A 288,358-nucleotide genomic window follows, 5' to 3' on the forward strand; every position below is an offset into this window, starting at 1 on the left:
CTCTGACAGGAGTAGAATTTACCTAGAACTTATTAACAAAACATGACGGGCTGAATACTATACGTATTTGGAAACTTTGGAATGGCATATACTTCTATGAAAAAGAGTGAGCATTTGGAGATGCATTTCACTGAACAATGATGTATTTCCTTTTTGATGTGTTTCTCTATTTGTTGACAAAGAGTAGCTGTACATATTGATGTGGTATAATGTAATATTGCCCTACATGCATACATTTAAATGATCATATTAGGTCATCCGCATCCACCGCTTCCCTATTCAAGGTTTCTTTGTAGTATGTACATTCAGAAGTCTTTCTTCTAGCTTTTGAGAAAAGACTGTATGTTTGGTGAAGTATTATTACCCTACTATGCACTAGAACACCGGCAGGCTTGTTTTTACAACAAACAAGAGATGAAAGTGCTTTTGAATTCAATGAAAGTAAGGCTTTCTGCGATTTGACTTACGTATGTCTATAGTATCTGTTGCGGTGGAGTGAGTTAACTTTGGAGAAGAACCCAAGGGCGGTGTGACTTTTGCGAGCATGAGACATTCTTCTAGCTTATAATCCATAGATGGTGTCATTCACGTGAAAGTGTGGTAGATCTTTGTGACCAAGTGGTACTGTTAACTCACATACCTCAACTCTTTGAGCAGAGAGGTCCTGCATGGGAAGTCAGTGCACAGTGACCCCTGTTGAGAATTTCAGAATTAGCACATCAGCGAACACCTGAGGATCTTGACCTGAGCTGCCTCAGCTGTGGAAGCCTGTGGAATCCACTGACTCCTTCCATATTTAGACAGGGCCACGGGGAAGAGGAAGTTCTTTTGTGCCTTCTGAATAAAGTGTATCCTTTGTGGATGACCACTTCTTTCTCTTGGGGTCTACCCACAGAAGTGCTTCATGGGGAACCCTGTGTGCCACAGTGTTTTGTCTTCCCATGCCTGACATGCTCTCATAGGTGTTTTAGCCACATCAGAATGTCTTCAGGGTTGATTCTGAGCCAGGGTGTTATTTGAGGTCATTGTCATTCTGGGAGGCTGCTATATGCAATACTTCCCATGTTGGAGCATTCAGTCTGTTTTGATTCTTTCTATTATTATTATTGTTATTATTATTGTTATTATATCTGTGCTCTATTTATTAATATCTATTATCTATTTTTATAGAAAGCTTTTATTTACTAGATAAATTACATAAGTACAGCTTTCAGATTGTAGCTGTTCTTCCCACCTACCTGCCCTCCCACCCCCAAACCACCCCACCCCCTACTCCCTCTCGCATCCCATTCTTCATGAAGATTCATTTTTAATTATCTTTATATAGAGACCAACTCTATACTCAGTAAAGATTTTCACAGCTTGCACCCACACTGACATGCAAAGTGGAAAGTAATGTTTGAAGGCTAGTGTTACCGTGAATTCTCATAGTACACCACGTTAAGGACAGAGGTCCTACAGGAGGAGCAAGTGCACAGTGACTTCTGTTGTTGATTTAACAATTGACACTCTTATTTATGATGTCAGTGATCAGCCTAGGCTCTTGTGACGAGCTGCTAAGGGTATGGATGCCTCTGGAGTTCACAAACTCTGCCCTTGTTTAGATAAGGCCATCCTTCAAGCGGAATTTCTCTCCACCATTCAGAGAAAGAAGGTACCTCCTTCTTGGATGGCTCCTTCTTTCCCTGGGATCTCACTCACGGAGATCTTTCATTTCTACTATCAATTGATAATCTATCTCAGCCAGTTCTCCTTTTTTTTCTTGTTGTACCTTGGCCTTAACTCAAAGAATCTTAGGTTGTTCTTCAAACTTGAGGCAAGAGGATTGGACATAAGACGTTGCTTTCAGTATTGTCAGAGTTTTGTATCTTTGTGATTGTGGCAAGTAGCATGCTTACAATTTCCTTTAGATAAATGACCACAGTGGCTGACATACTGATGTGTTTTCTTTTTTCATTGTCAGAAACTCTCACTTCGAAGAGTAACAGTGTGTTGACTGACGTAACTTGGAGTTCCAATGGAAGCGATGTGTCAAATGAAGTGAAGACACACTCTGAATCACATAGGGATAATGGACACGGTTCTAGAATGTAGAGGCTTTGGAACGGGGATATTTTGGGTCTAGAAGATGGGGCCAGTGATGGTAAGTTTCTAATGTTGTCAGAAAGTCAGGTTTTGTTCCATATTGGATTCATTATTGGGTGAAGAATTCATTCTCAAAGTTATTATAGGTTTTGATGTTTTTGTGAGGCTTAGCCTGTGTGCCAAGCCTTTCGAAATGCTTTCTGATGTAATGTTTCTTACAGTAACGACTAAGAGCTAGGACTGGTATTATTGGTAACAACTTGAGTTTGGATGTGTAAACTCTGTTGGGGTTCATTGTTAGATCCCCTTGAGTTCAAAGCCAGTTCTCTGAACTCCTACCGAATGCTACACCCACACTACTGCCTGGCTAACTTGTGGTTATTGGGACAAGACTAGAACAGTGCATGTGTGATGGGAGTGTAACTTTCACCAGTTTTGTTTGCTGTGAGTAGTTTGTGTTGCCTCATGGTTTAGACAGTTGAAAATAGGGTTTCTCAGTCTTGGCACTGTTATCGCTTGGGTCCAGATACCTCTGTCGTGAGGAGGAGGACGTTCCTGTGTGTTGCAGAAAGTTTTAGAGTTTCTCCAACGTCTCCCCAGTACATTACAGTGACAGCATCAGTCCCCGTGGACACTCCCAAAGAGGTCTTCTGAGGTGAGGCATCCCCTGAAGGACACACCCCAGTTGATAGACACAGACAAGAATTGTAGAAATCATGTACTTTTCCAAATCTTAAAAGAGATAGCTTAACTAGACTATTTAGACATCTTAATGCACTCAAAGTAAGCTGGTAACTTTTCATCCTCACCGTTCCTATTAGCGACTTACGCTTAATATGAACAAGTTAGGTTTGTAGAGACAGCCTCTCTAGAAGATGGCCAATATTCTTTTTGCTTTTGCACTTGGCTGAGTTATTTCCTTTGATATCTGCTGGGTCTTCTGAGCTGAAAATATCCTCCTTTTACAAGGACATTTGGGACTGAGGGCATTCCCTGTTTAGTGGTAAGGAAAATCACCTTAATGATGTGAAGTGAAAAAGATCATGGTTTGTACGAAAGGAGGTAAATACAACATGCACAGTTAGCTAGTTACTTGCACAGGCAATGGAGACTCGGCAAGGGTATCCAAGAGCTAACAAATGTGGTTAACTTTGATTGGGTGGGGTTAAGAGATGCGAGAAACCAAGTGACTAGAAAAGAGGCCAGGGATAACTTTTTCACTGTCTGAATGTAGTTTTAACCTTTATTCAGGAACAGGGCTATACTAACTACTGAGAATACAAATAGTTGTAAACCATTTAATGATTTGAAATGAAGTAAGTTGCAACTTGTGCCTTTTTAGGTGAATTGCATTTCCCTGACTGGGAGCTCGACAGGGACAGGGAAGGTGCTGGTGAATGTAACGAACTTGAAGATGGCAAGGGTGCCGTGGGCCCCTCAGACTGTGCTTCTTGTGCAAGTCGGCAGTCTTTGACGAGTGATGACAGACTCTCTGAGTTTGCTAAGGTAAGAATGGATCGTTTCAGAAACTCCTATTCTTTTATAACATATGTTCATCAAGGCCTTTTGGTGTTTCTCCCACCGTTCCTTCTCAGGGATCATCCTTTTCACTCACAGAGCTTTCTTTTGAGCTCCACACCTTGCTCCTTAACTCACATGCTGGTGCTGTGCTTCTCAACATGGGGAAATATGGAGCTCTCTCCCCCCTGACTCTCCACTGCCAACTAGGCAATGAACTTTGGTTGTCCCTCCAGGGCCCTAGTACAGATATGTCAGGGTTTGCTTAGTTGAGTATGCAGCATTTACATCATTGTAATTCCATAAGGAATCTTGATCATCAAGACCAGTGCTAATTATCATGATGCTCTTGAACAATGAGTTGTGTTACTTGGATTTTTTAAAAACACGTATTGGTGTGAAAGGCAGTGGGGCCCAGAGATTGTCCATCTGCTGGGTTCATTCCCTGAATGCTCGCAGCAGCCAAGGGCTGGGTCAGGCTGAATCCAGGAGCCTGAAACTGCATTTGGGTCTAGCACTTGTGTGCCAGGGCTCCAGGTACTTGAGGCTTCTCTGACTACCTCTCTGGGTGCACATGAGCAAGAAGGTGGAATCTGAATTGGAGCCAGGACTCAAACCCATGCCCTCTGCCCTGGGGTGTAGGCATCCCCAAGTGGCATCTTGACCAATGCGTGAAACACCTGCTCCCCATATTGACCCTTTCTTAGGTCATTTTGCTGAACATTCATAGAATCCTCATATTTCTTCATTGTCTTACAGTCTCATAAACATTTCTATACTTAACAGACTTTCTCTCAGTTTCATTTTCTTGGTGAATGTTTCCCTACCACCTCCTAGTTGCTCCAATGTGGATTCAAGATGCTTTTCTCTTTGTGGATGTTGTCACCCTGGGGTTTCTGTTCCCCATCATTCTAGGAATGTGTTCACTTCTTTGCTGATGGTGCTCCTTGATCTTGCATTTCATGTTTTCCTCAGAGTTTTTTTTTCCACGCTTGATTTTGTAAAAAGTTTTATGTATTTATTTATATTTATTTAGTTGACAGGTAGAGTTATCGACAGTGAGAGAGACAGAGACAGAGAGAAAGGTCTTCCTTCTGTTGGTTCACTCCCCAAATGGCCCCCATGGCCTGCGCTGTGCTGATCTGAAGCCAGGAGCCAGGTGCTTCTTCCAGGTCTCCCATGCGGGTGCAGGGCCCAAGCACTTGGGCCATTCTTCACTGCCCTCCCGGGCCACAGCAGAGAGCTGGACTGGAAGAGGGCAACCGGGACTAGAACCCAGCATACATATGGGAAGCCGGCACCGCAGGCAGAGGAATAACCAAGGGAGCTAGGGTGCAGGCCCCTCCACCCTTGATTTTCTGGAGCACATCTTCTGGCAGGTTCTGAGCAATGGCATACAGAAGCGTTTTTGATGCTTGGCATCTCTAACTATGCTTTGATCTTACTGTTCTGTAATGTAGGATTGAAAACATGTATGTACTTTTAGGTTGGAAATGGTTTTTCCCAAGTTCTGAAGGCACTGATGCATTGTCTTTCAGCTCAAGGATTTTGTGAGTCAGGCTGAAGCTTCTCATTTTTGATCTTTGAAGGTTTTGGTGTTGCTAGTGGTTTTCAGCAGTTAATTGGGACGTGCTTTGGTATGTTTTTCTGCTTAGCGTTTGTCAAGTGTTTTGGATCTGTGGGGTTCTAGGTGTCGCCAGGACCACCCCCAGGTTTGCTCATCTGTAGGACACTGGAGATGTGGTGTAGAGGCATCTCAGGGCTATAGGGAAAGGAGAGGAAGCTGTGTCATCAATTCCCCATGCTCGTCTCCCAGTAGATTCACCTAACATGGACAAGCTATGGAAGTTGTGCTCTTCTTGGAGAGCTCTAGCTATTCAATGGGCAGGTTTTGACTGGGGCTCCTACTCGGTGTTCTCTCTTCCTACCCTGTCCTAGAATCCCAGGCTTCCAGAAGGCAAATCCATATCAGTATAAACTGTACATTTTCGCAGTTTCGGCATACATTGTCCAATGTCTGTTCATTTGTCTAAATAGGAACATGAGATATCTTTCCCATGATCATGGCATATATTTAGAGCACCTGTGGTTTCTGTGGTAGTGTTTTACCATGACCACTAGACCGATCTTTGGTTTTCTTGGCTCAAGTTACTCCTTTAGTACATTATTTGTATTTTAATTGTTTTCAAGATATATTTATTAAAGGCAGAGTTACAGGGAGGCTGGGAGAGTGAGAGAGCGACCTCCAATCTGCAGGTTCCCTCTGCAAATGGCTGCAATGGCTGGGAGTGAGCCGATCGAAAGCCTACAAGTGTGCAGGGGCCAAACCATTTGTGCCAAACCCTACTGCTTTCCCAGGCCATAGCAGAGTACTGGATCAGAAGAGGAGCAGCCGGGCCTCGAACAGGCAGCCCCATGGGATGTCGGCACTGTAGGCATCACCTTTCCCTGCTATGCCACAGTGGCAGCCCCTGTGCTTTCATGTTTGAAAGAATTCTGACTCATTGGTTGGAAGGCAGAGACACAGAGATGTTCCAGCTGCTGGTTCGGTCCCCAAATACTTGAGTCAAGTACAGTGTCTCCAACGCAGCATGTGTCTCCAACCTGCGGGGCAGGGACCCAGGTGTTTGAAATATCACTTCCTGTCTCCCAGGCTGTATGTCTCTCCCTGGCCATTAGCAGGGAGCTGGGTAGGAAGCAGAGCAGCTGGGACTCAAACGGGCACCCATGTGGGATGCCTTTGCTGCAGGTGGATACTTCACCTGAATACATACAAATCTCTGTGTATATATATGTATACATCGATGAAATTTTTGTCAGTGTTGGCTTCCCAAGATTGTGCACTTTTATTATGTGCATTTCCCACTGAATCTCACAGGGAATTCTCTCTAGTGACTAGGGCTGAGTTGTGTTCTTGGGACATTTTGCTGGTCACTGGTGACACACATCATTTGGAAAACACTGTATAGAGGGGACCACCATCTGAGCCTAAAAGGCCCTAAGCAGCAAACTCCCAAAGCTCGTGGGAGCAAGTGTAGAAGCAGTGAGAGCGTTGTTCTCGCCAGATACCGATGGATGTATGAATTGCGCTTCAGAACAGACCCTGAGGGACTCTCTCCACGAGACAGCATGGGGCTCCATGTAGGAGCCTCAGAACTGAAAGAGCACTCATGGTGTGGCATCCTTGCATGGGGAGACACACCCCTCTCGAATCTGCATGAATGTCTTTGTCTGTGGATCTAGAGAATGGTCTCTAATTAGCAGGGCAGGGAAGGGATAAAGAGGAAGAAGGACACTCATGGTCTACCATGTATACTACTTTAATGAAAGGCCTAACCAACTGGTACTAATCATGGTGAACTATATACATAGGAAAATCTAGGAGGAATCCGTGAAATTGGTGATGATGTGACCACCCATCTGAGAGAGGGAGGCCAGTCTCCCAGGCACTGGGTTGTTGCTTGGTCGGCGGGGAACGGAGCGAGTGTCACGGTGCAGTCCCAGAGCCCACAGATGAACTCTGCAGCCCCCACTCTCTGCCTGCATGGGGGACTCAGTCATGCTGATGTTCTCCAAGGCCTGATGTTCTTGGCCTTGAGGATGAGGTGGACATTCTAGCAGAGGGGCTGGAGTAGGCAGGACAGGTTGTAGCTGCAGGACACAGAAGCAGCCATGAGTGCACTCTTGCTCATCTCAGGCTCCCTCCAGGGCCCGCCCTGCAGCCGCAGTCCTGGAGCCCCGCACTGCCCATGGGTAAGGCCCTCTGCTGACCAAGGAGCCATGGGTAGCCCTCTCCTCAGTGCACAACAGGAGAACCTTCCCCATCTGCCACCCTGGACATCCCGCAATCCCTGCCCAGCACTCACCTCTTAGTGTCACTGAGCCTCTCCATGGATTGGAACCACAGTGCAAACTCTGCGTCGTGCAGCAAAGTATATTGACTGGCTGCCACCTGGAGCCGCTGCATTTCTTGGAGAACTTTTATCTCCTGGGGCAAGAGGGGCAGAGAGGATGCTGACAGGCCTGCACTGGGACTGGTGGAGGGGCACACTGTGGCAGGGGCAGGGGGCTGGCCTCTGGGTCTTTTAGCTAGAGAAGCCTTCCCTGGCCATCCCTTCCAGGCTCCAAGCTGTCTTCTGAGTAGCATACACACAGCCCCTCGCCCAGGAAGGAAGTTCTCCTGGATTCCAGTCCCTTAGCCACAGCCTCCCTAGGGATGCTCTCCTCCTTCTGTGTGTATCCATCCCAGTGGAGAGAGCAGACAGACACACATGGGCTGGAGCCTGGGCTTTCTGCCCAGGGCATCTCTGACCCCTCCATCCCCTCTGTGCCTGGAAGATAGGGCAGAGCTGCTCACCTTTGTCATTTTCAGCATGTTGTTTTTTCCCTGGAAGGCAGAGTCCATCAGAACAGCCCCTGGCCTGTGACTAGCCCCTGGCCCTCCCCTCTGGGTAAGAGGAAGGAAAAGAAGGTGTCCCTGGGACAGGCTGTTAGCTCTGCAGAAGGGGACATGGTGGCTGAGGCTCAGGGAACTGCTGTCCCCACCATGTCTGATGGCAGGCAGGGAAAGTGAGGCCTGGGAATGGATGGGTGCACTGAGGCATGTGGGTGCTGCCTGACCTCACAGGGGCCCAATTTCTCTCCTTCCCTTGGGTGCCACCCAACTCAGAGGCTGAGCAGGCTCAGCCAAGACCTTGTGCAGCTTTGCAGTCAGGGACTCTGGCTATCCAGCTTCAACCCTTGGGGGACAGGGGTGGGCACCTGGTTGCAGGCTCCCGCACTCAGAGGGGATATGCAGGTGAGCCCTCCTCCCTGGGACAGCTTGTGAGGCCTCCGGAGACATGGGCAGCAAGGAGCTGGGGGCTGAGAGCTCAGCCCAGGACCCTCCCCCCAAGCCTCAGGGTCCTGGAGCCTGCCCCACCCATGGCAAGTTCACTCACATCTACGAAGTCCTTCATGGCGATGTCCAGCCTATCCAGATACATGATGAAAGTGCCAAGGAAGGGGACGGCTCCCTGTGCCATGAGGTGGTGGTGGTGGTGAGCAGCTGTTCTCAGGTGCCACCAAGGCCCGGCCCCTGAGATGCACTCCACCCCAGCTGCTGGAGCCCTGGCCACATTCCCCATTGGGAAGCTCCCCGCCCCTAAAGTGCCTTTCCCAATTCTCCCTGCATCCAGCCAACTGCCTCTAGAATCGGACAACCCTGGGAGCCCTGATGGCATGATAACAAGTCAGCTTGTGGGGTGCCAGCCCCAGCTCAGGCCCAAGTCTGCTGGGAGCCCTTCAGCTCAGGCCCTCAGCTCTGGTCTCTCAACTGGGGTCTCTCAGCTACTGTGGTGATGGGCGTGGGCAAACAAGGGAGGCAGAAGGCCCTGCTCCCTTGACATGGGCCCCCAGTGGGAGACAGGAGCCCCTGTCCCCCCCTCCCCAGGCACACTTGCCTTCTTCTGCAGCCGCTGCCGCATCTGTGTTCTCTGGGGGTTCTGCTCCCGGGCAGGCAACCTGCAGATCGCCATCTGCCAGGGTCAGGGTCACGTTCAGGGAGATAGTCCTTTCCTGACCGGCCCACATTTGTGCAAACCACCTTGAGCCCTGCATGTCTGGCTCACTTCCATTGGTATAATGCCCACCCTGCACTCCCCTCCTCCCACAACGTGCTCTGTATGGATTCATGCAGCTCCCACTGGGAAGGTGGCTTTGGGGGATTGACCACGCCTCCCTGTGCCTGCTCCTCAGCTGGAGAGGGTGCTGGCCTCCCCTCCCACCTCAGGTCCCCCTTGCCCTAAGTATCCTTTGACTGACCTGTGCCTCAGCGTGTCCCTGAGAGGAAGCCAGGCCCAGCACCCCATACCCTGCCTCCCTGGATGCACATGAGGCTCCCTGTGCAGACTGAGAGACAGGCTCATGCTGCTTGCTTCTCTCCTCGAGAAGACAGAAGTTCTGCTCCCAGGGCAGCCAGTAAGACCCAATGCTTGGCATCCCACTCGACTGCTCAGCCCCTGGCATTCCCAAGCTGTGCAATGTGTGGGGCAGGCTTGGCAGCCCTCCCCATGGAAGGCTGCAACAGAGAACCCTGTAGCAGGCCTGGTTTCCAAAGGACCTCTAGGGCCCCAGCACAGATGGAAGGAAGCCCTTGCTGCCGCATCCACCTCACAGCCTGGGGGAAGCAGGAACAGCATGGGAGCCAGAGACCTGTGGGTGCTCACAGCCCCCTCTGAGAGCCAAGCTGCTCTTGCTGCAGCCCATTCCCATTGCCCTCTGAGCCCGACTGCATCCCACGACCTGTGAACACAGCCCTCTCTTGGCCTGTTGTCCTAGCAGGCACACCCCAGGTTTTCTTTTCAAGCACACTTTCAGTGACACCAAAAGCTCCCCTCTGCCCTGATGCCCTTACAGCCACACCCCTTCCCCTCCTGCCAAGCCCTCACCCCTGTCCCTGAGCCCCCACTTTACCTTCATGGGCACATCTCTGTTGACTTTTTTGTCCTGTGTGCAAAGACGCTGAAATTTCCTGGCACTTTTTCTGTTGTGAGGGGAAAACCAGGAGATATTTGGATGGAATGGTGAGGTGGTGGATCAAACCCCTTTGGTTTAAGAACAAAGATCAGAGGATCCACCCTGCCTGGTAGTATCTTCTGTTTGGATTGTGTGTGTGTATGTGTGTGTGTGTGTGTGTGTGTGTGAGTGTTTACAGAGTTGGAGTGCCCAGGCAGGTCCAGTGCTGCGTGGTGCACAGGCGCAAGTATGTAGTTTGGAAGCCACATGTGCCTGACTAATGGAAATGTCATCCTGAGGCAGAAACCCAGTCCTCATGTCCCAGGGCCGCTGAAAGATGGTGCTCCCCACCCCTGCCCCCGGCAGTCCACGCCTCTCCCTGTGTCCCAGGATACCAGCCTCTGTGAGTCTTGGAGGATTAGTGCTTAGGCCTGAGGGTAGTCCCGGGTCCACCAGGTGCTTTGAGGGATGCACACCCACCTGGAGACTTCTCCCCACGTTGTTTTCAGCTGGCGTACCGGGTGGCTCTGCAGAGCACAGAGGATGGTGTGGACCGAGCAGTAGTTCCGGAGAGCCAGGCACTCCTAGGGCAGGGAGCGGATGAATGGCAGGTAGGTGGCTTGGAGCCCCACCTGAGCCAGGCTCAGCCAGCTGTGCTGACATCCCCCTCATGCATCAGAGAGTTGGCCAGGGAGCCAGAGCAGGTCAGTGATGGGACCCCCTTGAGCCACGCTCACATGGGCTAGATTGGTTTCAACCCATGTCAGGGGCCTAGGCGGGAAGTGAGCATGTAGTTCTGGGACAAGTGAGTGAGATCAGGCCACCTCGTGGATCCCAAGAGCCCAGGGATTGGGCAGGATCTGTGACCACAGACTGTACACCTGAGAGCTGAGGAAGCAAAGTGGCACGTCCCTGCCGTGCAGAGAGGGAGCCCCTGGGACAGCCTCAGCTTACCTTGGCCACCTTGATCCAGTGTTCCACCACGCGGGCCCTGTCCTCTGCCTTCATGCTGGGGTCCCCCAAGCACGTGGTAGTAACACAATGGGCCACGTGGTGGTAGTGGATGATGACAGCAAGAACAGTAGGGGGCAGCTGCGCATTGACCTCCTTGTTCTGCTGGATCTGGATGGAGCTGTGGCACTGATAGGGGACCACATTCTGGAAGAGCTCCTGGGGGCAAGAGGGTATCCCATGGGCACAGCCAGCCTAGCTCGAATGCAGTGAAGCCCAGCCACCCCGGCAAGTGACAGTGCTCGAAGCTGCAGCTCAGGTAGTTTGGCATGCAGCTCCCCAACGTGGGAGCAGCTGGGCTATGTGTTCTGCCACTGAGGTCGCCTAGCTCCTGCCAGCCCAGATCCCAACCCTCCCAAGCCTTGAGGAAAGAGACAGAGGTGTGTGCTCCCAGGCATCCCGCCCAGTATGTCATCCTTCTGCTCTCACGGCATCTGCCCTGGAGTCCTTGTCCCTGTGCCAGTGCTGCTCCCTGTGACAACTGCAACAAGGTGCTTGCTGTTTGATATGGATATGTGTGCTAGGACCCAGGACAGCTGTGGCATCACAGGCAGATGGGAAGGCAGTGGGTGGACCTGGATGCCCTCCACCTAGGCCCGTCCAGTACCCTGTGGGTCAGATCCAGCCCTACTTTCTGCCAGGCCCATGTCAGTTGATCTGGAGAGTCACTGTGCAGCTGGTGTGGTTTGGGTGCCCTCTCTGCCAGCCATGGGAGAAAGGCAGCCTTGGGAGTGAAGACATTGGTCCAGTCACATAGGTGGTGGGACCTGAAGCCTGAACTGCAGCCAGGCCACTGGATTCTGGTCGGGGCAGCTGTGGGGAGGCTGGTGCCAAAGGGGTGTTCGGGCCTGGCCCTGCCGAGACAAGCCCGCTGCTCACCGCGTCCATCAGTGTGAACTGTTCCGCCAGCAGCTTGGCGGGGAATGTGGTGATGCTAGCCATCTTGCGAGGCTGGTTGTTTGCAGGTCCCGGACATGCGCAGGAGACTTTGGTAGTTGTCTTTGGTGCTGATTCTGCGCATGGTGGCAGCCTCAGTTTTGAAATGGATCCTGGCTCCAGAAGAGGTTCTAGCTCTGTGAGCAGTGGGGGATCTGGCTCTAAAGCCAGTGTTTGGCATGACTGCAGCCTGGCAAATAGAGCAGGAGCTGGGAGAAGAGAAAGGGTCAGCAACATCAAGCACTTTCCAATGGCCTCTCCAAAGCCAGGCGCGATCCCATTGCCTCTAAAGGGGCTCCAGCCCCAAAGCCCACCGAGAGAATCTCGCGGAGTGCAGTGCATCTTACCGACTGCTTCTGCCTGTGTGGGATTTGGGTAGGCCATCCTGACACGCAGAAAGCACGCATGGGTCTGCAGGTCTCCTCTGGGCAAGCGGACCTGCTTGGATCCGACCTTCATCTTTAGAAGCGGGAGATCCGTGCGATCGCAGAGTTCGGCCTTGTACTTCGCTTTGCAGCTTTGCAAACAGGAAGCCATGTTCCTGGGGAAGGAGAGTGGGCAGCAGAGTCAGACTTGACCTTACCCTGCTTGCTGCCCTTCCAGGACTCCCTGTGTGGGGTGGGGCACGGAGCCTGCCGGTGAACTCTAGCTTCTTAAAGACAATGCCATGCTTTGCTGTTTCCAAGGTGATTTCTTGACTGTGAATCCCAAGAGTTAGAGAGAGAGAGGGAGAGACACACACCGGGGCAGAGGTCTTGCATCCACTGCTTGACTCCCCGGATGGGCAGTGGACAGCACTGGGCCAGGCTCATGCGGGGAGTGAGGAGCTCCATCCAGGTCTCCCACATGGGTGGCAGAGGTCCAAATGCTTGGACCATGTTCCCCTGGTTTTCCCAGACCCCGAGCAGGGTGCTGAATCTGGACTGCAACAACAGGGACACCAACCAACACCCACAAGGGATTCTGGCATTGCCGGCAGTAGCTTTCCTTTGGATGGCTTCCTTCGCATGTTCCTTTCAGTGCCTTCCCATTCATTCCCATGGTTTTCTCAGCTGGAGGCCCCTAGGCTCTGGCTCTGAGCAGACTTGGGAGTAGGTTGCTCCTGGGATGGTGGGTTGGGTTGGGTGGTCAGGGAGGGTAGGCAAAGCTGGAAGCAACTGCCCTGGGCATGGCTATGTGGGTGTTGTCTGTGAGCCCCAACATGCCCGCTCCTCTGCAGAATGTGTCTGCTCCTATCCATAGCACTTCTCTTCAGCACTTCCTTTGCATGTGGTGGGGCCAGAAGTTGGAGTTGCACCTACTGTCTGCCTCTGCCTTGCCTCAGCCCTCATTTTCCTGCCACTCTTTTGAGTGACAGAAGGCCGCATCTGCACCCCAATCTCCCCGCATCTTAGTGGGACATGGGGTTCTCCTTGTGATCAGAGTAGGGGACGTTGCAGCTACTCCCAGAGGAGGTCGGCAAGCCTCAGCTCTGCCGCTGCAGGACAGGACTTGTATAGGATCTCGGCTGTGAGGGTCTGATTCCCCACAACTGTGAGGCCCTTGAATGCTTTGTTCACTGGATTTGTGGCAAGTGTCTGGAAAAGTGCACAAGGGAAGGGCTTCCCATATATGTGTAGAGTGAATGATTCCTTGCAGACCTGCCAGGTCGATGAGGGGTCTGGGCAACTGCTACCAACCCTGAGGGCAGCTGTTCTGTGCATATATCGAGGACAGGAGCAGCTGGAACAAGTAGGAAATGTGGCCGGTACGAAGGCATAGCAGCTTCCAATGCCCCTGCCCACGTGTGATGCTGGCAAGCCATATCAGGGTTGGCCAGTTCAAGTCTTGGCTGTTGTCCTTGGTGTCCAGCTCCCTGCTAATGAGCCTGGGGAAGTGCCGGATGATGGCCTAAGTAGTTGGACCCCTGGCACCCCTGAGGGGGCCAGATATAGCTTCAGGCTCCTCAGCCCGGCTTCCCAGAGCCCTGCTTTTTGCAGCCATTTGGGGAGTGACCCAGCAGATAGAAGGACGCATTCTCTCTTTCTCTCAGTCTAACTCTGCCTGTGAAAGAAAACATTTCTGATTCTTGAAAAAGGGGAAAGCAGGATCGCCATCTGGGAGGTTTTCCAACCATAGAGGCACATGGCCGGTTCCCACCTGAGTAGAGACATTGGTTCGTGAGGGTGCAGAGAAAGGAAATCAAGAGGTGTGACGCAGTGTGCCAGTAGCCCTGTCCACAGAGAAAGGCACCCGTTCCATGCCCGCCATGTCTTAAGTCGCTTCGGTCATCTAAAACATGTAAGATTCATCTCTGCATCACCGCAGTGCTGAAAGGCAGCTACCCACCTGCCGAATATCTGGTCTAAGTAATACGGAATGGTGGAGAAGTCGCTGTATGTACACAGGAAGGTGTTGAAGTAGCAGATCCTTTTTCCCAGGGGGCCCGGGACCAGGGCATCCAGCAGCATCTCTTTAGTGTCTGGCTGTAGGGTCCGCATGGCACAGACCTCTGCCAAGTAGAGCATGGACCCATTTCCATACTAGGGAGGACCAGAAAGGACGTGAGTCAGTGGCAGTTCCAGGGAGCACAGGGGAGCAGACACCCGGGTTGGGAGAAAACCCCAGTTGGGGCCAAGAGGCTGAACAGGGACTGAGGGATGAGAAAGTCCTGCGAGGGGGCCAGCAGTGAAAGATGATTCCGTGCCCCTTGGGGGAGCTAGAAATGAGGGCAACTGTGTGATTTGCTTTGCCACCAGACTGCAGAATGGAAACAAGTGGGCGGAGTAGGATATGAAGCCCCAGGGGAGGCTAGATCCTGAAAAGAGCCATAGTCAGAGGTGTCTGCCTGTGGCGTAATGACCACAGGCGTTCTGCCAAGTGACCTGACTTGAGGCATTACAACGACACATGTGTAGAGCCAGTCCCCAGCCAGCCTGGTCCTTGGAGTTTGTCCTCAGCAGGGCATCACTGCCTTTTAAGAGCCGAATTGTGGCCCCCATCCCCAACACACACGTGGGGTTGTTCTGACACCAGAGCACTTGAGTGTGACTGCTGCAGTTGGGCCAGTAGTCCGCAAGGAGGTGATTGACCTTACCCCCAGAAATGGCGTGGGCCCCATCCCATTACCTTGCTGTGCTCATTGGCAGATGCGACAGGGGCACAGAGAAGCCCAGGGGAGCATAGGAAATGAAACTGGGGATGGAGATGGCAATGAGCCCTCCTGAGAAATCACCTTGGCCATGCCCTGACATGCAGCCACCAGAAATGGGAACAAGCGACTCCTGTTGGGAGAGCTGCCCAACCTGGGCTCCTGTGCTTTGAGCAGCCGAGCTGACTGTGCTCCGTGAGAGACAGTGAGTCTGTGTCCTACAGCACTGCTGCCGTGGCAATGCAGCTGAATCCCAGTGCTTCCCAGCAGCCATGCAAGTGTGGCCACAGGGGCAGTGTCGTCCCATGGAATAGAACAGGTGGGGGCCAGGCTCCAGTCCTGTGTGGTATCTTCACCATTTTGGTTGAACCCTCTGCCCTTTTGTGTGGGAAAACCTTCCTGGTAGGATCACTGAGTCCTAAAGCTTGGAGAAGACCTGGAAGGCAGTGGAGCTGACTAAGGACTGCACAGGATTCTTGGACTAGGTGGGCAAACATTCAGCACCATGGCCACACACGATGCTTGTGTGAACAGGGAGTTTCCCAACACCCAGTTGCCAAGGGGCTGAGATTTCTTTGAGAGTGGGATGGGGGTCAGTCACTGAGTGGGAGATCACGAGGCCAAAAGCCAGGGGCGTTCCTCCCTTCAGGATGTGGTTCTGGGCACACCGTGGTCATCTCGTGCCCCAACACGTGGGTACTCCTGGGCCCCTCGCTCACTCCACACCAGCATTAGCCACATTGTTGGCCTGACTCACGTGTCCATTGACGATGCCTGTGGCTTCCTCATGTGTTCTATCTGCGGACTCCAGTGTGGAGCTCTGCAAAGAGAGTGTGTGGCAGCCCAGACCGGAGGCATCAGTGTCGTGCTTGGCTGTCCCCACAGAGAATAATTCCCCCCATGAGGCATTCTGTTACTCAGGTTGGGAAAGTAAGGGCCTCTGTACCCTTGTGCAGCCAGAGAGGTCTCCAGAAGACAAGAGGAGGTCCCCCAACACCCACTTGCCCAACCAGCTGTCCACAAAATAGGGTATGAACACGCAAGACACAGGAGGCTCCAACACGTGAATCGTTTTGCTGGGCAGCAAGAGCCCCTCTTCTTCTGCCACTGTCATGGTGAAGGGAGGGGCAAAGAAGACCCAGATGGGGTCACAGGTGATCCCCTGCCAGGACGGGACTGTTCCGCTACCTGTGGCTGCCTCCTGGGCTGTTCTGTTCCCTGGGGTGGCCTTGCAGTAAGAGGCCACAGACACCCCGTGTGAGAGCGGAGCCAATGTCTCAAGCGCCAGAAAAGGCCAGAGCCTGGCAACGATTGGCAGCAACGAGAGAACATGGTCTTCTCCTGAACGTCTCCCATCAAGTGAGCCGCTAAGGACTGTTGCTATCAGAGTGTAAGTTCTATCACCAAGGAAGTGAGGTCACATCTTCAAAGTTCCATTCTGTGGAGCCTTTCCCTTAAGAAGATATGCCAAGGCCCCTCTGGGCTGCTGCCACAATATCATCCCCTTAACTGTACACAAGGAGACAAACACAGTGCCATTCCTCATCCTACTTGAATGTAGACAGGGCCCTAAGCCTGCGGACAGACAGACAGCTGGGTCCCAAACCTCCTTTTCGTATCATTTCCAAACACTCTAGCATGTTCCTTCGGGAAAACCCCTAAGAAACAAGCAAGGTATGGAGACCCATGAAAAGCCAAGGTTAGGGACCCAACAGACTCTAAACTGCATCTTGAGTCGTGGATCCTGCCCCTTTGGGAGATGTTGAGGTCACAGCTTAAAGCGCATCTTCCCCGAATACGGGTTCAGTGTCTCTGGCTATGATAGCAGCCATGTCCAAGAACTCCAGGAGAAGGTGAGAGAGCTCACCTGAAAGCCATGCCCCCAAATTGGCATCAGATCTCCCATCTGCAGCATGCAGGGCCCCAGAAACAGGCCACCTTATCGATAGAGCAAAAGACCTCACAGAAAATCACTAGGGCTGGGGGATCAAATACTGGCTAGGAAGCTTCATTGTGACCACAGAGAGTGGCATCCATTTGAAAATAGGTCTGAGCTCATTCAAATTGTCCAGCCTCTTTAGAAGAGTGCAATACTAAGGATGCCTGAGGAAATAGACTCCTTCCAGGTCTGGTTTGCTTGGTGTTTTATGAAAGAATCTCAGAGGACATGGGCGAAATCATTTTCCTCGCTAGGGAGTCAAGTGAGGGACTTGGCATTAGACTTAGCTTGTAATCCCTAGAGTTTTGGGTGAGCTGCTTTCTTTTCCATGTCCTCCAAGCAATAGGAAGAGCCCTAGTCCTCCCTGCTTCAAGTGATAAGACTGGGGAATTAAGAAAGTCATGAACGAGGCCAGGAGTCATTTGGGTTCATTTGTAAGATTTATTTATTTAATTTCAAGTCAGTGTTACAGGGAGGCAGAAGAAGACAGACAGAGATAGATAGGTAGGTAGGTACGTAGGTAGATAGATAGATAGATAGATAGATAGATAGATAGATAGATAGATAGATAATAGAGTTCTTCCATCCCTTGATTCAGTCCCTAGATGGCCGCAATGATTGGAGCTGTGCCGATGCAATTCCAGCAGCCAGGAGCCTGCTCTGGGTCTCCCAACCAGGTGCCAGAGCCCAAGCATTTGGGCCATCATCCACTGCTTTCCCTGGGCCCAGTAGAGAGCTGGATCAGGAGAGGAGCAGCCGGGACTCAGACCTGCACCCATACGGGATGCCAGCACTGCAGGAGGTGTCTTTACCTATGATGTCACCATGCCATCCATTGTGCTTTCTGTTTTCAAAGAATTCCTATGTATTTGTTTGAAAGGCAGGGACACAGAGATTTTCCATCTGCTGGTTCAGTCCCCTAAAACTTAAGTCAAATAAAGTGCCTCAGACTCCATTTGGATCAAGAACCTGTGTGGCAGGAATCCAAGGATTTGAATCATCACTTACTGTCTTTCCAGGCTGTACGTCTTTCCCAGGCCATTAGCAGGGAGCTGGATAGGCAGTGGAGCAGCCGGGCCTCAAACTGGTGCCCATATGCGATGCCATTGATGCAGGCGGGCGCTTAACCTACTACACTACAGTGCCAGCCCCTCCTAATGACTTCTTATCTCTCATTTTCTTTTGTGTATCATCTATAGGTATCTACTGACACATTGCAATGGGAATCTATAAACTATTCACACCTATAAACATTTAGTTTAGACTTCCACTTCATCCACATAGAAGCAATGTAGTTCCAAATGACTTGCTACAAAATACACATGAGATCCGTATAGTCATTGCAAGTTCTGTGATTTTACTTTATATTTCATTCCAAGTTGTAAAAGTGATTTCTATTCCATGGCGGTAGTGAAGATCCTGTATGTGTCTTTTCCTTTTCTCTTACCCTGGGGCGCTTTGCCACTTTTTGGTTGTTCTGTGTTGCTGCCATGTAGTGTCGATTTGCTTCCAGGAGAGGGCAATAGAGCATCCCTGTCAGGCAGGTCTAATGCTGATGCTGTCCCTTAACTTGTCCATAATAAGATGTCATTTTGGTTGGAAGTTTATTCCTTCAGTTATGTGAAGATAAGCTTTCACACGCTTCAGGCCTGTAAAGTTTCTTGGGAGAAACCTGATCGTCTTACCGAATTTGTAGATTCTCATGCATCGCTTTTGATAATTCTCTGGGGGAGGATTCAAAACCTAGAATTCTTGAGAAAGAAATCCTGGTCAACTCTGGTAGATGTTCTTCCACTGAAGTCACCAAAGTATCCCTTTCTACCAGTCATGCCTAGAGAGTGATTTTCTACACATCCTGTGCACCCCCACCTTGCGGTGTGCTCTAAAGGTACTGATGGCCTGCTGTGTGTTCAATACCACCTGCTGTACTTTGTTCCTACTTGCTGTGGGGACAGGACATGTCTGGTTCACAGTGGATACTGTGGGGTTTCAGCTGAAGGGGTTTTCGTGTGTTTCACTGGATCAACCTCCCTGTCTCCCTCCTCCCTGCCTGTCTCTCTGGCACTCTGCCTTTCAAACAGTAAAATAATTTGACCAGCCAATCTATAGCAGCAGAGAGGCCCTAGTTCACTGGTGGGTGCAGTCAGAAAAATTTTCCCAAAAGGCTGTATGCAAGTTTATTGAGAGCTTTAGTCCTGCCCACAACCGCCTCGGCCACCATCTAATAGTGAATCACATCACCTGCAAAGCAAGCTCGAAACCCAGTAGTAGCCAGTTTCCAGTCTCCCTTCCCCCAGCAATTGCAACTGCCAATTAGTTCTCGGTCTGTGAGTATGCTCTAGATGTTTCATAGAGCTAGCATTATAAACTATTCTCTGCTGTATCTGGAGTCCCTCAACTTGCACCATGGTTTCAAGTTTTGTCTATGCGGTAGCCCGTATCAGTACTTGTATGCTACCTCATGCTGAATTCCATCATATGACTAGACCATATTGTGTTTATTCATTCATCTACTGATGGACACTGGAGCTGTGGTTGTGTTTTGGCTAGTGTGAATCCTGTGAAGTCTTCTGGGTAAATATTTTTCAAACTTGTTTCCGGTTCTTTTAGATAGCTCGTTGAGAATGCAACTGCAGGTTCATGGTAATTTGAATAGCCTCGAGGTGGTTTGGAAGGGGTATCTATCTCATTGCAGACTTGATTTGTGATGGCCAATGACCAATAATAGTGTGTCCTTTCAATATAGCTCTTGTGCTGTTCGTCTTTGGAGAAATGTCTGTCCTTGCCCTTGGCCATTGTTGAAGTGAAGTTGTGGGTGAACATTGTGATGCTGTGTGTTAAGCCAGTTTTGGGGATGTGACTTCTCTCCTTTTGCTTGCTTTTCCTAATTTGCTCTCATACAAAGGACTTAGCAGACATCGACTGGAATAAATCATCACTCTTGTGGTGGGCATCTGGTCCAGTGATTAAAGTACCACAAGGGGCATTCATATCCCCTTTTGGAGTCCTTGTTCCTCTGTGCTTCTGATAGAAGAGCCTGCAGATGCACCTGTGAAACAGACTATGCCCCAACGGATGACAAAATGCCACACAATTCCAAGACCCAGATTGAAGTGCTGGCTCCTGGCTTTGGCTTGGTCCAGCCAGCCCTGGCTGTTGCAGGATTTGGGAAGTGAACCAGGGAATGGAAACTCTGTCTTTCCCTTGCTGTCACTCTACCTTTCTATACTAAATCAAGAAATATGAAATATGAACCCAGAAATCTTCCAAGTAAATCAGGAAAGATATTAAAAAATAAAAATACAATGAGGGTCATTCAGCTTTGGGTGAGTTTGTTTCCTTCTGTGTTCTAGAAAGAGGACCATCAGCATTTAGTCCACCTCTTAAGAACTGAGCAGACTGTCAATTTTTATCTATTTTAGAGTGTTCACTGTAGAATAATGGTTGGCTTTGATGGATTCTTCTTTCAGTTTTCTTGAGATGTGGAAACACACACAACACACACACACACAGACACACACAAGCAAAGTAACAGAGAGAGAGAGAGAGAATCTCTATCCACTAATTCACTCTCCAAATACCCACACGGTCGTGCCTGGGCCTTACTGAAACCGGGAATTGAGGCCCCTGTCAAACAGGCTTCATTTGATGTTCAGCTAATTTGCTCTCTTGCCCTTCTGCCTTCAGCCTTGCACCATGTGACAATGCAATAGTAAGACCTTCATCAGACAAAGCATGCTGATGCCCTGATGTTGGACTTCCCAGGCGCTCTAGGTGTGAGAACTATAAATTTCTGATCTTCACAGATTATCCAGTCTCAGGCATTGAGTGTTAGCAACACAAACACAGAAACCACATATGCCCCTATACTTGTGGAGTTAACTCCCAGAAGTGACAGTGCCAGTGCAAATGGCAGATCTACTGTAGAACTCTATTGCTAGATTCCCCTTTGATAGAGGTTGCATGGTTTCGCATGTTCATTACCACTCCTCGAGGAGTGTCTTCTTATTCCAATATATGCTGCCAAGTACTTGAATTGTAGCCAAATGAGAGATGTGCAGTTTTTATTTGCATTGCCCTGCACAGGAGAAAGGTGGCGCTCTTTCCATTGGAAGAAAAGCCACTTGTGTCCCTTTTCCTGTCAACTGTCCTTGTCCTTTGCCCATCTTTCTGTTGGAATGTTGGCCATTTCTCCCTCGTTTCCAAGAACAATGTGTACGTTAATTTTCTTTCATTTTGATGTAATAGGCAGACCAACTACACTTTCTTAGTCGGTATTTGTTTTTCCTTTATCTTGGTTTGCCATGCATGAATTAAGGTTTGTGTGTGGCTGAATATAACAGCCTTTTCATTTATAACTAACGCATTTTGTTTCCGAGTTGGGAAGGCCTTCACCACTCTTCCCATCTTTACATAATAAATGAACTGAGACAGAGGAAAAGGAGCTCCCATCTGCTAGTTCACTTCCCAATGCTAGAGGTGCCTTGAGATGTGCCAGACTGCAACTGGGAACTGGCAATTCCACCCAGGTCACCCAAGTGAATAGCATGGAACTTGTTATGGGAGCCGTGGTCACCATTGCTTCCCCAGAGGTATTTTAGTAAGAAACTGGAGTCAGGCTCCAGAGATGAGTATCAAAACCAGGTATTTTGATGTCTATTCTAGTGATGTTCCTGTATATAGAGTATTGTGAAGATTATGTTATTTTTCTCCATTGACTGTTAGAAACCTGGAGCACAATAAAAATGTTACTCATGCCTGGATTTATGAACTTTAGCCTTTTCACCTACTTCCAGTGTGAACTACAAATTTATGTTTTCTTTGAATGCTATTATAGTCTGGTTTGTGCCAGTAGAATCTTATTATTGTTTCATCCTAATCTGGACTAGTATATTTCCAGAAAATATGGGGATTTTCTTGTTTTCAAAAAAATTAATATTTTTCTATCACCTGTTCATTCTTTTTGTGGTATAAAGGGCTTTATTAGTTGGCATTCTTATTATATCAAAATAAAAGAAACCTAACATACACATTGTTCTTGGAAACAAGGGAGAAACAGCCAAATTACTGTTACTGGACTTCCAAAGGTTAATGAATGCACTTTTCTTTGAGGCTTACCCAAAGGTTGGTTGTTGCAGATGATAGTGTATCTTGTAGTCCTATAATTTGTGGCATACTCAGAGCTCACATGTCAGGTCCTGATATGGTAGTATATGAAGCAGCAGGGGAGTGTTACTGATGACCAAATAAGAATTACGTGGCTTACAATTGTTATGAGCAAAATTGAAGCCATAGATGGCTTAGAGTTTTAACAGCCCTTATCTTATCCTTCGTATTGTGGTATGTACTGCTGTTATGCAGAATATAAAGTTTCCTAGTATTTCTTTGTCTTTTAAAAAAGATTTATTTATTTATTTATTATTTATTTATTTATTTATTTTTCAGTCAGAGAGAGGTAGACAGAGGTATCTTCCATCTGCTGATTCATTCCCCTGGTGGCCACAACAGGCAGCACTGGGCCAGGCCAAGCTGGGAGCTAGAAGCTTCATCCAGGTCTCCCACATGGGTGGCAGGGTCCCAAATACTTAGGTCATCTGCTGTTACTTTTACCAGGCCAATTAGCAGGGAGCTGGATTGGAAGTGGCACAGCCAGGACACAGGGATGCTGGAGTTGCAGGAAGTAACTTTACCCACTATGTCACAATGCCAGTCCCTATTCCTTTGTCTTGAATATCTTATAAGACTACTGTGCTGAGCAGACAGCACAGTAGTGTACCGTACTAATGTTAGAATTGGTATGTTACAAATATGTTACAAAATCCTCACTTTATTACTGTAGTTTGATATAATTTTTTTTTTGAGTTTGTCTAAGGGTGATTTCTAAGGTTTTATGTTAGTGGAGTTTTCCCTTTGCTTCCTGTGGTCCATTATGTGTTTCTGTCTCCATTGACACTAACATCTTGAAAGGAGATGGATTAATAATTTTTAACTTTTGCATTTATATGAACTTGCATTCTTGTCTATATCTCTTTTATTGTTGACCATATATTCTATAGAGTTTTTTTTTTTTTTTTATAAATAAACATGAGTGGTAGATACTATGGTGTAATGGGTTAAATCACTCCTTGGGATACCTGTAGCCCAAATTGGAGTGTGTCTGGTATTGAGTCCTGACTCCACTTCTGATTCAGCTTCCTGCTAATGTGCACCCTGGGAGACAGAAGATAATGGCTCAAATGCTTGGGTTTCTGCCACCCATGTGGGAGACCTTCAGATCTGGGCTTCTGGCTTTGGCCTGGGCCAGCCCCAACTGTTGCAGGCCATTTGGGGGAGTGAACAGATGTAAGATCTATATCTATTGATCTATCAATATCTAATCTAGCAGCTACTTGCTCTTTTTTTCAAATAAATAAAAGCTTTCTAAAAAATCAATGAGTGTGAGATATCATGTTATTCTTTTTCTCTTAAGGTTACAACATGCTATAGGCAGTGGCAGTTGGAAATCCTTTTGTTGTACTATAGCTCTTAATTGCCTTTTGAATAGACCATTTCCTATATCCTGCTGCTGTAGTATTTCATGCCAAATGGAAATTACATTGTATGACCCATTTATCTGCCAGTCTTTGTACAGCCCTGGCTATGAAATATGTTCCCTGCTCATCTCATTCTCTTTTATTTAGGATTCCCAAGGTGGGTTTTCCAGAGCTAATGTTAATATTGTGAATGTTTGTAGATAGGCTTTTTTTTTTCTTTTTTTTTTTTTTTTTTTTTTTTGACAGGCAGAGTGGACAGTGAGAGAGAGAGACAGAGAGAAAGGTCTTCCTTTGCCGTTGGTTCACCCTCCAATGGCTGCTGTGGTCGGCGCGCTACAGCCGGCGCACCGCACTGATCCGATGGCAGGAGCCAGGTACTTATCCTGGTCTCCCATGGGGTGCAGGGCCCAAGGACTTGGGCCATCTTCCACTGCACTCCCTGGCCACAGCAGAGGGCTGGCCTGGAAGAGGGGCAACTGGGACAGAATCCGGCACCCCGACCGGGACTAGAACCCGGTGTGCCGGCGCTGCTAGGCAGAGGATTAGCCTAGTGATAGGCTTGTTTTTGTCAATGCTATTCCTATTCTTGAATTATCTATATTATATATATTATAAACACACACACACACATTTCTGTAACATATGGTTAAATGTCTATCATGTATATGTCTATTGAATTTGTGAATCTGTATTTCTCTAGGTTTGTTTTACATTGTCCAAAGTTTGTTAGTGCCCTCTTAATTTGCTGCTGTGTTATTTTCTGGTTTCTATCTTGGAACTATTTATGTAGTGAACGTGTCCCTCCCTAGATGTTCCTCTTCCTCACAAATAGTCAAAATTACCTGAGGTGGGTATTCTGCTACTGGGATTTTAAAAATGTTGTAGACAACCTCTTAAATAGTCAATGAAGCTTTTTCTTTTTAATGGTAATGAAGGGTACTGGTAGTAGTTCCAATTCTTATTTTTTCCTTTCTGGTGTAAATGGAGGTTAAGGTGTGCCTCCATGAGTCATTTGGATTTCTATCTTTAATTTAGGTATTTGCTTATCATTTATTGTTATGTTTCTTATTAATGCATCCACCTGATTTTTGCATTGCTTTTCCTCTGAGTTATCTTTCTGGTATAGTGACAAGTGTGAGAGTTACATTTTGATTTTTTCAACTACTTTATATTATCCTTCCCAATATGTTCTAGATTCCACCTCCTTTCCATTATTTTTTAAATAATTTGCCTTTCACATATGTGACCTAAAGGCTATGCTATTTTTCTGCTGTCCATGCATCTGTATACAATTTCTTTTTGTCCTTCCTTCATTGAGCATCTGTCATCACTACTGCTATTAATTTGACATTTCGGACTGATAATGCTTTATCTGTTTCTTTGAGGTGAGCTGATCAAGACAGCTGCCATCTGTTTTGTTTGTCCAGAGGTCACATCACAGAGGTTGGTCCATCTGGAAACCAGGAATTTGGCAAGACATTTGACCAGGCTGAACCCCAGGCTGATGCTTTGAGTTCCATCATGAGTTTTTCTATCCTTAGAATAAAATCTGGTAGGTCAACTTCTGTCTTGTGCATCTCTGTAAGGAGTCCTGGCTTTATGCAGGTCAAAAGTGTCATATTTTTAAGGCTTTATGCATTAGCCATATGTACAGCTCAAAAGGTGAGTATTCTCAGTGTACAGGAGCTTACTGGTCCATAAAACCACTGGTAAAAAGAATTTGCTCCCTAGCTCCTTTTTGCATAATGCCCATGTACCAATTTTTATCTATGTCAGTTGTGGCGAGCAAGTCCCATTTGTAAGAAAAGGGTTGTCTACATGAGTTACGTTCTTCCACAATGTCAAGCTTTATTAATGGGTCACATATTAACTCAGTTACAAGCTACATGGGCTTCACTGAGCACACAATGACCTCAGGTACTCCCCACTTCACTTGCTTGCCATTAGGTCAAATTGGTAAGGCACGTGCAGTCATAGCAAATGGGAAAATGTTCTCATCAATATACTACTATAACTTATCATTAATACAGCGATTAAAATTACAATCATACCATAAATTGAAGAGAAATAGGGAAAGACAGAGCAAGAGACTTGGGGTTAATGAACAAGTCCCAGGTGTAGTCCAGACACAGGTCCTCACCTTGCAAGGGAATCTTCTGGTCAGTGTCTTGCAAGGAAGTTGTAGTAGACTCATCTGTGACGTTGTCTGACAGTGAAGGTTTAGCAGTGGATTCTGTAGCAACCACTAAAGATGACACTGATTGACAAGACCACTCACAGACCATGCATGGGAGGCAGAAACTCCTCCCTTTCTGGTATTTTGGTTTGGATGGTTCTAATCACACCTTAGGTTTGATTGGTTACATCCTTGGTTCTTTGTTCTTGGATTGGTTATTCCTTATAAATTAGTTTGCCTTCTGATTGACTGTAGCTGACGTAATCCTGGCTACTTTTTGGTATACATGTTGCTTTGAAGACCCAGTTGCCTCACTTACTTTAGAGTTCTATGTTTCTCAAAATGGACTCAGTCTTACTCTCTACACTATTGTATGAGTTAATATGACTGCCCAACTTCAAGGTCACCTGCCTTATACTCCTCCTTAGGTCCCTCTCTTTTAAAATGATTCATAAGTAATATATTCACAACAGTTTTGGATTTCAGTAAACATTAAAAGAAAATGTGCCAAAATGAAGCACTTTATTATAACAATTCACCTACTACATAACATGGCTGGGTGATTCAGTAGAAACTGACTTTGTTTAAGAGCCTCCAGAATTACAGAGCTGGTGTTTTGGTCTTTGCATACCGATGAGAACAAAGGACCCTGGGAGCACCCAGTGACAGTCTCCAGAGCAAAAGTGACTGAAAAGGAACCACAAGGGGCCAGTGTTAGTGGATAAAGCTGCTGCCTGCGACACTGGCATCCCATATGGATACCGGTTCAAGTCTCGGCTGCTCCACTTCTGATCCAGCTCCCTGCTAACACACCTGGAAAAGCAATAGAAGATGGTACAAGTGTTCAGGCCCCTGCACCCATATTGGAGACCCGGAAGAAGCTCCTGGATCCTGACTTCAGCCTGGCCCAGCCCTGGCTATTGTGGTCATTTGGGGAATGAACCAGCAGATGGAAGTGTTTCTCTCTCTCTCTCTCTCTCTTTTTCCCCTCCTCCTCTGTATCTCCCTCTCTCTAAAATGGTGTCTTTCAAATAAATAAATCTTAAAAAAAAAACCAACTCAATCCTTCCTAAAACTAACTTGACCTGCTTATCATTAAAAGTAATTAAAAAATGCAAAAAGTATTGCAAACATATATATGTATATATTCATACACACAGTCCTTCCTAGTAAATGAAAAAAACAATTTCTTACATCAACTATTCAAAACCATAAAAAGTCAGGCTAGAAAGCGTTTCATCACAAAATGCAATATGCATTCTACATTAAATGTTGATAATGATGATGTACATGATACATGATATCGAATATGATGATGTTATTGCCATACATTTCAAATCTTTAATATGAAGTTTAAAGTACCATATTTGTGTAAGCAGATAAATCACACACAAAACCCCATTTAAATAAAATATTCTGTAGGTTTAAGAGCAAACAACAGGGCTGGGGATTTGACTCAGCAGTTACCTATGTTGCTCATATCCCATATTGGAGTACCTGGTTGGAAGTGCTGGCTCTGCTCCTGATTCCAGCTTCCTGATGATGATGCCACTTATACGGGAGACCTGTATCAAGTCTCTGACTCACAGTATCAGCCTGATCATTGTTATTATGGGCCTTTGGGCAGTGAAACACAGATGGAAGCTCTCTTACTTTCTCTCAGTCTCTCCCAGTCTCTCTGCCTCTCAAATAAAACACTCAGTTTAAGAAAAGAAGCAATATTGGCAGATCATTACCTCTCCTTTGTTAAGTGACACTCAGACCACTCTGAAAGGCTCTCTCTGGTCCTGGGTTTTACAATGCTACTGACCCCTGTTTACAGAGATCTTATTACTAAAGGATTTTGGAATTCTCTCCATTCTGATTCTTTGTCTCTCTGAATAGAAACCATACATGATGTTTGTGATCTGAGATTAGGCCCTAGGTTCTCACTAAGCAAATGAAAAAGAAGATAAAGAGAATAATAAAGAGAAAATAAAGTGGCAAGTCACTTCCAATTCTGAAGTTTCACACAGAGTCAAGAAAAGTTTACTAAACATCAAGTCTTTGACTCTTCTCTTTTCAGCTACAGATACTATCTGGATCAATGTTTTTGGTCCTCTACTTTCCATCTTTTCGAACACACTCAGAGCATCTTTGCTTGAATTAATTAATACCTTTGCTCCTAAGACTCATATCATTGTACAGAAACAGGTTGGGTGTAAAAATTAAACAGATTAGAGCTTAAATCATGTCTTGGCCGCTTACTATCTGTGGCCCTTGGTTATAACTTTATACTCTGAGCCTTAGTTTTTATTACCTAAAATGATAATATAGGCCTATGTGCATGGAAGTCCCTGAGGTTGATACATAGGAAGGGATGCAAAATGAATAGCTGAATGAGTTCCTCCTTCCTCCAGGATGTTTTCTTCTCAACAGGGCTTACAGAATTAATCTCTTAACAGTGGACTTTAAGTGACAAATGCTAGCATGTGTACACGATCCTTATCACAGGGGTAATGTCTTCAATTCTTTCTCATCACTCACTACTCACTGTCTACATGTAGCTCTTTCATACTCTCTGGGATGGTTTACTGCTTTGCTGGTTTCCCCATGTCCACAAAACCCTTTCAGTAAGCAAACGTGTTCTTGAGTATGTACCTCCTGAAAAGCAGTATGGTATGGGGAAATTAAAATTAGTTGAAAATTATGGCCATAACTGCAAAACAGCATTTTAAGGAAAACAAGTTACATGTTAAGTACATAACTTTTCCTCAGCAGTCTTGACTATTGGGGGAAAAGGCCCAGAAGAGTTAATGGGGGGAGGGGGGTCTCAAATAGAACATGTGTATATCTCTAAAACTAGAATTCACAGCTTACCTTCCTGTGGGACACTGGTAATCCCTCCAGGAATCAATTACCAATTCATGACAATTATTCTCAGAAGACTAAGCTTTGCAGTTATGGTGTTCACATTACTCTCCCTTTTGAAAAAAATGCACAAGACTGTGGTTTAAATGAAGGGCAGTAAGCTACTTCAAAGGAATCATTGTATTAAGTTTAATATACCTTTCATTTTTGAAACATAGGCCTGAAATGGTTCTCCTCCAGGAAGTACAGTATAGAAACAGAGTCTTGTATTAAATTTTCTCCAGCTTTAAAAATCTTCCATACAGTGGTCCTTTAAATTATATTTATAATTATACAGATAAAACAAAAGTTGAAGAATGTAAGAATTTCTTTTGTAGGTAATATTTCCATTTGTCTTTTCCACATTTACAAAGGATAGCCTGCTGCCTTTATGATTCTTTTTAGATCATATATTACTAAAAGAACATAATATTTGGTGAATATATAGAATTGGTTTTATTGTGTTTTGCCAATTAAATTAGAGTTCCAAGAACAGAGAACTTGCTCACAACCTAATGCTTCTGAGTACCTAAATACTTAATTAGACTTGGGTAATAACAGTTGTCCAGAGCAGCCTTCTTCCTGATACTTTTACTAATGTAGACTGCCTTTAGAGATTCAGGTGTTTTTGTTTTTGTTTTTTCTCAGAGCTACTTCTGTGTCTGCAGTTTTTCAGAATAATCAAGTCAAAGTATACTAAAGAAGTATACTTTTGGGTAGCATATTCTAGTCTCTTGCAATCATATTTTTGGTGTGCTGTGTACATAGTCCCTACAGTGGCAATAACAGAAAATCTAAAGTGTACTTTTCTGTTCATCCTGAAACTCTGTGGTATTTGAGACAAAATAGCAGAAGACAAGCTGGGTCATCTGCGAAAGGAGTCACAGAGTGACAGTTCCAGTTGCCAAGTCGTGGGAGGGAACACCATGGATGTCTTCAGTGAGTAACTTTTCAGATTGCCATTTCCAATGTTCTTACTTGTTACGTGAGGATTTCTCCTCTTTCTATGCATTAAGCTTTGTAAACAAGACAGTGGCCTCGATGGAAGTCACATGATAGCATCACAGTAAATGCTCTCACCAATAAGGGTTTTAACAGGTCTACATTGAGGATACTATGGCCAGCCTATTCCTGGAGCTAAGCAACACCAAAGGGACTTTTACTCCAACCAACACCTTGCATCCCAATGAAACTGCCCTGGATTTTAGGGTGGTGACTAAGGGAGAGAGGACAGCAATGGGAAAGTCAGGTGCCAGGAATTCAGTGTGGGTACAGGAATACTATGTGGGTGCAGGAATCCAATAACCTGCAGCCTCCAATGGTATGCACTGCAGGAAGCTGGAATCAGGAGTAGACCTGGGATTAAAACTCAGGCACTCTCACTTGAGATGCAAGCAGGCACAAGCTGCTTCAAAACCACTGCACCAAACTCTCATCCTCCAAACTCACTTTTACCAAGGGGAAAGAGGCTGAATGAAGGAGTAGCCAGAAGAGCAAAGCCAAGACCCAGGGAAGGCAGTCACAGCTGCTAAGAATCATGCATGTGTGTGTTTGTATATATGTGTGCAGTGGAGAGGACAAGTAAGTCTCCAGGCTCACTTGGCTTGGGGGATGCTGCTACCCACAGTCCTGACTCCCACCCTCATTGGCCATGGATTTAGAACAACAGAAGCCCTGGGCCACTAGGTCCCATGCCCCAGTTCTATTCTAAGGCACACTTCCCATCGTTGACCAGGAGTTGTATCCTTGCCAGACCTCTCAAATTTCTCAAACCTGCTCTTACTACCTCTTGCCTACTGCTCTGCCTGCTGTTTCCCTTCTGTGCCCCCTATTCCCAAGGCCTGCCTGACCTCAGAAATTCCTCCCTAGGAAGAGCCTGCCCTGAATAAAGGAAAACCCAATGGGGAATCTAACTTCATTTACCACCTCCCCAACTCAGAGGATGTAGCTGGCATGAGGACACTAGTTAAGGACACCACAGCCCAGCAGAGTATCAGACAAGAAGGGAATCCCAACACCTTGAATTGGGCTAACTGTGGCAAGGCAGGAGGTGCAGCTTTGCCCCTGCATGTTGCCATGGGAGTTCATGAGTTGGTGGCCGAGGAGGGAGTACAGAGGGGGAACTGGAGTGGCCCTAATGCTTGGAGCAAAAAGCATTACTGCTGCCTGAACTTTTTTCAGAAATGTAAATGTGTTCTCTGTGGTGAGGGAGAAAAGGGGAGGGGAGAAGTCTGAGTAGATGAGGAGGGGTGGTAACAAGAAGGAGAACTGCATATTTTACAGCTCACTGACCATTTGGCAATCCATTAAGAGGAGGGTTTGGAAATGTGACTCTTTTGTAAAGCACTTTCTAGAACTGGGGTTTCTAATTTACCTCTCATTAGCTATTTGGGTGGCCAGTGAGGTATAAGGTCAGCAGGAAAAGCAGACAGCCAAGATCCTTGGCACACATGGACAGATGCCCTGTTACAGGCAGATTGCCTGGAGAGGACAGGCAACTACATGCAGAGCCTTCTGCCTTCTAATCCTGTGCATGTTTACTTGGATGGCACTGGATGGATTCATCAAAAAGATATATATTTTTTTCTGTGGTATAAGAAATGAGTCCAAAGTTGACTGCTTCATAGTGACCACTGCCCCTCAGTGACATCAGCTGAGTGATCCACCAGGAACTGCCTTGCACCCAGCTCTCCATGTCCCCTCCCCAGTCATGTACTAACCTAGCAGCTATTAGTCAGGCTTGTCTTCCCTGTGTCCACCCTACACTGCCTTGTCCCCCCAGTCATCTGCACACCAGCAGATTGCACTACTAGAGGAGGCATGGACATGTGAGGGTGCTTGTTGTGAGGACTAAGAAAGACTGATTTCCCATCGTACTCAGGAGTTGCTCATGATGGGGTGGTCCCATGGCATGTGCACTGCAGGGCAAAGAGTATACTTTACTGTCATAGCAAGAAGCTCCAGTGCTCAAAGTCTGAGAGGTGATCTTTGTCCAGGATGGGATGGAAGGGAGGCTTAGTCAAGGAGCTGAGGGCTGAACTCTGCTATGTGAGCAAGACTTCCTGAGGTGGAGGGAGACAGGTGGGCATTCCAGGCAAAGGTAAGTGTACACAGGCCTAGCAGCGAAGGATGGCTTATCATGCACGGGGGACTCCATCCCAGGAGCTAGGAAGGTGTGCTGCTGCATTTTATTAACAAGGAGATAGTTACCCAAGTTCCCTGCTGGGAATGGGGTTATGAGCCTGACTCCCACAAGAGGAAACAGGTTTGGGAGATTGGGTGCTTGCCAGACCTTTGAATGGGGGAGTAGGAGGTGACTACTGTAGGACTCTGGGGGAGGAATCACATGGGCTAGTTGAACGTTCTGGGACATAAGTTGTGGAAAGATCTGAGGTGGGGACGCTCAGAGATGGTGAGCTCAGTTACTAGGAGGACCCAACATGACACCCCCTCAGGCCAGCAATAGGCTGGAGGCTTCTACCCTGTAGAAGCTCTGGGGAATCTGAGGCCCCTTCATCCATATGACTGGTGACTTCTGTGCCCATACTCACAAAGCTTATTGCTTTGGAGACACGACTTGCTCATCAGGAAAATGGACAATGAAAGACCCTCAGTGACTCATACACTGCTTATTCCACCCTTCCTGGCCCACTATATGTTCCCATCCCGCAGTTTCAAGGCACCTTTGCTTCCAGTGGCTGTGGCATCTATGGGCTGACTTCATCCCTCATGACCACCTGCCTGTGCTCAGCAATGTCAATGTTGGAGGCTCCAGGTATGGTGAAATCAAGCTGCAGTCTGAAGACTCTCACACTCAAGGTGCAAATGCACAAAAAACATTTTACCCACCTGGAAAATCCCATGTGCTGGGTCTTCCTCAATCACTTGGATTGCCATATTTTACCATGTCTCATAGGACTCCAGGCTATGCCCTTTCTGCTCCCAGTATCACTGTTTATCAGTAGTCAGTCAGTAGGAGGAGACAGACATGCTGTACTCTTCAGTTTCTGGATCCATGGTGCCTTGTCCTGGCAAGAAACTTGTTCAGTATATGGTTGTATTGGCAGGTCCTGTTAGCCAATATGGTTAACAGGACACTGGCAGTCATATGGGATACTGACTCAGCAGTTTGCTCTCATGGCTTCTTTGCTGGTAATGGCTGTCATCATGGGGGAGAGATTTGTCATTCTCTGTATTCTGAAAATCAGGGCAAGAGCTGGAAGGCCATTCTTCTATGACAAAGTGATCTCTATACAAACCCCCCAAGGGCATACTTGATGGCATCAGACTTGGATCTGGTGATCAAGCAGTGGGACCTGGGGGCTAGTAAGTATAAAAGGCAGTACAAAGGTCACATGGATGAGTGCTCCTGTCTGTCCATGCATGTGAATGAGGAATAATGAATCCTGGTGGCACTGCACAGGACTGCTACATGAGAATCTGGAGCTTCCAAAATACCCACCTGCTCAGTATTGCTTCTCCTCCAAGGTCAACATCTTCAGTGTGGCCTTCTCTTCTTGGCTTCAGGGGCTGAGGGTGCTAGGATTGTTTATGGCCAGCCAATGCAAGCTTAATACTGTTTCTACTATAGCTTAGTCCTCCAGGGTGCAATGTATAGGAAGACAGATTTGACTTTTGAGGGAGTAAAGAATGACTTCTTTCTGCTTCTAATGAGAGCATTTTAAGCGACATGTGTAAACACGTCCCATTCTTCTGGCTGCTGGGGGCAAGTACTAAGTGTTTTCTGTGAAAATAATACTTCAGCAAACTTGCATCACATAAATTCAGTGCTCTGAGAGCTTAGAAATCCTTTTCATGAAAGCATTTATTAAAAAAAAAAAGAGGTATTTCTTTTTCTTCTTAAATCCCATAGAAGAGTCCCTTCCTCCTTTTTTTTTTTTTTAATTTTTATTTTTTTTGACAGGCAGAGTGGACAGTGAGAGAGACAGACAGAGAGAAAGGTCTTCCTTTGCCGTTGGTTCACCCTCCAATGGCCGCTGCGGCCAGCGTGCTGCGGCTGGCGCACCGCGCTAATCCGAAGCCAGGAGCCAGGTGCTTCTCCTGGTCTCCCATGCGGGTGCAGGGCCCAAGCACTTGGGCCATCCTCTACTGCACTCCTGGGCCATACCAGAGAGATGGCCTGGAAGAGGGGCAACCGGGATGGAATCTGGCACCCCGACCGGGACTAGAACCCGGTGTGCTGGCACCACATGTGGAGGATTAGCCTATTGAGCCGTGGCGCTGGCCTTGTTTATTTTTTTTAACAAAACTTTTTTCAGGCCCTACAGGCTGAAGATTAGCAAAAACTAAAATAATTACACTTCTTTCATAAAATGTCCTCTGGACAAACCCAATGATGAGGCTAGCAACACTGTTTTAGTAGTCTGGGAATAGCTGGGTCCTAGGAATATGTTCATTCATACTTGAGATAGCCACCTGAAGCAGGAAGAGGAAGTCATTTCTCTAAGTTTGTACAGAAAGAGTTAAGGATAGAGTTTGGAATTATAAACCTAACTGTCTCTAACTCAGCATCAACAGCAATAATCTGAGATTTTACTATTTTATGCATACACTTTGGAAGGGAAGATATTTTGATTTTAAAAGTTTAAATTATTTTCATTTTATTTCAAAGGCAGAGAGACAGAAAGCAAGGAGAGACATAAATAAAAAGATCTTTCGATATTCTGAGCCAGGCCAAAGCCAAAAGCCTGCAGTTCAATCCAAGTCTCCCATGTGCACCGCAGAGACCCAAGTACTCAAGTCACCACTGTTGCCCTCCGGGGTGTGTATTAGCCAGAAGCTGGGACTTGAACCCAGGCACTACAATATGAGATGCAAGAATCCCAAGTGGTATCTTAGTGACTATTCCAAACACTTGCCCCAGGAAGATCTTTTTAAATGCTAGAATTTTAAAATAGTTTTTACTTGCCTTTGTTGAGGAAACATCTAGAATCTGAATGTCAAATTTAAGGGTCCAGGGTCAAAGAAAATTGGCAAGACTTATGTTTTGTAGTAGCAGTGGTATATGAGATATTTGTATCAAGTGTTAAAGAATCTGTTCATCCACCAACCAATAAACTATGAAGAAGCAAAAATTAATAATTTTCAGAGATAATACCTAGATAAAAATAAAATTAAAATGCATTTAGAAGTTATAAGAAGGGGGATTATTTCTTTAAAATTTACAGAAACCAAATTTGTCAAAAATTAGAATACATTAAAATGAAAATTCTATTAATTAAATAACACTATTAAAGAGTGGGAGAAAACAATTTCTCACATATGACCAAATGCTATTTTAATAAGGCAGAGATCTGAATAGAAAGGTAGACAAGACCTTGAAAAAATTACTGCACACAGAAGATTTCTAAGTGTTTGACAATCACATGAAACATGCTCTATATCTTTATAAATGAGGGAAAATGCAAAACACCTCAGATAAACAAAATTAATAAATTTTTCCAATGAATTAGTGGAACAGTTGAATACTCATGAACTGATGCTGGGGTTTAGGTTGTTTTATACATTTGAGAAAACCTCCTGTGGAAGGTACATGAGACATCACCATAGGCATAAGATTTAGAGAAACGTCCACATGTATGTTTCATAGAAGGATACTCACAGTAGCATTAGTCCAAACACTTGAATCCCAGGCAGAGTAGGGCAAGAGGAGGTACATTCAGGAAGAGATAAATGGGAAGGTGTGTGGAAAGTGGTAGGGGTCAGCCATGTTCAAGGTTTTAAATGTTCCATTTAACAAATAATATAAACATTACATAAGTTTTATGTTATATGCATGTCCTATTTCATATATGTGCATTTTTAAAAAGAAATATGTACACTCTATAATATAATAAAGGCTTGCAGTACATGAGAAGACTTGAATATACATACTTTGTGTGTAAATGAGAAAACCCATCATTACAAAGATGACCATATTTCCCCCAAAATAATCTATAAATATACTATCACATTGAAATATTAATGGAAAAAGGCACCCCAAAATTATAAAATTTATCTGAAAGGTTATATACAAATACACAAGGGTACTTCAAAAAATTCATGGAGAAAATGAATTAAATTATTTTGGTGCCAGTTTTGAATCTATGCATAGATTTTTATTGTATGTATTTCTATGAACTTTTGGAAGAACCCTCCTATATTTGAAATTAGCCAAGAAAGTTACCAATTATCACAGCAATGGGAGTAACTACCATTATGTGACATTAACATACATGATATAATATTCCAATACTAGATGAAGATAGAGAAATCAGAATATGAACAAAATCCAGAAATGTATCCATATAATATAGAAATTGCTTGTATGTTATAAGTTGCATTGAAGAGCAATAGAGAATAAATCCAACTACACAGGAATAACACTAAATGTGGAAAGATTAAATTACCAATCAAAGGCAGATTTTAAGGGGGGAGTGACATCAGCAACATAGTCAAACAGGATGCTCCTGACTCACCACCCATGAATGCACCAAATATGCATCTCTTCATGTTTCAATTGTCTCTGTTATTCATATGTTGAGTACAAACAAGGCAATTCATGAAATAACCCCATGAAATGGGTAGGAAAAGCTGTCATACATGGGTATGGATACTTCTCCAGGCACTGTGCCATGTAATTAGCAAGGAAAACCCAACACTGAGCATCACCCTGAACACAGGAGGGTTTGAGTCATGCATATAGTATCCCAATTCTAAAGTTCCTCATGTCATGACTCTTAATTCATGTAGTTCTGGTGACCGATAAGATTAGGCATGCATCAGTCTCCCTTGACCAAAGAACAAAGTGGCAGCTGTATATTATCCTGAGAGTATTTACAGGATCTTCATTTCCCAGGGCCAGTGAACGGAAGGGGTAAAACTCAAAGGTGCCACTTCCTCCCCAGTAGGTATCTGCTAGCTTACTGTGACAACCGGCAACTCTGTCAGTTGAACTGATCAACAGCCTGCATCAGGAAGTGAATGGGTCAAACATTTGTCTCTGGTATCCCAAGTAGGAGCTCAGCCCCTTCCAAGACCTCTTTCGTGGATTTCCCAGTGATAACTCTAGGTCAACAATTCTCCCTGGAAGTAGTTTGTCTATGTATCAAATGCCTTAAGATGTATACCTTCCATTCAAGGGATGCCATCCTATATCGCCTAAGCTCTGGGATCAGAGATTAGTCTTCCCAGATCACAGAAAAAGGTAATTTAAAATGGATGTGCAAGCACTTCCAGGAGCTTCAATCCCAAGGAGCAGTGCAGAGAAAAGGCTAAAAAGCACAATTTCCTGTTTCTCCACAGAAGGGATTCACAGCATACTTTCAGTGCCTACTAGCTGATTCTTGAGTAGCTCTAACAGGCACCTGGAACTTCCTTCCTGGAAGGAGCTTAACTATGCATCAAATGCTGTGACTTTCATAGCTCCTTCCAAGGACGTGCCTCTGTAACCACCATCTTTGGAAGAGAAGGGACTCTGAATTCCTGTCTCCCTGCACCACAAAAAACAGAGATAAACACACAATGCGCTCACTTTCAGTTCCTATACCCCCAGGAACAATGGGTGCAATGTGACAGCAACTGCATGCATAGACAGTGCAGATCCTTCACCAGATTAGTGCAGAGTGGGAGATAAATGCCCACTTTCAGCTTCACTGAGAAGACAGAAGGAACTAGAATATATATCTAACACTCCAAGCTCACTAGTCACATCTACAGTCTCTTCTAACTTATGGTTGTGGAGTATTGACAGATTGTAGTACTCTCTAATCACTTTTGAGGCACAAAATTAGAAACAGCAGACTGGACAAATACAAATTTGAGTGATACTTTTAGAATCTCTGGATGAATAAATAGGTGAGATTCCTCTCTTTAAAAAGGACAGTCTGGAACAACATGCTCCTGAATGAACGCTGGGTCATAGAAGAAATCAAAAGAGAAATCAAAAATTTTCTGGAAGTAAATGAGGATAACAACATAACATATCAAAACTTATAGGATACAGCAAAAGCAGTAATAATAGGAAAGTTTATAGCAATAGGTGCCTACATCAAGAAATTGGAAAGGCGGGCCAGTGCCGTGGCTCAATAGGCTAATCCTCTGCCTTGTGGCGCCAGCACACTGGGTTCTAGTCCCGGTTGGGGCGCCGGATTCTGTCCCAGTTGCCCCTCTTCCAGGCCAGCTCTCTGCTGTGGCCCAGGAGAGCAGTGGAAGATGGCCCAAGTCCTTGGGCCCTGCACCCGCATGGGAGACCAGGAGAAGCCCCTGGCTCCTGCCATCAGATCAGCGTGGTGCACCAGCCGCAGCGCGCTGGCCGTGGCGGCCATTGGAGGGTGAACCAATGGCAAAGGAAGATCTTTCTCTCTGTCTCTCTCTCACTGTCCACTCTGCCTGTCAAAAAAAAAAAAAAAAGAGAAAGAAATTGGAAAGACACCAAATAAATGAGCTTTGAATGCACCTCAAGGATCTGAAAAACTTCAGCAAAAGAGTCCTGAAACTAGTAGAAGAGAAATAATTAAAATCAAGGAAGAAATCAACAGAATTGAATAAAAAAAAAACCATTACAAAAGATCAGCCAAATGAAGAGCTGCTTTTTTGAAAAAACAAAATTGACACACCATTGGTCCAACTAACTAAAAAAAAGAAGAGAAAAGACCCAAATCAATAAAAATCAGAGGTGAAAAAGGGAATGTAACAACAGATACCATAGAAATAAAAAGAGTCATCAGAAATTACTACAAAGAGTTGTATGCCAGCAATCAGGAAAATCTATCAGAAATGGATAGATTCCTGGACACAAGCTACCTACCTAAATTGAACCATGAAGACATAGAAAACCTAATCAGACCCATAACTGAGACAGAAATTGAATCAGTAATAAAGTCCCTCCCAACAAAATAAAACTCAGGACCAGATGGATTCACTGCTGAATTCTACCAGACATTTAAAGAAGAACTAACTCCAATTCTTCTCAAATGATTCAGAACAATCGAAAAAGAGGGAATCTTCCCAAATTCCTTCTGTGAAGCCAGCATCTCCTTAATCTGTAGGCCAGAAAAAGATGCATCATTGAAAGAAAATTACAGACCAATATCCCTGATGAACATAGATGCAAAAATCCTCAATAAAATTCTGGCCAATAAATGCAAAAACACATCAGAAAGATCATCCACCCAGACCAAATTGGATCTACACCTGGTATGCAGGGATGGTTCAATGTTCGCAAATCAATCAATGTGATACACCACATTAACAAACTGCAGGAGAAAAACCATATGATTATCTCAATAGATGCAGAGAAAGCATTTGATAAGATACAACACCCTTTCATGATGAAAACTCTAAACAAATTGGGTATAGAAGGAACATTCCTCAATATAATCAAAGCAATTTATGAAAAAAACATGGCCAGCATCGTACTGAATGGGGAAAAGCTGGAAGCATTTCCACTGAGATCTGGTACCAGACAGGTATGCCCACTCTTACCATTGTTATTCAATATAGTTCTGGAAGTTTTAGCCAGAGCCATTAGGCAAGAAAAAGAAATTGAAGGGATACAAATTGGGAAGGAAGAAGTCAAACAATCCCTCTTTGCAGATGATATGATTATTTATTTAGGGGATCAACAGAACTCTACTAAGAGACTATTGAAACTCATAGAAGAGTTTGGAAAAGTAGCAGGATATAAAATCAATGAACAAAATCAACAGCCTTTGTATACACAGGCAATGCCACTGCTGAGAAATAACTTCTAAGATCAATCCCATTCACAATAGCTACAAACACAATCAAATACCTTAGAATAAACTTAACCAAGAACATCAAAGATCTCTAAAATGACATTACAAAATCTTTTTTAAAAAATTTATTTTGTTTATTTGAAAGACAGAGTTACAGAGAGAGGTAGAGACAGAGAGAGAGGTCTTCCATCTGCTGGTTCACTCCCCAGATGGCTGCAATTGCTGGAGCTGTGCCAATCCAAAGCCAGGAGCCAGGAGCTTCTTCCAGGTCTCCCACACAGGTGCAGGGACCCAAGGACTTGGGCCATCTTCTACTGCTTTCCCAGGCCATAGCAGAGAGTTGGATAGGAAGAGGAACAGCCGGGGCTAGAACCGGCGCCCATATGAGATGCTGGTACTTCAGGCCTGGGCTTTAACCCACTGCGCCACAGTGCCAGCCCCTGCAATTAAAAAATCTTTAAGAAAGAAATAGAAGAGGATACCAAAAAATGAAAAATCTTCCATGCTCATGGATTGGAAGAATCAATATCATCAAAATGTCCATTCTCCCAAAAGCAATTTATAGATTCAATGCAATACCAATTAAAATACCAAAGACATTCTTCTCAGATCTGGAAAAAATGATGCTGAAATTCATATGGAGGCACAGTAGACCTCGAATAGCTAAAGCAATCTTGTACAATGAAAACAAAGCTGGAGTTTCAGGACACACTATAGGGCAGTTGTTATCAAAACAGCATGGTACTGGTACAGAAACAGATGGATAGACCAAGGGAACAGAATAGCAACACCAGAAATCAATCCAAACATCTAGAGCCAACTATATTTGATCAAGGATCTAAAACCAATTCCTGGAGCAAGGACAGTCTATTCAGTAAATGGTGCTGGGAAAACTGGATTTCCATGTGCAGAAGCATGAAGCAAGACCCCTACCTTACACCTTACACAAAAATCCACCAACATGGATTAAAAATCTAAATCTATGATCCGACACCATCAAATTATTAGAGAACATTGGAGAAACCCTGCAAGATATAGGTACCGGCAAAGATTTCTTGGAAAAGACCCCAGCGGCACAAGCAGTCAAAACCAAAATTAACAATTGGGATTATATCAAATTGAGAAGTTTCTGTACTACAAAAGAAACCGGAAAGTAAAGAGGCAACCAACAGAATGGGAAAAAATATTTGCAAACTATGCAACAGATAAAGGATTAATAACCAGAATCTACAAAGAAATCAAGAAACTCCACAACAACAAAACAAACAACCCAATAAAAAATGGGCCAAGGACCTTAACAGACATTTTTCAAAAGAGGAAATCCAAATGGCCAACAGACACATGAAAAAATGTTCAAGATCACTAGCAATCAGAGAAATGCAAATCAAAACTACAATGAGGTTTCACCTCACCCCGGTTAGAATGGCTCACATACAGAAATCTATCAACAACAGATGCTGGTGAGGATGTGGGGAAAAAGAGACACTAACCCACTGTTGGTGAGAATGCAAACTGGTAAAGCCACTATTGTCGGGGACCACGCAGCATGTGACCTCTTAGTTGAGAGACAGGGCTGGACAGGCCAGACCTGATAATACTGATAACGCAACCTTGTGTGACCTTGTGCCTTAAGGCCTTGTAACCTTTCCCCTACTTGCACTAGCATTGCAGCTACAAGATAAGCCCCCTCTCCTTCCCCCTCCCGATACCCTGCCTCGATGATATATAAGTGTGTGGTTGAAAAATAAAGTCGCAGCTTGATCGGCACCTGTCTTGCTGCCATCTTTGTGTCTCCTGTCCCTTTCATTTCTCCTTCTAGGTGCTCGGCCCCAGTTGCTGTCCCGCGGGACGGGACAACTGGCGCCCAACGTGGGGCTCAAGTGCGGCCCTTGGGGTTCGAGTGCCTGTAAGATTGGAGGAACGCCGCCTTCCAGGAGGAAAACTTGGATCCAAGTGATTGTGCGACCGGCTCGGAACTGCCCACCCGAGATCATCAGCATCGGTCGACGCTGTGGAGTGAAGACGGCGCAAGGTAAGTGACAGCCATGGGACAGGCATTATCGTCACGGGAAATGTTCATTTCGGGTCTCAGGGAGGCCCTCAAGACACGAGGAGTTCGAGTTAAAAATAAGGATCTAAAGGCATTTTTTGAGTATGTAGAAAGATTGTGTCCCTGGTTCCCCAAGGAAGGAACAATTGACGAGATCAAGTGGGAAAGAGTTGGAAGTTGTTTAAAGGATTTTCATGAGACCTTTGGCCCTGCAAAAGTGCCTATTACGATTTTTTCATATTGGAACCTGATTAATGACATTCTAAAAACCCGTCACCTAGATAAGACTATTGATGCCCTAGTAAGGGATGGTGAGGAGACGTTACAGCAATCCTCCCGACCTGCATCTAAATGCCCATCTGTCATTCTAGATATACCCTCCACTGATGATGACCCCAACAATAAAATTAAAGAGCCCACTTTAGCCCCTACCAATGAAGCGAGCCGACTATATCCTGCCATCCGAGACAAATTAGATTCAGATGAGGAAGCTGCCCCAGAGGAAGAGGTCGTGCACTATCATAATTCCAATTGGCCCCAAAATGTTAAAAATCCCCCGCCATACAATACTCACCCGCACCTTCCCATTTGTGCCCCCGCTCTCTATGACTTTAACCCTCCTGTGCCTGACTTGTCGGCCTTGCGACAGTCACTTCAACAGAGACGAGAGCACATCCAGCTCCTTAAGGAAATAAAATCCCTTGACGAGGAGCTCCACCACCTTGCCTTAGAGCAGCCCCTTCCAAAACCTAAACAAGGTAAAGTCAGGTCCAAAACCCAACCCCTTCTAGCTTTCCCTGTAACCAGGAGGCAAGCCGGAGGTCATTCTGAGCCTGCCGCTGATGGGGTAAATGAGGCTGAGGAGAATTCGCCCCACCACTCTGAGGAAGATAGTGAGGAACCTGGGTCGGAGGAGGAAGATCAGGTCCCCAATCAAGGACCTGGTAATGGACAGCCGCCACCCTATAAAAAACTTAGTCTCAGATTTATTGAAAAACTTAAAACTGCTTGCACCCAGTATGGTCCCACTGCCCCGTATACTCAGGCCTTATTGGAAAGCCAGAGTGCCCGGTGGCTTACACCTAATGATTGGGACTTCCTCGCCAGAGCTGCTCTCAGCGGAGGTGACTATGTCCTGTGGAGGGCTGATTATGTTCAAATTTGTAAAGAAATAGCCCAACAAAATTTTGCTAAAGCTTCATCTAAAAATTGGACCCTCAAAAAACTTTTGGGAGATGCCCCGTATAATTCCAACAATTCACAAGCCCAGTTCCCTGATGGACTTCTGGCGCAAATTAAAACTGCCGGACTAGGGGCTTGGAGAAAGCTCCCTCAAAGGGGAGCAGTCACTACCTCTTTGGCTAAGATTCAGCAGGGGCCCGACGAGCCTTATAGTGATTTTGTCTCGCGCCTTAATGTTGCAGCTGAGAGACTAGTTGGCCCAGGAGAAAATGGAAGTGCATTTGTTACGCACCTCGCCTTTGAAAATGCCAACCCAGCTTGTAAAGATATTCTTCGGCCTCATAAACATAAGGGTGATCTTTCAGACTATGTGAGGCTCTGCGCTGGTGTGGGATCGGCCCATGCCATGGGCTTGGCAATTGGGGCCGCACTCAAACTGACCCAAAATCCCTCCAAGGGGACCTCCACTTGCTACGCCTGTAAACAGCCTGGACATTTTGCCCGCGAATGTCCAACTGCCTTATCAAACAGGCCCATGGCCCAAGGCGCGACTCCATCTCCTCCAGGTAGGCCGTTCCCCTCCACCCCATGCCCCCGATGTCATAGGGGTTATCACTGGGCAAATGAATGCAGGTCAAAGACTAATTCTTCAGGCCAACCCCTCCCTCCTAGTGTGCCGGGAAACTGCCAGAGGGGCCAGCCCCTGGCCCCAGTTTCTCAAAGGACAAACCCTGGGGCAGTACGGTTTGTCCCTTCCCAGCCTCAGGCTCAGCAAATACCTCAACAATTGCTTCTCTCCAACGAGCAACCCCAGGTAGCGCAGGACTGGACCTCTGTGCCGCCTCCGATACAATATTAGATTCCACCCAGGGCCCACAAATTATCCCTACAGGGGTGTGGGGCCCCTTGCCTTCGGGTACCTGTGCTTTTATTCTTGGCCGAGCATCAGCCACCCTTAAAGGCATTCAAGTTTTTCCCGGTATTATTGACGGTGACTTTACCGGGGAAATAAAAATCCTAGCAGCCGCTATCAATGGAGTAGCTGCCGTTCCACAGGGCACCCGTCTAGCACAACTGGTTCTTCTGCCTTTAATTACTGGAAGTACATCCTCAATTTCTTCCAGGCCCCGAGGCATTACCCCTTTGGGCTCCTCGGATGCTTATTGGGTCCAGCCAATTACAAAAAATAGGCCTGTGTTAACCCTTACTATTGAAGGAAAGGATTTCAAGGGCATTTTGGACACAGGGGCAGATGCCACGGTCATATCTCAAGATCATTGGCCCGCCCATTGGCCGCTGACCGCATCTCTCACCGATTTGCGAGGTATAGGTCAGTCCAATAACCCCCAAGTCAGCTCAAGGGTATTACGCTGGAAAGATAAGGAAGGCAATCAGGGCACTGTGACTCCTTTTGTATTACCAGGCCTTCCTGTTAACCTGTGGGGACGTGACATTCTCTCCCAAATGGAAGTTATCCTGTGCAGCCCTAATGCTGTGGTCACACAACAAATGCTGCGCATGGATTATGTGCCTGGCACAGGACTTGGAAAAATGAGACAGGGCATAACTCAACCTATTACAGCCCCCTCTAAAACAGATAGACATGGGCTCGGATATTTGGATTTTTAGTAACGGCCACTGGCCTTCCTGTACCCCATGCAGATAAAATCACATCGAATACTCAAACTCCTGTTTGGGTGGATCAGTGGCCGCTTACTCAAGAAAAGCTAAATGCCGCTACAGCGCTTGTACAGGAGCAGCTCGTGGCTGGACACCTAGAGCCTTCCAATTCTCCCTGGAATATGCCCATTTTTGTCATAAAGAAAAAATCTGGTAAATGGCGCCTTTTACAGGATTTGCGCGCCATTAATAAGGTCATGGCACCCATGGGTGCCCTCCAACCTGGCATCCCAACCCCCGTGGCCATCCCAAATGGTTATTACAAAATAATTATAGATCTCAAAGACTGCTTTTTCACTATTCCTCTACACCCTGATGATCGTCCTTATTTTGCCTTTAGCCTCCCCCGTGTCAATTTCCAGGGACCGATGCAAAGATTTCACTGGAAAGTATTGCCCCAGGGAATTGCCAATAGCCCCACCCTTTGTCAAAAGTTTGTAGCACAGGCAGTGGACCCGGTTCGTTTACACTGGCCACACATTTATATTCTACATTATATGGATGACATTTTACTGGCGGCTCAAAACAAGTCAGACCTACAAGATTGCTTTACAGCACTTTCTAAAGCCTTTCTTACCCTTGGTTTACAAATTGCTCCTGATAAGTTCCAGTTACAAGACCCCTTTACCTATTTAGGTTTAAAATTACAACAGGATTTGGTTTTTGTGCCCCGCATCCAGTTCCGCTTGGATTGCCTCCATACCCTTAATGATTTTCAAAAACTTCTAGGAGATATTCAATGGCTCAGGCCCTATTTAAAAATATCTAATAATGTCCTTTTACCCCTCAATGACATTCTGCGAGGAGACCCAGATCCCTCTTCCCCCCGTGAGCTCACCCCTGCTGCAGGAGACGCATTAAACCAAGTAGCGCAAGCCATCAGCCAACAGTTTGTTTCACAGATTTCTTATACTCTCCCCCTGCTTTTTGTAGTTTTAGCCACACCACATACGCCCACTGGAGTTTTTTGGCAAAAATCCCTCATGCCCAATAAAAAGGGTCAACCTCTTTTCTGGGTTCATCTCCCCATTTCCTCATCTAAGGTAATTGCAGTATATTTGTCTCAGGTTGCTTCAATAATCATCAAGGCTCGTTTCCTTTCCCGCCAATATTTTGGAAAAGACCCCGATGTTGTAGTAGTGCCATATACCCGAGAACAGACCCAGTTCCTTCTTCAAACTTCTGATGACTGGGGAATAGCCATGTCAGGATTTATGGGAGTCATTGACAATCACCTCCCTGATGACCCCGTGTTACAGTTTGCCCAATCCTATTCCTTTATTTTCCCAAAAAATACAAAAAGTAACCCCATTCCAAAGGCTGTTACGGTGTTTACAGATGGGTCCTCCAATGGAATAGCTGCCTTCGTGGCAGATAACCGTTCCCACGTATTTAAAACATCTTATCAGTCGGCTCAGTTGGTTGAGCTGTATGCCATACTTCAAGTCTTTACACAGTTTTCCAGTCAGGCTGTAAATATTTATACCGATAGTGCATATGTAGCTCACTCCATTCCGTTGCTTGAGACTTCTCCTTTTCTTAAAACAACTTCCAACGCTATGCCCTTGTTTATACAAATTCAAAAGCTAATACGAGAAAGACAACAGCCCTTCTATTTGGGACATATTAGGGCACACACAAGCCTACCAGGGTCACTCTCAGAAGGTAATGCCCAGGCAGATGCTGCTACAAGGCTTACCTTCCCCACAACTGTGGGATCAGTGCAGGAAGCTCAGAACTCAGAAGGTAATGCCCAGACAGATGCTGCTACAAGGCTTACCTTCCCCACAACTGTGGGATCAGTGCAGAAAGCTCAGAACTCAGAAGGTAATGCCCAGACAGATGCTGCTACAAGGCTTACCTTCCCCATAATTGTGGGATCAGTACAGGAAGCTCAAAACTTGCATAGGTTGCATCACTTAAATGCTCAATCTCTCCATTTGTTTTGTAAAATTTCACGAGAACAGGCTCATGAAATAGTCAAAAAATGCCCCTCATGTGTTACAAGCCAACCTGTACCGCATTTGGGAGTCAATCCGCGTGGTCTTCTCCCTAATCAACTGTGGCAAATGGATGTCACACACTTCCCAAAATTTGGCAAACTAAAGTATCTCCATGTCTCTATAGACACCTATAGTGGCTTTGTCTTTGCCTCCCCCCACACAGGAGAAGCTGCTAAGGATGTTATCTCGCACCTTATCACAGCTCTTTCTGTACTGGGAAAACCTGTTAAGATTAAGACAGACAATGGTCCTGCTTATGTCAGCACTAAGTTTAAACAATTTTGTGAGGCGCTCCATATTAACCACATTACAGGAATTCCCTACAATCCACAGGGACAGGGAATCGTTGAAAGAGCCCATCAAACACTAAAAACTTGGCTCACTCGGCTTGAAGCCACTTCCTTGTCTTTTGCCTCTCCCCGCGACCGATTGAATCATGCGCTCTTTGTGCTAAACTTCCTGACCTTGGATAATAATAATCATTCAGCTGCGGACCGTCATTGGCACCCTTCCCCTGATACGGCTCCGCCTATGGTAATGTGGCGAGACCCCCTCACCAGTAGCTGGCACGGCCCAGATCCAGTACTCATTTGGGGACGTGGCTCAGCCTGCATCCTGGACCAAAAACAATCGGCACCAAGATGGCTACCTGAAAGATTAATTAAACAAGTTAATCCGCCCATTCCTACAAATAATGATGTTGTTCCAGAGCCTGTACTTGGCCCTGAGAACGCCTTTTCTTTATACCCACAGGAATGAAAAGACCCGGCTGGACGCTACTGGGACTCATTACAGGACTCCTTATTATTGTTGGAATTGTTGCCATTGTTGCTATTTGAGTATCTTATCTTCTCTCTATTCTCTCCTCCCCTGCTACATTTCCTGAGGGCTCACTGATTAACCCCTCCAAAGGGCCCTAATACAATGGCCCTCAGCCTTGCTCTCCTGATGATGGCAATCTACACCATCCATTGGGCTCCACCAGTCTTTGCAGGGCTTGACAACCCTCAGGGCATTCAAAAATACCTTCAACAGCATCACCCTTGTACCTGCTCAGGGGGCATAATAGTATCCTTCCCACGAACCCGTGGCCGTGGCCGTGCTCAAAAGCCGCATTTTACACAAGACTGCGGAGATAAAACTGCTTATCTGACCGTCCCGGGTTCCCGATGGTTCTGTGTTCCCAAACCTAAGCTAGACTCTTACCGCACTGGGGATCAGTGCCCATCAGAGTGCAATAAAACTATCCATTACTCCATGCACTCCTCCTGTTATACACAGTATCAAACCTGTAATAAGGGAAATCAGCGTTTATTGTTTGCCGTTATATCAGGAGATTATGAGGGAACGTTCGGAGGAGAGTTGTCCTCTTCACGCTTCAGCTCCCCCTCCTGCCCCACTAAGGGACAAGTAGCCTGCTGGTACCCTATAGCCCCTGTGGGAGTGTCTGACGGTGGAGGCCCTCAGGATACCCTTACTAAATTAAAAACACAAAAGGTACTCGAAACCGTATTTGAAAGCCTTTACCCTTCCCTCCAATACCACCCCCTGGCTAAAGTTCATTCCAGAGGAAATAAAGACTTGGATGTCAATACCATCGATATCCTTACCAACACCCATAAACTGCTTAATCTCTCTGCCCCAAACCTTGCAAGAGACTGCTGGCTCTGTTTACGCCAGGGACCCCCCCCTTCCTCTTGCCATTTTTCTACCGCTTAATAATACCCTTGAGTTCAATAGCTTCTTGGGCCACCCCCCTATGCAGCCCTTTCCTGTTCTTCCTGTCCCAACGGAAAATATCACTTGCCTTTATAAACCTCCCAACAATAATCCCTTCGATATCGATGTAGGCCTTGCTCCTTTCTGTACAAATAATGTAACAGTAAACTACCCTCTTTATGCCCCTAATTCCACCGTTTTTGTATGTAGGGATAATTTAGCTTATGCCATTTTACCAACAAATTGGACCGGTAATTGCATGCATGCTATACTTTTTCCTGATATAGAGATTATCAATGGAGATACCCCTGTTCCTATCCCCTCCCTTGATTATATTGCAGGGAGACAAAAACGAGCTATTCAATTTATTCCTTTATTAGCCACATTGGGAATTTCCTCAGCTATGGTTACAGGATCCACAGGACTAGGAATCGCGGTCCACAAATAAAGAGAATTGTCCCAACAACTTATTAATGATGTGCAGACCCTATCCACCACCATTCAGGACCTTCAAGATCAAATTGATTCCCTAGCGGAAGTGGTTCTACAAAATCGTAGAGGCTTAGACTTGCTTACTGCTGAACGGGGAGGTATTTGCTTGGCTTTACAGGAAAAATGCTGTTTTTATGCTAACAAGTCCGGCATTGTTCGTGATAAAATCAAGACACTTCAAGAAGATCTGGAGCGTCGTCGACGTGCCATGGCTGAAAATCCCTTTTGGAATGGATGGAATGGACTGCTTCCCTATTTGCTACCGCTTTTAGGCCCCATTGTTGGGTTGCTTGTTGTGCTATCTATAGGTCCTTGTCTCCTCAATAGGCTGATGACCTTTATCAGACAACAAGTAGATAATTTAGCAGTCAGACCAATTCAAATACATTACCAAAGTCTGGCCATGGAAGATCCCATGGAAAACGTTATCTCTCTGGCCGGTGAAGTCTGGCCAGTGAGGTCACGGTCCCTCCAACAACTGACTCTCCCCTTCGGTCTGCCGCTGCCCCAGTCGGGAGCCCAGGAAGGGCCCCAGGCCTATCAATAAAATGAGCAGTAAGCCAATGACGGGCACCTTCCCGGAACCTCACCCACCTAAGACAGGAGTCCTTGGGGACTGGCAAGGATATCCAATGACGGGTAAGAGGTGATGGAGCCCCGGGTCGATTCCTAAGACAGGCACTGCTCGCTCATCACGCTTGGCCTAACCGGTAGCCATTTCTGTTTAATTGATAAGAAAGGGGGATATGTCGGGGACCACGCAGCATGTGACCTCTTAGTTGAGAGACAGGGCTGGACAGGCCAGACCTGATAATACTGATAACGCAACCTTGTGTGACCTTGTGCCTTAAGGCCTTGTAACCTTTCCCCTACTTGCACTAGCATTGCAGCTACAAGATAAGCCCCCTCTCCTTCCCCCTCCCGATACCCTGCCTCGATGATATATAAGTGTGTGGTTGAAAAATAAAGTCGCAGCTTGATCGGCACCTGTCTTGCTGCCATCTTTGTGTCTCCTGTCCCTTTCATTTCTCCTTCTAGGTGCTCGGCCCCAGTTGCTGTCCCGCGGGACGGGACAACTATGGAAGTCAGTCTGGAGATTCCTCAGAAACCTGAATATAACCCTACCATACAACCCAGCCATCCCACTCCTTGGAATTTACCCAAAGGAAATTAAATTGGCAAATAAAAGAGCTGTCTGCACCTCAATGTTTATTGCAGCTCAATTCACAATAGCCAAGACCTGGAACCAACCTAAATGCCCATCAACGGTAGACTGGATAAAGAAATTATGGGATATGTACTCTTTAGAATACTATACTGCAGTAAGAAACAATGAAATCCAGTCATTTGCAATAAAATGGAGGAATCTGGAACACATCATGCTGAGTGAAATAAGCCAGTCCCAAAGGGACAAATACCATATGTTTTCCCTGATCGGTGACAACTAACTGAGCACCAAAAAGGAAACCTGTTGAAAGTGAAATCGACATTATGTAACAATGAATTCATCAGCCCTTGTTCTGACTATCAAGGAACTACTTAATACTTTATCCCTTTTAGTATTTTTTTTGTTCTACTTATTACTATTGGTTGAACTCTTTAATTAACACACAATTATTCTTAGGTGTTTAAATTTAATTGAAAAGTGATCCCTGTTAAATATAAGAATGGGAATAAGAGAAGGAGGAGATGTACAGTTCAGCACATGCTCAATCAGACTTGCCCCAAACGGTAGAGTTAGAAATGTGCCAGGGGATTCCAATTCATTCCCATCAAGGTGGCATGTACCAATGCCATCTCACTAGTCCCAGTGATCAATTTCTGTTCACAACTGATCATAATGATAGGACTAAGAACCAAAGGGATCACATAAACAAGACTAGTGTCTGCTAAAACTAACTGATAGAATTAAAAAAGAGAGAACGATCCAACATGGGAAACGGAATACACACCAGACTCATAGAATGGCAGATGTCCTAAACAGCACTTTGGCCTCAGAATCAACCCTTAAGGCATTCAGATCTGGCTAAAAAGCCCATGAAAGTATTTCAAGCATGGAAAGCCAAGACACTGTGGCAAAAAAAGAGAAAAAAATGACCTAAATGAAAGATCTCTGTGAGTGAGATCCCAGTGGAAAGACTGGGCCATCAAAAAGGGGGTACCTTTTTCTGAAGGGAGGAGAGAACTTCCACTTTGACTATGACCTTGTCTAAATAAGATCAGAGTCAGTGAACTCAAAAGGCTTCCATAGCCTTGGCATCTCATGACAAGAGCCTAGGGTAATTACTGATGCCATAAACAAGAGTGTCAATTGTTAAATTAACAACAGGAGTTACTGTGCACCTACTCCCCATGTAGGATCTCTGTCCTTAATGTGTTGTATTATGTGAATGAACTGTATAACTAGTCCTCAAACAGTACTTTATACTTTATGTTTCTATGTGGGTGCAAACTGTTGAAATCTTTACTTAGTATATACTAAATTGATATTGTGTATATAAAGACAATTGAAAATGAATCTTGATGTGAATGGGATGGGAGAAGGAGTGGGAGATGGGATGGTTATTGGAGGGAAAAATCCACTATAATCCAAAAGTTGTACTTTGGAAATTTATATTTATTAAATAAAAATTTTAAAAAAAGTTTATATGTGAAAAAATTTACAATAGTTTCTGAGACACAGTACAGGTTATTACATAAGTATTTCCCATTCTGACTCAGCAAACTTTCATTGGTTCACAGCACTCCTTATTTGCTGAATTGCTCTGTAATTTTTCTCTTTGTTAAAGGTTTATTTATTTGAAAGAGTTGCAGAGAGGGAGGGAGGGACAGAGAATTTTCCATCCACTGCGTCACACCCCAAATATCTGCAATGGCCAAGGTTGAGTCAGGCAAAAGCCAGGAACAGGAGTTTCATTCAGGTCTCTCACGTGGGTGGCAGGGGCCCAAACTTGGCACATCTTCCCCTACTTTTCCTAGACCATTAGCAGAGAGCCAGATCAGAAGTGAAGAAGCTGTGAAATGAACCAAATCTGATATGGGCTACTAGCATTGGAGGCAGCAGCTTTACTCACTATACCACAATCTGGTTCCTGAAATTTTTACTAAATTTGTTTTTCTGCCTTTATATATTGATGAAAAGTAGGAGGCCAGCTGATAGACCAACTTGAAAAAAATTCTATTAAATGGCATTATTTACTCTTTTCCTTTACATTTACTAACTGCCTTTTGAAGTTAGTATTCTTGCTCTTACAACAAAGGAAACTTTGGAACATCCATTGATTGTCCTGGAGCCTCCTTCTCCTACATTTACCTTCTGAATTTCCCATGCCAGCTACCTAGAGACCCAGTTGCACCCCTTACCCTAACATGCAATCACTGACTTCCCATAGTCATAGCATGCAAGGTTCCCACGCTTCCAGGGTGCAGAGGATCTGATCCATTCTACGACGCTGCTCGTCAATGGAGAGAGCAGAAATGTAGACTCAGCTGCCTTTTGGTGCTCCAGCCTGGCAATTTGAACCCTGGAGCCTGTGATATGCTGACAGGATGGGGACACCTCACAATCCTACATGGCATCCCAGCCCCCTGTTCACTCTCCTAGCCATACTCAAAGTCAGTGGGGAATGCACTTTTTCCCTCTGGCAAAATCTTTTGGTCACACACAATCACAAGGGCTGCCATAGTTTCTACTGGTGTCAAAATGGTGCCTTCTCCCCACCACTTGCTAGGTGTTCTTGTGTGGGGGGATGGGGAGAAAGAAGTGTGCTTTTCTTTCACTGGATTAGGCAAGTTCCCTGGCCCTTGCTCTCCCTCAGGCAATAGCCCCACTGACAAGGGCTGCTGCAGTCTGCTCTCACCTCACTCTCCAAAGCTGGCATCTCCTCCAGTTCCCGCCTGTGGGATTTCTGTGTTGTGTCGATGCTTGTTGCTGCACGTCTGCACCTTCCATGCTGCTCCATAACATCCCTCTTCCTTCTGCAGAATTTCCACTGCAAACTTCTCTCCAACTCTCCCCTGGAAATCTACTCCCTTCACTTCTAAATAGGTAGAAGGGATTCATTTTTTTTAATGTTTTTAAGGTGAACATATTTCATTTACTTCATATATACAGATTTAAGATCATAGTAATGCTTCCCACCATATGCTCCCTCCAGCCCACACTCTCACCCTCCCTGCCCGTTCCTGTCCCACTCCTTCCTTTAATTTTTACAATGATCTACTTTTCATCTATCTTATACTCTTAAGATTAACTTTACACTAAGTAAAGAATTCAACAAATAGAAGAAGCAACACTGATCCTCAACAGTAAAGACAAAGGCTATAAACAATCATCAGATCTCAAGATATCACTTAAACTCACATACAATTACATTTTTTGGTAATCTATTAGTCACCTCAGATCAAGGGAAGAATATGATATTTGTCTTATGGATATTGGCTTATTTTACCAAGTATAATGGTTTCTAGTTGCATATATTTTGTTGCAAATGACAAGATTTCATTGATTTCTTTTTTTTTTTTTTTTTTTGACAGGCAGAGTGGACAGTGAGAGAGAGAGACAGAGAGAAAGGTCTTCCTTTGCCGTTGGTTCACCCTCCAATAGCCGCCGCGGCCAGCGCGCTGCGGCCGGCGCACCGCACTGATCCGATGGCAGGAGCCAGGAGCCAGGTGCTTTTCCTGGTCTCCCATGGGGTGCAGGGCCCAAGCACCTGGGCCATCCTCCACTGCACTCCCTGGCCACAGCAGAGAGCTGGCCTAGAAGAGGGGCAACCGGGACAGAATCCGGCGCCCCAACCGGGACTAGAACCCGGTGTGCCGGCGCCGCTAGGCGGAGGATTAGCCTAGTGAGCCGCGGCGCCGGCCTGATTTCTGAATTTCAATTCGGTTCCATTGGTCTACATGTCTGTTTTTGTGTCAGTACCAGACTGCTTTGATCATAACTGCCATGCAGTATATCTTGAAATCTGGTATTTTAATGCTTCCTGCTTTGCTTTTGTTGTTTAAGATTTCTTTAGCTAATTGCAGTCTCTTGTGTTTCCATATGAATTTCAGCATCATTGTTTCTAGCTCTGAGAAGAATGTTGTTGCTATTTTGATTGGGAATGCATTGAATTTGTAAATTCCTTTGGGTAGTATGGACATTTTGATTATATTAATTCTTTCAATCCACAAACATGGAAGATTTTTCCATATTTGTGTCTTCTTATAGTTCTTTCAGTAATGTTTAGTAATTTTCATTGTAGAGAACTTTCACCTCCTTGGTTAAATTTATTGAAAGTTATTTAAATTTTTGTAGCTATTGTGAAAGCGACTGATATTATAAGTTCTTTTTTTATCCTTAGCGTTGTCTGTCTATAAAAAGGTTCAAGATTTTAGTGTGTTGATTTTATATTCTACAACTTTACCAAACTCTCTTATGGTTTCCAATAGTTTCTTGGTGGAATTTTTGGTTCCCCCATCTATAGGAGTATGTCATCTGACATCGGGGTAATTTCAGTTCCTCCTATTCAATTTATATTCCTTTGATTTCTTTTCCTTGCATAATGGCTGTGGCTCAAACTTCTAGGACTATATTGTATAACAATATATCCTTTCATGTTCAGTGCATGTGTATTTTTTGTTGGTGAAATGTGCTTCTTGTAGGCAGCAAAGAAATGGGTTTAAATTGAAAGTGGGCATCCTTGCCTGGTTCCAGATCATATTGGAAATGTTTCCCAGTTTACCCATACAATATGATGCTGGCTGTTGATATGTCATAAATTGCCTTGATTTGTTTAAGAATCTTCCTTCTATACTCAATTTCCTTATAGTTTTTTTTTTTTTATCATGAAAGGATATTGTATTTCATCAAAACACCACATCTATTGAGATAATAACATGGTAACATTCTTCAGTTGGTTAGTGTGATGTATCACATTTATTGATTTGTGTATGTAGAACTATCTCTGCATACAGGAATTGGATTAGTTCTTCTTTAAACATCTGGTAGAATTCAGCAGTGAAATCATCCAGTCCCAGGCTTTTCTGTTTGGGTGGGTCTTTATTACAAACTCAATCTCCATTTTGCTTATTAATCTGTTTGTGTTTTCTATGTCTTAATGAATCAGTTTTAGTAGATTGTGTGTGTCCAGGAATCTAGCCATTTCTTCTAGATTTTACAATTTGTTGGTATGCAGCTGTTTGTAGCAATTCGTGATGACCCATTTTATTTCTGTGATACCTATTGTTACATCTCCTTTTTCAATCTGGTTTTATTAATTGGGATCTTCTCTCTCTTTATTTTGTTAGTTTCTCCAATAGTTTATTAATTTGTTTGTTACATGAAAAACAACTTCTTTATTTCACTGATCCTTTGTATTTTTTTGGTTTCAATTTTTTTTCTTTCTTTTTTTTTTTTTTTAGTTATTTCTTTCCTCCTACTGTTTTGGGTTGGGTTTGTTCTAGTTTTTCTAGGCCCTTAAGATGCATTGATAGCTCCTTTACTTAATGCTTTTCCAATTTATCGATGTAGGCATTAATTGCTAAACTCTTCCCTTTTGTTATATCCCAGGAGTTTTTATGTGTGTATTATCATCCTCATTTCCAGTAAATTTTGGTTTCACTTTTGATTTGTTTTGACCCACTCTTCCTTCAGGAGCATGTTGTTCAGTCTCCATGTGTTTGCATATTTCTAGATTCTTAAGTTGTTAATATCAGAAATGTCATGATATCATTTCAATTTTTTGAATTTGCTGAGACTTGCTTTATGTCCTAGCATATGGTCTAGCCTAACGAAAGTTCCATGCACTGATGCAAACACTGTGTATTCCTCAACTGTGGGATGAAATCTTGTGTAGATATCAGTTATGTCCATTTTGTCCATAGTGTAAATAAGCTCTACTGTTTCTTTGTTGATTTTCTCTCAGGTTGATATGTCTAATGATGGAAGTGGGATATTGAAGTCCCTCATTACTATTGTTTTGGAGCCTATCTCTCCCTTTATATCAATTAACATTTATTTTGGATAGCCAGGCACCCTGGTATTGGATGCATGTATATTTATAATAGTCTCAGCTTCCTGTTGCATTGATCCCTTAAAGAATACATAATGCTATTCTTTGTCTCTTTTAATATTTTTTGCATCAAAGTCTATTTTGTCTGATTTTAGGATGGCCACACCTGCTTGTTTTTGCTTTCCATTAGCATGGAATATCTTTTTATATCCTTTCACTTTCAGTGCAGGTGTATTTTTTGTTGGTGAAATGTGTTTCTTATAGGCAACAAAGATATGGGTTTTGTATTTTAATCCATTTATTCAGTCTATAACTTTTAATTGGAGAATTTAGGCCATTTACATTCAAGGTTACTGTTGATAAGTAATGACTTGGCCTTGCCATTTTCCCATAAACATTCCTATTGTTTGCTTTGGATTTCCTTCATAGTTTTACTGGTAAATTTTCTGCCTTCATGGTCTTTCATAATGATAACCATCTTTCTGTGTCTCTCTTAGAGATTCCATTGTGGGAGCAGTGAAAACAGGGAGAAGTTGTGCTGTATTGAACAGGGTAAAGTAGCAGCTATCATGCACCATATCTATCTATTATCTAAATATATTTTTAAAAAGAAATAATAAAAAAAACTCAATGCTCCTCAATTGATCTAAAAATTCTATGCAAACTCTTCAAGTTAGGAACTACATTTTTTTTATAGAGACTGATACTATTACCCTGAAATTCATGTGGAAATTCAAAGGAAACAATACTAAAAGTGTTGTTGAAAAATGAATAATGAAATTTGATTATTTGCACTTTCCAACAGCAAATCTAATTATGAAGTTCCATTATTCAATAGAGTGTGTTAACATAAGTTGAGATTCATGTAAACTAACAGATAGATTTGAAGGACTATTCATAAGCATTTTACTTTTGATGAAGGCATTTAGAACTTCTTTGAGGGAAAAACAGTTTTTCTAACAAATGGTACCAGGAGCACAAATGTCTATTAGCACCTGAAGGAATTTGGGCCCCTGACTACAATTAGTAATCCAGTGGATCACTGATCTAAAGGTAGGAAAAACAGCTTTAAGGTTCTTAAACAAATATTGTAGTAAATTTTGTGACCATGTGTTATGTAATAATTTTTGTAGACATTACATTAAAAATATAATCAAGACAAGAAAAAATGATTACTTGTAGTCTCTCCACATTAATAAGGGTTTTTTTCCTTCAAACAACACCATAAATAAAATGAAAATTCAAGTCACTGGGAGAAGATAACTCAAGTTATATGACTGAGGAGGACTAGTAGTCATTGAATATAGAAAACTCTTACCAGTCAGTAATAAGAAGACAATTGACTTGAGTAAATGTGATAGAAGTCTATGATGTCATGGGTCTCTAGGCAGCTGCAGAAGGAGCAAGAGAACAATGAAAACTTTAAAACATTATAAAAATGAAAAGAATTTCTGCAAAGAAGGTACAAAACTGTAATTAAACATGAAAATACACACAGTATTGTTAGTTATTTGGGAAATGCAGATAAAATCCTTAATGATATAAAGCTAAAACTCACTGAAATGAGTGTAATTGAGAGACAGTAACAATGGTTGACAAAAATGTAAAGAGCAGGGATTATTCATATATTGCATGTGGGAGTTTAAGACAGAAGAGTCACTTTGAAAAACAATTTGACTCCTCACAATTCCAAACACCAAGTCACTGCAACACCTGGAAATTCCACTCCCAGGTATGTGCCCAAAAAAAATGAAAACCTATAGCTACACAAAGATTTACCTGCGAATATCCATAACAACAATACTATCCAATGCATACTATCCAATATTTATTGAATAATTTTAATTGGTTGTATGCACACAACATGCAATACAATAAACTCACAAGTGGTGTGAAGCCATGATAAAGGCACAACAGGAAGTGTAAGAAATCAAACCTGAAGATCACAGAATTTATGATTCCATCTAGAAATGTCAGTACAAGGCTCATGCATAGAGACAGAAGATGACCAGGGATTGTATAGACTGGAGAAGTTAGTGCAAACAGGGAGAATTTCTCTCCAGAGCAATGAGAATGCCCCAATAAGGTATGGTGTTGGCTGCATGGCTCTGTGACATACTAATAAGCTTATGTATGTTATATCTCAGTAAAGCACTTTGAAAACTAACACCCCCACACACATGGTACTATTCATGACTTTGAGGATTTAAGTCACATAATCTGAGAATGGAAATTATTTTTTGTCTGTTTCAATGGATTTTGAAGGAAAAAGAGGACGCAAGGACATATGTGCATTATGAAAATGTTTATAGTGGTTATGTATACATCACCTTAATTCCAAAATGAAAAAAAGATAAAACAACTAAAGAGAGCTTCAGACCAATATTCCTGAGGAACATAGATGCAAAACTCCTCAACAAGATACCAGCTAATCAAAACCAACAATACCTCAGAAAGATCATTCACCCAATGATCACCAAGTAGATTTTATCCCTAGTATTAAGGGATGGTTCAACATATGCAGATCAATACATGTGATACAGCACATTAACAAACTAAAGAATAAAAACCATAGGATTATCTTTCTGTAGATGAAGAGCAAAATGTAATTGATAAAAGAAAACAATCTTTCGTGGCCAGCGCCGCAGCTCACTAGGCTAATCCTCCACCTGTGGTGCCGGCACCCCGGATTCTAGTCCTGGTCGGGGCGCCAGATTCTGTCCCTGTTGCCCCTCTTCCAGGCCAGCTCTCTGCTATGGCCCAGGAGTGCAGTGGAGGATGGCCCAAGTGCTTGGGCCCTGCACCCGCATGGGAGACCAGAAAAGAACCTGGCTCCTGGCTTCAGATCAGTGTGATGCGTTGGCCGTGGCAGTCATTGGAGGGTGAACCAATGGTAAAGGAAGACCTTTCTCTCTGTCTCTCTCTCTCTGTCCACTCTGCCTGTCAAAAAAAAAAAAAAAAATCTTTCATGATAGAAACCTGAATCAAACTAGGTATATAAGGAACCGTTTTTAACATCATACTGAATAGCAAAAGTTGGAAGCATTTCCACTAAGATTCAGAACCAGGCAAGGATGTATATTTTCAACATTGCTATTTAACATAGTTTTGGGAGTTTTAGCCAGAGCCATTAGGCAAGAAAAAGAAATTGAAGGAATACAAATTAGAAAGGAGGAAGTCAAATTATACCTGATCACAGATGACATGATCATATATATAAGGGAAACAAAAGACTCCACTAAGAGACTATTGAAATTCATAAGAGGATTTGGTAGAGTTGCAAGATATGAATCAACACATAAAAATCAATAGCCTTTGTATACACAGACAATGCCATGACTAAGAAAGAACTTCTAAGATCAGTACTATTCATAATAGCTAGAAAAAATCTAAATACCTGGGAATAAATTTAAACAAGGAGGTGAAATATCTCTATAATTAAAATTACTAAACATTAAAGAAAGAAATGTAAGACACAAAAAATGGAAAAATCATACATGTTTGTGGATTTAAGAATTAATATAATAAAAATGTCCATACTACCTAAAGCAATTTACAGATTCAATGCAATCTAAATCAAAATAGCAACAGCATTCTCCTCATATCTAGAAAAAATGATGCTAAAATTCATATGGAAATACAAGAGACCCCAAAGAGCTAAAGCAATTTTTAAAAATAAAAACAAAGCTAGAGGTGTCAGAATATCAGATTTCAAGACTGGACAGAATAATCAAAACAACCCATTACTGGCATAAAAACAGACATGTAGACCAATGGAATAGAACAGTAACACCAGAAATCAATCTACACGTCAACAACCAACTAATCTTTGACAACGGAGTTAAAATCAATCCCTGTATAAAGGATAGTCTCTTTAACAAATGGTGCTGGGGAAATTAGATGTCTGCCTGCAGACATATGAAGCAAGAACCCTGCCTTACACCTTATACAAAAAACTCAAAATGGATCAAGGGTCTAAATCTATGACCTGAAACCATCAAATTACTAGTGCAAAACATCAGGAAAACTCTGAAAGACAATAGCATAGGCAAAGACTTCTTGGAAAAGACCCTGGGAGCACATGCAATCAAAGAAAAAAATGACAAATGGGATTACATCAAGCTGAGAAACTTCTGCACTGCAAAGGACATACTCAGCAAAGTGAAGAGGCAATCGACAGAAAGGAAATAAATATTTGCAAACTATGAACTGATAAAGGATTAGTACCCAGAACCTATAAAGAACTCAAGAAATTCAACCACAGTACAGCAAAAAATCCAGGTAAGAAATGGGTAAAGGGCATGAACAAGCATTTTTTTTCTTTTTTTTTAACTTTTATTTAATGAATATAAATTTCCAAAGTACAGCTTATGGATTACAATGGCTTCCCCCCCATAACGTCCCTCCCACCTGCAACCCTCCCCTTTCCCACTCCCTCTCCCCTTCCATTCACATCAAGATTCATTTTCGATTCTCTTTATATACAGAAGATCAGTTTAGCATACATTAAGTAAAGATTTCAACAGTTTGCTCCCACACAGAAACACAAAGTGAAAAATAATATATGGTTTTTTAAATGATGATGAAATCAGATCAGACCTATTGTCATGTTTAATCCCAGTGAGAGTCAAGTTGGGAGTTGATAATTTCTTTTTTCTTTTTTTTTTTTTTACAGAGGATCAGTTTAGTATGCATTAAGTAAGGATTTCAACAGTTTGCACCCCCATAGAAACACAAAGTGAAATATATTGTTTGAGTACTCGTTATAGCATTAAATCTCAATGCACAGCACATTAAGGACAGAGATCCTACATGAGGAGTAAGTGCACAGTGACTCCTGTTGTTGACTTTACCAATTGACACTCCTGTCTATGGCATCAGTAATCTCCCTATGCTCCAGTCATGAGTTTCCAAGGCTATGGAAGCCCTCTGAGTTCTCCGATTCTTATCTTGTTTAGACAAGGTCATAGTCAAAGTGAAATTTCCCTCCTCCCTTCAGAGAAAGGTACCTCCCTCTTTGAAGACCTGTTCTTTCCACTGGGATCTCACTCACAGAGATCTTTTGCCAGAGTGTCTTGGCTTTCCATGCCTGAAATACTCTCATGGGCTTTTCAGCCAGATCCGAATGCCTTTAGGGCTGATTCTGAGGCCAGAGTGCTATTTAGGACATCTGCCATTCTATGAGTCTGCTGAGTATCTCACTTCCCATGTTGGATCACTCTCCCCTTTATTTATTCTATCGGTTAGTGTTAGCAGGTACTAGACTTGTTTATGTGCTCCCTTTGACTCTTAGTCCTTTCATTATGATCAATTGTGAACTGAAATTGATCACTTGGAATAGTGAGATGGCATTGGTACATGCCACCTTGATGGGATTGAATTGGAATCCCCTGGTATGTTTCTAACTCTACCATTTGGGGCAAGTCAGCTTGAGCATGTCCCAAATTATACATCTCTTCCCTCTCTTATTCCCACTCTTATGTTTAATAGGGATCACTTTTCAGTTAATTTTCAACACTTAAGAATAACTGTGTATTAATTACAGAATTAAACCAGTCATATTAAGTAGAACAGACAAAAAAAACTACTAAGAGGGATAATGTATTAAGTTGTTCACTAACAGTCAGGGCTATGCTGATCAAGTCACCGTTTCCCATAGTGTCCATTTCACTTCAACAGGTTTCCTTTTTGGTGTTCAGTCAGTTGTCACCGATCAGGGAGAACATATGGTATTTGTCCCTTTGGGACTGGCTTATTTCACTCAGCATGATGTATGAACAAGCATTTTTGATAGGCTAAAATTCAAATGGCCAAAAGATACACAAGAAAATGTTCAGGATCACTAGCCATCAGGGAAATGAAAATCAAAACCACAATGGAGGTTTCACCTCACCCCAGTTATAGTGACTATTATACAGAAATAAAAAAAAAATAATAAATGCCGGTGAAGATGTGGGGAAAAGGTACCCTAATCCACTGTTGATAGGAATGTAAGCTAATACAACCATTATGGAAGATAGTATGAAGATTCCTCAAAAATCTGAAAGTAGACATACCTTATGACTCAGTCATCCCACTCCTGGGAATTTTTCTTAAAGATTTATTTATTTATTTATTTATTTATTTATTTGAAAGACAGGTTTAGAGAGAGGAAGAGGCAGAGAGAGAGAGAGAGAGGCCACTCCAAAGCCAGGGGCCAGGAGAGTCCTCTGGGTCTCCCACATGGGTACAGGGGCCCAGAAACTTGGGCCATCCCCCACTGCTTTTCCAGGCCATAGCAGAGAGCTGGACTGGAAGTGTAGCAGCTGGGACTCAAGCTGGCATCCATATGGGAATTTACCCAAATGAATGAAATAAGCATATAAAAGCGTTACCTGTACCTCAATATATATTGCAGCTCAATTCACAATAGCTAAGATATGGAATCAATTCTGATTTTCATCAACCAATGGATGGATTAAGAAAACATGGTATATACGCACTATAGAATAATACTCAGCCTAAAATGGAATGAAATCCTCATGAAGCCTCCTCACTGCAACCACTGCTACTACTGTGGCCCAAAATCCATAAGATGGTTAAGATGATTCCAAGGCTCCAAAAGGAGGTCTCTGCCCTTGTCCAAAGCCAAGTGGTCTAGTGCTGTGCTGTAGCCCTATCAGGATTCTCAGTCCACCAAGTCCTCAAGCCTCTCTTTACTAGGTAGGATATCTGGAGGGGATTCAGGAAACTTCTCCCAAGACCGCAGAGCATGGTGGATCCTCTGTGAAGAACTGGGACCACAATAAATTTCTGAGCCCATGTGATTGTTGGGTGATCACTGCAAAGACCCCCATGAGGTAGTGAAAGAAATGTTGCACTTGTCTTTGAGGTCTAGAAAGTTGGAGCCCTCTTTGTGCTCTGAATTCTATCTAGTCCTATGACTTCCCAATCCCTTACCCCTACATATTATTCCTTTTTTTTTTGGCCATTACAAACTACCTGAGGTTGAGCAATGCATAAAGAAAAGAGGTGTGCTTATCTCACAGTTTTGGGGGCTGCATATGCAAGATTGAGCAGCCCCTCTGGTAAGCCTCTGGTGAGGGCCCTGGCATGGGTGGTGTCACACTGGTGGAACAAGTACAGAAGAGATCCAAGGCTGAAAACAATGGGAATTCAGAGACCAGGCACAATCTTTTTAAATTTTTTCTAAGATTTCATTTATTTATTTGAAAGTCAGAGTTACACAGAGACAGAAGAGGCAGAGAGAGAAAGAGAGGTCTTCCATCCACTTGTTCACTCCCCAGTTGGCTGCAAAATCTGGAGCTGTACTGATCTGAAGCCAGGAGCCAGGAGCTTCCTCCAGGTCCCCCACACAGGTGCAGGAGCCCAAGGACTTGGGCCATCTCTACTGCTTTCCCAGGCCATAGCAGAGAGCTGGATTGGAAGTGGAGAGGCTGGTTCATGAACCAGCATCCATATGGAATGTCAGCATCCTGCTATGCCACAGCACCGGTCCCTCAATCCTTTTATAATAACATGCTTTTGTGGGAACGAACTGGGGCCCTAGAAGAACTACATTAGTCCCCCACCGAAAGAGGTGCCCTCATGACCTAACCACTTCCCACAAGGCTTTACTCTTAAGAGTTTACCACCTGAACAATGCCACATGGGGGTCAAACTTTCAGCACATGAACATACAAATCATAGCACCCTCTCTGAGCCTTGGTTCAGGGAGGAACTACATAATGGGTGCTTAGCATGGGCAGTGGGTCCCTCCACCCTGAGTGGGTTGATATATGTATGCCCTCTCGGATGCGCTTATCCCTCCACCAGGGGAAGATAGAAGTAGAATCTGTGTGTGGCAATTGGAACTTGTGTCCAGGGTAGAGCATGCACAGGGGCCAGTTGTAGTTGATAACCTCACTCTCAACTTCTCTAGCCAGTGCCTCTGTATGTCCAATCAGCTATACATTCAGAATAGATCCCAAATTTGAACACTTCCAATCCACCTACACTTTTCTCATCCAAACTGCCTTCTTCTTTCTTCCAACCGCCTCCTCACTGGTGTTCTGACTACTTATTTTCCTACAATGGCCAGAGTGATAGGAACCTAAGTCTCCCTAGCTCAGCCACAGTGTCAACCTTTGTTATTACCATGGCCACAGGTCCTGCATGACCTGGCCAGCAGCCTCTCTGACTTCATCTCTTTCCACTTCTACTCCTCACTGTATTGTGGCAGCACTGTTCTACTTTTTATGTCTCCAGTGTTACACTGTATATGCCTCAGAACATTTGCACAGATCTCCCATCACCTGCAATGTATAGCTTTTGATGTGAACTATTGAAAATATTATCTCATTAAAATGGTTTGCTGATTAATGATAGTCTTCCCTATATAGATCATTATCTCAGTGACATGTTGCTTGAGACAACAAATTTGCAAAGGAATGAACATCAAAGTGTAAGTTTTATCCTTTTTAATAAAAAAGCCACATTAATCAAGCTATGGACCCTACCCTTTCACTCGGCAGGATGCATGCCTCATCTCCCCTCACAGACATCTGCCAATTGTCATGTCATGTTAGAAGTTGTCTGACTGAGCTAACCAAAGTGTTATCAGCCTCCACATATCTCCAGCCATGATCAACTCTGGGCAAATCCCTGGAAATAAAACAGGAGAAACACTCTCCAAAACTACCTCATTCTGTTTCTCTAACTGCTATGCTTTCTACCTGCCTGGCTCTGTCCAAATCTCTTTTTGTTTCAGCACTGACTGGAAGAATGGCTGTGAGCAGCCCAGACAAGGGTAGGGTTGAGGGTTGCTGGTCCCAGGCCTTGCAAGTGGTGGAATTGGCCAGAGTGTATTGCTTTCCCCTTTTTGTTTTTTTTAACTCATACAACATTCAGGAGGCCATGCTTGCCTGGATTTCTGGGATCAACCACGTATGTGATGCTCTTGGGTACACATTGGGACACTACATGAACAACCCAAAATTCTTATATGAGGACAAAAAGTAAGGCATCAAATAAACCAGTTGACAGGCATCAGCCTGGCTTAGGTGACTTGATTATCAAGAGATCATGTGAATATAGAGGGGATAAAAATCCCCATGGCTTAAGACCAACTGGAACAAAGCCATTTTTCAGAATCCAAGGCTACAGTGTGCTTTCTATGTTAGCAAAGGAAATCTCTGCAGTGGACATGGTGACCACCAGGCGCATGAAGAACTATAGGACATCAACAACCCCTAGGCTACTGTGAAGACAGCCTGTACCAGGTCAGCTCTTATTTCCTACTTCCTTCTTTTAAAGATTCATTTATTTGAAAGGCAAAGGCAGAGTTACAGAGACAGATGAGACAGAGAAAGATTCCATCTGCTGGCTCACTCCCCAAAGGGTGGAATGGGCTGGCTGGGCCAGGCAAAGCCCAGCCCAGAACTATATCCAGGTCTCCCATGAGCTATCTTCTGCTACTTTTATGGGCATATCAGCAGGGACCTGGTTCAAAAGTATAGAGTTGGGACTTGAACTGTACTCATACAGGATTCTGGCATTGTAAGTGGCAGTTTTACCCACTGTGCCACAATACTGGTCCCCACCAGACTTTGGCCTGGCCTAGCACTGGTCATTACAGCTATCTGAGAAGTGAATCATCAGAAGAGCCTGGAAGTCCATCTGGATCTCCCACATGGGTGCAGGGCCCCATGGAGTTGGGCCATCTTCTGCTGTTTGCCCAGGTGCACTATCAGGGAGTTGAATTGTATGTAGAACATCTGGGACTCGAACTGGCACCCATATTGGATGCCAGCATTAGAGATGGTAACCCAACTCATTGTTCTACACCACCAGCCCCAGATGTACTACTTTCTTGCTTTGCCTTTTTAGCTCAGCAATATATTTTTTTTTCAGTTTCTTGAATTAGTTTCTGTCATTTCAAATTAACAAATGTCACATGCAAATCCAGTTTCCAAGTTCTCTTGAAATGCCTGGAGGGCTACTTCCCTGGGTCTTTTTCCCTCTAATGACAAGTAATTGGATCAGTATCTCTAGAGGCTGCCAGTTTTCTTGGTAGCTACCCATTGCACCCAATAGTCCCACATCAATTCCAAGTCCCTCATCCACATTTCCAGCCTGGCCTCCCTCTAAAATAGAGCATCTGGGAGACCTGCAAAGACTCTTCCTACAGTGCAAAATGCAAGGTATTCAGAATCAGATAGGCAGGGGATCTAGCCCCTCTTGCCCGCAGCCCTGTCTAGTGAGATCTGACAGGCCAAATAAAGCAGGCCTTAGCAAAAGCTCCAGAAAACTCTACTGTCTTTGCCATTAATTTTCAGGGTATTTTTTATGATACGGTTCCCCAGTTGTCTTTCCAACCCTGCGGGCCACTGATCAGCAGGATCAAATCTCATCTAGGATGGAGGTAGGTACAGGAAAAGTTGATTCTTAGAGACTCAGGGGGGATTTTGAGCAAATAAGTATGTGGGGAGAGGGTTTTGTTAGCCTAGTGGTAAAAGTGTACATATCCCACATTGGAGTGCCGAAGTTCCTTTCCCAGCTCTGGCTCTTGATTCCCGCATCCCAGCAAAGCAGACCCTGGGAAGCAGTGGTGATGGCTCAGGTAATCTGGTCTCTGCTACCCAAGTGGGATAAATGAATTGCATTGCCACTTTTAGTTCCAGCTCTAGCACAGTCCTGGATGTTGTGGGTATTCAGGAAATGTACCAATAGATTTGGAGTTGAGTTTTTGCTTTCTCTCTCTCTCCTCTCCCTCTCCCTCTCCTTCCCCTCCCTCTTCCACATCTCTCTCCTTTTGATTCTCAAATAAATTTTCAAAAATTAAGTCTATAGTTTCTTAAACCCAAAGCATTTTGACAGTGGTAATTTGTCTTCCTAACATCCAGGACATTAGGTGAGAAACGTAGATGTAAAAATCCACACCAGTGAAGCACAGTGGCTATGGGAGACACAGGCATTCTCTGGTTCAACAGCAGGAAATAACTCCTTGCTGAGTCCTTTTCACACAGGACTGAGGCCTTCTTGTGCAACCATGATAAGAGGTGCTCCACCTCCCAGAACAGTCCCTTCCTTTGTGTCACAACTTGGGCCATAAGAACCTTCTTAGGCACAGAGAGTTGATGAATTCCCACATTCCAGTGGTGGAGCCAAGTGTGCTGACTTTGAAATAAGCACAGTGTGGGTAAGGGTGGATTTCCTACAGTTGCTTTCAACTGTAACACAATGACCAGAAACTCAATATGTCAGCCCTTTGGGGTATCCCCCTCCCCTCGCACTGGTCCATCCACTCACCACAAGGGAGTCCTGAACATCTACCTTGGGGAACTCCACCCTCACCCTCATCATTCCCACACACCACTACAGATTTCTATAACGTAAGAATACAAACATCAACCCATTGTTTGGGAAGATCAAATCCAGAAAGCACCTCCAGTGAGATTCCTGGTAGTGTTTACTGTCTACTTCTCTCTGATAAGGAGGTGGAGGCAGGGGAGGGTCTTTTAGCGTGGAAAAATGGCACTGGGAAATGAGGTCTTTAGGTGATTCAGTGATTGCACATGGAAGTCAGCTTTTCATCTTTACTTTTCCCCTAATTTCCATTTCTCCTGAAAGTCTACCAGGTGCAAATCAAAGGAGAATAGATGAATGTCTGATCATTCAGATCAAAAAGTATCCCTAAGATTCCAAAAGATACATCAACTTGGGAAGATGCACTAGATACAGACCAAAAGTCAGGGACTCTTGTTTAAAAGGCAGAGAAAATACAAGAGGAGCATGGGTCAGACTCTAGAAGGTTGGAAGGTTGGAAGGAGGATGGGGAAATCCCCAGGCATGAGCTTTGTCTTAGGGAGAGCCCCTTTACAGTGTTTGGATAGTCTAGGCTGAGCACAGATCCATAGAGGACCTGCCCTGTTTCTTGTGGCCTGTATGGGTATGCTGCTTGATGCCCACTGGTTTCTGTCGCTCCCCCTCTTCGTGGAGGAATGACACAGGACCCTGTGCTGTTCTTTTGCCTGCTCGGCCCTCCCCGGGTTTGCTGCTGGTTCTTCCCGGGTTGGCTACCGACCCTTCCACCTCCGTGGAAGGGCGGTTCCCCCTAGCCACTTTCCCCACTTCCGCGGGGGAGCGGCACACCGCCGGCCGGCTCTCTCGGGGGCTGCACAGGTGTTCCTTCAGATAGATGTTCCTGGTGCATGTTGTCTCTCTCCTCCTTTATAGTCCTCTTCCACCAATCCCAACTCTGCTACCCACACGCTGAGTACGCTGCTCTCCTCCAATCAGGAGCAGGTCCTACTGTTTATTGGTTGAACTGGAGGCAGCTGTGTAGAAGCTGTTTCTCCCTTCTCAGCGCCATATTGTGGGAGAGCAGATGCATAGAATAAGTCTTAATTCCAGTAACTTAGTCTAGTCCGAGTTGCTCCCCACAGTTTCCCCTCCCACCAGCCATGAGATCAATGCACTGCATTGTAGCTGGCTTGTTCTCTGGGGGAGGTTGACTCTGGTATCCTTCATTCCTTCCTGTGGCATGAAGCAGAAAGGCGGCCCCTGAGCTTCTTTATGCCTGGGCACTGGAGTACAGTAGGAACCTGGATTGGGTGTGGTGAAAGGTCAAGATGCAGCCCCCAGACAGGACAGGCTCTGGTGCTGCCAACCCCGGGCCAGGGTAGCCACCACCATGCCATACCCCACCTCAACATCCCCTTTAATAAATCCAGTCTGGTCAACCAAGACCAAATAGAAAGCATGACACCCTCACAGTAGACAAAAAGGAAGTGAATTAACCATTTCTTTATTGTAATAGTGGGTCTTTGACAGGAGCTACTGGTGAAGGATTCAGATTTTGTAGACAAGATGACTTCCTACTCTGGAATTCGCTACTATGTACTATCAAACCTTTAGGAGTGGGGGATGGGTGGGCATTTGGACCAGCAGTAAACAGAATACCAACATCTCATATTGGAGTGTCTGGGTTTGAGTACTGGATCAGTTCCCAATTCGAGCTGCTTGCCAATGTGCACCGTAGTATGAGCAGTGATGGATAAAGTAGTTGAATTGCTACTAACCATCTGGAAGACTTGGACGGAGTTTCTGACTCCTGACATCAAGTTGCCCCAGCCTAAGCCATTGCAAACATTTTGGGAGTGAGCCAGAAATCGTCTTTTCTATCTCTCAATAACAATAATAAGAAAAAGCTTTAAGAGAGGGAAGAGCATGAAAAGTAACCCTAAAGGATTGCTAGACATCTGTTTTAGCACAGAAGAGGCACAGGAAGGCAAGAAGCACATCATCCAACTCCTGACATCTACATTAACTGCCTGTGTTTACATGGCACACTCAGAAAAAAAATGTGATTTAAAAATGACTTAACTGCGGCCAACATTGTGGTACATCACGTTAAGCCATAACCTGTGATGCCAGCATCCCATGTGAGATCTGGTTCAAGTCCCAGCTGCCCCACTTCAGATCCATCACCCTAATTATGCATCTGAGAGAAGCAGAAAAATATGGCCTAAGTCCTTGGGCCCCTGCCAACAATGTGGGAAGTCAGAATGGACTTATAGATTCCTGGATTCCACCTGGCCCAGACCTGGCTGTTGCAGCCATCTGGGGAGTGAACCAGCAAATGGAAGATATCTCTCTCTCTCTGTTCATGTGTGTGTGTGTGTGTGCGTGAACGTGTCTTCTCTCTCTGTAATTCTGTGTTTCAAGTATATAAAGTAATCTTTAAAAATGACTTGAATGGCAACAAAAAGATGAACAGTAGGTGTTGGCAAGGATTCATAGAAATTGACTTTCTCATGCACTACTGGTAGGGATGTAAAGTGGTGCAGCCACTTGGGGAGGGAGTCTACAATTCCGCAAAATTACACAGAGTAGCCATGTGTGTTAGTCCATTCTTTTGCACTATTGTGAAATCCCACAGACTGGGAGATTTATAATGTACGTGGCTCATAGTTCTAAAGGCAAAGGAATCTGAGGGCCATATCTGTTGAGGGCTTTCCTTCCCTCCCTCCCACCCTCCCTTCTTCCTTCCTTTTGCTCTCTTACTTTCTTCTTTCTTTTTCAAGGAGTCTTTCATTTTATTTATGTAGATAGCTTATTAAGGCATTAAGAGTTACACTGTTCATAATAAGCGTTAAATACTAATCCACTCTTCACCTCCGTCTGCACCACCAAAAACCAATGGAGAAAACCCATATATAACTGTCATTATAAAATCAGATTGTATTCACTTCTGGGTTCCAAACCTGTGACATTGTTAAATGGATTGCATAAAAAATTCTGAGTTTCAATACTGTTAGATTAAAGTCGTTGGCATTTTAAAATCTCAAAGCCTTTTTCAAGGGCCTCACTTCCACAAGGACATAAAGTGTGCCCTGGCAGCCAATCCATGGCTTCACAGAGAAAGGGGAGAAACAAAATCGATCAGAACAAGAATAAAAACAAACAAAAACAACTGAACCCCACAGGAACACACAGACATTCATTGCAGAGGGCAATTCTTTCTTTCACCATCACCTGGCAGCAATGGAAGCAAAAAGCACCACAGAAAAATCATGACTGGGGACAAAGGCATAGAGAACAAATCTATTCACATACGCGAGGATGTGCTGTTAATATGTCACAAATCCAGAGCCCACCTTTTTGGTCAGGGTTGGGCAAACATTTTATGTGAAGGGCTGGATAGTATTTTGGGCTTTGATGACTACACAGTCTCTGTGACAACAATCAGCTCCTCCATTGTCGCTCTGAAGCTAGCATAGAGGCTACATACATGAATGACAGTGGTTGTGTGCTAATAAAAACATTCACATGGGGCTGATGCTATTGCATATTGGGTAAAGCCACTGTCTGCAGTGCCAACATCCCATATGGGTGCTGGTTCTAGTCCTGGCTGCTCCTCTTCCAATCAAGCTCTCTGCTAAGGCCTGGGAAAGCAGGAGAAGATGGCCCAAGTCCTTGGGCTCCTGCACCCACACAGGAGAACTGGAAGAAGCTTCTGGCTCCTGGTTTTAGAGTGGATCAGCTCCGGCCGTTGTGGCCAAATGGGGAGTGAACCAGTGGATGGAAGACTCTCTCTCTCTCTCTCTCTCTGCTTCTCCTTCTCTCCTGTGTAACTCTGACTTTCAAATAAATAAATAAATCTTAAAAAAATTATTTACAAAATCAGGCTGTGGGCTATATTTGGCTCAAGAGCCATAGTATGTCAACTCCTGCTTTTTTAAAATCCCTCCCTCCCTCCCTCCCTCCCTCCCTTCCTTCTTTCCTTTTCCTCATTCCTTCTTTCCTTTTCCTCCTTCCCTCCCTCCCTTTCTTATTTTAAAGAAAGAGAGAAAAAAAATACAGGGAGACAAAGATCTCCCATCTACTAATTCACTGCTAAATGTCCACAACAGCTGGGACTGTGCCAGGTCAAAGCTAGGGACTGGGAACTCAATCTTGGCTTCCCACATGAGTGGCAGTGATCATACTATTTGAGCCATCACCGATAGCCTCCTAGGGTGCTCATTAACAGACAGTTGGAATTGGAGCAGAGCCAGGACTTGAATCATAACTGCTGTGCCAAGTGCCCACCCTCAACCCCTGCTTTTGATTTTCTGTTCTATTTCTCACCTGTCCCACAGCCAGCCCCTCAAGACTAAGGTGGAGTCTGCTCTTGCCACAACTGGCCTTGCTAGCACCACCCTTCCCAGCAAACTGAACTCAGGCACTTCCTGGCACACTGGGAAGCCCATCCTGGTAGTCTGAGCCCCACCACTCTGCCTCTTACCACATTTCCATTGTCTTTGACTCAGTTGGAATGATGCAAGGAGGTGTGGAGCCAAGATCGCTCTCACCTATGCAGCCCAAGCTGGGAGAGCAGAACTCCAGCACCTGATGTCCCAGGTGGCTCCAATGTAGACTCTTACAAGGCTCACCTGGCAGGAGTGCTGAGAGCCAGCCAGAGCTGGAAAGATCCAGGTTGCCCAGGCCTGTGTAAACCTCACTTTCTGGGACCATTTCCCTGGCCTTCAGGGGCCTCCACAATTCTGTGCTGCCCTTGATTTACAAGGTACCAAGTAAACAAGGGAAGAGCCCAAATCAATCTCACAGTTCAAAAACTTTTACAGAGTTAGGATAAATGCAAGGCATACTTAGGTGATATCATGATAGGTGAAGAGCGAAGGGTGTGGAAAGTCCCTTCACCAATCTTATTATCCAATCATGCTTCTACACATGCCACATGTTCACAGATAGCTGCAAAATAGCAGGATCATGAGCTGTAAAGTGACTCCCCAGTCATCCAAATGAGTCTGCTCAGACTCTAGTTGCTATGTTGGCTATAGCTGGCTCTGTCTGGTTTTATCAGCTCTGCTCCTAAAAGCTCAACAAACATCTACCAAAGAAAACTGTTATGGGATACCCGGTTACTTATAGGCTGGTGAACAACTCCAATTGGTATGTAAATGGCTAAGTGTTAGATGGTTAAGTGAGGGGAGGGAGATCCTTTATTGTCTGTTGTTTCACTATGAGACCCAGTAATATCAGGAAACTCCCATGCAAATTCTGATCCTGCCAATCTGCCCCAATTCCTACCCCAAGTTTTACCCAGTCTGTAGCCTCCAAAACTACTAAAAATAAACAGGGGGCTGGCGCCGTGGCTCACTTGGTTAATCCTCCGCCTGTGGCGCCGGCATCCCATATGGGCCCCGAGTTCTAGTCCCGGTTGCTCCTCTTCAAGTCCAGCTCTCTGCTGTGGCCCGGAAAGGCAGTGGAGGATGGTCCAAGTGCCTAGGCCCCTGCACCTGCATGGGAGACCAGGAGGAAGCACCTGGCTCATGGCTTCGGATTGGTGCAGCGCTGGCCATGGCAGCCATTTGGGGGGGTGAACCAACGGAAGGAAGACCTTTCTCTCTGTCTCTCTCTCTCTGTCTAACTCTATCTGTCAAATAAATAATAATAATAAAAGAATAGAATACACAGAGCTATTTTTGAGGACCTGAACATATATTAGCCTAGCATTGACAAATAGGAACTTACATAAGAGCTAGCAGCACTTGGGACCATATGTAGTCTTCCATCTGTACATGCACAATTCACATCTGTCAGACACCTGCTCTGCTGACTCTTCCCCACTCTACAAGCTGGAGTCACAAACCATTCACCCACTTGAGGAAACCAGAACCAGCACTTGGCCTCCATACTGGTTCCTTTTGTTGTGGGCTTGGTGGAGCATAAATTTCTATTCCAGACTCGGCTTTTACTTAGAGAAGAATTCTAAGTGTAGGCACAAACACAATGTGCAGTGTGATAAGGTTTATTTACAAAGTGTGAAAAATACACAGGCATATAAGGGCTTTATTTAGGGAGAGTGGGCCAGAAAAGGTAAAAGGGGATTTTCATACCCTGCTCACTGTGGATCAACAAAAAGAGAGAGCACATTTCCACTTTACCTGCCCTTATGAGCTTAGAAGTGTTTACATGGTACCACCCCCAGGTACCAGGTAAAGGGAAGTACTTCCTGTGGAAGGGGTCATCTGATTCACAGGTAGGTGGAAATTGGAGGTGTGGCTTCCCTCCCATGAACTTAAACTAACTTATTACATAGCACTTTCATCTACCACCTGTGGCACTGGCCAGAGGGGATGGCAGACACAGCCCCGTCTTTAGTGCTCCTTACAGAGTATTGTTTAAGGCCCTTTCTAGGGCTCTCTAGATCCAGCTAGATTTGGCCAGAATCTGTTTAGTGAGGGATGTGTAGCCTACAGCCACTGGGAGGTTTTCCTAGCCTTTGGGCGCTCCTGAAAGCTCTCAGGGCAGGCCAGCCCTCACTTCCTTTCCCTCTGGCCTCTTCCTCACTTAGTGAACCCTGGAGCCCCATACATAGCTGTTCTTCCACTCTCTATGGAAACAAAGCATCTGCTCTATCCACCCAGACCAGGCCTCCATTGCATGTACCTCCTTGGGTGCCCAAAAGGAGCAATTATCCTGAATGACAGCTTGGGGAGAAGACATCAGCTTGCATCAGGTGAAAGGCATTGATCTTGTGTTTGCCAGTGGCTGAGAAACTGGCAACAAGGGACTTTGGTAGCATTTTCAGTGCCCATCACTGGTAGCAGATGTTGAGAGAAGTCTGTGGTATGAATGTCAGGGCAGCAGTGTGTACATGCACATTTGTGTGTGCCTTTAGGATTGTATCACGGGTAGTTGAGGCTGGCACCATGGGTGGTGGAAAGAACTCACCAGAGGAGAGAATGAGGAAAGTTTGACTTGGTAAACACTCTACAGGGAAGTACCAGGTAGAGGGTTGACAACCACCATGGCAACATTGACTGTAAGCTGTATTCCTGTAGTGGCAGTCCCTTCTTAGTTAGGGTGACTGTTGCTATATGATTGCAAAGGAGCAGTGAGAAGGGCAGTCAGATTGCCCATTACAATTAGGACTGAAATGCAAGAAACATGCTTGTAACTGCAATATTTCTTCAGTTAGGGTGAGTTTTCTATGGTCCAAGAGATTTTCCCAGGTAGGTGATTTGCATCTCTTGGTGGATCTGGGGAACTTATATCCCCAGATGTAATCTTACAAGACTCCACCAAGTGCTCTGGGACAATTCTCCACATATGTATTTGAATTTAATTATTATTTATAGATATGGTAACTAAAAAAGTATTGGCGTGAAGATAAAAGTAAATACCATTTATTATGGAAATAAAGACTATAATTTGGGTACAGTGAATTAGGGCAGCCCTAAATATTGGCCCATGAGGCAAATAAAAATTTTTTATAGGGCTGTCCACAAAAATTGCTTATGGACACAGCTCATTGGTTAGGCAGATCACAAATTGCAGCCCCTCTCTGATTGTTTATTTAGGGTACTCACAGCTGAGAGACATAGAATGCCTATTGATTTTGACTCCTGTTGTTTTACACAAGTTTATGGAACATTCTATGGCTTGACCTTTAGAGATTTGAGTGTCATAATTTTACATTCTCCTGACTCCATTTTAGAAAGCCTTAGCCTGGGGAAGGTATCTACCACAGAACTAAGATGCTTTTTGGGATAACCACACCCCATTTTGGAGCACTAGGTTTGAGTCCTGGCTCTGCTCCAAATTCCAGCTTTCTCTGAAGCCAAGCCCCTACCCTGAATGCCTTTGATGTAGACTTGAACAAGTCCCAGTATCTCTCCCTCAACTTGCAGTTTCTCACAAAGATTAACTCACTACATGAAGGCCGGTGCCATGGCTCAATAGGCTAATCCTCCACCTGCGGTGCCGGCATACAGGGTTCTAGTCCCAGTCGGGGCGCCGGATTCTGTCCTGGTTGCTCCTCTTCCAGGCCAGCTCTCTGCTGTGGCCCGGGAGTGCAGTGGAAGATGGCCCAAGTGCTTGGGCCCTGCACCCGCATGGGAGACCAGGAGAAGCACCTGGCTCCTGGCTTCAGATCAGCGTGGTGCACCAGCCGCAGTGGCCACTGAGGGGTGAACCAATGGTAAAGGAAGACCTTTCTCTCTGTCTCTCTCTCTCACTGCCACTCTTTTTGTCAAAAACAAACAAACAAACAAACAAACAAAAAAACCTCACTACATGAAAGGAGTGATGCAATGTAAGGTTAGAGTCAAGACTCTCAATGACGGCCCCTATAGCAAACATCCCTAATGCCAGCTTCTATTCTGAGAACTCCAAAGAAACTCACAGGTCCTGATCAAACAAAATAATACCCAATCTGCCCATAGACCCTAGACAGAGCCCATTTTTGCCATTTCAAAAAAAACATGCTGGCCCCTGTCACTGACCAATTAAAGGACAGCCATGTGCACTGTGGGCTAACCAGAGACATACATGAGCTGACCATGTACTGCTCAACCCCCACGTTAAGAGATTCACGGTCTCTAATTCCTCAGGGAGCCCAGGAGTTGAGTAATATCTGTGACTCCTTGCTCTGTACATAGCAAATTAACTACTTCCATCAGCCTGGTGTCAATAATTGATTCGCAGTATGTTGGGCAAGACGACCTAGTGTTGGAGTTTCTATAGCAATTCCTTTACCCAGTTTTGGGGGTGTTCTAAAGCAAAGCTAATGAACATCACAGAGGGCAGCAGGTGATGACTTAAGTACTTGGGGTCCCTGCCACCCATGTGGAAGACCCAGTTCAGGTTCCCCACTCCCAGCTTCAGCCTGGGGACCATTTGGTGGATTGAACCATATATATATATATATATATATATATATATATATATATATATATATTCCTTTACAGAATTTTTTAAAAATCCCAAAGTCAATTTTAGATAAAAAAGATATAATTTAAAAATTGGTTAAGCCACTATGGAAGTCAGTTTGGAGATTCCTCAGAAACCTGAAGATAACCCTACCATTCAACCCAGCCGTCCCACTACTTGGAATTTACCCAAAGGAAATTAAATTGGCAAACAAACAAGCTGTCTGCACATTAATGTTTATTGCAGCTCAATTCACAATAGCTAAGACCTGGAACCAACCCAAATGCCCATCAACAGTAGACTGGATAAAGAAATTATGGGACATGTACTTTATAGAATACTATACAGCAGTCAAAAACAACGAAACCCGGTCATTTGCAACAAGATGGAGAAATTTGGAAAACATCATGCTGAGTGAATTAAGCCAGTCCCAAAGGGACAAATATCATATGTTCTCCCTGATTGGCGACAACTAACTGAGCACCAAAGGGGAAACTTGTTGAAATGAAATGGACACTATGAGAAACAGTGACTTGATCAGCTCTTGTCCTGACGGTTGATGTACAATGTAATACTTTATCCATTTTAGTATTTTTTTGTTCCAGTACCGTTGGTTTAACTCTGTAATTAACACACAATTATTCTTAGGCGTTTAAATTTTAACTGAAAAGTGATCCCTGTTAGGAATTTGGAAAACATTATGCTGAGTGAAATAAGCCAATCCCAAAGGGACAAATACCACTTGTTCTCCTTGATAGGTGACAACTAACTGAGCGCCAAAGAGGAAACCTGTTAAAGTGAAATGAACACTATGAGAAACAGTGACTTGATCAGCCCTCACCCTGACTGTTGATGAGCAACTTGATATGTTATCCCTCTTAGTATTTTTTTTTGTTTGTTCTACTTAATACTTTTGGTTGAATACTGTAATCAATACACAATTCTTCTTAAGTGCTGAAACTTAACTGAAAAGTGATCCCTGTTAAATATAAGAGTGGGAATAAGAGAGGGAAGAGATGTGCAATTCGGGACATGCTCAAGCTGACTTACCTCAAACAGTAGAGTTAGAAACATACCAGGGGATTCCAATTCAATCCCATCAAGGTGGCATGTACCAATGCCATCTCACTAGTCCCAGTGATCAATTTCTGTTCACAACTGATCATAATGATATGACTAAGAACCAAAGAGATCACATAAACAAGAATAGTGTCTGAAAATACTAGCTGGTAGAATAAAAAAGGGAGAGAACGATCCAACATGGGAAGTGAGATACACAGCAGACCCATAGAATGGCAGATGTCCTAAACAGCACTCTGGCCTCAGAATCAGCCCTTAAGGCATGTGGATCCGGCTGAAAAGCCCATGAGAGTATTTCAGGCATGGAAAGCCAAGACACTCTGGAAAAAAAAAAAAAAGACCTAAATGAAAGATCTCTGCGAATGAGATCCCAGTGGAATGAATGGGTCATCAAAGAAGGAGGTACCTTTCTCTGAAGGGAGGAGAGAACTTCCACTTTGACCATGGCCTTGTCTAAATATGATCAGAGTCAGTGAACTCAGGGGGCGTCCATAGCCTTGGCAGCTCATGACAAGGGCCTAGGGTGATTACTGATGCCATAAACAAGAGTGTCAATTTGTTAAGTCAACAACAGGAGTCACTGTGCACTTACTCCTCATGTAGGATCTCTGTCCTTAGTGTGCTGTACATTGAGATTTAATGCTATAACTAGTACTCAAACAGTATTTTTCACTTTGTGTTTCTGTGTGGGAGCAAACTGTTGAAATCTTTACTTAATGTATGCTAAACTGATCTTCTGTATATAAAGAGAATCAAAAATGAATCTTGATGTGAATGGAAGGGGAGAGGGAGTGGGAAAGGGGAGGGTTGCAGGTGGGAGGGACGTTATGGGGGGGAAGCCATTGTAATCCATAAGCTGTACTTTGGAAATTTATATTCATTAAATAAAAGTTTAAAAAAATTGGCTTGGACAGGTTTGTCAAAAACTGTCAAAAGTTTTAAAAGACTTAACTGAAACAATGTCACAGGTCATTGTGAAACAATAATTAACCATTTAATCAAAGTGACAATTAAAAAAAAAAATTAGGGACAGGCATTTGGTCTAGTGGTGAAAACACTGCTTGGGATTCCTGCATCATTATCAGTGGGTCCAGGTTCAAGTTCTGGCTCTGCTTCCAACTCTAGCTTTCCACTAATGCACACCCTAAGAGGCATCAGGTGATGGCTCAAGCAGTTGGGTCTCTGAGAGACTTGCATTGAGTTTTCTCAGCTCCTGTCTTAGGCCTGGCCCAGCCATGGTTATAGCAGGCATTTGGGTAGTGATCCAACCAGATTGCAACTGTGTCTGTTTCTTATGAGTGGAATAAAAGTAAATTTAAAAAAAAAAAAATAAAAATCTTTAAAGGCAAATACATTGTTACATATATGGAAGGGGGGAAAATTACACCTTTTTTAACAGAGATGACTCAGTTCTTCCAAGCAAAGATTGGTTATAGTCTTAATTCTCTTATAGGGTGAGAACATACATTGAATGAAATTTACACAATACAAATTTATGTGTGGTTATTAATCACCACCCCAGTGCCTTGGGCCAGCAGGGAGGTAGAGGTCACTGATATGGGTTCAGCTGTTTCAAAAATTCCCATGTTGACGTCTTCACCCCCAAACCTATAAATATGACCATACATGGAAATAAGGTCTCTGTAGATAATTGAGTTAGAGTGAAGTCATTAGGGTCAGTCCACTAATTGAGTCCTTAGAAAACTGGGGAATTCAGATGCAGAAGTACGCACAGGGAAGTGCCCTGTGAAGAAGGGAGCTCTGCTGCCACCAGCCAAGAAATGCCAGAAGTTGGAACAAGGTCTGGGATAGATGAATATCTTGCACCTTCAGAGGGGGCAGGGCCCTGCCAGGAGATTGACTCCAGACTTGACTGCAGAGCCGTGAGATGACAAATCTCTGATCTGAGCCACTCAGTTTGTGGTCCTTTGTTTTGGTAGCCCCAGCAAACCAATCCAGGCATTCTGCTCTACCTACTCTTCTCTACTCAGACAGCAGCTGCCTCCCTCAAGCCAAGGCAAGGGGTAGAAGCAGGGTCCTTTACAGAACATGGCTGCTGCTGCTGCTGGTGGTGGTTTATCTCTTCGGGCCTGTCTGGGAGCTTAAACCTCAGCTCCTGGCCTCCTGGGTTGAGTGGATGAATGAGGATTAGGAGGAATAGGGATTTGCCTCCCTAGACCTGGTCAATGAGCCTCCACCCTCATGTTTCTGGAGCCGAGGAAGCCCAGTGATGGCCACATCCTATCCATATCTCCTCTGGCTCCTCTTCCCAGCCTGCCATGGTTTGGTACAGCCACAACACCCCTTTTCATTCAGTAGGCTATATGCCTCAGGAAGGCACAGGGAGCAGATGTTCCACTTGGTCATGGCATACCACCTGTATAGACAAGACCCACGTGGAACCATTAAGGGGATTAGGGCAGATTAGGTTGGAGAGACCACAGCACTCTTCTCACAGAGGCAAGGGAAGGGGAGAAGTGGGGTGCTGGTGAGCAGGATGCTGAGTATGCAGGGGTAGGGCAGAGGTGGTGAGGAGGAACCTCTTGCTATCCTCTACACAGGATGTGTGACCACAGCACTTATGCTCTTCAGGTCCAGTCCCAGCCCAAGCAAATTCACATTTGCTAGTTCATTCCCTACATCACTGAAGCTGGGAGCTGGGAGTGCAATCCAAGTGTTCCACAGGGGTGGCAGGAATCCAAAAAGTTGAGCGACCACTGCTGTTTCCCAGGGACTACATTATTAGGAAGTTGGAGTCAGAAGCTGGAGCTAGGACTCGAATCCAGGTACTCTGATGAGGGATTCAGATATCTTTATTTTTTTTTAAATTTATTTGACAGGTAGAGTTATAGATAGTGAGAGAGAGAGACAGAGAGAAAGGTCTTCTTTCCATTGGTTCACCCCCCCACCCCAAATGGCTGCTATGGCCGGAACTGAGCCAGGTGCTTCCTCCTGGTCTCCCATGCGGGTGCAGGGCCCAAGCACTTGGGCCATCCTCCACTGCACTCCCGGGCCACAGCAGAGAGCTGGACTGGAAGAGGAGTAACCAGGACTAGAACCCGGCGCCCATATGGGATGTTGGCACCGCAGGTGGAGGATTAACCAAGTGAGCCATGGCGCTGTTCCCAAGGATTCAGGTGTCTTAACTGCTCGGCTAAACACCTGTTCCCAGTCATGCTTTCTACACATCAAGATGGGTTATTTCTCAAGATGACCCAAGGTGACAAGATTAACTCAGTCATATTGCCTACGCATATGGACAGGCTCTGTGTAGGGATGCTGGGGACAAGATCCATCCAATCATGCATTCTCCACATCAGAGTAGGCTGTATCTCAAGGGATTCCTGCATGATGAAATCCATCCTACCACATCTTCCACATACACTGATATTGGTCTCACAATCTCCTAGAAAGGCCATCACCTCTGTAGCGTGTGAGGAGAGGACTGTATTACACACTGAACAGGGTCATGCAGTGAATCATAGAGGGAAACCACAGAGAGGGATTAAAGCAACTTCAAGGTGACAGGGACAGAGGAGGCAGTCAAGAAGTAATAGGCCTGAGGAGCAGGAAGGACAGTAGAAACCAGATAGGGTACTCTGAACAATGGACATAGTCACTGGTTCTGGTTTTTTTTTTTTTTTTTTTCAGATTTATTTATTTGTTTGAAAAGCAGAGTTGTGGAGAGGCAGAGGCAGACAGAGGTCTTTCATCCACTGGTTCACTCCCCAAATGGCCACAATGGCCAGACCTGGGCCAATCTGAAGTCAGGAGCCAGAAGCTTCCTCCGGATCTCCCACATATATGCAGGGGCCCAAGGACTTGGACCATCTTCCACTATTTCCCAGGCCTTAACAGAGAGCTTGATCAGAAGTGGAGCAGCTGGGACTCAAACCAGCATCCATATAGGATGCTGGCACCATAGGCAGCGGCCTCACCTGCTACGCCATGCGGCAACCCCGGTCACTGGTTCTTAAAGAAGGTAAAGACATGTCCTTCCAGTGGCTAAGCAGGAAATGTAGTCACAGTGACACAGACAATGGTCAGGAAACTCCTAAACAAGGTAAATATCTGCCTACTTTGTGACCAGAGCTGGGACAAGACAGGCACAATCACTCAGGACAATAGTCAGCACTTCCCCAATAAGGTCAGTGCATACCTACCATGTGACCTGGCCACTGCTCTCCAACAATGCACCATGAGAAATAAAGGCAGGTGGGCAGACGGACCATGCACAGGAATGGTCCAGCAGTCTTATCTGTTATTGCCCCAAACCGGGACACCCAATGCCCATCTACAGGAGAATGGATGAACTGTGGTTCATCTACACCATAGAATACGGTTCAGTAACAAAAAGCAATGAACTGTTGGCAACGCAGATGAATCTTTAAGTGGTTATGCTGAGGGAAAGACGCCAGACCTAAACAATAAAAAACTCCGAGTGCAGACTGAGTGAGTGTATTTACATTAAGTCATATAAAGTGCAGCTAATGCAGACTTGCAGTCCTGGGGGAGATGGGGTCCTGGCAGACAATGACAGGAGTCATTTATATTTATTTATAGATATGGTAACTAAAAAAGTATTGGCATGAAGATAAAAGTAAATACCATTTATTATGGAAATAAAGACTATAATTTGGGTACAGTGAATTAGGGCAGCTCTAAATATTGGCCCATGAGGCAAATAAAAATTTTTTATAGGGCTGTCCACAAAAATTGCTTATGGACACAGCTCATTGGTTAGGCAGATCACAAATTGCAGCCCCTCTCTGATGACAGGAGGCGGGTACGTTCCTGACCTTCATCATTGCTGTGGCTTCATGGTAGACATGAAAGGCACACTGAGAAATTGCCAGTCGTTCTACATAACAGATGCAGTTCCTGCATGCCGACCCCACTCAGGGAAACTGGTTTTAGAGAAAGAATGAAGGTCCTCAGATCAGAACAAGGGCAGGCAGAGAAGTGAGAGGAAAGACTAAGATAGCGATGTAGAGCAGCCAAGCAAGCCACAGGGGACACATACGGCTGTGGCAGCATCTGCCTCATCTTGGCTTCTGGCCATGTGTATAAAATTGAGTCCATCTGTGTGGTTTGGATCTTCTCACAATCTGGCTGTCTCAGCAAGTAGAGCCTGTGGTTTGTAGGTCTCCCCGCCCCCCACTTCTCTCACACGGAACTGCAATTCTTCTCTCAATGGGCATCTGCCTTGAGTCAACCTGGCCTTCAGCTCCCTGGAAAAGAATATCACCACACCCTGGGAGCCTGATCATGACAACCCCTAGTGTACCCAGGATAAGCATTTGCTAGAATAGGATGAGCAGTGCAGATACCCCCTCCTCCAGAGGACCCCATACCACACTGACACAATCCTCCCTTCTTCCTTTCAGTCTCTGCCATCTCCTGTGCCCTGGTAGCCTTGGTTTTATCTCCATTTCTTTTTTTTTTTCCAAAGATTTATTTATTTACTTGAAAGTCAGAGTTACACAGAGAGAGGAGAGGTAGAGAGAGGTAGAGGTAGAGGTAGAGAGAGAGGTCTTCTATCCACTGGTTCACTCCCCAGATGGCCACAACGGCTGGAGCTGCACCAATCCGAAGCCAGGAGCTTCCTCTGAGTCTCTCACATGGGTGCAGGGGCCCAAGGACTTGGGCCATCTTCCATTGCTTTCCCAGGCCACAGCAAAGAGCTGGATCAAAAGTGGAGCAGCCGGGACTTGAACCTGCACCCATATGGGATGCTGGCACTGCAGGCAGCAGCTTTACTCACTACGCCACAGCGTCAGCCCCTTCTCTCCGTTTCTGATACTCCACTGATGCTGTTAGCAGCAAATTCTCACCTTCGCTGGAGCTGGCACTGTGGCACAGCAGGTTAAGCCAACATGTGCAGTGCCGGCATCCCATATGTTCACTGTTTATAGAGTCCTGGCTGCTCCACTTCCGACCCAGCTCCCTGTTAGTGGACCTGAGAAGGCAGTGGAAGATGGCCCAGATCCTTGGTCCCCTGCCACCCTGTGGAAAACCCAGAATAAGCTCCTGGCTCCAGAATGGCCCCGCCCTGACCACTGTGGCCACTTTTTTTGGGGGGGAGTGAGTCAGCAGTTGGAGGATCTCTCTCTCTCCTCTCTGTAACTTGCCTTTCAAAAAAATAAACCTTAAAAAATTCTCACTTGGAGGCCAGTGCTGTGGTGCAGCAGGTTAAGCCACTGTCTGCAGTGCAGGCATTCCATATGGGCACTGGTTCGAGTCCTGGCTGCTCGACTTCCAATCCAGCTCCCTGATAATACACCTGGGAAAGCAACGGAAGGTGGCCCAAGTCCTTGGGCCTCTGCAGCCACATGGGAGGCCCGGATAAGTCTCCTGGCTCCTGGATTCAGCCTGGTCAAATCCAAGCTGTTGTGGCCATCTGGGGAGTGAACCCATGGATGAACAACCACTCTTTCCCTCTCTCAAACTCTCCCTTTCAAATAAATAAATCTTTAAAACAAAAATTTCTCATCTTCGCTGATAAAGAGCCCCTTTAAAACTATAATCTGGAATGTAAAGTCAGTACATGATGCTGCTCAGAAACTCTGACAGCCTTTGTCTGGGGGAACAAACAAAGAAAGAGGCTGCTGGGGCCCAGGGCAATCACATGGAAGGAGTAAGGTCAGAGCCCTTGCCCTTTTCAAGGGTGTAAAAGCCCATATGTGCTTTGATATTCTAGGGCATTCTTTCGCTTGAGGGAAAAACTACTCGTTGGAAAATGTAGGTTAAGGGGAATGCTACAGTTTTCAGACTCCATAGTGAAAGGACTCAATTTGCATAGTCTGAGACAGTGAGTCTACGTATCAGACATGAACAATCCTGCCATGTGGCCCACGAAAAGCATTGTCTTAGCCAGTGGCTCTTCAGGCTTACTTCTGGGGTAGGATGGACTCCAGAGACTGCAGTGGGGGTCAGGAAGCCACTCACTTGCAGCTCTACCTGGCCATAGCTTGTGCCTGGACCCTCTTCCCTATACACACTCTGGGATTACTGCTGGATAGGTCAGCATATGCTGCCCACAACCCAGTATAGGAGGAAGGAGCATGGCTCATATGGGTTACACCCAAGAACTTAAAGTAGGGAGGCAGATGTAGTATCTGCCCCAGCCAGTCTGGATCGTATGAATCACACTCGTCACCCCTGGGCCTTGGCCTCCTTCTCTGAGGAAGCAACTGTCACAACCATTGGTCTCAACAGGCTTGTCAGGTTTCCAAAGACCAAAACAAAGTTGGGTTCCGATGACTTCAGATTTTGCTTTGTCATTCCATACCTCACATGCCCCTGTTGCCATAGATGTGCTGTCAGTTTCTGTCACATGCTCTCTCCTGCTGGCTGTAAGGATGGGACACTCACTCTACACCTCCTCTTGTGGCTGGCCATCAGTTCTTTGCTGTTTCCATTTTGACCTCTAACCTTAGGCTGCACAAAGATTTCCCTCATATGTAAGCTGTTACTGATAGATGAGTGTATGGGGATTAGCAAGCTAGTGGGCAGTTAGGTCAGCTGGAAGGAAGTTAGGTCAGTAGGATTTCAACCCCTGCCTTCTGATTAGCTGTTATTCTACTCCTTCCCTAATCACTTAAATCTAAGTTTGCTTTTCAGAAAGGGCCAGAGAGACACACTTCATGTCTATAAAGGGCAGACACTGGCAAGCTTCTTTGGCAACCCCTCCCTCTGAGCCGTGCTCCTGACTGCTGCCACAGGAGGTTTCTTACTTTCAATAAATCTTGCTTTGTTCACTGTTCCTGTCCACATGGAGATTCTTCTTCAAAGTGAGACCAGAATGGAGATCACCCCCTGTCCTCATCCTTCTGCAATGGCCTGACCTCCTGACTTTGGCATGACTCAGCCCTGGGCATTGCAGACATTTGAGGAATGTATTAGTGAATGAGAGCTCTGTTTCTCTCTCAAATAAGCTTTTGACGAATAAAAAATTAAATTAGTACATCCATTGTGGAGAAGAATATGCAGGTTCCTTAACAAAACTAACAATAGCCATATTAGATGATCCAACTATTCCACTTCTGGGTATTTAATATCCAAAGGAAAATAAATCGGTGTATCAGAGATAACCTGCACTATCATATTTGTTACTACACTATTTACAATTTCTATGATATGGAATCAACCTAGATGTTCATTAATGGATAAACTAATAAGGAAATGTGGTATACACACACACATAAAATACAACTATTACTTATCCATCAAAAATAATTTTAACACTTGAAGCAAAATATATGGAACTGAAGAATATAAAGTTGAAGTGAAGTGAAGTCAATGAAAGTCATCACATGTTCTCTCTTATATGTAGAAGTGAAAACAAAAAGTTGATCTAAACATAGAACCAGCAGCACCGTGGCTCACTAGGCTAATCCTCCGCCTGTGGCGCCGGCACCCTGGGTTCTAGTCCTGGTTGGGGCGCCGGTTCTGTCCTGGTTGCTCTTCTTCCAGTCCAGCTCTCTGCTGTGGCCTGGGAAGGCAGTGGAGAATGGCCCAAGTCCGTGGGCCCTGCACCTGCATGGGAGACCAGGAGGAGGCACCTGGCTCCTGGCTTCAGATTAGCGCAGGAGCGTTTTTATAATGTGTTTATAATATCTTCTAAACAGTATCTTTTCTTGTTTATAATATTCATTTAACTGGTAACATTCTCCCTCAACATTTTAGTCAGGTCTTGCAAAGGTTTTGCTTGTTTTGTTTGTTCCTCCCATCAGTTCTGATCCTGCTAGTATGGCCTGATAAAGAACATTAAAAACCTAAGAAAAAATGTATTTGAATCATTCCATCTTACCAGTTTTACATGTTTTTACAATTTCCAAGAGCCCTTCTTAAGGTACTTGTTTTCTTATATTCATAATCTCAAACATAATTATCTTGTCTATTTATATTCATGTAACTTTCCATTAGGTTTAATTTCCATGTTATATAAATTAGGTTCTCATAAGAAAAAGTAATTCCAGTGCAAGAGGTTCTTGGTTTTTTGCTTCCTTTTTAGTAACTGACCTAGGACACCAATATTTCATACTATTACAAGACAATGTCTTGAGGCTAGCACTATGGCATAGGTTAAACTTCCGCCTGTAGTCCCAGCCTCCCTTATGGACATTGGTTCAAGACCCAACTACTCCACTTCCAATTCAGCTCCCTGCTAATGAGCCTGGGAAAGCAGTGGAAGATGGCCCAAGTGCTTGGGTTCCCACAACCATGTGGGAGACCTGGAAGAGACTCCTGTCTCCTGGCTTCAGCCTGGCCTAGTCCTGGAAGTTGTGGCCATTTGGAGAGTGAATCAGAGGATAGGATCTCCTTTCTCTCTCTTTCTCTCTCTCTCTCTCTCTCTCTCTCTTTCTCTCTCTCTCCTTCCTCTCTCTGGCCCTTCAAATAGATAAATCTTTAAAAAAGAAAAATGAGAATGTCTTGTGTCTTCTCTTGTCTTTATTTGATTACTTTAAAAATGTGAGCCTTAAATTGTTTTTTCTTACATCTAGTTATTTGGACATCCTTTGATTACTTTATAACTCTGGTTAAGTAAATGACTGCTGTTTCACAGTACTTAGAATCCTATTTTGGCCGGCGCTGCGGCCCACTAGGCTAATCCTCCGCCTTGCAGCGCCGGCACACAGGGTTCTAGTCCCGATTAGGGTGCCGGATTCTGTCCCGGTTGCCCCTCTTCCAGGCCAGCTCTCTGCTGTGGCCAGGGAGTGCAGTGGAGGATGGCCCAAGTGCTTGGGCCCTGCACCCCATGGGAGACCAGGAGAAGCACCTGGCTCCTGCCTTCGGATCAGTGCAGTGAGCCGGACGCAGTGCGCCGGACGCAGTGCGCCAGCCACGGCGGCCATTGGAGGGTGAACCAACGGTAAAGGAAGACCTTTCTCTCTGTCTCTCTCTCTCTCACTGTCCACTCTGCCTGTCAAAAAAAAAAAAAAAAAGAATCCTATTTTGAGTGTTTTATTTTTTTTAAAGATTTATTTTATTTATTTGAAAGACAGAGTTACAGAGAGAGGTAGAGACAGAGAGAGAGGTCTTCCATCTGCTGGTTCACTCCTCACAACGACCAGAGCTACACCGATCTGAAGCCAGGAGCCAGGAGCTTCCTCTGGGTCTCCCACTTAGGTGCAGGGGCCCAAGGACTTGGCCTATCCTGTACTGTTTTCCCAGGCCATAGCAGAGAGCTGGATCAGAAGAGGAGCAGCCAGGACTTGAACTGGAGCCCATATGGGATGCCGGCTCTTTAGGCCAGGGCTTTAACCCGCTGTGCTGGCCCCGAGTGAGTGTTTTAAACCTTTGATATTTCAGAAACATCCCAAAAATAAAATTCCAAATTTAGTCATTTTTAACCTAAGATAATTTTGAGATGTAGGATTTATTTAATTAAATTATGTAAAGAATTAGGAAACAAAAATGATGTCTGCGATTTGTATCTTTTTAAATGTTTTCCACAAAAATTATTTTCACAAATTAACATACCTATCAGTGAACGTTTTAGAGTCACAAACTACCAAAAAGAAAAGGAACTCGGCTGGCACCAAGGCTCACTAGGCTAATCCTCTGCCTGCAGCACCCGCACCCCGGGTTCTAGTCCCAGTCAGGGCGCCGGGTACTAGTCCCGGTTGCTCTTCCAGTCCAGCTCTCTGCTGTGGCCTGGGAGTACAGTGAAGGATGGCCCAAGTGCTTGGGTCCCTGCACCCGCATAATAGACTAGGAGGAAGCACCCGGCTCCTGGCTTTGGATCGGCACAGCGCTGGCCATGACGGCCATTAGGGGGTGAACCAACAGAAGGAAGACCTTTCTCTGTCTCTCTCTCACTGTCTATAATTCTCTCTGTCTCTCTCTCTCTCACTGTCTAACTCTGCCTGTCAAAAAAAATTTTTTTTAATTAAAAAAAAAAAGGAGCTGCCAGAGCATCATGTATGCCAACATTACCAAAAATGTACAAATTTCACTGAACTATTAACCATGATTACATAAATGTGGCAGGCAGCTGTCTGCTGGCCCAGACTCCCCTGAAGAAATGCTGATGCCTCTCATCAAGAATTCAAATCCAACTCAGCACCAGAGATAGGCTTATGAAGAAACACAATTAACAATCTTCAGATGTGAAAGAATGCTGTGCTAGACATGGGGATCCCCACTTCACAGTCAAAATTGCTTGCTGTTGCTCAGTGTGTGGCTAGGTGATAATATGAAACTGTGATCTTAGCAGCATTAAGTTTCTCTCCTCTCGGCAGCTTCTAAGATATGATGTTTAGTCCTGTCCAGGAGCCCCTCCTTACATGAATCCTGGAAAGGCCAATTATTTATAATTTGGATGCAGTCACCCACAATGTGGTTATTTAAGAGATCCTTTCCATGATACCAAGGGAAAAGCATACAGAAATAAAACAAAGGAATTGAAGCACACATCAACTGCATACTTTCCCTGTGGCTCCAGAGGAAAGTACTGTTGTCTAAAAGCTGGTCTTTTGCAGATCACAATGTACACTGTATTGATCATGAGGGTGGACTCCCAGCCTGGAGACAGTGCCAGCTGTGCATTCCTGGATGCTGCACTGTGGCCTTGGATGTGCTGCACCCCTACTGCTCTGGGTCTGGCAGGCAGGACGTGAGTCATGGGGGAAGTATTGTGCCCAGAGGGGTGACCTGGAAATGACCTTAGGTTCGCCCTGGCACCCATGCAAAAGACCTTTTAAAGCAAAATTGTGACAAGGTATCATGATTTTCATAGCTCTTGGGGCAGCAGTTAGTTTTGAGATTCACAGCAGAAGTTTCTGAGCTCTTTGGGCTCCAAGTAAAGCAAATCCTACATGTTTTGCCACTGTATCTCCCTTGGCTGTAAGGTCAGTAAGAAAAAGTGGACATAATCTGCTTTGACAGGTGATGAAGTACAAGCTAATAGGGAAAGGAAGCTGAAAGGTGTCCAAGAGAAGAAAAAAAAAGGGAGGAGGGGGCACAGTGGCAGGCAAAGATAAGCTAGAAACTGAAAAATGAAAACACAAGAAAAAGAAAAAAGCAAAACAAAAGCCGAAAACTGATGGGCAGAACCCTGATTGGATCTGGGATTCCTCCTCCCTTTTGCGTAGGGAGAACTCCACCTCCAGATGTGAGCTGTAACTGAGTAAGCTGTAATTAGCTCTTACTTCCCAACTCAGAAAGTGTGCCAACTCCTGACCCAGAGGCAGAACTCCTGCAGCCCTGGGCAGGCTGTGCACCTGCAGCTTGACTTGTGCTTCCCATCGTAGTCAGGGACCACAGGCTCTGAGGACCACTGATGGAGCTGCAGGTGGCAGGTCAGTGGCAAAACTGGATGTTCAGATGGCTATGGATCAGCATGGCTAGAATATGATGGATCAACTTTAGGAATGTTATTTCAAGTTTGCAGCAAGGCCTCTTCTGAACTTTGGAGCAGGGGAAGTGTCTTGGTCAGAGTGCAGACCAAGAATTCAAGGACAGGCAGGGTTGGCTACACAGCAGCTTCTTCCCTCCATTTCCAGAACAAGGAGGGAGTCCAGGTGAGTGTTTCCTGCAGTCTTCCACCCCCAGAGCCAATGTGACCTCTTCCAGTGCCACGCCTATGACAGGTGAATGTGAAACTGCATCTCTGTCATGCTGGTGATTCTACAGCTACCCACCTCACTTTCGTCACCTGGATGACATCACTGCTTATCTATGCTAGCAATGGAGCTGGCAAACAGGGTTGGCTTGTGAGCTGACCAGCAGGTACCCCACTAAACATGTATCATTCATTCCACTTTCTTGAACAAAAAGAAGCATTTAGTGCCTAAGAACCTGTCCCAAGAAGGGAAAGGTGCCAAGGTGAAACAGGTGATGTCCACATGGTCAGGGCACAGATGTGGAAGGGCAGAATCTGGCTAGCATTAGTCAGAGCAAGTGTGGGGACATTGGCCACCTTCTCACAGCTAGCCATGGGGTACAGGAGCTCCAGGCTCCCAGCTTCAGATTGGTCTAGTTCCGGCCATTGTGGCCATCTGGGGAGTGAACCAGCAGATGGAAGACCTCTCTCTCTCTCTCTCTCTCTCTGCCTCTGAATCTCTGTTACTCTGACTTTCAAGTAAAATAAATAAGTCTTTTTAAAAAAAGGTAATATAGATTACAGCATACTTGGCATTCTTATTCCCACCACTAGGATATATGAAAACTGATACATGGTAATGAATCTTTTAACCTCCAAGGTTAAATAACAGAAAATGCTGCCAAAATAATGCTGCTTACAAAAATCATTAAACCCCCTTGCCTGAATAGCCTTAGATAATCTTGATGTTTTACTCGCAAAATGAGGAATATATACAATAGCAAATAATACCTATTGTACCTCTGATCAATACAACTGGGAGGGTAGAGGCTTGGGTAGAAAAAATCAGCCGCAATGCCCATAGGTTAAAAGATAAGAAAAGATGACCCCTACATGATTTATTTAGATGGTTACCACAGGGACAATGTCCTCATTCAGAAGAATAATATGAGAATGCCTGGTAATTTGACTTTGTATCTAGTTTTTGTAGTCTTCAAACATTAAACTTTCTTTCTTTCTAACTTCTGTGAATAAACTTCTGCCAGTATTATGCTTGCCAACAAATTATGTTAACTACTTGCAGTTTTCCAGAACAAACTTAAGCTCAATTGCTGTTTTTAATTTTATACCATTTTGAGTTTCTGTTGTAATGCCTAGGACTACCTAAAACAAATGAATACCTCTGTGGAACAGACTTCTGCCAGTCAGGTAAGTTTCTGTTGTTTAAATTGGCCTTTTCTCTCTCAAAGACATTTTTCTGCCTGCCTCGTAGAATTACCAAGTATTTCTATCCTTCCATGGGATATGACTTCCTAGGAATGAGCCTATCCATTGCTATGGGATTTCCCCATAAGCAATAAACATTGATCCCTCACATAACTTAAAGTGCATGGTCTTCTTGAAAGATACTTGATACAAAGGGGGAGATCATGAAATAAACTCAAAATTACTGCAAAGTGGTCAAGAAGAAAGCAAAAATGCCTTTGTGAATCTTAGAGAAATACAGACATGGACAATTTCCTGCATAGATACTATGTTAAGAACTAAAAATGAAATGATTTTTATCAATATCTTATAGGCCTATCAGTATTTTATCAATATCTTTTAAGCCTTGAAAGACCTGTCTGTCCCCGGCCTGGATATTTCAATGGACTTCCAAATTTTATAACTACCTTGATTTACATCAGTTTCCAACAACTGGACTCATCAACCCTGGTCATCTACATGAAATGCAGAGCTGCACTGGGCAAACAATACTTGGTTGCACATTGCTCCTCCTCTTTCTTGTTATAAAAGCTTCAGTCCAGCCTCACCTCAGCAGGACACTGGTTTGTTTTCTTCTGCACCTGAATAAAACTAGCTTTGCTATTATTTTAGTCTCATTTGTGAATTTTTGGTTCACAACACCCTGTCCCTCTCCTGGGGAAGGGACCATCTGCTCTTGGCTCTTGCCAGGCCTGGAAAAGCTTCTTGTGATGTGCTGATTTTCATGACTCCCTGCAGGCATTGTTAGCATTTCTGCCACTACTTCCTCTTGTTTTCAGCCATAGGATCTCCCTTTCCTTCAGTACTTGAACCAGGTAAGTTAATTTCTCTGTCAGTGCCTTTTGGTCTCTTTTAGTTCCCTGTAAGTGACTATAAGGCTGGATATATTTAGATTTATGTTATTTACTTGAAAGGAAAAGTTACAGAGAAAGAGGGAAAGTCATAGAGAAACTGATTTTCCATTTACTGGCTCACTCCCCAAATGACCACAATGGCTGGGTCTGGGCCAGGCCAAAGCCAGGAGCCTGGAACTCTATCGGGGTCTCCCATATGGGTGGCAAGGGCCCAAGTACTGGGGCCCTCTTTCACTGTCTTCCCAGGTACATTAGCAGGGAGCTGGATCAGAAGTGGGGCAGCCAGTTCTCAAACCTGCACTTATACGGTATGCTAGCATCACAGGCTGCAGCTTAATCTGCTGCACCATAACACCAGCCCTAATATTGAATATATTCAAAGATTCTATTTTGGCATTTTCTTTGTTATACATCCAGGTATTAGGTTATAGGAGTTCCTTTTTTTTAAGATTTATTTATTTGAAAGAGTTACACAGAGAGAGGAGAGTCAGAGAGAGAGAGAGAGAGATGTCTTCCTTCCACTGGTTCACTCCCTAATTGGCTCCAATGGCCAGAGCTGCACTGATCCGAAGCCAGGAGCCAGGAGCTTCTTCTGGGTGTCCCACGTGGGTGCACGGGCCCAAGGACTTGGGCCATCCTCTACTGCCTGGGAAGGGCATAGCAGAGAGCTAGGTCAGAAAAGGAGCAGCCAGGTCTTGAGCCAGCGCTATTTTGGCATTTTCTAAAGATGACTGGATACCTGCATATTACATTTTTTGGGGCACTCAGTTTATCAACAATTTGCCATTTTCCTTTAATCCAAGTGGTTATAGTTCCTGCAAACTGCTTTTCTCATAGAGAAGTCAACAGAAAAAAGACTAGACAAAAATCAGAGGTCCACCAATAAGCAGATGGTAGGTATACACAATAGAGTCTCCAACTGAAGACTGAAGGAACTGGGTGACTGGGTACCAGCTGCACTATCAACTCATCCCAAAGATCAGGTAAAAGCCAAGCCTAATGGATAATAGGCCCTCCAGGTACTGCAACGGCCAGGGGGCTCTGCCCAGTCACAATGGATACAGCAGTCACAATAACCCCCCAGAACTCTCCAACCTTCTTCCTGGAACCCTATTAACAATGGAAAGCTGGGGCTGGTAAGCATAGGATTCATAGAGAGGGGAGAATTTTGTAAAAATGTGTTTGTCTCCATTATAGTCTCTCTGCCTTTCAAATAAAAGTTAATTAAAAAAAATATAAGACATAGTTAAGGGTGAGAATTTGGCTTAGCAGCTTAAGATGTCATTTGAGACACTTGTATCCATATCAAGGTCCCTGGTTTGCGTTCTAAGTTTGCAAATCCTAAGAGGCAACAAGTACTTTGGTATCTGACACCCTGGGAGATCTGCAAAAAAGGAGATAGAAGATCTATGTGTGTGTGTATGTACACATGGATACACCTTTCAAGTGAAAATACAAAGAAAAAGAGACAGAGACATATTTGGACATCTGAGACAGCTATAGGAAAGGGCAGGTGCTTGCCTGACTCCTGTGGTGAGGCCTCCCATTCTCATCCTTCCCTTCAAACATCAGCCATTATTTCTTTGTACCTTAATCCAGTATATTTGCCAAATGGGCAACAGAAACATCTTCATTTACTGTCATCTCACCAAAAATTGTCACGTGTGTCAAAATTTGTCACATGATCCAATTTTATACTGTTTTATTCCTTCTACATGCTCAACCAAAATTAAGAAAACACATTCTTCATATACTGCATGCAGTCTTAAAATCTAAACATAGGTTCATTGCAAAGAAGGGGATTGGTTTGTTGGAGACAAGGGAGATAAGGGGAGTTTAGCTTGTTTTTGTTTTTGTTTTTGTTTTTGTTTTGTCTTAAAGATTTTATCCATCCATTTAAGAGGCAGAGCCATAGAAAGAGAAGAGGCTTAGCCTACTATGCCACAGCAACAACCCCGAGAGAATTTATCAGGGGCCGGCACTGCGGCTCAATAGGCTAATCCTCCACCTGCAGCGCCGGCACACCGGGTTCTAGTCCTGGTCGGGGCGCCGGATTCTGTCCTGGATGCCCCTCTTCCAGTCCAGCTCTCTGCTGTGGCCCGGGAGTGCAGTGGAGGATGGCCTAAGTCCTTGGGCCCTGCACCCGCATGGGAAACCAGGAGAAGCACCTGGCTCCTGGCTTTGGATCAGCATGGTGCGGTGGCCACAGGGGACATTGGAGGGTGAACCAACGGTAAAGGAAGACCTTTCCCTCTGTCTCTCTCTCTCTCACTGTCCACTCTGCCTGTAAAAAAATAAAAATAAAATAATAATAAAAAAGAATTTATCAGGCCCAGTATTGTGTCATAGTAGGTAAAGCCACCCACTGCCTGTGCTATAGAAATTATCTGTAGCAGGGCCAATGCTGTGGTTTAGCAGGTAAAGCTGCTGCCTGCAGTGTTAGCATCCCATATTGGTACTAGTTGGAGTCCCAGCTGCTTTACTTCCAATCTGGCTCCCTGCTAATGTGCCTGGGAAAACAGCTGAAGATGGCCCAAGTCCTTGGACCCCAGCACCGACATGGGAGACCTGAAAGAAGTTCCTGGCTCTTGGCTTCGGCCTGACCCAGCCCAGGCCATTGTAGCCATCTGGGGAGTGAACCAGCAGATGAAGATCTCTCTCTCTGTAACTCTGTCTTTCAAATAAATCTTAAAAAATAAAGAATTTATCAAAATGGGGGTGGATATTTGGGACAGAGGTTATGATGCTATTTGGGATGCCCACATCCCATGTCAGAGTGCTGGTTTCAAGTTCTAGCTTCACTTCTGATTCTAGCTTCTTTCTTTATGTACCCCAGGAGAAAGCAGGTGATGGCTCTGGTATTTGGGTTCATGCCATGCACATGGAAGACCTAGATTGAGTTCTAGTCTCTTGGTTTCTGCCTGACCCACCTCTGGCTGTTGTGGGCATTTGAAGCATGAACCAGCAGATGGAAGATCATTGCCTCAGTGTATTGGCCCTTCAAATAAATAAGTCAAAAATTAAAAAAAGAAGGTTCTATCCAAAAGTTTCACTAGAATCCATACAAAACTTTTTGTTAAGTTTAAAACTGGTGAACATAAACATGTGATACCTTCTTACCCTTCTGTCTAGCCCTTTGTTTTCTCCCTCACTTAATGCTATACAGTCCTTCCCCAGGGCCTCTGAACAATGGGTTGATGGAACTCACTGATGAAGTAACTGCCTCTCAGCTATGCTGTGAACTCCTCTTACTCTGCTCTGGCTCCCATGTTCACTACACACCTAAACCCTACAGTCTCTCCTATGGCTAATAAGTGAATTATTTCTTCACTGATGCTATGAGAAAAATAAGAATATCACACACTTTCACATTTCTTCTCTACAAGAACATCCTTAGAGGAGAATGAAATGAGTTAGGGTAAAATGTTGAGAAAAATGTTATTTCTTGATTATTCCCTGGCCTGCCACACATTTACCAGAGACCTAGTGAAATAAAACTGGAACTAATATTTCCTGGGTACATATAGAATTCGCAGACTATGATGTAAAATTTGCTCATTTACTGTCAAAGGGAGGAATTCCTACTCAGCTTTGGTTGCATGGCCATGAACTCAGCAGAGACCTGTTTTCCTCTGCATTCTCCCCCAAGAAGAGCCTGGTAACCAGGCTGCCAAAGCTGGGCACAAAGGAGACATGGATTCCAGACATTCCAACTTTCCTGCATATGCCACTCCTCAGTCTTCATTCACCTGGGAGTGGTGGACCACAAGCCTGGCCTATGTGTACCTGCAGAGTGACCTAAGATCACAGGAGAAGGGGCAGCCCTCTCCTGTACCATAGACAGAGGCTGAAAAGCTTAGATATCGTTTCTTACAGAAAACATTATCATGTTATTGTGATGAAAAACATATGACATTAAAGTTATCATCAGAACCACTCTAAACATGCAGTTCAGTACTGTTAAGTAAATATTTACATTGTTGTATCACAAGTCTCTAGAAATCTTTCATCTCCCAAGCCCCTGCCATTCATACCCACCACTCTACTTTCTGTTGCTATTTCAAATGAGTGAAATGATAGTATTTGTCCTTTTGTGACTGGCTTATTTTACTTAGCATAGTGTCCTCAAGATTCACCATGTCACAGGGTCTCCTTCTCTGTTTACATAATATTTCATTCTGTGCATATTCCCCATTTCCTTTACATATTCATCTGTAGTGTAACATCTGCCTGCCTTCCAAATCAGGGCTGCAGTAAATTGTATTCTGGTGAATAATACTTGTACTTAATTGAGATGCTACTTTGAATTTTTTTTTACATTTATATCCACAAGTGAGATTATCAGAAAATATCATAATTTCACTTTAAATGTTATAAAGATTAGTCTTTTTTCCCAAGATGCCCAGAGATGTTCAACATTCATTTCCTCCTCCACAGAGAACAAAAACAATAAACAAATAGCTGCATTTCAAGATGAATGGCTGAGAAAGAACAGTGGAAATCAGGAATTTGGTAGGACACAGAGGCATGGGATGGCAGCATAGAGAGCAACAGAGCCAACAAACAACCCAGACTCTGACCCCATAGCCAGGGGGAATCCCCTTCAGCAAAGCCCATCTCCACAAAAGCCTTATGCATGCAATCCTAGCTATAGGAGGAATCCACAGGCACTGGAGTGAGGAGAGCTGATGGATACTTCATTTCAGAGCAGGATCTCACACTGTTTCCTCCCTTACAAGCTTCAGAGCACAGGTTGTAGCAGAGCAGAAATCCTGGAAATGAACCACACATCTAATGAAACATTGGGATAGAATCTTTTTTTTTAAATTTTGACTCATTTATTTGGAGGTCAGTGACTGTTGGAACTCCTACTTAGTGGTCAGAAGCTCCTGAAGATCCCCATCTCTGGGGAGCCATGGCCATTCAACCACTCTGGCTTAGAAACCTGCAGCCTCATGTTGCAACCAGATCCAGCAGAGCAACAGTGACCCTAGCACTCTAACACATGCAGCACTCTGTACTCCAGAACCCTAGAAGTAGGAATGCCTGCCTCTTAGACCTGGGGCCCATTCCCTCCATTTAATCCCCTCACCAACTGGAGCATGGCTTGCTCCCAGTGAGACTCCCTCGAACCCGGACTGTAAGACAGGGTTTCTAGGACTCTGCCTTGGTCTGCCCATCACTGCAAGGAACTGCACATATGCTCAGGACTGTGGGTGTACCCAGTCCACACCCAACATGCCAGTGCCACTCCTGCAGTTTTTGTCCTTCTCAAGGGTGGTGGCTGTTTGTGTGTCTGGCCCACTCCTGGTGCCAGTGCTGCTCCTACAGCTTCATACTCCTCTTTGGGTAGTGGTTATGGGGTTCATATGGAAATACAATGCACCAACCAAATCCAACTGCACATCAGAAAGATCATTCACCCAGACCAAGTGGGATTTATCCCTGGTATGCAGGGATGCTTCAATATTCGAAAGCCAATCAATGTAATACTTCACATTAACAAATTGAGAAACAAAAATCATGATTATCTCAATAGATGCAGAGAAAGCATTTGACAAAATACAACACCCTTTCATGATGAAAACCCTAAGCAAATTGGGGTTAGAAGGAACATTCCTCAATACAATTAAGGCAGTCTATGATAAACCAATGGCCAACATCATATTGAATGGGAAAAAGTTGGAGGCATTTCCATTGAAAACTGGCACCAGACAGGGATGCCCACTCTCACCATTGCTATTCAATATAGTCCTAGAAGTGTTAGCCAGGGCCATCAGGCAAGAAAAAGAAATTAAAGGGATACAAATGGGAAAGGAGGAAGTTAAACTATCCCTATTTGCAGATGACATGATACTATATATAGGGGACCCAATAAACTCCTATAAGAGACTATTGGAACTCATAGAAGAGTTTGGTAAAGTAGCAGGATACAAAGTCAACGCTCAGAAATCAACAGCCTTTGTATACACAGATAATGCCAGGGCCAAGGAAGAACTTCTAAGATCAATTCCATTCACAATAGCCACAAAAACAATAAAGTACCTTAGAATAAATTTAACCAAGGATGTCAAAGACCTCTATGATGAAAATACAAAACACTAAAGAAAGAAATAGAAGATGACAAAAAAAAAAAAAAATGGAAAAACCTGCCATGCTCATGGATTGGAAGAAACAATCTTATCAAAATGTCCATTCTCCCAAAAGCAATTTATAAGTTCAATGCAATACCAATCAAAATACCAAAGTCATTCTTTAAAGACCTAGAAAAAACGATGCTGAAATTCATATGGAGAAACAGGAGACCGAGAATAGCTAAAGCAATCCTTTACAATAAAAACAAGGCTGGAGGCATCACAATTCCAGACTTCAAGACATACTACAGGGCAGTTATAATCAAAACAGCCTGGTACTGGTACAAAAACAGATGGATAGACCAATGGAACAGAATAGAAACACCAGAGATCAATCCAAACATCTATAACCAACTCATATTCGACAAAGGACCTAAAACCAACCCCTGGAACAAGGACAACCTTTTCAACAAATGGTGCTGGGAAAACTGGATGTCCACATGTCGAAGTATGAAGCAAGACCCCTACCTTACACCTTATACAAAAATCCACTCAACATGGATCAAAGAACTAGAGATGCACCACGACACCATGAAACTAATTGAGAGCATAGGGGAAACCCTTCAAGATATTGGAACAGGCAAAGAATTCCTGGAGAAGACCCCAGAGGCACGAGTAATCAAAGATAAAATAAACAAATGGGATTACCTCAAATTGAAGAGTTTCTTTACAACAAAGCAAACAATCAGGAAAGTGAAAAGGCAACCAACAGAATGGGAGACATTATTCGCAAACTACACAACAGATAAAGGATTAACAACTAGAATCTATAAAATGATCAAAAAACACCACAAAACCAAAACAAACAACCCAATAAAAAATGGGCCAAGGACCTTAACAGACATTTTTCAAAAGAGGAAATCGAGCCGGCGCCGTGGCTCAATAGGCTAATCCTCCACCTTGCGGCGCCGGCACACCGGGTTCTAGTCCCGGTTGGGGCGCCGGATTCTGTCCCGGTTGCCCCTCTTCCAGGCCAGCTCTCTGCTATGGCCAGGGAGTGCAGTGGAGGATGGCCCAGGTGCTTGGGCCCTGCACCCCATGGGAGACCAGGAAAAGCACCTGGCTCCTGGCTCCTGCCAGGATCAGCGCGGTGCGCCGGCTGCAGCGGCGGCCATTGGAGGGTGAACCAACGGCAAAAGGAAGACCTTTCTCTCTCTGTCTCTCTCTCTCACTGTCCACTCTGCCTGTCAAAAAAAAAAAAAAAAAAGAGGAAATCCAAATGGCCAACAGACACATGAAAAAATGCTCAGGATCCCTAGCCATCAGGGAAATGCAGATCAAAAACACAATGAGGTTTCACCTCACTCCAGTTAGATTGGCTTACATACAGAAATCAACCAACAACAGATGCTGGTGAGGATGTGGGGAAAAAGGGACACTAATCCACTGTTGGTGGGAATGTAAACTGGTAAAGCCACTATGGAAGACAGTTTGGAGAGTCCTCAGAAACCTTAATAGAGCACTACCACAGGACCCAGCCATCCCACTCCTTGGAATTTACCCAAATGGAATTAAAGGGGAGAAAAAAAGAGCCATTTGCACCTCAATATTTGTTGCAGCTCAATTCACAATAGCTAAGACATGGAATCAACCTAAATGTCCATCAACGGATGACTGGATAAAGAAACTATGGGATATGTACTCTATGGAACACTATACAGCAGTAAAAAACAATGAAATCAGGGCATTTACAACAAAATGGAGGAAGCTGGAAAACATCATGCTGAGTGAAATAAGCCAGTCCAAAAGGGACAAATATCGTATGTTCTCCCTGATCAATGGCAACTAAACGAGCATCTAAAATGAAACCCATTGAAGTGAAATGGACACTATGAGAGACAATGTCATGATCAGCCCTTGTCTAGACTGTTGAGGAACAACTTACTATTTTATTCCTTTTAGTATTTTTGTTGTTGTTGTTGTTGCTCTGTTTGTTCTACATAAAACTACTGGTTGAACTCTGTAATCAATGCACAATCATTCTTAGGTGTTTAAAATTAACAGAAAAGTGATCTCTGTTAAACATAGGAGTGGGAATAAGAGAGGGAGGAGACATATAGGTTGGCACATGCTCACTCGGACTTACCTCCAATGGTGGAACTAGAAATGTGCCAGGGGATTTCAACTCAATCTTACCAAGGAGGCAGGTACCAATGCCAGCGCACTTGGCAAAGTGATAAGTATAAATACACAACCGATCAAAAAGATAGTGTATGTGTCGATGAGATTTCACAAATAAGACCAGTGTAAGCAAATAATGAAAGATAGAATTAAAAGGGAGAGAATGATCCTGTGGGGGAAACAGGACACACAGCAGACTCATAGAATGGCAGCACTCCTGCCGCAGAATCAACCCTTGGGACATTAGGATCTGGCTAAAAGGTCCATGAGAGTCTCACAGGCATGGAAAGCCATGACACGGTGGCAAAAAACAATCTAAATGAAAGATTCTGGTGAACAAGACCCCAGCAGAAGGAACAGGCCATCAAGGAGAGAGGCGCCTTTCTCTGAAGGGAGGAAGGAACCTCCACTGTGATATGGCCTTGACTAAACAAGTTCAGAGTCGGTGAACTCAAGGGGCTTCCATAGCCTAGACAGATCATAGCAAGAGTCTCGGGTGATTGCTGACATCATAAATAAGAGTGCCAATTGTTAAATCAACAATGGGAGTCACTGGGTATATGCTCCCCATGTAGGATCTCTGTCCTTAATGTGTTTTACTATGAAACTTAAAAACAACACTACTAGTCGAACAATACCCTATACCTTGTGCAGTTGTGTGAGCGCAGCCTGTTGGAATCCTTGCTTAGTATACACTAAGTTGATCTTCAGTATATGAAGGTAATTGAAAATGAAACTCAATGAAGGGCGGAATGGGAGAGGGAGTGGGAGAGGGGAGGGCCACGTGAGGGAGGGAGGTTGGGGGGGGGCCCACAACAATACAAAAGTTGCACTTTGTAAATTCACATTTATTAAATTAAAAAAATAACTATATAACAAACAAAAAAAGGAGAAAAAAAGAACGTATACTTTACCCTTTTAGTATTTTTTATGTTCTACTTAAAACTATTGGTTGAACTCTGTAATTAATACACAATTACTCTTAGGTGTTTAATTAATGCTATAACTAGTACTCAAATAGTATTTTACACTTTGTGTTTCTGTGTGGGCGCAAACTGTTGAAATCTTTACTTAATATATGCTAAATTGATCTTCTGTATATAAAGATAATTGAAAATTAATCTTGATGTGAATGGAAGGGGAGAGGGAGTGGTAGAGGGGAGTGTTGTGGGTGGGAGGGAAGTTACGGGGGTGGGGGGAGAATCTATTGTAATCCATAAGCTGTACTTTGGAAATTTATATTCATTAAATAAAATAAAAAAAAAGAAATACAATGCACCAAAACTTAGGAGATACAGCGAGAGCAGTACTATCAGGGAAGTTCATAGCGAAAAGCACCTGTATTGAAAAATGAGAAAGACATCAAATAAACACCAATAATGCATCTCAAGATTAGAAAGACAAGGAAAAAAAGTCCAAATTTAATAGAAAATGATTAGAAGAGAAATAAATGAACAGAAAATTAAAAATACAAATTATCAAAGAATAATTATTTTGTGAAGAAGAAAATCTTTAATTAGAATAAGACCCCCCACCCCCACCCCCTCAAAAAGCTAAACAGAGTAACAGTGAGTAATGAGATTGAATTGGTGGTTAAAAGTCTGCCAACAGATAAAAGCTCAGGAACACATTACTTCATTGCTGAACTGTACCAAATTTTAAAGGATTAATGCCAATTCATCTCAAACTAATGCAAAAATTCAAAGAGGGAACCCTTCCAAACTCATCCTACATGGCCAGCATTACTTTGATCCCTTGTACTACCTTAAGGTTCTTTCTACTGAAATGCTTGAGATATTGAGGGTGAGGGCTGGGCCAATATCTGCAAAGTCAGAAAAGATGCAGGTTTCCTGAGTTTAGGATTTTGGGTAGTCAGGATACAACAGAACATAAGGCTTTCTCCAGTGTGCCTCTGGCTAAGAAAGCTCAGAAATGGGCTGGAAATATAGGAATTGTTAGTCTAATGGGTATGAGTTTCATTTTTGCAAGATGAAAAGAATTCTGGATCTTGACCATAAATAACATGACTGTACTCCACAACATTGTAATGTACATTTAGAAATGGTTTATATGCTAAAATACTTGGGTTATACCTTGTTTTTATAACAATAAAATTATGTTTAAAATGTGGCCAACTACACATCTCATAAAATTTAACGTTTTAAATAATATCAAGTAGAGTTAAAATCCATTATTTAAGTATAATGTCTTTTATTTTCAGATTCTCACAACAGTAACAGCCCTGCTAGCATTTTGCAGTTAATTCCTTGTTTTATTTATTTTTTTTCTTGGAAAGGAATACACATACAATCTTATCTTCCTAAAAGGGTCTGAGGACAAACAGTAAACCTCACTCAGTGTGGGCATGGTCTAGGTTCCCTTCCTTCTTGGTTGGGTGTGGTAGGGGTGTTTCCTCATGTATGGATCTGGACCGCATACACTTAAGTAGAAGTAGATGGACCTTGTGCTGAACAGCTGGGTCCAATATACATGGGCAGGAATAAACAGAGAGTATTGCATGGCCCTTGACACAATGTGTACACATGTATCAACAGCTCCACAGGGAGATATCTAACAAGACCTCATCCTTACAGCCAGGAGCCGGTTTGTCCTCAATGTTTGTCCTGACAATGGGAGTGGGGTAGTTCCTAAAGTAGAATCTTAGATGCTGTTCTTAGTAGAAGATGTGGATCTAGGCCAAAACAAGAGAACTTTAGAATCATACAGTTCCCACTCCATTTCTGCCTACAAAAATCCTTCTGCTATAGTGAATCTAGAGCTGAAGCTCTGTATTTAATTCTCTACTATTCATTTTTCCCATCTCTAAAATTTGATCATTCTTAACACTGCTCTCTATTTGTTGAATTTCTCATTTTGCTTACGTGTTGCTTCTGATATCTTTAAGTTGTTCACCTGTGTCCTCTTCTTATGTTAAAAAAATATGTAGACCCAATATCACAGACCTGAATGTAAAAAGCAAATATTGACAGACCTGAAAGGAGACACTGACCATAACATAACAGAATTCAATATATCACTTTCAATAAAGGATACAAGATCCAAACATTAAATCAAATACGGAAACAGTATATTTGATTAACCACTGTAGACCAGCTGAACCAAGCAGTCACACACAGAACATTCCAACTAGTGGTAACAGAATATGTGTGCTTCTCAAGTGCTATGGAACATTCTCCAGATGAGATCACATGTTAGTTCAGTGTCAACAAATGTTAAGAATACTAAAATCAGACCAAGTATATTTTCCAACCTCAATGGAATGAAATTAGAAATCAATACCCGAAAGAAACAGGAAAAATCACATAAGTGGGTTATTAAACTAAAAACTATTAAAAACTTTTAAGTTGTTGAAGAAGAAATCAAAGAGAGATTAGAAATTATCTCAGTAGGTCCATTTTGAGTTTTGAGCTAGGAAGAGCTCACAACTCTCAAGTCTGGAGAGGGAAAAAACAAATGAACACTGAAGGCACCAAGAGAAAAGCTCTCTGAAGGTTGAGAACACTGAATACCTTGAACAGGGCAGAAAGAATATTTAATATCCCAAAAATTGTGTTAGAAGCTCTATTTGCTGATGCTCATAACAAGTTCAAAGACAGACAAGAATTATTGGTACTATACATGTGGAAATAAATGTTTCACAGTAGGGCTGAAGATTATTTTCAAGATGGATCCATTAAACACAGGATCCACCAGCACCCTTACAAGTACCATAGTTTGTTTATTCATTTAACAAATATACATTGCATATTGGGCACTGCTCTGAGTGTAAAGGGTAGAACAGCAAGAAAGATTTACACTGACGGTCAGGGAGGCTGAGTCTAGTGGAGCTGAATGAGAGTGGGTGTTGTGGTATTGCTTGGGATGCCCATATCTCTAGTGCCTGAGATTCAGTCCTGTCTCCGCTTCTAATTTAGTTTCCTACTAATGTGCCTGGGAGCTAGCAGATGATGGCCAAGTACTTGGATTCCTGTCAATAATGTGGGAGATCTGGATGGAGTACCTGTCTCCTGCAGGCATTTGGGAAGTGAACCAGTAGATGTATAGAAGACCTCACTCTTTTAAATAAATAAATATTGAAACAAAACAACAGAATGAAATCCACACTGAGGTAGATCTAAGTGCTATGAAAGAATAAGAGGGACCAGAACTGTAGTGTTGTGGGTAAAAGCTGCCACCTGCAGTGCCAGCATCCCATATGGGCGCTGGTTTGAGTCCTGGTTGCTCCATTTCCACTCCAGCTCTCTGCTATGGCCTAAGAAAGCAGAAGAAGATGGCCCAAGTCCTTGGGTCCCTGCATCTGCATGGGAGACAGAGAAGAAGCTCCTGACTCCTGGCTTTGGATCAGTGCACTCCACCGTTGTGGCAATTTAGGGAGTGAACAAGTTGATAAAAGACCTTTCTCTCTCTCTGCCTCTCTGTAACTCTACCTTTAAATAAATATATAAATCTTAAGAAAGAAGGAAAGGATGGAAGGAAGGAAGAAAGGAAAGAAGGCAGGCAGGGAGGGAGGGAGGGAAAGAATCAGGACATAGAAAGAAGGGGAACATGGAGAAGCTGCTTTGTAAATAAATCAATTGCTGTTGAGGGGCTCACCCACAGATCCAGATGACTGATATCACCCAGCAACAAATTTCAGTTCAATTTCTCCTGGGAAAGGTGCAGCAGGGCTTACTCCGTGTGACATCTACAGTCACATCTTCGAAGGTCACTGATTCCTAAAACATCAGACATCTGGTTTAGCCAGAACTACCCTTGCCCAGATTAGTTCCACTGCTATGTCAGTACTAGAGAAGGTGCTATTTATGTCCTGAAATCTGAACTGTGTCTGGGATTCCAGACAACACCTTCTTATTGACTTGGAACTTGCCTTTCATACATCGTCACAGTGGAACACACACTCTGAGCACAGTAACTCCATTATAAAGAAAATCACATGAGAGGTGTTCTGAAATTACCTGGTTATTATCTGGTAGAACACTAGTTCTCACTTTCGTAGTGACTGTTTTAAAATTTGTACTCGGGATTTATTTCATATCTAAAATCTCCTACTAAATTTCCAATAAATATATACATTTCCTACTAAATAATAATATAATATAAATCAATACATATATAAATCTCCTACTAAATTTCCAATAAATTTATGAACTCATCACAAGGCAAAAAATATCCATGATTTGCCATCTTCCAAATATGACAAGGAGTAAAATAATAATTTGTTTCAACCTTAGGTATCTCATCTGTAAAATGATTTTTTAAATCATTTTGTGGAACACTGTTAAGATTCAATAAACACACACAACAGATATATTGTTTATAAAATGTCAACCATCCTTGAAGCAATGTCAAGTTCCATGCATGTCTGAACAGGATTTCTATAGAATGGGACAGCAGGTGTGGCTGCTCATCTGCATAACTCAGGTGTCCATTATCAGCTGTGAAGACCAATGTGTTAACAGCACAAGTCAATAGCAGCAGGACTGCTGTAGTGAGGGAAGGACCTGGAGGGACTATTCTGGGGTAATTGGGATTTCTCTCTTTTTTCTGTAGGATCTCATAACATCAATTGTACTCTCCTAGATCTTCATCCTGTCTCGGCTCACACAGAAGGCTCTTGATAGATTCAGGTCACACCAGGCCTTCAATAATGGTCAGAGCTCCCTGAAATTCACTCTGTCTAGTACTCTAACTGCACTACCCAATTACTGCAGTTTTCAAATCTGAGTAAACATTCATATACAAATGGGGGCTCCTGGGAGGCTGGTGTAAGTGCCCCACTCCTGCTGCAGGCCTGAGGACTGCCAGAGACATTCTGGGCCATGGAGGGCAGGGAGCTGGCCTCCTGGACGCTGAGATGCCTGTTCTCTTTGCTGCACCATCCTTCCGCCAACCCAACAATGTTCTCCTCCAATCGCAGTCAAGCTTCTCTTACTGCCCTGATCCCAAGTTCCAGTTCTCTCAGTTGTGGCTCCTCATTCTCACATCAAAGATCCTATAGGAAGGAAGTTCTTATTGCCTTTTATCTTTCTCATCAAGCAACTTGGCGGCTTCTGAGAGCAGAACCACAACCTGGTGTGCTGATGACTTCCAAACCCAGCTTACATAGGGTTTCCCACGGTCCACCACCCTCAAGATGGGCCCACAACCAGTCACAGATATCCCAGGATGCAGTCAACCAACTGCACTACCACAACTTATTTAGAAATCCACCTTCCAGGAATTTATCCTGAGGAAATAACCAGGTAAAGGGCAAAGACAGAGGGCATGGATGCCCATGCTAATGCTGCTTATAAAATGGGATACATTGGAAACAATCCACTTATCCAACATGCTGATGCACCTATTAGGGCACACCACACCAATGAAATGCTAGCCTATAATTGAAGAGCTGGTGTTGATATCTGTTTTTTGATATAGACAAATATTAGGATATACAGTTAAGTAAACTAAACTTCCTTTTTTTAAACAATCTCCACTAATTTCTCTTTTTTAAAAATTTTTTTAAACTTTTATTTAATGAATATAAATTTCCAAAGTACAGCTTATGGATTACAATAGCTTCCCCCCCCCATTACTTCCCTCCCACCCACAACCCTCTCCTTTCCCTCTCCCTCCCCCCTTCCATTCACATCGATTCATTTTCAATTCTCTTTATATACAGAAGATCAGTTTAGCATATATTAAGTAAAGATTTCAACAGTTTGCACCCACATAGAAACACAAAGTGAAAAATACTGTTTGAGTACTAGTTATAGCATTAAATCACAATGTACAGCACATTAAGGACAGAGATCCTACTTGAGGAGTAAGTGCACAGTGACTCCTGTTGTTGACTTAACAAATTGACACTCTTGTTTATGGCATCAGTAATCACCCTAGGCCCTTGTCATGAGTTGCCAAGGCTATGGAAACCTTTTGAGGTCATCAACTCTGATCATATTTAGACAAGGTCGTAGTCAAAGTGGAAGTTCTCTCCTCCCTTCAGAGAAAGGTAGCTCCCTCTTTGATGACCTGTTCTTTCCACTGGGATCTCACTCACGGAGATCTTTCATTTAGGTGGTTTTTTGTTTTTTGTTTTTTTTTTTTTTTTTTTTTGGCCAGAGTGTTTTGGCTTTCCATGCCTCCTGTAATACTCTCATGGGCTTTTCAGCTTGATCAGCTCTTGTCCTGACGGTTGATGTACAATGTAATACTTTATCCATGTTAGTATTTTTTTTTGTTCTAGTACTATTGGTGGAACTCTGTAATTAACACACAATTATTCTTAGGTATTTAAATTTTAACTGAAAAATGACCCCTGTTAGGAATTTGAAAACATTATGCTGAGTGAAATAAGCCAGTCCCAAAGGAACAAATATCATATGTCCTCCCTGATTGGTGACAACTAACTGAGCACCAAAAAGGAAACCTGTTAAAGTGAGATGAACACTATGAGAAACGGTGACTTGATCAGCCCTTGCCCTGACTGTTGATGAACAACTTAATACGTTATCCCTCTTAGTATTTTTTTTTGTTTGTTCTACTTAATACTTTTGGTTGAATACTGTAATTAATACACAGTTATTCTTAAGTGTTGAAACTTAACTGAAAAGTGATCGCTGTTAAAATTTATTTTCATTTGTATTTGAAAGGGACAGAGATGGAGAGAGACACAGAGAAATATTCCATCTGCTGGTTCATTTTCCAACTTTCTATAATATTTGCAGCTGGGCCAACCAATGCCAGAATCTTTGAACTCAATTTGAGTCTTTCACATGGGTGGCAGAGACCCAAGTTCCTGAACCATCATCTGCTGCCTCCTAGGGTATGCATTAGAAGGAAACTGGAATGGGAAGTGAAGCTGGTACTTGAACCTAGGTACTCTGATTAACCTTAAATTTAACTGAATACATTTGTTTCAGAAACACAATGAATTACACAATCTGAAGGAACATCTTCCTTATTCCACTCTGCCTGGCCCATTTCTAACCGTGTTTGCCTCCCAATGCTTGAGGAAGAAGTATCCACAAACACAGAAACACATACTACCCACACCTCCATCACAAAATTCCCTGGATGGAGGAGCTTACTTTGTGCAGGGAGGTGGGTAGGTGGCAGCAGAGCAAAATCCCCCCTCTCCAAAAGGCTTTACCACACACAACTTGTCAGGAGCTCAACCCTTGGAGCTATCTTGGCCTGAGAGGAACAGACCTGTTCTTGACTTCTGATCTCAAGCATATTTCTCAAACACTTCCTCCAAAACCAAGAGTTGCAAGCAAACTATTCAAACATGGCAGTGGGCTAAGAAGCCCTGACTTCTTAGTAGAATGCCTCAGGGAACTCTGGGGACCTCTATTTTTCATTCAGGACAAAGGTTAGAATTACTGTACTGAATAACCAGGCAACCCACCCGTGTTCCTCCTGGCACTGGTCTGGCTCCTGAAGGACAGCTCAGGTCAGGCTGCCCCTGAGAACTCAAGAAGTATCCTGGCTTTCCAGAAGGTATCACAGCCATCAGGTTGATGATCCTAGAAATTGACACAGCATTACACAGAAGTGCTCTCTGCCAGGCTCCAAGACCTGCCTTACTGCCTGAGGCATTTCCTGGTCCTGTGTGCACCCATATTTGGGATTCAGGAAGGAACACTGCCTCAGAGCATCCCTAGCCCTGCTCCCAGCCCAGTAATACTCAGCCACAAGTCACCTCTTCCATTGTTTATCTTTGCTGGGTTTGTTCACCTGCTGGGGCCTCTCCAACCATGAGCTAATGAAGCAGGAGTTAAGAGCAAAGCAGTTGGTATTCAAAGGTCTCACTTGGTTAGCTGGTTAGCTCCAGGAAAGCCATAGGGCTGCAAAGGGAGTTGAGGCTCCAGGTCTAAAAAATGGATGGGGTCAAGACAGGCTGTGTCTCAAGAGGACACCTGGTGACAAACCCACCTAGCATGTTCTTTACACATCAGGATTGGCTCTGTTTCAAGGGGCCCTAGTTAACAAGATTCATCCAGTCACGGTTCCTATGTATACAACATGAGCTGTTCTAGGCGCTTGATACTGGACTCAGACAAACTCTTCCTGTAAGGCCATCACATGTGTAGCATTTTCAGAGAGGAATGTATAATACATTGAACAGGGTCACATGGTGGGTCAAACAGGGCAACCCTGGAGAGGCATCATAGAAGGTTCATGGAGACAGGGTCAGGGAGTACAAATGTAAAGAAAGAGGCAGTAGTGAAGAAGGAACAGGCTTGATATGGGAAGGCCAGAGGGCATTAGGACTAAGTCAGGGGAGCAGAAGGTGTAGCAGGGACCAGATGACCACAGGCACTTGAGACAATGGTAGGTGATTCCAAAACGAGGTCACCACATATCTACATATCCCGGTGTGATTTAAGTAAGGAATGTACAGTCAAGGTCACTCAGACAGTGGTCAGACTCCTAAACAAGGTAAACAGGTATGTGTGTGACACAGAGGTTAAATTACTACTTGGGAAACCTGCATCCCATATTGGAGCAGCTGGTTTGAGTCCTGGCCACTCTGCTTCTGATCCAGCTTCCTGCTAATGCACATATGAGGAGATAGCAGGTAATGGCCCAAGTAGATGAGTCCCTGTCACCCACCTGGGAGACCCAGATGTGATTCTAGGCTCCTGGCTTTGTTCTGGTCCTCCCCTGACTATTGCAAACATTTGGAGAGTATACCAATGGACAAAAGATCTCTAGCTGTCACTCTGCCTTTCAAATGGAATGTGACCTGAGCCAGGAATGGACAGGCACAGCCATTTAGGATAACAGTCAGTGTTTCCTAAATAAGGTCAATACAAAACTAATATGTGACCCGGCCATTTCATACCTAGTAATGCACCACGAGAAATGAAGCCAGTTGTGCAGACTATACATGTACAGGAATGACCCAGCAGTCTTATCTATTATTGCCCCAAATCAGGACACCCAAATGCTCATCCACAGGAGAATAGATAAAACTGGTTCATTTACACCACAGAATATGGTTCAGCAATAAAAAGGAATGAAATGTTGGCAACAGGATGAATCCTGAAGTGGTTATGCTGAGAGAAAGAAGCCAGACCTAAGCAATAAAAAAACTCCTGAGTGCAGACTAAGTGATTGCATTTACATTAACTCATATAAAATGCAGCTAATGCAGGTTTGCAGTCCTGGGGGGAGACAGGGTCATGGAAGATGATGACAGGAGGGGGAGGACATTCCTGACCTTTGTCACAGCTGTGGTTTCATGGTGGACATGAAAGGCACACTGAGAAACTGCCAGTCATTCCATGTAACATGTGCAGTTCCCATATGCCAGCACAGAGAAACTGTTTTTATAACAGGAAGCAATGACCTCAGATCAGAACAAAGCAGGCAGGAGTCACTGGAGGCAGAGAGAAGGACTGAGAAAGTGATGTGGAGCAGCCAACGCAAGCTGTAGGGGACACATATGGCTATGGCAGCATCTGCCATGAATAAAAAATTGAGTCCATCTGTATGGTTTGGATCTTCTCAAAATCTGGCTGTCTCAGTGAGCAGAGCCTGTGGTTTGTAGGTCCCTCCCCTCCCCCACTTCCCTCACACATTCCCTGTAATTCTGCTCTCACTAGGCATCTGCCTTGAGTCAACCTGCTCTTTAGCTCCCAGAATAGACTCTCATGCCTTGGGGACCTGATTTTGGGGCCTTTAATTTAGATTGAACAGATGTCTGCTGGAATAAGATGGGCAGTGGTGACAGCCTCTGCATCAGAGGATCACAAACACGTATTATACTCCTCCACCCCTTCTCTGTGTCTGCAATCTCCTGGCCCATTGTTCTGGGTCTTGGAAGCCTTGGTCTTTGGATTTAGAATATAAAATCAGGATGTTAATACTGCTCAAAATTCTGCCAGCCTTTATCTCGGGCAACACACACATACACACACCCCAAGAAGAGGCTGACGGAATGCAGTGTTAACTTAGAGAGGGATAAGCCCTGAACACTGGCCAATAATCAGGGTACATGTGTCTTCTCTTTGTGGAGGATTCAGGTTGGAGGTACTATTAATTTTCAAAAGTCCAAAAGGAAAGGATTCAATGTGCATGGTCTGAGATGGAGTGTGTTATAAACCAGGCACTGCATTCCTATGTGGCCTACAGAAAGTGTCATGTGAACCCATGGATCTTTTTGGGGCTCACCTCTAGGGGAGGATGAAGTTGGGAGACTACAGCAGTGTCACCAGGCAGCTGTCACCTATAACTCTACCCATCCACAGCTTGTGCTGGACCCTCCTCCATGAGTGCTTTCTGGTGACTGTCTCTACCTGGGTCAGCGAATCCTGCAGATAAACAGATTCCACAACCTGTTTTGGTGGAAAGAAAAGAATATGGACCATGTATGGAACAACAAATAAGACCTCAAAGTTTGCAAGCAAATGTTGCATCTTGCCCAGCCAGCTTGAGCTGCATGAACTAGGCTCATTGCCCCTGAGTCTCAGCCTCTTTGAGGAAGCAACTGTCACAACCATGGATCTCAAACAGCTTGTTAGGTTTCCAGACAGCATAAAGTTGCATTCTGCTGACTTCCAATGCTTATTTCTCATTTTGAGCTTCACAGAGCCGTTAGTGTCAGACTTGGCCTCTGGGTTTGCCATATGCTCCTTCCTGCTGGCTGTGAGGATGAGTGACTCACCTCAGTCCCTTCTTTCTATTTATTTATTTTTGAATATTTATTTAGGGGGCGTGGTGCTGTGGCTTAGCCGGTAAAGCTGCATTCTGCAGTGCTGGCATCCTATACGGGTTCTGGTTTGGGTCTCAGCTGCTTCACTTCCGATCCAGCTCTCTGCTATGGCCTGGGAAAGCAGAAGATGGCCCAAGTCCTTGGGCCTCTGCACCTGTGTGGGAGACCCAGAAGAAGCTCTTCGCTCCTGGCTTCGGATCGGTGCAGCTTTGGCTGTTGCGGCCAAATGGGAAGTGAACCAGCAGATGGAAGACCTGCCTCTCTCGCTCTACTTCTCCCTCTCTCTCTGTGTAACTCTTTCAAATAAATAAATTTTTTAAAACAAGCAAACAAACAAATAAAGGAAGAGTAACAGAGCAAGAGAGCTCTTCTATTTGCTGGCTCACTCCCTAAATGGCTTCTGTGGCCAGGGCTGGGCCAGGTCAAAGTCAGGAGCTAGCTTTGTCCGGGTCTCCTATGTGGGCACAGAGACCCAAAGACTTGTGCCATTTTCCAATACTTTCCCAGATGCTTTAGCAGGGAGCTAGATAGGAAATAGAGCAGCCAGTACATGAACCAGCACCTATATGAGATGCTGGTATGGCAGATAGCAGCTTAACCTGCCTAATGTAGGCCCTGGCCCCTCTTTTTATTGTTTTAAAAAAGATTTATTTATTTGAAAAGTAGAGAGATAGACAGAGGGATCTGGAGAGAAAGACAGCTTTCATCTGCTGGTTTACTCCCCAAAGGGCTGCAACAGCCAAAGCTGGGCCAGGCCAAAGCTAGTGTCGCAGGCAATAGCTTAGCCCTCTGAAACACAATGGTCGCCTCACTTCAGTACCCTCTTGGGGCTAGTTCATGGGAAACCTGGCCACCGGTTCTTCGTGGTTCCTTTTTACCTCTTACTTTAGGCTCCACAGAGATTTCCCTGAGGAGTAAGCTGTCACTACCTCACTTTATCCTACCGTTTGTTTTCCACTTAAAATATTTCAGAGAATGTCTAAGAATATTTTTCACTATTAAAGATAAGCTACTGTGACTTTGATCAGTTCTGGTGTACACACATTTAGGAGAGAAGAGGTCTGAACAGGTAAGGTTCATTACTGCCCTCAGTCTAGGAGGTAGAATGAGTACTACTTTTAGATGGCACTGGTTTCTGAGGTGGAATGAGTACTACTTAGATGGCACTAAGGACTGTGGGTAAGGCTACTGTCCTCCCTCCTTTCCCCCTGAGTAAAGACCAATCTGCTTACCAGCTGATCAGGACTTTCTTAGGTTAAAGGCATCTTTCTGATCAGCTGGAATAAGACTCTGCCTCTGATTTCTGCTATTTCCTCTTTCACACAGAACTTAGAAGGACACTGAGCTGGAGGAAATAAAGTTTAAATTCTAGTGTGGGTAATCTGGTTCAAATCTAGTATGGCAATGTTATATCTTCTCTCTCTCGAAGCGCGAAGTGTGAAAAATCCATAAGCACAGCCTACACAATTTTGCAGTCAGGATACAAGGGCAAATGGGCATCTGACAGGGAGTTAGGGCACAGGACAGGGAATATTTTCAAAAGATGCCCCAAACTTAAAGGGGATCTTGTTCTTTAAGCAGAAAGGCTTTACAACAAGGTCAATTAAAAATACTCCTGCCTAAGTCCATCAGTGTGAAGTTTCAGAACACCAAGATAAAACAGAACTGATCAAAATAAAAAAAGAACCAGGGAAAGGCATTTAGTTGGCACCAGTTAAAATACCCATATACCCTATCAGTTTCTGGGTTCCATATTCAGCTCCAGCTTTTGACTTCAGCTTCTGGGAAGCAGCAGGTGATGGCTCAAGTAATTGGGCTTCTGCCACCTTCAAGGGAGACTTGGACTGAGTTCTTGGCTTCCAGCTTTGGCCCCCAGCCCAGAGCTATTGCGTGCATTTGAGCAGTAAAACAGCAGATGGCAGCTCTCAGTCTTTCTCTGTCTCTCTGCTTCTCACACAAGTAAATAAAATTTTAATGTAAAAAAAAATTCTTATTTTTTTAAATTAAAAAAAGAGCCAATAAGTTCCAAGGAAGGTAAAACAGTTGTGTGCTGAGGAATAAACATCAGAATAGCATCTGACTTAACAACACTTAATATTTTCAAAAAAAAATGCCTTCAAATTTCTGAGGGAAAAAAATACCTCATGTAAGCAGATTAAGGACACTTACAGAACACTCAAAGACTCAGAAAATCTATCTCACGGACACTCTTTCTCATAAAGTTAAATGAAGACATTCTTCAACAAGGGATTCAAAATAGAAAGAATGAGAACTGCAACCCAGGAAGCCAGTTATGGGACCTCCAGGGATGCTAGCTCCACCCCAGATCAAGGGATATGTCATCTAAACGGGAACAGAAAAAATGAGGGTTTGTAGCAGTGAGTTTGAAGATGGGATGCCTGAAGCACAGGACATTATGGATGTGATCAAAGCAGACAATGAAGGGAAAGACAAAGCCAGTTAGAAACTCCAAGAAAAAAAATGCATAGTCTGATAGAACACTGAGAAGCAGATGTCAATTCATAGTGCCTATACCCTCCTAATAAAGGATTCTGTTGTTTGATGGACAAAATATGTATCTAAATACATACCTCTCAAGGAACTTATAGCTGCAATGATAACTAAGAAAGAAACTAAAATAATGATATTTCTACCATGTACTGAGGGTGGAGGAAAAGAGGGGAGTCTAAGGAGCTCAGTCTGCCTCTGCTGCACCAGGTGCTTTCAGGTACGGTGGGTGAACTGCAGTAGGGAGTTCAAACAGCAGTTGTTTCTTTGCACTGTAACTCCCCTCATTGCCTTATTTTTGAGAGAGAGAGAGAGAGAGAGAGAAAAGAGAAGAGAAGAGAAGAGAAGAGAAGAGAAGAGAAGAGAAGAGAAGAGAAGAGAAGAGAAGAGAAGAGAAAATGAATAATATAACAATCTGGGATGTGCATGGGAAGTCTCCATTCTGGCTGCAAGGGTCCTGGCTCTCATCAAACACTGTGGATTCCAGCAGAAAATCCAAGTGCCTCCCACACTTTTGCCACCTCAAACAAGATCCAAATAGTCATAGCATCTGACACAGAAGCTCATGGTCCATCCAGAATGGAACCACAACCACCTATAACAGTGTCTGCAGGGTGCATCATGAAGCCCTCCTCAAGACCATGGGCCAGATGTCCAGTCTGGACAGAAATACCCTTGGAGCACATCAGTACAAGGGACATCAGTCGTGATTCAAGGGCAACCAAAGAGGGAGACAGTATATTACTGTCAGCAACCAGAGAGTAGAGGCCAGGGCCTGGGCAGGTGGAGGGGAGGGTGACAGGATTGTGTCCAGGACCATTCTGGTTCATCTCATCACAGTGCAGAAACCTGGGGAACAGAGGCTTCCATACGGCAGAGAAGCTGGCTCTGGGAAGCAATTACAGCCAAATTCAGGAACATGGGTGCCCATCTTGACTCATCCACTGAAACCTATGGGATCCAGCACATCATTGATCATGCTGCTTTCTCTGCAGGGAAAGTCTCTGCAGTGCAAGTCTCCCTGTGACTACAAGGCCCAGGGCTGGGTTCTAATGGGTCCTGGACCCTAGAAATACTTTTTTTAAAAACTATTACTAGAAACCAAGATGCATTAGCAGGTTATTTACAATGATCTTCAATGGAGCATAGAAAAACAAAGATGATTAACAAAAACCTAACAGGTAAGTGAGTAAATGATGGGTGATCTTAAAACAATATTAGGGGTATTAGTACGGTGGCTTAATGGCTAAAGCTGCCAACTCAGTGCCAGCATCCCATATGGGTGCCAGTTCGAGTCCCGGTTGCTCCACTTCCAATCCAGATCTCTGCTACAGCCTGGGAAAGCAGTACAAGATGGCCCAAGTCCTGCCTGTGCAGGAGACCTGGAGGAAGCTCCTGGCTTCAGATCAGCGCAGCTCCGGTCATTGTGGCCATCTGGGGAGTGAACCAGCAGATGGAAGACCTTTCTCTGTCTCTCTGCATCTGCTTCTCTGTAACTCTGCCTTTCAAATAAATACATCTTTAGAAAACAAAAACAAAAACAAAACAATATTAGGCAGAAGTTTATAAAAAAATTAAGGAATTAATATTCCATGGATGCACACTGTGTCTCAGATGGTGCTCTTAGGCTTTTATAACCCCATCCCTGCCTTTGCAACACCCCTCATGGCAGGTCCTATCACTTTCCCATATCACAAGCAAGAAACTAAGTGAAGGCAAGGTCACACACTGGGTATGAGTCAGGCACAGTTGTCAGGAGAGACGCTGATGTCATAATGAGCTATGGGAAAGGAGGAGCACAGGTATGCATGGACCAGGCACACATGGACTACAGCCTCTTGGGTGGCCAGTGCTGGGTTGCTCACATCTTCCCTTACGTCAGTTTCATCCTCCACATATGTGGATCTGCAGAGGTATCTGAGAAGTCACTTGTTGTGGGTTAAGGAAAGAGAGGAAAATTCTGGCCTGCAAGAAAACCAGAAGTTCTGGACTCCCCACAGATCCCTGCAGATGGCCTGAGGCATGAAGGTGCAGAGGAGGCTGAGTCCATGAAACAGAGAGGCAGGACAGTGGCTCTGGCTTGCTCTCCCTCAGATCAGGGAGCAGACCAGGGCTTTCGGAGGGTCAAAGCCCAGGGTAAGAGCTTGAAGAAGGCAAACAAGCGGTTAGATTCAAAATTATTTAGTAGGTGGGGAGGAGCTCCTGTATCAGGTCCTCCAGGGAGGCCCACAAGATTTTATCATGGCTCCACTCCTATTCTTCAGTTCCTTGTACTGATCAACAGGACACACAGTTAATCACTGTTTTGACCTAGAGCACTCCTGATTTAAGGATTGCCGGTGACAGAAGGATCCACCTAACACAGGTACTTGAGGGGTGGCTGGGGGCTTTGGCTTGAAGAAAAGCAAGGCAGAGGGACTGCAGCAAAAGGAGCTCAGTGCCACCAGATGCTGCCATCTCCTTGGCTTGAGGAGTTGGATACAGAAGAGAAGGGAGGCAGGGGAGAATTCTACAGGCTCCAGCAGTCAGGGCAGGAGAGGCTGGACCTGACTTGGCCAGTGGGCCATGTGTGATGAGCTGGAAGTGGGGAGATTTAGGTCTCTGCTGAGCAACTTGGGGACTCAGTCACTGCAGAACATGCAAGGCTAGACCTCAGGGTGGCTTTCTAGCAGTCCCTGGCCTCAAGGAAGGAGGGAATGCCAGGAAGCCAGCCTTTGTCATGTGGGGTTTTTCCACTGATGAAGGAGCAAGAAAAGGTCCCTGAGCAAAGATATAACAAGTTTTCCAGGCAGTTTTCAAGCTGCTCTGTGGTACCAAAGAAATGACTATGGTGTGGGGGAAGGAGAGAGTAAGGGGCCCAGCAGTGTTGCTACTGTACCAGTCCTGGGGACAATCAGCATCTTGGAGAGGAGAGGTCAAGGTTCAGGTGTCTGAGCTGGAGTTGGTGATGGCTCACAGGCAGTGTAAGGAGCATAAAGGATGCCCCCTGGAGAAGCAGCCATTGATGAGCTAGAGAAGAGGGCTGGGAAAGCCTCCCAGAAGAGCTGGGAGGGCCTGGGAAGGTGAAATCCTCCTGACACTTGCATCGAGGAGGAGTGAGCCAGCAGGTGTTTCACATTAGAGTTCCCAACTAGAAAGGTGCATTTGTGAGCCCTTTAGATGTTATCTAAGGAAAGACAAGATACAAGTGCTTCCTGAAAGACAACACTGCAAAAGGAATCAGAGAGGGAGGCAATGAGGGAAGCAAGAGGTTACCCACAGCCTTCATGCTCTCAGAAATAGGTTGGGGAAAAAAAGCGTTTGAAAAGAAGGTGTTCAGCTCCATATCTGCAGCAAGCCAGACAGGATGAGGACTGAAACTGGAACAGGACACACAGTTTGTCGGTCACTGGGCAAAAAAATCCAAGACAGAATGGGGGAAGCTGTGGAGACAGATGGTATAGAGAAGTCCAGGAGTTCTACTGACCTGTGGAGTCCAAAGAAGCAGTTGCAAATACACATGGAGTAAGGGAGGTTTGGATACAAAGATGAAGAACACACAGGACTCTAGTGCCAAGACAGAGCTTTAGGGAAGGGAGAAGAGATCAACATACAAGGGTCTCTGCTAAGAGGGATGGGGGTGAGGGGGTGACGGAGGAGCTTAAAGGGACCAGCAACTCTCTCCTCATACCAGTTTCTAAGCCTGTCTCCGCCCAGCCCGTGGTGCCCCAGCGAAAATACGCACTGACATCGTGGGGAGTGGGCTCCCGGGGAGGCATTCAGGAGGCACTACCGGAATTTCTGCCCTCTGCAGAGCCCCAGCAGAGACTTGATGGGGCCAAGCCTGGCAAAGGCCTAAACTTCAGGACAATGGCAGAGGGCAGGGGGCAGCAGCAAGACGCGGTGAGCTGGGACTTCATGAGGCCAGGACCCCTGAACCCCTTTCCCCCTGTGCTGGCTGCCGCCTACCTGCCGGCTCGCTGCCAGGCTCTGGAGCCGCACTGCTGCCCAAGGAATGGAAGCATGGAATCCCAGTGGAACCGTCTCGGTTAAAATACAGACTTCGTGCTCGCATCGCTAATCGGTCGGCGCTGGCTTTGAGCGGGGCGGCTCCGTGCGCGGGCGGCCAATGGGAGGCCCTGCTGCGCGGCCGGCCCCTCGCATTCCGGCCGCTCCACGCAGGCACTGCAGGGCACGCTGGGAGCTGTTGGCGCGGCGCTGACGGGAAGCTTTCAGAGCAATGGGAGGGCTGCCTAGCAGCAGATAGCAACTGTGAGGCCCACCATCGCCTCAGAGGTCCCCAGCTCTGTGGCAGGCTGTCTGGGACGCGCGGCGTGACCGGGGTCTGCGAACCTCTCCCTTGATCCTGAATTTCCCCGGCAGGAAAAAGGAATCAGACGCAGTGTCACCCTAAGGGCTTCGCTTGAGGAAAGCCGCAACTTCACGGGACACTGTCACAGCTGCTCAGGGCTTCAGGCCAGGTGCCGAGTACCAAAAGCCCATCTCCCAGAGGACTCCGTAGGCTGCCCGACCGACAGGACTACAACTCCCAGTAAACGCCGAGGGCGGCCTGAACAAGGCACTACAACCCCCAGAAGGCCCCTTGGTCGACCTGACCGAGGGAACTCCATCTCCCAGTGTGCTCTGCGGCTGTCCTCCCAGCAATGTCCACAATCAACTAGCCTGGGACTGCACTCGCAGCATCGTCCCTCCTGCCCCACACCAGCACCCCTCCCGCTGCCTGGAAGTTTCGTCAGTCCACCCTCCACGAGCGCCACCTCAACCCAGCCCAGGGTGTTGGTTGAGCACGCGCTGCCGGCATCAGGGCATCATCTCCTTGGGTGAGCAGCAACGACTGCACCCCAGTGCATCTAGCGTCTGAGGCTAGATCACCGTAGCTGCGGTTCGAAAGATCGGGTAGCCTAGCCTGTGCTTGTCATGTGGAGGACAGTTGCCAGCAGGACTCCTGTTGATTGATTCCGTCGCCAGTTGTCAGAGGGGCTCCGTGGAGAAGGCGGCGTGGCTCTGGACTTTGGAAGGTGGGTATGGGGAGAGCAGGCACCCGCTGGGGCACAGTTCCGGTTTGGAGGGAAGGACTTTGGTTGGCAGCCAGGATGCTCAGACATTGTCCAGGGCCATACTGGGCACTGACCCAGGTGCTGACAGGGTCTCTGGAAGGTTTGCCAGCCGGTTGGATGATAGGTATCCTGAAAGAAGGGAGCAGTGGCTGAGTGGTGGGTACCAAGTGGGAGAGTCCTGGGGTACACGGGGTGGGGCAAGGGACAAAGGCTGGTCTGGGAGGACAGATGGCTGCTTCCCTCAGGTGGCTGTACACAGTCTCTGCAACTCAGACTCCTGAAGGCAAATGCTTCCCCAACTGTGCTGTTACCCCAAGAAAAGCACAAGAGAGAGGATGAAAGCTCAGCTTTTAAGGGTGATGTAGGAACCACCCCTGTGATCTGAGTTCATTTCACTTTTTGATTTGTAGAGGAGGGAAAATGAAAGGGCAATACAAAGTGACTTTCTTGAGATTTTGTCCCACATACAGAAAGTCTTGAGAAGCTGAAATTTATGAGAAGCAGAAATGATTTTCCTTTTTTGGTTCTTTTCATCAGTCCTTCCTTCCTCTTCACTTGTGCCTAGAAGAATGCTCTATGTAAATCTGCATGTGTTTAGCAATCAAGGTGGTTTTTTATGCTCACTCACACTGGAAGGTGGATTCAATGCTATTTTGCCTTTTACATACTTGGCTCTTGATAAATATGTACATACGTGTGTGTGTGTGTGTGTGTGTATATATATATATGTGGCTCTCAGATTCTTCATTGGTTAATTGAATAAACAGTAATTAAAACAAAATTTGTTCTAACTTATCGTAAGAATATGCCGTGCATTGTACAGGAGCACTTCAAAAACTTTATGGGAAAATGGAACTGAAATGAGTGGGTGCAAAAAACATCTTGTATTTAAGGGGTCTTCAGAAAGTGCGTTAAAATTTATATTATGACAAATATGCATGGATTTCAGGATATTTTATGTAGTAAAAGTTATCTTTACATTTTTTTGAACTATATGTAGTTTATTACTTCTTATTTCTTGAGCAGTCTTTGGACATGTATGAAAATATTTGACTTAAAACATCAGCATAAAACATTGAAATGATGTTCATAGCCATCTGAAGTTTTAAAAATATTGAAAAAGACAATGAAAATAAAATTTATGCACACAATTCTCTGCGTATGGTAACTTTCCTGAACCAGAAGATAGCAGAGTATCAACTTCAACCCAGTTACTTGGTAACACAAAGCCGCCCTGGTGCCAAGAGTTGTTTGATGTTCGCTAAGTCTCATGCAGTTGGAAAAACTGTTTTCCCAAATGTCATCTTCTGGTGAGTTGTAGGAATGATAAGTCAGTTGGATTTTCTAGTGTTAAAACTTAGGAAAATAGGCCGGCGCCTTGGCTCACTAGGCTAATCCTCCGCCTAGCGGTGCCGGCACACCGGGTTCTAGTCCCGGTCGGGGCGCCGGATTCTGTCCCGGTTGCCCCTCTTCCAGGCCAGCTCTCTGCTGTGGCCAGGGAGTGCAGTGGAGGATGGCCCAGGTGCTTGGGCCCTGCACCCCATGGGAGACCAGGAAAAGCACCTGGCTCCTGGCTCCTGCCATCGGATCAGCGCGGTGCGCCGGCCGCAGCGTGCCAGCCGCAGCGGCCATTGGAGGGTGAACCAATGGAAAAGGAAGACCTTTCTCTCTGTCTCTCTCTCTCACTGTCCACTCTGCCTGTCAAAAAAAAAAAAAAAAAAAAAAAAAAAAACTTAGGAAAATATACATACCAGTGATGTGACTTTATTATAATTACCTTTATTATGAAAGCCTTAAGAATGACAATCTTTCTTCTAAATTTTTTTCTTGAAACAGAAGCATTTTGTGTAATAATGATTAGCTTTGGGTGAAGTAAAGTGAAATCATACTGTTTTGAAATGCATTTTTCATCTTCCTTTGGTTAATACTATGAAATACAGATATACAATTCCAAAGGCCCAGTCATCACCATTTTGGGAAATGATGACTGGAAAAAAAAATATGTTGATTGAATTAAAAGGAGACTTGTATAAGGCAACATATTTTGAAATGCACATGAATTTAGGATCATCTAAAAGGAGACATTGTGTATATTGATGTATTTATTTTGATCAATTGCTCTTTTATGACTTTGTGACTCAATGTTGTTATTTCTTTACTAGAGAAATTAAAGGAAGGCATTTTTTGGATGCAGTTCCGGTAGTTAGGCCCCAGCCAGTCAGGCTAAAAGTAAAAATGGAGTTACCAGTGCTAAAGGTCTTGGTACCACACCAAAGCATGGTTGTTATCTAACCTTCCAAGAAATCAGAAGAGAAAGAGAAAGAATCAAAATTTCAATTGGTGTGACAATGAAGTTTCTGCTTTTTTACTCCTTACAAAAATCAACTTCAAGTGATCCAATTTTATCCAATCAGGTATTTTTCTGAGTCTTTCTCCCTGTCCTCACCTTAGAAGGAAAGTCACTTTGGGTGCCAATCCATCTGTTGTTTGTTTCTGCTTTCTTTAGCATTTCTCTATCTGTAAAGCCAACCTTCTCTGCTCAGCCCGTCAGAACACTTTTTCTATGTTGTGGAACAACATTTTATCTAATCATATAATCAAAAGTAAAGCCAATTATGATCTTTAAATTGTTGCAGTTTTGTCCTCTCCTATAAGAAAAATGTTTTATTCTCCTTTAAATAAAGAACTATATATGTTCCCATTATTTTTCCAGTGGTATTATACTGAAATAGGAGTACAAGGAAAAGTTAACAAGACAAATGGATATTAAAGTGAGAAATAAAACAGAAAAGTTATAACAAAGTAAGCAATTTTAAACTCAATTAATTAGACTATTCTTACCCATTTAATCTGCTTTCAACCAATAATGACAAATTAAAAATCATTGTGCTTTGAAGTTATTAGTCATTGGATATGCAGATAGAAGAAACCATTTTACAAAATTTGCGCTTTATTTTTTTAAAGACTTTATTTTTATTTATTTGAGAGGCAGAGTTACAGACAGAGAGAGAGAGAGACAGAAAGAAAGGTCTTCTATCTGCTGGTCCACTCCCCAAATGGCTGCAATGGCTAGAGCTGAGCAGATCCAAAGTCAGGAGCCAGGAACTTATTCTAGATCCCCCATGTGGATGCAGGTGCCCAGGCATCTTCTATGCTTTCCCAGGCCATAAACAGGGAGCAGGATTGAAAGAAGAGCAGCCAGGATTTGAACTGGTGCCCATGTGACATGCTGGCATTGCAGGTGGAGGCCTAGCCTACTGTGCCACAGTACTGGCTCCAATATTTGAATTTTAAATTATTGATTGTTTCAAAGTTTCTGTAATAAAGATAGGATAGCCAATTGCCATATTAGTAAAAATTTAAGATATTTATACAAAGTTTAATAGAAAATCACTATTAAAATAAATTATAAAATGCCTGATATGTAGAAAATAGAATTTAGCTTAAAAAAACAAATATGAAAAAGAACATCAGAGACAAAGGAAATCTCCAATGGGAATTTTGCTTCTTCCCCTCCATATGGCCATAGTTCACATCTGGCAATATAATCTCTGTGGACTCTAGGCTGGGATGACTTTCTCAGCAGTCTAACTTTGCAGCCAGCTTTACACACCCCTTTATATTTTTCGTGTAGAAAAAATGTTAAACCTAAATATTTGGCCTGCTGAATTACTCAGCATTAAATAAAATCACACATTTCATAGAGATATATTTAAGAAGCCAATATAAAATTTAAACTAGCATAATAATAACTGAAACCAGTGAATCAAAAGTGTTTTCAGGTCATCCGTAAACAAAACCTCCACTATCATCTAAGGAATAAACAACAATGTGAATAAATTTCCACAGTGATTCTATCCTCATACAGCTGCCAAAGAATGTGACATGAAATCTGAATCCCAGCCTTGGCTTCACTGGTAACTGTGATAATCTTTCACAAGAGTATTACAAACTTCAGTTTCCTTACTTGTAAAAAAGAAATAATAATAGCTGTACCATGGTGATATTGTCTTATGGGTGACAATTCATTTAAAATATCTGAGAATAGGAAACTGTTAAATGTCAAATTTCATTGTAATTACATACACAAATAATATAAAAATATAATTTAATCACTACTCATATTAATAAAATACCTTAACTATAATAAAGAATTAATGATTGTTTTAATATTTATTTTTATCCTTTGAAAATTTAGGGTAAAAATTCAGGAATATTATTTGGAACCCCAAATCTTAAAATTCCTAACAGATTGAAACATGTAAATTATATTATGGGTATGTGTTTTTATTTAAAAATAAATGTTCAAAATCATAAGAGAACCATGCACTTGAAGTTAAAAAGTGACTTGATAGTTAAAAAGTAACTATCATGGATTGTATTAAGATTCCTTCCCCTGGAATTAAATAATGAAGGGCATCTGTCTCATATCTCTTCTACCTTCCCTTTGCTAATTCCTTCTCTGCTCCTTACATACATTTTTAGAAAGACAGATAGCAGGAATCCACAGAATATGAACCTCTGGCACTATGAAAGACAGGCTATGGCAGTACAGAGATCTTTAGGGATTTAAAACTGATGAAATATGCAGAGGTCAAGTGTAGATATGTAGATCTGTATCTTAGCACTGGATTTTCAAGCCACCCCTGATGTCATACTGACATCTCTTAGCTTCTTTTTAGGCAGAAACTACAAAATAAGCTCATGAAGATAGTGGGCGCAATCATGAGCATCAGTTTTTAGCTTCTTCTTTTTAAAAGCATTTATTTGAAAGACAGAGATAGTTTCCTTCTGCTTGTTCACTCCCTAAATGTCCACAACATCTGGGACTGGGTGAGGCCAAAGCCAGGAGCCTAGAACTCAGTTTGGATCTCCTGCATGTGTGGCAGGTGCCTAAGTACTTAGGCCATCACAGAGTGGGCATTAGCATAAAGGCAGAGTCAAAAGTGCAGCCAGGACTGAAACTGAGGCACCGTGATACAGGATGCAGACCTCTCAAGTGAGACCTTAACTACTATCAAATGCTTGTCTCCTGAGCATTGCTTAAGTGGTATCAAATGCAAATAAAAAACTGAAGGCTGCCAGGTTAGCTGGAGGTCACCAACTCGCCATGGTGTGTCTCTCCAGTTCAGTGTTCCATAGTGAACAAGTTATTTTAAAAGTGAGGACATTCTTCATGGTACATGTAACAGGAAATCCTCTCCCACAAGGATGTCCTGATCCCAGGAAGCTATCAATTTGCCACCTTTGGTGGCAAAGCAGACTTGAAAATGCAATTTTGTTAAGGAACTTGAGATAGGGAGCTTAACCTGAATAAAGTAGGTGTACTGATTCTAACTACAGGTATCCTTTAAAGTGAAGAATCTTTCCCAGCAGTTGTCAGAAGTATGGCTACATAAAAACATTCGGAGAGATACAATGCTTCTGGCTTTGGACACAGAGGATTGAACATGGGGGATGAGGACCTCTAGGCAAGCACTATGGTTATCTTCCTGAAGCTGGAAAAAGCAATGTTGTAGAACCCCTAAGACCTAAGTCCACTTCTCAATCACTGACACTGAAGTAGAAGAAAACAGGAGTTTATTTTTGCAATGCAGTGAGAAAGGATGTGTGCAGCTATTGCTCAATTCCCAAACTCCCTTAAGTGTTAAAGACAGTGACTCTTACAGGATACAACTGGAATTGAACAGTGTGTGACCAGCTTGTGTGCAGGTCTCAACGCACAGTGCTATGGCCATCTATGGATTGGTCAGTGATAAGAAGCCAGCATACCTTTGAGGATGGCAAAGTGGGCTAAGGCCTGTGAAATCATTTGATCAGGACCTGCTAAGGCTACTGCAGAGTGGACTCAAAATTCAGTAAATCTGCAGCAGGCTAATTTTTAAGTTGATAATTTCTATGGCCTGTGAGTCATGTTGTAAATATCTAAATGGCATTGGCAGAAAAAAAGCTTCCCCACCCCTACTATGGGTAGGTTGGATGTTACTTTGTTTGGCCAGGGCTTAAAGTTCCTGTGAACAGAGTCTAGCATTGGGATGTTAAATATGGAGTTGATAACTGAATTCTGAGTCTTAGTTATTCAGATTCTATTGGGGGCCTGCTTTATCTTTGTGCCACTTTCTTAATTGAGTTATTCTTAAGTAAATAGTTAAGTTGTAATCCTCAAGTGAAGACAGAGGTACCACAAGCTGACAGAGAGATACTGGGACCTGATAAAGTCTAAATCACAGGCATCAGGGGCAGAGAGGCTCAATTTCAGGCATGTGTGCCCCCCTGGTATCCCTGGGAAGGAATGTGGCCATGCTGACACCTGGTTTTTAAACACAGGAGAGCTCTCTCCAACTTCTGTGAAACTGTAAGGTAATGAACTTGTGTTGTTTCAAGCTACTAAGTTTGCAGCAATGTGACACAGTGTCAATAGGAAACTTATTCTATGCAGGATGGTCTTGAGCACTGTCTGAAAATGAGCATCTGATGCCAGGAAGCTGATTGGTTGGTGGGCACACAGGTGTGGCCAGGTAGGGGCATGAAGTCACATGGGGGTGAGGTAAAGGTATCAGGTAGAGCGTGAGGTCACACACAAGGGCATGGTGAAGGCATGGTCTTCCAGCTCACAAACCTAATGGATTTTAACCTGTATGCCTGCCTACTTCATTCCCTTCTCAGAGACTCCATCCCTTAATCCTAAGGGAAGTTGATGGACATCAAATCATCTCTTCTGTAACTGCTTCCTGCTTATGAGGGGCGTAGTGCAGGCCCTGCCTATCCAGGGTCTGGAAGTCTCTGTCTAATCCTATCTATCGAATTTGTTTTGTGAGCTGGAGCAGTCTCAGTCATTGCCAACGTCTGTGTCCCCTGCATGGTCAGTTACTCCCAGAAGTCGAGTTCTGAAACATAAAAGTTTGTTAATTAGTATAGGTAAACTGGAATCCCTGCCACCCATGTGGGAGATTTGAAGGGAGTTCTGGACTCCTGACTTTGGCCTGGCCCATCCTTGGCTGTTGCAGGTATTTGAGGTGTGTATCAGTGGATGGAAGATCTCTCTCTGCTTCTATGTATCTCTCCTTCTCTCTGTTTCTCTGCATTTCAAATAAAATGAAAAAAGAAAAGAACCATTTCACATTATATTATGGACCTCTTTCAATGAAATCTGTGGCACAAGCAATTTTATTTCTAACTTTCTGAACAAGAACATCTTATTTATCAGCATTCAGAAGTCACTGTGAGAAGGAAATCCACTGGGGGCCCAAAGAAGGGGGAAATGTGTTTTGGACTCTAAAGAAATATGAACACTACTTAAAAATAAATGTAGCATGATGAACTTGGTCATTAAATGTTCACTTTTGAAATTGTCTTACTTCTTAATTTCATTTATGAGCTAATGAAATAATATATTTACTTCATTTTCCTAAGTAGTTAAACAGAGAAAATATTCTGCTGTTTTAAAAGCCATAACTACTATTTTTAAACTACATAATATAAAGGGGATTTCAAAAAGATCATAGAAAATAGAATTAGAAGATAATGTGTATTTTCTTATTTATTTATTTAGAGATTTATTTGTTTATTTGAAAGGCAGAGTTACGGAGAGGGAGAGTGAGAGCGAGAACAAGAGAGAGAGGGAGAGAGAGAGGAAGAGAAAGATCTTCCATTTGCTTGTTTGCTTCCCAGATGGCCATAATACTGAAGCTAGGCCGGTCCGAAGTCAGGAGCCAGGAGCTTCCTCCAAGTCTCCCACGTGGATGCAGGGACCCAAGCACTTGGGCCATCCTCCACTGCTTTCCCAGGTACATTAGCAGGGAGCTGGATTGCAAGCACAGCAGCTGGGACTTGAACCAGTGCCCATATGGGATGCTGGTACAGCAGGTGGTGGCTTTATCCACTATGCCACAGCTCTGGCTGCCCATGAACTTTTTGAAGTCCTCATAATTCATGTTAATATTACATGAGTTATTTGTATAGTTTTTCCAATAGTGACAGTTCAGGGGCAAATGGGACTTTATGTCAGGATATGCACTTCAGAATACTAACAAAGAAACAATCAGCTAACAAATGGAAAGTAACACTATGAAACTTGGTAGGCATTTGCAGATAGTCATTCTACAGCCCTCTCAAGGGTTTTGTTTCTATTTTTATTACTTTAATAATAAACTACCTGAATGCACATATAGGAAACAGCTGCATGTTAGGGTTCATCTGGGAACTTCTGGAATATCCTGACTTGAGCCTTGTGCTCAGAGATTGTAATTTAAACCATCCAGGCTGGAACACTGAACCTTAAAAAAAAATACTTTCCTGGGTGATTCTACTCTAAAATAAGAACTATGAACCACAGCTTACAAAAAGGTGGGATGAATAATAAACGTATCCAAAAGATTCTCAAAGCTAGTGTGTAGATTAAGCTCACAAAAAAGCAGTTTGAACTGGTTTTATCAAGGCATAAGAACTACAGTGACAGAGGTACTCATATATACTTTTACCTCCAGAGCAATTTCTAACTCCCTGAACACTGTTACTGAGGATTCAGTAGGCATAGCAGAATGTTCTGCAATATGATTCTCTGACAGATTAGCAGTGTCTTCCATTGGGAAATAGAGTGGGAAATGGTGCTAACATTTTAAGAATTTATCATCCTGGAGAGAGAATTTAGCCTGGCAGTTAAGACACCAGTTAAGATACCCATGTCTTACTTTGGAGTACCTGGGTTTGATGCCGAACTCTGGCTCCTGGCTCCAGCATTTTGGTACTTGCAGATTCTGGAAAACAGCAATGATGGCTCTAGTAGTTGAGCTCCTGCAACCCATGTGGAAAACTAAAATTGAGTTCTTGGCTCTTGGTTTTGTCTCTAGCACAGTCCCAGCCTTTGTAGATATTTGGAAAGTGAAAAGCAGATGGGAGTTTTCTCTCTATATATATTTCTGTCTCTGAAAAGATTTTTAAAAATTTAAAAACAGGGGCCAGCACTGTGGCACAGTGGGTTGGGGCCATGGCCTGCAGTGCTGGCATAGCATATGGGTGCCAGTTTGAATCCTGGCTGCTCCACTTCTGATCCAGCTTTCTGCTAATGCACTTGGGAAAGCAGCAGAGGATGGCTCAATTCCTTGGGCCCCTGGAACCATGTGGGAGACCTGGAAGAAGCTCCTGGCGCCTGACTTTGGATCAGCTCATCTCTGGCCATTGCAGCCATTCGGGTAGTGAACCACCAGATGGAAGACTTTTCTCTTTGTGTCTACCTCTCTCTAACTCTGTCTTTCAAATAAATAAAATAAATCTTTTTAAAAAATGTAAAACAATTTAACATCCTGATCTTCATTTTGTCTTATCTGATTTCTGATATTTTTATTTTTATTACTGCCAGATCTATGCTGAAAAGAATTTATAATTTATCTCCACCCTGATACCACCAGAGGATCCTTCTGTTGGCATTTTTTTTCCTTTTGGGTTATGTAAATGGAAACTTTTTCAGCTTAGTTTGCCCAAGATACTGTTTAGTATCATTTCCATAGCAAGTGATTTCCTACTGAACCAGTGTAAAATAGGCATCTATTGACTTTATTGCTTTGCCCTAATTAAATGACCTACATACTTGTCACCATAAATATTGATCCTCTTCACTTATAGACAGAGAAAAGTTGGTAAGAGAACGCAGTTCTTTGTTTCAGTGAGAAGTTTCTCACACAAAGGAAACAATAGATATGTACCGAATCAATGAATTAACAAACAAGTAGTAATACTTTTTAAAGTAATATTGCAACAGAGTACCCCAAAATGAAAAGGCCAGTTCTTCCTTTAGGGGCTCCTTCCCTTCCCCTGCCAGCAGCAGGAATACAAATTGTTCAACTATGTTATAATTGTTAACCACCTAAAAGTTTTTTTTTTTAGAGAAAAAGTATTATTTTGAAAGAATTCCTCATTCTAGACAGATGCCACTGAGTCTACCCAAGGAACGATATTGACATATTCATCCTATAGAGATCACTTCAGAATCTGCACATACACCACAAGAGCAAAGATATCCCAAGGATGCTACATAAAACCCAAGATTACCTCCCAAATAGCCCCAGCTTTTGTTTCTGTACCAATAGAAACACTTTCTTTGAGCTAGAGGCAGAGGTAGTTTGGAACAGTAGCTCCACCTTTGCTGGCCAGCCACACAAATAAACTTATTCCTTTGTGGTAAAAACTAGTGTCTAAATTTGGCTTATAGAGCACAGCAATTGACACACCCTCTTGACTTTGAATTGAATGTGCTTTATTTGCATGGAAAAAAAATCTCTTAAGCAGTATGATTTGTGACTTGAGTTCTTTAAAATGAATTATACTTCCTGGCAAAGGAGAATCTTTAGTTAAAAGGGCTTCTCTGATGTCTCCCTTTAATTTATTAGGATTCCATGTAAGTCTATATGCAGGTAAACTTAATTATTTCAGTTGCTGATTTTACTTCTAGGATCATAACCTTTTTAATATTTCCTTGAAAATATTTGACTTTAAGTCATTTCAGTTATAATTAAAAATTTTGTCAGGGAATGAGATTAAAAGATTAAAAGCAAATATGTTATTTTTGCATCTTCTTAGAAATACAAATAGTTCTGAAGATGGATAAAGTCACATATTTTATATTACTCCTTATTACTGTGGTCAGTATTTATTTCAATCGCAACTTACTAAATTCCTAATTCTTTCTATGTCCTGGCTGTGTTTTGAATATAATAGAAATTTTAAGTCATATATGAAGAATAACTTTGAGCGAGTACCAAGGAGAAAATTTATTGTACTATGACTTTGAGTTAAAATAGTCCATTTGTTTGTCTTTAAAATATTTTTATCTGTTTTTATTGAAATATATTAAAAATTGGTGTATAGAACATTCATGTTAGAATGACAAGCCATATCATACTAATAAAATATAGTCATGAATGAATCATTTTAAGACTTTATTTTACTCTCCTTACATTAGAACTAATACATTTAAGAAGGATAAGGTAAATACTGTAAGGCATTTGACAAGAGGTGAATGGAAAATTAATGAATGATTTGGAACTATTTTGGACTTCCTTATCAGTGGAAGGAAGTAATCATTGTGATAATATGCTTTTGAATTATACAAAAATATTAGGGGGACCATAGGAAAATATTTACATGAGGAAATATTGAATTTAGTCATATGTACATAGCACGCTTACAACTAATATATCTAAACATTTCTTTAGGGAAAATTCTGCCAATTCAAGGGCTCTTTAATTATACTATTTTTTTTCTGTAGGCATTTTTATATTGATGTAGATGTCTATATTTGATGATTCCTTAGTGTAATTTAATAATTATATGTTTTGTTCCTTTATTAACTCATAGTATGTGTCAAAGTACTTAAAATAACTCCCTCGCCGGCGCTGCAGCTCACTAGGCTAATCCTCTGCCTGCAGCGCTGGCACCCTGGGTTCTAGTCCTGGTTGGGGCGCCGGATTCTGTCCTGGTTGCTCCTCTTCCAGTCCAGCTCTCTGTTGTGGCCCGGAAAGGCAGTGGAGGATGGCCCAAGTCCTTGGGCCCTGCACCCGCATGGGAGACCAGGAAGAAGCACCTGGCTGTTGGCTTCGGATTGGTGCAGTGTGCCGACCACAGCATGCTGGCCACACCGCGCCAGCCATAGCGGCCATTTGCGGGGGTGAACCAACGGAAAAAGAAAGACCTTTCTCTCTGTTTCTCTCTCTCTCACTAACTCTGTCTGTCCAAAAACAAACAAACAAACAAACAAAAAACTCCCTGCACTCTTTATGTATTAATAGTTTTTTTCTTTTAGAAAGCTTTTATTTAATAAATATAAATTTTATAGGTACAGCTTTTGGAATATAGCGGTTCTTCCTCCCATACCTGCCCTCCCACCCCCATTCCCATCTTCAGCTTCACTTAATGCCCTCAGGATGTTTCAATTCCTTAGTGCTCACAGCCCACATGAAAGGATGCTGGGCTGTGTTTCAAGGCTGCAGTTAACTCCTGCATGGGTCTATTACAGTTTTAATAGTGTTCCATTTATGGCATGTTCTGCTGGCTAAGCAAGATCCTAACATGAGTCCACATTCAAGAAGAATTAGTTTCCATCTCAAAAACAGGAATATGAAAAAAATGCAGCTACCTCTTACCTACTGCAAGTGTTGTTTGTTAGAATATATTGTTCAAAAAATGTTACTATTTCCTTGGTAATTTCTTGTATGGCTCTCAGTTCATTTAGAAGTGTGTTATTTGATTACTGAGTATTTGAAGCTTTTTGTAATTTTTTTAAGATTTATTTATTTATTTGAAAGCATTACACAGAGATAGGAGAGGCAGAGAAAGAGAGAGAGAGAGAGAGAGAGAGAGAGGTCTTCCATCCCATTGTTCACTCCCCAGTTGGCCACAATGGCCAGAGCTGCATTGATACGAAGCCAGGAGCAAGGAGCTTCTTCCTGGTCTCTCACACGGGTACAGGGCCCCAAGCACTTGGGCCATTTTCTACTGCTTTCCCAGGCCATAGCAGAGAGCTGGATCAGAAGTGGTGCAGCCAGAACTTGAACCGTTGTCCATATGGGATGCCAGAACTGCAGGTGGTGGCTTTACCCGCTACGCCACAGATCCAGCCCCTTTTTGTTTATTTCTAATTTAATTTCATCTTGCTTAAAGAGCATGCCCTTAAACTTGTCATAGCTCAGCATAGGCCTTTTTCAGAGTTTTACAGTCCTTTATAAATACCAATTATGCATCAATACCATATTGCACCAGTATGGTGCAATTCAGATTTGTATTCTTACTGATTTTTTTTTTTTTTTGTCTGATGCATCAGTTACTGAGACTTGGAGAAGAGTATTAATTCTGTAATTGTGGACTTGTTAAATTTTACCTTTGGGGCCGGTTCCATGGCTTACTTGGTTAATCCTCTGCCTGCGGCACTGGCATCCCATATGGGTACTGTGTTCTAGTCCCGGTTGCTCCTCTTCTAGTCCAGCTCTCTGCTGTGGCCCGGTGTTGCTGCGGCCTTCTCATTCTAACACGGCCTGGGAAGGCAATGGAGGATGGCCCAAGTGCTTGGGCCTCTGCACCCGCATGGAAGACCAGGAGGAAGCACCTGGCTCCTGGCTTTGGATCAGCCTAGCTCCGGCCGTAGCAGCCATTTGGGGGGTGAACCAATGGAAGGAAGACCTTTCTCTCTGTCTCTCTTACTGTCTATCTGTCAAGTAAATAATAAAGAAAAATTTTAAAAAAAAACACAAATTTTACCTTTAGTTCTGCTGTTTTCGTTTTAGGTAGTTTGAGGTTATCCTTTTAGTAACATACATTTATAACTGTTATTTTATCCTACTAGACGATCCTTTTATTATTAGGAAAAAATAACATATTGTCTCTAGTAATATTTTTTAAAGTCTAGTTTGTCTAGTAGTAATATTTCCATTGTACTTCATGTGTTTATGTCTTTATATTTATAACCTGGCACTTTTGAATAGCATTATTGAAGTATCATGTTTTTAATCAAGTCTGATAATCTCTGCCTTAAATATTTAGTGCATTTACATTTAAACTAATTATTCATATTATTGAAATTGATTTATTCTGTTTCTTCTTTACTACTTCCCTTTTGGTCAACCAAATATATTTAATATCCCATGTTGGTACTTATTGGTTTTTTTAGCTCTATATTATAGACTGAATTGTATCCTTCTACCTGTCCCCAGATACAAATGTGAAAATTCAACCTCAAGTAACTTCATTTGGAAATAAGACCTTTTAGTGAGTAACCAAAGTTAACTGAAGTTCTGTGGGTGGACTCTAATCCAGTCTGATTTCTTTGTGAAAGAGACACCAGGGTTGGGTGTACACACAGAACAGGCTGTGGCCATTTGAGGACATGGTGAGAAGCTAGCCATCTTCTAACCAGAGAGAAGGGGCTCAGGAGAAACCAACCCTGAAAGCAGTTTTTTTCTTGGATTTTCAGTCAAAATGAATTTTCTGTTGTTTCAGGCACCTGGTCTGTGGTATTTGTTATAGCAGCCCTAGCAAGCAAATATACTACTTTGTTACATTAATTATATTTGGTTGACATCATACAGTTGTATGAGTTAATTTCAGACTAATTTCTCTGAGGATCTGCAATATGAATTTTTATCACAATACACTTGGAGTAATATTATACTGCTTCATGTGCAATAACTAGTTTTTCAATAGAATAGTTCCATTTATAACCCCTATCTTTTGTACCATTGTTTATATGCAGATATATATATGTGTGTGTGTTTATGTATTCAATCAGTATATGTTATGATTCTTTCCCATGATAGGATAATTATTGCTTTAAATAATCATGTCTTCTTTAAAAAGTTGAGAATAAAAAGGTATATAGTCCTTTATATTTACCCACATATTTATTGTGATTCTTTCTTGTACACTTTTTTCAAACTAACATATAGTGTCATTTTCTTTTAGCCTGGTGAATTTTCTTTAGCATTCTGGTAGTGCATGTCTGTAGATGATCACTTTTTGTTTATCTGAAAATGTCTTTATTTCACAGGATATTTTGTTGAATATCAAATTGGGGGTTGTAAATTTTCTTTTGGGGCATTTTTATTGTTTCTGATGAGAAGCCAGTTATTCATATATGGTTTCTTTTTTTTTTTTTTTTTTTTTTTTTTTTGACAGGCAGAGTTAGACAGTGAGAGAGAGAGAAACAGAGAGAAAGGTCTTCCTTTTTCCATTGGTTCACCCCCCAAAGGGTCGCTACGGCCAGAGCTATGCCGATCCAAAGCCAGGAGCCAGGTGCTTCCTCCTGGTCTCCCATGTGGGTGCAGGCCCAAGCACTTAGGCCATCTTCCACTGCGCTCCCGAGCCACAGCAGAGAGCTGGACTAGAAGAGGAGCAACCGGGACAGAATCCGGTACCCCAACTGGGACTAGAACCTGGGGTGCTAGCGGCACAGGTGGAGGATTAGCCTAGTGAACCGCGGTGCTGGCCTCATATATGGTTTCTGATTTCAGTTTATGTTCCCTGGGTCAATGCTGGAGGTTTCTGATTTTTGGGAACTCTTATTGCCTCCCTTGTTGCAGGCACAAGTGTGTTTTCATGGTTCCCAGACCTTGTTCTTCCTCTTATGACCTAGGCCTAGGACAGTTGCTAAACTCAAAAAGTCTGTTTCATATCCTGTGTCTGAGAGCCTTGTGGAGCTTTAAAAATTCTCTAGTGGCCTGCTGTATACACAAGTGAATGGACATTGAAAGGCATAGTACAATGGTTATAAAAAGATGATCTCTGAAGCCAGACTGCCTGCATTCAAATCCCAGCTCTGACATTTACTCTAGAAGTCAGGCAAGGTAATCTTGTGAAGGGGATAGTAACTGCAATGACTTCAAATGATTGTGAAGATTAAGTGTATCAGTGAATCAGAACAGTGCCTTACACTTAAGGCATTAACACAAATTGTTCCCAAGCCATACTTTTCTCATACACCATGTGCTATAGGGTGAGAGTTGCTGCTGGTAGCTGTGAACTTGGAGGGGTGGTGATCCACTGTACTCATGTTACCCCCTGATCTCCATCCTCAGCATCTCAGGTAGGTCAAGTCTTCTTGTTCAGGCTCTCCCAGGTATTCTGTCCTGGGTGGTGGGTTACTACAACACTTTCTTCCTCCATTGTGGTGACTGGTTACCTTACATGGCTATCCCTGTTATGTTCTGGGGGGATTTTATGCCTCCCTTGGACACAGATCAACTTCCTTGGAACGTGAACTCTGTGGTGTGCCTTTGGGCTCCATTTCTTAAAACTAGACAGAGGTTACCCTACGATGCCTGCATCTTATATCAGAGCACTGGTTCAAGCCCCAGCTGCTTTACTTCCAGTCCAGCTTTCTGCTAATGTGCCTGAGAAAGCAGTGGAGGATGGCACAACTGTTTTCGCTCCTGTCACCTGCCCGGGAGACCTAGGTGGAGTTTTGGGTTCTTGGCTGCAGCCTGGTACACACTTGGTTGTTGTGGTCATATGAAACAGTGAACAGTAGATGGGAAATCTCTGTTACTCTGCCTTGAATGAATGAATGAATGAATAAGTAAATAAATATACTTTTTAAAAAGTTAGACTGAGATAGTCTTTCTTGCTTTTCCAGTGTCTCTGATAACTAATGCCTCAACAAATCCCTTATTTTACAGTTAATTGGAATGTATTTTGTTATTTGCAATTGACAATACTGAGTAACACAGGCTGTTAATTAAAAAATCCACACTGAAATAACACAGGTTGTGAATTCAGAAATCCCTTGGTTCATATACAGTGGTTTATAATGTGAGAGTCCATTATGGGATGTAGTTGTGGATGGCGTCTGTTGTGCTGTTCAGGAAGGAAAACGTTCTGGCCTGTATAGCCATATATATATATATATATATATATGATAATCTCATATATATACGTATATATATGTATATATATGTATATATATATATACATACACACACACATGCAAACACACACAGATAAAGATTAGGAGTATTTATGCATAAGAAAACTCTCTTGATCTTCTCTCAGGTTTCCATGACCAGATACCCTAGACTGGGTTGCTTAAGCAACAGAAATGTATTTCTCACAGTTCTAGAGATTTGGAACAAGATCAACGTGCTGGCAGATTTGGCACCTGCTACAGGCTCTCTTCCTGTCTTGTAGGTGGCCACTTTCTTCCTATGTTCTCACATAGACTTTCTTTAATGACTGGAGAGAGAAGGATATGTTTTCCTCTTCTAGTAATCCCCACAGAAGGGCCTCACCCTCATGACCTAATCTAACCCTAATTATCTACCAGAGTCTCCTTCCCCAAATGTCATCACATTGGGGATTAAGGTATCAACATATGATTTTGGAAAGATATAAACATTTATTCCGGAACACTCCAACTGTGGCTCTCCCAAATTCATGTTTGTCTTTCATGGAAAATCATTTTATTTGACTAGTACTAAAATTCTTATTCCATATTTAACTATAAAATTTACAACCAGTTTCATCTAAATCAGATATGTGAAACCAGGTACAGTGCATCCTGAGGCAAAACTCCTTTCCATGTGTGAACCTGTGCAACCAGAAAAGTTATGTACTTCCAAAATACGGTAATTAGAGAGGCATGGGCTAGATATCCCATTTCAAATGGAGAAATAGGAAAGGAAAAAAGGTTGAGGGGTCCTGATAAATTCCAAAGCCTAACAAGGCAAGCCACATCAGCTCTTAAGGTTGTATGATAATCTCCTTTGGTTGGATACTCTGACTTCCAGATCACCTGGAGTGGCAGCTGCATCCCTGAAGCTCTAGGTCAGAAACTCACCTTCATGGGTTCGTAGGTATGGGTTTTGCTTACCAAGGCTGAGTGTGGATTTGCCCCATATGTCTGATGGCTTCTCCTTCACAGTTAAGGTCAGTCCTTTTGCCAAAGTTTTGGTCAGAAGCCATCTGGCTTGTTGAAAGTGAGATGGTGGCCCTCATGATCTCTGAAGACCTTCAGGGTCTTCCTTCCTTTTATTAAAGGATGGCACACATTCACACCCTAATAGCTCTCTGATCCTATCGAATGGAATCTAAGAAGGCTGGTATCATTCCTTGATTTCCTCCTTTTCTCTCATCCTCTCACTTCAAAGAGACAACTTTTCTCTTCCTATAAAAGCATAAGCCCTTTGATAGTCTAACCACAATCTTCATATTTTTTTTTCTGAACATGCATTCTCATTTTTGGAGGAATGTGAACAGGTCAAGATTTTGCCGTATCTTTTAATTCTTGCTTTTTGTTTTAAATTACTCCATCAAGTCATTGATCTCATTTTTCATTTTACTATAAATAGTTAGAGCCAAGTTATTTCTACAATGCTCTGCTTAGAAATCTCTTCAATTAAATACATAATTCTATTACACATAAGTTTACTATTCCACAAATACCAGAATCAAATTCCTTTATAATAAGGATTGCTTTCCTCAAGTTTCCAATAACATCCTCATTTATATCTGAAACCTCACAAAAATCATCCTTATTTCTAGTGTGCACTGTTAAATTATTCCAGCCTCTATCCATTAACCAGTTGCAAAACCACTGCCATGTATTTAAGTATTTGATAGAATAACACTGCACTTTTGGTTCTATAATATGCCTTATCCTACTTGAACTACCATACACATGCCACAGGCTAGGTAGATTGAGCAAAATAAATTTATCATTGTTCTGGAATCTGGAGAGTTCAATATTAAGATGCTTGCTGATTTGGTTTTGGGATTGGTTCTCTTTTTGTCTTATACATTATATATTGTTATCATATCCTTAGGTAGTCTTTCCACAGGGTGTGCATGCAATGGACTCTTTATTTCCTATAAGTCATCTAATTTTTCCAAGAGAGCTCTACCCTAATAACCCACTTTAATGTCTCATCTCCATTCTAACACTGTGGGATTAGCTCTTCAACATGTTTATTTTGATGGAAGCTGTTTTTGAAATCAAGACATAGTTTTTTCCCAATATGTAGCTTTCCACGAACTTCTTGTAGATCCTTCATGCATGGATTTAAAAAAATTTTACAACAAAATAAATGTACCTTTTAATTAGATTCCTCATTAAATTTTTGAAGCATCCTCATATTCAATTCATAAGAGAATGGAAAGATGTGGTTGTGGCTAGAGGCTTTGGGTGTGAGTTTTTGGTGGAATGCTACAGTGGGAGAGTAGAAGAGTAACAGGGTGTGGGTTGTCCTCTCCCCAGGGAGTGGAAACATTTACTGATATGAGACAGTTGCCTCTTGATGAAAGTAATAATCTCCATTAATATTTAGAATGGCAGGGATAATAGTATCCTCTAACAGATTTCTCTTTTAGACATATGTGTGTAGAGTGAATGTTTTTGCAGTGACTGTATGTACTTGCAGAGTGAAAAAGAGGATCCTACAATCATGAACTCTGTGTAATATGAAGGCAATATTAGTCCTGGAAGACAGATTTTTAATCAGCAGTCTTTGAGGGTGCACAGGCAACAAAGATAATATTGGTGTCTGTGATACTGTCATCATGAACTAAAGCTCCAGAACCCAACTGGCACAGTTAAAGCCCCAGTCAGAGTAGGAGAAATCTAACAGTGTCTAACTCTGCAAGGTGTTTTCCGGATGGGTTTTGAAAAGGATGTTGATTCTATTGTAAAAAGATTTTAAATAATATCACCTTATTTGAGCATATGTTGTTAATAGGGTGTCAGGTTGTTTGCCAATAAAAATATCTTCAGCTAATGTTGGAACTACAGGATTATACTGTAGTCTGATTCTGTCATTTAGCAAATTAAGATGGCTCTTTGGCTCAGTTGTTAATTTGGCTGCAAAATCTTTGGGTTGCAGGGCATGTATTAGCCAAAGTTGATAGCAGCGTGGGCGACATGATTTGGTTGAAGCAATGTCTTACTTGTAAGACTTGGACCTCTGGAAATCAACGGTCAACAGAATAGTGTGCAGCTGCAGTTGAATGACTTTTTGTTGTTCAGTGTTGGAGGGGAGACCTTCTCCAGTACCCTGGGATCTGGTAGGAGATAAGAGAGACCATCTCTTCTGGAAGGTGGAATATGCAAATAGGCCCAGGATTAGCTCCATCCTATATTAAGTAGGCCTCAGTAGCCACGCTGAACTTGTGGTGCACTGCTTCCATGACCAAAAACATGACAGGAAGCTGAATATTGAGAGTCATAGGCTCAGGGTCTGTAGGAACCTGTTATTCCCAGATCACAGTAGGTATTTTGTCAGTGTATAGCTTGGGGCCAAGAGGGAAAGTTTTTTGCATCACAGCCTTTGAGAATTCATGACCATCAAAGATGGTCCAAGAGAATCCAGGAGGCATGAAAGGTTGCTGAAGCCCCTACAGTAAACAAGTCTCTGGGGGGCACAAGGCCCATGCCTATTGATTTGGCAGACTCTGGAGCATTTTTAAAAATATTTTATTTATTTACTTGTCAGGCAGAGCCACAGACAGTGTGAGAGAGAGAGAAGCAGAGAGAGGTCTTCCTTTGCCGTTGGTTCACTCCCTAAGTGGCTGCAATGGCCGGAGCTGTGCTGACCTGAAGCCAGGAGCCAGGTGCCTCCCCTTGGTCTCCCACACGGGTGAAGGGAGCCAAGCACCTGAGCCATCCTCCACTGCCTTCCCAGGCCACAGCAGAGAGCTGGACCAGAAGAGGAGAAACCAGGACTGGAACCAGTGCTCATATGGGATGCTGACACTGCAGGCAGTGGCTTTACCCACTACGCCATAGTGCCAGAAGGTGGGCTCATTTCTAAAATAAGTCCAATAAGATTAATCAAAATTTTAAAATAATGACACCCAATTCTAAAGCATAGCTATTATGCTTGTATCTTCTTCGTGAGCATGGATATCATCATTGTGACATCATATGTATGCCCCTGGTGAAAGGTAGGTGCAGTTCAAATCTTTGCAGAGTGCCTAATAGATGGCAAAGCTGTTGAGATACCCAAGGTGTACCCTAGGCCCCTGCACCCAAGTGGGAGACATAGAAGAACTCCTGGCTCCTGGCTTTGGATCATCTCAGCTCCAGCCATTGAGGCCATTTGGGGAGTGAACCAGCAGATGGAAGACCTCTCTCTCCCTGTGTCTTCCTCTGCCTCTCTGTAACTCTGCTTTTCAAATAAAAAAACAGTAAATCTTGGGGTCTGCACTGTGATGCAGTATGTTAATCCTCTGCCTGTGGCACTGGCATCCCATATGTGCTCTGGTTCAAGTCCTAGCTTCTTCTCTTCTGATCTAGCTCTCTACTGTGGCCTGGGAAAGCAGTAGAGGATGGACCAAGTGCTTGGGCCCCTGCACCCACGTGGGAGACCCAGAAGAAGCTTCTGGCTTCAGGTTGGCTCAGCTCTGGCCAATTGGGGAGTGAACCATTGGATAGAAGGCCTTTCTCTCTGTCTCTCCCTCTCACTGTAACACTACCTCTCAAATAAATAAATAAAATATTTAATAAATAAATAAATCTTTTAAAAAAAGATGCAATGGATGGCATACAGCTGTAAGAATGTCGGATCCAACATCAGGTACAGCTTATTTCCATCTTTAAGTACAGGCAAAATTGGGCTGCCAAAGTAGGAGGAGTGGCAATAATCGCTCCTTTGTTAATTGGGGCCAATATAACACGTTTCAATTGTTGGAGGCCTTATTTTAACTTACATTGGACCATATTAATTACTTTAGTTAAGGGTCTGTCAAATCCCAATTTAATCAGCTGATCTGTAACTGCCTAAAACCAATTTAATTTTAATTTACTTCTCATTGTTGGAGCAGTTCTTCTCTATTTTTAGGATTCTCATGATTATGGGTAATTTGGCAAAATTATAGTTAAGGTAAGGTATAGCAAATACATAAATTATAGTTAAAGTGAGGTATAGGAAATACATTTTCTTCTACGTTACATTTAGTAACTTTCCTGAGAGTATAAATTTCAGGGATCCCCAGGTATTGTGATTTGACACACATTGTTGATTACAAAGCTTCATAAATGGTCCATTTCAGTGGATATTAATGTTAATTTAGATTTTAGTTAGAAAAACAAAAGTGTTTACAGTAGAAACACACAAGCTGATCAGTGCCACTGTAATCATTTTCATTATATAATTTTAAAGTGAATTTTAGATTTCCAGTTGGATAAAATTATGCATACATATGTATATAATCCATTCATTTTCTTATTTTCCTCCTCCCATATCTAGGTTCTTGTGTGGAAGTTTTCCATTTTATTCCTTATCTTTATTTCCTTTTTTCTCTCTTTTTCTGTTTTAGAGTTTTATCCCCAAGAAACCATAGTTTTTAATTTCTTTGTTAGATTAACTTCTAAGTGTTCAAATGAGTGCAAGTGTCATATGCTACAGGAAAATGAGGCAGAGATGGGGCACATTAATTCACCAGGTTTGCCATAACAAAGTACAACTGATGGATGGCTTAAATCACAGAAATGTATTGCTCATAGTTCTAGAGGTTAGAAGTCCAAGATCGGCCGGCGCCATGGCTCAATAGGCTAATCCTCCACCTTGCGGCACCGGCACACCAGGTTCTAGTCCTGGTCGGGGCGCCGAATTCTGTCCCGGTTGCCCCTCTTCCAGGCCAGCTCTCTGCTGTGGCCAGGGAGTGCAGTGGAGGATGGCCCAAGTCCTTGGGCCTTGCACCCGCATGGGAAACCAGGAAAAGCACTGGCTCCTGGCTTCAGATCAGCACGATGCGCTGGCCGCAGCGCACCGGCCGCGGCGGCCATTGGAGGGTGAACCAGCGGCAAAGGAAGACCTTTCTCTCTGTCTCTCTCTCACTGTCCACTCTGCCTGTCAAAAATAAAAAATAAATAAATAAATAAATAAATAAAAAAATAAATAAAAAAAAGAAGTCCAAGATCAAGGTGTTAGCAAGTTTGGTTCCTCCTGAAACCACTCTCCCTGGCTTCTAGACAGCTACTATCTTGCTGTGTTCTGACATGGTGTTTCCTCTGTCAGTGGACGTAGGATATCCTCTGATCTAATCACCTCCTAAAAGGCCTTATCCCCCAAATACAGTTATGTCGGTGGTTAGACCTTCAACATACAAATTTTTGGGAGACGCAATTCTGTCCACAGCATGGGAAAGGGGCTTACTGCTCTCCTTATAGGCAGCCATGTTAGGCAAAGCCTTCATTTTTGAAATGCGAGTTAGGAGTCCTCATAGTACTGTTTTCAATATTCTTTTCTACATGGGAATATGCATGCACACATTTACATGCATGCTCACACACACACACACATACATACAAACACAAGCACCTGTATATACATACAAGAGCCAGAATGGAAAACTATGATGGTAGTATACAGGTAAAATTAACACAATAATCCATAAGGTAGTATATTAGGAAATAATCAAAATAATGAGAAGTAGAAAGGGTGATTTCTAAATTTCAAAGTAGTATTTTGAAACAAATTCTGAATTTACATAGGAGTGTGTATGATGTCCACTATTTATTGTCCCTAAATGATGAATACAGGATTATTAGAAACAAAATTAAAAAAAAAACTCACCTTATATGAGTACAGATCAGTCAACATGAGGAATATTTTCATAAAGATTTTTTCAAATTTTAAGTTAATGTTACTCAAAACTAGTAGTTAGGATGATGTGATGTATATTCTCAAGCCATAAGCCTACTATTATTGTAGTGAAATTTTCATTTAATGCTTATTTTATCTTCTCAACATTATCTACTAAAGTAACAACAGAGTAAATCATTTTGGGTTTTCCAGCTCCCTGATAACCTTTTATAATATCCAGCACTTAAAAAATTATTATCAAATCTTACAATTTTTTTTACCAAAGGGAATGCCAATTATAGGATTTAAATGATAATGACACAGGTCATCTTAGTATCTGTAAAGCTAACAAAACATATGACTAACTATCACAGGATACCAACAACTGATGTGTTTAATTTTTTGGCTAGCTATGTAGCAATTATTCATAAGCCATTGCACATACAAGCATTAAAGTTATATGACTCCGGCTGGCGCCGTGGCTCAATAGGCTAATCCTCCGCCTTGCAGTGCCGGCACACCGGGTTCTAGTCCCGGTCGGGGCGCCGGATTCTGTCCCGGTTGCCCCTCTTCCAGGCCAGCTCTCTGCTGTGGCCCGGGAGGGCAGTGGAGGATGGCCCAAGTGCTTGGGCCCTGCACCCCATGGGAGACCAGGAGAAGCACCTGGCTCCTGCCTTCGGATCAGTGTGATGCACTGGCTGCACCGCGCTGGCCGCGGCGGCCATTGGAGGGTGAACCAACGGCAAAAGAAAGATCTTTCTCTCTCTCTCTCACTGTCCACTCTGCCTGTCAAAAAAAAAAAAAAAGTTATATGACTCCTAGAGAGATTTCTAGCATGACAGCATGAGTAGCTCTATGAACCCCTATCTCGGTAAACTTGGTGAAATTTTTTTTAAAGATTTATTTATTTGAAAAGCGGAGTTACAGAGAGAGAGGAAGTGGCAGAGAGATCTTCCATCCTCTGTTCGCTCCCCAACTGGCTGCAACAGCTGGGGCTAGGCTAAGCTAAGTCAAGAGCCAGGAGCTTCATCTTGGTCTCCCATGTGGATGGCAGGGGCCTAAGCACAGGGATCATCTTCTGCTGTTTTCCCAGGCCATTAGCAGGGAGTCTGATCAAAAGTGGAGCAGCCGGGACTCAAACTGGCATCTATAAAGGGATGCTGGCAATGCAGGTAGCTGCTTAACCTGCTGCCCCTGAAAATTATTTAAAAACAAAACAAAAAGCAAAAATACTTAGTCTCAAAGGTGGTCTCAAGGATATATAGGAAATGAAATATTTTCTGAGAAAAATCCACTGAGATTCAGTAAAAGTGTAGGATTTCAGTGATACGTGAATCCAGACCTGCCCCCTCCCCCCACTTTCCCAACACAGTATAATGGAAACTTAATTCCACACAGGTACAGTCAAGAAATTAGGGCTCCCGCTCCTGCCAGCTGCTAGTTGGGGGTCTAACATCCATGATGTGGTTAGACATTGTCATTTTCTCTTCTTGCCCAGATTACATTTTTCTAGGACTACGTTCTGAGCAAATTCAGTTGAGAGGTAGGGATCATGAGGAAAGGTGACATTAATCTTATGTGTATGCCTTTTAAAAAGAATATATTAATGAATTAAATTCGTACAAAACATGATCAGAAGTCGCAGGTACTTGACCACCGATTTTCATTAGTGATGAGCAGTAGGATAGTTTTCCCAGCTATAGGATATGACCCCCTGAAGGCAAGAGCCAGGAGCTCAATCTGGGTCTCCCACGAGGGAGGCAGGTACCCAAATCATCACCTACTGCCTTCAGGGTGCATATTAGCAGGAATCTGGAATCAAGAGCAAAGGCAGGACTCAAACCCAGGCACTCTGATAGGGGATGCAGGCGTCCAAACAGCATCTTATTCACGATGCCAAAAACATCAAGAATCTTTTTAAAAATGCAAGAAGTCAGTTTTCCGTAGGAGTATCAGTTTCGTGCTAAGTATTTTAAACATAGTCATTTAGGAAGCATCTGTAATAAGTAAACGTGGGTCTGTAAACAATATCAAGATCGGAACTTAAAAAAAAAAAAATAAGCTAGTGACAATTATCAAAAACTCCACCCAGAGGTCTCATAGCATAGTTCTTTCCAACGTGGATTTTTCAAACCAGGAATTAATAAACAGCCGGAATTCGATGTGGTTGTCACACGGGCAGAGATCAGTTCTCCCGTTTCACATCTGGTCTCCAGACAGCCACAGCTGAGGCTGACCACCCCAGGAAACACACAAATCACTCTCCCTGTTTCCTAACAAAGGGGCGCCAGGGATTGTGGGAAATGTAGTCTCGCCTTCCATGACATCACCAGCTCAGGACTGTGGGAAGGCTCCTCTGGGTTCCTTCTGCGCTTGTGCTGCTCCACCCACTCCCACCATCTTCCTCTGACAAATTCCGGATGCTGCGGCGCTGCACACGCTGCTTTGCTGGCACCGAGCTTGGGCTTTGTGTCCTTGACGATCGGTACGAGGGTGCAAGAGGAGCTCCACAGCCCGCCGGAAGTCTTGGGGAGCGGCCAGAACGGGTGTCTTACTTGGTGGGAATAGGAAAGTTGGTGAGTCTCAGGCAGGGGGACGTGACAGGCAGATGTGTGCCGCGGACCGGGTAGGGTCTGGGAGGGTGTCACTAGCGGCAGGGTACTCGGGTTCCGAGCTGAGGAAGGAGTGACTCATACTGATTTCAGTGCTCACTTTTGTCAGGAGATGGTGCACCGCCAGAAAGCGGGCCTTGTGTGTGCCGCCCGGGGTGCAGAGTCTGTTTCCAGAGGCTCCGCTAATGGGGTGATCTGTTTAAGATGGCGGCAGGCTGGGGGTGTCCACGTTCCAGCTCTGACACGTAGGGATCCTGTGGGTGACCTGTATGCCGTCAGTTTACCCATCTGCTTAGTGAATGTCGCCAGGATCCCCGAGAAATCATGTTGGTGTGTGTACAGATGGAGTCTCACTGTGGCAGTTGCCATTTGCGGCGTTTCGTGGCGTCTGTCCAGCAAGTGAAGTTTCTGGTCCCTTTCCAGTTTCCAGTGACAGTGAGTTCCATGAGGGAGAGCGGGGTGGTGGATGATTGGTCCATTTCCATTGGAACATTGTCCTTATTCTGTGTGCGGAAGGAGCTCCATAACAGGAATTCCACCTGAGTGAACGCCCCTCTGCCCCACACCCTCTTCCTAGTGCTTCACAGAAGCGAGAGTCCCAGAAAGGTGATGGCACACGCAATTACCGATCCTACCCTGATTAGGACATGAGTGGTACTACCCTGTGTCATCCGTACTCAGAGACTGAGTAATATTGCAAAGTTTGTACCAACTTTCAGAAGGGAGAGAGAGTGGGATGACGAGGAAGGGCAAGGGTCCTAGGAAGCATTCTTATTAGAGCGGTCCTGAGGGTGTGGCCTTGAGTGAGGGATAACCTTTAACATCTGAGAATCTGTCTGCCTTGTTCTCTAACACTCTGATTGCTTCATTCTGCCCTCACTATTTCCAGAATTGGCCCTCTCCCAAACCTAGTCTGTCACCACATTTGGTGTCTAGAGATATGCTAATGCTCCCTCCATCTCTAACCTGATAGTTCTTTTTGGAAGGATAGGAGTGAGGTGCTTCTGCCTGATAAAAAGATGAGATAAATTAGGCTCCAGGAGATAAGCGAGTTGACAAGTTTCACATAGTTTGCAGATGTCAGGCCACTGTAACATTTTGTCTGTTCTTTAGTTTTCCATAATTAGTTCAAAACTCATGGTTGTTTTGAGATCAATTTAAGGAATTGCAGTCAGCATAGAACATGTTTTAGAAGACTTTGTCTTGAATATACCTGTCCCTTTTCCTCACTTTCTTTGGATTGTGAGAGCTCAAAAGGTTTATAATTACTGGTTTTTCTCATTTAATGTTAGTGGGAAAGTCATTCTACTTGTATCATTTTCTGTTGTTAAAAATCATAAATGCTATAGCATATTACTATGGGCCTATTTTCTGTTATTTTTAAAAATGCAAAATTCAATTGAATCACACTTTTACTGCTAGTTTCTTAAAATATAAATAAAACAATATAATTTCACCTATAAATAAAAATATGAAACATAGGCCTATGAGTTCCAGTTTTTTTTGTGTGACTCACATGGCCTCTCTGCCAACAGCCACGCTGAGATCCATCTGGTTGACATTTATCATGTTAATGAAAGCCTCTACATGTGATTGTGAAGTTCTGGCTATTGTAGTTGGCTTGTGATTCAATTCTCTTTCCCTTCTTATCCAGTATCAGCATTTGATGTGTAACAAATCTCAAAAAGCTTACTGGGTTAAAAAATAACCACTTTATTTGTAATTACCAGTTTGCATTTTGGAGTGTGCTAGCTGGGCAAGTTCTGTTGTGCTGCCTGGACTTACAAGTGAGGGTTTAGTCATCTGGTGTCTTGACTTAGGCTGGCTCCTTGAAGATGGTTTCACTCAGGTGTCTTGTGCTTTGTGCTGTCTCTTGGCTAGGCCCTGTGCTTTCAACAGGCAAGCCTCATGCTCTTCACAAGGTAACGGTATTCTAAGAAATGAAATCCCTAAAAACAAATGCTTTTCAAAACTGTGTATCACATTTACTGATGTCCCATTGGGTAAAGCAAGTGAAAGTCGTTCTTTGGAGGGCCTAGGTGAAGGCATGGATACAGGGAGATGTGTCATTTAGAGCTATTTCTGAAAAAGTGTACTACAGTAGTACACATTATATGTACTTTTCTTGTACACAATTGTGGGTGAAAGTGTTGGGTTGCAGGATGCATACTTCCTACGGAATTTCGATGTACAAAAACTTTCTAGTGGAAAGAGTAATATGTAGTCCTCTGTGGCACATCTGTATTGACAGTAAAATAGTACCACAAAAGTATCTTTCTATAATGTAAATTTTAGTGACATATGTTTCTTTAGTGTACTTAAATTTAAGTTTAAATTATTTCTTCACAGTAACTTTTATTTTATTTTTTATTTTCTGACAGGCAGAGTGGACAGTGAGAGAGAGACAGAGAAAGGTCTTCCTTTGCCGTTGGTTCACCCTCCAATGGCCGCTGTGGCCTGCATGCTGCGGGCAGCGCACCGCACTGATCTGAAGCCAGGAGCCAGGTGCTTCTCCTGGTCTCCCATGCGGGTACAGGGCCACGGACTTGGGCCATCCTCCACTGCCTTCCCGGGCCACAGCAGAGAGCTGGACTGGAAGAGGAGCAACCGGGACAGAATCTGGCTCCCCAACCGGGACTAGAACCCGGTGTGCTGGCACCACAGGTGGAGGATTAACCTATTGAGCCACGGCACCGGCCCAGTAACTTTAATTTTAAAAAACTCAATAGCAAATAAATATTTTTCTTAGATTAATGATTCTACTTTATCTCTGCCAGTTGAGAGAATTGTGGATGCATTTTCAGTGAGGTCTTTCCTGTTTCTTCTCATTCTTCTACAGAGAGGCTTTGTTCTGTTCTGTTCTGTTTTGTTGTTACAATTATAGCTAGTTTCTATCATGATCTTGTTTTGCCCTAGGAACAAGCCACACCATTTCTCTCATGAGTCCCTCTATGCACCTTCTTTTCCAGGTCTGATTCTAGAATCTTCTACGTGGTTCCAAGAGCAAAGAAAATGAATACATCTCCAGTAAGTTGTTTATTTATTCCTCAGTTTGCTTTACATTTTATTTTAGATGTGTTATAAAGTCTCAATAATTAAAATGGAAAAGTAAAAATAAATAAAATTCATCCTTAGATGAATGTATACATAAACAGGGTAAAGTTAGCATGGTTAGAAGACATTAGAGCCATCTAAGTTGAGTGCAAATTGATCTCTGGAAAGACCAGAGTCACATTTATTAGGTGATTTAATTTGACCCTAAGAGGAGAGTCATGAGATATGAAGTCTGAAACAGTCTTTACTAGTAACATTGATGTAGTAGACAGTGTTTTTGTTTTGGAAATAAACCCTCAGATATCAGCATTCTTCAGTGGTAACAGTTACCTACACTAAAACACACATTAGTTACTAGTCTTTTTATGGAGTTGCCAAAATAGTGTGGTCCTGCATAACTTTTAGAAGACTGTAATTGATGCACAGATAGATTTGGGAATATCTAGCATATATTATCCACTGCAGGTCCTTAAAGAATTCTTCATACATTTCCCTCAGTCTATATATGCAGGTTATTATCACAGACTGTCCAAAGTTACACTTTCAGGCTAAGATGTCCTTTGCTCATGTGCACCTTAGCTCACTTGGTATAGTCTTAATTCAATTCTATAAAAGTTTAGCAATATCTTAAATTCTAGTAAAATCCAAAGACTGTTCTTTAGTCTGCTTTACTTGAGTCTTTTGCAGTATTTGAAACTGCTCTCCATGATCTCCTGGAAATTTTTCTCTGATTCATGACTTGAATGATGTTTTCTCCTCTCTTCCCTGAATCTCTCCACTTTGTTCTTCTAACATAACATCTAATGTCCCATCTGGTCCCCCCATTCATCTCCTTCTGAAGTTCTCTTTGACTGATCTGGTGCTCTGTGATCTAAAACTCCCCACGGTTTCTCTCCAGCCTGGATCACTTCCCCAGCCTTTATACCATAAATATGTTCATCTCTCTGTTGAATACTTCTTCATAGCTATCCAAAAGACACTTCAAGCCCAACAAATCCAAACTGAAAACCACATCTTTCATTCTTCCCTTAACATATGTGAATGTGTTACCAGCCAACCTTGACCCAAGCCATTGTAATGTGATTTTTCCTGGACTCTTGTTTTCTGTCTCTTAGGTTTAATTTTATCTGATGTCAAATCCTGTTACTCTTCTTTGTTTTCTATTTTTGTTCTGTTACTTACATGTAGTTTGTATAAAAGAGCAGAGCTCCTGGTGCTCAAAAACAAATGGAGTCCATTTTTTTTATACTGTAATTGTCACTCTTGGCAAAATCCATAGATATACTAGCCCAGTGATGAGTTTCTATCCTCCTGAGGTGGGCTAGCTGTCAGTAGGAGTCAGTGGGACTACTTGTATGTATGTAGCTCAAAAATGACTTGTCCTGTTTTCTGTTTTTTTTTTTTAGCTTATTTTTTTGAAGATTTATTTATTTATTTGAGAGATTACACAGAGAGAAGAGAGGCAGAGAGAGAGAAAGAGAGAGAAAGAGAGAGAGGGAGAGAGGTCTTCCATCTGCTGGTTCACTCCTCAGTTGGCTGCAATGGCCGGAGCTGTGCCTATCCAAAGCCAGGAGCCAGGAGCTTCTTCCGGTCTCCCACGTGGGTGCAGGGACCCAAGAACTTGGCCCATCTTCTGCTGCTTTCCCAGGCCCTAGCAGAGAGCTGGATTGGAAGTGGAGCAGCTGGGTCTCAAACTGGTGCACATATGGGATGGTGGTTTTTCAGGCCGGGACGTTAACCCACTGTGCCACAGTGCCGGGCCTGACTTGTCCTGTTTTCAGTCTCTTTTAAAGATTGCATTGTTATTTCAGCTAATCAGTTAAACAATGAGTAGGGAAAATAGATATATGTATCAGTTATAGCTACAAGTATAGATTTGACCTGTGGTTAACAGTTGGTTTAAAACAAACTTTTTATTGTGATAAATATGTAGAACTTAAAAACTCTAATCCTTTTTAAAATGTAACATTCAGCAGCATTACATATATTCACATGACTTAAAACATCACCACTGGGGCCAGCACTGTGGCATACAGGGTGAAGCCACCACCTGCAGTGCTGGCATCCCACATGGGCACTGATTGAAGTCCCAGCCGCTCCACCTCCGTCCAGCTCTCTGCTGTGGCCTGGGAAAGCAGTAGAGGGTGGTCCAAGTCCTTGGGCCTCTGTACCCGTGTAGGACACCCAGAAGCTGCTCTTGGCTCCTGGCTTTGGATCGGCACAGCTCCAGCTGTTGCAGCCATTTAGGGAGTGAACCAGCAGATGGAAGACTTCTCTTTCTCTCACTGCCTCTGCTGCTCTCTAACTCTGCCTTATCAAATGAATGAATAAATCTTTAAAAAACAACAAAATCACCACCATTCATCTCCAGAATTTTTTTATTTTCCTCAGATGAAACCTTGTACACATCACATACTAAATTCCCATTCCACTCTACCACATACACTGTCAATCATTAATCTACTTTCTTTTAAAATCAATTAATTAATTATTTATTTTAATGTCCTTGTGAGAAACAGAGATAAGGAGATAACATCCATTCCCCATATACTTCTCAAATGCCCATAACAGCCAGAGCTGAGCCAGGCTGAAGCTAGGAGCCTAGAACTACATCTGAGTTTCCCATGTGGGTGAGAGGGCCTCAAATACTTGAGCCTTCATCCACTGTCTTCCTAGCCCATTAGCAAGAAGCTGGATTAGAACACAGAGGCAGCCCTGAATCCCAGGAACTCTGATGTAGGATGTGGGAGTCCCAAGTGGTGACATAACAAGCTGTGCCACAATACCTGCCACTGTTTTCTGTCTGTACGAATTTATCTATTCTAGAAACCTCATGTAAATGAATACATATAGTATTTGTCATTTTTTATTGACTTATTTCATGTAGCATAATGTGTTCAAGGCTCATCCATACTGTATCATTTGTTGAAATTTCCTCTTTTAAAGCTTAATAATGTTCCATGTATGTTGGTATGATTTGTCTTCAAAACTCATGTTAGGATTTAATTCTCACTGTGAAGTGTTAAGAGGGGGAAATGTAATCCAACTATGGTCTTTAGAGGGGAGTCTTTGGGAAATGATTAGAGTTTGATAAGGTCATCTGAGTGGAACCCCCACAGTTGGATACAGGTGACTATAAGAAAAGGAAGAGACCAGAGGACACACATGTGCTTTAATGACTAATTTTGAACATCCTTCCCTGCATGTATCAGCCTGTGCTCTGTCCCACCCATACTTCATAAAGCCCAGATTCTCTTTTTTATTTGCAAGAGGAGGGCCAACCCAGGCTGGGTATCTGTGTGCCTATTGGGAATATTTTATCCCATTCCTTTGGTTGTCTTTTTACTGGGTGCCAGCATGGTGGATTAATGGGTTAAGCCACCACCTGCGATGCTGGCATCCCGTATGAGGGCTGATTCGAGTCCCTGCTGTTCTACTTCTAATCTGGCTCCTTGCTAATGTGCCTGGGAAAGCAGCAGAAGATGGCCCACATACTTGGGCCCCTGCACCAATGTGGGAGACCTCGATGAAGTTCTTGGCTCCTGACTTCTGTTTGGCCCAGCCCTGGCTGTTGTGGACATTTGGGGAGTGAACCAGCATTTTCTGGTGGAAGATCTTTCTCTGTGTCTCTCTTCCTCTCTATCTCTCTCTCTGTAACTCTGCCTTCAAATAAATAAATAAATCTTTGAAACTGAAGTTTTATTTATTTGAACAACATTTACCAAGAGAAGACAGAAAGAGATCGTCCATCCTCTGATTACTCCCCAAATACTCATGACAGCTGAGTTTGTTGTTGATTTCTAATTGTAATTCTGTTGTGGTCAGAAAATACACTGTATGATTTCAGTCTTTTTTTCTTAAGCCAAATGATTTTTTTTAAAGATTTATTTATTTATTTGAAAGGCAGAGTTACAGAGAGGCAGAGGCAGAGAGAGAGAAAGAGGTCTTCCATCCACTGGTTCACTACCAAGGTGGCCACAACAGCCGGAGCTATGCTGATTCATAGCTGGGAGATAGGAGCTTCCTCTGGATCTCCCACATAGGTTCAGGGGCCCAAGGACCTGGGCCATCTTCCACTGTTTTCCCAGGCCCTAGCAGAAAGCTGGACTGGAAGTGGAACAGCCAGGACTTGAACCGGTGACCATATGGGATCCTGGCACTGCAGTTGGTGGCTTTATCCACTACGCCACAGCGTAGGCCCCACGATTTTAGTCTTCAGACTGTCTTATGGCTCAGCATATGTTCCTTCCTCATGAAGGTTACACAGAGTGCTTTGTAAATATCAGTAAGGTCAGTATATTCTCATTGATGTTTGTATTCTGACTGATTTGTTATGCTTTTTCCATCAATTATTGAAAGAAATATTATGCAACTTTAATTGTGGATTTTTTTTTGGATTTTCATTGAATTCTGTGGCTTTTTTATGTCATGTCCATTTATTATTACGAAAAGTCTCTCTATCTGTAGGTAATATATTTTGTGTTAAAGTTTATTTTGTCTGCTACCAAGACTTGACCATTTTTTTAAAAAATAATTTGAAGGTCAGGTGTTTGATGTATCAGTTAAGGCTCTATTTGGGATACCTACATCCCATATCAAAGGGCCTGGTTTTCATCCCAGCTCTGCCACTTCCAGTGCAGCTTTCTGCTAGTGTGCATCCTGTCGACACAGCAGGTGACAGCTGAAGTACTTGAGGCCTGCCACCTTTACGAAGACCCAGTTTGAGTTCTAGGCTCCTGGCTTTAGCCTGGCCCAGGCATTTGGGGAGTGAGCTTCCTGTTAACTGATTCACTCTCTAAATGCCTGCAATGGCTGGGTCTGTGCCAGACCAACTGGGAGTTGAGCATTCAATCCAGGTCTCCTCCATGGGCAGCAAAGATCCAAATACTTGAGCCACCATCTGGTACCTTCCAGAGTCTATATTAGCAGTAAGCCAGAATCAGGAACCAGAGCCAGAACTTGAATCCAGGCACTGTGATATAGGACACAGCTTTCTTAACTGACATCTTGGCTGCCAAGCCAAATGCTCACCCCAAGAACTATACTTTTTATGATTTGTGTTTATATAGTATTATCTCTTTTTATGTCTTAACTTTCCATCTGTTTGTGTTCTTATATTTAAAACATGGCGTTTATGAATAGCATATTGGAGTATCTTGTTTTTGATCAAGTCTGAGTCTGACAATCTCTGCCTTAAATATTTAGTGCATTTATGTTTAAATTAATTATTCATAGCTTTCAAATTCTGTCTGCGATTGAGCCACTTGTTTTCTATTTATCTCCTCGGATTTGTTCCTCTGTTTCTCTTTTACTACTTTCTTTTTGGTTAACCAAACATATTTAATATCCCATGTTGGAACTTATTGGCTTTTTAGCTCTGTGCTATAGACTGAATTGTATCCTTCCCCTTGCCCCCAGACACATATGTGGAAATTGAACCTCAAGTGACTGTATTTGGAAATAGGCCCTTCAAGCGAGTAACCAAAGTTAACTGAAGTTCTATGGGTGGGTCCTAATCCAGTCTGGCTGGTTTCTTTGTAAGAGAGACACCAGGGTTGGATGCACACACAGAACAGGCCATGGCCATTTGAGGACATGGTGAGAAGTTGGCTATCTGCAAACCAAAGAGAAGGGGCTCAGGAGAAACCAACCCTGCAAGCAGCTTGTTCTTGGGCTTTCAATCCAATGAATTTCTGTTGTTTCAGGCACCTGCTCTGCAGTATTTGTTATAGCAGCCCAACACAGATGCACTGTGTTGCAATGAGTTTTATTTGATTGACACAATTATAGGCATTTGTTTCCTATTTCTTTAAGGATTTATAAAATGAATCTTTAGTTCATTACAGTGTCCTTATAGTAATTTTGTACTGCTTCACATAAACAGTATAGGGACTTCTTAATAGAATCATTCCATTTTTGATTCCTATCCTTTGTACAATTGTTTTTATACATTATGTATTTATATATTGAATGAACATATAATGTGGGGCCTCCTGCATGCTATTATAATTTTTACCTTAAAGAATCATACCTTTTTTTTTTTTTTAATTTTTAAAACTATCTATTTGAGAGACAGGGAGACAAACAGGAGCTGCCACCTATTGCTACATATCCCAAATATCCATATAGCTGAGACTGTTAATTTATAGAAACTATAAGACTAAAACAATACACAATCCTTTTCTGTTTAGCCATAAATGTTCCTGATTGCTTCCTGTACATCATTTTCTTTCAGCCTGAAAAACTTCCTTTAGCATATTTTCTGGTTTGTTTTCATCATAAAATTTTATGATTTAAAAAGTGTTTGGGCCTGAGCCGTGGCTCACTTGGCTAATCCTCCACCTGCGGCGCCAGCACCCTGGGTTCTAATCCCAGTTGGGGTGCCGGATTCTGTCCCAGTTGCTCTTCTTCTAGTCCAGCTCTCTGCTGTGGCCCCGGGAAGGCAGTGGAGGATGGCCCAAGTGCTTGGGCCCTGCACCCGCATGGGAGACCAGGAGGAAGCACCTGACTCCTGGCATTGGATCTGCGCAGCGCTCCGGCTATAGCGGCCATTTTTGGGGGGGTGAACCAATGAAAGGAAGACCTTTCTCTCTGTCTCTCTCTAACTCTGCCTGTCAACAACAAAAAAAGTTTGTTTGATTTTAAATTTTAAATTAACATATAATACTTGCACATTTTTAAGGTGTGCAGTACAACTTTTCAGTGCATAAATACCAAGCAAATTTCCCCTTTCATTGTTTCTTGTGTTTGGAGTCTATTAGCTCTTCTTCAGTTTTTTATATAGGATGGTGTATATACATTATCATGAGCCATAGTCATCCCACTCTGCTGCTAGACACCAGAACCGGATAAACGTTCACCCTACTCTTTTAGTACCCAATATCCTGCATTCAATATGTATCCCATTTATGAGAGAGAACATGTGGTAATTTGTCTTTTTGTGTTGGCTTGTTTCACCTAATATAGTTGTGTATGTATGTGCATGTACATGAACTTAGCTGGTTTTGGAATTAGGATAATTCTGGCCTTGTATGACAAGTTTGAAAGGGTTTCTTCCCTTGAAGTTTTTAAGAATAGTTTGAGAAGGATTGGTGTTTGTCCTCAAAACTATGGTGGAATTTGACAGTGAAGCCATCTGGTCTTGGAATTTTCTAAGTTTGGAGACTTTTGATTACTGATTCACTCTCATTGTTTGTTATTGGTCTGTTCAGTTTTTCTCTGTCTTCTTAGTTCTATTTTGGAAAATTATATATATATATATATATATCTAGAAATGTATACATTTCTCTTAGGTTTTTTAATTTTTGGTATATAGTTGTTCATGCTGGTCACTAGTTATCTTTTGTATTTTTCTGTGTATCAGTTGTAATATTTCTTTTTCATTTCTTATTAATTTGAATCTTTTTTTCTTAGTCTAGCAATTTTATCTTCAGAAAACCCAATCCTACATTTCTTTAATATTTTGATTTCTTACCTTATTTCATTTGGTTTCTGCTTTAATTTTTATTATTTCTTTCCTTCTATGTAGACTCTGGGTTTGGTTTGTTCTTATTGCCTAGGTCCTTGAGATGCATTGTTAGGTTGTTCATTTAATATCTTTCTACTTTTTGGAAGTGAGCATTTATTGCTACAAACAACCTCCCAGTACCCCTCAATGTACCTGATAAGTTTTGATACATTGTTTTTCCATTTTGTTAAAGAAATTTAAAATTTTCTCCTTTGGTTTTTCTCAATAACTTATTTTTCATATAAGAGATTGATATTCAGTCTTCTCACATTTGGATAAATTTGTATGGTTTCTTTGGTCATTGATTTCTAATTTTATTCCATTAAAATATGGAATGAAAATATTCCATGAAAATATATTTTATATGATTTCAATTTTTTTTTTTTTTAGTTTGTTGTTTTGTGGCCCAATCTGTTGTCTATTCTTGAAAGTCCGTATGCTGATGAGAAGAATGTATACTCTGGTGCTGTTGATGAAATGTAAATTTCTGTTAGTTCACTTGGTTTATAGTGTTGTGTTACTTAGCTATCTTTGTTGATTTTTTGTTTGGATGATCTGTCAATGAGTGTGGGGTGTTAAATTCCCCCACTATTATACTGAAAACTATTTCTCCCTTAACATCTAGTGTTTGTTTTATAAAATTTTTGGTCCAGCATAAGGTGAATATACAATTGTCATTTTTTTTTTTTTTTAAGATTTATTTATTTAAAAGCAGAGTGGGGAAGAGAGAGAGAGAACCAAAAAGATCTTACATCTGCTGGTTCCCTCCCCAAATCACTGCAATGGCTGGGGCTAGGCCAAGCTGAAGCCAGGACCCTGGAACTTCATCCAGGTGTCCCATATGGGTGACAGGAGCCCAAGTACTTGGGCTATCAGCAGCAGCTTTCTCTGGCACATTAGCAAAGAGCTGGATCAGAAATGCAGTAGCTGGGACTTGAATGGATGCTCTGATATGGGGTGCTATGTTTCAGGTGGTGGCTTAACCCCTGTACTGCAATGCTGGCATGCATATCTTGTTTTTGAATTGATCCTTTGATCATTATTTAGTGACCATCTTTGTTTTTAGGGATTTTAACTTAAAGTTTATTTTGTCTGATATCCATCAAGCTCATTTTTGTTACCATTTACATGGAATATCTTTTTCCATCTTTTCATGTTTAGTCTGTTTTATTTCTGAAGTGAGTTTATTATAGGCAACATGTCATTGGACATTATTATTTTTATACAATCAAAAGTCTATATCTTTTGCTTTTCATTTACATTCACATTCAAAGTTATTAATGACAAAAAATGCCTTAGTCCTGTGGTTTTCCTTTAATATTTCTTGTGTTTATTTTGATTATCCTTTCCTCTTTTGCTAGTGGGTTTTATACTTTCGTATATTTTCATAGTGGTAATTGCCTTTCTTTGTTTATAAATGTGGGATAACCTTAAGTACCTTTGGTAATGCTGGTCTACTGCTGTCAAATTCCTCCAGTTTTGCTTGTCTTGGAATTTTTTATTTCTCCATTTATGAAAGATAGCTTTACTAGGTAAAATATTCTTGAAGGCCATTGTTTTTTATTTTTTTCCCCAGAATTTTGTATATATCATTCCATTCCTCTTGGCCTATACATTTTTTTTTTAAGTTTTGCTTATTTGAAATGCAGAGTCAAAAAAAGAAAAGATGAGTCAGAGATCTTCCATTCATTTCCACATTCCTCAGATGCCAGCAACAATTAGGGCTGGGAAGCCAGGAAACAGGAACTCCATCTGGGTTTACCATAATGTGGCAGGAACCCAAGTACTTGGGCCATGATCTATGTGCCTTCCAGGCACATTAATAGGAAACTGGATCAAAAGTAGAGGTCCGGGGCCATCATTGTTGCATAGTAGGTTAAGCCTCTACCTGGGGTGCCAGCATCCCATATGGGCACCAGTTCTAGTCTCAGCTGCTCCTCTCCTGATCCAGCTCCCCGCTAATGTGCCTGGGAAATCAGTGGAAGATGACCGAAGGGCTTGGACCCCTGAACCCGCATGGGAGACCCAGAAGAGTCTCTCGGCTCCTGGCTTCAGATAAGCTCAGCTCCGGTCATAGCGGCTCTTTGGGGAATGAATCAGCAGATGGAAGACTTTTATCTCTGTCTCTCCTGCTCTCTGTCTGTAACTCTGACTCTCAAATAAACAAGTAAAAAAGCTTTAGAAAAAAAGTAGGAGTGAGGCTTGATCTAGGAACTCTGATATGGGATGTAGCCATCCCAAGCAGAGGCTTAACCTATTGTACCCCAACACCTAGCCATGTAGGGTTTCTGATGAAAACTTTGCTAATCTAATGGGGTTCCCTTGAAAGTAACTTGGTATCTTCTCTGACTAATTTTAGAATTCTTTATTTGTATTGCACTTTTTTTAAAAATATTTATTTATTTTATTTGAAAGGCAGAGTTACAGAGAGGCAGAGGCAGAGAGAGAGAGAGGTCTCTCATCCACTGGTTCACTCTCCAATTGGCTGCAATGGCTGGAGCTGTGCAGATCTGAAGCCAGAAGCCCAGGAGCTTCTTCTGGGTCTCCTACATGGGTGCTGGGCCCCTAGGACTTGGCCCATCTTCTACTGCTTTCCCAGGCCATAGCAGAAAGCTGGATCGGAAGTGGAGCAGCTGGGACTCAAACTGGTGCCCATATGGGAATGCTAGCATGGCAGGGGGCAGCTTTACCTGATAACGCCACAGCACCAACCCCCTGTATTGCACTTTTGAGAGTTGTACTGTAATGCACTGTGGTGATATTTTCTAATCATGTCTAGTTGGGGTCTTATGGCCTCTTTTACTTGAGTGCCCGTATCTTTCTTTAAATTGAGGAAAATTTCAGCTATTTGTTGAGTAGGTTTTCTGTACATTTAACTTTTCTCCTTTCCCTCAGAAATTCCAGTACTGCAAATATTTTTCTTTCTTTTTTTTTCCCTGACTGGGGTGTTACAAAAGATCTGTCTTCCAGTTCAAATATTCTTTCTTCTGCTTGACCTAGCTTGTTGTCTGAGCTCTCAACTACATATTTAGTTGGACGTACTAAGTTTTTCATCTTTAGGGTTTCTTTTTCAAGATCTCTATATCTTTGCTAAATGTCTCATTCATATCATGCATCGATTCACTAATTTCTTTTTTTTTTTTTTTTTTTTTTTTGACAGGCAGAGTGGACAGTGAGAGAGAGAAAGACAGAGAGAAAGGTCTTCCTTTGCCGTTGGTTCACCCTCCAATGGCTGCTGTGGTCGGCGCGCTACAGCCGGCGCACCGCACTGATCCGATGGCAGGAGCCAGGTACTTATCCTGGTCTCCCATGGGGTGCAGGGCCCAAGGACTTGGGCCATCCTCCACTGCACTCCCTGGCCACAGCAGAGAGCTGGCCTGGAAGAGGGGCAACTGGGACAGAATCCGGTGCCCCGACTGGGACTAGAACCCAGTGTGCCGGCGCCGCAAGGCGGAGGATTAGCTTAGTGAGCCGCGGCGCTGGCCTACTAATTTCTTTAAATTTCCAAATGCATTTTCTAGTATCTCTTTGAGTAACCTTATAGCTGTTCTTCAAATTCTTTATCAGTCATTTCAACAAACAGATATCTGACATTAAAGCACTATTTGATTTCTTTGACAACAATATATTGAGTTGATTTTTGTATTTCTTGTATCTATGTGTTGAGTTTTGTGTATCTGGTGGTCATCTATATCATTTTTTTTCAACTTTTATTTAATAAATATAAATTTCCAAAGTACAACTTTTGGATTATAGCAGATTTTCCCCTCCATAACCTTCCTCCCATCCGCAAACATCCCATCTCCCATTCCCTCTCCCATCCCATTCTTCATCAAGATTCATTTTCAATTATCTTTATATACTTAGATCAACTTAGTATATATACTATGTAAAGGTTTCAGCAGACTGCACCCACAGACACACAAAGTATAGAGTACTGTTTTATTAGTAGTTTTACCGTTAGTTTGCATAGTACATCATATTAAGGACAAAGATCCTATATGGGGAGTAGGTGCACCTTGACTCCTGTTGTTGATTTAACAATTGACATTCTTATTTATGATGTCAGTAATCACCTGAGGCCCTTGTCATGAGCTGCCAAGGCTATGGAAACCTCTTGAGTTCGCCAACACCAATTTTATTTAGGCAAGGCCATAGTCAAAGTGGAAGTTCTCTCCCTTCAGAGAAACATACCTCCTTCTTTGATGACCCGTTCTTTCCACTGGGATCTCACAGAGATCTTTCATTTAGGTGGTGGTGGTTGTTGTTGTTGTTATTGTTTTTTGTTTGTTTGTTTTTTTGCCAGAATGTCTTGGCTTTCCATGCCTGAAATACTCTCATGGGCTTTTTAAGCCAGATCCAAATGCCTTAAGGGCTGATTCTGAGGCCAGAGTGCTGTTTAGGACATCTGCCATTCTATGAGTCTGCTGTGTATCCCACTTCCCATGTTGAATCGTTCTCTCCTTTTTAATTCTATTATTATTAGCAGACACTAGTCTTGTTTATGTGATCCCTTTGACACTTAAGCCTATCATTATGATCGATTATCATCTATATAATTTTTAAAGGATGGCTTTTGTGGATTGAAAACTTGTTCTTGAAGACGTGTCTTTAGGTGTCCGTTTGGTAGGCTATTTTGACTTTAGTTTTCAGGTGAATGCTGAAGTGTAGGCACCCTAAACCCTATACCCCACTGTTCATGATGGCATTGGAATTAGGGCCATTACGGGGTTGGGACCCTCTGAGCCCTAGCAGGGGCATCCAAGGTCTCAGTTGTTGTGGCCAGGATCATGGGGTGTGTGCTTCTTAACCTGTGCCCATCAAGCTGAGGCAGGCTTAGACCTGGGCTGGAGTCTGGGGTGCTCACCAAAGTTAAGGCAAACTAGAGAAGGCAGCCCCTCCAGCCTGGGCTGCCATGAGCAATTAACCACCTAACCACCTAACCACCTAACCATGGCTACATAAGCTCCAGTGTAATTGGAATCTGGGGTACTCACTAAAGCAGGTATCTGTGGGAGAAGGGAGGTAATACCAACGGCACACACCAAAGCTAAGGTGGGTCAGGGTGTGTTGGGACTGAAATTGAGCACTCACTAAAGCTGAGGCCAGCTGGAGAAGCAAATTACACAGCTGAAGTAGCCCCAGTGTGTACTGTCAAGCATACCAGACAATGCTGGGATAGGCTTGAGTCATGGAGGGGCTGGGTTCTAGGGTGCTCATCATTGTAGGACGCCAGTAGAGATGGGAATGAGCAGCCTAGTCAGGTGCACTTGGTTAGACACATCCATCAAAGCCAAAAGCGATTCTAGCTGAGGTGGGGCTGAAGTCTGCAGCATTCCAAAGCCAAGTTGCCAGCCAGCAGCCTAGGCCGGTGTGCATGGTGATACATTACTCAGTAAAGCTGGGGTGTGTATAGGCTGAGCTGGAGCTGGAGTCACAGTAGTCACCAAATATAAGTCACTAGCCAGCAGGTGATGCAGTTGTGGTAGCCAGACATGTCCACTAAAGCAGGGGCATGTTCAAGCTGGACTGGGCTGGAGTAAAAGCATACTTGCCAATGCTGAGAACTCCTGGAGAAGGCAGCAGGCAGTTGTAATTGTGTGCATGATCAAACACATCCACCAAGGCCATGGCAGTGGGCTTCAGTGGGCCAGAGTCTGGAGTGTTCACTAAAGCCAGAGCCCACTGGGCAGAGCTGCTCAGCCTGCCTGGTTGTGCATGTATAACTGTGCTCCCTAGAGTGGGGGCAGGCTTAGGAAACTGAGCTGTGGTGGGCCAAGGTTAGCCTTGTCTGCACTGGCTCCCCTCCTGTGGCTAGGATGTACTGTCCTGGGAAGACAGAGAGAGTACAGGGTATGCCCAAGTCTGCGGTGGATAGTTCCCAAATTTCTAAGCTCCTGAAAGGAATGCAGGACCTGTTGTGTAGACTAATTTTCCCATGGAGTTCAGAACACTGCCTGACCTAAGGTACTGCAGCTACCATTACTGCTGGGTTTACTTGGGTCTTTGCTTCTGTGGTCCCTTTATCTGGTATGGTAGAATGTGCACAACTGGGGACCTTAAGGTAGTATGGAATTAGACAGTGACTCCTTTCTCAAGATGGCAACACAACTGCTGCAGCCTTTGTTCTGAGGGTTGTGAGGGAGCCAGCTTGCTCCCTTGTTTGGAATCCAAGTCTGTGACAATTGTGGGTCTTTCTTGTAGCTAAATTTGCTGATGTTCAGCGTCCCAGGAGATAGAGTCTCTTGGGGTTCTGCTTACCCTTTCCCCTACAGTGGATATTCCCCCTGGTTCTGGGGCTGAGGTCTCTGTGGCTGGCAAATTTTGCTCTTTGTGTGGTTATCATCTCTGTGTCCTAAGGACACAGAGTTACAGGTTTCCTGCTGAGTTCCAGTTTTCTCCCCCTGGGTACTCATCTTGAAATAGGTATTTACTTGCTTAGTTCTTCTCTGTAGGGTAATAGACAAATGGTGAACACCTCTATTTGGCCATCTTGGAGCCTCCTTACCACCTTTAACATTTTTATTTTTATGGTATAGGTCTATCTACTGGTGATTGATCATTAGAGTTTTTAAAAAAATCTGAAAATGATATTTCACCCAAATTTTAGCACAGTTCCATTGGATGTAGAACTATGCTTTGAAGTTTTATTTTTTGGTTTTTGTTTTGAAATTTTAAAGATGCCTTAAAAGTCAGCCATCATTTATATATGGTTGTGCTGTAGTGTGCTCTTTGCTGTTTTTTCTCTCACTGCTTTCAAAATCTTCTCTCTGCTTTTAGATTTCTTTAATTTATGATTTTTTAAAAATATTTTATATATGATATACAAGTTTCATGTATTTCATATATACAGATTTAGGAACATAGTGATACTTCCTACTCCACCCTCCCTCCAGCCCATGCTCTAACCCTTCTTCCTCCTCCCTCTCCCATTCCCACTCTTAATTTATATAAAGATTATTATGTAAAGCCTCGGCCCCCAGCGCCGGCATCCATATGAATGCCGGTTCAAATCCTAGCTTCTTTACTTCCGATCCAGCTCTCTGCTATGGCCTGGGCCCCTGCACCTGTGCATGGAGTCCCACAAGAGGCTCCTGGCTCCTGGCTTTGGATCTGCGCAGCTCCGGCTGTTGTGACCAATTGGGTAGTGAACCAGTAGATGGAAGACCTCTCTCTCTCTGCCTGTCCTCTGTGTAAATCTAACTTTCAAGTAAGTAAGTAAATCTTAAAAAAAAAAAAAAAAAAAAAATCTATTTTCAGTTAACTTAATGTTCATGAAGTTAACCCTACACTAAGTATAAGAGTTCAACAGGGCCAGTGCTGTAGTGCAGCAGGTTAAAGCCCTGGCCTGAAGCACCAGCATCCCATATGAGCCCCGGCTGCTGCACTTTTGATCCAGCTCTCTGCTATGGCCTGGGATAGCAGTAGAAGATGGCCCAAGTCCTTAGGCCCCTGCACCCATGTGGGAGACCTGGAAGAAACTCCTGGCTCCTGGCTTCGGATTGGTGTAGCTCTGGCTGTTGTGGCCATCTGGGGAGTGAACCAGTGGATGGAGGACCTCTCTCTCTGTTTCTACCTCTCTCTGTAACTCTGACTTTCAAATAAATAAAATACATCTTTAAAAAAAAAAGAGTTCAACAAATAATATGAAGAAAACAAAAAAGAAAACACTGCTTCTCAACAGAAGAGACAAGGGCTGTAAACAATTGTCGATTCTCCAAGTGTCCATTTCAATTTCACCCCAATATATTACCTTTTAGGTACTCTATTGGTTATCTCAGATCAGGGAAAACATATGGTAGCTGTCTTTTTAGGACTGGCTTATTTCACTAAGTATAATATTTTCCAGTTGTGTCTATTTTGTTGCAGAAGACAGAATAATTTGTGGTTTACCTACAGTACTTTTCTTTGCATCTATCCTGACTAGGGGGTCATTGAACATTTTGAATTTGTAAATTGAATCTTTCATGCCATGTAGGAAGGTTTAACCATTTTATTAAACATATATATATATATTTTTTTTTTTTTGGACAGGCAGAGTGGACAGTGAGAGAGAGAGACAGAGAGAGAAAGGTCTTCCTTTTGCTGTTGGTTCACCCTCCAATGGCCGCCGCTGCAGCCTGCGCACCGCGCTGATCCGATGGCAGGAGCCAGGATCCAGGTGCTTTTCCTGGTCTCCCATGGGGTGCAGGGCCCAAGCACCTGGGCCATCCTCCACTGCACTCCCTGGCCATAGCAGAGAGCTGGCCTGGAAGAGGGGCAACTGGACAGAATCCGGCGCCCCAACCAGGACTAGAACCCGGTGTGCCAGCGCCGCAAGGTGGAGGATTAGCCTATTGAGCCACGGCACCAGCCATAAACATATATTTTATGTCCCACTTTTTGTCTTTCATTTCTGAATCTCTGGTTACACATATGAGGATACTTCAAAAAGTTCATGGAAATAGAATTAAACATAAGTTTCTTTTAGTGCATAATTTTAAAGTAGTTTTTTTTTTTTAGATTTTTATTTTTTATTTATTTGAAAGGCAGAGTTACAGAGAGAAGACACACACACACACACACATGCACACACAGAGAGAGAGAGAGAGATCCTCCATTCACTGATTAACTCCCCAAATGGCCACAACAGCTGGGACTGGGCCATGCTGAAGCCAGGAGCCTGGAGCTTCTTTTGGGTCTCTCACATGGGTGCTAGGTGCCCAAGTACGTGGGCCATCTTCCACTGCTTTCACAGGTGCATTATCAGGGAGCTAGACCAAAAGTGAAACAGCCAGGTCTGGTACTGGCACCCAAATGGGATGTCGGCATCTCAGGCAGAGGCTTAACCTGCTACAATGCCAGCCCCTAAAAGAAAGTTTTATTTGTTTTTATGTATTTGAGAGAGAGATTTTCCAACTGCTGCTTTACCTCCCAAATGCTTGCAACATGGGTGACAGGAGCCCAAGTACTTGGGCCATCATCTGCTGCCTCCAAGTTAAATTAGCAGGAAGCTGGATCAGTAGCAGGAATGAGACTTAATCACAGGCATTCTGATATGGATATGGGCAGCCCAAGAGGAAGTTTAACCCATTGTGCCACAATGCCCCCCCCCTTTTAGTGCATAATTTTTAAATCTGCATGCTGTGAGAGAGAAAATGTGGCAGTGAAAGAATTGGAAATGGAGCGAGGCAACTTGACAGCTGAGACAGGTTTATTGCAGAATGAGCCTGAGAGAGGTCCTTACTCATAGGAATCAAAGACTCCCCTGTCACAGGCTGAGAAGGTTTTATTTGGTAAGGTCTGGAGGGACTTTCCAGTTCTGCAAGTTTTGCAGCTGCAGATCAGGAGGGGTTTGTGTGTGTTTGCACCTGCCATTGTGGTTGGGTCAGGAGGGACTGGGTATTTGTCAGGCTGAAAGTGGAACAAACATAATCATTGAGTTAGTTGGGGCTAGGTATTTGTCAAGCAGGAAATGGTGCAAACTTATCAGGACATCTCACTCCTCTCCTGCTAGGCCCCTAGGATTAGGCTGTGAATATTCTTGTAGCTGAATACATTCTGTGCTTTTACCCTTTCCCACCATACAAGGGGTTGTTTAAAAAGGTAATGGAAAATGCATATTTTGAAAAAAGTATGCACAGATTTCAAAAACTCTTTTGCAACAAAACCGAGTTATCCTTCAATTTCATTTTTCCATGAACTCTTTGAAGTACTCCTGTAGGTTAAATTGCTTTTGAAATTACACTACCAGTCTTTGAACCTTTGCCCATTTTTCTTTTTTCTTTCATAAAGACTAGAAAATATTGTTTGATTTGGTTTCTGTCTTTATTCTGTGTTGCTCTGACAAAATACTACATATTGGGGGATTTGTAAAGAAGAGAAAGTTATCTCTTAGTTTGGAGGCTGAGAAGTCAAGAGGAGGGCCATCTTGCTACATCGTAACATGTCAGGAGACTTCATATGATGAGAGACCAAGAGATGGAACTCATGGTCTGAACCCTTTTTGTAATTGGCATTGATCCATTCCAAAGGGATTGGGAATTAAGTTTCTAACACATGCATTTTTTTAAGAAGATTTATTTATTTATTATTTTTAAACAAATTTTATTTGAAAGGTAGAGTTACAGAAAAAAGAGGAGAGGCAGAGAGAGATCTTTCTTCTACTGCTTCACTCCCCAAATGGCCACAACAGCCAGAGCTGGGCCAGGCTGAAGCTAGGAACCTGGAGCTTCTTCCTGGTTTCCCATGTGGGTGCAGGGGCCCAAAAACTTTGGCCATCTTCCACTGCTTTCCCAAGCGCATTAACAGGGAGCTGGATCAGAAGTGGAGCATCTGGTTCTGTAGTCAGTGTGCATATGGGATACCCATGTTGCAGGCAGAGGCTTAAGCTGCTACACCACAGTGCTGGCCTCCAACATATGTTTTTTGTGGCACATATTAAAACTGTAACAGTTTTTTGAGGCCAGCACTGTGGTGCAGTGGGTTAAGGCCCTGGCCTGCAGTGCCAGCAGGGAATATGGGAATATGGGTGGCGGTTCGAGTCCTGGCTGCTGCACTTTGATCCAGTTCCCTGATAATGCACCTGGGAAACCAGTGGAAAATGGCCCAAGTCCTTGAGCCCCTGCAACTACGTTGGAGACCTGGAAGAAGCTCCTGGCTCTTGGTTTCAAATTGGCTCAGCTCCTGCCATTGTAGCCATTTGGGGAGTGAATTAGTGAATGGAAGATCTCTCTCTCTCTCTCTCCCTCTCTCTCTCTCTCTTTCTCTTTCAAATAAATAAACTAATCCTTTTAAAAATAAAACTGTCAATTTTCAAGTTCCATTTTTTTTATCTTTTTCAACTGCTGTTAAGCTGGTAAGTAAATTTTCATTTGTCACTATACTTTAGAACACTAAAATTTCCATTTTTCTGTTTACATTTCTACCAATAATCCTCATCTCTAACATGCTATATTTTTATCTTCCTTTAAGTACTTGAAAATATTTAGAACTAGAGTAACCATCTTACCTGCTTCTTGCACAATCTGAGTTAACTTGAGTTTCTTCCTGGTGACTCTTTTCTTGAATATGAGTCACATTTTCCTGGATATTGTACATCATGTGGCACAGAGTTTCTGGATCCTCATTCCACAGAAGAGTGCTTTTTCTTCTGTGAGACAGTTGCTCCCTGGATTTGAGTTCTCAGTTCTGTATTCCTTGCAATAATCATTAGCCAATTCCCCATTTTTTTTCTTCCAATGGCTATTTTTTTGCTGGCCTTTCTGAGATTTTTTTTTTTTTTTTTTTTTTTTTTTTTTTTTACAGGCAGAGTGGACAGTGAGAGAGAGAGATAGAGAGAAAGGTCTTCCTTTTGCCGTTGGTTCACCCTCCAATGGCCGCCGCTGCAGCCGGCGCACCGCGCTGATCCGATGGCAGGAGCCAGGAGCCAGGTGCTTTTCCTGGTCTCCCATGGGGTGCAGGGCCCAAGCACCTGGGCCATCCTCCACTGCACTCCCTGGCCATAGCAGAGAGCTGGCCTGGAAGAGGGGCAACCGGGACAGAATCCGGCGCCCCGACCGGGACTAGAACCCGGTGTGCCGGCGCTGCAAGGTGGAGGATTAGCCTATTGAGCCACGGCGCCGGCTCATAATATAGTTTTAATAGACAAAAGTTTTGGTGGGTTTTATATGAAAATTTGAGGGATTTCATTCTTTGACTTCCTTCTTGCAGTACTTCTTCTCTCCCTCAATTCATGGTTGTCTTCTCAGTTTTAAACCTGACCCTGTAACATCCTAAGCTGGTCAAGCTGCAGAGTTTGTTTCTGTGATTTGTGTGCAAACTGGAGAATGTCTTCTAGTGAAATACCAACAATTTATGAGCTCACCTTTAAGGGTTTTCTCAATTCAGTTCCTGTTTTTCAATTTTGATTTCTCTACAGTTTATCAGGAGATAAATGTACTATAAATTTGTTAGAATTTTATAATTTTTGTGAGGTTTCATCTGACTGTTGAGCAAAGTGATAAAAAGCCAATATGCAAGCAGAATAGGGAAATACTAGAAATTTGGGGTCATATAAGATTGGAAAACTAAGAAGTATTTCTCATTGTTTATCATTTAATGTTGATAAGTTTGCCTCTTCCAGTTCTTATATATATAAAAAAATAGAACCAAAAATGCTTTGGAAATCAAGAGCAATAATACTCAATCTCCTGGTAATTAACAAATGAAGGTTATGATCATGAAAGCCATTGCTAAGAATCTGTGATGGATAAAGTTGGCTCCTTCTTTTAATTGCCCAAAATGGCCAAAGGAAAGATGAGGAATAAAGTGTTCTTAAGGAAACATAGGATCCTAAAAATGCATAAACATGAAGGAAAATCAGACAAAAAGTCTATGGCTGAATACTTTGTCATTACAATGATATTTTTACTTGTTATAATCCAGAAGCCATACAAGGAAAATTTGTGACATCTGAATATATAAATATCAAAATTTTAAAAATAAAAAAGCAAAAAGCCAAATTAAAAGAAAAATAACAAGTCATCACAAAAAGCTTATCTTCCTAATCAGAAGAATTAGTAGATATTCAGAAGAAAAAGTTTGTCAGGAATCACTATCTCAATAGAAAAATGAGCAAATGATTTCAGTTTACTCCCTTGCTCTGCAAAAACCCAGTCTGGGGCAGATGTTTGGTGTATCAGTTGGGATGATGCTTGGGACATTCCATATCAGAGTACCTGAGTTCAATCCTGCCTCTGTTCCCCATTCCAGCTTCCTACTGATGTGCACCCTGGAAAGCAGTAAGTATTGAAGGCTCAAATAGTTGGGTCTCTGCCATCCACGTGGAATATGTTGATTGAGTTCTTGGCTCCTAAATTCATCCAAGACCAACCCAGCATTTGGGGAGTGAACCATGAATGAGAAATTTCTATCTCTGTGTGCTGCTTTGCTTTTCAAATAAATGAATTTATAATTTTTAAACCCATGTTTAAAAATATGAAAAAGTGGTCAAGCTATCTCAGCAAATGAGCAATGAAAGTGAAAATTACACTGCAATACATTTTTACCTAGTACATATGATAAGTCAAAGTTTTACAAGACTTCATTTTTTTGGAGCAATAGGAAGGAAAAGATGATCACCCTAATTTAGTGGCTAAATCTTCAAAATATACCCCTATCCATTTCCACTGTAAATACTCTTCCACATACCACCATAAACTGTCACCTCTGCAATAGTTTCTTAAATGGATTATGTTTCTAAACTTTCCCTAGGGGAGATTCTGAGGATAGAAAATCCACCAAAGCTTCTGGATGTCAAAAGGTGATAGAATGACAAAATTGGCAACTTGAGGGGTCTCAACACATGAACACTTTTCATGACAATACCCAAATCCTGAACGTCTACAGGAAAAGCTGTTAAGTGCAGAATTTAAAAGGATAAGAAGATTTTATTCATTCTCATTTACTGAAGACACCAGGGGAAGAGGCTCCATTAACATGCGCTCTCAGATAAAAGCAATGGATATTGTGTGGTGCCTGAAGTGATATGAAATGATATCACATACATGTAACTGCTGACTTCACTGGGAGGTGATATTTAAGGAAGTGAAAACATTTCCCAAGGCTATAACGCTTATAATGTCTCACCTGATATGAATGTGTTAAAAAAAAAAAATGTTCAAGAGGCAGGGTAATGAAAGGCTCCCATCTACTGGTTCACTCCCACAAATGTCCACAGTGGCTGGTGTTGGCCATGGGGCCACATCCAGAAGCTGGGAACTCAGTCTAGGTCTCTCATATAGTTGGCAGAGTCCCAACTGCTTTAGCCATCACTTCCTGCCTCCTTGTGTCTGGATTGCCAGGAAGCTGGAATCAGGAGCTGAACTGGGAACTGACTCCAGATACTTCAATATGGGACTGAATGATTCATTCATATTCATTCATTCATTCATTCATTCTCTCTTCCCGCCCCCCCCACGCACACACACCCCTCTCTCATTTTCTCTCTTCCTTTTCTTCTAAGGCCATCAATCCTGTAGGATTAGGACATTACCCTTATGACATAATTTAGCCGTAATAATCTCCTATTGTCCTAAAAGCCGTATCTCCACAGTCATACGGGGTTTAAGATTGGTCTTAAGTATATAAATTCTTGAGAAAATCACCATAGAAGGACTGGCCCATTCTCTGCTACTCTGTAAGGTCGGAAGAGAGACATCATCAGGGACTAAACTGGCTGACACTTTGGTCTTGGACTTCCTAGCCTGTAGAATTAAGGAAATAAAATATCTCTTTATTTAAACTATTCAATGTATGGTATTTATTATGAACAGAAATAGAGCCCACCATATACTATCTGTTCTCAATTTTTGACTTTTCCACATGAACTTTTAAATTAGTGTGTCTGTATCTAACATTGTTTTGTTTGTGGTAGGATAATGTTTAACCAATTTGCTGACTTAGATATAATTGACATCTTAATGATGTATAACTTTCCAGTTTGTGAACATGTTGTGTCTTTTCAGTTGATTAGTCCTTTTTCCCTCCTCTCTTACAAGTACAGTTTTATGCTTTTTACTTTTTGTATTTAAAAATTTTTTTACGTTACTTTCTTCTACTTGAAAGAGAGAGAGAGAGAGAGAGAGAGATTTTTCAGCTGCTGGCTCACTCCACAAATGTCCCCAACTGTCAGGGCTGGACCAGGCTTAACTAAGGATCCCAGAACTACTTCTGGGTTTCCTACATGGATGGCATGATCCCAAAAACTTGGACCATCTTCTGGCATCTCCCAGGATGTATTAGTGGGAAGTTGGATTAGAAGTAGAGTAGCCAGGACTTGAACTGGCACTTAGATATGGTATGTGAGTATCCCAAGCAGCAGCTTAGCCCACTGTGCCACAATGTCTGCTCTATGCTTTTTATGTTAAATGTGTTGCCATTTTATCTTTTTCTTGTTTTAGTTAATGTATATGTTGTCCTATATATGATGAGTTTAAATGTTATTATTATTATTATTTATGAAGCAGAAACTCAGACACAGAGAGCTCCCATCCACTGGTTTACTCACTAACTGCCTGCATTGGCCAGAACTAGGCCAAGGCCAGTGCTGGGATCTGGAAACTGAATCAAGGACTCTTACATGGGTGGCAGGAACACAGTCACTGAGTCATTTCTGTTACCTTCCAGCATCTACATCATCAAGAAATTGAAATCAATGGCCAGAAACAAGTATCGATCCCATGTACTTCAGTATGGGATGTGATGTCTTTTATATAATATGTTCATAGTCAAGTTATTGAGCCATCCTATTTGTAATAGTTTTCAGGAAATTCCCTTTAGTTTTGTAGGTATGAATTGTATATAAGCCATTCCTGTTTTTTTTTTTCTTTTCATTTGAATTGAGGAATGCCTTTATACAATGCTAAATAATTGTAGTGATGAGACATATCATTCCAGTGTTGGCCCTTTAACTGTGATGCTTCCTTGTGAAAGTAGTGAGTGTTTGGAGGCTGGCGCTGTGGCGTAGCAGGTAAAACTGCATCCTAGATGGGCACCAGTTTGAGTCCCGGCTGCTTCTCTTCCGAACCAGCTCTTTGCTATGGCATGGGAAAGCAGTAGAAGATGGCTCAAGTCCATGGGAGACCCAGAAGAAGCTCCTGGCTCCTGGCTTCGGATCGGCATAGCTCCGGCCATTGCAGCCAATTGGGGAGTGAATGAGTGGATGGAAGACTCCCCCACCCCCCTTTTCTCTGCCTCTCCTTCTCTCTCTGTGCAAGTTGGCTTTCAAATAAATAAACAAATCTTTTTTTTTTTTTTTTAGGAGTGAGCATTAGGCACAGTGAAGACATTGCTTGGAATGCTCACAGCTCATATTAGGGTTCCTGGGTTTGAGTCCCAGTTTTGTTTCTGATTCCAGCCTCCTGCATATACATACCCTGAGAAGCAGCAGGTACTTGGGTCCCTGCTACCCACCTGCAGTATCTGGATTGAGTTCTTGGCTTCTGGCTTTGATCTGAACTAGTCTCATCTTTTGCTGGCATTTGGGAAGTGAACCCAAAGATGGAACATGTCTCTTTGTCTCTCCGCTTTTCAAGTAAATAATAAAATATTAAAAATGCCATGAAATCTTGTATTAAGGGTCTATGTTAAGATGGGATGGTATTTTAAAAGATAACTTTCTTGTCTATGTGGATGTCATAGATTCTTGCCCCTCATCCCCCACAAGCAGCTATGAATATGGTGAAAAATGTAAGGGTGCTTGAAAAAGTTGTGGGAAATAAAATTGAAATGCAAATTTATTTTGATGTGGAAAAAATTGGAATTGTACATGTTAACTTTAATAGGTTTCTTAATATTAAACTTTTCCTTATTTTTGGAATAAACTTTAAAAAATCCTTCTGTGTTCTCGTTCTTTATTTCCCTTCCTCTGTCAGTAAATGTCCGTGTGTCCTCAGATTCTCTATTTGTTCCTTTTCTTCTTCCTATCTCTTAGCTTCTCTTTGAGCACTTAAATCATTTTGATGGCTTCAGACATTGCTGAAGTTTACTGTTTCCCAAATATTTATCTTCAGCTACATCTCTTTTCTAAGTTCTAGATCATATATTCATATAGTTGAATATCCTAATATATTTGAATATGGAAACTTTAAAGTATTTGTCTAAGATTATTCTCACTTCTTTACATTATACTCTGTTCTTTTTCCCAATTTCAATTTTTAGTGCCAGTATCTGTGTAGCTGCTCATGCAGTTAGAATGGAATTAAACTATACTTTTATGACTCCATTTTTATCCTCTGCACAGCTTAGTACTGATTTCCGTTCCTGTATTGTTGTTTTTTTCCCCTTTTTTACCTGTTTTATATTGAGTTCCCTGTTCTGTATTCTTATTAGTGATGATAAGTGGTCATGTCTTGTTTTGGCTTCTTCCCCTATTACTGTCCCTCAAAACTTTCCAATTCCCCTTCCAGGAGATGACTCACCACTTTTTCACTGGTCCTTCATTATTTACATTCAGTGGTTTAGGAAGTGGGTAATTACTTTCATGTGAATAGCAATTCTTTTGGATGTTGGAATTAGAAAAATGCTTATGCATACTTTATTTTGTAAATAATTTTAAGAAAGCACAATTTTAATTGTTGGAATTAAGTCAAACATAGTTACTATAGAGTCACTCAGTTATCCGTTCCTTGAACATCATTACCACCTGTATCTTTTTTTTTTTTAAGATTTATCTATTTATTTGAAAGGCAGAATAATAGAGAGGCAGAAGCAGAGAGAGAGAGAGAGAGAAATTGATTGATCTTCCATCCACTGGTTCACTCCCCAAATGGCTGCAATGGTCAGAGCTGAGACGATCTGAAGCCAGGAGCCAGAATCTTATTTCAGATCTCCCATGCAGATGCAGGGGCCCAAAGATTTGGGCCATCATCCTCCAGTGCTTTCCTAGACCATAGCAGAGAGCCGGATCAGAAGTAGAGCAGCTGAGACTTGAACCGGCACCCATATGGGATGCTGGCACTGCAGGCAGTGGCCTTATCTGCTACACCACAGCTCCGGCACCACCGCCTGTATCTTTTGTAACAGCCTGGGAACACACACCTAGATGCGGTGCTTATATAGTTCCATTCACCTAGCATATGTTCTTTGTACTTTCACAACTGATTTTTGTTGCTTCATACTCATGAGATTAGAATTATAAAGAGGATCTAAAAATCTTTGGTGTTTCAGTGAAGTACAACCTGATAACACATAAAAAATCTTTATCTACTTCTTTGTTACCCTGATCTACATTGAACATATGTCTCAGTTCATTTAATATGTTATTTCAGGGATGCGTTTATGCTTATTTAGACTAGATTATTAGCTCCTTGGAGAGCCAGTAAGGATTTTAATTGTTCTGTTCTTGCTAGGAACAAGTACAGTTACAGATATGACAGAAACTCTATTGTATTTTTGGAATTACGAAGAAGCAAGATATTTTTATTGTAATTTTTATTTGTAGCACCATATAGAATGCGGAATAGGCTGGGTTTTGTAAAAGACACATATAACACACACAAAAGAATAAACTCCCAATCTTCTTGTTTTGTGACCAAGAGCTGATATGTTAAGGAGAAATGTTTTGTTACAGGTATTGGTGTCATTTGAGGATGTGGCTGTGGACTTCACATGGGAGGAGTGGCAGGACTTGGACAATGCTCAGAAGACCCTGTACAGGGATGTGATGCTGGAGACATACAACAGCCTGCTGTCTTTGGGTGAGTGAAACTCCCCAGCAATCCCCACATGGAACACCTTCTTATTCCTGAACAAATGAACCCTTTAGGGGGTGAGCATTTCACCTAGTGGTTAAGGGGCCCATGTCCCACATCAGAGTGTCTTGATTCAATACCCAGCTTTCTGCCACATCCAGGTAGGTAGTGGTGATAGCTCAAGTAATTTGGTTCCTGCCACCTGTGTGGGAAACCTGGATTCAGATCCTGGCTCCCAGCTTTGACCTGGCCTAGTCCCTGCTGCTGTGGTTATTTGAGGAGGGAATCGACAAATAAAGGTACTCACTCTCACACTCTCTCTACCTCTAAAGTAAATAAAGAAAAAAAAAATTAAAAATAATAAATGAGCTCTTTATGGGTTTAATGGTATTTGGGTAAAAGATTCCAGTCCATGAAAAATATATCAACATTCTCAAATGAAAAAGTTCAAATTGGCCTTTTCTTTGCACTACTCCTGAAGCCAAGCAGCTATTATTCTTCAGAGGACCTCACTTAGGGGTGAGTGTTTGGCCTAGGGGTTAAGACGCTGATTTAGATGATTACATCCCATATTGGAGTACCTGAGTTTGAGTCTCAGCTCTGTTCCTGATCCCAGCTTTCTGCTAAGGTGCACCGTCAATGTCAGCACACGATGATTCAAGTATTGGGTCCTTACTAACCATATGAGAGATCTGAATTGAGTTCCTGGCCCTTGGCTCTGGCCCTGGCCCAGTTCTAGCCATTGGCATTTGGGAGTAAACCAGTGGATGGGAACTCTATTTCTCTCCTCTCTGTGTCTCTCTGCTTCTCAAAATAAATGAGTAAATCTAAAAAGCACCTGATGTAACATTAGCCTAAGTTCTACATTATTCGCATTAACAGGATATTGTGTAACCAAACCTGATGTGATCTTCAAGTTGGAACAAGGAGCAGAGCCATGGACAGTAGAAGAACCCCCACAGCAGAGTCTCCAAGGTCAGTGAGTACATGCCGGGCTGGGAGGGTTAGAAAAGGGAAGCTCAGTTGATTGTGTTAGCTGTTTTCACCAATTTTTAACTCAAGTCCCAACCCTGAGTATAGCTGGTTTCATGTATCAGGTACCCAATAGAAGCCTGCAAGGAAGTCTGTCACATTTCTACCTATGTTCCTTATTTTTATTGTTGATAAGTATTATTTTCGACTTCCTAAAAAATCTGATCCTTGTCTGGCTCTTTGTAGAATTTTCTTCTGGGTTCAATTCAGGTTTTTTTTTTTTTTTTTTTTTTTTTTGATACCCCATTTTCCTTTAGGCATTCATTCATATATTTATGAATTCTCTCAGTGCTTATTATAAGGAAACAGGTGTATCTTCTCTTGAGAGTGTAAAACCAAATAAATATATATGGTGATGAGATAAGAGCCACAAAGGATGTTTTATCAGATTGAGAAAAAGAGAAAATAGCGTTTCAATTTTTTAGACAGAGTCTTAAAGGAAGACAGTTTTAAAGAGATATTTATTTGCCCTGAGTTAGCTTAATTTTGAGGTAGTTTTCCAAATTTGTCATGTAATATATAGACTGATATAAAATTTAGAATAGTGTACATCACTATTGTAAACCAAATATGCAAATCAGTAGCTTAAAGCTAGTATTCAAAGTCATACTTACCAGGTAATCTTGACCAAGGAAGTTGTTAAGAAAATGAGAGAAAGTAAGTCCAGGAATGAGCCTTGTATAACACAATATCAGAAATCATGAGACTAAGCAGTACCTAGCACTGGGAGAATGAAAATGGTGGCCCTAGAGGAGAACCAGGAGACTCTGGGTCCCATGGTGATATAAAGTGATTGTTTCGTATTGAAAAGGTCAGAGATGTTTGGGAATGGAGTTCAAAGGTTGCATTCTTCATTTTTCAGAATTGCTCAAAAATGACAGAGATAAGATATGTGTAGAACTCTCAGAGGGGGCGTGTTTTGTTTTTGTTTTTTGCTTTGTGATAGTTGAAGAAAACTGAAATTCCAACACAGAAAACAGAAGTTTTCAGAACCAGTAAATTTTAGAGCAGGGGAGAAAGTTGAAGTTTTTCATCTCAGGAGCCCGAAAAACATTTTTCAAAAATGGGTTGTAGAACGTAATCCTTTAGACCAGCAGGAAGGGAGTGCACATGGCAATGTACTGGAATCTTTTTGTATCTGATAATGTTCTGAGAAGTAAGTAATGTTAGGTTTATTTTAGAATATGGAGATAATTGTCTTTATTTAGTGTGGGGAACAGGCTATCATGTATTTGGAAAACCCTAAAGATGCCTATAATCATTCCCCCAAGAGGAGTGAAAATGAAACCACCACAGGTCCAAATCCTGTTTCTAAGTCATAGAATGGCCTTTTCCTGTATTTCTAAGTAACTAATCCACGAGTACCTTGGCATTTTCAAATTTGAGAGATCAGCATAAGAGAAGCACACAGTTATGAGGAAAAACTGGAAAGAACAGAGACTGATGAAAAGCATTCAGCCTCATACTTTACCTAGGCAGTAGGAAAATCATTTGATTAAATATTTTCTGACTTTTTTAAAGAAAAAAAAAAGGCCTTGAAAACATCACAATTTACCATTGGAAAATCTATTAACGTAACCTATTAATTCATAAAGGAGAAAAACCATATACTTGTTATAAATTACCACCTTTCATTGATACTTGAAAATCTTACGCTACTTTAGAATAGGAATAAATTTCTTTACCTTTACATGAGCATTCCATGAGATGTGGTTCATGGAAGTGGTTATTTTTTTCTCATTTCAGTTGTCCAGAAAATGGATGACCTGACTGGGACCAGCCAGGAAAATCAAGGCATAACTTTTTGGGAAGTAGTAGTCGTAAACAACAACACATCAACTGAGGAGCGAGTTGAATTAAGAAAAACATGTGATTTGAATTCAAACCATATTTCCAAATTGGTTGTAAAAAATGAAGATTATTCAGAAGTGAGACCTGAGGCATTTAATGTATATCAGAATGAGATTCTCCCTAGTGAGCCAAATGAGATGTATGCTCAAGAGAAACCTGGTGACCATAATATAACTGGGAAATCCCTGACGTGCTTTGATCATCTTAGTCAGCAGCACAAGATTCAAACTTTACAGCCGCCTTTTGAATATAGTGAACAGGTAAATGTATTCAATAGGGAGGCAATATTCCTTACACCTAAGGAGGCTCACATGAGAGAGATGCCCTATAAATATAATGAATATGGAATAGCCTGTGATATGTCAGGTTTCATTGTTGGAGAGGCAACTCAAATTGGAAAAGAAACTTTCTATAAAGTAGCAGCTTTCCCTATACATCAGCAAACATACACAGGAGAGAGATTTTATGGATATATTGGTTATGATGAAACTTTCATTAGCAAATCTGGTCTTAACATAAATCAAATGACGTATCCAGAGAAAAAACCCTTTGCATGTAACCAGTGCGAGAAATCTTTCAACTGTAAACAAAGCCTTACTATACATCAAAGAATTCACACAGGGGAAAAGCCGTATGGATGTTATGAATGTGGAAAAACCTTTTACCGGAAGTCAAATCTCAGGACACATCAAATAATTCATACAGGTGAGAAACCATATGTCTGTAATGAATGTGGGAAAACCTTTTACCGGAGGCCAGATCTCATTATACATCAGAGAACTCACACAGGGGAAAAACCCTATGAATGTCATGAATGTGGGAAAACCTTTTGTCAGACGTCCAACCTCAGGACGCATCAAAGAATTCATACAGGTGAGAAACCATATGAATGTAAAGAATGTAGTAAAACTTTCTCCTGTAAGTCGTACCTCACTCAACATCTGAGAACTCACACGGATGAGAAAGCATATGAATGTAAAAAGTGTAGGAAGTCATTCTACCACAAATCTCAACTCACTAGGCATCAGCAAACTCACACAGGGGAAAAACCCTATGAATGTAATGAGTGTGGGAAAACGTTTTGTAGGAAGTCAAGCCTCAGCATGCATCAGCAAACTCACACAGGAGAAAAACCTTATGTATGTAACGAATGTGGGAAAACCTTCTATCAGAAGTCAGTCCTTGCTGTACATCAAAGAATTCACACAGGGGAAAAGCCCTATGAGTGTAATGAATGTGGGAAAACTTTTTACCGGAAGAAAGTCCTTGACATACATCTGAGAACTCACACGGGGGAAAAACCTTATGAATGTAGTGAATGTGGAAAAACCTTTTACCGGAAATCAGATCTCATTATACATCAGAGGACTCACACAGGGGAAAAACCTTACGAATGTAACGGATGTGGGAAAACCTTTTACCGAAAATCACACCTCAGCAGACATCAGATAACTCACACAGGTGAAAAACCCTATGAATGTAATGAATGTGGAAAAACTTTTTGCCGGAAGTCTGACCTGACTATACATCAGCGAACTCACACAGGGGAAAAACCCTATGAGTGTAGTGGATGTGGAAAGACCTTTTACCGGAAGTCACACCTCACAGTACATCAGAGAACCCACACAGGTGAAAAACCCTATGAATGTAATGAATGTGGAAAAACCTTTTGCCAGAAGTCACTCCTCACTATACATCAGAGAATTCACACGGGGCAAAAACCTTATGAATGTACTGGCTGTGGAAAAACGTTCTGTCGAAAATCCCACCTCACTGTACATCAGAGAACTCATACAGGAGAAAAACCTTATGAATGTAATGAATGTGGGAAAACTTTTTACAGGAAGTCAGACCTCATTATACATCAGAGGACTCATACAGGGGAAAAACCTTATGAATGTAATGAATGTGGGAAAACCTATTACCGGAGGTCACACCTTAGGACACATCAAAGAACTCACACAGGTGAAAAAGCATACGAATGTAAAGAATGTGGGAAAACTTACTATTCTAAGTCAGCTCTCAATGTACATCACAAAATTCACACTCGGGAAAATCCATATAAATGGAATGAATGTGGACAAACCTACCAGATGTCAGTTCTCGATTTACATCAAAGTAGTCACACAGAAAATACAGGAGAGACCTTGGAAATGTAATGAATGCTTAAAACAAAATCATTATGCAGGAAGGGTAACCTGATGATGCATCAGAATCCACACAGGTGAAACATCTTAATTTGGATGAACTTTTTACTGGAAGTCACATATCATTGTACATTGTATTTACACAAGTATATTCACATAAGGACAAAACCTTATGAATATACTGAATATAGGAAGGCCTTTTATTAGAAGATACATCTCAGCAGATATCTGAGATTTCCAATGGGAAAACCCATTGAATGTGGAAAAACATTTTGCCCGAAGTCACACCTCAGGACACAAGAGAGAACTCACACAGGTGAGAAAATATGAATGTAAAGAATGTGGAGATGCCTTTTGCCAAAAGTCACATTTCAGCAGGCATTAGAGCACTCACAGTAGAAAAATATCTTATGAATATAATGAATGTAAAACAACCTTTTAACATAAGTCAAGCCTTGAGAAGCATCACTGAAATCACAGAGGGAGCCACGCTAAGAATGTAATGAATGTGGAAAAATCTTTTTCCAGAAGTCATACACCCTACAGATTTTAGGGAGCCCACACAAGGAATATCTTCCATCCCCAATAGCTAATACTGGATATGTGTTCCTCAAAGTCTGTTCTCTTGAACATATGGCTTGCAGTTTCAGCCTCCCCTTATTATGGGTGGAACCTGAGCTCTTTTTTCACAAATTAATTTTGAGAACAAATATTCAAGCCCAAACACCCACTTATTTGAGTTTATTTACTAAATTTATTTACTCAGTTATTTGGAACGGCTGTTGCTTTGTTTGCCTCTCATTCCATCCACCCATTATTCTAGTACAAACCGGATGTGTGACCACAAGTTTATCACCTGACTCATGTGCCATCCATAATGTGGTGCATCCTACCCTATATGATGAGTCTTTTGTCTGGGGTAGCAATTCTCTGGTGGTATATATAATCACAGACCTGTTTTGTATGGACCTGGATCTGCTTGTACTAGTAGCAGTCTGTGTTTATAAGGTATAGGATAAAATGATGCCATGAACAGAATGTTGTGTCCTAAAGTCCCAGCAGTCTTCCAGTGATTAATATTGGATCAGTGTGTTTTTTTTTTCTTTTTCTTTTGTTTTCCTTATACTCTGCTGAGGTGGATTGCTTCTGTTTTTAATTGAGTCCTGAAGTGACTGCATTTATGTGACCTATCATGATACCTCTTTGATCTTTCTCACTGATCTGTTTGAACCCCTTACACAAAAACACAGTACTGAACATTGTGGCATCTTTAATATCCTTTTAATATTTTAAAATTTTATCTACCTTCATTTTGATCCATACTTTTATTTAAAATATCTGTGAATTCCCATCACATATTCACAAAGCCCTTATTGAATTCTGATTGGATTTACATTCAGCTTAGATCTCTGTGGATATCCACTTGAGATGAAACATTTCACCTGGGTATCAGCGATTCCTTGATGACCAGGCTTCAAACACAGTGATGTCCTGTGAAGATTTATCCATCTTGAGGATAGTCCTGTGAGTCAGCCCTGTCACATCTCCCTGCTACCCACTGGAAATAGTCTCATTGGTCCTTGTCATCTCCCAAGTGATAAGCATGAGAATTCAGACCTTACATATTGAGATAAAAATAGATTTAAAGGGAAACATGGTTATATGTATTTTATGAAAACACTAAAAGCCAAAATACTTATTTCTGACACAGTTGATTTTGAGGCCAAAAACATTTTTGTAAACAGAACAAAATTTATACTAATATGGGATTTAATCTGTCAAGTTTCTTTAGCAATTCTAAATGTGCCCACGAATCAACTTTAGCATATGTAATGTGTGCATAGCAAATTTCAAAGGAGTGGACAAATCTATGATCAAATTGCAAGATAGTCACCTTTTCTCCTTTGTACAAAGATGGGGAGTGAGATGTAGAAAATGGAGATGGGAAAAGTAATAAGTGGAAACAGAAATGCTCCTGTTATTAGTTTCATAGCATTGGATGCAAAATGCCTTGAATATTGGCTTTCATTGATGTTTTCCACCATCCCAGGAAAATATTTATGGACAACACAGTAAACATCCCACAGTGCAGGAGAAATTAAATTAGGAGCTAGCTGTAAGAATATACGGCAACCCATCAGAGCCAAGACTCTGCAAGTCCCAGAAGAGCTGCCAGGCCCATCCAGCCTGCCCATCTATTGATGTTGCTGCTTCAGAGCCTTTTTCCAGTAGAGGAGCCTCCTGGAGTCCATGGTAACCACTTGTCTCAGTCTCCTACAGTCATCAGGAGACCCAGTCCTGAAAAGGGGACAGAAATGGGAGGACGTGTGCATTTTGGTATGGATGGAAACAGGGTCACAATAAAGGCACCACTACACAGACTTCTTCCTGGGCCACAGCTTTTGAGGTCTGTGTGTCCAAGAAACAAAGTCAGGAGGATAGGTTGGGGGCAGGAGTTGAAAACCCACTGTACAAGGAGCGTGGATTGTGGGGATGGCAAATATTGCCTAGTCCTCGATCATCCTGTACATATTCCAATCTTGGTCTGTGTTCTGAGGAGCTGTTCCAGTCATGTGCACAGCCCAGCTAGTCAAGGACCACCAATATGGGTGAGTAGGGATTCCCTTGTTTTCTACTTGCTGTGATTTGTGCAGATGCATAAGGTGCTGGACATCCTGGATTCCTTGCATCCCTTCCCATTTGCCCAGCAAACTTGCAGCTTCCATTTGGAACTCTGAGATTGCCCCCTGTTTCTCTAAGCAAGGGATGAAAATGATATCTCTCATACTGAAGTTATACAGCGTGTGGTAGCACAGTTCATGGCCCTGTGACCAGGTCTGAGTAATATGTTAGCACGTGGTGACTAACAATTTGTCCACTTTAAAATGGGGCTAGTCTAGACCCTTTACGGTCTTGACCTGGGTGAAGACCTGACAGGAAGCAGCTTGGACGAGCAAGTGGAATGTGTGATCAAGGCTGACATGATCCTTTCCTGGTCTTGGTGTATAGCTGGCCAGCACTACAGGTACAATGTCACTACACAGAGATACAGGAGAATTCAGGGAGGGGTCAGGAGTAACTAGGGAAGGATGGGGTCTAGTACAGACCCCAAGGAGTGTGAGTGGATGCAAAGGTTGTGTGTTGGTGGGCAGAGATGTTGCTTTCCACCTGCCACCAATCCCATCCCTGGTTCTCATCCTGGTGGGAACATAGCATGATACCATCCTTTCTATATTTTTTTTCCATCATAGTCTATTTCCCTCTTGCAGTTTGTTTTGGGCTTAGTTTTCCCTTTTTCTGGTTCTTAAAGTGGAAGGTTTAACTTACTGATTTCAAGTATTAAAAAAACACATTTGGAGCTACAATTTCCTTCATCCTGTTAGCTTTTGTGTGTTGTATTTTCATTTTTATTCATCTTATAATATTTCCTAGTTTCTCTTTTATCTCTTTCTATGACCCAATGGCTATTTGGGAATGTTTCTTGTTTCCACACATTTGTACACTTCTCAGATGACTTTCTGTTACTGGCTTTCAGTGTAAATCCATTGTGTGCAGCTAACATAATTTGATTTCAATCCTTTAAATTTTATTTAGACTGCTTTGGGAGTTAGGAAATGGTTTTTAATGGACAATTCCATGTGCAGTTGAACAGAATATGTATTTTGTTGTTTGGTGGTGTGTCCCCTATTATAAAATAGGGCTAAATAGACAGATATAGACATATCTATAGTTCTGTGATGCTCAAAAATTGAATATCCTTAGCCTTTTATTGTTTCAGCTATTATTCAGAGTGGGATATTGATGTCACCAAATATTGCTGTTGAATAGTCTATTTCTTCCTTAAATTTTTCCTTTACTTTCCATTTAATTTTGATCTCTTTTGCATATATCTATAACTGATATGTTGTCCAGATTGACCCTTTATTACTATTAAATGTCATTTAATTCTGTCTATTGTAATGGTCAGTTAATGTAAAAAGCTCTCTTACAAGTCTTTAGCTTAGGATATATTTTTTTATCCTTTAACTTTCAATGTTTCTGTCTAAATTTAAAGTTTTGTGCTATATTCAATCTGTTTTCAATCACATCCGGCATTCTTTTTCTTTTTAGTAATTTTGATTTAAATTGACTGATAGTTGTATATGTTTACAGGGGCACAGTGTGGTATTTTGATGAATGGTATACATTGCAAAATGATCAACTCAGTCTACGTAACATATCCATTACCTCACAGATGTATTTTTTCATGATGAGAACATTGAAAATCCATCCTTCTCAACTTTGAAATGCACAATACATTACTATAGTCTCTATGCAGTGCAGCTCAAAAACTTACTCTTTGAAACTTTGCTCTCTTTGACCAGTGTGTCCCATTTCCCCCTAAACTCCCATTGATAATTGCCATTATTCTTTCTAATTTTGTGAATTTAATATTTTCAGACTCCATATATAAGAGATCCTGTGGCAGTTGTCTTCTTATGTCTGGCTCATGTCGCTTAATATTCATTCATGTTTGTCACAAATGACAGAATTTACTTTCCTTAAGGCTGAGTATAATTAAGTGTTCCCTCCCTTTTTGTAGTCAATTTATCCATTTATTGATGTGTTGGTAGTTTTATGTCATATCTATTGTGAATAATACTATAATGAAAATAGAAGTACAGTTCCTCTGGATGTATACCTAGATGTGGCATTGCTGTATGCGATTTAGTTCTATTTTTAGTTTTATGAGGAACTTTCATGCTATTTTTATGTCCAAGAAATCATTGCCTAGACCAAGGTCATATTTTTCCCCAATGTTTTCTTTGTAATGTCTGTCTTGATTTGGTATTAGTGTAATGGTAGCCTTATAAAATTATTTAGTATCCTTTCAATTTTTTACAAAGGTTTGTAGATTGGTTGTTTAAAAATTTGGTAGAATTCAGCCATGAACCCATCTGGCCTTGGGCTTTCCCTTGATGGGAAATTTTCTGTTACTGATGCACTGTCTCTACTTGTTGTTGGTCTAATATTTATAATTTTATAATTCAATCTTGGTGGGTTATATTTTTCTAGAATTTTACCCATTTCTTTTAGGTAACATATTTCATTTGTGCATTTTTTTCATAATATTCTCTTATAACCCTTTGAACTTCTGTGTTATTCCTTGTAATGTTTCCTCTTTTATTTCTGAATTTGTGTCTTCCCTCTTTTTGTTAGTCTAGCTAAGGGTTTGTCAATTTTGTTTAAATTTAAGATAAAAATCTGGAGTTTCATTTGTATTTCTTATTACTTTTGAGTCTCACTTTCGTTATATCTAATTTGATCTGTGTCACTACCTTCCTTCTGCTAACTTTAGGTTTAGAAAGTTCTTTTTCTGTTTTGTTGAGATGGACAATGTTAAGTTAGCTTATTATATATTTATATATTTTTATTTATATATGATAGTAGAAACTTCCCTCTTAGAACTGCTTTTATCATGTTCCATTGTACATTGTATTTACATTTTTGTTTGCACCCATTAGAATATACTATATAGTTGCTTTTAAGTGTTTTTCCTTTTAATCTGTATACTGGATATATAATTGATTTATCCATCATAATTACATATAGGTGATTTGGGTTTGACATTGTAGTTTTACTGATGAACTCTATACTTTCATATGGTTTCATTTTACTAATTACCATTATTTTCCTTCTGCAACTTTAAGAGCATCTTTTAGCATTTTTGTTAGGCTGGTCAAGTAGTGGTAAATACCTTCATCTTTTGTTTATATGAGAATGGCTTTCTGTATCCTCCATTTTTCAGATACAGAATTAGTGGATAGTGTGTTCTACGTTCAGTGTTTTTAATCTTGTTTTCAGAATTTTAAATTATTATACCACTTTCTTCTAACCTGCAAAATTTCTGATGAAAAGATATGCTAAAATGTTTTATGGTTAATAAAAAGATACTTTTGCATTGCTGATTTAAAAAAAAATTCCTCTGTCTCTAAGTTAAGACAGTTTGATTATGATTTGCCTCAGTGTGGAAGACTTTTTCTGGAGTCATCTTATTTGATGTCCTTTGGGCTCTTCTACTGTGAATTTCTGCCTGCTTCCATAGACTTGAGGAATTTTATGTCACTATAGAAATATATTTTCTATTGTTACTCCTTCCCTTTCTCCTTCTAGTATACTAATAGTATATATGTTTTAGTTGATGCTGTGCCATTCATCTTTTAAGCTTTCGTCACTCATTTTCTTTCCTACTTTTTTTGCTTCCCATAAATGATCTCCAGTGACCAGTCTTCCAAGTTCATTGATCCTGTGTTTTGTTTAAGTTTTCTGCCAAACACTTCATTTTAATTTTACAGTTCAGTTAAAATACTCTTCAGCTGTATCATTTTATGTTTCGTACCTTTTTAATACTTCCTTGGTTAAATTTTTCATTTGGTTCTTGCATTGCTCACCTGATCTCTGTGGACGTCTTTATGACCATTATTTTGAATTCCTATTTGGGTAAATCAAATTTCCACTTCATTAGAGTTGGCTCTAGGTTTATCCTGTTCTTTTATTGGCCATTTAGTTCCTCTTTTTCTTGACTTTTTGTATCGGTTTGTACACATTAGGAGAGACAGTTATCTTTCCCCAGCTTATCAAACTGTACTCTTTTTTTTGACAGGCAGAGTAGACAGTGAGAGAAAGAGAGAGAGAGAGAAAGGTCTTCCTTTGCCGTTGGTTCACCCTCCAATGGCCGCCACGGCCAGCGCGCTGCAGCCGGCGCACCGCGCTGATCCGAAAGCAGGAGCCAGGTGCTTCTCCTGGTCTCCCATGCGGGTGCAGGGCCCAAGGACTTGGGCCATCTTCCACTGCTCTCCTGGGCCACAGCAGAGAGCTGGCCTGGAAGAGGGGCAACCGGGACAGAATCCGGTGCCCCGACCAGGACTAGAATCTGGTGTGCTCGCGCCGCAAGGCGGAGGATTAGCCTAGTGAGCCGCGGCGCCGGCCCAGACTGTACTTTTTAAAGAGAGCAATCTCACCTATTTATTCATTCAGAGATTCTAAAAGTATCACTCAAATTTGTATTTGTCCAGTCTGCTGTTTCTAATTTTGTGGCCCCCAGGTGATTGGAGTGTACTACAATCTGTCAATACTCCACAACCATAAGTTAAAAGAGACTGTAGATGTGACTAGCAAGCTTGGAGTGTTAGATATATATTCTAGTTCCTCCTGTCTTCTCAGTGAAGCTGAAAGTGGGCATTTATCTCCCACTCTGCACTAATCTGGTGAAGGATCTGTACTGTCTATGCATGCAGTTGCTGTCACATTGCACCCATTGTTCCTGAGGGTATAGGAACTGAAAGTGAGCGCATTGTGTGTTTATCTCTGTTTTCTGTGGTGCAGGGAGACAGGAATTCAGAGTCCCTTCTCTTCCAAAGATGGTGGTTACAGAGGCACGTCCTTGGAAGGAGCTATGAAAGTCACAGCATTTGATGCATAGTTAAGCTCCTTCCAGGAAGGAAGTTCCAGGTGCCTGTTAGGGCTACTCAAGAATCAGCTAGTAGGCACTGAAAGTATGCTGTGAATCCCTTCTGTGGAGAAACAGGAAATTGTGCTTTTTAGCCTTTTCTCTGCACTGCTCTTTGGGATTGAAGCTCCTGGAAGTGCTTGCACATCCATTTTAAATTACCTTTTTCTGTGATCTGGGAAGACTAATCTCTGATCCCAGAGCTTAGGCGATATAGGATGGCATCCCTTGAATGGAAAGTATACATCTTAAGGCATTTGATACATAGACAAACTACTTCCAGGGAGAATTGTTGACCTAGAGTTATCACTGGGAAATCCACGAAAGAGGTCTTGGAAGGGGCTGAGCTCCTACTTGGGATACCAGAGACAAATGTTTGACCCATTCACTTCCTGATGCAGGCTGTTGATCAGTTCAACTGACAGAGTTGCCGGTTGTCACAGTAAGCTAGCAGATACCTACTGGGGAGGAAGTGGCACCTTTGAGTTTTACCCCTTCCGTTCACTGGCCCTGGGAAATGAAGATCCTGTAAATACTCTCAGGATAATATACAGCTGCCACTTTGTTCTTTGGTCAAGGGAGACTGATGCATGCCTAATCTTATCGGTCACCAGAACTACATGAATTAAGAGTCATGACATGAGGAACTTTAGAATTGGGATACTATATGCATGACTCAAACCCTCCTGTGTTCAGGGTGATGCTCAGTGTTGGGTTTTCCTTGCTAATTACATGGCACAGTGCCTGGAGAAGTATCCATACCCATGTATGACAGCTTTTCCTACCCATTTCATGGGGTTATTTCATGAATTGCCTTGTTTGTACTCAACATATGAATAACAGAGACAATTGAAACATGAAGAGATGCATATTTGGTGCATTCATGGGTGGTGAGTCAGGAGCATCCTGTTTGACTATGTTGCTGATGTCACTCCCCCCTTAAAATCTGCCTTTGATTGGTAATTTAATCTTTCCACATTTAGTGTTATTCCTGTGTAGTTGGATTTATTCTCTATTGCTCTTCAATGCAACTTATAACATACAAGCAATTTCTATATTATATGGATACATTTCTGGATTTTGTTCATATTCTGATTTCTCTATCTTCATCTAGTATTGGAATATTATATCATGTATGTTAATGTCACATAATGGTAGTTACTCCCATTGCTGTGATAATTGGTAACTTTCTTGGCTAATTTCAAATATAGGAGGGTTCTTCCAAAAGTTCATAGAAATACATACAATAAAAATCTATGCATAGATTCAAAACTGGCACCAAAATAATTTAATTCATTTTCTCCATGAATTTTTTGAAGTACCCTTGTGTATTTGTATATAACCTTCCAGATAAATTTTATAATTTTGGGGTGCCTTTTTCCATTAATATTTCAATGTGATAGTATATTTATAGATTATTTTGGGGGAAATGTGGTCATCTTTGTAATGATGGGTTTTCTCATTTACACACAAAGTATGTATATTCAAGTCTTCTCATGTACTGCAAGCCTTTATTATATTATAGAGTGTACATATTTCTTTTTAAAAATGCACATATATGAAATAGGACATGCATATAACATAAAACTTATGTAATGTTTATATTATTTGTTAAATGGAACATTTAAAACCTTGAACATGGCTGACCCCTACCACTTTCCACACACCTTCCCATTTATCTCTTCCTGAATGTACCTCCTCTTGCCCTACTCTGCCTGGGATTCAAGTGTTTGGACTAATGCTACTGTGAGTATCCTTCTATGAAACACACATGTGGACGTTTCTCTAAATCTTATGCCTATGGTGATGTCTCATGTACCTTCCACAGGAGGTTTTCTCAAATGTATAAAACAACCTAAACCCCAGCATCAGTTCATGAGTATTCAACTGTTCCACTAATTCATTGGAAAAATTTATTAATTTTGTTTATCTGAGGTGTTTTGCATTTTCCCTCATTTATAAAGATATAGAGCATGTTTCATATGATTGTCAAACACTTAGAAATCTTCTGTGTGCAGTAATTTTTTCAAGGTCTTGTCTACCTTTCTATTCAGATCTCTGCCTTATTAAAATAGCATTTGGTCATATGTGAGAAATTGTTTTCTCCCACTCTTTAATAGTGTTATTTAATTAATAGAATTTTCATTTTAATGTATTCTAATTTTTGACAAATTTGGTTTCTGTAAATTTTAAAGAAATAATCCCCCTTCTTATAACTTCTAAATGCATTTTAATTTTATTTTTATCTAGGTATTATCTCTGAAAATTATTAATTTTTGCTTCTTCATAGTTTATTGGTTGGTGGATGAACAGATTCTTTAACACTTGATACAAATATCTCATATACCACTGCTACTACAAAACATAAGTCTTGCCAATTTTCTTTGACCCTGGACCCTTAAATTTGACATTCAGATTCTAGATGTTTCCTCAACAAAGGCAAGTAAAAACTATTTTAAAATTCTAGCATTTAAAAAGATCTTCCTGGGGCAAGTGTTTGGAATAGTCACTAAGATACCACTTGGGATTCTTGCTTCTCATATTGTAGTGCCTGGGTTCAAGTCCCAGCTTCTGGCTAATACACACCCCGGAGGGCAACAGTGGTGACTTGAGTACTTGGGTCTCTGCGGTGCACATGGGAGACTTGGATTGAACTGCAGGCTTTTGGCTTTGGCCTGGCTCAGAATATCGAAAGATCTTTTTATTTATGTCTCTCCTTGCTTTCTGTCTCTCTGCCTTTGAAATAAAATGAAAATAATTTAAATTTTTAAAATCAAAATATCTTCCCTTCCAAAGTGTATGCATAAAACAGTAAAATCTCAGATTATTGCTGTTGATGCTGAGTTAGAGACAGTTAGGTTTATAATTCCAAACTCTATCCTTAACTCTTTCTGTACAAACTTAGAGAAATGACTTCCTCTTCCTGCTTCAGGTGGCTATCTCAAGTATGAATGAACATATTCCTAGGACCCAGCTATTCCCAGACTACTAAAACAGTGTTGCTAGCCTCATCATTGGGTTTGTCCAGAGGACATTTTATGAAAGAAGTGTAATTATTTTAGTTTTTGCTAATCTTCAGCCTGTAGGGCCTGAAAAAAGTTTTGTTAAAAAAAATAAACAAGGCCAGCGCCACGGCTCAATAGGCTAATCCTCCACATGTGGTGCCAGCACACCGGGTTCTAGTCCCGGTTGGGGTGCCAGATTCCGTCCCGGTTGCCCCTCTTCCAGGCCAGCTCTCTGCTATGGCCCGGGAGTGCAGTAGAGGATGGCCCAAGTGCTTGGGCCCTGCACCCGCATGGGAGACCAGGAGAAGCACCTGGCTCCTGGCTTCGGATTAGCGCGGTGCGCCAGCCGCAGCACGCTGGCCGCAGCGGCCATTGGAGGGTGAACCAACGGCAAAGGAAGACCTTTCTCTCTGTCTGTCTCTCTCACTGTCCACTCTGCCTGTCAAAAAAAATAAAAATTAAAAAAAAAAAAAAGGAGGAAGGGACTCTTCTATGGGATTTAAGAAGAAAAAGAAATACCTCTTTTTTTTTTTAATAAATGCTTTCATGAAAAGGATTTCTAAGCTCTCAGAGCACTGAATTTATGTGATGCAAGTTTGCTGAAGTATTATTTTCACAGAAAACACTTAGTACTTGCCCCCAGCAGCCAGAAGAATGGGACGTGTTTACACATGTCGCTTAAAATGCTCTCATTAGAAGCAGAAAGAAGTCATTCTTTACTCCCTCAAAAGTCAAATCTGTCTTCCTATACATTGCACCCTGGAGGACTAAGCTATAGTAGAAACAGTATTAAGCTTGCATTGGCTGGCCATAAACAATCCTAGCACCCTCAGCCCCTGAAGCCAAGAAGAGAAGGCCACACTGAAGATGTTGACCTTGGAGGAGAAGCAATACTGAGCAGGTGGGTATTTTGGAAGCTCCAGATTCTCATGTAGCAGTCCTGTGCAGTGCCACCAGGATTCATTATTCCTCATTCACATGCATGGACAGACAGGAGCACTCATCCATGTGACCTTTGTACTGCCTTTTATACTTACTAGCCCCCAGGTCCCACTGCTTGATCACCAGATCCAAGTCTGATGCCATCAAGTATGGCCTTGGGGGGTTTGTATAGAGATCACTTTGTCATAGAAGAATGGCCTTCCAGCTCTTGCCCTGATTTTCAGAATACAGAGAATGACAAATCTCTCCCCCATGATGACAGCCATTACCAGCAAAGAAGCCATGAGAGCAAACTGCTGAGTCAGTATCCCATATGACTGCCAGTGTCCTGTTAACCATATTGGCTAACAGGACCTGCCAATACAACCATATACTGAACAAGTTTCTTGCCAGGACAAGGCACCATGGATCCAGAAACTGAAGAGTACAGCATGTCTGTCTCCTCCTACTGACTGACTACTGATAAACAGTGATACTGGGAGCAGAAAGGGCATAGCCTGGAGTCCTATGAGACATGGTAAAATATGGCAATCCAAGTGATTGAGGAAGACCCAGCACATGGGATTTTCCAGGTGGGTAAAATGTTTTTTGTGCATTTGCACCTTGAGTGTGAGAGTCTTCAGACTGCAGCTTGATTTCACCATACCTGGAGCCTCCAACATTGACATTGCTGAGCACAGGCAGGTGGTCATGAGGGATGAAGTCAGCCCATAGATGCCACAGCCACTGGAAGCAAAGGTGCCTTGAAACTGCGGGATGGGAACATATAGTGGGCCAGGAAGGGTGGAATAAGCAGTGTATGAGTCACTGAGGGTCTTTCATTGTCCATTTTCCTGATGAGCAAGTCGTGTCTCCAAAGCAATAAGCTTTGTGAGTATGGGCACAGAAGTCACCAGTCATATGGATGAAGGGGCCTCAGATTCCCCAGAGCTTCTACAGGGTAGAAGCCTCCAGCCTATTGCTGGCCTGAGGGGGTGTCGTGTTGGGTCCTCCTAGTAACTGAGCTCACCATCTCTGAGCATCCCCACCTCAGATCTTTCCACAACTTATGTCCCAGAACGTTCAACTAGCCCATGTGATTCCTCCCCCAGAGTCCTACAGTAGTCACCTCCTACTCCCCCATTCAAAGGTCTGGCAAGCACCCAATCTCCCAAACCTGTTTCCTCTTGTGGGAGTCAGGCTCATAACCCCATTCCCAGCAGGGAACTTGGGTAACTATCTCCTTGTTAATAAAATGCAGCAGCACACCTTCCTAGCTCCTGGGATGGAGTCCCCCGTGCATGATAAGCCATCCTTCGCTGCTAGGCCTGTGTACACTTACCTTTGCCTGGAATGCCCACCTGTCTCCCTCCACCTCAGGAAGTCTTGCTCACATAGCAGAGTTCAGCCCTCAGCTCCTTGACTAAGCCTCCCTTCCATCCCATCCTGGACAAAGATCACCTCTCAGACTTTGAGCACTGGAGCTTCTTGCTATGACAGTAAAGTATACTCTTTGCCCTGCAGTGCACATGCCATGGGACCACCCCATCATGAGCAACTCCTGAGTACAATGGGAAATCAGTCTTTCTTAGTCCTCACAACAAGCACCCTCACATGTCCATGCCTCCTCTAGTAGTGCAATCTGCTGGTGTGCAGATGACTGGGGGGACAAGGCAGTGTAGGGTGGACACAGGGAAGACAAGCCTGACTAATAGCTGCTAGGTTAGTACATGACTGGGGAGGGGACATGGAGAGCTGGGTGCAAGGCAGTTCCTGGTGGATCACTCAGCTGATGTCACTGAGGGGCAGTGGTCACTATGAAGCAGTCAACTTTGGACTCATTTCCTATACCACAGAAAAAAATATATATCTTTTTGGTGAATCCATCCAGTGCCATCCAAGTAAACATGCACAGGATTAGAAGGCAGAAGGCTCTGCATGTAGTTGCCTGTCCTCTCCAGGCAATCTGCCTGTAACAGGGCATCTGTCCATGTGTGCCAAGGATCTTGGCTGTCTGCTTTTCCTGCTGACCTTATACCTCACTGGCCACCCAAATAGCTAATGAGAGGTAAATTAGAAACCCCAGTTCTAGAAAGTGCTTTACAAAAGAGTCACATTTCCAAACCCTCCTCTTAATGGATTGCCAAATGGTCAGTGAGCTGTAAAATATGCAGTTCTCCTTCTTGTTACCACCCCTCCTCATCTACTCAGACTTCTCCCCTCCCCTTTTCTCCCTCACCACAGAGAACACATTTACATTTCTGAAAAAAGTTCAGGCAGCAGTAATGCTTTTTGCTCCAAGCATTAGGGCCACTCCAGTTCCCCCTCTGTACTCCCTCCTCGGCCACCAACTCATGAACTCCCATGGCAACATGCAGGGGCAAAGCTGCACCTCCTGCCTTGCCACAGTTAGCCCAATTCAAGGTGTTGGGATTCCCTTCTTGTCTGATACTCTGCTGGGTTGTGGTGTCCTTAACTAGTGTCCTCATGCCAGCTACATCCTCTGAGTTGGGGAGGTGGTAAATGAAGTTAGATTCCCCTTTGGGTTTTCCTTTATTCAGGGCAGGCTCTTCCTAGGGAGGAATTTCTGAGGTCAGGCAGGCCTTGGGAATAGGGGGCACAGAAGGGAAACAGCAGGCAGAGCAGTAGGCAAGAGGTAGTAAGAGCAGGTTTGAGAAATTTGAGAGGTCTGGCAAGGATACAACTCCTGGTCAACGATGGGAAGTGTGCCTTAGAATAGAACTGGGGCATGGGACCTAGTGGCCCAGGGCTTCTGTTGTTCTAAATCCATGGCCAATGAGGGTGGGAGTCAGGACTGTGGGTAGCAGCATCCCCCAAGCCAAGTGAGCCTGGAGACTTACTTGTCCTCTCCACTGCACACATATATACAAACACACACATGCATGATTCTTAGCAGCTGTGACTGCCTTCCCTGGGTCTTGGCTTTGCTCTTCTGGCTACTCCTTCATTCAGCCTCTTTCCCCTTGGTAAAAGTGAGTTTGGAGGATGAGAGTTTGGTGCAGTGGTTTTTTTTTTTTTTTTTTTTTTATTTTTTGACAGGCAGAGTGGACAGTGAGAGAGAGAGACAGAGAGAAAGGTCTTCCTTTGCCGTTGGTTCACCCTCCAATGGCCGCCGCGGCCGGCGCGCTGTGGCCGGCGCACCGCGCTGATCCGATGGCAGGAGCCAGGAGCCAGGTGCTTTTTCCTGGTCTCCCATGGGGTGCAGGGCCCAAGCACCTGGGCCATCCTCCACTGCACTCCCTGGCCACAGCAGAGGGCTGGCCTGGAAGAGGGGCAACCGGGACAGAATCCGGCGCCCCGACCGGGACTAGAACCCGGTGTGCCGGCGCCGCTAGGCGGAGGATTAGCCTAGTGAGCCGCGGCGCCGGCCTGGTGCAGTGGTTTTGAAGCAGCTTGTGCCTGCTTGCATCTCAAGTGAGAGTGCCTGAGTTTTAATCCCAGGTCTACTCCTGATTCCAGCTTCCTGCAGTGCATACCATTGGAGGCTGCAGGTTATTGGATTCCTGCACCCACATAGTATTCCTGTACCCACACTGAATTCCTGGCACCTGACTTTCCCATTGCTGTCCTCTCTCCCTTAGTCACCACCCTAAAATCCAGGGCAATTTCATTGGGATGCAAGGTGTTGGTTGGAGTAAAAGTCCCTTTGGTGTTGCTTAGCTCCAGGAATAGGCTGGCCATAGTATCCTCAATGTAGACCTGTTAAAACCCTTATTGGTGAGAGCATTTACTGTGATGGTATCATGTGAATTCCATCGAGGCCACTGTCTTGTTTACAAAGCTTAATGCATAGAAAGAGGAGAAATCCTCACGTAACAAGTAAGAACATTGGAAATGGCAATCTGAAAAGTTACTGAAGACATCCATGGTGTTCCCCCCCATGACTTGGCAACTGGAACTGTCACTCTGTGACTCCTTTCGCAGATGACCCAGCTTGTCTTCTGCTATTTTGTCTCAAATACCACAGAGTTTCAGGATGAACAGAAAAGTACACTTTAGATTTTCTGTTATTGCCACTGTAGGGACTATGTACACAGCACACCAAAAATATGATTGCAAGAGACTAGAATATGCTACCCAAAAGTATACTTCTTTAGTATACTTTGACTTGATTATTCTGAAAAACTGCAGACACAGAAGTAGCTCTGAGAAAAAACAAAAACAAAAACACCTGAATCTCTAAAGGCAGTCTACATTAGTAAAAGTATCAGGAAGAAGGCTGCTCTGGACAACTGTTATTACCCAAGTCTAATTAAGTATTTAGGTACTCAGAAGCATTAGGTTGTGAGCAAGTTCTCTGTTCTTGGAACTCTAATTTAATTGGCAAAACACAATAAAACCAATTCTATATATTCACCAAATATTATGTTCTTTTAGTAATATATGATCTAAAAAGAATCATAAAGGCAGCAGGCTATCCTTTGTAAATGTGGAAAAGACAAATGGAAATATTACCTACAAAAGAAATTCTTACATTCTTCAACTTTTGTTTTATCTGTATAATTATAAATATAATTTAAAGGACCACTGTATGGAAGATTTTTAAAGCTGGAGAAAATTTAATACAAGACTCTGTTTCTATACTGTACTTCCTGGAGGAGAACCATTTCAGGCCTATGTTTCAAAAATGAAAGGTATATTAAACTTAATACAATGATTCCTTTGAAGTAGCTTACTGCCCTTCATTTAAACCACAGTCTTGTGCATTTTTTTCAAAAGGGAGAGTAATGTGAACACCATAACTGCAAAGCTTAGTCTTCTGAGAATAATTGTCATGAATTGGTAATTGATTCCTGGAGGGATTACCAGTGTCCCACAGGAAGGTAAGCTGTGAATTCTAGTTTTAGAGATATACACATGTTCTATTTGAGACCCCCCTCCCCCCATTAACTCTTCTGGGCCTTTTCCCCCAATAGTCAAGACTGCTGAGGAAAAGTTATGTACTTAACGTGTAACTTGTTTTCCTTAAAATGCTGTTTTGCAGTTATGGCCATAATTTTCAACTAATTTTAATTTCCCCATACCATACTGCTTTTCAGGAGGTACATACTCAAGAACACGTTTGCTTACTGAAAGGGTTTTGTGGACATGGGGAAACCAGCAAAGCAGTAAACCATCCCAGAGAGTATGAAAGAGCTACATGTAGACAGTGAGTAGTGAGTGATGAGAAAGAATTGAAGACATTACCCCTGTGATAAGGATCGTGTACACATGCTAGCATTTGTCACTTAAAGTCCACTGTTAAGAGATTAATTCTGTAAGCCCTGTTGAGAAGAAAACATCCTGGAGGAAGGAGGAACTCATTCAGCTATTCATTTTGCATCCCTTCCTATGTATCAACCTCAGGGACTTCCATGCACATAGGCCTATATTATCATTTTAGGTAATAAAAACTAAGGCTCAGAGTATAAAGTTATAACCAAGGGCCACAGATAGTAAGCGGCCAAGACATGATTTAAGCTCTAATCTGTTTAATTTTTACACCCAACCTGTTTCTGTACAATGATATGAGTCTTAGGAGCAAAGGTATTAATTAATTCAAGCAAAGATGCTCTGAGTGTGTTCGAAAAGATGGAAAGTAGAGGACCAAAAACATTGATCCAGATAGTATCTGTAGCTGAAAAGAGAAGAGTCAAAGACTTGATGTTTAGTAAACTTTTCTTGACTCTGTGTGAAACTTCAGAATTGGAAGTGACTTGCCACTTTATTTTCTCTTTATTATTCTCTTTATCTTCTTTTTCATTTGCTTAGTGAGAACCTAGGGCCTAATCTCAGATCACAAACATCATGTATGGTTTCTATTCAGAGAGACAAAGAATCAGAATGGAGAGAATTCCAAAATCCTTTAGTAATAAGATCTCTGTAAACAGGGGTCAGTAGCATTGTAAAACCCAGGACCAGAGAGAGCCTTTCAGAGTGGTCTGAGTGTCACTTAACAAAGGAGAGGTAATGATCTGCCAATATTGCTTCTTTTCTTAAACTGAGTGTTTTATTTGAGAGGCAGAGAGACTGGGAGAGACTGAGAGAAAGTAAGAGAGCTTCCATCTGTGTTTCACTGCCCAAAGGCCCATAATAACAATGATCAGGCTGATACTGTGAGTCAGAGACTTGATACAGGTCTCCCGTATAAGTGGCATCATCATCAGGAAGCTGGAATCAGGAGCAGAGCCAGCACTTCCAACCAGGTACTCCAATATGGGATATGAGCAACATAGGTAACTGCTGAGTCAAATCCCCAGCCCTGTTGTTTGCTCTTAAACCTACAGAATATTTTATTTAAATGGGGTTTTGTGTGTGATTTATCTGCTTACACAAATATGGTACTTTAAACTTCATATTAAAGATTTGAAATGTATGGCAATAACATCATCATATTCGATATCATGTATCATGTACATCATCATTATCAACATTTAATGTAGAATGCATATTGCATTTTGTGATGAAACGCTTTCTAGCCTGACTTTTTATGGTTTTGAATAGTTGATGTAAGAAATTGTTTTTTTCATTTACTAGGAAGGACTGTGTGTATGAATATATACATATATATGTTTGCAATACTTTTTGCATTTTTTAATTACTTTTAATGATAAGCAGGTCAAGTTAGTTTTAGGAAGGATTGAGTTGGTTTTTTTTTTAAGATTTATTTATTTGAAAGACACCATTTTAGAGAGAGGGAGATACAGAGGAGGAGGGGAAAAAGAGAGAGAGAGAGAGAGAGAAACACTTCCATCTGCTGGTTCATTCCCCAAATGACCACAATAGCCAGGGCTGGGCCAGGCTGAAGTCAGGATCCAGGAGCTTCTTCCGGGTCTCCAATATGGGTGCAGGGGCCTGAACACTTGTACCATCTTCTATTGCTTTTCCAGGTGTGTTAGCAGGGAGCTGGATCAGAAGTGGAGCAGCCGAGACTTGAACCGGTATCCATATGGGATGCCAGTGTCGCAGGCAGCAGCTTTATCCACTAACACTGGCCCCTTGTGGTTCCTTTTCAGTCACTTTTGCTCTGGAGACTGTCACTGGGTGCTCCCAGGGTCCTTTGTTCTCATCGGTATGCAAAGACCAAAACACCAGCTCTGTAATTCTGGAGGCTCTTAAACAAAGTCAGTTTCTACTGAATCACCCAGCCATGTTATGTAGTAGGTGAATTGTTATAATAAAGTGCTTCATTTTGGCACATTTTCTTTTAATGTTTACTGAAATCCAAAACTGTTGTGAATATATTACTTATGAATCATTTTAAAAGAGAGGGACCTAAGGAGGAGTATAAGGCAGGTGACCTTGAAGTTGGGCAGTCATATTAACTCATACAATAGTGTAGAGAGTAAGACTGAGTCCATTTTGAGAAACATAGAACTCTAAAGTAAGTGAGGCAACTGGGTCTTCAAAGCAACATGTATACCAAAAAGTAGCCAGGATTACGTCAGCTACAGTCAATCAGAAGGCAAACTAATTTATAAGGAATAACCAATCCAAGAACAAAGAACCAAGGATGTAACCAATCAAACCTAAGGTGTGATTAGAACCATCCAAACCAAAATACCAGAAAGGGAGGAGTTTCTGCCTCCCATGCATGGTCTGTGAGTGGTCTTGTCAATCAGTGTCATCTTTAGTGGTTGCTACAGAATCCACTGCTAAACCTTCACTGTCAGACAACGTCACAGATGAGTCTACTACAACTTCCTTGCAAGACACTGACCAGAAGATTCCCTTGCAAGGTGAGGACCTGTGTCTGGACTACACCTGGGACTTGTTCATTAACCCCAAGTCTCTTGCTCTGTCTTTCCCTATTTCTCTTCAATTTATGGTATGATTGTAATTTTAATCGCTGTATTAATGATAAGTTATAGTAGTATATTGATGAGAACATTTTCCCATTTGCTATGACTGCACGTGCCTTACCAATTTGACCTAATGGCAAGCAAGTGAAGTGGGGAGTACCTGAGGTCATTGTGTGCTCAGTGAAGCCCATGTAGCTTGTAACTGAGTTAATATGTGACCCATTAATAAAGCTTGACATTGTGGAAGAACGTAACTCATGTAGACAACCCTTTTCTTACAAATGGGACTTGCTCGCCACAACTGACATAGATAAAAATTGGTACATGGGCATTATGCAAAAAGGAGCTAGGGAGCAAATTCTTTTTACCAGTGGTTTTATGGACCAGTAAGCTCCTGTACACTGAGAATACTCACCTTTTGAGCTGTACATATGGCTAATGCATAAAGCCTTAAAAATATGACACTTTTGACCTGCATAAAGCCAGGACTCCTTACAGAGATGCACAAGACAGAAGTTGACCTACCAGATTTTATTCTAAGGATAGAAAAACTCATGATGAAACTCAAAGCATCAGCCTGGGGTTCAGCCTGGTCAAATGTCTTGCCAAATTCCTGGTTTCCAGATGGACCAACCTCTGTGATGTGACCTCTGGACAAACAAAACAGATGGCAGCTGTCTTGATCAGCTCACCTCAAAGAAACAGATAAAGCATTATCAGTCCGAAATGTCAAATTAATAGCAGTAGTGATGACAGATGCTCAATGAAGGAAGGACAAAAAGAAATTGTATACAGATGCATGGACAGCAGAAAAATAGCATAGCCTTTAGGTCACATATGTGAAAGGCAAATTATTTAAAAAATAATGGAAAGGAGGTGGAATCTAGAACATATTGGGAAGGATAATATAAAGTAGTTGAAAAAATCAAAATGTAACTCTCACACTTGTCACTATACCAGAAAGATAACTCAGAGGAAAAGCAATGCAAAAATCAGGTGGATGCATTAATAAGAAACATAACAATAAATGATAAGCAAATACCTAAATTAAAGATAGAAATCCAAATGACTCATGGAGGCACACCTTAACCTCCATTTACACCAGAAAGGAAAAAATAAGAATTGGAACTACTACCAGTACCCTTCATTACCATTAAAAAGAAAGAGCTTCATTGACTATTTAAGAGGTTGTCTACAACATTTTTAAAATCCCAGTAGCAGAATACCCACCTCAGGTAATTTTGACTATTTGTGAGGAAGAGGAACATCTAGGGAGGGACACGTTCACTACATAAATAGTTCCAAGATAGAAACCAGAAAATAACACAGCAGCAAATTAAGAGGGCACTAACAAACTTTGGACAATGTAAAACAAACCTAGAGAAATACAGATTCACAAATTCAATAGACATATACATGATAGACATTTAACCATATGTTACAGAAATGTGTGTGTGTGTTTATAATATATATAATATAGATAATTCAAGAATAGGAATAGCATTGGCAAAAACAAGCCTATCACTAGGCTAATCCTCTGCCTAGCAGCGCCGGCACACCGGGTTCTAGTCCCGGTCGGGGCGCCGGATTCTGTCCCAGTTGCCCCTCTTCCAGGCCAGCCCTCTGCTGTGGCCAGGGAGTGCAGTGGAAGATGGCCCAAGTCCTTGGGCCCTGCACCCCATGGGAGACCAGGATAAGTACCTGGCTCCTGCCATCGGATCAGTGCGGTGCGCCGGCTGTAGCGCGCCGACCACAGCAGCCATTGGAGGGTGAACCAACGGCAAAGGAAGACCTTTCTCTCTGTCTCTCTCTCTCACTGTCCACTCTGCCTGTCAAAAAAAAAAAAAAAAAAAAAAAAGAAAAAAAAAGCCTATCTACAAACATTCACAATATTAACATTAGCTCTGGAAAACCCACCTTGGGAATCCTAAATAAAAGAGAATGAGATGAGCAGGGAACATATTTCATAGCCAGGGCTGTACAAAGACTGGCAGATAAATGGGTCATACAATGTAATTTCCATTTGGCATGAAATACTACAGCAGCAGGATATAGGAAATGGTCTATTCAAAAGGCAATTAAGAGCTATAGTACAACAAAAGGATTTCCAACTGCCACTGCCTATAGCATGTTGTAACCTTAAGAGAAAAAGAATAACATGATATCTCACATTCATTGATTTTTTAGAAAGCTTTTATTTATTTGAAAAAAAGAGCAAGTAGCTGCTAGATTAGATATTGATAGATCAATAGATATAGATCTTACATCTGTTCACTCCCCCAAATGGCCTGCAACAGTTGGGGCTGGCCCAGGCCAAAGCCAGAAGCCCAGATCTGAAGGTCTCCCACATGGGTGGCAGAAACCCAAGCATTTGAGCCATTATCTTTTGTCTCCCAGGGTGCACATTAGCAGGAAGCTGAATCAGAAGTGGAGTCAGGACTCAATACCAGACACACTCCAATTTGGGCTACAGGTATCCCAAGGAGTGATTTAACCCATTACACCATAGTATCTACCACTCATGTTTATTTATAAAAAAAAAAAAAAACTCTATAGAATATATGGTCAACAATAAAAGAGATATAGACAAGAATGCAAGTTCATATAAATGCAAAAGTTAAAAATTATGAATCCATCTCCTTTCAAGATGTTAGTGTCAATGGAGACAGAAACACATAATGGACCACAGGAAGCAAAGGGAAAACTCCACTAACATAAAACCTTAGAAATCACCCTTAGACAAACTCAAAAAAAAATTATATCAAACTACAGTAATAAAGTGAGGATTTTGTAACATATTTGTAACATACCAATTCTAACATTAGTACGGTACACTACTGTGCTGTCTGCTCAGCACAGTAGTCTTATAAGATATTCAAGACAAAGGAATAGGGACTGGCATTGTGACATAGTGGGTAAAGTTACTTCCTGCAACTCCAGCATCCCATATGGGCACCAATTTGTGTCCTGGCTGTGCCACTTCCAATCCAGCTCCCTGCTAATTGGCCTGGTAAAAGTAACAGCAGATGACCTAAGTATTTGGGACCCTGCCACCCATGTGGGAGACCTGGATGAAGCTTCTAGCTCCCAGCTTGGCCTGGCCCAGTGCTGCCTGTTGTGGCCACCAGGGGAATGAATCAGCAGATGGAAGATACCTCTGTCTACCTCTCTCTGACTGAAAAATAAATAAATAAATAAATAATAAATAAATAAATAAATCTTTTTTAAAAGACAAAGAAATACTAGGAAACTTTATATTCTGCATAACAGCAGTACATACCACAATACGAAGGATAAGATAAGGGCTGTTAAAACTCTAAGCCATCTATGGCTTCAATTTTGCTCATAACAATTGTAAGCCACGTAATTCTTATTTGGTCATCAGTAACACTCCCCTGCTGCTTCATATACTACCATATCAGGACCTGACATGTGAGCTCTGAGTATGCCACAAATTATAGGACTACAAGATACACTATCATCTGCAACAACCAACCTTTGGGTAAGCCTCAAAGAAAAGTGCATTCATTAACCTTTGGAAGTCCAGTAACAGTAATTTGGCTGTTTCTCCCTTGTTTCCAAGAACAATGTGTATGTTAGGTTTCTTTTATTTTGATATAATAAGAATGCCAACTAATAAAGCCCTTTATACCACAAAAAGAATGAACAGGTGATAGAAAAATATTAATTTTTTTGAAAACAAGAAAATCCCCATATTTTCTGGAAATATACTAGTCCAGATTAGGATGAAACAATAATAAGATTCTACTGGCACAAACCAGACTATAATAGCATTCAAAGAAAACATAAATTTGTAGTTCACACTGGAAGTAGGTGAAAAGGCTAAAGTTCATAAATCCAGGCATGAGTAACATTTTTATTGTGCTCCAGGTTTCTAACAGTCAATGGAGAAAAATAACATAATCTTCACAATACTCTATATACAGGAACATCACTAGAATAGACATCAAAATACCTGGTTTTGATACTCATCTCTGGAGCCTGACTCCAGTTTCTTACTAAAATACCTCTGGGGAAGCAATGGTGACCACGGCTCCCATAACAAGTTCCATGCTATTCACTTGGGTGACCTGGGTGGAATTGCCAGTTCCCAGTTGCAGTCTGGCACATCTCAAGGCACCTCTAGCATTGGGAAGTGAACTAGCAGATGGGAGCTCCTTTTCCTCTGTCTCAGTTCATTTATTATGTAAAGATGGGAAGAGTGGTGAAGGCCTTCCCAACTCGGAAACAAAATGCGTTAGTTATAAATGAAAAGGCTGTTATATTCAGCCACACACAAACCTTAATTCATGCATGGCAAACCAAGATAAAGGAAAAACAAATACCGACTAAGAAAGTGTAGTTGGTCTGCCTATTACATCAAAATGAAAGAAAATTAACGTACACATTGTTCTTGGAAACGAGGGAGAAATGGCCAACATTCCAACAGAAAGATGGGCAAAGGACAAGGACAGTTGACAGGAAAAGGGACACAAGTGGCTTTTCTTCCAATGGAAAGAGCGCCACCTTTCTCCTGTGCAGGGCAATGCAAATAAAAACTGCACATCTCTCATTTGGCTACAATTCAAGTACTTGGCAGCATATATTGGAATAAGAAGACACTCCTCGAGGAGTGGTAATGAACATGTGAAACCATGCAACCTCTATCAAAGGGGAATCTAGCAATAGAGTTCTACAGTAGATCTGCCATTTGCACTGGCACTGTCACTTCTGGGAGTTAACTCCACAAGTATAGGGGCATATGTGGTTTCTGTGTTTGTGATGCTAACATGCAATGCCTGAGACTGGATAATCTGTGAAGGTCAGAAATTTATAGTTCTCACACCTAGAGCGCCTGGGAAGTCCAACATCAGGGCATCAGCATGCTTTGTCTGATGAAGGTCTTACTATTGCATTGTCACATGGTGCAAGGCTGAAGGCAGAAGGGCAAGAGAGCAAATTAGCTGAACATCAAATGAAGCCTGTTTGACAGGGGCCTCAATTCCCGGTTTCAGTAAGGCCCAGGCACGACCGTGTGGGTATTTGGAGAGTGAATTAGTGGATAGAGATTCTCTCTCTCTCTCTCTGTTACTTTGCTTGTGTGTGTCTGTGTGTGTATGTGTTGTGTGTGTTTCCACATCTCAAGAAAACTGAAAGAAGAATCCATCAAAGCCAACCATTATTCTACAGTGAACACTCTAAAATAGATAAAAATTGACAGTCTGCTCAGTTCTTAAGAGGTGGACTAAATGCTGATATCATTTAAAAAGATGGTCCTCTTTCTAGAACACAGAAGGAAACAAACTCACCCAAAGCTGAATGACCCTCATTGTATTTTTATTTTTTAATATCTTTCCTGATTTACTTGGAAGATTTCTGGGTTCATATTTCATATTTCTTGATTTAGTATACAAAGGTAGAGTGACAGCAAGGGAAAGACAGAGTTTCCATTCCCTGGTTCACTTCCCAAATCCTGCAACAGCCAGGGCTGGCTGGACCAAGCCAAAGCCAGGAGCCAGCACTTCAATCTGGGTCTTGGAATTGTGTGGCATTTTGTCATCCGTTGGGGCATAGTCTGTTTCACAGGTGCATCTGCAGGCTCTTCTATCAGAAGCACAGAGGAACAAGGACTCCAAAAGGGGATATGAATGCCCCTTGTGGTACTTTAATCACTGGACCAGATGCCCACCACAAGAGTGATGATTTATTCCAGTCGATGTCTGCTAAGTCCTTTGTATGAGAGCAAATTAGGAAAAGCAAGCAAAAGGAGAGAAGTCACATCCCCGAAACTGGCTTAACACACAGCATCACAATGTTCACCCACAACTTCACTTCAACAATGGCCAAGGGCAAGGACAGACATTTCTCCAAAGACGAACAGCACAAGAGCTATATTGAAAGGACACACTATTATTGGTCATTGGCCATCACAAATCAAGTCTGCAATGAGATAGATACCCCTTCCAAACCACCTCGAGGCTATTCAAATTACCATGAACCTGCTGTTGCATTCTCAACGAGCTATCTAAAAGAACCGGAAACAAGTTTGAAAAATATTTATACAGAAGAGTTCACAGGATTCACACTAGCCAAAACACAACCACAGCTCCAGTGTCCATCAGTAGATGAATGAATAAACACAATATGGTCTAGTCATATGATGGAATTCAGCATGAGGTAGCATACAAGTACTGATACGGGCTACCGCATAGGCAAAACTTGAAACCATGGTGCAAGTTGAGGGAATCCAGATACAGCAGAGAATAGTTTATAATGCTAGCTCTATGAAAAATCTAGAGCATACTCACAGACCGAGAACTAATTGGCAGTTGCAATTGCTGGGGGAAGGGAGACTGGAAACTGGCTACTACTGGGTTTCGAGCTTGCTTTGCAGGTGATGTGATTCACTATTAGATGGTGGCCGAGGCGGTGGTGGGCAGGACTAAAGCTCTCAATAAACTTGCATACAGCCTTTTGGGAAAATTTTTCTGACTGCACCCACCAGTGAACTAGGGCCTCTCTGCTGCTATAGATTGGCTGGTCAAATTATTTTACTGTTTGAAAGGCAGAGTGCCAGAGAGACAGGCAGGGAGGAGGGAGACAGGGAGGTTGATCCAGTGAAACACACGAAAACCCCTTCAGCTGAAACCCCACAGTATCCACTGTGAACCAGACATGTCCTGTCCCCACAGCAAGTAGGAACAAAGTACAGCAGGTGGTATTGAACACACAGCAGGCCATCAGTACCTTTAGAGCACACCGCAAGTTGGGGGTGCACAGGATGTGTAGAAAATCACTCTCTAGGCATGACTGGTAGAAAGGGATACTTTGGTGACTTCAGTGGAAGAACATCTACCAGAGTTGACCAGGATTTCTTTCTCAAGAATTCTAGGTTTTGAATCCTCCCCCAGAGAATTATCAAAAGCGATGCATGAGAATCTACAAATTCGGTAAGACGATCAGGTTTCTCACAAGAAACTTTACAGGCCTGAAGCGTGTGAAAGCTTATCTTCACATAACTGAAGGAATAAACTTCCAACCAAAATGACATCTTATTATGGACAAGTTAAGGGACATCATCAGCATTAGACCTGCCTGACAGGGATGCTCTATTGCCCTCTCCTGGAAGCAAATCGACACTACATGGCAGCAACACAGAACAACCAAAAAGTGGCAAAGCGCCCCAGGGTAAGAGAAAAGGAAAAGACACATACAGGATCTTCACTACCGCCATGGAATAGAAATCACTTTTACAACTTGGAATGAAATATAAAGTAAAATCACAGAACTTGCAATGACTATACGGATCTCATGTGTATTTTGTAGCAAGTCATTTGGAACTACATTGCTTCTATGTGGATGAAGTGGAAGTCTAAACTAAATGTTTATAGGTGTGAATAGTTTATAGATTCCCATTGCAATGTGTCAGTAGATACCTATAGATGATACACAAAAGAAAATGAGAGATAAGAAGTCATTAGGAGGGGCTGGCACTGTAGTGTAGTAGGTTAAGCGCCCGCCTGCATCAATGGCATCGCATATGGGCACCAGTTTGAGGCCCGGCTGCTCCACTGCCTATCCAGCTCCCTGCTAATGGCCTGGGAAAGACGTACAGCCTGGAAAGACAGTAAGTGATGATTCAAATCCTTGGATTCCTGCCACACAGGTTCTTGATCCAAATGGAGTCTGAGGCACTTTATTTGACTTAAGTTTTAGGGGACTGAACCAGCAGATGGAAAATCTCTGTGTCCCTGCCTTTCAAACAAATACATAGGAATTCTTTGAAAACAGAAAGCACAATGGATGGCATGGTGACATCATAGGTAAAGACACCTCCTGCAGTGCTGGCATCCCGTATGGGTGCAGGTCTGAGTCCCGGCTGCTCCTCTCCTGATCCAGCTCTCTACTGGGCCCAGGGAAAGCAGTGGATGATGGCCCAAATGCTTGGGCTCTGGCACCTGGTTGGGAGACCCAGAGCAGGCTCCTGGCTGCTGGAATTGCATCGGCACAGCTCCAATCATTGCGGCCATCTAGGGACTGAATCAAGGGATGGAAGAACTCTATTATCTATCTATCTATCTATCTATCTATCTATCTATCTATCTATCTATCTACCTACCTACGTACCTCCCTACCTATCTATCTCTGTCTGTCTTCTTCTGCCTCCCTGTAACACTGACTTGAAATTAAATAAATAAATCTTACAAATGAACCCAAATGACTCCTGGCCTCGTTCATGACTTTCTTAATTCCCCAGTCTTATCGCTTGAAGCAGGGAGGACTAGGGCTCTTCCTATTGCTTGGAGGACATGGAAAAGAAAGCAGCTCACCCAAAACTCTAGGGATTACAAGCTAAGTCTAATGCCAAGTCCCTCACTTGACTCCCTAGCGAGGAAAATGATTTCGCCCATGTCCTCTGAGATTCTTTCATAAAACACCAAGCAAACCAGACCTGGAAGGAGTCTATTTCCTCAGGCATCCTTAGTATTGCACTCTTCTAAAGAGGCTGGCAATTTGAATGAGCTCAGACCTATTTTCAAATGGATGCCACTCTCTGTGGTCACAATGAAGCTTCCTAGCCAGTATTTGATCCCCCAGCCCTAGTGATTTTCTGTGAGGTCTTTTGCTCTATCGATAAGGTGGCCTGTTTCTGGGGCCCTGCATGCTGAAGATGGGAGATCTGATGCCAATTTGGGGGCATGGCTTTCAGGTGAGCTCTCTCACCTTCTCCTGGAGTTCTTGGACATGGCTGCTATCATAGCCAGAGACACTGAACCCGTATTCGGGGAAGATGCGCTTTAAGCTGTGACCTCAACATCTCCCAAAGGGGCAGGATCCACGACTCAAGATGCAGTTTAGAGTCTGTTGGGTCCCTAACCTTGGCTTTTCATGGGTCTCCATACCTTGCTTGTTTCTTAGGGGTTTTCCCGAAGGAACATGCTAGAGTGTTTGGAAATGATACGAAAAGGAGGTTTGGGACCCAGCTGTCTGTCTGTCCGCAGGCGTAGGGCCCTGTCTACATTCAAGTCTCTTGAGGGAGCTGAGGAATGGCACTGTGTTTGTCTCCTTGTGTACAGTTAAGGGGATGATATTGTGGCAGCAGCCCAGAGGGGCCTTGGCATATCTTCTTAAGGGAAAGGCTCCACAGAATGGAACTTTGAAGATGTGACCTCACTTCCTTGGTGATAGAACTTACACTCTGATAGCAACAGTCCTTAGCGGCTCACTTGATGGGAGACGTTCAGGAGAAGACCATGTTCTCTCGTTGCTGCCAATCGTTGCCAGGCTCTGGCCTTTTCCGGCGCTTGAGACATTGGCTCCGCTCTCACACGGGGTGTCTGTGGCCTCTTACTGCAAGGCCACCCCAGGGAACAGAACAGCCCAGGAGGCAGCCACAGGTAGTGGAACAGTCCCGTCCTGGCAGGGGATCACCTGTGACCCCATCTGGGTCTTCTTTGCCCCTCCCTTCACCATGACAGTGGCAGAAGAAGAGGGGCTCTTGCTGCCCAGCAAAACGATTCACGTGTTGGAGCCTCCTGTGTCTTGCGTGTTCATACCCTATTTTGTGGACAGCTGGTTGGGCAAGTGGGTGTTGGGGGACCTCCTCTTGTCTTCTGGAGACCTCTCTGGCTGCACAAGGGTACAGAGGCCCTTACTTTCCCAACCTGAGTAACAGAATGCCTCATGGGGGGAATTATTCTCTGTGGGGACAGCCAAGCACGACACTGATGCCTCCGGTCTGGGCTGCCACACACTCTCTTTGCAGAGCTCCACACTCGAGTCCACAGACAGAACACATGAGGAAGCCACAGGCATCGTCAATGGACACGTGAGTCAGGCCAACAACGTGGCTAATGCCGGTGTGGAGGGAGCGAGGGGCCCAGGAGTACCCACATGTTGGGGCACGAGATGACCACGGTGTGCCTAGAACCACATCCTGAAGGGAGGAACGCCCCTGGCTTTTGGCCTCGTGATCTCCCACTCAGTGACTGACCCCCATCCCACTCTCAAAGAAATCTCAGCCCCTTGGCAACTGGGTGTTGGGAAACTCCCTGTTCACACAAGCATCGTGTGTGGCCATGGTGCTGAATGTTTGCCCACCTAGTCCAAGAATCCTGTGCAGTCCTTAGTCAGCTCCACTGCCTTCCAGGTCTTCTCCAAGCTTTAGGACTCAGTGATCCTACCAGGAAGGTTTTCCCACACAAAAGGGCAGAGGGTTCAACCAAAAGGCTGAAGATACCACACAGGACTGGAGCCTGGCCCCCACCTGTTCTATTCCACGGGACGACATTGCCCCTGTGGCCACACTTGCATGGCTGCTGGGAAGCACTGGGATTCAGCTGCATTGCCACGGCAGCGGTGCTGCAGGACACAGACTCACTGTCTCTCACGGAGCACAATCAGCTAGGCTGCTCAAAGCACAGGAGCCCAGGTTGGGCAGCTCTCCCAACAGGAGTCGCTTGTTCCCATTTCTGGTGGCTGCATGTCAGGGCATGGCCAAGGTGATTTCTCAGGAGGGCTCATTGCCATCTCCATCCCCAGTTTCATTTCCTATGCTCCCCTGGGCTTCTCTGTGCCCCTGTCGCATCTGCCAATGAGCACAGCAAGGTAATGGGATGGGGCCCACGCCATTTCTGGGGGTAAGGTCAATCACCTCCTTGCGGACTACTGGCCCAACTGCAGCAGTCACACTCAAGTGCTCTGGTGTCAGAACAACCCCACGTGTGTGTTGGGGATGGGGGCCACAATTCGGCTCTTAAAAGGCAGTGATGCCCTGCTGAGGACAAACTCCAAGGACCAGGCTGGCTGGGGACTGGCTCTACACATGTGTCGTTGTAATGCCTCAAGTCAGGTCACTTGGCAGAACGCCTGTGGTCATTACGCCACAGGCAGACACCTCTGACTATGGCTCTTTTCAGGATCTAGCCTCCCCTGGGGCTTCATATCCTACTCCGCCCACTTGTTTCCATTCTGCAGTCTGGTGGCAAAGCAAATCACACAGTTGCCCTCATTTCTAGCTCCCCCAAGGGGCACGGAATCATCTTTCACTGCTGGCCCCCTCGCAGGACTTTCTCATCCCTCAGTCCCTGTTCAGCCTCTTGGCCCCAACTGGGGTTTTCTCCCAACCCGGGTGTCTGCTCCCCTGTGCTCCCTGGAACTGCCACTGACTCACGTCCTTTCTGGTCCTCCCTAGTATGGAAATGGGTCCATGCTCTACTTGGCAGAGGTCTGTGCCATGCGGACCCTACAGCCAGACACTAAAGAGATGCTGCTGGATGCCCTGGTCCCGGGCCCCCTGGGAAAAAGGATCTGCTACTTCAACACCTTCCTGTGTACATACAGTGACTTCTCCACCATTCCGTATTACTTAGACCAGATATTCGGCAGGTGGGTAGCTGCCTTTCAGCACTGCGGTGATGCAGAGATGAATCTTACATGTTTTAGATGACCGAAGCGACTTAAGACATGGCGGGCATGGAACGGGTGCCTTTCTCTGTGGACAGGGCTACTGGCACACTGCGTCACACCTCTTGATTTCCTTTCTCTGCACCCTCACGAACCAATGTCTCTACTCAGGTGGGAACCGGCCATGTGCCTCTATGGTTGGAAAACCTCCCAGATGGCGATCCTGCTTTCCCCTTTTTCAAGAATCAGAAATGTTTTCTTTCACAGGCAGAGTTAGACTGAGAGAAAGAGAGAATGCGTCCTTCTATCTGCTGGGTCACTCCCCAAATGGCTGCAAAAAGCAGGGCTCTGGGAAGCCGGGCTGAGGAGCCTGAAGCTATATCTGGCCCCCTCAGGGGTGCCAGGGGTCCAACTACTTAGGCCATCATCCGGCACTTCCCCAGGCTCATTAGCAGGGAGCTGGACACCAAGGACAACAGCCAAGACTTGAACTGGCCAACCCTGATATGGCTTGCCAGCATCACACGTGGGCAGGGGCATTGGAAGCTGCTATGCCTTCGTACCGGCCACATTTCCTACTTGTTCCAGCTGCTCCTGTCCTCGATATATGCACAGAACAGCTGCCCTCAGGGTTGGTAGCAGTTGCCCAGACCCCTCATCGACCTGGCAGGTCTGCAACGAATCATTCACTCTACACATATATGGGAAGCCCTTCCCTTGTGCACTTTTCCAGACACTTGCCACAAATCCAGTGAACAAAGCATTCAAGGGCCTCACAGTTGTGGGGAATCCGACCCTCACAGCCGAGATCCTATACAAGTCCTGTCCTGCAGCGGCAGAGCTGAGGCTTGCCGACCTCCTCTGGGAGTAGCTGCAACGTCCCCTACTCTGATCACAAGGAGAACCCCATGTCCCACTAAGATGCGGGGAGATTGGGGTGCAGATGCGGCCTTCTGTCACTCGAAAGAGTGGCAGGAAAATGAGGGCTGAGGCAAGGCAGAGGCAGACAGTAGGTGCAACTCCAACTTCTGGCCCCACCACATGCAAAGGAAGTGCTGAAGAGAAGTGCTATGGATAGGAGCAGACACATTCTGCAGAGGAGCGGGCATGTTGGGGCTCACAGACAACACCCACATAGCCATGCCCAGGGCAGTTGCTTCCAGCTTTGCCTACCCTCCCTGACCACCCAACCCAACCCACCATCCCAGGAGCAACCTACTCCCAAGTCTGCTCAGAGCCAGAGCCTAGGGGCCTCCACCTGAGAAAACCATGGGAATGAATGGGAAGGCACTGAAAGGAACATGAGCAGGAAGCCATCCAAAGGAAAGCTACTGCCGGCAATGCCAGAATCCCTTGTGGGTGTTGGTTGGTGTCCCTGTTGTTGCAGTCCAGATTCAGGACCCTGCTCGGGGTCTGGGAAAACCAGGGGAACATGGTCCAAGCATTTGGACCTCTGCCACCCATGTGGGAGACCTGGATGGAGCTCCTCACTCCCCGCATGAGCCTGGCCCAGTGCTGTCCACTGCCCATCCGGGGAGTCAAGCAGTGGATGCAAGACCTCTGCCCCGGTGTGTGTCTCTCCCTCTCTCTCTCTAACTCTTGGGATTCACAGTCAAGAAATCACCTTGGAAAACAGCAAAGCATGGCATTGTCTTTAAGAAGCTAGAGTTCACCGGCAGGCTCCGTGCCCCACCCCACACAGGGAGTCCTGGAAGGGCAGCAAGCAGGGTAAGGTCAAGTCTGACTCTGCTGCCCACTCTCCTTCCCCAGGAACATGGCTTCCTGTTTGCAAAGCTGCAAAGCCAAGTACAAGGCCGAACTCTGCGATCGCACGGATCTCCCGCTTCTAAAGATGAAGGTCGGATCCAAGCAGGTCCGCTTGCCCAGAGGAGACCTGCAGACCCATGCGTGCTTTCTGCGTGTCAGGATGGCCTACCCAAATCCCACACAGGCAGAAGCAGTCGGTAAGATGCACTGCACTCCGCGAGATTCTCTCGGTGGGCTTTGGGGCTGGAGCCCCTTTAGAGGCAATGGGATCGCTCCTGGCTTTGGAGAGGCCATTGGAAAGTGCTTGATGTTGCTGACCCTTTCTCTTCTCCCAGCTCCTGCTCTATTTGCCAGGCTGCAGTCATGCCAAACACTGGCTTTAGAGCCAGATCCCCCACTGCTCACAGAGCTAGAACCTCTTCTGGAGACAGGATCCATTTCAAAACTGAGGCTGCCACCATGCGCAGAATCAGCACCAAAGACAACTACCAAAGTCTCCTGCGCATGTCCGGGACCTGCAAACAACCAGCCTCGCAAGATGGCTAGCATCACCACATTCCCCGCCAAGCTGCTGGCGGAACAGTTCACACTGATGGACGCGGTGAGCAGCGGGCTTGTCTCGGCAGGGCCAGGCCCGAACACCCCTTTGGCACCAGCCTCCCCACAGCTGCCCCGACCAGAATCCAGTGGCCTGGCTGCAGTTCAGGCTTCAGGTCCCACCACCTATGTGACTGGACCAATGTCTTCACTCCCAAGGCTGCCTTTCTCCCATGGCTGGCAGAGAGGGCACCCAAACCACACCAGCTGCACAGTGACTCTCCAGATCAACTGACATGGGCCTGGCAGAAAGTAGGGCTGGATCTGACCCACAGGGTACTGGACGGGCCTAGGTGGAGGGCATCCAGGTCCACCCACTGCCTTCCCATCTGCCTGTGATGCCACAGCTGTCCTGGGTCCTAGCACACATATCCATATCAAACAGCAAGCACCTTGTTGCAGTTTTCACAGGGAGCAGCACTGGCACAGGGACAAGGACTCCAGGGCAGATGCCGTGAGAGCAGAAGGATGAGATACTGGGTGAGATGCCAGGGAGCACACACCTCTGTCTCTTTCCTCAAGGCTTGGGAGGTTGGGATCTGGGCTGGCAGGAGCTAGGCGACCTCAGTGGCAGAACACATAGCCCAGCTGCTCCCACGTTGGGGAGCTGCATGCCAAACTACCTGAGCTGCAGCTTCGAGCACTGTCACTTGCTGGGGTGGCTGGGCTTCACTGCATTCGAGCTAGGCTGGCTGTGCCCATGGGATACCCTCTTGCCCCCAGGAGCTCTTCCAGAATGTGGTCCCCTATCAGTGCCACAGCTCCATCCAGATCCAGCAGAACAAGGAGGTCAATGCGCAGCTGCCCCCTACTGTTCTTGCTGTCATCATCCACTACCACCACGTGGCCCATTGTGTTACTACCACGTGCTTGGGGGACCCCAGCATGAAGGCAGAGGACAGGGCCCGCGTGGTGGAACACTGGATCAAGGTGGCCAAGGTAAGCTGAGGCTGTCCCAGGGGCTCCCTCTCTGCACGGCAGGGACGTGCCACTTTGCTTCCTCAGCTCTCAGGTGTACAGTCTGTGGTCACAGATCCTGCCCAATCCCTGGGCTCTTGGGATCCACGAGGTGGCCTGATCTCACTCACTTGTCCCAGAACTACATGCTCACTTCCCGCCTAGGCCCCTGACATGGGTTGAAACCAATCTAGCCCATGTGAGTGTGGCTCAAGGGGGTCCCATCACTGACCTGCTCTGGCTCCCTGGCCAACTCTCTGATGCATGAGGGGGATGTCAGCACAGCTGGCTGAGCCTGGCTCAGGTGGGGCTCCAAGCCACCTACCTGCCATTCATCCGCTCCCTGCCCTAGGAGTGCCTGGCTCTCCGGAACTACTGCTCGGTCCACACCATCCTCTGCGCTCTGCAGAGCCACCCGGTACGCCAGCTGAAAACAACGTGGGGAGAAGTCTCCAGGTGGGTGTGCATCCCTCAAAGCACCTGGTGGACCCGGGACTACCCTCGGGCCTAAGCACTAATCCTCCAAGACTCACAGAGGCTGGTATCCTGGGACACAGGGAGAGGCGTGGACTGCCAGGGGCAGGGGTGCGGAGCACCATCTTTCAGCGGCCCTGGGACATGAGGACTGGGTTTCTGCCTCAGGATGACATTTCCATTAGTCAGGCACATGTGGCTTCCAAACTACATACTTGCGCCTGTGCACCATGCAGCACTGGACCTGCCTGGGCACTCCAACTCTGTAAACACTCACACACACACACACACACACACACACATACACACACACAATCGAAACAGAAGATACTACCAGGCAGGGTGGATCCTCTGATCTTTGTTCTTAAACCAAAGGGGTTTGATCCACCACCTCACCATTCCATCCAAATATCTCCTGGTTTTCCCCTCACAACAGAAAAAGTGCCAGGAAATTTCAGCGTCTTTGCACACAGGACAAAAAAGTCAACAGAGATGTGCCCATGAAGGTAAAGTGGGGGCTCAGGGACTGGGGTGAGGGCTTGGCAGGAGGGGAAGGGGTGTGGCTGTAAGGGCATCAGGGCAGAGGGGAGCTTTTGGTGTCACTGAAAGTGTGCTTGAAAAGAAAACCTGGGGTGTGCCTGCTAGGACAACAGGCCAAGAGAGGGCTGTGTTCACAGGTCGTGGGATGCAGTCGGGCTCAGAGGGCAATGGGAATGGGCTGCAGCAAGAGCAGCTTGGCTCTCAGAGGGGGCTGTGAGCACCCACAGGTCTCTGGCTCCCATGCTGTTCCTGCTTCCCCCAGGCTGTGAGGTGGATGCGGCAGCAAGGGCTTCCTTCCATCTGTGCTGGGGCCCTAGAGGTCCTTTGGAAACCAGGCCTGCTACAGGGTTCTCTGTTGCAGCCTTCCATGGGGAGGGCTGCCAAGCCTGCCCCACACATTGCACAGCTTGGGAATGCCAGGGGCTGAGCAGTCCAGTGGGATGCCAAGCATTGGGTCTTACTGGCTGCCCTGGGAGTAGAACTTCTGTCTTCTCGAGGAGAGAAGCAAGCACCATGAGCCTGTCTCTCAGTCTGCACAGGGAGCCTCATGTGCATCCAGGGAGGCAGGGTATGGGGTGCTGGGCCTGGCTTCCTCTCAGGGACACGCTGAGGCACAGGTCAGTCAAAGGATACTTAGGGCAAGGGGGACCTGAGGTGGGAGGGGAGGCCAGCACCCTCTCCAGCTGAGGAGCAGGCACAGGGAGGCGTGGTCAATCCCCCAAAGCCACCTTCCCAGTGGGAGCTGCATGAATCCATACAGAGCACGTTGTGGGAGGAGGGGAGTGCAGGGTGGGCATTATACCAATGGAAGTGAGCCAGACATGCAGGGCTCAAGGTGGTTTGCACAAATGTGGGCCGGTCAGGAAAGGACTATCTCCCTGAACGTGACCCTGACCCTGGCAGATGGCGATCTGCAGGTTGCCCGCCGGGGAGCAGAACCCCCAGAGAACACAGATGTGGCAGCGGCTGCAGAAGAAGGCAAGTGTGCCTGGGGAGGGGGGGGCAGGGGCTCCTGTCTCCCACTGGGGGCCCATGTCAAGGGAGCAGGGCCTTCTGCCTCCCTTGTTTGCCCACGCCCATCACCACAGTAGCTGAGAGACCCCAGTTGAGAGACCAGAGCTGAGGGCCTGAGCTGAAGGGCTCCCAGCAGACTTGGGCCTGAGCTGGGGCTGGCACCCCACAAGCTGACTTGTTATCATGCCATCAGGGCTCCCAGGGTTGTCCGATTCTAGAGGCAGTTGGCTGGATGCAGGGAGAATTGGGAAAGGCACTTTAGGGGCGGGGAGCTTCCCAATGGGGAATGTGGCCAGGGCTCCAGCAGCTGGGGTGGAGTGCATCTCAGGGGCCGGGCCTTGGTGGCACCTGAGAACAGCTGCTCACCACCACCACCACCTCATGGCACAGGGAGCCGTCCCCTTCCTTGGCACTTTCATCATGTATCTGGATAGGCTGGACATCGCCATGAAGGACTTCGTAGATGTGAGTGAACTTGCCATGGGTGGGGCAGGCTCCAGGACCTTGAGGCTTGGGGGGAGGGTCCTGGGCTGAGCTCTCAGCCCCCAGCTCCTTGCTGCCCATGTCTCCGGAGGCCTCACAAGCTGTCCCAGGGAGGAGGGCTCACCTGCATATCCCCTCTGAGTGCGGGAGCCTGCAACCAGGTGCCCACCCCTGTCCCCCAACGGTTGAAGCTGGATAGCCAGAGTCCCTGACTGCAAAGCTGCACAAGGTCTTGGCTGAGCCTGCTCAGCCTCTGAGTTGGGTGGCACCCAAGGGAAGGAGAGAAATTGGGCCCCTGTGAGGTCAGGCAGCACCCACATGCCTCAGTGCACCCATCCATTCCCAGGCCTCACTTTCCCTGCCTGCCATCAGACATGGTGGGGACAGCAGTTCCCTGAGCCTCAGCCACCATGTCCCCTTCTGCAGAGCTAACAGCCTGTCCCAGGGACACCTTCTTTTCCTTCCTCTTACCCAGAGGGGAGGGCCAGGGGCTAGTCACAGGCCAGGGGCTGTTCTGATGGACTCTGCCTTCCAGGGAAAAAACAACATGCTGAAAATGACAAAGGTGAGCAGCTCTGCCCTATCTTCCAGGCACAGAGGGGATGGAGGGGTCAGAGATGCCCTGGGCAGAAAGCCCAGGCTCCAGCCCATGCGTGTCTGTCTGCTCTCTCCACTGGGATGGATACACACAGAAGGAGGAGAGCATCCCTAGGGAGGCTGTGGCTAAGGGACTGGAATCCAGGAGAACTTCCTTCCTGGGCGAGGGGCTGTGTGTATGCTACTCAGAAGACAGCTTGGAGCCTGGAAGGGATGGCCAGGGAAGGCTTCTCTAGCTAAAAGACCCAGAGGCCAGCCCCCTGCCCCTGCCACAGTGTGCCCCTCCACCAGTCCCAGTGCAGGCCTGTCAGCATCCTCTCTGCCCCTCTTGCCCCAGGAGATAAAAGTTCTCCAAGAAATGCAGCGGCTCCAGGTGGCAGCCAGTCAATATACTTTGCTGCGCGACGCAGAGTTTGCACTGTGGTTCCAATCCATGGAGAGGCTCAGTGACACTAAGAGGTGAGTGCTGGGCAGGGATTGCGGGATGTCCAGGGTGGCAGATGGGGAAGGTTCTCCTGTTGTGCACTGAGGAGAGGGCTACCCATGGCTCCTTGGTCAGCAGAGGGCCTTACCCATGGGCAGTGCGGGGCTCCAGGACTGCGGCTGCAGGGCGGGCCCTGGAGGGAGCCTGAGATGAGCAAGAGTGCACTCATGGCTGCTTCTGTGTCCTGCAGCTACAACCTGTCCTGCCTACTCCAGCCCCTCTGCTAGAATGTCCACCTCATCCTCAAGGCCAAGAACATCAGGCCTTGGAGAACATCAGCATGACTGAGTCCCCCATGCAGGCAGAGAGTGGGGGCTGCAGAGTTCATCTGTGGGCTCGGGGACTGCACCGTGACACTCGCTCCGTTCCCCGCCGACCAAGCAACAACCCAGTGCCTGGGAGACTGGCCTCCCTCTCTCAGATGGGTGGTCACATCATCACCAATTTCACGGATTCCTCCTAGATTTTCCTATGTATATAGTTCACCATGATTAGTACCAGTTGGTTAGGCCTTTCATTAAAGTAGTATACATGGTAGACCATGAGTGTCCTTCTTCCTCTTTATCCCTTCCCTGCCCTGCTAATTAGAGACCATTCTCTAGATCCACAGACAAAGACATTCATGCAGATTCGAGAGGGGTGTGTCCCCTTGTACAATGCAAGGATGCCACACCATGAGTGCTCTTTCAGTTCTGAGGCTCCTACATGGAGCCCCATGCTGTCTCCTGGAGAGAGTCCCTCAGGGTCTGTTCTGAAGCGCAATTCATACATCCATCGGTATCTGGCGAGAACAATGCTCTCACTGCTTCTACACTTGCTCCCACGAGCTTTGGGAGTTTGCTGCTTAGGGCCCTTTAGGCTCAGATGGTGGTCCCCTCTATACAGTGTTTTCCAAATGATGTGTGTCACCAGTGACCAGCAAAATGTCCCAAGAACACAACTCAGCCCTAGTCACTAGAGAGAATTCCCTGTGAGATTCAGTGGGAAATGCACATAATAAAAGTGCACAATCTTGGGAAGCCAACACTGACAAAAATTTCATCGATGTATACATATATATACACAGAGATTTGTATGTATTCAGGTGAAGTATCCACCTGCAGCAAAGGCATCCCACATGGGTGCCCGTTTGAGTCCCAGCTGCTCTGCTTCCTACCCAGCTCCCTGCTAATGGCCAGGGAGAGACATACAGCCTGGGAGACAGGAAGTGATATTTCAAACACCTGGGTCCCTGCCCCGCAGGTTGGAGACACATGCTGCGTTGGAGACACTGTACTTGACTCAAGTATTTGGGGACCGAACCAGCAGCTGGAACATCTCTGTGTCTCTGCCTTCCAACCAATGAGTCAGAATTCTTTCAAACATGAAAGCACAGGGGCTGCCACTGTGGCATAGCAGGGAAAGGTGATGCCTACAGTGCCGACATCCCATGGTGCCGCCTGTTCGAGGCCCGGCTGCTCCTCTTCTGATCCAGTACTCTGCTATGGCCTGGGAAAGCAGTAGGGTTTGGCACAAATGGTTTGGCCCCTGCACACTTGTAAGAGACAAGGCATAATCAACTGGCTCCTGGCTTTTGATCGGCTCACTCCCAGCCATTGCAGCCATTTGCAGAGGGAACCTGCAGATTGGAGGTCGCTCTCTCACTCTCCCAGCCTCCCTGTCACTCTGCCTTTAATAAATATATCTTGAAAATAATTGAAACACAAATAATGTACTAAAGGAGTAACTTGAGCCAAGAAAACCAAAGATCGGTCTAGTGGTCATGGTAAAACACTACTACAGAAACCACAGGTGCTCTAAATATATGCCATGATCATGGGAAAGATATCTCATGTTCCTATTTAGACAAATGAACAGTCATTGGACAATGTATGCCGAAACTGTGAAAATGTACAGTTTATACTGATATGGATTTGCCTTCTGGAAGCCTGGGATTCTAGGACAGGGTAGGAAGAGAGAACACCGAGTAGGAGCCCCAGTCAAAACCTGCCCATTGAATAGCTAGAGCTCTCCAAGAAGAGCACAACTTCCATAGCTTGTCCATGTTTGATGAATCTACTGGGAGACGAGCATGGGGAATTGATGACACAGCTTCCTCTCCTTTCCCTATAGCCCTGAGATGCCTCTACACCACATCTCCAGTGTCCTACAGATGAGCAAACCTGGGGGTGGTCCTGGCGACACCTAGAACCCCACAGATCCAAAACACTTGACAAACGCTAAGCAGAAAAACATACCAAAGCACGTCCCAATTAACTGCTGAAAACCACTAGCAACACCAAAACCTTCAAAGATCAAAAATGAGAAGCTTCAGCCTGACTCACAAAATCCTTGAGCTGAAAGACAATGCATCAGTGCCTTCAGAACTTGGGAAAAACCATTTCCAACCTAAAAGTACATACATGTTTTCAATCCTACATTACAGGACAGTAAGATCAAAGCATAGTTAGAGATGCCAAGCATCAAAAACGCTTCTGTATGCCATTGCTCAGAACCTGCCAGAAGATGTGCTCCAGAAAATCAAGCGAGGAGGGGCCTGCATCCTGGCTCACTTGGTTATTCCTCTGCCTGCAGTGCCGGCTTCCCATATGTATGCTGGGTTCTAGTCCAGGTTGCCCTCTTCCAGTCCAGCTCTCTGCTGTTGCCCCGGAGGCCCGGGAAGAATGGCCCAAGTGCTTGGGCCCTGCACCCGCATGGGAGACCTGGAAGAAGCACCTGGCTCCTGGCTTCAGATCAGCACAGCGCAGGACATGGGGGCCATTTGGGGAGTGAACCAACAGAAGGAAGACCTTTCTCTCTGTCTCTGTCTCTCTCACTGTCGATAACTCTACCTGTCAACTAAATAAATATAAATAAATACATAAATTTTTTTACAAAATCAAGCGTGGAAAAAAAAAACTCTGAGGAAAACATGAAATGCAAGATCAAGGAGCACCATCAGCAAAGAAGTGAACACATTCCTAGAATGATGGGGAACAGAAACCCCAGGGTGACAACATCCACAAAGAGAAAAGCATCTTGAATCCACATTGGAGCAACTAGGAGGTGGTAGGGAAACATTCACCAAGAAAATGAAACTGAGAGAAAGTCTGTTAAGTATAGAAATGTTTATGAGACTGTAAGACAATGAAGAAATATGAGGATTCTATGAATGTTCAGCAAAATGACCTAAGAAAGGGTCAATATGGGGAGCAGGTGTTTCACGCATTGGTCAAGATGCCACTTGGGGATGCATACACCCCAGGGCAGAGGGCATGGGTTTGAGTCCTGGCTCCAATTCAGATTCCACCTTCTTGCTCATGTGCACCCAGAGAGGTGGTCAGAGAAGCCTCAAGTACCTGGAGCCCTGGCACACGAGTGCTAGACCCAAATGCAGTTTCAGGCTCCTGGATTCAGCCTGACCCAGCCCTTGGCTGCTGCGAGCATTCAGGGAATGAACCCAGCAGATGGACAATCTCTCGGCCCCACTGTCTTTCACACCAATACGTTTTTTAAAAAAATCCAAGTAACACAACTCATTGTTCAAGAGCATCATGATAATTAGCACTGGTCTTGATGATCAAGATTCCTTATTGAATTACAATGATGTAAATGCTGCATACTCAACTAAGCAAACCCTGACATATCTGTACTAGGGCCCTGGAGGGACAACCAAAGTTCATTGCCTAGTTGGCAGTGGAGAGTCAGGGGGGAGAGAGCTCCATATTTCCCCATGTTGAGAAGCACAGCACCAGCATGTGAGTTAAGGAGCAAGGTGTGGAGCTCAAAAGAAAGCTCTGCGAGTGAAAAGGATGATCCCTGAGAAGGAACGGTGGGAGAAACACCAAAAGGCCTTGATGAACATATGTTATAAAAGAATAGGAGTTTCTGAAACGATCCATTCTTACCTTAGCAAACTCAGAGAGCCTGTCATCACTCGTCAAAGACTGCCGACTTGCACAAGAAGCACAGTCTGAGGGACCCACGGCACCCTTGCCATCTTCAAGCTCGTTACATTCACCAGCACCTTCCCTGTCCCTGTCGAGCTCCCAGTCAGGGAAATGCAATTCACCTAAAAAGGCACAAGTTGCAACTTACTTCATTTCAAATCATTAAATGGTTTACAACTATTTGTATTCTCAGTAGTTAGTATAGCCCTGTTCCTGAATAAAGGTTAAAACTACATTCAGACAGTGAAAAAGTTATCCCTGGCCTCTTTTCTAGTCACTTGGTTTCTCGCATCTCGTAACCCCACCCAATCAAAGTTAACCACATTTGTTAGCTCTTGGATACCCTTGCCGAGTCTCCATTGCCTGTGCAAGTAACTAGCTAACTGTGCATGTTGTATTTACCTCCTTTCGTACAAACCATGATCTTTTTCACTTCACATCATTAAGGTGATTGTCCTTACCACTAAACAGGGAATGCCCTCAGTCCCAAATGTCCTTGTAAAAGGAGGATATTTTCAGCTCAGAAGACCCAGCAGATATCAAAGGAAATAACTCAGCCAAGTGCAAAAGAAAAAAGAATATTGGCCATCTTCTAGAGAGGCTGTCTCTACAAACCTAACTTGTTCATATTAAGCGTAAGTCGCTAATAGGAACGGTGAGGATGAAAAGTTACCAGCTTACTTTGAGTGCATTAAGATGTCTAAATAGTCTAGTTAAGCTATCTCTTTTAAGATTTGGAAAAGTACATGATTTCTACAATTCTTGTCTGTGTCTATCAACTGGGGTGTGTCCTTCAGGGGATGCCTCACCTCAGAAGACCTCTTTGGGAGTGTCCACGGGGACTGATGCTGTCACTGTAATGTACTGGGGAGACGTTGGAGAAACTCTAAAACTTTCTGCAACACACAGGAACGTCCACCTCCTCACGACAGAGGTATCTGGACCCAAGCGATAACAGTGCCAAGACTGAGAAACCCTATTTTCAACTGTCTAAACCATGAGGCAACACAAACTACTCACAGCAAACAAAACTGGTGAAAGTTACACTCCCATCACACATGCACTGTTCTAGTCTTGTCCCAATAACCACAAGTTAGCCAGGCAGTAGTGTGGGTGTAGCATTCGGTAGGAGTTCAGAGAACTGGCTTTGAACTCAAGGGGATCTAACAATGAACCCCAACAGAGTTTACACATCCAAACTCAAGTTGTTACCAATAATACCAGTCCTAGCTCTTAGTCGTTACTGTAAGAAACATTACATCAGAAAGCATTTCGAAAGGCTTGGCACACAGGCTAAGCCTCACAAAAACATCAAAACCTATAATAACTTTGAGAATGAATTCTTCACCCAATAATGAATCCAATATGGAACAAAACCTGACTTTCTGACAACATTAGAAACTTACCATCACTGGCCCCATCTTCTAGACCCAAAATATCCCCGTTCCAAAGCCTCTACATTCTAGAACCGTGTCCATTATCCCTATGTGATTCAGAGTGTGTCTTCACTTCATTTGACACATCGCTTCCATTGGAACTCCAAGTTATGTCAGTCAACACACTGTTACTCTTCGATGTGAGAGTTTCTGACAATGAAAAAAGAAAACACATCAGTATGTCAGCCACTGTGGTCATTTATCTAAAGGAAATTGTAAGCATGCTACTTGCCACAATCACAAAGATACAAAACTCTGACAATACTGAAAGCAATGTCTTATGTCCAATCCTCTTGCCTCAAGTTTGAAGAACAACCTAAGATTCTTTGAGTTAAGGCCAAGTTACAACAAGAAAAAAAAGGAGAACTGGCTGAGATAGATTATCAATTGATAGTAGAAATGAAAGATCTCTGTGAGTGTGATCCCAGGGGAAAGAAGGAGCCATCCAAGAAGGAGGTACCTTCTTTCTCTGAATGCTGGAGAGAAATTCCGCTTGAAGGATGGCCTTATCTAAACAAGGGCAGAGTTTGTGAACTCAAGCGGCATCCATACCCTTAGCAGCTCGTCACAAGAGCCTCGGCTGATCACTGACATCATAAATAAGAGTGTCAATTGTTAAATCAACAACAGAAGTCACTGTGCACTTGCTCTTCCTGTAGGACCTCTGTCCTTAACGTGGTGTACTATGAGAATTCACGGTAACACTAGCCTTCAAACATTACTTTCCACTTTGCATGTCAGTGTGGGTGCAAGCTGTGAAAATCTTTACTGAGTATAGAGTTGGTCTCTATATAAAGATAATAAAAAATGAATCTTCATGAAGAATGGGATGCGAGAGGGAGTAGGGGGTGGGGTGGTTTGGGGGTGGGAGGGCAGGTAGGTGGGAAGAACAGCTACAATCTGAAAGCTGTACTTATGTAATTTATCTAGTAAATAAAAGCTTTCTATAAAAATAGATACTAGATATTAATAAATAGAGCACAGATATAATAACAATAATAATAACAATAATAATAATAGAAAGAATCAAAACAGACTGAATGCTCCAACATGGGAAGTATTGCATATAGCAGCCTCCCAGAATGACAATGACCTCAAATAACACCCTGGCTCAGAATCAACCCTGAAGACATTCTGATGTGGCTAAAACACCTATGAGAGCATGTCAGGCATGGGAAGACAAAACACTGTGGCACACAGGGTTCCCCATGAAGCACTTCTGTGGGTAGACCCCAAGAGAAAGAAGTGGTCATCCACAAAGGATACACTTTATTCAGAAGGCACAAAAGAACTTCCTCTTCCCCGTGGCCCTGTCTAAATATGGAAGGAGTCAGTGGATTCCACAGGCTTCCACAGCTGAGGCAGCTCAGGTCAAGATCCTCAGGTGTTCGCTGATGTGCTAATTCTGAAATTCTCAACAGGGGTCACTGTGCACTGACTTCCCATGCAGGACCTCTCTGCTCAAAGAGTTGAGGTATGTGAGTTAACAGTACCACTTGGTCACAAAGATCTACCACACTTCCACGTGAATGACACCATCTATGGATTATAAGCTAGAAGAATGTCTCATGCTCGCAAAAGTCACACCGCCCTTGGGTTCTTCTCCAAAGTTAACTCAGTCCACCGCAACAGATACTATAGACATACGTAAGTCAAATCTCAGAAAGCCTTACTTTCATTGAATTCAAAAGCACTTTCATCTCTTGTTTGTTGTAAAAACAAGCCTGCCGGTGTTCTAGTGCATAGTAGGGTAATAATACTTCACCAAACATACAGTCTTTTCTCAAAAGCTAGAAGAAAGACTTCTGAATGTACATACTACAAAGAAACCTTGAATAGGGAAGCGGTGGATGCGGATGACCTAATATGATCATTTAAATGTATGCATGTAGGGCAATATTACATTATACCACATCAATATGTACAGCTACTCTTTGTCAACAAATAGAGAAACACATCAAAAAGGAAATACATCATTGTTCAGTGAAATGCATCTCCAAATGCTCACTCTTTTTCATAGAAGTATATGCCATTCCAAAGTTTCCAAATACGTATAGTATTCAGCCCGTCATGTTTTGTTAATAAGTTCTAGGTAAATTCTACTCCTGTCAGAGAAGATGCCCCTAAAGGAGACAGAGGCGGAAGAAAGGTGGGAGGGCTGCTGTGAAGTTAGGTATGGTGGGAGAATCACTATGTTCCAAAAGCCGTGTTTAGGAAATGCATCAAGTTGGTATAGCTTCCATAAAAGGTGTCTGGGAAAAACTGGAAATAAAATAATCCAGGATTCCATGGCTGGCTGTGCACTGTGTAGAGAAAATCAGTGTCTAGAGGGGCTCTTTGCTGTACACCCAGGGCAACGCTCTTTCCTTCTTTTCTCTAGAAGATCCCACTTGGGAAGAAATTATGGACATCTAGTAGTCTATTTTCCTGTCTCGTCTAGTAGTAGAGGGTGCACTGCGCTCCCAACAAATCCAAGGCTGATGCTTGCTTTTGTGGAGTGGGAAGTAAGGGTGTGACAGTCAAGGGATACTCTTAACAAAAGAAACATGGGTTGAGAAGGAATTTAGCCTAATGGCTTAGATGCTTTGATGGTGAGTTCCGATGCCCATTTCTCATATCAGAGTACCTGGTTTTGATACTCATCTCTGGAGCCTAACTCCAGTTTCTTACTAAAATACCTCTGGGGAAACAATGGTTCCTATAACAAGTTCCACGCTATTCACATGGGCGACCTGGGTGGAATTGCCAGTTCCCAGTTGCAGTCTGGCACATCTCAAGGCACTTGCAGGACTGGGAAGTGAATTAGCAGTTGGGAGCTCCTCTCCTCTCTCTCTGTCTCTGTTCCTTTATAATGTTAAGATGGGAAGCGTGGCAAAGGCCCTGCCAACTCGGAAACAAAATGCGTTAGTTATAAATGAAAAGGCTGTTATATTCAGCCACACACAAACCTTAATTCATGCATGGCAAACCAAGATAAAGGAAAAACAAATACCAACTAGGAAAGTGTAGGTGGTCTGCCTAGTATATCAAAACGAAAGAAACCTAACGTACACATTGTTCTTGGAAACGAGGGAGAAATGGCCAACATTCCAACAGAAAGATGGGCAAAGGACAAGGACAGTTGACAGGAAAAGGGACACAAGTGGCTTTTCTTCCAATGGAAAGAGCGCCACCTTTCTCCTGTGCAGGGCAATGCAAATAGAATCTGCACATCTCTCATTTGGCTACAATTCAAGTACTTGGCAGCATATATTGGAATAAGAAGACACTCCTCGAGGAGTGGTAATGAACATGCGAAACCATGCAACCTCTATCAAAGGGGAATCTAGCAATAGAGTTCTACAGTAGATCTGCCATTTGCACTGGCACTGTCACTTCTGGGAGTTAACTCCACAAGTATAGGGGCATATGTGGTTTCTGTGTTTGTGTTGCTAACACTCAATGCCTGAGACTGGATAATCTGTGAAGACCAGAAATTTATAGTTCTCACACCTGGAGCGCCTGGGAAGTCCAACATCAGGGCATCAGCATGCTTTGTCTGATGAAGGTCTTACTATTGCATTGTCACATGGTGCAAGGCTGAAGGCAGAAGGGCCAGGAGCAAATCAGCTGAACACCACATGGAGCCTGTTTGACAGGGACCTCAATCCCCGGTTTCAGTAAGGCCCAGCCACGACCGTTGTGGGTATTTGGAGAGTGAATTAGTGGATAGAGATTCTCTCTCTCTCCGTTACTTTGCTTGTGTCTGTCAATGTGTGTGTGTGTGTGTGTGTGTTGTGTGTGTTTCCACATCTCAAGAAAACTGAACGAAGAATCCATCAAAGCCAACCATTATTCTACAGTGAATACTCTAAAATAGACAAAATTCACAGTCTGCTCAGTTCTTTAGAGGTGGACTAAATGCTGATATCATTTAAAGATGATGGTCCTCTTTCTAGAACACAGAAGGAAACAAACTCACCCAAAGCCTAATGACCCTCATTGTATTTTTATTTTTTAATATCTTTCCTGATTTCCTTGGAAGATTTCTGGGTTCATATTTCATATTTCTTGATTTAGTATAGAAAGGTAGAGTGACAGCGAGGGAAAGACAGAGTAGTTTCCATTCCCTGGTTCACTTCCCAAATCCTGCAACAGCCAGGGCTGGCTGGACTAAGCCAAAGCCAGGAGCCAGCACTTCAATCTGGGTCTTGGAATTGTGTGGCATTTTGTCATCCGTTGGGGCATAGTCTGTTTCACAGGTGCATCTGCAGGCTCTTCTATCAGAAGCACAGAGGAACAAGGACTCCAAAAGGGGATATGAATGCCCCTTGTGGTACTTTAATCACTGGACCAGATGCCCACCACAAGAGTGATGATTTATTCCAGTCGATGTCTGCTAAGTCCTTTGTATGAGAGCAAATTAGGAAAACCTAACGTACACATTGTTCTTGGAAACGAGGGAGAAATGGCCAACATTCCAACAGAAAGATGGGCAAAGGACAAGGACAGTTGACAGGAAAAGGGACACAAGTGGCTTTTCTTCCAATGGAAAGAGCGCCACCTTTCTCCTGTGCAGGGCAATGCAAATAAAAACTGCACATCTCTCATTTGGCTACAAAGCAAAAGGAGAGAAGTCACTTTCCCAAAACTGGCTTAACGCACAGCATCACAATGTTCACCCACAACTTCACTTCAACAATGGCCAAGGGCAAGGACAGACATTTCTCCAAAGACGAACAGCACAAGAGCTATATTGAAAGGACACACTATTATTGGTCATTGGCCATCACAAATCAAGTCTGCAATGAGATAGATACCCCTTCCAAACCACCTCGAGGCTATTCAAATAACCGTGAACCTGCAGTTGCATTCTCAACGAGCTATCTAAAAGAACCGGAAACAAGTTTGAAAAATATTTATCCAGAAGACTTCACAGGATTCACACTAGCCAAAACACAACCACAGCTCCAGTGTCCATCAGTAGATGAATGAATAAACACAATATGGTCTACTCGTATGATGGAATTCAGCATGAAGTAGAATACAAGTACTGATACGGGCTACCGCATAGGCAAAACTTGAAACCATGGTGCAAGTTGAGGGAATCCAGACACAGCAGAGAATAGTTTATAATGCTAGCTCTATGAAACATCTAGAGCATACTCACAGACCGAGAACTAATTGGCAGTTGCAATTGCTGGGGGAAGGGAGACTGGAAACTGGCTACTACTGGGTTTCGAGCTTGCTTTGCAGGTGATGTGATTCACTATTAGATGGTGGCCGAGGCGGTGGTGGGCAGGACTAAAGCTCTCAATAAACTTGCATACAGCCTTTTGGGAAAATTTTTCTGACTGCACCCACCAGTGAACTAGGGCCTCTCTGCTGCTATAGATTGGCTGGTCAAATTATTTTACTGTTTGAAAGGCAGAGTGCCAGAGAGACAGGCAGGGAGGAGGGAGACAGGGAGGTTGATCCAGTGAAACACACGAAAACCCCTTCAGCTGAAACCCCACAGTATCCACTGTGAACCAGACATGTCCTGTCCCCACAGCAAGTAGGAACAAAGTACAGCAGGTGGTATTGAACACACAGCAGGCCATCAGTACCTTTAGAGCACACCGCAAGGTGGGGGTGCACAGGATGTGTAGAAAATCACTCTCTAGGCATGACTGGTAGAAAGGGATACTTTGGTGACTTCAGTGGAAGAACATCTACCAGAGTTGACCAGGATTTCCTTCTCAAGAATTCTAGGTCTTGAATCCTCCCCCAGAGAATTATCAAAAGCGATGCATGAGAATCTACAAATTCGGTAAGACGATCAGGTTTCTCACAAGAAACTTTACAGGCCTGAAGCATGTGAAAGCTTATCTTCACATAACTGAAGGAATAAACTTCCAACCAAAATGACATCTTCTTATGGACAAGTTAAGGGACAGCATCAGCATTAGACCTGCCTGACAGGGAAGCTCTATTGCCCTCTCCTGGAAGCAAATCGACACTACATGGCAGCAACACAGAACAACCAAAAAGTGGCAAAGCGCCCCAGGGTAAGAGAAAAGGAAAAGACACATACAGGATCTTCACTACCGCCATGGAATAGAAATCACTTTTACAACTTGGAATGCAATTTAAAGTAAAATCACAGAACTTGCAATGACTATACGGATCTCATGTGTATTTTGTAGCAAGTCATTTGGAACTACATTGCTTCTATGTGGATGAAGTGGAAGTCTAAACTAAATGTTTATAGGTGTGAATAGTTTATAGATTCCCATTGCAATGTGTCAGTAGATACCTATAGATGATGCACAAAAGAAAATGAGAGATAAGAAGTCATTAGGAGGGGCTGGCACTGTAGTGTAGTAGGTTAAGCGCCCGCCTGCATCAATGGCATCGCATATGGGCACCAGTTTGAGGCCCGGCTGCTCCACTGCCTATCCAGCTCCCTGCTAATGGCCTGGGAAAGACGTACAGCCTGGAAAGACAGTCAGTGATGATTCAAATCCTTGGGTCCCTGCCACACAGGTTGTTGACCCAAATGGAGTCTGAGGCACTTTATTTGACTTAAGTTTTGGGGGACTGAACCAGCAGATGGAAAATCTCTGTGTCCCTGCCTTTCAAACAAATACATAGGAATTCTTTGAAAACAGAAAGCGCAATGGATGGCATGGTGACATCATAGGTAAAGGCACCTCCTGCAGTGCTGGCATCCCGTATGGGTGCAGGTCTGAGTCCCGGCTGCTCCTCTCCTGATCCAGCTCTCTACTGGGCCCAGGGAAAGCAGTGGATGATGGCCCAAATGCTTGGGCTCTGGCACCCGGTTGGGAGACCCAGAGCAGGCTCCTGGCTGCTGGAATTGCATCGGCACAGCTCCAATCATTGCGGCCATCTAGGGACTGAATCAAGGGATGGAAGAACTCTATTATCTATCTATCTACCTATCTATCTATCTACCTACCTACCTACGTACCTACCTACCTATCTATCTCTGTCTGTCTTCTTCTGCCTCCCTGTAACACTGACTTGAAATTAAATAAATAAATCTTACAAATGTACCCAAATGACTCCTGGCCTCGTTCATGACTTTCTTAATTCCCCAGTCTTATCGGTTGAAGCAGGGAGGACTAGGGCTCTTCCTATTGCTTGGAGGACATGGAAAAGAAAGCAGCTCACCCAAAACTCTAGGGATTACAAGCTAAGTCTAATGCCAAGTCCCTCACTTGACTCCCTAGCGAGGAAAATGATTTCACCCATGTCCTCTGAGATTCTTTCATAAAACACCAAGCAAACCAGACCTGGAAGGAGTCTATTTCCTCAGGCATCCTTAGTATTGCACTCTTCTAAAGAGGCTGGACAATTTGAATGAGCTCAGACCTATTTTCAAATGGATGCCACTCTCTGTGGTCAGAATGAAGCTTCCTAGCCAGTATTTGATCCCCCAGCCCTAGTGATTTTCTGTGAGGTCTTTTGCTCTATCGATAAGGTGGCCTGTTTCTGGGGCCCTGCATGCTGAAGATGGGAGATCTGATGCCAATTTGGGGGCATGGCTTTCAGGTGAGCTCTCTCACCTTCTCCTGGAGTTCTTGGACATGGCTGCTATCATAGCCAGAGACACTGAACCCGTATTCGGGGAAGATGCGCTTTAAGCTGTGACCTCAACATCTCCCGAAGGGGCAGAATCCACGACTCAAGATGCAGTTTAGAGTCTGTTGGGTCCCTAACCTTGGCTTTTCATGGGTCTCCATACCTTGCTTGTTTCTTAGGGGTTTTCCCGAAGGAACATGCTAGAGTGTTTGGAAATGATACGAAAAGGAGGTTTGGGACCCAGCTGTCTGTCTGTCCGCAGGCTTAGGGCCCTGTCTACATTCAAGTCTCTTGAGGGAGCTGAGGAATGGCACTGTGTTTGTCTCCTTGTGTACAGTTAAGGGGATGATATTGTGGCAGCAGCCCAGAGGGGCCTTGGCATATCTTCTTAAGGGAAAGGCTCCACAGAATGGAACTTTGAAGATGTGACCTCACTTCCTTGGTGATAGAACTTACACTCTGATAGCAACAGTCCTTAGCGGCTCACTTGATGGGAGACGTTCAGGAGAAGACCATGTTCTCTCGTTGCTGCCAATCGTTGCCAGGCTCTGGCCTTTTCCGGCGCTTGAGACATTGGCTCCGCTCTCACACTGGGTGTCTGTGGCCTCTTACTGCAAGGCCACCCCAGGGAACAGAACAGCCCAGGAGGCAGCCCCAGGTAGCGGAACAGGCCCGTCCTGGCAGGGGATCACCTGTGACCCCATCTGGGTCTTCTTTGCCCCTCCCTTCACCATGACAGTGGCAGAAGAAGAGGGGCTCTTGCTGCCCAGCAACACGATTCACGTGTTGGAGCCTCCTGTGTCTTGCGTGTTCATACCCTATTTTGTGGACAGCTGGTTGGGCAAGTGGGTGTTGGGGGACCTCCTCTTGTCTTCTGGAGACCTCTCTGGCTGCACAAGGGTACAGAGGCCCTTACTTTCCCGACCTGGGTAACAGAATGCCTCATGGGGGGAATTATTCTCTGTGGGGACAGCCAAGCACGACACTGATGCCTCTGGTCTGGGCTGCCACACACTCTCTTTGCAGAGCTCCACACTCGAGTCCACAGACAGAACACATGAGGAAGCCACAGGCATCGTCAATGGACACGTGAGTCAGGCCAACAACGTGGCTAATGCTGGTGTGGAGGGAGCGAGGGGCCCAGGAGTACCCACATGTTGGGGCACGAGATGACCACGGTGTGCCTAGAACCACATCCTGAAGGGAGGAACGCCCCTGGCTTTTGGCCTCGTGATCTCCCACTCAGTGACTGACCCCCATCCCACTCTCAAAGAAATCTCAGCCCCTTGGCAACTGGGTGTTGGGAAACTCCCTGTTCACACAAGCATCGTGTGTGGCCATGGTGCTGAATGTTTGCCCATCTAGTCCAAGAATCCTGTGCAGTCCTTAGTCAGCTCCACTGCCTTCCAGGTCTTCTCCAAGCTTTAGGACTCAGTGATCCTACCAGGAAGGTTTTCCCACACAAAAGGGCAGAGGGTTCAACCAAAAGGGTGAAGATACCACACAGGACTGGAGCCTGGCCCCCACCTGTTCTATTCCATGGGACGACATTGCCCCTGTGGCCACACTTGCATGGCTGCTGGGAAGCACTGGGATTCAGCTGCATTGCCACGGCAGCGGTGCTGTAGGACACAGACTCACTGTCTCTCACGGAGCACAGTCAGCTCGGCTGCTCAAAGCACAGGAGCCCAGGTTGGGCAGCTCTCCCAACAGGAGTCGCTTGTTCCCATTTCTGGTGGCTGCATGTCAGGGCATGGCCAAGGTGATTTCTCAGGAGGGCTCATTGCCATCTCCATCCACAGTTTCATTTCCTATGCTCCCCTGGGCTTCTCTGTGCTGCTGTCGCATCTGCCAATGAGCACAGCAAGGTAATGGGATGGGGCCCACGCCATTTCTGGGGGTAAGGTCAATCACCTCCTTGCGGACTACTGGCCCAACTGCAGCAGTCACACTCAAGTGCTCTGGTGTCAGAACAACCCCACGTGTGTGTTGGGGATGGGGGCCACAATTCGGCTCTTAAAAGGCAGTGATGCCCTGCTGAGGACAAACTCCAAGGACCAGGCTGGCTGGGGACTGGCTCTACACATGTGTCGTTGTAATGCCTCAAGTCAGGTCACTTGGCAGAACGCCTGTGGTCATTACGCCACAGGCAGACACCTCTGACTATGGCTCTTTTCAGGATCTAGCCTCCCCTGGGGCTTCATATCCTACTCCGCCCACTTGTTTCCATTCTGCAGTCTGGTGGCAAAGCAAATCACACAGTTGCCCTCATTTCTAGCTCCCCCAAGGGGCACGGAATCATCTTTCACTGCTGGCCCCCTCGCAGGACTTTCTCATCCCTCAGTCCCTGTTCAGCCTCTTGGCCCCAACTGGGGTTTTCTCCCAACCCGGGTGTCTGCTCCCCTGTGCTCCCTGGAACTGCCACTGACTCACGTCCTTTCTGGTCCTCCCTAGTATGGAAATGGGTCCATGCTCTACTTGGCAGAGGTCTGTGCCATGCGGACCCTACAGCCAGACACTAAAGAGATGCTGCTGGATGCCCTGGTCCCGGGCCCCCTGGGAAAAAGGATCTGCTACTTCAACACCTTCCTGTGTACATACAGCGACTTCTCCACCATTCCGTATTACTTAGACCAGATATTCGACAGGTGGGTAGCTGCCTTTCAGCACTGCGGTGATGCAGAGATGAATCTTACATGTTTTAGATGACCGAAGCGACTTAAGACATGGCGGGCATGGAACGGGTGCCTTTCTCTGTGGACAGGGCTACTGGCACACTGCGTCGCACCTCTTGATTTCCTTTCTCTGCACCCTCACGAACCAATGTTTCTACTCAGGTGGGAACCGGCCATGTGCCTCTATGGTTGGAAAACCTCCCAGATGGCAATCCTGCTTTCCCCTTTTTCAAGAATCAGAAATGTTTTCTTTCACAGGCAGAGTTAGACTGAGAGAAAGAGAGAATGTGTCCTTCTATCTGCTGGGTCACTCCCCAAATGGCTGCAAAAAGCAGGGCTCTGGGAAGCCGGGCTGAGGAGCCTGAAGCTCTATCTGGCCCCCTCAGGGGTGCCAGGGGTCCAACTACTTAGGCCATCATCCGGCACTTCCCCAGGCTCATTAGCAGGGAGCTGGACACCAAGGACAACAGCCAAGACTTGAACTGGCCAACCCTGATATGGCTTGCCAGCATCACATGTGGGCAGGGGCATTGGAAGCTGCTATGCCTTCGTACCGGCCACATTTCCTACTTGTTCCAGCTGCTCCTGTCCTCGATATATGCACAGAACAGCTGCCCTCAGGGTTGGTAGCAGTTGCCCAGACCCCTCATCGACCTGGCAGGTCTGCAAGGAATCATTCACTCTACACATATATGGGAAGCCCTTCCCTTGTGCACTTTTCCAGACACTTGCCACAAATCCAGTGAACAAAGCATTCAAGGGCCTCACAGTTGTGGGGAATCCGACCCTCACAGCCGAGACCCTATACAAGTCCTGTCCTGCAGCGGCAGAGCTGAGGCTTGCTGACCTCCTCTGGGAGTAGCTGCAACGTCCCCTACTCTGATCACAAGGAGAACCCCATGTCCCACTAAGATGCGGGGAGATTGGGGTGCAGATGCGGCCTTCTGTCACTCGAAAGAATGGCAGGAAAATGAGGGCTGAGGCAAGGCAGAGGCAGACAGTAGGTGCAACTCCAACTTCTGGCCCCACCACATGCAAAGGAAGTGCTGAAGAGCAGTGCTATGGATAGGAGCAGACACGTTCTGCAGAGGAGCGGGCATGTTGGGGCTCACAGACAACACCCACATAGCCATGCCCAGGGCAGTTGCTTCCAGCTTTGCCTACCCTCCTTGACCACCCAACCCAACCCACCATCCCAGGAGCAACCTACTCCCAAGTCTGCTCAGAGCCGGAGCCTAGGGGCCTCCAGCTGAGAAAACCATGGGAATGAATGGGAAGGCACTGAAAGGAACATGAGAAGGAAGCCATCCAAAGGAAAGCTACTGCCGGCAATGCCAGAATCCCTTGTGGGTGTTGGTTGGTGTCCCTGTTGTTGCAGTCCAGATTCAGGACCCTGCTCGGGGGTCTGGGAAAACCAGGGGAACATGGTCCAAGCATTTGGACCTCTGCCACCCATGTGGGAGACCTGGATGGAGCTCCTCACTCCCCGCATGAGCCTGGCCCAGTGCTGTCCACTGCCCATCCGGGGAGTCAAGCAGTGGATGCAAGACCTCTGCCCCGGTGTGTGTCTTTCCCTCTCTCTCTGTAACTCTTGGGATTCACAGTCAAGAAATCGCCTTGGAAAACAGCAAAGCATGGCATTGTCTTTCAGAAGCTAGAGTTCACCGGCAGGCTCCGTGCCCCACCCCACACAGGGAGTCCTGGAAGGGCAGCAAGCAGGGTAAGGTCAAGTCTGACTCTGCTGCCCACTCTCCTTCCCCAGGAACATGGCTTCCTGTTTGCAAAGGTGCAAAGCCAAGTACAAGGCCGAATTCTGCGATCGCGCGGATCTCCCGCTTCTAAAGATGAAGGTCGGATCCAAGCAGGTCCGCTTGCCCAGAGGAGACCTGCAGACCCATGTGTGCTTTCTGCGTGTCAGGATGGCCTACCCAAATCCCACACAGGCAGAAGCAGTCGGTAAGATGCACTGCACTCCGCGAGATTCTCTCGGTGGGCTTTGGGGCTGGAGCCCCTTTAGAGGCAATGGGATCGCGCCTGGCTTTGGAGAGGCCATTGGAAAGTGCTTGATGTTGCTGACCCTTTCTCTTCTCCCAGCTCCTGCTCTATTTGCCAGGCTGCAGTCATGCCAAACACTGGCTTTAGAGCCAGATTCCCCACTGCTCACAGAGCTAGAACCTCTTCTGGAGACAGGATCCATTTCAAAACTGAGGCTGCCACCATGCGCAGAATCAGCACCAAAGACAACTACCAAAGTCTCCTGCGCATGTCCGGGACCTGCAAACAACCAGCCTCGCAAGATGGCTAGCATCACCACATTCCCCGCCAAGCTGCTGGCGGAACAGTTCACACTGATGGACGCGGTGAGCAGCGGGCTTGTCTCGGCAGGGCCAGGCCCGAACACCCCTTTGGCACCAGCCTCCCCACAGCTGCCCCGACCAGAATCCAGTGGCCTGGCTGCAGTTCAGGCTTCAGGTCCCACCACCTATGTGACTGGACCAATGTCTTCACTCCCAAGGCTGCCTTTCTCCCATGGCTGGCAGAGAGGGCACCCAAACCACACCAGCTGCACAGTGACTCTCCAGATCAACTGACATGGGCCTGGCAGAAAGTAGGGCTGGATCTGACCCACAGGGTACTGGACGGGCCTAGGTGGAGGGCATCCAGGTCCACCCACTGCCTTCCCATCTGCCTGCGATGCCACAACTGTCCTGGGTCCTAGCACACATATCCATATCAAACAGCAAGCACCTTGTTGGAGTTGCCACAGGGAGCAGCACTGGCACAGGGACAAGGACTCCAGGGCAGATGCTGTGAGAGCAGAAGGATGAGATACTGGGCGGGATGCCTGGGAGCACACACCTCTGTCTCTTTCCTCAAGGCTTGGGAGGGTTGGGATCTGGGCTGGCAGGAGCGAGGAGACCTCAGTGGCAGAACACATAGCCCAGCTGCTCCCATGTTGGGGAGCTGCATGCCAAACTACCTGAGCTGCAGCTTCGAGCACTGTCACTTGCCGGGGTGGCTGGGCTTCACTGCATTCGAGCTAGGCTGGCTGTGCCCATGGGATACCCTCTTGCCCCCAGGAGCTCTTCCAGAATGTGGTCCCCTATCAGTGCCACAGCTCCATCCGGATCCAGCAGAACAAGGAGGTCAATGCGCAGCTGCCCCCTACTGTTCTCGCTGTCATCATCCACTACCACCACGTGGCCCATTGTGTTACTACCACGTGCTTGGGGGACCCCAGCATGAAGGCAGCGGACAGGGCCCGCGTGGTGGAACACTGGATCAAGGTGGCCAAGGTAAGCTGAGGCTGTCCCAGGGGCTCCCTCTCTGCACGGCAGGGACGTGCCACTTTGCTTCCTCAGCTCTCAGGTGTACAGTCTGTGGTCACAGATCCTGCCCAATCCCTGGGCTCTTGGGATCCACGAAGTGGCCTGATCTCACTCATTTGTCCCAGAACTACATGCTCACTTCCCGCCTAGGCCCCTGACATGGGTTGAAACCAATCTAGCCCATGTGAGCGTGGCTCAAGGGGGTCCCATCACTGACCTGCTCTGGCTCCCTGGCCAACTCTCTGATGCATGAGGGGGATGTCAGCACAGCTGGCTGAGCCTGGCTCAGGTGGGGCTCCAAGCCACCTACCTGCCATTCATCCGCTCCCTGCCCTAGGAGTGCCTGGCTCTCCGGAACTACTGCTCGGTCCACACCATCCTCTGCGCTCTGCACAGCCACCCGGTACGCCAGCTGAAAACAACGTGGGGAGAAGTCTCCAGGTGGGTGTGCATCCCTCAAAGCACCTGGTGGACCCGGGACTACCCTCGGGCCTAAGCACTAATCCTCCAAGACTCACAGAGGCTGGTATCCTGGGACACAGGGAGAGGCGTGGACTGCCGGGGGCAGGGGTGGGGAGCACCATCTTTCAGCGGCCCTGGGACACGAGGACTGGGTTTCTGCCTCAGGATGACATTTCCATTAGTCAGGCACATGTGGCTTCCAAACTACATACTTGTGCCTGTGCACCACGCAGCACTGGACCTGCCTGGGCACTCCAACTCTGTAAACACTCACACACGCACACACACACACACACATACACACACACAATCGAAACAGAAGATACTACCAGGCAGGGTGGATCCTCTGATCTTTGTTCTTAAACCAAAGGGGTTTGATCCACCACCTCACCATTCCATCCAAATATCTCCTGGTTTTCCCCTCACAACAGAAAAAGTGCCAGGAAATTTCAGCGTCTTTGCACACAGGACAAAAAAGTCAACAGAGATGTGCCCATGAAGGTAAAGTGGGGGCTCAGGGACAGGGGTGAGGGCTTGGCAGGAGGGGAAGGGGTGTGGCTGTAAGGGCATCAGGGCAGAGGGGAGCTTTTGGTGTCACTGAAAGTGTGCTTGAAAAGAAAACCTGGGATGTGCCTGCTAGGACAACAGGCCAAGAGAGGGCTGTGTTCACAGGTCGTGGGATGCAGTCGGGCTCAGAGGGCAATGGGAATGGGCTGCAGCAAGAGCAGCTTGGCTCTCAGAGGGGGCTGTGAGCACCCACAGGTCTCTGGCTCCCATGCTGTTCCTGCTTCCCCCAGGCTGTGAGGTGGATGCGGCAGCAAGGGCTTCCTTCCATCTGTGCTGGGGCCCTAGAGGTCCTTGGGAAACCAGGCCTGCTACAGTGTTCTCTGTTGCAGCCTTCCATGGGGAGGGCTGCCAAGCCTGCCCCACACATTGCACAGCTTGGGAATGCCAGGGGCTGAGCAGTCGAGTGGGATGCCAAGCATTGGGTCTTACTGGCTGCCCTGGGAGCAGAACTTCTGTCTTCTCGAGGAGAGAAGCAAGCAGCATGAGCCTGTCTCTCAGTCTGCACAGGGAGCCTCATGTGCATCCAGGGAGGCAGGGTATGGGGTGCTGGGCCTGGCTTCCTCTCAGGGACACGCTGAGGCACAGGTCAGTCAAAGGATACTTAGGGCAAGGGGGACCTGAGGTGGGAGGGGAGGCCAGCACCCTCTCCAGCTGAGGAGCAGGCACAGGGAGGCGTGGTCAATCCCCCAAAGCCACCTTCCCAGTGGGAGCTGCATGAATCCATACAGAGCACCTTGTGGGAGGAGGGGAGTGCAGGGTGGGCATTATACCAATGGAAGTGAGCCAGACATGCAGGGCTCAAGGTGGTTTGCACAAATGTGGGCCGGTCAGGAAAGGACTATCTCCCTGAACGTGACCCTGACCCTGGCAGATGGCGATCTGCAGGTTGCCCGCCCGGGAGAAGAACCCCCAGAGAACACAGATGCGGCAGCGGCTGCAGAAGAAGGCAAGTGTGCCTGGGGAGGGGGGGGCAGGGGCTCCTGTCTCCCATTGGGGGCCCATGTCAAGGGAGCAGGGCCTTCTGCCTCCCTTGTTTGCCCGCGCCCATCACCACAGTAGCTGAGAGACCCCAGTTGAGAGACCAGAGCTGAGGGCCTGAGCTGAAGGGCTCCCAGCAGACTTGGGCCTGAGCTGGGGCTGGCACCCCACAAGCTGACTTGTTATCATGCCATCAGAGCTCCCAGGGTTGTCCGATTCTAGAGGCAGTTGGCTGGATGCAGGGAGAATTGGGAAAGGCACTTTAGGGGCGGGGAGCTTCCCAATGGGGAATGTGGCCAGGGCTCCAGCAGCTGGGGTGGAGTGCATCTCAGGGGCCGGGCCTTGGTGGCACCTGAGAACAGCTGCTCACCACCACCACCACCTCATGGCACAGGGAGCCGTCCCCTTCCTTGGCACTTTCATCATGTATCTGGATAGGCTGGACATCGCCATGAAGGACTTCGTAGATGTGAGTGAACTTGCCATGGGTGGGGCAGGCTCCAGGACCCTGAGGCTTGGGGGGAGGGTCCTGGGCTGAGCTCTCAGCCCCCAGCTCCTTGCTGCCCATGTCTCCGGAGGCCTCACAAGCTGTCCCAGGGAGGAGGGCTCACCTGCATATCCCCTCTGAGTGCGGGAGCCTGCAACCAGGTGCCCACCCCTGTCCCCCAACGGTTGAAGCTGGATAGCCAGAGTCCCTGACTGCAAAGCTGCACAAGGTCTTGGCTGAGCCTGCTCAGCCTCTGAGTTGGGTGGCACCCAAGGGAAGGAGAGAAATTGGGCCCCTGTGAGGTCAGGCAGCACCCACATGCCTCAGTGCACCCATCCATTCCCAGGCCTCACTTTCCCTGCCTGCCATCAGACATGGTGGGGACAGCAGTTCCCTGAGCCTCAGCCACCATGTCCCCTTCTGCAGAGCTAACAGCCTGTCCCAGGGACACCTTCTTTTCCTTCCTCCTACCCAGAGGGCAGGGCCAGGGGCTAGTCACAGGCCAGGGGCTGTTCTGATGGACTCTGCCTTCCAGGGAAAAAACAACATGCTGAAAATGACAAAGGTGAGTAGCTCTGCCCTATCTTCCAGGCACAGAGGGGATGGAGGGGTCAGAGATGCCCTGGGCAGAAAGCCCAGGCTCCAGCCCATGCGTGTCTGTCTGCTCTCTCCACTGGGATGGATACACACAGAAGGAGGAGAGCATCCCTAGGGAGGCTGTGGCTAAGGGACTGGAATCCAGGAGAACTTCCTTCCTGGGCGAGGGGCTGTGTGTATGCTACTCAGAAGACAGCTTGGAGCCTGGAAGGGATGGCCAGGGAAGGCTTCTCTAGCTAAAAGACCCAGAGGCCAGCCCCCTGCCCCTGCCACAGTGTGCCCCTCCACCAGTCCCAGTGCAGGCCTGTCAGCATCCTCTCTGCCCCTCTTGCCCCAGGAGATAAAAGTTCTCCAAGAAATGCAGCGGCTCCAGGTGGCAGCCAGTCAATATACTTTGCTGCGCGACGCAGAGTTTGCACTGTGGTTCCAATCCATGGAGAGGCTCAGTGACACTAAGAGGTGAGTGCTGGGCAGGGATTGCGGGATGTCCAGGGTGGCAGATGGGGAAGGTTCTCCTGTTGTGCACTGAGGAGAGGGCTACCCATGGCTCCTTGGTCAGCAGAGGGCCTTACCCATGGGCAGTGCGGGGCTCCAGGACTGCGGCTGCAGGGCGGGCCCTGGAGGGAGCCTGAGATGAGCAAGAGTGCACTCATGGCTGCTTCTGTGTCCTGCAGCTACAACCTGTCCTGCCTACTCCAGCCCCTCTGCTAGAATGTCCACCTCATCCTCAAGGCCAAGAACATCAGGCCTTGGAGAACATCAGCATGACTGAGTCCCCCATGCAGGCAGAGAGTGGGGGCTGCAGAGTTCATCTGTGGGCTCGGGGACTGCACCGTGACACTCGCTCCGTTCCCCACCGACCAAGCAACAACCCAGTGCCTGGGAGACTGGCCTCCCTCTCTCAGATGGGTGGTCACATCATCACCAATTTCACGGATTCCTCCTAGATTTTCCTATGTATATAGTTCACCATGATTAGTACCAGTTGGTTAGGCCTTTCATTAAAGTAGTATACATGGTAGACCATGAGTGTCCTTCTTCCTCTTTATCCCTTCCCTGCCCTGCTAATTAGAGACCATTCTCTAGATCCACAGACAAAGACATTCATGCAGATTCGAGAGGGGTGTGTCTCCCCATGCAAGGATGCCACACCATGAGTGCTCTTTCAGTTCTGAGGCTTCTACATGGAGCCCCATGCTGTCTCGTGGAGAGAGTCCCTCAGGGTTATTTCTGAAGCGCAATTCATACATCCATCGGTATCTGGCGAGAACAACGCTCTCACTGCTTGTACACTTGCTCCCACGAGCTTTGGGAGTTTGCTGCTTAAAGCCCTTTAGGCTCAGATGGTGGTCCCCTCTATACAGTGTTTTCCAAATGATGTGTGTCACCAATGACCAGCAAAATGTCCCAAGAACACAACTCAGCCCTAGTCACTAGAGAGAATTCCCTGTGAGATTCAGTGGGAAATGCACATAATAAAAGTGCACAATCTTGGGAAGCCAACACTGATAAAAATTTCATGAATGTATACATATATATACACAGAGATTTGTATGTATTCAGGTGAAGTATCCACCTGCAGCAAAGGCATCCCACATGGGTGCCCGTTTGAGTCCCAGCTGCTCTGCTTCCTACCCAGCTCCCTGCTAATGGCCAGGGAGAGACATACAGCCTGGGAGACAGGAAGTGATATTTCAAACACCTGGGTCCCTGCCCCGCAGGTTGGAGACACATGCTGCGTTGGAGACACTGTACTTGACTCAAGTATTTGGGGACCGAACCAGCAGCTGGAACATCTCTGTGTCTCTGCCTTCCAACCAATGAGTCAGAATTCTTTCAAACATGAAAGCACAGGGGCTGCCACTGTGGCATAGCAGGGAAAGGTGATGCCTACAGTGCCGACATCCCATGGGGCCGCCTGTTCGAGGCCCGGCTGCTCCTCTTCTGATCCAGTACTCTGCTATGGCCTGGGAAAGCAGTAGGGTTTGGCACAAATGGTTTGGCCCCTGCACACTTGTAGGCTTTCGATCGGCTCACTCCCAGCCATTGCAGCCATTTGCAGAGGGAACCTGCAGATTGGAGGTCGCTCTCTCACTCTCCCAGCCTCCCTGTAACTCTGCCTTTAATAAATGTATCTTGAAAACAATTAAAATACAAATAATGTACTAAAGGAGTAACTTGAGCCAAGAAAACCAAAGATCGGTCTAGTGGTCATGGTAAAACACTACCACAGAAACCACAGGTGCTCTAAATATATGCCATGATCATGGGAAAGATATCTCATGTTCCTATTTAGACAAATGAACAGACATTGGACAATGTATGCCGAAACTGCGAAAATGTACAGTTTATACTGATATGGATTTGCCTTCTGGAAGCCTGGGATTCTAGGACAGGGTAGGAAGAGAGAACACCGAGTAGGAGCCCCAGTCAAAACGTGCCCATTGAATAGCTAGAGCTCTCCAAGAAGAGCACAACTTCCATAGCTTGTCCATGTTAGGTGAATCTACTGGGAGACGAGCATGGGGAATTGATGACACAGCTTCCTCTCCTTTCCCTATAGCCCTGAGATGCCTCTACACCACATCTCCAGTGTCCTACAGATGAGCAAACCTGGGGGTGGTCCTGGCGACACCTAGAACCCCACAGATCCAAAACACTTGACAAACGCTAAGCAGAAAAACATACCAAAGCACGTCCCAATTAACTGCTGAAAACCACTAGCAACACCAAAACCTTCAAAGATCAAAAATGAGAAGCTTCAGCCTGACTCACAAAATCCTTGAGCTGAAAGACAATGCATCAGTGCCTTCAGAACTTGGGAAAAACCATTTCCAACCTAAAAGTACATACATGTTTTCAATCCTACATTACAGGACAGTAAGATCAAAGCATAGTTAGAGATGCCAAGCATCAAAAACGCTTCTGTATGCCATTGCTCAGAACCTGCCAGAAGATGTGCTCCAGAAAATCAAGGGTGGAGGGGCCTGCACCCTAGCTCCCTTGGTTATTCCTCTGCCTGCGGTGCTGGCTTCCCATATGTATGCTGAGTTCTAGTCCCGGTTGCCCTCTTCCAGTCCAGCTCTCTGCTGTGGCCCGGGAGGGCAGTGAAGAATGGCCCAAGTGCTTGGGCCCTGCACCCGCATGGGAGACCTGGAAGAAGCACCTGGCTCCTGGCTTCAGATCAGCACAGCGCAGGCCATGGGGGCCATTTGGGGAGTGAACCAACAGAAGGAAGACCTTTCTCTCTGTCTCTGTCTCTCTCACTGTCGATAACTCTTCCTGTCAACTAAATAAATATAAATAAATACATAAAACTTTTTACAAAATCAAGCGTGGAAAAAAAAAAACTCTGAGGAAAACATGAAATGCAAGATCAAGGAGCACCATCAGCAAAGAAGTGAACACATTCCTAGAATGATGGGGAACAGAAACCCCAGGGTGACAACATCCACAAAGAGAAAAGCATCTTGAATCCACATTGGAGCAACTAGGAGGTGGTAGGGAAACATTCACCAAGAAAATGAAACTGAGAGAAAGTCTGTTAAGTATAGAAATGTTTATGAGACTGTAAGACAATGAAGAAATATGAGGATTCTATGAATGTTCAGCAAAATGACCTAAGAAAGGGTCAATATGGGGAGCAGGTGTTTCACGCATTGGTCAAGATGCCACTTGGGGATGCATACACCCCAGGGCAGAGGGCATGGGTTTGAGTCCTGGCTCCAATTCAGATTCCACCTTCTTGCTCATGTGCACCCAGAGAGGTGGTCAGAGAAGCCTCAAGTACCTGGAGCCCTGGCACACGAGTGCTAGACCCAAATGCAGTTTCAGGCTCCTGGATTCAGCCTGACCCAGCCCTTGGCTGCTGCGAGCATTCAGGGAATGAACCCAGCAGATGGACAATCTCTCGGCCCCACTGCCTTTCACACAAATACGTTTTTTTTAAAAAATCCAAGTAACACAACTCATTGTTCAAGAGCATCATGATAATTAGCACTGGTCTTGATGATCAAGATTCCTTATGGAATTACAATGATGTAAATGCTGCATACTCAACTAAGCAAACCCTGACATATCTGTACTAGGGCCCTGGAGGGACAACCAAAGTTCATTGCCTAGTTGGCAGTGGAGAGTCAGGGGGGAGAGAGCTCCATATTTCCCCATGTTGAGAAGCACAGCACCAGCATGTGAGTTAAGGACCAAGGTGTGGAGCTCAAAAGAAAGCTCTGCGAGTGAAAAGGATGATCCCTGAGAAGGAACGGTGGGAGAAACACCAAAAGGCCTTGATGAACATATGTTATAAAAGAATAGGAGTTTCTGAAACGATCCATTCTTACCTTAGCAAACTCAGAGAGCCTGTCATCACTCGTCAAAGACTGCCGACTTGCACAAGAAGCACAGTCTGAGGGACCCACGGCACCCTTGCCATCTTCAAGCTCGTTACATTCACCAGCACCTTCCCTGTCCCTGTCGAGCTCCCAGTCAGGGAAATGCAATTCACCTAAAAAGGCACAAGTTGCAACTTACTTCATTTCAAATCATTAAATGGTTTACAACTATTTGTATTCTCAGTAGTTAGTATAGCCCTGTTCCTGAATAAAGGTTAAAACTACATTCAGACAGTGAAAAAGTTATCCCTGGCCTCTTTTCTAGTCACTTGGTTTCTCGCATCTCGTAACCCCACCCAATCAAAGTTAACCACATTTGTTAGCTCTTGGATACCCTTGCCGAGTCTCCATTGCCTGTGCAAGTAACTAGCTAACTGTGCATGTTGTATTTACCTCCTTTCGTACAAACCATGATCTTTTTCACTTCACATCATTAAGGTGATTGTCCTTACCACTAAACAGGGAATGCCCTCAGTCCCAAATGTCCTTGTAAAAGGAGGATATTTTCAGCTCAGAAGACCCAGCAGATATCAAAGGAAATAACTCAGCCAAGTGCAAAAGCAAAAAGGATATTGGCCATCTTCTAGAGAGGCTGTCTCTACAAACCTAACTTGCTCATATTAAGCGTAAGTCGCTAATAGGAACGGTGAGGATGAAAAGTTCCCAGCTTACTTTGAGTGCATTAAGATGTCTAAATAGTCTAGTTAAGCTATCTCTTTTAAGATTTGGAAAAGTACATGATTTCTACAATTCTTGTCTGTGTCTATCAACTGGGGTGTGTCCTTCAGGGGATGCCTCACCTCAGAAGACCTCTTTGGGAGTGTCCACGGGGACTGATGCTGTCACTGTAATGTACTGGGGAGACGTTGGAGAAACTCTAAAACTTTCTGCAACACACAGGAACGTCCTCCTCCTCACGACAGAGGTATCTGGACCCAAGCGATAACAGTGCCAAGACTGAGAAACCCTATTTTCAACTGTCTAAACCATGAGGCAACACAAACTACTCACAGCAAACAAAACTGGTGAAAGTTACACTCCCATCACACATGCACTGTTCTAGTCTTGTCCCAATAACCACAAGTTAGCCAGGCAGTAGTGTGGGTGTAGCATTCGGTAGGAGTTCAGAGAACTGGCTTTGAACTCAAGGGGATCTAACAATGAACCCCAACAGAGTTTACACATCCAAACTCAAGTTGTTACCAATAATACCAGTCCTAGCTCTTAGTCGTTACTGTAAGAAACGTTACATCAGAAAGCATTTCGAAAGGCTTGGCATACAGGCTAAGCCTCACAAAAACATCAAAACCTATAATAACTTTGAGAATGAATTCTTCACCCAATAATGAATCCAATATGGAACAAAACCTGACTTTCTGACAACATTAGAAACTTACCATCACTGGCCCCATCTTCTAGACCCAAAATATCCCCGTTCCAAAGCCTCTACATTCTAGAACCGTGTCCATTATCCCTATGTGATTCAGAGTGTGTCTTCACTTCCTTTGACACATCGCTTCCATTGGAACTCCAAGTTACGTCAGTCAACACACTGTTACTCTTCGAAGTGAGAGTTTCTGACAATGAAAAAAGAAAACACATCAGTATGTCAGCCACTGTGGTCATTTATCTAAAGGAAATTGTAAGCATGCTACTTGCCACAATCACAAAGATACAAAACTCTGACAATACTGAAAGCAATGTCTTATGTCCAATCCTCTTGCCTCAAGTTTGAAGAACAACCTAAGATTCTTTGAGTTAAGGCCAAGCTACAACAAGAAAAAAAAGGAGAACTGGCTGAGATAGATTATCAATTGATAGTAGAAATGAAAGATCTCCGTGAGTGAGATCCCAGGGGAAAGAAGGAGCCATCCAAGAAGGAGGTACCTTCTTTCTCTGAATGCTGGAGAGAAATTCCGCTTGAAGGATGGCCTTATCTAAACAAGGGCAGAGTTTGTGAACTCCAGAGGCATCCATACCCTTAGCAGCTCGTCACAAGAGCCTCGGCTGATCACTGACATCATAAATAAGAGTGTCAATTGTTAAATCAACAACAGAAGTCACTGTGCACTTGCTCCTCCTGTAGGACCTCTGTCCTTAACGTGGTGTACTATGAGAATTCACGGTAACACTAGCCTTCAAACATTACTTTCCACTTTGCATGTCAGTGTGGGTGCAAGCTGTGAAAATCTTTACTGAGTATAGAGTTGGTCTCTATATAAAGATAATAAAAAATGAATCTTCATGAAGAATGGGATGCGAGAGGGAGTAGGGGGTGGGGTGGTTTGGGGGTGGGAGGGCAGGTAGGTGGGAAGAACAGCTACAATCTGAAAGCTGTACTTATGTAATTTATCTAGTAAATAAAAGCTTTCTATAAAAATAGATACTAGATATTAATAAATAGAGCACAGATATAATAACAATAATAATAACAATAATAATAATAGAAAGAATCAAAACAGACTGAATGCTCCAACATGGGAAGTATTGCATATAGCAGCCTCCCAGAATGACAATGACCTCAAATAACACCCTGGCTCAGAATCAACCCTGAAGACATTCTGATGTGGCTAAAACACCTATGAGAGCATGTCAGGCATGGGAAGACAAAACACTGTGGCAAACAGGGTTCCCCATGAAGCACTTCTGTGGGTAGACCCCAAGAGAAAGAAGTGGTCATCCACAAAAGATACACTTTATTCAGAAGGCACAAAAGAACTTCCTCTTCCCCGTGGCCCTGTCTAAATATGGAAGGAGTCAGTGGATTCCACAGGCTTCCACAGCTGAGGCAGCTCAGGTCAAGATCCTCAGGTGTTCGCTGATGTGCTAATTCTGAAATTCTCAACAGGGGTCACTGTGCACTGACTTCCCATGCAGGACCTCTCTGCTCAAAGAGTTGAGGTATGTGAGTTAACAGTACCACTTGGTCACAAAGATCTACCACACTTTCACGTGAATGACACCATCTATGGATTATAAGCTAGAAGAATGTCTCATGCTTGCAAAAGTCACACCGCCCTTGGGTTCTTCTCCAAAGTTAACTCACTCCACCGCAACAGATACTATAGACATACCTAAGTCAAATCTCAGAGAGCCTTACTTTCATTGAATTCAAAAGCACTTTCATCTCTTGTTTGTTGTAAAAACAAGCCTGCCGGTGTTCTAGTGCATAGTAGGATAATAATACTTCACCTAACATACAGTCTTTTCTCAAAAGCTAGAAGAAAGACTTCTGAATGTACATACTACAAAGAAACCTTGAATAGGGAAGTGGTGGATGCGGATGACCTAATATGATCATTTAAATGTATGCATGTAGGGCAATATTACATTATACCACATCAATATGTACAGCTACTCTTTGTCAACAAATAGAGAAACACATCAAAAAGGAAATACATCATTGTTCAGTGAAATGCATCTCCAAATGCTCACTCTTTTTCATAGAAGTATATGCCATTCCAAAGTTTCCAAATACGTATAGTATTCAGCCCGTCATGTTTTGTTGATAAGTTCTAGGTAAATTCTACTCCTGTCAGAGAAGATGCCCCTAAAGGAGACAGAGGAGGAAGAAAGGTGGGAGGGCTGCTGTGAAGTTAGGTATGGTGGGAGAATCACTATGTTCCAAAAGCCGTGTTTAGGAAATGCATCAAGTTGGTATAGCTTCCATAAAAGGTGTCTGGGAAAAACTGGAAATAAAATAATCCAGGATTCTATGGCTGGCTGTGCACTGTGTAGAGAAAATCAGTGTCTACAGGGGCTCTTTGCTGTACACCCAGGGCAACGCTCTTTCCGTCTTTTCTCTAGAAGATCCCACTTGGGAAGAAATTATGGACATCTAGTAGTCTATTTTCCTGTCTCGTCTAGTAGTAGAGGGTGCACTGCGCTTCCAACAAATCCAAGGCTGATGCTTGCTTTTGTGGAGTGGGAAGTAAGGGTGTGACAGTCAAGGGATACTCTTAACAAAAGAAACATGGGTTGAGAAGGAATTTAGCCTAATGGCTTAGATGCTTTGATGGTGAGTTCCGATGCCCATTTCTCATATCAGAGTACCTGGTTTTGATACTCATCTCAGGAGCCTAACTCCAGTTTCTTACTAAAATACCTCTGGGGAAACAATGGTTCCTATAACAAGTTCCACGCTATTCACATGGGCGACCTGGTTGGAATTGCCAGTTCCCAGTTGCAGTCTGGCACATCTCAAGGCACTTGCAGGACTGGGAAGTGAATTAGCAGTTGGGAGCTCCTCTCCTCTCTCTCTGTCTCTGTTCCTTTATAATGTTAAGATGGGAAGAGTGGCAAAGGCCCTGCCAACTCGGAAACAAAATGCGTTAGTTATAAATGAAAAGGCTGTTATATTCAGCCACACACAAACCTTAATTCATGCATGGCAAACCAAGATAAAGGAAAAACAAATACCAACTAGGAAAGTGTAGGTGGTCTGCCTAGTATATCAAAACGAAAGAAACCTAACGTACACATTGTTCTTGGAAACGAGGGAGAAATGGCCAACATTCCAACAGAAAGATGGGCAAAGGACAAGGACAGTTGACAGGAAAAGGGACACAAGTGGCTTTTCTTCCAATGGAAAGAGCGCCACCTTTCTCCTGTGCAGGGCAATGCAAATAGAAACTGCACATCTCTCATTTGGCTACAATTCAAGTACTTGGCAGCATATATTGGAATAAGAAGACACTCCTCGAGGAGTGGTAATGAACATGCAAAACCATGCGACCTCTATCAAAGGGGAATCTAGCAATAGAGTTCTACAGTAGATCTGCCATTTGCACTGGCACTGTCACTTCTGGGAGTTAACTCCACAAGTATAGGGGCATATGTGGTTTCTGTGTTTGTGTTGCTAACACTCAATGCCTGAGACTGGATAATCTGTGAAGACCAGAAATTTATAGTTCTCACACCTAGAGCACCTGGGAAGTCCAACATCAGGGCATCAGCATGCTTTGTCTGATGAAGGTCTTACTATTGCATTGTCACATGGTGCAAGGCTGAAGGCAGAAGGGCCAGAGAGCAAATCAGCTGAACACCACATGGAGCCTGTTTGACAGGGACCTCAATCCCCGGTTTCAGTAAGGCCCAGCCATGACCGTTGTGGGTATTTGGAGAGTGAATTAGTGGATAGAGATTCTCTCTCTCTCCGTTACTTTGCTTGTGTCTGTCAATGTGTGTGTGTGTGTGTGTGTGTGTGTGTTGTGTGTGTTTCCACATCTCAAGAAAACTGAACGAAGAATCCATCAAAGCCAACCATTATTCTACAGTGAATACTCTAAAATAGACAAAATTCACAGTCTGCTCAGTTCTTTAGAGGTGGACTAAATGCTGATATCATTTAAAGATGATGGTCCTCTTTCTAGAACACAGAAGGAAACAAACTCACCCAAAGCCTAATGACCCTCATTGTATTTTTATTTTTTAATATCTTTCCTGATTTCCTTGGAAGATTTCTGGGTTCATATTTCATATTTCTTGATTTAGTATAGAAAGGTAGAGTGACAGCGAGGGAAAGACAGAGTAGTTTCCATTCCCTGGTTCACTTCCCAAATCCTGCAACAGCCAGGGCTGGCTGGACTAAGCCAAAGCCAGGAGCCAGCACTTCAATCTGGGTCTTGGAATTGTGTGGCATTTTGTCATCCGTTGGGGCATAGTCTGTTTCACAGGTGCATCTGCAGGCTCTTCTATCAGAAGCACAGAGGAACAAGGACTCCAAAAGGGGATATGAATGCCCCTTGTGGTACTTTAATCACTGGACCAGATGCCCACCACAAGAGTGATGATTTATTCCAGTCGATGTCTGCTAAGTCCTTTGTATGAGAGCAAATTAGGAAAAGCAAGCAAAAGGAGAGAAGTCACTTTCCCAAAACTGGCTTAACGCACAGCATCACAATGTTCACCCACAACTTCACTTCAACAATGGCCAAGGGCAAGGACAGACATTTCTCCAAAAACGAACAGCACAAGAGCTATATTGAAAGGACACACTATTATTGGTCATTGGCCATCACAAATCAAGTCTGCAATGAGATAGATACCCCTTCCAAACCACCTCGAGGCTATTCAAATTACCATGAACCTGCTGTTGCATTCTCAACGAGCTATCTAAAAGAACTGGAAACAAGTTTGAAAAATATTTACCCAGAAGACTTCACAGGATTCACACTAGCCAAAACACAACCACAGCTCCAGTGTCCATCAGTAGATGAATGAATAAACACAATATGGTCTACTCGTATGATGGAATTCAGCATGAAGTAGAATACAAGTACTGATACGGGCTACCGCATAGGCAAAACTTGAAACCATGGTGCAAGTTGAGGGAATCCAGACACAGCAGAGAATAGTTTATAATGCTAGCTCTATGAAACATCTAGAGCATACTCACAGACCGAGAACTAATTGGCAGTTGCAATTGCTGGGGGAAGGGAGACTGGAAACTGGCTACTACTGGGTTTCGAGCTTGCTTTGCAGGTGATGTGATTCACTATTAGATGGTGGCCGAGGCGGTGGTGGGCAGGACTAAAGCTCTCAATAAACTTGCATACAGCCTTTTGGGAAAATTTTTCTGACTGCACCCACCAGTGAACTAGGGCCTCTCTGCTGCTATAGATTGGCTGGTCAAATTATTTTACTGTTTGAAAGGCAGAGTGCCAGAGAGACAGGCAGGGAGGAGGGAGACAGGGAGGTTGATCCAGTGAAACACACGAAAACCCCTTCAGCTGAAACCCCACAGTATCCACTGTGAACCAGACATGTCCTGTCCCCACAGCAAGTAGGAACAAAGTACAGCAGGTGGTATTGAACACACAGCAGGCCATCAGTACCTTTAGAGCACACCGCAAGGTGGGGGTGCACAGGATGTGTAGAAAATCACTCTCTAGGCATGACTGGTAGAAAGGGATACTTTGGTGACTTCAGTGGAAGAACATCTACCAGAGTTGACCAGGATTTCCTTCTCAAGAATTCTAGGTCTTGAATCCTCCCCCAGAGAATTATCAAAAGCGATGCATGAGAATCTACAAATTCAGTAAGACGATCAGGTTTCTCACAAGAAACTTTACAGGCCTGAAGCGTGTGAAAGCTTATCTTCACATAACTGAAGGAATAAACTTCCAACCAAAATGACATCTTCTTATGGACAAGTTAAGGGACAGCATCAGCATTAGACCTGCCTGACAGGGAAGCTCTATTGCCCTCTCCTGGAAGCAAATCGACACTACATGGCAGCAACACAGAACAACCAAAAAGTGGCAAAGCGCCCCAGGGTAAGAGAAAAGGAAAAGACACATACAGGATCTTCACTACCGCCATGGAATAGAAATCACTTTTACAACTTGGAATGAAATTTAAAGTAAAATCACAGAACTTGCAATGACTATACGGATCTGATGTGTATTTTGTAGCAAGTCATTTGGAACTACATTGCTTCTATGTGGATGAAGTGGAAGTCTAAACTAAATGTTTATAGGTGTGAATAGTTTATAGATTCCCATTGCAATGTGTCAGTAGATACCTATAGATGATGCACAAAAGAAAATGAGAGATAAGAAGTCATTAGGAGGGGCTGGCACTGTAGTGTAGTAGGTTAAGCGCCCGCCTGCATCAATGGCATCGCATATGGGCACCAGTTTGAGGCCCGGCTGCTCCACTGCCTATCCAGCTCCCTGCTAATGGCCTGGGAAAGACGTACAGCCTGGAAAGACAGTCAGTGATGATTCAAATCCTTGGGTTCCTGCCACACAGGTTGTTGACCCAAATGGAGTCTGAGGCACTTTATTTGACTTAAGTTTTGGGGGACTGAACCAGCAGATGGAAAATCTCTGTGTCCCTGCCTTTCAAACAAATACATAGGAATTCTTTGAAAACAGAAAGCGCAATGGATGGCATGGTGACATCATAGGTAAAGGCACCTCCTGCAGTGCTGGCATCCCGTATGGGTGCAGGTCTGAGTCCCGGCTGCTCCTCTCCTGATCCAGCTCTCTACTGGGCCCAGGGAAAGCAGTGGATGATGGCCCAAATGCTTGGGCTCTGGCACCCGGTTGGGAGACCCAGAGCAGGCTCCTGGCTGCTGGAATTGCATCGGCACAGCTCCAATCATTGCGGCCATCTAGGGACTGAATCAAAGGATGGAAGAACTCTATTATCTATCTATCTATCTATCTATCTACCTACCTATCTATCTATCTACCTATCTATCTCTGTCTGTCTTCTTCTGCCTCCCTGTAACACTGACTTGAAATTAAATAAATAAATCTTACAAATGTACCCAAATGACTCCTGGCCTCGTTCATGACTTTCTTAATTCCCCAGTCTTATCGGTTGAAGCAGGGAGGACTAGGGCTCTTCCTATTGCTTGGAGGACATGGAAAAGAAAGCAGCTCACCCAAAACTCTAGGGATTACAAGCTAAGTCTAATGCCAAGTCCCTCACTTGACTCCCTAGCGAGGAAAATGATTTCGCCCATGTCCTCTGAGATTCTTTCATAAAACACCAAGCAAACCAGACCTGGAAGGAGTCTATTTCCTCAGGCATCCTTAGTATTGCACTCTTCTAAAGAGGCTGGACAATTTGAATGAGCTCAGACCTATTTTCAAATGGATGCCACTCTCTGTGGTCAGAATGAAGCTTCCTAGCCAGTATTTGATCCCCCAGCCCTAGTGATTTTCTGTGAGGTCTTTTGCTCTATCGATAAGGTGGCCTGTTTCTGGGGCCCTGCATGCTGCAGATGGGAGATCTGATGCCAATTTGGGGGCATGGCTTTCAGGTGAGCTCTCTCACCTTCTCCTGGAGTTCTTGGACATGGCTGCTATCATAGCCAGAGACACTGAACCCGTATTCGGGGAAGATGCGCTTTAAGCTGTGACCTCCACATCTCCCGAAGGGGCAGGATCCACGACTCAAGATGCAGTTTAGAGTCTGTTGGGTCCCTAACCTTGGCTTTTCATGGGTCTCCATACCTTGCTTGTTTCTTAGGGGTTTTCCCGAAGGAACATGCTAGAGTGTTTGGAAATGATACGAAAAGGAGGTTTGGGACCCAACTGTCTCTCTGTCCGCAGGCTTAGGGCCCTGTCTACATTCAAGTCTCTTGAGGGAGCTGAGGAATGGCACTGTGTTTGTCTCCTTGTGTACAGTTAAGGGGATGATATTGTGGCAGCAGCCCAGAGGGGCCTTGGCATATCTTCTTAAGGGAAAGGCTCCACAGAATGGAACTTTGAAGATGTGACCTCACTTCCTTGGTGATAGAACTTACACTCTGATAGCAACAGTCCTTAGCGGCTCACTTGATGGGAGACGTTCAGGAGAAGACCATGTTCTCTCGTTGCTGCCAATCGTTGCCAGGCTCTGGCCTTTTCCGGCACTTGAGACATTGGCTCCGCTCTCACACGGGGTGTCTGTGGCCTCTTACTGCAAGGCCACCCCAGGGAACAGAACAGCCCAGGAGGCAGCCACAGGTAGCGGAACAGTCCCGTCCTGGCAGGGGATCACCTGTGACCCCATCTGGGTCTTCTTTGCCCCTCCCTTCACCATGACAGTGGCAGAAGAAGAGGGGCTCTTGCTGCCCAGCAACACGATTCACGTGTTGGAGCCTCCTGTGTCTTGCGTGTTCATACCCTATTTTGTGGACAGCTGGTTGGGCAAGTGGGTGTTGGGGGACCTCCTCTTGTCTTCTGGAGACCTCTCTGGCTGCACAAGGGTACAGAGGCCCTTACTTTCCCGACCTGGGTAACAGAATGCCTCATGGGGGGAATTATTCTCTGTGGGGACAGCCAAGCACGACACTGATGCCTCCGGTCTGGGCTGCCACACACTCTCTTTGCAGAGCTCCACACTGGAGTCCACAGACAGAACACATGAGGAAGCCACAGGCATCGTCAATGGACACGTGAGTCAGGCCAACAACGTGGCTAATGCCGGTGTGGAGGGAGCGAGGGGCCCAGGAGTACCCACATGTTGGGGCACGAGATGACCACGGTGTGCCTAGAACCACATCCTGAAGGGAGGAACGCCCCTGGCTTTTGGCCTCGTGATCTCCCACTCAGTGACTGACCCCCATCCCACTCTCAAAGAAATCTCAGCCCCTTGGCAACTGGGTGTTGGGAAACTCCCTGTTCACACAAGCATCGTGCGTGGCCATGGTGCTGAATGTTTGCCCACCTAGTCCAAGAATCCTGTGCAGTCCTTAGTCAGCTCCACTGCCTTCCAGGTCTTCTCCAAGCTTTAGGACTCAGTGATCCCACCAGGAAGGTTTTCCCACACAAAAGGGCAGAGGGTTCAACCAAAAGGGTGAAGATACCACATAGGACTGGAGCCTGGCCCCCACCTGTTCTATTCCATGGGACGACATTGCCCCTGTGGCCACACTTGCATGGCTGCTGGGAAGCACTGGGATTCAGCTGCATTGCCACGGCAGCGGTGCTGTAGGACACAGACTCACTGTCTCTCACGGAGCACAGTCAGCTAGGCTGCTCAAAGCACAGGAGCCCAGGTTGGGCAGCTCTCCCAACAGGAGTCGCTGTTCCCATTTCTGGTGGCTGCATGTCAGGGCATGGCCAAGGTGATTTCTCAGGAGGGCTCATTGCCATCTCCATCCACAGTTTCATTTCCTATGCTCCCCTGGGCTTCTCTGTGCCCCTGTCGCATCTGCCAATGAGCACAGCAAGGTAATGGGATGGGGCCCACGCCATTTCTGGGGGTAAGGTCAATCACCTCCTTGCGGACTACTGGCCCAACTGCAGCAGTCACACTCAAGTGCTCTGGTGTCAGAACAACCCCACGTGTGTGTTGGGGATGGGGGCCACAATTCGGCTCTTAAAAGGCAGTGATGCCCTGCTGAGGACAAACTCCAAGGACCAGGCTGGCTGGGGACTGGCTCTACACATGTGTCGTTGTAATGCCTCAAGTCAGGTCACTTGGCAGAACGCCTGTGGTCATTACGCCACAGGCAGACACCTCTGACTATGGCTCTTTTCAGGATCTAGCCTCCCCTGGGGCTTCATATCCTACTCCGCCCACTTGTTTCCATTCTGCAGTCTGGTGGCAAAGCAAATCACACAGTTGCCCTCATTTCTAGCTCCCCCAAGGGGCACGGAATCATCTTTCACTGCTGGCCCCCTCGCAGGACTTTCTCATCCCTCAGTCCCTGTTCAGCCTCTTGGCCCCAACTGGGGTTTTCTCCCAACCCGGGTGTCTGCTCCCCTGTGCTCCCTGGAACTGCCACTGACTCACGTCCTTTCTGGTCCTCCCTAGTATGGAAATGGGTCCATGCTCTACTTGGCAGAGGTCTGTGCCATGCGGACCCTACAGCCAGACACTAAAGAGATGCTGCTGGATGCCCTGGTCCCGGGCCCCCTGGGAAAAAGGATCTGCTACTTCAACACCTTCCTGTGTACATACAGCGACTTCTCCACCATTCCGTATTACTTAGACCAGATATTCGACAGGTGGGTAGCTGCCTTTCAGCACTGCGGTGATGCAGAGATGAATCTTACATGTTTTAGATGACCGAAGCGACTTAAGACATGGCGGGCATGGAACGGGTGCCTTTCTCTGTGGACAGGGCTACTGGCACATTGCGTCACACTTCTTGATTTCCTTTCTCTGCACCCTCACGAACCAATGTTTCTACTCAGGTGGGAACCGGCCATGTGCCTCTATGGTTGGAAAACCTCCCAGATGGCAATCCTGCTTTCCCCTTTTTCAAGAATCAGAAATGTTTTCTTTCACAGGCAGAGTTAGACTGAGAGAAAGAGAGAATGTGTCCTTCTATCTGCTGGGTCACTCCCCAAATGGCTGCAAAAAGCAGGGCTCTGGGAAGCCGGGCTGAGGAGCCTGAAGCTCTATCTGGCCCCCTCAGGGGTGCCAGGGGTCCAACTACTTAGGCCATCATCCGGCACTTCCCCAGGCTCATTAGCAGGGAGCTGGACACCAAGGACAACAGCCAAGACTTGAACTGGCCAACCCTGATATGGCTTGCCAGCATCACATGTGGGCAGGGGCATTGGAAGCTGCTATGCCTTCGTACCGGCCACATTTCCTACTTGTTCCAGCTGCTCCTGTCCTCGATATATGCACAGAACAGCTGCCCTCAGGGTTGGTAGCAGTTGCCCAGACCCCTCATCGACCTGGCAGGTCTGCAACAAATCATTCACTCTACACATATATGGGAAGCCCTTCCCTTGTGCAGTTTTCCAGACACTTGCCACAAATCCAGTGAACAAAGCATTCAAGGGCCTCACAGTTGTGGGGAATCAGACCCTCACAGCCGAGACCCTATACAAGTCCTGTCCTGCAGCGGCAGAGCTGAGGCTTGCTGACCTCCTCTGGGAGTAGCTGCAACGTCCCCTACTCTGATCACAAGGAGAACCCCATGTCCCACTAAGATGCGGGGAGATTGGGGTGCAGATGCGGCCTTCTGTCACTCGAAAGAATGGCAGGAAAATGAGGGCTGAGGCAAGGCAGAGGCAGACAGTAGGTGCAACTCCAACTTCTGGCCCCACCACATGCAAAGGAAGTGCTGAAGAGCAGTGCTATGGATAGGAGCAGACACGTTCTGCAGAGGAGCGGGCATGTTGGGGCTCACAGACAACACCCACATAGCCATGCCCAGGGCAGTTGCTTCCAGCTTTGCCTACCTGACCACCCAACCCAACCCACCATCCCAGGAGCAACCTACTCCCAAGTCTGCTCAGAGCCAGAGCCTAGGGGCCTCCAGCTGAGAAAACCATGGGAATGAATGGGAAGGCACTGAAAGGAACATGAGAAGGAAGCCATCCAAAGGAAAGCTACTGCCGGCAATGCCAGAATCCCTTGTGGGTGTTGGTTGGTGTCCCTGTTGTTGCAGTCCAGATTAAGGACCCTGCTCGGGGGTCTGGGAAAACCAGGGGAACATGGTCCAAGCATTTGGACCTCTGCCACCCATGTGGGAGACCTGGATGGAGCTCCTCACTCCCCGCATGAGCCTGGCCCAGTGCTGTCCACTGCCCATCCGGGGAGTCAAGCAGTGGATGCAAGACCTCTGCCCCGGTGTGTGTCTCTCCCTCTCTCTCTGTAACTCTTGGGATTCACAGTCAAGAAATCGCCTTGGAAAACAGCAAAGCATGGCATTGTCTTTCAGAAGCTAGAGTTCACCGGCAGGCTCCGTGCCCCACCCCACACAGGGAGTCCTGGAAGGGCAGCAAGCAGGGTAAGGTCAAGTCTGACTCTGCTGCCCACTCTCCTTCCCCAGGAACATGGCTCTCTGTTTTCAAAGGTGCAAAGCCAAGTACAAGGCCGAATTCTGCGATCGCACGGATCTCCCGCTTCTCAAGATGAAGGTCGGATCCAAGCAGGTCCGCTTGCCCAGAGGAGACCTGCAGACCCATGCGTGCTTTCTGCGTGTCAGGATGGCCTACCCAAATCCCACACAGGCAGAAGCAGTCGGTAAGATGCACTGCACTCCGCGAGATTCTCTCGGTGGGCTTTGGGGCTGGAGCCCCTTTAGAGGCAATGGGATCGCGCCTGGCTTTGGAGAGGCCATTGGAAAGTGCTTGATGTTGCTGACCCTTTCTCTTCTCCCAGCTCCTGCTCTATTTGCCAGGCTGCAGTCATGCCAAACACTGGCTTTAGAGCCAGATTCCCCACTGCTCACAGAGCTAGAACCTCTTCTGGAGACAGGATCCATTTCAAAACTGAGGCTGCCACCATGCGCAGAATCAGCACCAAAGACAACTACCAAAGTCTCCTGCGCATGTCCGGGACCTGCAAACAACCAGCCTCGCAAGATGGCTAGCATCACCACATTCCCCGCCAAGCTGCTGGCGGAACAGTTCACACTGATGGACGCGGTGAGCAGCGGGCTTGTCTCGGCAGGGCCAGGCCCGAACACCCCTTTGGCACCAGCCTCCCCACAGCTGCCCCGACCAGAATCCAGTGGCCTGGCTGCAGTTCAGGCTTCAGGTCCCACCACCTATGTGACTGGACCAATGTCTTCACTCCCAAGGCTGCCTTTCTCCCATGGCTGGCAGAGAGGGCACCCAAACCACACCAGCTGCACAGTGACTCTCCAGATCAACTGACATGGGCCTGGCAGAAAGTAGGGCTGGATCTGACCCACAGGGTACTGGACGGGCCTAGGTGGAGGGCATCCAGGTCCACCCACTGCCTTCCCATCTGCCTGCGATGCCACAGCTGTCCTGGGTCCTAGCACACATATCCCAAACAGTAAGCACCCTGTTGGAGTTTTCACAGGGAGCAGCACTGGCACAGGGACAAGGACTCCAGGGCAGATGCCGAGAGCAGAAGGATGAGATACTGGGCGGGATGCCTGGGAGCACACACCTCTGTCTCTTTCCTCAAGGCTTGGGAGGGTTGGGATCTGGGCTGGCAGGAGCGAGGCGACCTCAGTGGCAGAACACATAGCCCAGCTGCTCCCATGTTGGGGAGCTGCATGACAAACTACCTGAGCTGCAGCTTCGAGCACTGTCACTTGCCGGGGTGGCTGGGCTTCACTGCATTCGAGCTAGGCTGGCTGTGCCCATGGGATACCCTCTTGCCCCCAGGAGCTCTTCCAGAATGTGGTCCCCTATCAGTGCCACAGCTCCATCCGGATCCAGCAGAACAAGGAGGTCAATGCGCAGCTGCCCCCTACTGTTCTCGCTGTCATCATCCACTACCACCACGTGGCCCATTGTGTTACTACCACGTGCTTGGGGGACCCCAGCATGAAGGCAGCGGACAGGGCCCGCGTGGTGGAACACTGGATCAAGGTGGCCAAGGTAAGCTGAGGCTGTCCCAGGGGCTCCCTCTCTGCACGGCAGGGACGTGCCACTTTGCTTCCTCAGCTCTCAGGTGTACAGTCTGTGGTCACAGATCCTGCCCAATCCCTGGGCTCTTGGGATCCACGAGGTGGCCTGATCTCACTCACTTGTCCCAGAACTACATGCTCACTTCCCGCCTAGGCCCCTGACATGGGTTGAAACCAATCTAGCCCATGTGAGCGTGGCTCAAGGGGGTCCCATCACTGACCTGCTCTGGCTCCCTGGCCAACTCTCTGATGCATGAGGGGGATGTCAGCACAGCTGGCTGAGCCTGGCTCAGGTGGGGCTCCAAGCCACCTACCTGCCATTCATCCGCTCCCTGCCCTAGGAGTGCCTGGCTCTCCGGAACTACTGCTTGGTCCACACCATCCTCTGCGCTCTGCAGAGCCACCCGGTACGCCAGCTGAAAACAACGTGGGGAGAAGTCTCCAGGTGGGTGTGCATCCCTCAAAGCACCTGGTGGACCCGGGACTACCCTCAGGCCTAAGCACTAATCCTCCAAGACTCAGAGGCTGGTATCCTGGGACACAGGGAGAGGCGTGGACTGCCGGGGGCAGGGGTGGGGAGCACCATCTTTCAGCGGCCCTGGGACATGAGGACTGGGTTTCTGCCTCAGGATGACATTTCCATTAGTCAGGCACATGTGGCTTCCAAACTACATACTTGCGCCTGTGCACCACGCAGCACTGGACCTGCCTGGGCACTCCAACTCTGTAAACACTCACACACACACACACACACACACACACACATACACACACACAATCAAAACAGAAGATACTACCAGGCAGGGTGGATCCTCTGATCTTTGTTCTTAAACCAAAGGGGTTTGATCCACCACCTCACCATTCCTTCCAAATATCTCCTGGTTTTCCCCTCACAACAGAAAAAGTGCCAGGAAATTTCAGCGTCTTTGCACACAGGACAAAAAAGTCAACAGAGATGTGCCCATGAAGGTAAAGTGGGGGTTTAGGGACTGGGGTGAGGGCTTGGCAGGAGGGGAAGGGGTGTGGCTGTAAGGGCATCAGGGCAGAGGGGAGCTTTTGGTGTCACTGAAAGTGTGCTTGAAAAGAAAACCTGGGGTGTGCCTGCTAGGACAACAGGCCAAGAGAGGGCTGTGTTCACAGGTCGAGGGATGCAGTCGGGCTCAGAGGGCAATGGGAATGGGCTGCAGCAAGAGCAGCTTGGCTCTCAGAGGGGGCTGTGAGCACCCACAGGTCTCTGGCTCCCATGCTGTTCCTGCTTCCCCCAGGCTGTGAGGTGGATGCGGCAGCAAGGGCTTCCTTCCATCTGTGCTGGGGCCCTAGAGGTCCTTTGGAAACCAGGCCTGCTACAGTGTTCTCTGTTGCAGCCTTCCATGGGGAGGGCTGCCAAGCCTGCCCCACACATTGCACAGCTTGGGAATGCCAGGGGCTGAGCAGTCCAGTGGGATGCCAAGCATTGGGTCTTATTGGCTGCCCTGGGAGCAGAACTTCTGTCTTCTCGAGGAGAGAAGCAAGCAGCATGAGCCTGTCTCTCAGTCTGCACAGGGAGCCTCATGTGCATCCAGGGAGGCAGGGTATGGGGTGCTGGGCCTGGCTTCCTCTCAGGGACACGCTGAGGCACAGGTCAGTCAAAGGATACTTAGGGCAAGGGGGACCTGAGGTGGGAGGGGAGGCCAGCGCCCTCTCCAGCTGAGGAGCAGGCACAGGGAGGTGTGGTCAATCCTCCAAAGCCACCTTCCCGGTGGGAGCTGCATGAATCCATACAGAGCACGTTGTGGGAGGAGGGGAGTGCAGGGTGGGCATTATACCAATGGAAGTGAGCCAGACATGCAGGGCTCAAGGTGGTTTGCACAAATGTGGGCCGGTCAGGAAAGGACTATCTCCCTGAACGTGACCCTGACCCTGGCAGATGGCGATCTGCAGGTTGCCCGCCCGGGAGAAGAACCCCCAGAGAACACAGATGCGGCAGCGGCTGCAGAAGAAGGCAAGTGTGCCTGGGGGGGGGGGCAGGGGCTCCTGTCTCCCATTGGGGGCCCATGTCAAGGGAGCAGGGCCTTCTGCCTCCCTTGTTTGCCCACACCCATCACCACAGTAGCTGAGAGACCCCAGTTGAGAGACCAGAGCTGAGGGCCTGAGCTGAAGGGCTCCCAGCAGACTTGGGCCTGAGCTGGGGCTGGCACCCCACAAGCTGACTTGTTATCATGCCATCAGGGCTCCCAGGGTTGTCCAATTCTAGAGGCAGTTGGCTGGATGCAGGGAGAATTGGGAAAGGCACTTTAGGGGCGGGGAGCTTCCCAATGGGGAATGTGGCCAGGGCTCCAGCAGCTGGGGTGGAGTGCATCTCAGGGGCCGGGCCTTGGTGGCACCTGAGAACAGCTGCTCACCACCACCACCACCTCATGGCACAGGGAGCCGTCCCCTTCCTTGGCACTTTCATCATGTATCTGGATAGGCTGGACATCGCCATGAAGGACTTCGTAGATGTGAGTGAACTTGCCATGGGTGGGGCAGGCTCCAGGACCCTGAGGCTTGGGGGGAGGGTCCTGGGCTGAGCTCTCAGCCCCCAGCTCCTTGCTGCCCATGTCTCCGGAGGCCTCACAAGCTGTCCCAGGGAGGAGGGCTCACCTGCATATCCCCTCTGAGTGCGGGAGCCTGCAACCAGGTGCCCATCCCTGTCCCCCAACGGTTGAAGCTGCATAGCCAGAGTCCCTGACTGCAAAGCTGCACAAGGTCTTGGCTGAGCCTGCTCAGCCTCTGAGTTGGGTGGCACCCAAGGGAAGGAGAGAAATTGGGCCCCTGTGAGGTCAGGCAGCACCCACATGCCTCAGTCCACCCATCCATTCCCAGGCCTCACTTTCCCTGCCTGCCATCAGACATGGTGGGGACAGCAGTTCCCTGAGCCTCAGCCACCATGTCCCCTTCTGCAGAGCTAACAGCCTGTCCCAGGGACACCTTCTTTTCCTTCCTCTTACCCAGAGGGGAGGGCCAGGGGCTAGTCACAGGCCAGGGGCTGTTCTGATGGACTCTGCCTTCCAGGGAAAAAACAACATGCTGAAAATGACAAAGGTGAGCAGCTCTGCCCTATCTTCCAGGCACAGAGGGGATGGAGGGGTCAGAGATGCCCTGGGCAGAAAGCCCAGGCTCCAGCCCATGCGTGTCTGTCTGCTCTCTCCACTGGGATGGATACACACAGAAGGAGGAGAGCATCCCTAGGGAGGCTGTGGCTAAGGGACTGGAATCCAGGAGAACTTCCTTCCTGGGCGAGGGGCTGTGTGTATGCTACTCAGAAGACAGCTTGGAGCCTGGAAGGGATGGCCAGGGAAGGCTTCTCTAGCTAAAAGACCCAGAGGCCAGCCCCCTGCCCCTGCCACAGTCTGCCCCTCCAGCAGTCCCAGTGCAGGCCTGTCAGCATCCTCTCTGCCCCTCTTGCCCCAGGAGATAAAAGTTCTCCAAGAAATGCAGCGGCTCCAGGTGGCAGCCAGTCAATATACTTTGCTGCGTGACGCAGAGTTTGCACTGTGGTTCCAATCCATGGAGAGGCTCAGTGACACTAAGAGGTGAGTGCTGGGCAGGGATTGCGGGATGTCCAGGGTGGCAGATGGGGAAGGTTCTCCTGTTGTGCACTGAGGAGAGGGCTACCCATGGCTCCTTGGTCAGCAGAGGGCCTTACCCATGGGCAGTGCGGGGCTCCAGGACTGCGGCTGCAGGGCGGGCCCTGGAGGGAGCCTGAGATGAGCAAGAGTGCACGCATGGCTGCTTCTGTGTCCTGCAGCTACAACCTGTCCTGCCTACTCCAGCCCCTCTGCTAGAATGTCCACCTCATCCTCAAGGCCAAGAACATCAGGCCTTGGAGAACATCAGCATGACTGAGTCCCCCATGCAGGCAGAGAGTGGGGGCTGCAGAGTTCATCTGTGGGCTCGGGGACTGCACCGTGACACTCGCTCCGTTCCCCGCCGACCAAGCAACAACCCAGTGCCTGGGAGACTGGCCTCCCTCTCTCAGATGGGTGGTCACATCATCACCAATTTCACGGATTCCTCCTAGATTTTCCTATGTATATAGTTCACCATGATTAGTACCAGTTGGTTAGGCCTTTCATTAAAGTAGTATACATGGTAGACCATGAGTGTCCTTCTTCCTCTTTATCCCTTCCCTGCCCTGCTAATTAGAGACCATTCTCTAGATCCACAGACAAAGACATTCATGCAGATTCGAGAGGGGTGTGTCTCCCCATGCAAGGATGCCACACCATGAGTGCTCTTTCAGTTCTGAGGCTCCTACATGGAGCCCCATGCTGTCTCATGGAGAGAGTCCCTCAGGGTCTTTTCTGAAGCGCAATTCATACATCCATCGGTATCTGGCGAGAACAACGCTCTCACTGCTTCTACACTTGCTCCCACGAGCTTTGGGAGTTTGCTGCTTAGGGCCCTTTAGGCTCAGATGGTGGTCCCCTCTATACAGTGTTATCCAAATGATGTGTGTCACCAGTGACCAGCAAAATGTCCCAAGAACACAACTCAGCCCTAGTCACTAGAGAGAATTCCCTGTGAGATTCAGTGGGAAATGCACATAATAAAAGTGCACAATCCTGGGAAGCCAACACTGATAAAAATTTCATCGATGTATACATATATATACACAGAGATTTGTATGTATTCAGGTGAAGTATCCACCTGCAGCAAAGGCATCCCACATGGGTGCCCGTTTGAGTCCCAGCTGCTCTGCTTCCTACCCAGCTCCCTGCTAATGGCCAGGGAGAGACATACAGCCTGGGAGACAGGAAGTGATATTTCAAACACCTGGGTCCCTGCCCCGCAGGTTGGAGACACATGCTGCGTTGGAGACACTGTACTTGACTCAAGTATTTGGGGACCGAACCAGCAGCTGGAACATCTCTGTGTCTCTGCCTTCCAACCAATGAGTCAGAATTCTTTCAAACATGAAAGCACAGGGGCTGCCACTGTGGCATAGCAGGGAAAGGTGATGCCTACAGTGCCGACATCCCATGGTGCCGCCTGTTCGAGGCCCGGCTGCTCCTCTTCTGATCCAGTACTCTGCTATGGCCTGGGAAAGCAGTAGGGTTTGGCACAAATGGTTTGGCCCCTGCACACTTGTAGGCTTTCGATCGGCTCACTCCCAGCCATTGCAGCCATTTGCAGAGGGAACCTGCAGATTGGAGGTCGCTCTCTCACTCTCCCAGCCTCCCTGTAACTCTGCCTTTAATACATATATCTTGAAAACAATTAAAATACAAATAATGTACTAAAGGAGTAACTTGAGCCAAGAAAACCAAAGATCGGTCTAGTGGTCATGGTAAAACACTACCACAGAAACCACAGGTGCTCTAAATATATGCCATGATCATGGGAAAGATATCTCATGTTCCTATTTAGACAAATGAACAGATATTGGACAATGTATGCCGAAACTGTGAAAATGTACAGTTTATACTGATATGGATTTGCCTTCTGGAAGCCTGGGATTCTAGGACAGGGTAGGAAGAGAGAACACCGAGTAGGAGCCCCAGCCAAAACCTGCCCATTGAATAGCTAGAGCTCTCCAAGAAGAGCACAACTTCCATAGCTTGTCCATGTTAGGTGAATCTACTGGGAGATGAGCATGGGGAATTGATGACACAGCTTCCTCTCCTTTCCCTATAGCCCTGAGATGCCTCTACACCACATCTCCAGTGTCCTACAGATGAGCAAACCTGGGGGTGGTCCTGGCGACACCTAGAACCCCACAGATCCAAAACACTTGACAAACGCTAAGCAGAAAAACATACCAAAGCACGTCCCAATTAACTGCTGAAAACCACTAGCAACACCAAAACCTTCAAAGATCAAAAATGAGAAGCTTCAGCCTGACTCACAAAATCCTTGAGCTGAAAGACAATGCATCAGTGCCTTCAGAACTTGGGAAAAACCATTTCCAACCTAAAAGTACATACATGTTTTCAATCCTACATTACAGGACAGTAAGATCAAAGCATAGTTAGAGATGCCAAGCATCAAAAACGCTTCTGTATGCCATTGCTCAGAACCTGCCAGAAGATGTGCTCCAGAAAATCAAGGGTGGAGGGGCCTGCACCCTAGCTCCCTTGGTTATTCCTCTGCCTGCGGTGCCGGCTTCCCATATGTATGCTGCGTTCTAGTCCCGGTTGCCCTCTTCCAGTCCAGCTCTCTGCTGTGGCCCGGGAGGGCAGTGAAGAATGGCCCAAGTGCTTGGGCCCTGCACCCGCATGGGAGACCTGGAAGAAGCACCTGGCTCCTGGCTTCAGATCAGCACAGCGCAGACCATGGGGGCCATTTGGGGAGTGAACCAACAGAAGGAAGACCTTTCTCTCTGTCTCTGTCTCTCTCACTGTCGATAACTCTACCTGTCAACTAAATAAATATAAATAAATACATAAAACTTTTTACAAAATCAAGCGTGGAAAAAAAAAAAAACTCTGAGGAAAACATGAAATGCAAGATCAAGGAGCACCATCAGCAAAGAAGTGAACACATTCCTAGAATGATGGGGAACAGAAACCCCAGGGTGACAACATCCACAAAGAGAAAAGCATCTTGAATCCACATTGGAGCAACTAGGAGGTGGTAGGGAAACATTCACCAAGAAAATGAAACTGAGAGAAAGTCTGTTAAGTATAGAAATGTTTATGAGACTGTAAGACAATGAAGAAATATGAGGATTCTATGAATGTTCAGCAAAATGACCTAAGAAAGGGTCAATATGGGGAGCAGGTGTTTCACGCATTGGTCAAGATGCCACTTGGGGATGCATACACCCCAGGGCAGAGGGCATGGGTTTGAGTCCTGGCTCCAATTCAGATTCCACCTTCTTGCTCATGTGCACCCAGAGAGGTGGTCAGAGAAGCCTCAAGTACCTGGAGCCCTGGCACACGAGTGCTAGACCCAAATGCAGTTTCAGGCTCCTGGATTCAGCCTGACCCAGCCCTTGGCTGCTGCGAGCATTCAGGGAATGAACCCAGCAGATGGACAATCTCTGGGCCCCACTGCCTTTCACACCAATACGTTTTTTTAAAACAATCCAAGTAACACAACTCATTGTTCAAGAGCATCATGATAATTAGCACTGGTCTTGATGATCAAGAGTCCTTATGGAATTACAATGATGTAAATGCTGCATACTCAACTAAGCAAACCCTGACATATCTGTGCTAGGGCCCTGGAGGGACAACCAAAGTTCATTGCCTAGTTGGCAGTGGAGAGTCAGGGGGGAGAGAGCTCCATATTTCCCCATGTTGAGAAGCACAGCACCAGCATGTGAGTTAAGGACCAAGGTGTGGAGCTCAAAAGAAAGCTCTGAGAGTGAAAAGGATGATCCCTGAGAAGGAACGGTGGGAGAAACACCAAAAGGCCTTGATGAACATATGTTATAAAAGAATAGGAGTTTCTGAAACGATCCATTCTTACCTTAGCAAACTCAGAGAGCCTGTCATCACTCGTCAAAGACTGCCGACTTGCACAAGAAGCACAGTCTGAGGGACCCACAGCACCCTTGCCATCTTCAAGCTCGTTACATTCACCAGCACCTTCCCTGTCCCTGTCGAGCTCCCAGTCAGGGAAATGCAATTCACCTAAAAAGGCACAAGTTGCAACTTACTTCATTTCAAATCATTAAATGGTTTACAACTATTTGTATTCTCAGTAGTTAGTATAGCCCTGTTCCTGAATAAAGGTTAAAACTACATTCAGACAGTGAAAAAGTTATCCCTGGCCTCTTTTCTAGTCACTTGGTTTCTCGCATCTCTTAACCCCACCCAATCAAAGTTAACCACATTTGTTAGCTCTTGGATACCCTTGCCGAGTCTCCATTGCCTGTGCAAGTAACTAGCTAACTGTGCATGTTGTATTTACCTCCTTTCGTACAAACCATGATCTTTTTCACTTCACATCATTAAGGTGATTGTCCTTACCACTAAACAGGGAATGCCCTCAGTCCCAAATGTCCTTGTAAAAGGAGGATATTTTCAGCTCAGAAGACCCAGCAGATATCAAAGGAAATAACTCAGCCAAGTGCAAAAGAAAAAAGAATATTGGCCATCTTCTAGAGAGGCTGTCTGTACAAACCTAACTTGTTCATATTAAGCGTAAGTCGCTAATAGGAACGGTGAGGATGAAAAGTTACCAGCTTACTTTGAGTGCATTAAGATGTCTAAATAGTCTAGTTAAGCTATCTCTTTTAAGATTTGGAAAAGTACATGATTTCTACAATTCTTGTCTGTGTCTATCAACTGGGGTGTGTCCTTCAGGGGATGCCTCACCTCAGAAGACCTCTTTGGGAGTGTCCACGGGGACTGATGCTGTCACTGTAATGTACTGGGGAGACGTTGGAGAAACTCTAAAACTTTCTGCAACACACAGGAACGTCCACCTCCTCACGACAGAGGTATCTGGACCCAAGCGATAACAGTGCCAAGACTGAGAAACCCTATTTTCAACTGTCTAAACCATGAGGCAACACAAACTACTCACAGCAAACAAAACTGGTGAAAGTTACACTCCCATCACACATGCACTGTTCTAGTCTTGTCCCAATAACCACAAGTTAGCCAGGCAGTAGTGTGGGTGTAGCATTCGGTAGGAGTTCAGAGAACTGGCTTTGAACTCAAGGGGATCTAACAATGAACCCCAACAGAGTTTACACATCCAAACTCAAGTTGTTACCAATAATACCAGTCCTAGCTCTTAGTCGTTACTGTAAGAAACATTACATCAGAAAGCATTTCGAAAGGCTTGGCACACAGGCTAAGCCTCACAAAAACATCAAAACCTATAATAACTTTGAGAATGAATTCTTCACCCAATAATGAATCCAATATGGAACAAAACCTGACTTTCTGACAACATTAGAAACTTACCATCACTGGCCCCATCTTCTAGACCCAAAATATCCCCGTTCCAAAGCCTCTACATTCTAGAACCGTGTCCATTATCCCTATGTGATTCAGAGTGTGTCTTCACTTCATTTGACACATCGCTTCCATTGGAACTCCAAGTTATGTCAGTCAACACACTGTTACTCTTCGATGTGAGAGTTTCTGACAATGAAAAAAGAAAACACATCAGTATGTCAGCCACTGTGGTCATTTATCTAAAGGAAATTGTAAGCATGCTACTTGCCACAATCACAAAGATACAAAACTCTGACAATACTGAAAGCAATGTCTTATGTCCAATCCTCTTGCCTCAAGTTTGAAGAACAACCTAAGATTCTTTGAGTTAAGGCCAAGCTACAACAAGAAAAAAAAGGAGAACTGGCTGAGATAGATTATCAATTGATAGTAGAAATGAAAGATCTCCGTGAGTGAGATCCCAGGGGAAAGAAGGAGCCATCCAAGAAGGAGGTACCTTCTTTCTCTGAATGCTGGAGAGAAATTCCACTTGAAGGATGGCCTTATCTAAACAAGGGCAGAGTTTGTGAACACAAGAGGCATCCATACCCTTAGCAACTCGTCACAAGAGCCTCGGCTGATCACTGACATCATAAATAAGAGTGTCAATTGTTAAATCAACAACAGAAGTCACTGTGCACTTGCTCCTCCTGTAGGACCTCTGTCCTTAACGTGGTGTACTATGAGAATTCACGGTAACACTAGCCTTCAAACATTACTTTCCACTTTGCATGTCAGTGTGGGTGCAAGCTGTGAAAATCTTTACTGAGTATAGAGTTGGTCTCTATATAAAGATAATAAAAAATGAATCTTCATGAAGAATGGGATGCGAGAGGGAGTAGGGGGTGGGGTGGTTTGGGGTTGGGAGGGCAGGTAGGTGGGAAGAACAGCTACAATCTGAAAGCTGTACTTATGTAATTTATCTAGTAAATAAAAGCTTTCTATAAAAATAGATACTAGATATTAATAAATAGAGCACAGATATAATAACAATAATAATAACAATAATAATAATAGAAAGAATCAAAACAGACTGAATGCTCCAACATGGGAAGTATTGCATATAGCAGCCTCCCAGAATGACAATGACCTCAAATAACACCCTGGCTCAGAATCCCCTGAAGACATTCTGATGTGGCTAAAACACCTATGAGAGCATGTCAGGCATGGGAAGACAAAACACTGTGGCAAACAGGGTTCCCCATGAAGCACTTCTGTGGGTAGACCCCAAGAGAAAGAAGTGGTCATCCACAAAGGATACACTTTATTCAGAAGGCACAAAAGAACTTCCTCTTCCCCGTGGCCCTGTCTAAATATGGAAGGAGTCAGTGGATTCCACAGGCTTCCACAGCTGAGGCAGCTCAGGTCAAGATCCTCATGTGTTCGCTGATGTGCTAATTCTGAAATTCTCAACAGGGTCACTGTGCACTGACTTCCCATGCAGGACCTCTCTGCTCAAAGAGTTGAGGTATGTGAGTTAACAGTACCACTTGGTCACAAAGATCTACCACACTTTCACGTGAATGACACCATCTATGGATTATAAGCTAGAAGAATGTCTCATGCTCGCAAAAGTCACACCGCCCTTGGATTCTTCTCCAAAGTTAACTCACTCCACCGCAACAGATACTATAGACATACGTAAGTCAAATCTCAGAAAGCCTTACTTTCATTGAATTCAAAAGCACTTTCATCTCTTGTTTGTTGTAAAAACAAGCCTGCCGGTGTTCTAGTGCATAGTAGGGTAATAATACTTCACCAAACATACAGTCTTTTCTCAAAAGCTAGAAGAAAGACTTCTGAATGTACATACTACAAAGAAACCTTGAATAGGGAAGCGGTGGATGCGGATGACCTAATATGATCATTTAAATGTATGCATGTAGGGCAATATTACATTATACCACATCAATATGTACAGCTACTCTTTGTCAACAAATAGAGAAACACATCAAAAAGGAAATACATCATTGTTCAGTGAAATGCATCTCCAAATGCTCACTCTTTTTCATAGAAGTATATGCCATTCCAAAGTTTCCAAATACGTATAGTATTCAGCCCGTCATGTTTTGTTAATAAGTTCTAGGTAAATTCTACTCCTGTCAGAGAAGATGCCCCTAAAGGAGACAGAGGAGGAAGAGAGGTGGGAGGGCTGCTGTGAAGTTAGGTATGGTGGGAGAATCACTATGTTCCGAAAGCCGTGTTTAGGAAATGCATCAAGTTGGTATAGCTTCCATAAAAGGTGTCTGGGAAAAACTGGAAATAAAATAATCCAGGATTCCATGGCTGGCTGTGCACTGTGTAGAGAAAATCAGTGTCTACAGGGGCTCTTTGCTGTACACCCAGGGCAACGCTCTTTCCGTCTTTTCTCTAGAAGATCCCACTTGGGAAGAAATTATGGACATCTAGTAGTCTATTTTCCTGTCTCGTCTAGTAGTAGAGGGTGCACTGCGCTTCCAACAAATCCAAGGCTGATGCTTGCTTTTGTGGAGTGGGAAGTAAGGGTGTGACAGTCAAGGGATACTCTTAACAAAAGAAACATGGGTTGAGAAGGAATTTAGCCTAATGGCTTAGATGCTTTGATGGTGAGTTCCGATGCCCATTTCTCATATCAGAGTACCTGGTTTTGATACTCATCTCTGGAGCCTAACTCCAGTTTCTTACTAAAATACCTCTGGGGAAACAATGGTTCCTATAACAAGTTCCATGCTATTCACATGGGCCACCTGGGTGGAATTGCCAGTTCCCAGTTGCAGTCTGGCACATCTCAAGGCACTTGCAGGACTGGGAAGTGAATTAGCAGTTGGGAGCTCCTCTCCTCTCTCTCTGTCTCTGTTCCTTTATAATGTTAAGATGGGAAGAGTGGCAAAGGCCCTGCCAACTCGGAAACAAAATGCGTTAGTTATAAATGAAAAGGCTGTTATATTCAGCCACACACAAACCTTAATTCATGCATGGCAAACCAAGATAAAGGAAAAACAAATACCAACTAGGAAAGTGTAGGTGGTCTGCCTAGTATATCAAAACGAAAGAAACCTAACGTACACATTGTTCTTGGAAACGAGGGAGAAATGGCCAACATTCCAACAGAAAGATGGGCAAAGGACAAGGACAGTTGACAGGAAAAGGGACACAAGTGGCTTTTCTTCCAATGGAAAGAGCGCCACCTTTCTCCTGTGCAGGGCAATGCAAATAGAAACTGCACATCTCTCATTTGGCTACAATTCAAGTACTTGGCAGCATATATTGGAATAAGAAGACACTCCTCGAGGAGTGGTAATGAACATGCGAAACCATGCAACCTCTATCAAAGGGGAATCTAGCAATAGAGTTCTACAGTAGATCTGCCATTTGCACTGGCACTGTCACTTCTGGGAGTTAACTCCACAAGTATAGGGGCATATGTGGTTTCTGTGTTTGTGTTGCTAACACTCAATGCCTGAGACTGGATAATCTGTGAAGACCAGAAATTTATAGTTCTCACACCTAGAGCGCCTGGGAAGTCCAACATCAGGGCATCAGCATGCTTTGTCTGATGAAGGTCTTACTATTGCATTGTCACATGGTGCAAGGCTGAAGGCAGAAGGGCCAGAGAGCAAATCAGCTGAACACCACATGGAGCCTGTTTGACAGGGACCTCAATCCCCGGTTTCAGTAAGGCCCAGCCACGACCGTTGTGGGTATTTGGAGAGTGAATTAGTGGATAGAGATTCTCTCTCTCTCCGTTACTTTGCTTGTGTCTGTCAATGTGTGTGTGTGTGTGTGTGTGTGTGTGTTTCCACATCTCAAGAAAACTGAACGAAGAATCCATCAAAGCCAACCATTATTCTACAGTGAATACTCTAAAATAGACAAAATTCACAGTCTGCTCAGTTCTTTAGAGGTGGACTAAATGCTGATATCATTTAAAGATGATGGTCCTCTTTCTAGAACACAGAAGGAAACAAACTCACCCAAAGCCTAATGACCCTCATTGTATTTTTATTTTTTAATATCTTTCCTGATTTCCTTGGAAGATTTCTGGGTTCATATTTCATATTTCTTGATTTAGTATAGAAAGGTAGAGTGACAGCGAGGGAAAGACAGAGTAGTTTCCATTCCCTGGTTCACTTCCCAAATCCTGCAACAGCCAGGGCTGGCTGGACTAAGCCAAAGCCAGGAGCCAGCACTTCAATCTGGGTCTTGGAATTGTGTGGCATTTTGTCATCCGTTGGGGCATAGTCTGTTTCACAGGTGCATCTGCAGGCTCTTCTATCAGAAGCACAGAGGAACAAGGACTCCAAAAGGGGATATGAATGCCCCTTGTGGTACTTTAATCACTGGACCAGATGCCCACCACAAGAGTGATGATTTATTCCAGTCGATGTCTGCTAAGTCCTTTGTATGAGAGCAAATTAGGAAAAGCAAGCAAAAGGAGAGAAGTCACTTTCCCAAAACTGGCTTAACGCACAGCATCACAATGTTCACCCACAACTTCACTTCAACAATGGCCAAGGGCAAGGACAGACATTTCTCCAAAGACGAACAGCACAAGAGCTATATTGAAAGGACACACTATTATTGGTCATTGGCCATCACAAATCAAGTCTGCAATGAGATAGATACCCCTTCCAAACCACCTCGAGGCTATTCAAATTACCATGAACCTGCTGTTGCATTCTCAACGAGCTATCTAAAAGAACCGGAAACAAGTTTGAAAAATATTTACCCAGAAGACTTCACAGGATTCACACTAGCCAAAACACAACCACAGCTCCAGTGTCCATCAGTAGATGAATGAATAAACACAATATGGTCTACTCGTATGATGGAATTCAGCATGAAGTAGAATACAAGTACTGATACGGGCTACCGCATAGGCAAAACTTGAAACCATGGTGCAAGTTGAGGGAATCCAGACACAGCAGAGAATAGTTTATAATGCTAGCTCTATGAAACATCTAGAGCATACTCACAGACCGAGAACTAATTGGCAGTTGCAATTGCTGGGGGAAGGGAGACTGGAAACTGGCTACTACTGGGTTTCGAGCTTGCTTTGCAGGTGATGTGATTCACTATTAGATGGTGGCCGAGGCGGTGGTGGGCAGGACTAAAGCTCTCAATAAACTTGCATACAGCCTTTTGGGAAAATTTTTCTGACTGCACCCACCAGTGAACTAGGGCCTCTCTGCTGCTATAGATTGGCTGGTCAAATTATTTTACTGTTTGAAAGGCAGAGTGCCAGAGAGACAGGCAGGGAGGAGGGAGACAGGGAGGTTGATCCAGTGAAACACACGAAAACCCCTTCAGCTGAAACCCCACAGTATCCACTGTGAACCAGACATGTCCTGTCCCCACAGCAAGTAGGAACAAAGTACAGCAGGTGGTATTGAACACACAGCAGGCCATCAGTACCTTTAGAGCACACCGCAAGGTGGGGGTGCACAGGATGTGTAGAAAATCACTCTCTAGGCATGACTGGTAGAAAGGGATACTTTGGTGACTTCAGTGGAAGAACATCTACCAGAGTTGACCAGGATTTCCTTCTCAAGAATTCTAGGTCTTGAATCCTCCCCCAGAGAATTATCAAAAGCGATGCATGAGAATCTACAAATTCGGTAAGACGATCAGGTTTCTCACAAGAAACTTTACAGGCCTGAAGCGTGTGAAAGCTTATCTTCACATAACTGAAGGAATAAACTTCCAACCAAAATGACATCTTCTTATGGACAAGTTAAGGGACAGCATCAGCATTAGACCTGCCTGACAGGGAAGCTCTATTGCCCTCTCCTGGAAGCAAATCGACACTACATGGCAGCAACACAGAACAACCAAAAAGTGGCAAAGCGCCCCAGGGTAAGAGAAAAGGAAAAGACACATACAGGATCTTCACTACCGCCATGGAATAGAAATCACTTTTACAACTTGGAATGCAATTTAAAGTAAAATCACAGAACTTGCAATGACTATACGGATCTCATGTGTATTTTGTAGCAAGTCATTTGGAACTACATTGCTTCTATGTGGATGAAGTGGAAGTCTAAACTAAATGTTTATAGGTGTGAATAGTTTATAGATTCCCATTGCAATGTGTCAGTAGATACCTATAGATGATGCACAAAAGAAAATGAGAGATAAGAAGTCATTAGGAGGGGCTGGCACTGTAGTGTAGTAGGTTAAGCGCCCGCCTGCATCAATGGCATCGCATATGGGCACCAGTTTGAGGCCCGGCTGCTCCACTGCCTATCCAGCTCCCTGCTAATGGCCTGGGAAAGACGTACAGCCTGGAAAGACAGTCAGTGATGATTCAAATCCTTGGGTCCCTGCCACACAGGTTGTTGACCCAAATGGAGTCTGAGGCACTTTATTTGACTTAAGTTTTGGGGGACTGAACCAGCAGATGGAAAATCTCTGTGTCCCTGCCTTTCAAACAAATACATAGGAATTCTTTGAAAACAGAAAGCGCAATGGATGGCATGGTGACATCATAGGTAAAGGCACCTCCTGCAGTGCTGGCATCCCGTATGGGTGCAGGTCTGAGTCCCGGCTGCTCCTCTCCTGATCCAGCTCTCTACTGGGCCCAGGGAAAGCAGTGGATGATGGCCCAAATGCTTGGGCTCTGGCACCCGGTTGGGAGACCCAGAGCAGGCTCCTGGCTGCTGGAATTGCATCGGCACAGCTCCAATCATTGCGGCCATCTAGGGACTGAATCAAGGGATGGAAGAACTCTATTATCTATCTATCTACCTATCTATCTATCTACCTACCTACCTACGTACCTACCTACCTATCTATCTCTGTCTGTCTTCTTCTGCCTCCCTGTAACACTGACTTGAAATTAAATAAATAAATCTTACAAATGTACCCAAATGACTCCTGGCCTCGTTCATGACTTTCTTAATTCCCCAGTCTTATCGGTTGAAGCAGGGAGGACTAGGGCTCTTCCTATTGCTTGGAGGACATGGAAAAGAAAGCAGCTCACCCAAAACTCTAGGGATTACAAGCTAAGTCTAATGCCAAGTCCCTCACTTGACTCCCTAGCGAGGAAAATGATTTCACCCATGTCCTCTGAGATTCTTTCATAAAACACCAAGCAAACCAGACCTGGAAGGAGTCTATTTCCTCAGGCATCCTTAGTATTGCACTCTTCTAAAGAGGCTGGACAATTTGAATGAGCTCAGACCTATTTTCAAATGGATGCCACTCTCTGTGGTCAGAATGAAGCTTCCTAGCCAGTATTTGATCCCCCAGCCCTAGTGATTTTCTGTGAGGTCTTTTGCTCTATCGATAAGGTGGCCTGTTTCTGGGGCCCTGCATGCTGAAGATGGGAGATCTGATGCCAATTTGGGGGCATGGCTTTCAGGTGAGCTCTCTCACCTTCTCCTGGAGTTCTTGGACATGGCTGCTATCATAGCCAGAGACACTGAACCCGTATTCGGGGAAGATGCGCTTTAAGCTGTGACCTCAACATCTCCCGAAGGGGCAGAATCCACGACTCAAGATGCAGTTTAGAGTCTGTTGGGTCCCTAACCTTGGCTTTTCATGGGTCTCCATACCTTGCTTGTTTCTTAGGGGTTTTCCCGAAGGAACATGCTAGAGTGTTTGGAAATGATACGAAAAGGAGGTTTGGGACCCAGCTGTCTGTCTGTCCGCAGGCTTAGGGCCCTGTCTACATTCAAGTCTCTTGAGGGAGCTGAGGAATGGCACTGTGTTTGTCTCCTTGTGTACAGTTAAGGGGATGATATTGTGGCAGCAGCCCAGAGGGGCCTTGGCATATCTTCTTAAGGGAAAGGCTCCACAGAATGGAACTTTGAAGATGTGACCTCACTTCCTTGGTGATAGAACTTACACTCTGATAGCAACAGTCCTTAGCGGCTCACTTGATGGGAGACGTTCAGGAGAAGACCATGTTCTCTCGTTGCTGCCAATCGTTGCCAGGCTCTGGCCTTTTCCGGCGCTTGAGACATTGGCTCCGCTCTCACACTGGGTGTCTGTGGCCTCTTACTGCAAGGCCACCCCAGGGAACAGAACAGCCCAGGAGGCAGCCCCAGGTAGCGGAACAGGCCCGTCCTGGCAGGGGATCACCTGTGACCCCATCTGGGTCTTCTTTGCCCCTCCCTTCACCATGACAGTGGCAGAAGAAGAGGGGCTCTTGCTGCCCAGCAACACGATTCACGTGTTGGAGCCTCCTGTGTCTTGCGTGTTCATACCCTATTTTGTGGACAGCTGGTTGGGCAAGTGGGTGTTGGGGGACCTCCTCTTGTCTTCTGGAGACCTCTCTGGCTGCACAAGGGTACAGAGGCCCTTACTTTCCCGACCTGGGTAACAGAATGCCTCATGGGGGGAATTATTCTCTGTGGGGACAGCCAAGCACGACACTGATGCCTCTGGTCTGGGCTGCCACACACTCTCTTTGCAGAGCTCCACACTCGAGTCCACAGACAGAACACATGAGGAAGCCACAGGCATCGTCAATGGACACGTGAGTCAGGCCAACAACGTGGCTAATGCTGGTGTGGAGGGAGCGAGGGGCCCAGGAGTACCCACATGTTGGGGCACGAGATGACCACGGTGTGCCTAGAACCACATCCTGAAGGGAGGAACGCCCCTGGCTTTTGGCCTCGTGATCTCCCACTCAGTGACTGACCCCCATCCCACTCTCAAAGAAATCTCAGCCCCTTGGCAACTGGGTGTTGGGAAACTCCCTGTTCACACAAGCATCGTGTGTGGCCATGGTGCTGAATGTTTGCCCATCTAGTCCAAGAATCCTGTGCAGTCCTTAGTCAGCTCCACTGCCTTCCAGGTCTTCTCCAAGCTTTAGGACTCAGTGATCCTACCAGGAAGGTTTTCCCACACAAAAGGGCAGAGGGTTCAACCAAAAGGGTGAAGATACCACACAGGACTGGAGCCTGGCCCCCACCTGTTCTATTCCATGGGACGACATTGCCCCTGTGGCCACACTTGCATGGCTGCTGGGAAGCACTGGGATTCAGCTGCATTGCCACGGCAGCGGTGCTGTAGGACACAGACTCACTGTCTCTCACGGAGCACAGTCAGCTCGGCTGCTCAAAGCACAGGAGCCCAGGTTGGGCAGCTCTCCCAACAGGAGTCGCTTGTTCCCATTTCTGGTGGCTGCATGTCAGGGCATGGCCAAGGTGATTTCTCAGGAGGGCTCATTGCCATCTCCATCCACAGTTTCATTTCCTATGCTCCCCTGGGCTTCTCTGTGCTGCTGTCGCATCTGCCAATGAGCACAGCAAGGTAATGGGATGGGGCCCACGCCATTTCTGGGGGTAAGGTCAATCACCTCCTTGCGGACTACTGGCCCAACTGCAGCAGTCACACTCAAGTGCTCTGGTGTCAGAACAACCCCACGTGTGTGTTGGGGATGGGGGCCACAATTCGGCTCTGAAAAGGCAGTGATGCCCTGCTGAGGACAAACTCCAAGGACCAGGCTGGCTGGGGACTGGCTCTACACATGTGTCGTTGTAATGCCTCAAGTCAGGTCACTTGGCAGAACGCCTGTGGTCATTACGCCACAGGCAGACACCTCTGACTATGGCTCTTTTCAGGATCTAGCCTCCCCTGGGGCTTCATATCCTACTCCGCCCACTTGTTTCCATTCTGCAGTCTGGTGGCAAAGCAAATCACACAGTTGCCCTCATTTCTAGCTCCCCCAAGGGGCACGGAATCATCTTTCACTGCTGGCCCCCTCGCAGGACTTTCTCATCCCTCAGTCCCTGTTCAGCCTCTTGGCCCCAACTGGGGTTTTCTCCCAACCCGGGTGTCTGCTCCCCTGTGCTCCCTGGAACTGCCACTGACTCACGTCCTTTCTGGTCCTCCCTAGTATGGAAATGGGTCCATGCTCTACTTGGCAGAGGTCTGTGCCATGCGGACCCTACAGCCAGACACTAAAGAGATGCTGCTGGATGCCCTGGTCCCGGGCCCCCTGGGAAAAAGGATCTGCTACTTCAACACCTTCCTGTGTACATACAGCGACTTCTCCACCATTCCGTATTACTTAGACCAGATATTCGACAGGTGGGTAGCTGCCTTTCAGCACTGCGGTGATGCAGAGATGAATCTTACATGTTTTAGATGACCGAAGCGACTTAAGACATGGCGGGCATGGAACGGGTGCCTTTCTCTGTGGACAGGGCTACTGGCACACTGCGTCGCACCTCTTGATTTCCTTTCTCTGCACCCTCACGAACCAATGTTTCTACTCAGGTGGGAACCGGCCATGTGCCTCTATGGTTGGAAAACCTCCCAGATGGCAATCCTGCTTTCCCCTTTTTCAAGAATCAGAAATGTTTTCTTTCACAGGCAGAGTTAGACTGAGAGAAAGAGAGAATGTGTCCTTCTATCTGCTGGGTCACTCCCCAAATGGCTGCAAAAAGCAGGGCTCTGGGAAGCCGGGCTGAGGAGCCTGAAGCTCTATCTGGCCCCCTCAGGGGTGCCAGGGGTCCAACTACTTAGGCCATCATCCGGCACTTCCCCAGGCTCATTAGCAGGGAGCTGGACACCAAGGACAACAGCCAAGACTTGAACTGGCCAACCCTGATATGGCTTGCCAGCATCACATGTGGGCAGGGGCATTGGAAGCTGCTATGCCTTCGTACCGGCCACATTTCCTACTTGTTCCAGCTGCTCCTGTCCTCGATATATGCACAGAACAGCTGCCCTCAGGGTTGGTAGCAGTTGCCCAGACCCCTCATCGACCTGGCAGGTCTGCAAGGAATCATTCACTCTACACATATATGGGAAGCCCTTCCCTTGTGCACTTTTCCAGACACTTGCCACAAATCCAGTGAACAAAGCATTCAAGGGCCTCACAGTTGTGGGGAATCCGACCCTCACAGCCGAGACCCTATACAAGTCCTGTCCTGCAGCGGCAGAGCTGAGGCTTGCTGACCTCCTCTGGGAGTAGCTGCAACGTCCCCTACTCTGATCACAAGGAGAACCCCATGTCCCACTAAGATGCGGGGAGATTGGGGTGCAGATGCGGCCTTCTGTCACTCGAAAGAATGGCAGGAAAATGAGGGCTGAGGCAAGGCAGAGGCAGACAGTAGGTGCAACTCCAACTTCTGGCCCCACCACATGCAAAGGAAGTGCTGAAGAGCAGTGCTATGGATAGGAGCAGACACGTTCTGCAGAGGAGCGGGCATGTTGGGGCTCACAGACAACACCCACATAGCCATGCCCAGGGCAGTTGCTTCCAGCTTTGCCTACCCTCCCTGACCACCCAACCCAACCCACCATCCCAGGAGCAACCTACTCCCAAGTCTGCTCAGAGCCGGAGCCTAGGGGCCTCCAGCTGAGAAAACCATGGGAATGAATGGGAAGGCACTGAAAGGAACATGAGAAGGAAGCCATCCAAAGGAAAGCTACTGCCGGCAATGCCAGAATCCCTTGTGGGTGTTGGTTGGTGTCCCTGTTGTTGCAGTCCAGATTCAGGACCCTGCTCGGGGGTCTGGGAAAACCAGGGGAACATGGTCCAAGCATTTGGACCTCTGCCACCCATGTGGGAGACCTGGATGGAGCTCCTCACTCCCCGCATGAGCCTGGCCCAGTGCTGTCCACTGCCCATCCGGGGAGTCAAGCAGTGGATGCAAGACCTCTGCCCCGGTGTGTGTCTTTCCCTCTCTCTCTGTAACTCTTGGGATTCACAGTCAAGAAATCGCCTTGGAAAACAGCAAAGCATGGCATTGTCTTTCAGAAGCTAGAGTTCACCGGCAGGCTCCGTGCCCCACCCCACACAGGGAGTCCTGGAAGGGCAGCAAGCAGGGTAAGGTCAAGTCTGACTCTGCTGCCCACTCTCCTTCCCCAGGAACATGGCTTCCTGTTTGCAAAGGTGCAAAGCCAAGTACAAGGCCGAATTCTGCGATCGCGCGGATCTCCCGCTTCTAAAGATGAAGGTCGGATCCAAGCAGGTCCGCTTGCCCAGAGGAGACCTGCAGACCCATGTGTGCTTTCTGCGTGTCAGGATGGCCTACCCAAATCCCACACAGGCAGAAGCAGTCGGTAAGATGCACTGCACTCCGCGAGATTCTCTCGGTGGGCTTTGGGGCTGGAGCCCCTTTAGAGGCAATGGGATCGCGCCTGGCTTTGGAGAGGCCATTGGAAAGTGCTTGATGTTGCTGACCCTTTCTCTTCTCCCAGCTCCTGCTCTATTTGCCAGGCTGCAGTCATGCCAAACACTGGCTTTAGAGCCAGATTCCCCACTGCTCACAGAGCTAGAACCTCTTCTGGAGACAGGATCCATTTCAAAACTGAGGCTGCCACCATGCGCAGAATCAGCACCAAAGACAACTACCAAAGTCTCCTGCGCATGTCCGGGACCTGCAAACAACCAGCCTCGCAAGATGGCTAGCATCACCACATTCCCCGCCAAGCTGCTGGCGGAACAGTTCACACTGATGGACGCGGTGAGCAGCGGGCTTGTCTCGGCAGGGCCAGGCCCGAACACCCCTTTGGCACCAGCCTCCCCACAGCTGCCCCGACCAGAATCCAGTGGCCTGGCTGCAGTTCAGGCTTCAGGTCCCACCACCTATGTGACTGGACCAATGTCTTCACTCCCAAGGCTGCCTTTCTCCCATGGCTGGCAGAGAGGGCACCCAAACCACACCAGCTGCACAGTGACTCTCCAGATCAACTGACATGGGCCTGGCAGAAAGTAGGGCTGGATCTGACCCACAGGGTACTGGACGGGCCTAGGTGGAGGGCATCCAGGTCCACCCACTGCCTTCCCATCTGCCTGCGATGCCACAACTGTCCTGGGTCCTAGCACACATATCCATATCAAACAGCAAGCACCTTGTTGGAGTTGCCACAGGGAGCAGCACTGGCACAGGGACAAGGACTCCAGGGCAGATGCTGTGAGAGCAGAAGGATGAGATACTGGGCGGGATGCCTGGGAGCACACACCTCTGTCTCTTTCCTCAAGGCTTGGGAGGGTTGGGATCTGGGCTGGCAGGAGCGAGGAGACCTCAGTGGCAGAACACATAGCCCAGCTGCTCCCATGTTGGGGAGCTGCATGCCAAACTACCTGAGCTGCAGCTTCGAGCACTGTCACTTGCCGGGGTGGCTGGGCTTCACTGCATTCGAGCTAGGCTGGCTGTGCCCATGGGATACCCTCTTGCCCCCAGGAGCTCTTCCAGAATGTGGTCCCCTATCAGTGCCACAGCTCCATCCGGATCCAGCAGAACAAGGAGGTCAATGCGCAGCTGCCCCCTACTGTTCTCGCTGTCATCATCCACTACCACCACGTGGCCCATTGTGTTACTACCACGTGCTTGGGGGACCCCAGCATGAAGGCAGAGGACAGGGCCCGCGTGGTGGAACACTGGATCAAGGTGGCCAAGGTAAGCTGAGGCTGTCCCAGGGGCTCCCTCTCTGCACGGCAGGGACGTGCCACTTTGCTTCCTCAGCTCTCAGGTGTACAGTCTGTGGTCACAGATCCTGCCCAATCCCTGGGCTCTTGGGATCCACGAAGTGGCCTGATCTCACTCATTTGTCCCAGAACTACATGCTCACTTCCCGCCTAGGCCCCTGACATGGGTTGAAACCAATCTAGCCCATGTGAGCGTGGCTCAAGGGGGTCCCATCACTGACCTGCTCTGGCTCCCTGGCCAACTCTCTGATGCATGAGGGGGATGTCAGCACAGCTGGCTGAGCCTGGCTCAGGTGGGGCTCCAAGCCACCTACCTGCCATTCATCCGCTCCCTGCCCTAGGAGTGCCTGGCTCTCCGGAACTACTGCTCGGTCCACACCATCCTCTGCGCTCTGCACAGCCACCCGGTACGCCAGCTGAAAACAACGTGGGGAGAAGTCTCCAGGTGGGTGTGCATCCCTCAAAGCACCTGGTGGACCCGGGACTACCCTCGGGCCTAAGCACTAATCCTCCAAGACTCACAGAGGCTGGTATCCTGGGACACAGGGAGAGGCGTGGACTGCCGGGGGCAGGGGTGGGGAGCACCATCTTTCAGCGGCCCTGGGACACGAGGACTGGGTTTCTGCCTCAGGATGACATTTCCATTAGTCAGGCACATGTGGCTTCCAAACTACATACTTGTGCCTGTGCACCACGCAGCACTGGACCTGCCTGGGCACTCCAACTCTGTAAACACTCACACACGCACACACACACACACACATACACACACACAATCGAAACAGAAGATACTACCAGGCAGGGTGGATCCTCTGATCTTTGTTCTTAAACCAAAGGGGTTTGATCCACCACCTCACCATTCCATCCAAATATCTCCTGGTTTTCCCCTCACAACAGAAAAAGTGCCAGGAAATTTCAGCGTCTTTGCACACAGGACAAAAAAGTCAACAGAGATGTGCCCATGAAGGTAAAGTGGGGGCTCAGGGACAGGGGTGAGGGCTTGGCAGGAGGGGAAGGGGTGTGGCTGTAAGGGCATCAGGGCAGAGGGGAGCTTTTGGTGTCACTGAAAGTGTGCTTGAAAAGAAAACCTGGGATGTGCCTGCTAGGACAACAGGCCAAGAGAGGGCTGTGTTCACAGGTCGTGGGATGCAGTCGGGCTCAGAGGGCAATGGGAATGGGCTGCAGCAAGAGCAGCTTGGCTCTCAGAGGGGGCTGTGAGCACCCACAGGTCTCTGGCTCCCATGCTGTTCCTGCTTCCCCCAGGCTGTGAGGTGGATGCGGCAGCAAGGGCTTCCTTCCATCTGTGCTGGGGCCCTAGAGGTCCTTGGGAAACCAGGCCTGCTACAGTGTTCTCTGTTGCAGCCTTCCATGGGGAGGGCTGCCAAGCCTGCCCCACACATTGCACAGCTTGGGAATGCCAGGGGCTGAGCAGTCGAGTGGGATGCCAAGCATTGGGTCTTACTGGCTGCCCTGGGAGCAGAACTTCTGTCTTCTCGAGGAGAGAAGCAAGCAGCATGAGCCTGTCTCTCAGTCTGCACAGGGAGCCTCATGTGCATCCAGGGAGGCAGGGTATGGGGTGCTGGGCCTGGCTTCCTCTCAGGGACACGCTGAGGCACAGGTCAGTCAAAGGATACTTAGGGCAAGGGGGACCTGAGGTGGGAGGGGAGGCCAGCACCCTCTCCAGCTGAGGAGCAGGCACAGGGAGGCGTGGTCAATCCCCCAAAGCCACCTTCCCAGTGGGAGCTGCATGAATCCATACAGAGCACCTTGTGGGAGGAGGGGAGTGCAGGGTGGGCATTATACCAATGGAAGTGAGCCAGACATGCAGGGCTCAAGGTGGTTTGCACAAATGTGGGCCGGTCAGGAAAGGACTATCTCCCTGAACGTGACCCTGACCCTGGCAGATGGCGATCTGCAGGTTGCCCGCCCGGGAGAAGAACCCCCAGAGAACACAGATGCGGCAGCGGCTGCAGAAGAAGGCAAGTGTGCCTGGGGAGGGGGGGGCAGGGGCTCCTGTCTCCCATTGGGGGCCCATGTCAAGGGAGCAGGGCCTTCTGCCTCCCTTGTTTGCCCGCGCCCATCACCACAGTAGCTGAGAGACCCCAGTTGAGAGACCAGAGCTGAGGGCCTGAGCTGAAGGGCTCCCAGCAGACTTGGGCCTGAGCTGGGGCTGGCACCCCACAAGCTGACTTGTTATCATGCCATCAGAGCTCCCAGGGTTGTCCGATTCTAGAGGCAGTTGGCTGGATGCAGGGAGAATTGGGAAAGGCACTTTAGGGGCGGGGAGCTTCCCAATGGGGAATGTGGCCAGGGCTCCAGCAGCTGGGGTGGAGTGCATCTCAGGGGCCGGGCCTTGGTGGCACCTGAGAACAGCTGCTCACCACCACCACCACCTCATGGCACAGGGAGCCGTCCCCTTCCTTGGCACTTTCATCATGTATCTGGATAGGCTGGACATCGCCATGAAGGACTTCGTAGATGTGAGTGAACTTGCCATGGGTGGGGCAGGCTCCAGGACCCTGAGGCTTGGGGGGAGGGTCCTGGGCTGAGCTCTCAGCCCCCAGCTCCTTGCTGCCCATGTCTCCGGAGGCCTCACAAGCTGTCCCAGGGAGGAGGGCTCACCTGCATATCCCCTCTGAGTGCGGGAGCCTGCAACCAGGTGCCCACCCCTGTCCCCCAACGGTTGAAGCTGGATAGCCAGAGTCCCTGACTGCAAAGCTGCACAAGGTCTTGGCTGAGCCTGCTCAGCCTCTGAGTTGGGTGGCACCCAAGGGAAGGAGAGAAATTGGGCCCCTGTGAGGTCAGGCAGCACCCACATGCCTCAGTGCACCCATCCATTCCCAGGCCTCACTTTCCCTGCCTGCCATCAGACATGGTGGGGACAGCAGTTCCCTGAGCCTCAGCCACCATGTCCCCTTCTGCAGAGCTAACAGCCTGTCCCAGGGACACCTTCTTTTCCTTCCTCCTACCCAGAGGGCAGGGCCAGGGGCTAGTCACAGGCCAGGGGCTGTTCTGATGGACTCTGCCTTCCAGGGAAAAAACAACATGCTGAAAATGACAAAGGTGAGTAGCTCTGCCCTATCTTCCAGGCACAGAGGGGATGGAGGGGTCAGAGATGCCCTGGGCAGAAAGCCCAGGCTCCAGCCCATGCGTGTCTGTCTGCTCTCTCCACTGGGATGGATACACACAGAAGGAGGAGAGCATCCCTAGGGAGGCTGTGGCTAAGGGACTGGAATCCAGGAGAACTTCCTTCCTGGGCGAGGGGCTGTGTGTATGCTACTCAGAAGACAGCTTGGAGCCTGGAAGGGATGGCCAGGGAAGGCTTCTCTAGCTAAAAGACCCAGAGGCCAGCCCCCTGCCCCTGCCACAGTGTGCCCCTCCACCAGTCCCAGTGCAGGCCTGTCAGCATCCTCTCTGCCCCTCTTGCCCCAGGAGATAAAAGTTCTCCAAGAAATGCAGCGGCTCCAGGTGGCAGCCAGTCAATATACTTTGCTGCGCGACGCAGAGTTTGCACTGTGGTTCCAATCCATGGAGAGGCTCAGTGACACTAAGAGGTGAGTGCTGGGCAGGGATTGCGGGATGTCCAGGGTGGCAGATGGGGAAGGTTCTCCTGTTGTGCACTGAGGAGAGGGCTACCCATGGCTCCTTGGTCAGCAGAGGGCCTTACCCATGGGCAGTGCGGGGCTCCAGGACTGCGGCTGCAGGGCGGGCCCTGGAGGGAGCCTGAGATGAGCAAGAGTGCACTCATGGCTGCTTCTGTGTCCTGCAGCTACAACCTGTCCTGCCTACTCCAGCCCCTCTGCTAGAATGTCCACCTCATCCTCAAGGCCAAGAACATCAGGCCTTGGAGAACATCAGCATGACTGAGTCCCCCATGCAGGCAGAGAGTGGGGGCTGCAGAGTTCATCTGTGGGCTCGGGGACTGCACCGTGACACTCGCTCCGTTCCCCGCCGACCAAGCAACAACCCAGTGCCTGGGAGACTGGCCTCCCTCTCTCAGATGGGTGGTCACATCATCACCAATTTCACGGATTCCTCCTAGATTTTCCTATGTATATAGTTCACCATGATTAGTACCAGTTGGTTAGGCCTTTCATTAAAGTAGTATACATGGTAGACCATGAGTGTCCTTCTTCCTCTTTATCCCTTCCCTGCCCTGCTAATTAGAGACCATTCTCTAGATCCACAGACAAAGACATTCATGCAGATTCGAGAGGGGTGTGTCTCCCCATGCAAGGATGCCACACCATGAGTGCTCTTTCAGTTCTGAGGCTTCTACATGGAGCCCCATGCTGTCTCGTGGAGAGAGTCCCTCAGGGTTATTTCTGAAGCGCAATTCATACATCCATCGGTATCTGGCGAGAACAACGCTCTCACTGCTTGTACACTTGCTCCCACGAGATTTGGGAGTTTGCTGCTTAAAGCCCTTTAGGCTCAGATGGTGGTCCCCTCTATACAGTGTTTTCCAAATGATGTGTGTCACCAATGACCAGCAAAATGTCCCAAGAACACAACTCAGCCCTAGTCACTAGAGAGAATTCCCTGTGAGATTCAGTGGGAAATGCACATAATAAAAGTGCACAATCTTGGGAAGCCAACACTGATAAAAATTTCATGAATGTATACATATATATACACAGAGATTTGTATGTATTCAGGTGAAGTATCCACCTGCAGCAAAGGCATCCCACATGGGTGCCCGTTTGAGTCCCAGCTGCTCTGCTTCCTACCCAGCTCCCTGCTAATGGCCAGGGAGAGACATACAGCCTGGGAGACAGGAAGTGATATTTCAAACACCTGGGTCCCTGCCCCGCAGGTTGGAGACACATGCTGCGTTGGAGACACTGTACTTGACTCAAGTATTTGGGGACCGAACCAGCAGCTGGAACATCTCTGTGTCTCTGCCTTCCAACCAATGAGTCAGAATTCTTTCAAACATGAAAGCACAGGGGCTGCCACTGTGGCATAGCAGGGAAAGGTGATGCCTACAGTGCCGACATCCCATGGGGCCGCCTGTTCGAGGCCCGGCTGCTCCTCTTCTGATCCAGTACTCTGCTATGGCCTGGGAAAGCAGTAGGGTTTGGCACAAATGGTTTGGCCCCTGCACACTTGTAGGCTTTCGATCGGCTCACTCCCAGCCATTGCAGCCATTTGCAGAGGGAACCTGCAGATTGGAGGTCGCTCTCTCACTCTCCCAGCCTCCCTGTAACTCTGCCTTTAATAAATGTATCTTGAAAACAATTAAAATACAAATAATGTACTAAAGGAGTAACTTGAGCCAAGAAAACCAAAGATCGGTCTAGTGGTCATGGTAAAACACTACCACAGAAACCACAGGTGCTCTAAATATATGCCATGATCATGGGAAAGATATCTCATGTTCCTATTTAGACAAATGAACAGACATTGGACAATGTATGCCGAAACTGCGAAAATGTACAGTTTATACTGATATGGATTTGCCTTCTGGAAGCCTGGGATTCTAGGACAGGGTAGGAAGAGAGAACACCGAGTAGGAGCCCCAGTCAAAACGTGCCCATTGAATAGCTAGAGCTCTCCAAGAAGAGCACAACTTCCATAGCTTGTCCATGTTAGGTGAATCTACTGGGAGACGAGCATGGGGAATTGATGACACAGCTTCCTCTCCTTTCCCTATAGCCCTGAGATGCCTCTACACCACATCTCCAGTGTCCTACAGATGAGCAAACCTGGGGGTGGTCCTGGCGACACCTAGAACCCCACAGATCCAAAACACTTGACAAACGCTAAGCAGAAAAACATACCAAAGCACGTCCCAATTAACTGCTGAAAACCACTAGCAACACCAAAACCTTCAAAGATCAAAAATGAGAAGCTTCAGCCTGACTCACAAAATCCTTGAGCTGAAAGACAATGCATCAGTGCCTTCAGAACTTGGGAAAAACCATTTCCAACCTAAAAGTACATACATGTTTTCAATCCTACATTACAGGACAGTAAGATCAAAGCATAGTTAGAGATGCCAAGCATCAAAAACGCTTCTGTATGCCATTGCTCAGAACCTGCCAGAAGATGTGCTCCAGAAAATCAAGGGTGGAGGGGCCTGCACCCTAGCTCCCTTGGTTATTCCTCTGCCTGCGGTGCTGTCTTCCCATATGTATGCTGAGTTCTAGTCCCGGTTGCCCTCTTCCAGTCCAGCTCTCTGCTGTGGCCCGGGAGGGCAGTGAAGAATGGCCCAAGTGCTTGGGCCCTGCACCCGCATGGGAGACCTGGAAGAAGCACCTGGCTCCTGGCTTCAGATCAGCACAGCGCAGGCCATGGGGGCCATTTGGGGAGTGAACCAACAGAAGGAAGACCTTTCTCTCTGTCTCTGTCTCTCTCACTGTCGATAACTCTTCCTGTCAACTAAATAAATATAAATAAATACATAAAACTTTTTACAAAATCAAGCGTGGAAAAAAAAAAACTCTGAGGAAAACATGAAATGCAAGATCAAGGAGCACCATCAGCAAAGAAGTGAACACATTCCTAGAATGATGGGGAACAGAAACCCCAGGGTGACAACATCCACAAAGAGAAAAGCATCTTGAATCCACATTGGAGCAACTAGGAGGTGGTAGGGAAACATTCACCAAGAAAATGAAACTGAGAGAAAGTCTGTTAAGTATAGAAATGTTTATGAGACTGTAAGACAATGAAGAAATATGAGGATTCTATGAATGTTCAGCAAAATGACCTAAGAAAGGGTCAATATGGGGAGCAGGTGTTTCACGCATTGGTCAAGATGCCACTTGGGGATGCATACACCCCAGGGCAGAGGGCATGGGTTTGAGTCCTGGCTCCAATTCAGATTCCACCTTCTTGCTCATGTGCACCCAGAGAGGTGGTCAGAGAAGCCTCAAGTACCTGGAGCCCTGGCACACGAGTGCTAGACCCAAATGCAGTTTCAGGCTCCTGGATTCAGCCTGACCCAGCCCTTGGCTGCTGCGAGCATTCAGGGAATGAACCCAGCAGATGGACAATCTCTCGGCCCCACTGCCTTTCACACAAATACGTTTTTTTTAAAAAATCCAAGTAACACAACTCATTGTTCAAGAGCATCATGATAATTAGCACTGGTCTTGATGATCAAGATTCCTTATGGAATTACAATGATGTAAATGCTGCATACTCAACTAAGCAAACCCTGACATATCTGTACTAGGGCCCTGGAGGGACAACCAAAGTTCATTGCCTAGTTGGCAGTGGAGAGTCAGGGGGGAGAGAGCTCCATATTTCCCCATGTTGAGAAGCACAGCACCAGCATGTGAGTTAAGGACCAAGGTGTGGAGCTCAAAAGAAAGCTCTGCGAGTGAAAAGGATGATCCCTGAGAAGGAACGGTGGGAGAAACACCAAAAGGCCTTGATGAACATATGTTATAAAAGAATAGGAGTTTCTGAAACGATCCATTCTTACCTTAGCAAACTCAGAGAGCCTGTCATCACTCGTCAAAGACTGCCGACTTGCACAAGAAGCACAGTCTGAGGGACCCACGGCACCCTTGCCATCTTCAAGCTCGTTACATTCACCAGCACCTTCCCTGTCCCTGTCGAGCTCCCAGTCAGGGAAATGCAATTCACCTAAAAAGGCACAAGTTGCAACTTACTTCATTTCAAATCATTAAATGGTTTACAACTATTTGTATTCTCAGTAGTTAGTATAGCCCTGTTCCTGAATAAAGGTTAAAACTACATTCAGACAGTGAAAAAGTTATCCCTGGCCTCTTTTCTAGTCACTTGGTTTCTCGCATCTCGTAACCCCACCCAATCAAAGTTAACCACATTTGTTAGCTCTTGGATACCCTTGCCGAGTCTCCATTGCCTGTGCAAGTAACTAGCTAACTGTGCATGTTGTATTTACCTCCTTTCGTACAAACCATGATCTTTTTCACTTCACATCATTAAGGTGATTGTCCTTACCACTAAACAGGGAATGCCCTCAGTCCCAAATGTCCTTGTAAAAGGAGGATATTTTCAGCTCAGAAGACCCAGCAGATATCAAAGGAAATAACTCAGCCAAGTGCAAAAGCAAAAAGGATATTGGCCATCTTCTAGAGAGGCTGTCTCTACAAACCTAACTTGCTCATATTAAGCGTAAGTCGCTAATAGGAACGGTGAGGATGAAAAGTTACCAGCTTACTTTGAGTGCATTAAGATGTCTAAATAGTCTAGTTAAGCTATCTCTTTTAAGATTTGGAAAAGTACATGATTTCTACAATTCTTGTCTGTGTCTATCAACTGGGGTGTGTCCTTCAGGGGATGCCTCACCTCAGAAGACCTCTTTGGGAGTGTCCACGGGGACTGATGCTGTCACTGTAATGTACTGGGGAGACGTTGGAGAAACTCTAAAACTTTCTGCAACACACAGGAACGTCCTCCTCCTCACGACAGAGGTATCTGGACCCAAGCGATAACAGTGCCAAGACTGAGAAACCCTATTTTCAACTGTCTAAACCATGAGGCAACACAAACTACTCACAGCAAACAAAACTGGTGAAAGTTACACTCCCATCACACATGCACTGTTCTAGTCTTGTCCCAATAACCACAAGTTAGCCAGGCAGTAGTGTGGGTGTAGCATTCGGTAGGAGTTCAGAGAACTGGCTTTGAACTCAAGGGGATCTAACAATGAACCCCAACAGAGTTTACACATCCAAACTCAAGTTGTTACCAATAATACCAGTCCTAGCTCTTAGTCGTTACTGTAAGAAACGTTACATCAGAAAGCATTTCGAAAGGCTTGGCATACAGGCTAAGCCTCACAAAAA

General features: G+C 45.1%; 1 protein-coding gene and 1 non-coding gene across 16 annotated transcripts; one reads left to right on the forward strand and one right to left on the reverse strand.

Annotated features, from left to right (window-relative positions):
• Window positions 1–15,924: 15,924 nt before the first annotated feature.
• On the reverse strand, window positions 15,925–118,094 carry LOC138850066 (uncharacterized). 11 transcript variants are annotated; one of them, XR_016235609.1, is made up of 7 exons: window positions 117,955–118,080; window positions 110,958–111,121; window positions 108,187–108,304; window positions 104,391–104,512; window positions 56,891–56,963; window positions 52,438–52,617; window positions 39,564–39,891 (listed from the first exon to the last, which is right to left on the reverse strand). It is a non-coding gene; the product is annotated as an uncharacterized LOC138850066 (transcript). The 11 variants fall into 11 exon arrangements; XR_016235606.1 differs by lacking the exon at window positions 110,958–111,121 and having other exon boundaries at window positions 117,955–118,084; XR_016235607.1 differs by lacking the exons at window positions 104,391–104,512; window positions 108,187–108,304; window positions 110,958–111,121 and adding an exon at window positions 15,925–15,995 and having other exon boundaries at window positions 32,562–39,891; window positions 117,955–118,094.
• An 86-nt stretch (window positions 118,095–118,180) lies between these two features.
• Window positions 118,181–188,120, forward strand: LOC100351380 (uncharacterized). 5 transcript variants are annotated; one of them, XM_089335196.1, is made up of 6 exons: window positions 118,630–119,024; window positions 147,702–147,759; window positions 168,026–168,054; window positions 173,385–173,511; window positions 174,388–174,480; window positions 176,284–188,120. In XM_089335196.1, the coding sequence occupies exons 4-6, from the start codon at window positions 173,478–173,480 to the stop codon at window positions 178,545–178,547; spliced, it is 2,391 nt and encodes a 796-aa protein (XP_089191322.1). In that variant the 5' UTR covers window positions 118,630–119,024; window positions 147,702–147,759; window positions 168,026–168,054; window positions 173,385–173,477; the 3' UTR covers window positions 178,548–188,120. The 5 variants fall into 5 exon arrangements, with proteins under 5 accessions (XP_051686158.1, XP_089191322.1, XP_089191320.1 ...); XM_089335194.1 differs by lacking the exon at window positions 118,630–119,024 and adding an exon at window positions 144,432–144,696 and having other exon boundaries at window positions 168,527–173,511; XM_089335195.1 differs by lacking the exon at window positions 118,630–119,024 and adding an exon at window positions 144,432–144,696.
• The last annotated feature ends 100,238 nt before the right edge of the window (window positions 188,121–288,358 follow it).

Source organism: Oryctolagus cuniculus, chromosome 6 (genome assembly GCF_051225735.1).
Source record: "Oryctolagus cuniculus isolate XC-2025 breed Fujian yellow rabbit chromosome 6, ASM5122573v1, whole genome shotgun sequence".
NCBI lineage: Eukaryota > Metazoa > Chordata > Mammalia > Lagomorpha > Leporidae > Oryctolagus > Oryctolagus cuniculus.

Excerpts from the sequence above, each read along its gene's own strand:
- LOC100351380 (XM_089335194.1), top strand. The coding sequence starts at position 173,358 with ATGTTAAGGAGAAATGTTTTGTTACAGGTATTGGTGTCATTTGAGGAT. Across the intron at positions 173,512-174,387 it reads CAACAGCCTGCTGTCTTTGG|GATATTGTGTAACCAAACCT; the intron begins GTGAGTGAAACT and ends TCGCATTAACAG. Across the intron at positions 174,481-176,283 it reads CCCACAGCAGAGTCTCCAAG|TTGTCCAGAAAATGGATGAC; the intron begins GTCAGTGAGTAC and ends TTCTCATTTCAG.